The sequence below is a fragment of the Natrix helvetica genome (assembly GCF_964273705.1).
Source record: "Natrix helvetica genome assembly, chromosome: 2".
Lineage (NCBI taxonomy): Eukaryota > Metazoa > Chordata > Lepidosauria > Squamata > Natricidae > Natrix > Natrix helvetica.
The window spans coordinates 204,566,241-204,822,271 of record NC_138552.1 but is presented as its reverse complement, the minus strand read 5'-3'; the positions used below and the strand labels follow the sequence as shown (position 1 = coordinate 204,822,271).

The 256,031-nt window shown below is 39.7% G+C and overlaps 1 protein-coding gene across 1 annotated transcript; it reads right to left on the bottom strand.

Annotated features, from left to right (window-relative positions):
* Window positions 1–19,710: 19,710 nt before the first annotated feature.
* GRM1 (glutamate metabotropic receptor 1) lies at window positions 19,711–242,192 on the bottom strand. The gene is made up of 9 exons (XM_081945642.1): window positions 242,067–242,192; window positions 239,527–240,412; window positions 174,562–174,811; window positions 85,918–86,153; window positions 73,946–74,192; window positions 61,548–61,716; window positions 57,129–57,255; window positions 53,504–54,434; window positions 19,711–24,433 (listed from the first exon to the last, which is right to left on the bottom strand). Exons 2-9 carry the CDS (start codon window positions 240,299–240,301, stop codon window positions 23,536–23,538), a joined length of 3,633 nt encoding a protein of 1,210 aa, XP_081801768.1. The 5' UTR covers window positions 240,302–240,412; window positions 242,067–242,192; the 3' UTR covers window positions 19,711–23,535.
* Window positions 242,193–256,031: the final 13,839 nt, after the last annotated feature.

Here is a 256,031-nt window from a genome sequence, read left to right as displayed (position 1 = left end):
TGGACCTTGTTTTTGTCTCAGGCCGGTGGATGAGTGATCAGGGAATAGGGGACTTAGCCATTACTCCCCTGTCATGGTCGGATCACTATCTTCTCCGGCTGGACTTCCCTGGTGCTACCCCACACCGCGAGGAGGCGGAACCGGAAGGTATTAGATGGTTCCGCCCCAAGCGCCTGTTGGAACCAGATAGGTTCCAGACGGAGCTTGGGCCACCTCCTGTGGATTTGACCCGCCCCCGAGTGGAGGACCTGGTAGACGCATGGAATAGTGCGACTACCGGGGCCCTGGACCGGGTGGCGCCTTTGCGGCCTCTCCTGCGGCGACGAACCACCCTGGCTCCCTGGTTTACCGAGGAGCTAAGGGTGATGAAACGCCAAAGGAGACGCCTAGAGAGTCGTTGGAGATCCTCTCGTTCCGAATTTGACCGAGCACAGGCACGAGCCTATTTGAGGACGTACCTTGTGGCATTAAGAGCGGCCAAACGTCAACATTGCGCCGCCCTTATTGCGTCTGCAGATAACCGCCCTGCCGCCTTGTTTCGGGTGACTCGTTCCCTCTTGTTTGAGAGGCCGCGGGAAGCCCCTTTACAGGGTAGAGCAGAGGAGTTTGGGAAATATCTACATGACAAAGTCGCTCAAATCCGGATGGGATGGACCCCCTTCAGTGGTTCAGTAGAGACGCCCGTGGCGAGTCTTGAGGGTCCGCTTTGGGAGGAGTTTGATTCGGTTGCCATCGAGGATTTGGACAGGTTGCGTGGACGTCTGCGACCCACCACATGTTTATTGGACCCGTGTCCCTCCTGGCTTGTACTGGCATCCTGGGAGGTTACACGTGACTGGCTCCTGGTCCTAGTGAACACTTCGTTGGGTGAGGGGTCTCTACCAGCCGCCTTGAAAGAGGCGATGGTGAGACCCCTGCTCAAGAAGTCTTCCCTGGACCCGACGGACCTAGTCAATTACCGTCCAGTCTCCAACCTTCCTTTTTTAGCGAAGGTTGTAGAGAGTGTGGTGGCACAGCAGTTCCCACGCCACCTGGAGGAAAATGATTATCTAGACCCGCGCCAGTCCGGCTTCCGACCCGGGCACAGCACGGAGACGGCCTTGGTCGCATTGGTGGATGATCTCTGGCGGGCCAGAGATAGGGGTTGTTCCTCTATCCTGGTCCTATTAGACCTCTCGGCGGCTTTCGATACCATCGACCATGGTATCCTGTTGCACCGGCTGGAGGGGTTGGGAATCAGGGGCACCGTGTTACGGTGGTTTGGCTCCTACCTCACTGACCGGACGCAACGTGTGTTGGCAGGGGAGCAGAGATCGACCCGGAGGCCTCTCACATGTGGAGTGCCACAGGGTTCGGTACTCTCGCCTCTCCTGTTCAACACATACATGAAACCGCTGGGCGAGATCATCCGTGGTTTTGGGGTGGGATATCATCTGTATGCTGATGACACTCAGCTATACATCTCCACCCCAAACCACCCCAATGAGGCCATCGAAGTGATGTCCCGGTGTTTGGAGGCCGTACGGATCTGGATGGATGGCAACCGACTGAAACTCAACCCTTCCAAGACGGAGTGGCTGTGGCTTCCGGCGCCCCGGTTCAACCAGGTGTTTCCATCTCTGGCCATTGGGGGCGTGCAACTAGCCCCTATGGAACAGGTGCGCAATTTGGGCGTCCTCCTGGATGCCCGGCTGTCCATGGATGACCATGTAACAGCCGTGGCAAGGGGGGCGTTCCATCAGGTTCGCCTGATGCGCCAATTGCGCCCCTTATTGGACCGGGATGCCCTACGCACAGTCACCCATGCGCTGGTGACGTCTCGCCTGGACTACTGCAATGCTCTCTACATGGGGCTTCCTTTGAGATGCACTCGGAGACTACAGTTGGTCCAGAACGCGGCCGCGCGGGTGATCATGGGGAGGACTAGATTCTCCCCTGTAACACCTCTCCTGCGCGAGCTGCACTGGCTTCCTGTGGTCTTCCGAGTGCGTTTCAAGGTCTTGATTATGATCTTTAAAGCGCTCCATGGCACAGGGCCTAGTTACATGCAGGATCGCATCCTGCCCCACACATCCCTACGACCAATCCGCTCTCACAGAGAGGGACTTCTCCGGGTGCCGACCGCCAAACAGTGTCGGGGGGCGACACCCAGGAGCAGAGCCTTCTCTGTGATGGGCCCAGCCCTGTGGAATGACCTCCCCCGGGACATCAGGATTACTTCCGATCTCCGCTCCTTCCGTGTACAACTGAAAACCCACCTCTTCCAACTATCTGGCCTGGCTCAACCGTAATTTTCTCGTACTCCTCCTGACTGTCTGTTTTTTAACATTTTGAATTTGGATTGTACATGGGGTTTTGTAATTAGGGTATTTTAATGGTTTTTAATTGTCTATGTATTGTATCTGTTAACCTCCTCCGACCATGTGTGTCTTTGTACTTATGTATGTCATGGATTTATGTAAATGTTATATGTTTTTTACTCCATTGTACGCCGCCCCGAGTCCTTTTCGGAAAGGGAGCGGCTAATAAATTTAAATTATTATTATTAATTATTAAGACCTATTGGTTCCCAAATAGTTTACTTCTCATGAAATTAATTGTCATAAGCATGAGATAGTTTACCCAATTAATGTTTATATGTTTCAAAACTATGTGGCATATTAGAAGAATTGTAGTAAAAACAGTTTGACATGGAATTGGTTTTCAGTTATGTTGTGAACTAATTTCAATGTCAAACTGTTATTGCCACATTTCTGTGATTATCTTTAGAGAACACTGTCCATGACATATAATCTGTGGGCTGAAGTAATATTTTTAAAAGCAGACCTTCTTGTTTGACTTGAAAAGCATAGTACAAATAAAGGGAGTCTGCGGCCTTCAGTTGCATTTCAGCCTTTTCAAGGTGTCTGAAGTTGTTGGGAATTAAACTTTGTTGAATCCTAACAGTCAAGGTACTTCACCTTATCATAAGAGTAAATCCCAACCCTGAGCAAATAAGGCTGCAAGTAGAGGACAGATGGGCAGAGACCCCACAATGGTATTACAGTTTATGTGGTGCTAATCTGAAAATAAATGCATTAATTAAACCACAGTGATATTTTCTCCTCAACATGTTTGACATGTCTGTCAAATATTACTTTTTAAAAAATAACTCCGCATAGTGTGTTAATAAATTGGTAAATTAAAGGAGACAGAATAAATTTTGAACATCCATTTATTTCATATAAGACAAAACAAAACTCACATTTACTGAAAGTCTACAAAGATGCCTTTCTGAGGATTTCCTGGAGCTCAGCCCAGGAAATCTATCTTGAATTTCAGTGAACAGATAATATCCTATTAAGTTGTTCAGCTTTCACAATGGATGTGATAGAAGCAATGTGTCAGGGCTGTCTTGTTTGATTAATTCTGATGACAAAAAAGGCACAAATGAACACTGCCAAATCATCCTATGATGAACAATTTCCTTTTCTTAATTCCTATAGGACAATAAATGCTGACAGAATCAAAAGACAAATTGAGACATTCCACATTTTATTTTGATTAAATAAAATAAAGGTTCCTTGGTAATCTGAAATCATAAGTGTCTCTTCATAAAAATTGATGAAGTGCTGATTAATATCTTAACATACAATCTGTTTAAATCTGTTTATAATCAACGGGATTTTTCTGGGGGATAATGCTTTTACAACATTTAAAACTGCGTACTCTTGGTAAAAGTATAAAACTTCGTGATTTTAAGATTTACTTTTCTCTTTGTAATGTGGCTGTATGAACACAGATTAGACAATGAAACCCCAACATTTTTAAATAAGTGGCTTCATTTGGAATTTTAAAACCATGTGTTGCACACATTCAGGTAAGCATGGAGTATTTACTGCATTGATGAAGCTAAAGGAAAGGTAAGTGCCCCCCCCCCCCCAAAGCAAAAAAGATACATTCCAAATGACACTTTTGTGAATGTTTAACACAATCCAAATCATTACTCTGGGACTCCACAATTACAGTTTAAAATGTTGATAAGTCTTTAATAAATAACTCTATTTGTATAAATCTGGAATAACTATAGACCTGGAAAATTTTACTGAACTACAAAGGATAGTGTCTTAAGTCTTGAGTGCATGCTAGGGATCAGATCTCAGCTTTCATTGCAGGGTTCCCGTAAGGATTTTGACTGCTTCATCCCATTTTGAAGAAAGCAGGGATGGTTATATTCTATATAGAATGCCATTCAAAGTACTAAACATGGAATTTGAAGAAAAAAAGGAAAAAATCTAGATTTGTCTTCCTTCAAAGTTTTTTTTTTTAAACGATTATGACATTTATATTCATCATTCTATTCCAGGGGTGAAATGCTATGGGTTTGGACTGGTTCACCCGAACTGGTAGTAAAAATGCTACCGGTTCGCCCGAACTGGTAGTAAAAAATTGCTACCAGTTCTGGTGAACGGGTATTTCTGATGATCAGCTGTGATGCACAATTTATATTAGCTAGAATAGTCTGATTTCCTGCTTTCTAGCTAATTTAAATTGCATGGCACAGCAGATATCCCCCTCTCACTGTTCTACTTACCTTTGCAGGCACCCTCGGTAGCAGGCTCCGCCAACCCGCCCAGACATCATCACGTCCCACTTTTGACGCTCTGCGCATACGTGCACGCATTCACGTTTGTGAACTGGTAGCGAAGGTAAGTTGATTTCACCCCTGTTCTATTCCCTTTGGTGTTATGCAGAATACAATAGAAGGAGTAATAGAAATACGTTAAAGACATGAGATGGAAAAAATGGTTACAATTAAGTTTAAGCCATCACCAATCATTAGACTGTTCTAGTGCATGCAAACCATCTTTTAAACTCGTCACTTTTCTCTTATGAGGAACCCCTCCATACATCCAACTAGGACTTCTTGGATATTTCTCAGTCCCTTTGCTGCAAGGGCAAGCAAAGTCCAATTCTATCCTCATCATGCCTGCTCTATTCTGTGGAAGATAAGATCTCTAATCTAGAGACAGTTTTGCAAGCCACCATACTGTTGCCTGTATTCCAGAACTAGGAGTCATTCTTTTGTATCATCGGTAAGGAAGTGAAGGAGACAACAAACAATGCCATTTTCCTATCCTGTGAAGAATGAATAGTGTGAGGTGATCTCCTTTTTTTCAGGGGACCTGTCTGGGTTCTTATTCTCCCAGAGATCATCAAGGCAATCCACTTAGAGCCATGGTGGTGTGGTGGTTAGAATGCAGTATTGCAGGCTAATTCTGCCGACTGCCAGGGTTTTTTGATCCTCACTGGCTCAAGGTTGACTCAACCTTCCATCCTTCCAAGGTTGGTAAAATGAGGAGCCAGATTGTTGGGGGCAATTTGTTAACTCTGTAAACTGCTTTGAGATGTCTGTAAAGCACTGTTGAAGTAGTATATAAGTCACATTTGTTTTGTGTGAGAGTATGATCCTTTTTATTTTCCTTGCTTGTGGAGATAAAAAAGTTCCTTTTTCTCTAATGCAAGAATAGATTAAAATTTTAATCTATTGGAAGATTATAAACGTTGAAGCTAATAAACACTGAATACCATGTAATACACATGTCAATGAAAGCTATGAAAGATCTAGAGTATTCTGTCTCACATATCAGTACTCTGTCTCACGTACTACACAGTACTCTGTCTCACGTTCTGGTCGCCATGATGTAAAAAAGATGTGGAGACTCTAGAAAGAGTGCAGAGAAGAGCAACAAAGATGATTAGGGGACTGGAGACTAAAACATATGAAGAATGGTTGCAGGAACTGGGTATGTTTAGCTTAAGAGAAAGAAGGACTAGGGGAGACATTAGAGCATTGTTCCAATAACTCAGGTGTTGCCACAAAGAAGAGGGAGTCAAACTATTCTCCAAGGCACCTGAGGGTAGAACAAGAAGCAATGGGTGGAAACTAATCAAGGAGAGAAGCAACTTAGAACCGAGGCGAAATTTCCTGACAGTTAGAACAATTAATCAGTGGAATAGCTTGCCTCCAGAAGTTGTGAATGCCCCAACACTGGAAGTCTTTAAGATGATGTTGGATAGCCATTTGTCTGAAATGGTATAGGGTTTCCTGCCTAGGCAGGGGGTTGGACTAGAAGACCTCCAAGGTCCCTTCCAACTCTACTAGTGTATTATATTATTATTGTATATCACAATTCGTATCTATCTATAAAGCTATTAAAGTCATTAACATTGTTATTAGTATATATTTAGATGCACCAGCCACATAGCTAGGGGAAAAAAAGCAGATTTACCTCTTGACTTTAGGACCTATCCTTCTATTTAGAAATAGATTGTCTTGTATAATACATCTGGGCCAGAGGTGGTATTCAGCAGGTTCTGACCAGTTCTGGAGAACCGGTAGTGCTTTGAGTAGTTTGGAGAACCGGTAAATACTACCTCTGACTGGCCCCACCCCCATCTATTCTCTGCCTCCTGAGTCCCAGCTGATCGGGACAAAATAGGGATTTTGCAGTAACTTCCCCTGGAGTGGGGTGGGAATGGAGATTGTACACTATCCTTCCCCTGACATGCCCACCAAGCCATGCCACACCCACAGAACTGGGAGTAAAAAAAAAATTGAATCCTACCACTGATCTGGGCTTCTGTATGAGAAAAAGACTAGGTAAAAAAATGGCAGGCAAATGAAAAACAGAACATTTTTGTGAGAAAAAGGAATGTGTCTTCTGTTATTGTGAAAATATGTATAGAAATCTGGACAGTATTAAATAACATTTGAAAGAGGGTTGATAAAACTGGCTTAACTGGTTATCTGATCTGAGGCCTCCCATTAGCACACCATATCTTAACTGATAAGTGCGTGCAGAAAAATGCTTGTAGAAAAGTGTTTATTTCAAGCCTTTTTGGTTTTGTCTTTCACAAAGAAATTAGCAGTTAACAAATGTAGATAGGTTTGGGATTTTTTTTGGCATAGCCATTTAAAAACTGCATCAAATTGAAAATAGATGCACTGCCTTAGAGGTAAACACTGTGTTCACACTAGAATTTTATTCATATCAGAACTTATTTTTGCAATGGCAACTATGAAATGTGATTTTAATCAGTTATTGTCCCTTAGAAGAAAGAATTAAAGCAGAACCTCTCAGAATCTTTCCACGGGGCCGATTGCTAGACAAAGAAGCCGCTAAAGCTTGTTGCAGTTTGTTGATTGCAACTCTCCATATGTTGCAGTCTATAATCTTTCTAGGCCTATTTTTATAACCTCTTCCCACTTTCTGTGTCTTAGTTACCCGGCAAGGCGCAGACCCACCAAATGGTAAAAGCAACTTCTCAGCACATGACAGATGAGTCAGAATCCATTTACTATATTGAACATATTTTCGGCTATGCAGCTTTTTAAAAAAACTGGTAGAGGTGGAGTAAATGTACTACTGTTGTGGTCTAACAGAAGAACGAGAGAGGCACAAGCTAGGGTTTTGAGTTAGATAAAACAATTCAATCCTCTCCTTTGACTCATGAATTATTCATCTATTTTCCCTGGTGACTCCTGCCTATGTTTTCCCTGCTGAGCTGTGGATGCAGAGCAGCTGGTAGAAGATCTGGGAACTAATATACATGTAATCCCAAGGATCAGTCTACTCCTAAACTGACTGCCTTCAAACAAGAAAATCTGCTTTTAGATAGCATTGCAAGTAGCCCAGTAACAATAGTCCATCGTGAGGGTTTCCCAAATGTCACTAGAGATATTTTGAATGAATGGGCTGCTAAGGTTTTCCTCCACAAGGCATAGGGAACAAGAAACTGAGACATGAGCCCGAAATTTGTGTAAAGCTGAAGAAAGAAAAATCTTATCTAAGAAAAATTCACTATATACTATCTCCTGTCATCTGCTTTTAGCAAGGATAAGATGTCTTTCCTGTATGGATTCTGGGGGAACATGTGAAGTGTTAAAGCAATCTAGCTTTCAGGGGAAATAATTTAATCAATTCTATATTGTACTCAATCTTTCTTTTGTCAGAACTTGATTTTTTTTTAGCAGAGCAGAAAGAAATCCAATAGTGCATCTTCTTTAACCAAATGGTGATATATAGAGTATGGGAAAGGATCTTTAGGACAGGGCTGAACTTTGATAGGGAAGAACTGAACTCCAAAAGAATTTGGATCCAAAAATTAGGCTCATTAAGTACCTAAGTCTAAAGTATTAAGCTTCATCACATGTTGATGCTATTATGGGACCTTCATATGTTCTCTTGAGAGCGATGTTAATAAAATTTGTTGCTGTGATAAGGGTAATCTATATTGAGATCTAGGAGAGTCAATTTGGTGTTGTAATTAAGGCATAGGCTAGAAATTGGTAGTCTGTGAATTCTAGTCCCGCCTTAGGCACAAAACCAGCTGAGTGACCCTGAGTTAGTCACTTTTTCTCAGCCTTTCTAAGGAGGTAATGGCAAACCACTTCTGAAAAAGCTTGCTATCAAAATTACAGAGACTTTTTCAAGCAATCTCCAAGACCTGTACATGATTGAAAAGAAAGAAAAAAATACTGAAACATTGCATAACTCTTTTACAATATGAGAAATTAAAACGGCAGTTGCAAGCTGGCCATTGTAATACTGAAGCAACAATTGCTGTCTGCTCCTACCAATGCTCCTGGGAAGGGGCATTAATATAAAAGGAAGCCTGCCAGAAAGTACTATATCCTTACATCTCCCAAATCTGGTGCTATCTTTGCACTGGACAATCTTGAATATTCTTTATGAGTTGGTGGGTTGGCTAGAATAAGAATAGAATTCTACCGACCTCGGAAGGATGGAAGGCTAAGTCAACGTTGAGTTGCATCAGGATCAAACTCCAGGCTGTGGGCAGAGTTTGCCTGCAATACTACATTCTAACCACTGTGCCACCAGGGCTCATGAAATAGTGTGGTTTCTTTCCAGATCATAGTGTAGTTTCTTTCAGGATTATATAAATATTTCATCTTTATTTTTATTTATGATGGGCTAAGATAGCATTGGGATGTGAAGCCTAGATATGTTGCTCAGGAAGAAATTAGGATTGCTGATAATGATAGCACAGCAGAGCAAATTTGAAACACAGGGATACATCTTAGGCGATGAAGCTGTAAATGTTAATTATACAGTAGTGCAGTGCAGATGGCTCAACATTTTTACTCGGTATGCAGCCTGTCTGGATCCAACATAACCCCCCAACAGATGCGCTACCATTAGAGGAAAACTTCTAATTTAGCAGAGAAGGGTTTTTCATGGTTTTTTTGGGAGGGGTGGGGGACATGTGTGATTTTTTTCCTGAAGTCTCCAACTTAAAATAAATATTCTAAAGGACTGGAAAAAAGACTGTAAAAGGACAAAGCAACAATGGTTCTTCACTCCCTTGCTAGATTCTGCACTCAATCCACTATGTAGTTTAGGATAGAAATGCCAGGAATTGCAGGTAACAATTTAACACAAATTAGTTAAGTATATATAAGTAGAAGGGCTCAGTGGGAGAACAACATAGACATTCATGGGTCCAGATTCTCTCATGCCTAAAGAAAGCTTTTTCTCTAAAAACTCTAAAGAATCATTGCCAATCACTGTAGACCTGCTTTCCATAATCTGATGCCTTCCAGATATGTACGGTATATTGGCATTGCATCTCCTCGTTGGAAATTGTGGCTGTTGCATAACATAGCTGGGGAGCACAGAGAACAGAGCTTAAGAGACAAATTATTTTCAAAATGATTTCTAATAGATATAAAATAATGACCCCTGGCCACACATACGTGTTTCCCATAACCTTTGATTTTCTATATTTGCTGTTTTTACATTTGTTTGAATTCTGTTTTCTTAATTAAAACTAGGATTATATGTGCTTAGGTATATAACTTCTTTAGGCCCACCCTCTCCCCATTTCAGCGCCTCAGTAAATAGTGGTGAAGCAAATTATTTACTTGTTCTTTCTTCTTCTGAAGTTTAGTCTATTCTTGGTAGCTTTACGATGGTAAATTGCAACTTGCTAAGGGCGAAGTTCTCAAGCTTGAAGGTGACAGGAAAGAGAAGGGAGGAATATTATGCCATGTTGGCAGATCTCTTCTGTTCATCATGCCCTTCTAGTACCATATCTCTTCTATTGGATGACCTGGACGCTTTGGAAGAAGGCCACTGTATCTTCATCCTTTAAGGTGTCAAATTAGAACATTTGAAGACATTTGTAATTCTCATAGGACGGGCTGGCTGTGTGTAGATTGAATAATGTGGTTAATATATTTCATATTCTTGTAGTTTGCAATTTTCAAAATTACTTTTCAAGTGGAATTTTTCTTTCATCTTTATTGAAACTCTGGCTGGGCATGTTTTCTGTGACCGTTCACAAATGCAAATTTGAATTAGAGTTAAAAAGAATGTGCCTAATATGTAAAATTTAGATAAGGATCTATGGATCCATTTTTCACCTACAGTAGAAATGGATACAATTAAAAATTGGCTATGTATGGGTGTAGTGTCTGCATATTAAAGGACTGTTTGTCTCACTGATTGAAAGACCTCTCGGAGGGATTTGTAGTACAGATAGTCCTCGACTTACAACAGTTCATTTAGTGACCATTTGAAAGTACATTGGCACTGAAAAAAGTGACTTATGTTTGTACACTCATGACCATTGCAGCATCCCCATAGTCATATGATCAAAATTCAGGTGGTTGGCAACTGATTCATATTTATGACTGTTCTGACAAGCAAAGTCCAGGAGGAAGCAAGATTCACTTAACAACCATCTTACTACTTGAACAACTGCAGCAATTCACTTAACTATGGCAAAAAAAAAAAGATTGTAAAATGGGGCAACATTTACTTAATAATGGTCTCATTTAGCAACAGAAATTCTGGGCTCATTGTGGTCGTGAGTTGAGAACCACCCGTGATTGCTAGTTTAAAAACTATATTAAATGTATACTCCAGCTTTCAGCTTATATAAACACTCAATATGTTTTGCAAAATAAAGAATTTAAAATGCCAACACAGAGATCAATATGATTAAAATAAAAAAATCGGAATGATTACAGATAAATTAACAGTTAACAGCTTGTTGAAGAGACGTAGTTTTTGCCAAGTTTGTATTTACTGGAAGAATAGGAGCCAAATGCGTATCGCTGTGGAAGGCCTACCATAGCCTGAGAGCCAAACAGAAGGAGACTTTCTCCTAAAACCATATGGTCCAGTTTCAGGCAGTGGAAGAAATATATATTTATTCATATTGCTATGTAAGACAAATATATCCCCATATTTACTCCAAGCGTGCCTCATTAAATTCATTGGGAGGTAAATAATGAAAGAATTGAATTCTGTGACCAACCGCCATATGCCAAAGTTTAATGCAGTGTTCTTTCTTTCAGATGAGCATAGCAAACACTGAGCCATACTTTTCCTCCCTGTCAATTTTGGATTAATACAGTACACAAATGTTCAACTGAATTCTTCTCCCAGAAGAAGGAGTAATTCCAAAAGAGAACCAAAAGTATGCGGATCATGGAATAATATTTATACACCAACTTGTCCCCTTCTTTTGGTTAAAGATAAACACTCACGAAGACAACCATGTTTGTTTTTGAATCAACTCACAAAAGATTTGGGTACATGGATTCATGCGCAGTGTTAGATCCACTCACGAAGACAACCATGTTTGTTTTTGAATCAACTCACAAAAGATTTTGGTACATGGATTCATGCGCAGTGTTAGATCCATGGGATGACAATGGTTTTATTTGTATGAGATCTGCAATGGTATGTGGGAATGACCTTGAGTGAAGAGGGAAAGAGATACTGCCTAATGATCAGAGAAGAGGGGAGGAGCCAGCAGTGGCTTAACAGGCAGAGAAAGAAATTTAGAAAAGACCTGGTCTAATTGATCAAGCTGCAAAAAGAGATGCTGGGAGATTTGAACTTTCAGACTCGCAAGATTCTGGTAATGTAGCCTTATACCATAAATTAGAATTGGTTCATCTGGTCATGTTTCCTGTCTGAGATAACTGGGACAGCTTATATCAATCTTGCAAGTCTGAAAATACAAATCAGTTGCAGTGGGTCCTTCCTAAGTCTTTGACCATTAAGCAGTTGCAGGTTCCTTCCCACTTTTCGCCTGATTGTTCCCTAGTAGCAATTATTTATCTAGGAATATTCTCACTGAATTTAATGAGAAATGCTTGGAGTAAATATGGGATATATTTGTCCTACACAGCAATATGAATAAATATACATTTTCCCCACTGCTTGAAACTGGGCAATGTATATATAGCTACTGGGAATAGGTAGCTTCAGTATAAATCAATTCTACATCTTCCATTAATAGCAATAGAAATAGCATTTAGGCTTATATACAACTCCATAGTACTTTACCTCACTCTCTGGGCAGTTTATAGTGTTGAAGCGTTATTTCCACGTTGCCTTCAACAATCTTGATCCTTGTTTTACTGTCCTTGGAAGGCTGGAAGGTTAAGTAAATCTTGAGCCCCATCAGGATCAAACTCCAGGTTTAGGCAAAGTTTGCCTGTAACATTGCACTACTTTAACCACCAGGGCTCTGCGGTAGTGTGGCAATAAGGGTTATATGAAGTATTAGCCAGTTTTCCTAAACATAGAGCATGATTTACAGGAGACAAAGTAGCCTGAATAGATGCTATTTGTTAGTTTGTAAACTTTGAATAGCAGCATTCTTTTTAGCATTTCATTTGTGAATGCACCTAAGCTCTTAAAGTCTCTGGGCTGTGTTCCAGAAGATGATGATGTAATATAAACATTGATCACTTGCCAGTATGACATTCTTGGAATTCCCCCCCTCCCCCAAGGGTGGATTAAATACCCCATTAGGAGAGCTTTGTTGTAAGTTGGCTGCTGCTTTCCTGGGATGGATTTGTAGGTTCAGTTGTGCCAAGTACCATTTTACCGATCTTCTTCTATAAATATATCCTTTGAGAGACTTTAAAGAAGCTGTTAAGTGACAGCTCCTGGCTGACTTTGTTTCCGCTCAGACACTAAGTGGGTCTGACTTTGATTGGTATTTGGAAACCTGAAGAGAATATCAAATGTATAAATGTGATGAAGAGGACTGAAAACCCCCTCCCCAAAACAGTCTTTTTCAACCTTGACCACTTTTAAGACATGTGCACTTCAACTCCCAGAATTCCCCAATCAGTCATGGGGAATTAAAGCTGTCAGGATTGATAATAGCCAACCACTTTCATATTGTTGCCAAGAAAACTGCATTGACATATCTGTTAAGGTAACAGCCTCTTAGAGGATTGCTACCAAGAAGTGTAGGGGAATTTAGTAGATTCAGTGACCATGAGACTGATCCTGGTGAGAGTTGGGTTCCAGTAAGAATGACCTGGGAAGTGTAAACCTAAGAATACATCCACAACAATGAATTTCGTTTGGCTCTGCAGGTATGAGGACAGCCAATCCATCTAAGAGAAAGAACTCCCAAAATCACTTGTCAACGACAAGAAAACATCTATGAATTATTTAGACAAACAGATGTAGATGATGAGGCCTCCTTCAATTACTGGAGAAGAGTGTCAAACTTTTGTATATTAATTTAGAGATGGTGTTATGGCTAGTCTCACGAAATCTGATGCTGAATGGTTTAAGAAAGACACTCCTTGTTTTATGAGGACAAATACAATTGAAACAAAGAATATGAGAAGCATTTCCAAGGAAATCTGAAATTGCTGTAATAAAAAAGTGCATTGAATTAGAAGTTTTAGATCTAGGAATACTTAAGTAGATGAAAATTGTCCAGTTAAAACAAAGACACTGGATTGCCTTATTTGGACCATAAGATCAAAGGAAGGAATAGAATTGTTGTCATGTTCAATAGGCATGGCTAAGTATGTGTTTACCTGTAACCCAAGTGACACGTTTATGCTGTTTTGTTCCTGGAGAACCAGTAACCATCAATCTCATTTGAATGTATGTCAGGATGTATGTATTTGTAAATGTATATCCTACCTTCCCTCTGTCGCTCAAAGCAGCTAGATACTGCATCCTTCTCCTTTTTTTCTCCCTAAGAAGCCAGTGAAATAGGTTTGACTAAGAGAAGGAGAATGACCCAAAGTTATTCAGTCAGCTTCCAGAGTGAAGATGGATTTAAATGTAGATTTTCACCATGTCAGTCTATAAAGCACTACATCATCCTGGTCAGACCATCACATTATGGTCTGCTGTAAAACACTAAAGAATTTTACAGAATATTCTAAGAGACATTACATGAATGATCACTGAGTGATTAGAATGCAGGTGGAGAAATAAAGGAACCTGACATTAAGGTATGATTTGGGTATATAACAATAATGTGGATGGATAAGTATTTTTTTTATTCCCACACATGCTTCAAGCAGCATTAATCTAGACTTTTTGGGGATGTATTCCAAACTGAAGACAGATCTGCAAAAGCGGAGCTGACTTTGTGACAAAGAACAAGGAAGTGGGCAGTAGACTGATTCCAAGGAGCCTCTCTGAATAAAGAAAGAATGGGAGATCAATCACATGGACTCTGGATAGATGCCTCTCATGAAGAGACCACAGGACAGCAGCTTTCTGAGGGTTTGAGCACTGCAAGATGCCAGGATCATCCATCATGTTTGCAAGCACTTGTTTAGGCAGAGGATTTTAAAGGATACTGAGTTCGCATATCTTACTTTCTAATCATTTTCAGAAATTGCCTATTGACCATCTTAAAGCTATTGGAGACCTTTGGAATGATAAAATTTGAACAGACTTCACTAGGTGGGTTTGTCTTCAACTATCAACAAAAGAAAAAATAATTATAAGCGTAACAACTTAAAGAGCTTTGAAATAAACAACAAAAAGCTAAATAAGTTTTTGAGTTACAATTTTACAAGCGCATTAAGTGTTTAGATAAATTTTGAATATTGACTTTGCTGTAATATTTGGAATTGCTTAAATGATACGGAATAAACAGCTTCTATGGGAAATGGATTGTTTTGGTTATTGCAAGATATAACAAATACAAGTAATTTTATTATTTTAAAATCTGAACACTAGAGGGGACTCAAGTTCCTAGGCAGAAGGAAAACAATACAACCCTGCTCTTATTTATTGGGACTTACAAAATGATGCAAGAATGTTTTAAAATTGAAAATAATGAAATTTTTGAAGAATGGAGCCAGAAATTAAGAGTCACAATATCATGAGTGTCAGTAAAGCTGTCTGCTCTAGAGATGGACTATGTCCAAAAGATATTATTGAAGAAATGAAAGATGTGGAACAAATTTCATCTGACAAGAAAGATATGAAACCAAAAGTAGATTTACAAATGAAAGACCAACATAATGACTTGGAAAAAGATGCTTTATTGCAGCGACCCCTAACCTTTTGGGCACCAGGGACCAGTTCCATGGAGAAAGCTTTTTCCATGGACTGGACGGGATGTGGTTTTGTGTGCTGCCTGCATCCCACAGGTTTCGCTTGTTTGCGCAGCCCAGTTGCTGGCATGCTATACACCAGTAGTGGGCCATGGACCGGGTGTTGGTGGTCCCTGCTTTAATGGATATGCACAAGAAACCGGCTGATGTTTTTTTTTAAATCTAAGTGAAATAGAAATGACCAAAAGAATGACCTGGATGGTTCTTCTTATTCGATTTACAAAAGGCTAAAGCCCCCCTCTGCCAGGGATAAAGAAGAATTCAAGAGAAATCAAATCCTACCACACTATTTGAATGAATTAAAGAATAAATCTCGTGGAAGCAAATGTATGTATGTATGTATATATATATACTATATATAAAGTTGGTGTATTTGATCAGGGTTAAAAAAAGATACGTTGTTACAAAGTTGGCAAGCCTTTACTGACTTTTTGCTAATACCTGAGCTGAAAAATTGATGCAGAGATATCGCTAGATTCTCTGGAATCAAATCAATTACTTAAATGAAGCTGGAAAAGGGCTACTTTTAGGTGCAGACTGTGGAACAGACCATAAATTATATATGTTAAATGTGCAGGGTAAATACAGAAAATTAAAGAGAATAACATTTGATCTGGCAGAATGCAGTCAGAATATAAAAAACAATACAAGGAACACATTTGGTGTTCTTAATTTATGTGGATAAAATCTTTAGCCATTCTCAACTCAGAAGACATAAGAGGAATTGTGACAAAATGCAAAGCATCTCTCCTTTGAATTTCAACTAGGGAAACATGTACATTTCTTAAGAACCAGTGATCATGACTGCAAAAAATAAAATAAAAATGGAAATGAAAGCTTTGTGCAGTAAGAAGGATGTAGAAGGAATGATTGCAGAACGTCGGTGTCAAATAAGGAAGAATAGGGAAAGATATATCAATCAAAAATCTCAACAGAGGGAAATAGAAAGGGAAGTGGATGATGTTTTAAGAAGCTTGCAGGAAAATGTATAGATAATGTAGGAAGAGACTTCACAAAGATTGAGACAAACGAGGTTAAAAAAGGAAAGAGTATACTGAAATCCTTTACAAACAGAATTATAGAATGTCTGAAATATTTGCAGGAACCAATTCCACTTGAAAGCAAGATATGAAAAGCAATAGACCAGCTGCCAAAATTAAAAAAGCTCCAGGCATAGATGAAATGTACATTGAAGGCTGCAAGAAAAGAAGCAATTAACTCCATGCCAACAAGACTAGAGAGTGAGAAAGATTGCTATATAATACTGAAGAAGAATGATGCAAATTATCAATGGGGATATTTTAAAAAATATTTCAATGGAAAAAAAAGAGTATTACATTGAGAGAAAAATCTCAAACAAACAAGCAGATTTCAGAAAAGGCAGAGATGTGAGATCTGATAGTTAATACAAATTGATCGGTCACCAGGACCAGAGGTTTAGTCTTCCGAGCTTTCAGACTCATGCTGGAGTCCATCCTCAGAGAACTTCTCCCTCACTAGAATGTGTCTGAAAGTTCAGAAGAGTAAACTTTTGGTCCCCAGTGACTGACCCAGATTGGATCCTGCAACATTACCCAGGAACAACACATATATTTGCCTTCATTTGTGAATACAAACTGAGTAATGGAGAGCACAAGACAATTCAAGGTTTACTTTTCCTTCATTGACTACAGCAAGATTCTGTTAAAGCTCCTGTGTATGCCAAAATATTGGAGTCTTCTGAGGAATCCTTCTCATGAAGAAGCCTCTGTAAGAACTAAATTTGAACAAAACAAAGTAGTTCAGAAAACAGAGGCTGAATGTTGTCCTATATGTGTTGAACTTATAGCAAAGGTATTTCAGGAATAGGTATTTCAGGGGACGTGCATAAGCGCACAGCGTGCCTACCATCCCTGTCCTACTGTCCTCGTTTATCTGTACTCTTTATGTGTTTATGACTATGTTTTGCTTATTTATATCCATTTACTTGAGCCATTTTTTCATGTGTTTTTCACACGTTTCCTTGTACTTGTTGACAATTAAATAAATAGCAGCAGTGGTGGGTTCGTACCAGTTCGTACCAGTTTGGCTGAACCAGTAGTGGTTTGGCAGCCTGGATCACTGGAACCGGCAGCAACTGAGGCCTGCCACGCCCCCAAACCGGTTCTCCAGGCACCACCGTAGATGCCACCATCTTGTTTTTTGCTTCTGCGCATGCTCAGAACAATTGTTATTGCACTGGGCATACGCACATACAGCGCGCACATGAGTGAACCAGCGGTAGTGCCTGCCGGAACCCACCCCTGAATAACAGGGTTAGGAGAAGGATAGACGGTTCAAATTGGAGGTCAAGACATCAGCTGTTCATATATGCAGATGATATTTGATTAGCTGAAAGCAGAAACCAGAATGCATTAGGAAAATAAAACTGGAAAGGAAAAATGTAAGTAATGTTGATCAGTGTACAGAGTGAAATCACAACTGATAGCGAAGAATGAAAGGTAGCAGACAATGTTGTTTTCTTGAGCCCAGTAAAGTAGATCAGAAAAGTTAAAAGATTGGACTTTCTAGTGGTAAACTACAGATGTAAGAGCTGGACAAGGGGAAACAGCAAAAGAAAGAAGATTGATGTCTGAAATATGGATCTGAAGACATTTACTAAGAGTATCTCATACTGCAAGAAGAGCCATCGGTCAATATTGGACCAAATGAAGAATGATCACTCCCTTAAGACACTGATCAGTAAGCAGAACTCATATATTTTAAGTGTGTGATGTGAACATTGAAGAACTAAAAGAAATCACTATGTTTGAGAGAGCTGAGGTAAATACAAAAGGGAAATGGTAAAGTGAATGGATGGGATTAAGTGGATCACAGATTGTTCTTTGAAGAGCGACAGTTTATTGCTGAGATGGCACACATTTGCTGTTGCAGACATTAGGAGTTGAGCCTCACCCAGTTGTACCTTATTAAAAAAAAATCCAAAAACTTCAGTCTGAGTCATTGCCCTAAATTTGAACATTTATGTTTCCTTGACCCATATTAAAATGTTTCTTTCCCCTTTTGCCAACTATATAAGTATTCAGTGAATTAATTGCAATTTAATTTGAACTACATTTACATTCCAGGAGGCATCTGGGACCCTTTGAGGTGTGTGGAAATGTAGTTTATATCAATATAATTAATGCAGTGCTCAAGTTCTCTATGAAGAATGGTGTTTAAAATAATCCATTATGGGGATGTTGCTACTCATTGCAATTCAAATACAAGCGGAAGATGTGGAATAATAAATTGCAATTAGGTAGTTGTAATCAGGCACCTGTTTAAGTCTTTATGACAAGTTGAGCACAACTTACATGCTCAGTAAATGTAGCTCTAATGCATAGTCAAGTCATATTATTTATTCGAAGATGAAGAATTATATTCATCTGTAGTAAAGTAGCTTTCTAAGTAATCTTCTGAAAGTGGTCTTCATAACAATTTAACTGCAGAGAGGTAATTGTGAAAAATTGTTATGTAGGAGATAAAGTTGCTAGGCACAAACTTACAACAGACAATTTACTAATTTAAACAATTTGTTAATATGTTGGATCATAGCAGCCCATATACACACATTAGGTAAAGGTTCCCCTTGCACAGGGGGCAGTGCTCATCTCTGTTTCAAAGCCGAAGTGTCAGTGCTGTCTGAAGACATTTCCATGGTCATGTGGCTGGCATGACTAAATGCCGAAGGCTCACGGAACACTGTTACCTTCCCACCAAAGGTGGTTCCTATTTTTCTACTTGCATTTTTACATGCTTTCGAACTGCTAGGTTGGTAGAAGCTGGGGCAAGTAACAGGCGCTCAGTCTGTTACATGGCACTAGGGATTCGAACTGCTGAACTGCCGACCTTCTGATTGACAAGCTCAGCGTCTTAGCCACTTATGTCCCTTGACACACATTAGGATTGTGGAAAGCAAGAACTTCGGGTTGAGTAAATCATGAATTAGTTAACCACTGATAAATGTATTGTGCTAACATAACTGTTGTTTATGTGTGCATCTCCACTTCTATATCTCATCTCACTGCTGTAATGAAGGAATGATCCCGATGTTCAGCACCATATATGCAGACACAGGTTTTATCCTGAAAGAGTAGCTGCATGGGACATAAACAGCAAAAAGCAAGTTGGGTCAGCATATGAAATGATAACTTTTTTGAAAACAATTGAGTGATAGAAGTGTATGGTTGAATCAGTCTGTCAACATAATAGAGACTAAATCACTGAAATGATACTTTAGGGATATATATACAAATTATATTTTATATCATAATAAATATAAAATACATTAGACAATATTATAAAGATAATTTTAATTAATCATACAATAGGCAGCAAAGAAAACTTTTACAGATATCTCAGAAATTTGTGCAATGACATATTTTGTGAGATCTTGCCCTTCAGAGAGACAATTACTGTATCCGGTAGCTAGGTATCCAGTTCCCAGTTATGTTACAAATTAAAAGCTAATCTATGAAGCATTAATTAAATGTTTCTTGTAGCTATTTTTGTAAAATTAGTGCTTGTAGAGTCACCAGAACGGAATACAAATTGCGATCTCTAACTAGCACAGAAGTTGTATGACATACTGATTTTTATGTGCTTGTTGATCTTGTTACATTAGAAGTGGGAAAAATATGATATTATCCGTTTTCAAATGATGTTCCAGTTCAGATCAGTTGGTTCATTGTAGAACCAACTTAGCTAAAGAAAACTATATTCTACTACTCTATACTGCAGAGATATTTTTTGTTTTGTTTCTCTAGTTCATTTTAGTTTTCAGGCAGTACTGGATGATTCCCTGTCTACTATTCAAAAATTGCAGAAATCTTTTGACAGACATCTAGGATATGTATGTATGTATGTATGTATGTATGTATGTATGTATGTATGTATGTATGTATTGGTTACTGAAACTAGTCAATATTAATGGAATGTTCCTCTGTATCTCTAATGCCTCCCACTGTACTTCACTTTGTCTAGCACAGGTGTCAAACCGCAGACTGGATGCGTCATGTACTGGCCACGCCCACGTCTGGTTTAGCAAACAGGAAAAACATCATATGTCAAGTGATGCCATTGTGATGGCACGTGTTTGAAACCCCTGGTCTAGCACACTGTGCTTCAGAGGAGTTGGAGATCTTAAGGGGTAGATTTTAGAAAAGATAGGGTGGTCCATAAGAGGAGCAGAATTGAACATTCTGTTGCATAAGACATTTGCTTGCATAACCTTGGCTCTTGCCCATTTATAATTATTTGCTAAATTTCAAAATAAAAATTAACTTAGTTCAATGAAAATGTTAATTAGTACATGGCGAAAGCTGCCTTGCTGTCTTCACCTATTTTTACAGAATTGCAATGGAAAGGACTATATAAATTGCTTCTCTTGTGCATAAAGTACGGTACCATTGCTAGAATCACTAGAATCTTGGAGGTATAACTCAAGATATGTGATTTAAATACAAATAAGGTAAATGTCTTATATTTGAACTAGCTTTGATTAGTATGTTTTTTTCATGTACACCATTATATTTTAGTCAGTTTTAAAGAATTAGCTATAAAGTATCCCACAGTAGTTAGGCAGTAAATCAAATTCTCACATTCATTACAGATATGAAAAACCCACTGGCTTTTGGTGGTGGAATACATTTTTCCAAAAATCTTTTGCCTTTTCTAAAAAAAGGAACCAATGTGCAACTTTGGTGTGGAGGAACACAGAAGCTTTATATATCCCAAAAAGTTAAGTTATGTGCAGAGACATAAACAGCTTAGTTCTTGCCAGCATACCTCTGAATCAATTTTATATCTGCTTCAGATATTTTCTAGATTTTTTGGGGGGTGGCATAAAACCATTGGTGCAAAGCTGTCTTTAGATTTTTCAGGGTGCTTCAGAAAGATACATGAGGAACATCTGATGCTCTACAGGGGAATGGAGTTAGTCCTAAAAGAGCAAGTCAGAGCAATATGTGTAGAGACTAAAAAAGATTACTTTGATGGAGGTCCAACAAATGTTTGGAAATGACTCAGATGCTTCCTAATTCACTGAACTACAAAAATGAGGATCAAATATAAAACTGAGACTTGCAAAATTGGTGTCAGCCCCACTAAGTAGACCACACCAAGAATCAATCCTACAGAAAGGCTAAAACTACTTTTATTGAGATTGGCTAAAATAGCAGAACTTTGCAAGTCTGATTATTGCAACACTGGTGTCCAGAGAAATGACTTTTAGAAGGATATATAATCCTTCTAAAAGGATATAAAGGAATATTCCTCCAGAAAAGAAGAAACATTTATCTTGCAATTGTCCTTCTACTCAGATTCATCTAGGTGCAACTTTCTGGTTTTCCAAATTCTTTCTGCGTCTGGATTCTGATTTTAGTTTAGCTCTCCTTTTCTTAGATGACAAAAATAAGAAAGAAGGTAAAGAAACAGAGTGGGCACAAATCTAATCCAAGCATTGTTATTATTATTGGAAAATAAATCTGGAGTAGGTGGTGGAATATCCTGAAACTGAAGGAAATCTACAGAGCAAGAGTAGTAAAATAACAATAGAGGTTGATATCATGTTTATACAGGTTTTGCTAAAGCAGGAAAGAAATATATATGTATTTACCATGGCAAAATATATATTTTATGTTTCCAAAGGAAGCTAAACATGGTTTAAATATTTTTCTGAAGGTTCTGTTTAAGGTTTAATACTGCCATGTGCAAAATTTCTAAAAGAGATGCATTCTTTATTAATCACATTTCCTTAATTCACATGAAATAACAACTTATTGGAGCACTGATTATTTTCAACAGCATAATTCCACATGGTAAATATATCAGCAAAATCAAACACCCTGTTATAAGGGGCAGCTTAGCTCTTTAAAAATGTTTCAGCACGACATACAAATCTTCAAAGGTTTATAATATATTTTTAAACAATGCAATATAAAACATGATTGAAACATAAAAAATATTCATAATATATTTCTAGGAGAATCCTCCAGTGGCAGTTATTAGATATTACACATCACATGTTGTATAGTTGCATATATATACACACACATACACATACTTGCACACATGCGTGCACACACACACACACACAAAGACAGAAACATTCATTCTCTTGCATCTACTATGAATCTAATGAACCGCTATTAAGAATGACTTTTTGCTTAAAGTAGTAATTGTTGCTGAAAATATATGATTATTTTATATGTAGTTGTTTCCATAGTAACACAAACAAACCATCTAATTACATGGCAATCTCATTGGATTATTAAAGTTGAGTCAGTAACTATTGTTTTGCTACAGAGAATGTAGTGTTAACAGTCACCTGGCTTGCAGTCTTCTACCACAATGGCAAACCAAAGATTTCAAAACTACAGGGATTCTGGATTTGATTGTATCAATAAATTTTTCTGTGACTTTCTTATGCTTTACTCCAGGTTTTCTTTTTTTTAAAAAAATAGTATACAAGGGGAGAGGAGAATGCTAAATCAGTTTTTCTAAACATTCTTTATAACCTACATCCTAACATGCTAGGTGACTCTCCCCAACATAAATTTCAGGAGATGTCTTGCTATTTCCGCTTAAAAATGGTTTAGCAAAATATATTTTCTCCTTTCAGGCAAATGTTGCTGCATTACAGTACAGTCTGCTCATTCAGTGGTGGTGCACATCATGGAGACACAGAACGGTTCTCCTCTAATTTTAACATGGAGAGTCATATTCAAGTGTTGTCAAGAGAGTATATAATGTGACTGTGTGATTGCGAACACTGTGTTACTGTTACACTTCCTTTTTGCTAGAAGTTGTACTTGGGATTTGTGCTTTGTCAGAATTCTGATTATCTTCTCAGAACACACTACTCTTGAACACAATCACTTCCTTTTAAAACAACAAAACAAAACAAAACCACACATATAACAAGTAAAGAACTGGAGCCCTCTAATGGATTTAGTGCAGGATACAAATTTTTGCCCCACCCGCTACACCACGCTCATTGGCCTTCACTTACCCCAGGGGGCTTGTGCTATTTCTCCCTGTCCAATTAAAGCTCAGAAAGAAGACATGATCTATTTGCTTTCACCAGAGCAGCTTCTGTTCTACAAAGTGGATGAACTTTGCTTGTAATCCCTCAAAACAACAGCGGTGTAAGTTGCATTGGGAGGTATGCAAAGCACTGATTCGGACACAGGAGAACTGGGCACAGAGCTGCCCGAAGCCACTGAATCTCGAAAAGGAGATGGAGGTGTCAGTGCTGGTGAATCTTCTAGAGTAAGTTTGCCGGTGGCCTGCTCCTCTTCTTCCTCTTCCTCCTCCTCTAAATTTCCTGGCCTCTCATACACGTAATCTTGGATAAGCTTAAACTTTTCATTTTCTTCTTCTTCTTCTTCCTCCTCCTCCTCTTCTTCTTCCCCCTCCTCCTCTTCTTCTTCAGATGGGAGTGAAACTGGCTCTTTACTGAAAGTGCCCATTTGTAGTGGCAATATCTGTGGCTGCATTGCTGGAGAATGATATATGGGCCTCAGTCCGTTTCCTGCACCAGACACGGGCATTACAGCATTGAAATCAGGAATGCCCGTGGCAAATTTGTTGACCACACCCTGCAGCTGCTCCATAATGGATCGCGGTGGTGGAGGAGGAGGCGGTGGGGGTGGTAAGACTTTGGGACTCTGTATGTCCTCTGTTGCTGCCTGCAGTGGAGGCATCACTATCACTCTTCTGTGTACAACCATGGAAGGGCTACTCATTTGGCTGAAGTGCACTGACTCGCTTGCTTCCTCCTCCACAACATTGTACAAAGTCTTACTGCTGATGTCCGAAAAAGTGAGGCTCTTGCTTGGACCTGGATAACTTTTAGTTAGGGGCTTGATCACTGCTGTCTGATTGCATCCTAGCTCCTTATTCTTCACATGCACTGAGAGCCTGTGCCACATATGTTGCCCCTTGGGAATTTCTCTTCCACCTGGTTCAGACCATGACACAGACTTGCCATTAGAACTGGAAATAAAATAAAGATGGGTTTATTTACATTTCCATAGGCAGACACAGGCAACCACAACACATTCATCCTAGAAAATCCCTGTGGGTTCTGCAGTCTTAGTTCCTCCGAGTTGCAACTACAGTGGGAAACAGCAACTGTTCTTAAATCTAGAAGTCTGTAAATGAAAGCAAATCATTCCCTGTTAGCTTCAGATGTTGGAGACAGAGCAACATGCTGCAGAATATGCATGGCTGCCACCAGACACAGAAAGTAATGGCTCTTCATTCCCTCTCCCTGTGATGTTAGTAAGGAATAACAAATGAACTGATTCCAAGATTCTCTGTCCCTGGTTTATATACTTCCTGGTAGGAGATGCAGAGAAACATTGACAGCAATGACCGTAACAAGCATATTGTTTCTTTATTAAATGTTGTTAGGGTGAATGGGGTAAAATGTTCTTACTATCAATTATAAACAACAGCTTTCTTCAACCTCTCTTTCAAAAGTGAGCAACCCAGTGATGGGATTCAGCCAGTTCACACCTATTAAGGAGAACCGGTTGTTAACTTTTTAAGCAGTTTGGAGAACCGGTTGTTGGAAGAAATCTCACGTTGTTTTTTCCCACTTTACAGAGCTAATCCTGTAAGGAAGGCAGGAAGGAAACATTCTAGTGTCGTTTCTAGCCTATTCTTTATTGCCCTGCTTACAGAAACTGCCTTTCCTGTTAACCCTTACTAATTATTACATTGTAACAATTAAGGCAAAGCGCCCAGCGACGTGAGCAACGTTGAATTGGCCACGCCCACCCAGTCACATGACCGAGCCCCACCTACCTAGCGGGTCATTAGGGTAGAGAACTGGTTGTTAAATTATTTGAATCCCACCATTGGAGCAAACTACATTTAAGGAGGAGACGGGAGGGTGAATGGGAAATGGATAGGCCCATCTCCTGCTCTGTTGTCAGCCTATGATTCTGAACAAACATAAAATAAGTGCATGCACATAAGACATAGTTTCCAAAAATGATGCAGAAACTCAACTTCAATCTTTAAAAAGCACTCAACTTTATGATATATAATCTTTAATCTGTAACATTTGATTTGCATTTCACATGCAACAATTTCCACAACACATAAAAATTTGTCTGGTCTGATAAAAAATGCAATACAAAACTTTCTAGCTCCAATTTGTGGATGAGGAGAATTGCAGTCAGAAATATTCTCGTTCCATCTATTGAATTTTCTTCATTAGAGTTGTAAAGGTTTGAGGATTACCTTTCTCATGGCACACACATCATACAGCTGTGCTTGTGTACATACTGTGAAAAATCAGACTCACAATCTCTATGACAACAAATAAAACACAAATGCAGACATAACTAATACCTGTAAGTCTGTCATACATTTAGTAAGTATAAATGACCTTAAATACTTGGGGAAAAGACATCAAAAGCAAAGACTATCTGCCTCTTTGCTCTAGGAAACCCCCGCTATTTAGAAAGAGGTTACGGTCATGATATGGAAGCACCAAAAAAGTGTTGTAACGAGTAAGAACCAAAACAACAGTGTAGGAACACAAGACTTTAAGCAAGACTGTTACTTGGAGAATATCTTGGGGTGATGACGGCTTACCAGCTGTATTAATTACAATGACAGCTTTAGAGAGTTAGTAGTGGAATTTTTTTGTAGGCATGTTATGTTGTTAGACATTGTGGGAGCGTGGGATTACCAAACAGTCATGCAAAATAGCTTTAAAAGGCAGGTATTTCTGGCGATTTTTTTTCTATATCACATGCAAGTAAAATATTTTATTCTGAACAATGGACTGAAATGTGAACTCTGTCTGTGTGTGTGTGTGTGTAGCACATGGAGAGTCGAAACATTCTGTTGCAGGCTCTGTGATTCTCAGAGTAGATATTGCAATAATCCTATGCTCTATAAATTAGGTTTATGTGGATGTACAGTATCTATTTAGTACCTTCTGATGCAAATCACTTGCTTTGCAATGCACTATAGTTTCAGTACATTTCTCAATAGCTGATGGACATGCTGTTTGGCACTGTAAATGCTGAGTAGATAAATTTATATTTTATCTAGTGCTGTAGTTCTATGGATTGAAGCTATTACTCAAATGAAAGTCTATGTAGATATGCTCAGTTAGGAATAAATCAAGGCACAGAATACATTTTAGATGGAAATTTGACTCTAGCTGCTTTCATGTATAAGGCTGAAGTCTTTTAAATGGGTGTCACTGGGTTATTTAGTTGGGAAAGCTTGAGGGAAAGCTTCATGTACAGGATTTATCTATTAGAGTTATTGGAATTTTTTTCTGTAGGAGAAAGGGAACTAAACTCCAAATTTAGATGGGCAAGGACTTAGTTCAAACAATGTATTTGATGTTCAGAAAACAGGCCAAAGATGCTCTGTAAGATCCATGGGAATGGATTTTATACGTTTATGTAGGTATAGAATAGAATATAAAACACATTGCAATACAGAATATGTTGAACAGTAATACTGATTAATGCATATAAAACAACACTTTTAAAACATAACTTATGTTGGTATACACTCACAAACATACATACGTACGCGCACACACACGCACGCACACGCACACACACACACGTTCCTTTCAGGTCAGTGGGGCTGACTCCCAGGCAAGAATTTATAGAATTACAGACTTATATTACTCCATTTTTGAATTCCCCCCCCCCCTCTTGGCAGCATCTTCAGAATTTTATTTTAAATCAATGTTGACAGGAACTCCAGTTTCTGAAGTTTTTTTTTTCATGAGTATTATATCCCAACAAAAGTTTCAGTGATGACTTCAATCTTGTCCACAATGCTGATGACTAATAATATACCTATTTCGTTGGATTCAGTTTTGTTTGTCATATAATTTCCATTGTCATCTGACATACAAAGTAGAATCCAATTAAATGGGTACATTATATGTCATATAATACTGAGAACGGTTGATAATTGCTTTCAAAATTTCTACTGATGTTCCTTATATTGGATGGTTTGCATATAATAACTTTATTTTTTCAGCAGCATTTCCCCCCTCTGTTATCCTGCCTTACTTTCTTCTCTGTGTTTAATGTATTACTCTTTCTCCCCTTGTCTTTCCAACAATCTAGTGAAAGCTGATTCAATTCCATCAACATGATTTGAAATGTATCCTTTACTGCACAATTTATGTGGGCTCCCCCATGCAACTGTTTTTTTTTAAATGATAGCTTTTCTTGCTATATCATTGTTCTACTTAATAAACAAGTTTAACCCAGATCTAACCTGTGACTTTTAAAAAGTGCTTAGTTGCAAAACTTGTAATGTGATAGGAAAGAAGAACTATATAATAAGTAATTATTACTATTGTCCCATTGATTCATTTTTTTTGTCTTCAGAAATGGCCAACTATATGAAATCGTGTTCATCAATGAGTACTTTTTGTATTTGGTCTACGACTGAGTATTTTTGAAGCCCTCAGTAGGTAGGAAGCACTGGACACAGCCAGGATCCAGCTGAAGCTGCTAGAGAAAATGGACAGCTGTCATTGAAAGAAGACCAGTTCAGCTCCATGCAAAACCATGAACAAGAAAAATTGTGGGCTAAATTATGGGAAAGATAAAATGAACAGGTAAACTATTTTTTTCCCTTTTGCAATTCAGCCAGAAGATGTTGAAGTGACAACCATGAAAAACAGAAAAAAGATCCTCCAAAAATTATTTGACAGTGTCCTTGAAAGAATATATGGACAAGCAGGTCAAGGCAGTGTGAAAAATGGGACACATACACGACTTTTCTGTCATTAATGGCATGCACCATTATTAGAAATGAGAAAGTCATGAGAAAGAGAAAGCAATGGGTTAAAAAAAATACACCACTGTTTGTCATGCAGCTTTTCTTACACATTCACTGCAGTTTGGGGGTTTTCAAAGCTGCACATGTGCCGACGGACACTGGCTGGTGGGCGAGAATTCTGGCTGCCTCTTCCTGAGGATTGAAAAGAAAAAGATACCCAATGAGTGGTTATCCACATCCACATTCAGGGCAGTTGTACCACTCAGTAGGGTGCCGTGTTCCACCTTCCTTGGACATCTTGCCATTTCTCCACCATGTCGGCATTACTCAGGTTACAATTCTATGCTTGCTTACCTGGGAGAAAGCCCTACTAAACTCAAAGGGACTGAGTTCCAAAGAGATTTGTGCAGGAGTTGCACTGTTCATGGTTGAACTGCTTCCTTGCTTCCACACTTATTCCGTGGCTCTTTACACAACATTCCTCTCTTGATCACCTTCCTTATGTGCCTAAAAGCAAATAACCTTTGAATAGATTGAAATCTCTGCTGTCCTACAACAGTGCCCCCAGGGGCACGATCATGTGCACTCTCACTCTGCTAAAATGGGAGAAAAACAGGGGTGGGCTGCTACAGATTCACCTGGGTTTGGGAGAACCCGTAGCTAACATGGCTGATTCAGAGAAACTCCAAATCGCACCACTGGATAGCCCCTCCCACACCATCCCTCCCCTCCCCGGAGTTTTCACACGGCCCGTTTTGGATGCGAAGTAAGTGCAGAGGCTTGGGGAGTGGCCAAAACGGGCCTCGGAAGTTCTGGAAAGCTGGAAACAGGCCCATTTATGGCTTCTGGAGCCCCAGGGAGGCAGTTTTCACCCTCCCAAAGGCTCGAGGAAAGCTACCAGAGCCTCGGGAAGGCAAAAATGCTCCTCCCCGCATTGGTGCAGGAGGTCGACTAGGCCAAGCCCAGCATGGCCATGGCCACCCAGCAACCAGGCAGAGAACCCATTGCTGAAATATCTCTTAACCTACTCAAGCTCCTGTAAAAAATCAGAGGTTAAATGAAATACAATTCTACCAAATGATTATAGTGTGATGAGTAGATCAGAATCATTACAGGTCCCCTTAAACAGTTTGTCTGGCTACCCATGGGGAGGAAGGTTTAATTCCAGGCAAATAAACATTACATTTTTTTCTTCACTGGGACCAGTGGTTCTCAATCTTTTCTTCACCATGGACCCCCTTTAAATACTTTTGGTGGCCATGGACAATGGCCACGAATTCCCAAGACTTAACTCAAGACTTAAATCATAACATTTCTTCAAGCCTTTGCAGAACCCCCTGTAATGACATCGCAACCCCTCCAGAGGTCTGTGGACCACTGGTTGAGAACCACTGACTGAGACTATTGATTCAACAGAAGGAAATAGGTGGATGGCTAAACCAGAGAGATGTAAGTTGGTTAATAACTAATTTGTGGATTTATCTGCGTGTAATGTGCCTAATTTATTTAAGGATTGGTATAAAGTATGGATGCTTCCTTGCCTATGGACTGAATATTTCAAAAGAATGTACATACAGTATAATGGTTATTTGAAGAGTTGATAGTTTTACATAGTGCACTGGGTCCTCCATTTCTTTATCACATTTTCATCATTTGCTCTTGCCAAATGCCCTATTTTGGGCCACATTAATGAATATGCTAATCAATGGTTTGCTAGAAAAAAATAGTTATACCACTGTCAGAAGGGCTATGAAGATGACGAAAACAGGTGAAGTAAACAGAAACTACCACTTACCTGTTGATTTGTAACTTCCCATCCTGATAACATACTAAATTGTTGTGTAATATTATGAAATGCTCATAAATTTTCTATGCTCCATATGCAATGTTTCCAAAGGGAAACCACTGATCTTTATTCAAATGGTAGTTTGATTACCACTTCATCAATGAACATACATAGCCCTTTATTTTTACTACTCTGCCGTAATGACATTTTTTAATAGAAAGAAGCATATGTTGTGATAGGAAAGGCAAAGGTGGCAAGAAATAAGCTGGCTGTATTCACACAATACATAAAACCTGTTCACTGAATTAACATCATTTCCCTGGGTAATATACTGATTTATAAGTTAAGAAATTGAAACAAAAAAAAGCCCACCAAACAGAGATTCAAACTAGTCAATATTGTCACATGAATGCTGATGCTAGGCTCTTTCTTTCTGGCTAATCCTAGCTTCTTCTGTAGCAGATAAATGATTATCTCCAACCTGCATGGAAAGAGACAGCCTTGGGCACGTGATATTACAAGTCTTATTGACTGCACAAAACTGAAATGTGAAAATCTTACAGCTGCATAAGGTGTACTCATTTTTACACTGTTTCAAATAATTCTGCTGTTTAAGCCGCTTTAAGGCTAGGGGTTCACCTGCAGGAAAAATAACCTGGGATAAGGTTGGATCTGAGGAAAACATACCAGAAGTCTAAGCAATTATTCTTGCATTTTGAAGTATTGATAATTCAAGCAAACATAAATCTTCTCTTGATTGTTTACTGCAGCAAGCATCCATATTCCTGCACTGGGAGACATCTGCCCTTCTCTAGAAAATACTACATAAGAATCTTTATATCAGGGATTGGTAAAGTGATTTCTACAGACATCAGTGTATCCTTTTCCATTGCTCCCATCCAGGCCTCTATCTGTTTCTGGTTTTTTTAAAAAAATAAAAAAGTAACATATGAGCCTGACAAATGGAAGACAAAACAGTCTCTAAGTATTGTAGTTACCCGCAGTGGTATCTTTGGACCAGATATTTAGTTTTAAAACTGGAAAGTTACGGTCAAAGAGAAATTAATTTTAATATGCATGTGTCATTCTAAATTGGATTATAAATTATGAATAAAGGTTTGGTCTCCAGAGAAATAAACTGGATACTAGGTACAAGTGAAAAGAATTCTGTGTGTAATTCACTATTAAATAGCTACATTTCTAAATATCTTTCTTCCTTTTGCCTGCTTTATAAATATTTACAGGTCTACCATTACAAGGGAAGGTGATATGATATCCAGTCAAGCAAGAAATTAAATTATGTGCACATACACCCTCATGCAAAAACAAAGTGAACTTTTCATTCTAATTTTCCATTGTAATGCATTTACATCCTCTACCTTGGGAAGCACAGAAATGTCAGATAGTTATAAGCATCATTCATGAGTCCTGGTACATCTTCGGTCTCTCCTAAATGCTGAGCTTCATAATGCAAGTTTGTCTCATGCTACAGATCTATGCAATAAATTAGAGGTTTCAGTAACAAATGATTGCTTCAAGGAGCAAGGGAGAAAAAGAAGAGCCCATAGCTGCCTTCATGCCTACTGGGTTTACTGTCTCATTATAGAGCACTATTTTTCAACTACACAATTTCAAGATGCGTGGACTTCAACTCCTAGAATTCCGCAGCCAACAGAATGTTAGCAAAAGCTCTTCTTAAAAGATCAGTTTGATATTGGACCTAATTTGAAGGTGGGTGCCCTTCATTGGAGGCTTTGAAAGTGAGGCTAGACAGTCATCTATCAAAGGTGCTTTAATTGCATTCCTCTTTCAGGGGATTAGATCTGACGGCCTAAATATAACTGGTCATCATGTAAATAGTAAAACTTTGTCCAAGTCAGGAACTGCCTGGAAGGCCATACTCAATATATCACATATATACATACATACATACATACATACATACATACATACATACATACATGTATGGGATATATTGTTGTATTCTGGTCTTATTGTAGACACACACACACCCCCAAAAAAACCGAGACACAGAACAGGACAACGGCATCGCCCTCCTCCCTTACATCAAAGGCACCACAGATAAAATCAGCAAAATTCTCCACAAACACAATATCAAGACAGCCTTCAGCACTGACCCAAAAATAGCCAACATCTTAAGAAACCCCAAGAAATCCAGCTAGAAAACCAAGGAGTCTACGAAATACCATGCAAAATCTGCCCTGCAACATACATAGGACAAACAAACAGGAGAATAAATGCACGCATTGCAGAACACAAGAACGCAGTACGAAAAAAAGAAAAAAATCCTCCCATTTTCCAGCACCTTAAAGCTACAGGACATGAAATTAATTTTGAAGGAACCAGGTTAATCTCAAAAACTGAACACTTCAACAAGATAATAATTATGGAAGCTATCGAAATAGAGAAACACCCCCACAACATGAATAACCGTGACGATACCTCCCGCCTACCAGACATCTGGAAACCAGCCCTAGTCAACAAACGAGCCCCACCCACCACCCAGGCCATTACAACACGAAACAACAACGGACACACAGCCAGCACCAATCAGCACCAATCTACCAATCATGATACAACCACATGACTAATCATTCCACTTACTGAAACAAAGCCAGCACTCCATACATACCCACCAAGATTTATAGAAAGATGGCAGCTCCGACCACGCTTTAAGCCCAAAACCTAGCCTGAAGATGGCAAGTGAGACCTCGCCAAAACGTTGCCAAGGCAATCTCAATCTTACATGGGAAAAGACCCGAATACAACAAGACCAGCATATATATGTTTGTGTGTGTGTGTATGTATATAATATGCATATGTATATACATACACACACACACACATACACACACACACACACACACACACACTGCTTTAGTTTGTTTTACAGTGACTCCTGAAGGACTAACAACTCTTTGCCTAAGAAGATTATTCCTTATGCAAAGAGCAAAAACATCAGAGATTAGCTTAACTCAATCTTTTCCCGCATTTTACTCTGTGAGATGGTTTGCTCTACCAAGGGAAGCATTGCTGCTCAGACTTAAGACAAAGCAGCCATTACATCAATGGGCCGAGCAGGGAATAATGATCACTTGCATGCTTAAACTAAGGTGTAAGCCACAGCAATGTAAACCTACTTCGCATAAGTAGGTATTTCAAAGCAAACCAGGGCATAAGAGAAGTGGTATCTGTCTCAGGCTGACAGGATTTCTGTAAAATGAATGAGTAAAAACATTGGGAGCTTTGATTGTACTGTTCCAGCCACCATCTTGACTTTTGTGACAATACCCTGTGGATATCCCTGCAGGCTGAGGCGCAAAATGGTTTCTCTCTTTTTCAAATTTTCTTACAAAGGTATAATACCAAAAAAAAAAAAAAAATGCCAAGGCTTGCTGAATGCCCTGATATTGGTATCACACCAAAAGGGGAGTTTTCAGACAACATCTGGCCTGTTGTTCTTCCCATCACCTTGTTACCCATTTTGTCTTTTAAAAATTGGTTTTATTGTAATTCCTTGCTTTAATTGTTCTGAGTTGCTCAGAGTCATTGGGAGTAAGTGGCATACACATTTGATCAATAGATAGTTATGAATCTATAAAACGGCAGTTTTTATTCTCTCAGATCTTTGAAAAAGATGGAAATTCAGACAGCAAAGTCAACAGAGATGCAGTTTGCCAGAGAATTGATACATATTTAATGCAATATTTATGTGTCAGAGTGTGGAATACTATAGTAGTTGGCTAACGACACACAGCATTTATTAAAACCAAGTGGCTGATAAAATGGAATAATAGTAACTACATGATTATCTAAATGTTAGAAAATATTAGGAAAAATTATTTTGTTTTAATACTTTGGAAATTAAAAGCAAAAGAATCATATTTTGACCTAACAAAATAATTTTGCTGCTGACAAATGAAGATATCAGATAAAAATATTAATAATCACATGAAGCTAATGTGTTTATTTATTACAGAATTCTAACTGCTCTGAGTGAACCTGTGGCATTTTAAAAAGATTTATTTATTTATTTGTTTGTTTATTATTTTCAATAACCATCCAATTCAACCAACTGACTCTGGTTAATAAAAAATAGAAGAGCCTATAATATGTGAGGTGACTGTTAGCAAATATTGGATACACTGAGAAGTACAGGGGCAGGCTTTATTTGAGTGAGCTTACCCACTTCAATTAATGTAGAAATGTATTTACAAAAATTAATGGGTCCAAGGAATGCGTGGGTTGAAAGGTCTTTCCTGAGAAAAACTCTCTTTTCACTTAAGATTCATGTATTAGACCAAGAATACTTAACCTCCATATCCCTATCATTTCTCAGATAAATGTATTAAAATTAAAATGCATAAAATCAAATAGACAGCTATAGACTGCATTGCAAAGGAAGATGATTTTATTGAAATATAGTTATCAAATTGTTTAAAATGAGAAATCTAATAATATAGATGAAAATAAATTTCTTTTCCTACCCAAGTTCACGAATCCTGTACTAAGCAGCCACTCTTATTGACAGCCATGCTATAGATCAGAGGTGGGGAATGATGGCCCCTTTATAACTTGGCTGACTCAGGAATTCTGGGAGTTGAAGTCCACAAGTCATAATGGGGCCATTGTTCCCCATTCCTGTTGTAGATCATTCGGAAGTGTTAAGTCTCGAGACTATCATTGACTATCATTGCCAGCCCCTGATTGGTTGAGACGTGAGCACGCTGCTGGCGGGAGAATGCAGCCATTCTATTGGTTCAGCATTTGACAGCTCTACTATAAAAAGGGCTGTCAGCTGTCAAATGCTACTGTTTGCCGGGCTGAGGTTTGCCTTACATTTTGTCATGTTATACTGTTAATAAAGGTTGTGTTAGCTTCAACCTGCTTTGCCTCAGTTCTTGTCGGCCTCATTCTCCCTACAGAACACTGGCGACGAAGGTGTGATTAGGACTGAGGTAAAGGAAGAGCGAAGTCACTAATAAGAGCTGCCTCAAGTCACAGGCGACAAGAAGTCACTCCAAGGCTAATTCTTCAAGTTCCGTCCTGCTAAGGATGGCTAATCTATCGGCATTCACGGTATTCAGCCCGGCCGCTGAAACATGGGACGCATACCTCGAGCGGCTCGAGTGCTTCCTGGAGGCAAAAGACTTCACCAGTTTGTCCAGTGGCCATAAAAGAGGATATTTTCTCAGCACATGTGGCCACGAGATGTTTGGAACAGCCAGGGCTTTAGCAGCTCCTCAATCCATCCATTCGATGCCTTGGGAGACTCTTTTGGAGAAACTTAAAAATCATTACTCTCCAACTCTCTCACGCATAACCAGACGTTATGCGTTTAGGCAGAGGACCCAGAGAGAAGGGGAATCTGTGAGTGATTACATGGCTTCCCTCAGAACAGCGGCCCTGCACTGTGACTTTCCTGTGCTGGATGATACCCAGTTAGAACAGCTGGTCTGTGATATCAAAGACCTCAGACTTCAGCGACACTTGCTGGCACGAAAAGAGCTGAGCCTTCAGGCAGCCGTGGATGAAGTCACTGCATATGAAATGTCGGACAAATTCACTGCAGAAATTCAGAGATTTCTGCCACCGGCCACTCATGCCAGCAGGGGCCATGCTGTCCACCACAAAGAAGACGACGACGAAGACTTCTCAGATGAGGAAGAAGAGATTAGCCGCCTCAAACTGGCCACCAGGAAAAAACGGACCCAGGCTGATTTTTTTTACCTCAGGCGGGTTGCCTGAGTTCTGGCAGAAACCATGCAAGGTCAGTCTGCAGGTTCAAAGCTGCAATATGCCATCAGTGTGACAGGAAAGGACATTTAGCCAAGGTCTGCAGAGCGGCCATGCCAATCGATGACCCACCTCTGGAGCGCGTTTTGTCTAGACAATTCGTAAAAAGACTTCCCAAACACCGCGAAGACTGCTTTGCTATCACAGGTGACCAGCAGCACCCTGATTGGGCTGTCAGCCATGCGTCCCTGACTAAGCCTACCCATAAGATATACCTGACTGTGCGCATAGAGGGAGAGCCCTGCAAGATGGAAGTGGACACTGGCTCTTCCAAATTCCTGGTCTCTTGGGCTACTATCAAATGGATAGTGCCCAGCCTGACCAAAGCTCAACTCAGGCAGTGCCCACTTTGCCTCAGAGACTATCAAGGACAGCCAATACCCATTGTGGGTTGCGGCACATTCACCATAGTCAGCAATAACTTCCAGGGGCCTCTTCACCTCATCATTGTAGATGGCCATCTGCCCAGCCTCCTGGGGCTTGACTGGTTCTCCGCATTGGGGCTCAACATCTCCGGCATCCACTCCATTGTTTCAGATTCCTTCACCGCACTGGCCAGCGAGTTCATGGACGTATTTGACAACAAGCTCAGTAAATATAATGGGACCCCCATTTCTTTTAACTTGGACCCCCAGGTGGCGCCAATACGTCTAAAACCAGGAGAGTGCCTTTTGCTCTTCGGCCCAAAGTAGATTTAGAGCTAGATAAATTAATAGCACAAGGAGTGCTTGAAGCAGTAGACCACTTCCCCTGGGAGACCCGCATATTAATACCTATTAAGCAGGATGGTAGTATTAGAATTTGTGGGGATTTTAAATGCACCATTAATAAAGGGTTGCAAGCCAACCCTTACTCAGTGCCAATGGTTCAATATCTGCTCCATTCCTTGGGCCAGGGAAACATTTTTGCCAAGTTAGACTTGGCACAAGCGTACCGGCAGTTCCTGGTGGACGAAGCCACTGCCATGGCTCAAACCATCGTAACGCACCGGGGAGCTTTCAAATGTAAACACTTGTAATTTGGGGTCAGTGTAGCCCTGGGGATTTTCCAGAGCCTAATGGAGCAGATGCTCCAGAGGCTGCCAGGGCTGGTATCCTATTTTGACGATGTGCTTATATCCACTTTAGATCAAGCTGAGCTCGTTGCTAAATTAAGAGCAGTCCTGACCCATTTCTGCCAAGCGGAGCTGGAACTCAAACAAGAAAAGTGTAGGATAGGGGTCCTCAGTGTAGAATTTTTTGGGTATCTAGTTGATTCCAAAGGCATCCACCCTACTCCATCCAAGGTAGAGGCAATTAAGAAAGCCCCACACCCTTCTCTAAGGCTGAACTGCAAGCCTTTCTGGGGCTGCTTAATTTTTACTCCATTTTTTTACCCCATAAGGTGTCTTTGGAAGAGCCTCTTCATAGGCTCCTGGACTCCAAGATGCCGTGGCATTGGGGGTCTAATGAGCCCAAGCCTTTAGGGCAGTTAAGGATGTCCTTACATCCAAATATTTATTAGTGCAATACAGTGATCGCCTCCCATTAACTTTGGCGTGTGATGCATTGCCTTATGGCATTGGGGCCGTTCTGAGTCACATCCTATCTAATGGTTCAGAAGCCCCAATTGCCTATTATTCACACACGCTCTCAGCAGCTGAAAGAAATTACAGTCAGCTGGATAAGGAGGCCCTAGCTGCTATAAAGCAGTTTCACGATTACGTTTATGGTTGTTTTTTTCACTTAGTGACCGACCATAAACCCGTCTTGGGTCTTCTGGCGGGGGATCGCCAGACTCCTCAGATTTTGTCTCCAAGAATGTCCAGATGGACAGTCTTTCTAGCGGTGTATAATTATCATCTACAATATAGGCCAGGAAAAAACTTGGAGCATGCTGATGCCCTCAGTCGCTGCCCTCTGCCAGTGCCTGTTTTGGACCCTGCTCCTACAGTTTCGGTCCTCTTAATTGAAGAGTTGGCCATACCAGTATCTACCCGGGATATTGCCAGGCTCTCTGCCACACACCCCATACTGGCTGAAGTTGTGGACTGGGTGCGCAGGGGGTGGCCACAGGGGCCAGTAGATCCTGAGTTTCACCCCTATTATATACGGCTCTATTATATACGGCAGCATGAGCTGTCCGTCCCTAACGGGTGCCTGTTATGGGGCAAATAGTGGTAGTTCCCCCAAAGCTTAGGTCGCCAATTTTAACTTGCCTGCACATTGCTCACCTGGGCATTGTGCGCATGAAGGCTTTGGGCCGAAGCTACGTGTGGTGGCCCAAGATTGAGTAGGAAATAGAAAACTGGGTAGCCACCTGCCAGCAGTGCCAGCAATCTAGACCGGCTCCCCTTTCTGTGCCCATCAGGGAATGGGACATGCCCCAGGCTCCATGGGCATGAGTCCATTTGGATTTTGCCGGCCTGTTCTTAGGGCAGAACTTCTTGGTCCTTGTAGATGCCTACTTGAAGTGGGTGGACCTGGCACTCATGCCATCCACCACTTCGGAGATTGTAATTAGGGTGCTGGGGAAGCTATTTGTGACCCATGGGTTGCCTGACGTGGTGGTGACTAACAATTGGCCCCTGTGGGGACAGTTCACGTCGGCACCCTTCCAGATGTTTTTAGGCCAGCATGGCATACGACATGCCCCAACGGCCCCATTTCACCTGGCCGGAAATGGCCTGGCAGAACGAACTGTCCGGTTGGCTAAGGAGGTATTGGGCTGCCTGGGGCCAGGGAATTGGCATGACAAACTGTCCCAATACCTCCTGGCACAGCATACAACCCCGTGCCCAATCACCAAGCAAAATTCCGCAGAACGGCTTATGGGTCATCGGCTCCGGACAACCCTGGATCGGCTACACCCCGGTTATGCAGCAGAGAAAAGACCCCTTGCAGGCAACTCCACACGGGCCTTTAATGTGGGAGACCCAGTCTACGCCAAAAACTATGGGGCCAAACCAAGGTGGCTTCCCGGACAAATCATGCAACTAACTGGACCCTACTCTTATAAGGTCCAGCTCAGTGATGGGTGAATGTGGCGCCGACACATCAACCAGCTCAGACAGTGAGCCACCAGCACAGCAGACCAACACCCAGTGCAGGCCCAATCCTGCCCCGGGGAACTAATATCGACAGAGACTGCTCCAGCGCAGACAGAGCCGCACGCAACACCCCCCACCGATGCATTCTTGTCACCAGGCTTACCTGAGAATCCGGTCAGTCCCGTGGCGGTCAAGTTTCCCGCCGACTCAGCTGCGCAGTCTCCTGATGTTCCACAGGATTCTCCACCAGCGGCTCCTCCTTTGGCCACCGCCCCTGAATTAAGGCGATCTGGGCGGAGCCGACGCCGGCTGGCGTATTTGGCTGACTACGCATGTGCTAACTGGGAGGAGAGGGGTGTTAAGTCCTCGAGGCTACAACGCCATTGGCTATCATTGCCGGCTCCTGATTGGTTCAGATGCGAGCAGCCAGCTGGCGGGAGAATGCAGCCATTCTATTGGTTCAGCATCTGACAGCTCTAGTATAAAAAGGGCTGTCAGCTGTCAAATGCTGCTGTTTGCCGGGTCGAGGTTTGCCTTACATTTTGCTATGTTATGCTGTTAATAAAGGTTGTGTTAGCTTCAACCTGCCTTGCCTCAGTTTCTGTCTGCCTCGTTCTTCCTACAGAACAGGAAGCGAAGTTGCAATCCTGACTGTTGAATTAATGTATCAGTCCTTTTGCAACCAAAAGCTAATGGACTTGCTCTTTCCAAGACAAACTCAGACATGCACACGGCACACAAAATCTCTGTTGATTCCTCCTGTTCCAAACAAATGTTTCCAACATGTTTAAAATAAATCTTTGTCCCAAAGGAAATACTTTTTTCTCCTCCATTAGACCACCAATACAACTTTTCAAATCCTTTCATATACAACTCCCTGGTGCCTAGCCCTTTTCCAACTTGGCACTAGCAGCTCCTACAAACCTCTAGAGGCCTTGCATTTCAGAACAATTGTCTACCCACTCACAAGATGGGCCACAGTTTTCTATACAACTTGAAATGGTGTGTGGCACATTACCGTTGTCAAGCAATTATATCACTGAAATGAGCACTAATTCCTAAGTATAAACCTAGAAGAAAACTGTGCAATAGAGAATTTCTGAAATATATAATAAGTTCTGAAGCATATAAGAAAGTCCATATAAATGTTGTGGCCTGCCAGTGGCCAGCGGAGCTGGCAGCAGATTCGGACAGTGAGGAGGTTGGGGAGGAACATGAACCAGTCCTGGAGTCTGGGGAAGGCTCTGATGAGGGCTCTGTGTCGGAGGCAGAGGGAAGGCCAGAGCCAAATGCCAGTTATCAGTTTCCTTCACAGTCAAGACATCAGTGAGGCAGACGAACAGCTGGAGCCCATTCCCAGTGCGCGCATGCACAGACAAAGGGAACAGCTAAAGAACAGGGGTTGACTTGGGAGTAAGGCCAGATGATGAATGGCCCCTCCCAGAGGAAATATAAGAGTAGCGAAAGGGAGTTTGCAGGAGGTGATTACTTTGCTAATTGGTTAGTGACTCTCCAAAGATGGCCTATCAGCTCTCCAAGCCAGATAAGGTCTGTGACCGTAATTCTTCCTTTGATAGACTTTGCTGGCTGTGAATGAGCAGACTTCACTGTAAATTAATAAAAGAGTTTTTTGCCAGGACAAGGAGTTTGTTTCATGCTCTTGGGAAGCCTCGGTCAGAACAATAAAGCCTATTCATTAAATTGATTGAGTCTCAAAATGTGGGCAAATGTTTGCCCAACTTAGTGTGTTTTAACTACGGAGAACTGATCAGTTGAACCAAAGGAACTGTTAACCCATTGCTGAATAATAGAGTAATGACAATCATCTAAAAAAGAAAGTCTTCTTAAAGTTGGATTTGACAAATACCTATTGCCTCTAGCTTTGTAGACAAGATATTCAAGAAATTGTCAGCAATTAAATTGCAAACATTATTGTAATATATTGATTACCTTTTAAAGCCTATATTCAGCTGGCCCACTTCAGGGACACAATTACTCTTATATTTTCTTAGAGATTATTTCTACAGGAGAGAGAACTAGAGATAAAGAAAGGAAATATAACCTTCTTATGCTTGCTGCTAAAATTCTTCTGGACAATCTCAATAAATTGGAGATTGGAAAAGTATTTTGCAACAATTCTGTTTAATTTGTATAACCATTGCCAGAGACTAGCTCTGAATAATTCTATGTTAGAACTTTCTTAGAGTGTTATTGAATAGAACTTCACCCAAAATGCTATTTAACATGTATGTGATGGCTTTTGAAAGTCTTTAGAAATCTGAGGCATGATGTCACTGACATGTAAACGACATCTGGCTTTTCTCCAATACATTTAAATTGGCTACTTCTCAGTGCTTGCACATACAGGGATTTTAAAAAATTACATTTATTCAGCTTTGTACAGTTCTTTTAATTGCATTTTAACCTCCTCCAAACTGTACATATTTAATATTTAATTTTTTATTGTATTTTTGTGATATTCTCTATGGACTGTACACCGCCCCGAGTCCCTTCTGGGAGAGGGGGCGGTCTAGAAGCACAAATAAATTGAAATTGAAAATACAGTATTGATGGATTGGATCACAACACATTGTTACACACTGAATGCTAATGAGTGTTTATAGAACTTGGGGAGTTTACAGGCCCAGAAGAAAGAAAGAAATAGGAGCATCTCTAGATTTACTACTAATGTATTTCGGTATAACCAGTCCCAGAGACTAGCTCTGAATAATTGTACGTTATCCTCTGCTCACAATAGAATCCCTTATGCCACCAGGCTTGAAATTTTGGGCTTGGACAACCGAGAACTACGCTGCCTACGGTCTGACCTAAGTGTAATACACAAAATTGTCTGCTACAAAGTCCTACCTGTCAATAACTACTTCAGCTTCAACCGCAATAATACACGGGCAAACAATAGATACAAACTAAAGGTAAACCGCTCCAAACTCGATTGCAGAAAATATGACTTGAGCAACAGAGTGATTAATGCCTGGAATGCACTACCTGACTCTGTTGTCATATCCTCAAACCCCCATTACTTTAACTTTAAACTGTCTATCGTGGACCTCACCCCATTCCTAAGAGGAAGGGGGCATGCATAAGCGCACTCATGTGCCTACCATCCCTGTCCTACTGTTCCCACTTATTCGAACCCATTTTCTGTGCTCCTGTCCATGCTTATGCTTATATCTGTTATCTCGTACATGTTTGACAAACTAAATAAATAAAAATAAATTAATTAATAAATAATTTCCATAGCAAGAAAATACACTGTACTATCCCTTGTAATTGGTGCATCAGCTATGTCCTGCCTTGAAGAGACATATTTTTACCACCATAATGCATGGGTGATTAACTTCCTTCTTGGACTGTTTGTGGCTCTTTATTTGGTTCTGTGCTTGAAGTTGGTATAGACCTAATGCAGAATGTAGTGGAAAAGAGATGGACAATGTACCATGCACAGGAAATTGTGTAAGGTGCCTATTTTCTACCAGCTCGCTTTCCATATTTTATTGTAAAGAATCAAAAGCCTTTATAAAAGCCCAGGAACTGAAATATCTCTTCCTGACTAGAGTCTGTTGGATTACTACAGTTTCCAAGGGAGATTTTATTGATGATGTGATAGTCTGCAGATTGTGATATGGCAGTAACACAGAACTGGATGCTTTCAGCTACTGCTTCTGTTCCCCAGTATATTCTCCACTTGCTATGCACAAAGTAATATCTCTGTTCTCCTTGATATTTGATGCTGTACTGATATTAGTAATATTTATTGTAGAGATGCTCTATTGGTTTTTATATATTCAATTTGTTACATTGTATGTTATGTATCACTTAGGGATACTTTTAATGATGAAAATAAATTTCAAGATAATAGTAAAATGACAAATAGCCTTTAGATGGTGCCAAACCAATCAAGGGAGATAATTACATTCAGAGGGAGTGTTAACATAGAGCGAAACAGTGGTGGGTTGCCAATTTTTAAACTACTGGTTCGTGCGCACTTGCGCATGCGCAGAAGTGTCTGGGTGGGTGGGTGGAGCCTCCTGCTGCCGCTACTACCGGATCATCTGATCCAGGCCGAACCGGGAGCACCCACCTCTGGAGCCAAAGAAGTCATGAGAAGCAAAGGAAAAAAATTCCTTTGGAAAGTGGACACCTTGCTCAATTGTGGAGGGGAAAAAAAGACAATACAGATTTACTCACAGTCCAAACAAATGGAAAGTATAATTAAAATCAGAGGGAGAGGAAGAAAAAAAAGGGATGTGCAGCGATATTATTTTTTCAAAATAAGACCAATGATTAAAAAAAAACCACATAACCACTTAGGGGAGAAGTCAGTATCAAAATTATTGGCCTTCTAACAAACACCCCACACCTTTTTATTGTCTAAGATTGGCCTCTGCACCCAATGATTGAAAACAAACAAATGGAACATTAACTTTTAAAAAGGATCTGGGGATTCAGGAAATTATAGGTCAGTTAGCTTAACAGCAGTTCCTGTAGATACAGGGAAGCTTTATTAAGGACAGATTACTAAGCATATTAAGGACATTAAGTCTGCAAAGCTACAGCTGAGTAATTTCAAGTGATTCACTGTGGTACATGTTTTAAACTCCCCCTTGGCACTTTTTTTTTATAAGGCAAGAAATAGCAAGGAAGAGGAATTAAAATACTGCAACCTTCAAGTTGTTATGCAAAAAGCATAGAGAGTAGTTGTCCGGAACCCATGCAACATTGTTCTCATGGCTCATAGGAAAATTAAACTTTTTCTGGAAATAATGCAAATTTAGTTCTCCTGGGAATAATGCATTATATACTGCTTGTACAAACTCTTTTTTTAAGTATGAAAAACTGTATTATCATTTTGTTAATAATAATACATTGTGATATATAGTTATACTATAGGAAAATGTTTTAACAGCCGAGTATATTATCACAGATTCACTCACACAATGAATAAATTCACATCTCTCTGTTGCTCCCCATCTCTTCAAGGAAACCTACCCAGCTCAAACAGGAAAATAGCAAGTCTCCATGTTATAGGACAGGGCTGTCAAGGTCGCAGCCCACGGGCTGGATGTGTCACATGCTTGCCATGCCCACGCCCGTTTTAGCAAAGTGGAAAAATACATCATGTGACGACGGCGAGTTTGACACCCCTGTTATAGGATTTACAGAGATTGTCTTTTCTGCATGTTTTTATCCCTACAATTTACTTTTCAGATGCCGTGGGAAATATAAACATCAAATGCGATCATATCATTGTTAATGGATATGTTAGTCCAGATCTCTTCCCTAATGATTCACAAAATGAAATGTTTTGCCTTTTTAGCAGCCACCGTGTCCTAGGTTAACATTTTAACTGAATGATCTATGACAGCAACAGTAGCTTTTCCTGGTCAGGCACTGCCAACTCATTCAGAACACACCAATGTGTTTGTGTTTCTTGGCCCAATATGCGTTGCATTGAATTTAGACAAAATTGCATTTGCCATTTCGTTCTCCCTTCACCAATTTTGAAGGGATCCTTTTGAGTCATCAAAATCACTCCTCTCTCTGCTGGAAAACAAACCATTTTGTGTCCTCCCCAGCTTGACTTGCTAACTGTTCAACTGTAATTCCAGACCTTTAATGTCACTAAGATAACATCACATTTTATATCTCCCGCTATAAGAACTGTTCATTTATTCTTGTTCCCTTTTTTCCTACCCTTTACGAGCCCAGAACAGAGCATTGCCCCTGATTTTTGACAACCTTTTCAGAAGGCTTTTTGAAATCCTTCATGTACAAGGACTATCCATCTACGTATCTATGGGGTTGATGACATTCTCAAACAAAAGTTTTACATTTGCAGAAGTCGTATTGATTCTTCTTTAGCAAGGTAAGGATAAAATCACCTTCAAGTCAAGGAAGATTCCCAGTGACTTCATGGACAGATTCAGATCTTTTCTAGGCATGGAAAATCTCTTATAATAGAAGAGATTTTCCATTTCCACCTTCCTGATTTTTTTACAAAAATTTCTCAGTCTAGCTTACATATGTAGTCTTCCCTGATGGTCTTCCACTGGACCATGATGATAGTGCTTTGTATGTAGCAAGCCAACTTATTTTCTTTAAAAGAGGACTATCAAATCTGGACTGCAAAAATCCAATGACCGAGAGCAAAGACTCTCGCTGGTACCATGGTCATCTGGATTTTTGAAGCACAGATCTGGAAATTTGACTATGTTTATAAAATTAAAAAAATAAATTAGGGTAGAAGACCTACCAGGTACTAAGGAACATGACCAGTTAGGGAACCCAGTTCTATCTATGGGCATCATGGAGAAATGGAGAAAGAGCAAAGAAAGGCAGAGTAAGCATCTTCTGCTTACTTAGGTTCACTCAGCTCTTGGATTGTCACCAAATTTCACAAATGGATGTCATGTATAATTATTATACTATCCAGTGACTTTTCTGAGAACATATTCCTGACAGAGATTATTGGAAGTAGGAGAGGTGATGGGAAGGGGGGAGAAGGCTCCCTCAGGCTGATAGGAACAGAGTGATGAGTTGCTCTGTGAGTGAGATGAGCAGTCTCCAAATTTGATAAACCAATAAAATAAAATAAATATCTGTCAGTGTGTCTCACATAAGTTACTGATCCAAGGCAAACATTTGGGTGGTGCATTGTAATTAATTCTTGTTGAATCAAATATGCGAAGGAGGGAGGGAGGGAGGGAGGGAGGGAGAGAGAGGGGGAGGGAGAGAGAGAGAGAGAGAGAGAGAGAGAGAGATCATTGAAAGTCAAACATTCAAAATTTAGCATTCTTCTCCATTTAAATTTTACACAGCTCACCTAAATTTAAAATGAAGAAAAGGGGAAATGACGTTAACAGAACAGAAAATATTGATGCAAATACAACATTAATCATTTTGTTGGTATTCAGATTGCATGCATATATTTAAGATATTTCTCTGTTAGCAATGAAGAGATCTTTGCAATGTTGATAAGATAGTCTTGCTGGGATTGTGTGTCCCCCCCACCCCACCCCCATGAACAAAGGAGAGAGTTGCTAATATGTAATATATACGGGTTCCTTTGTTTCATTTTAAAACTTCAAAAATTAGAAAATTATCCCCAGGAATTCTGAGGGCATTTGTGAATTGTTTTTACTACAGTGAAATATTCTTTCCAGAAGCATTTACTTAAGTGTTTACTTATTTGATCACTTGTTATGTAGTCCGCAGGACTTTTTGCTTTTGTTTCAGTGTAGTATGGAAAATTGAATGTTGTTAATGGTAAACAGTTTATAACAAATAGACATATAAGGGGAAGCATGATCCTTAAGTTTAATGGCTGAGGTGGGCATTAAAATGAATAAGCAATGACTTCACTTTTCAGCATATGGTATGTGATTTTCAAATCACTTAATAACAAGTTTGTAGATTTTCCAATCTTTCCAAATACAAATTTAGAAACTTTTTTTGATAATTTTTTAAAAGTGAGAATCTTGGGACTTTTCAATGACGTTATTAGGCATAACATGTTGAATTTACTTTCAACTAAATATAAAGATATTTCTCTGTTAGCAATGAAGAGATCTTTGCAATGTTGATAAGATAGTCTTGCTGGGATTGTGTGTCCCCCCCACCCCACCCCCATGAACAAAGGAGAGAGTTGCTAATATGTAATATATACGGGTTCCTTTGTTTCATTTTAAAACTTCAAAAATTAGAAAATTATCCCCAGGAATTCTGAGGGCATTTGTGAATTGTTTTTACTACAGTGAAATATTCTTTCCAGAAGCATTTACTTAAGTGTTTACTTATTTGATCACTTGTTATGTAGTCCGCAGGACTTTTTGCTTTTGTTTCAGTGTAGTATGGAAAATTGAATGTTGTTAATGGTAAACAGTTTATAACAAATAGACATATAAGGGGAAGCATGATCCTTAAGTTTAATGGCTGAGGTGGGCATTAAAATGAATAAGCAATGACTTCACTTTTCAGCATATGGTATGTGATTTTCAAATCACTTAATAACAAGTTTGTAGATTTTCCAATCTTTCCAAATACAAATTTAGAAACTTTTTTTGATAATTTTTTAAAAGTGAGAATCTTGGGACTTTTCAATGACGTTATTAGGCATAACATGTTGAAATAAAAATCTAAAAAGAAAATATTATAAAACCTTATTGCTAATGTGCATTTTCAAGGAAAATTCATTTCATAAATAGCATGAATTTCTCTCCCCTCCCCCCTCAGCATCCTATATTCAGCCTGCTTGGCATTATTTCCCTATAAAAAGACTATATTTTCCTTTCGTTTTTATTAACTCCTCAATGTTCGTAATATAATCAGAGACAATCATTAGGAAGTAAATCCAATCACTTTTAGTGGAATTTACTTTCAACTAAATGGGTTAAGTTTACTCTCCAAATAGCTTTTTCATTTGGCCTCAAAAGATGTATAAACGAAAATAGGAAAAATGAATAGCTGTTTGAAGTAATTAATAGATATTGCCAGCCTGTAAAGTAAGTTTAATGTTTCAGACTCATCCAATTTCAATCAGACTTTATATTTTACTGTAATAAACATAAACAGTTGTAAACATTTATAACCCCTTAATTTTTTATTTGTTAATCTCATGGCATTTTGAGAGAAGTGATAAAAGATAAATGGGCAAATTAAGTAAGGAACTCTTACATTCCTTACGGATTATAAAAGGGATTTGTGGACAATGTTTATTTTTTTCCAATGTGCATTTCTAGTTTTAAATAATAATTATTAATCCTTTTTTATCAAAGGATGTGGAGGAACAGGCTTACCCATGAGTCCAGAATGATTTGAAAGAAGTGTTTTCACAAACCAACAATGTCAGTGGTGTCCAAACTTGGCAACTTTAAGACTTGTGGACTTCAACTCCCAGAATTCCCTAGCCAGCTCTGGCTGGGGAATTCTGGGAGTTGAAGTCCACAAGTCTTAAAGTTGCCAAGTTTGGACACCCCTGAACAATGTATTTGCTATTTGTTAAAGGAATCTGATCATTTTCAAGTTTTCAACAGGTTAGGAGTTGAAACAATTCTTAATACATCAGGATTCTTTTTTTCAAGCATGAAGTATACATAGACCTATTATTACCTCTTCATTTTTTTTCATACTGGCTATGGTGGTGATGTGAACTTGGTGAAGCATATTAGTATCTGTGGGAACAGTTATTTGTATGTTTGTTTAGCTCTTTGACTTTTTGCAGGAGGGGGTCATTGCGGTTTTTTAAAAATTGTTGTACATCATTTGGAGTTAGAAGACTATATAAAACTTAAAAGCAGATAAGACTCATGAATGGGAAGAAAGGGGGCTTAGAATCATAGAGTCAGCAGTGTTTTAAACCATTGTACAAACACATCCTCCATAGCATTGTATTGGGGATATTTTCTCCAAAACAAATTCCCCTGCCCCAACCCCAGATCTGGATCTATTTCCAATCTGGTTCGTTTTACTGACTTTTTCTGCTACATTAAATCTGGTCCCATTCTGTCTGTTCTTTGGAAAATTATTCTGCTGTTAGATGACTGGACAGAAAATATCTTAAATCCCTATACATTATTCCTTTCCAACATTCCATTGAAATAAAAAGAACAAAAAAGATAGAAAGGAGAAATCGAACAAAAACATTTTCTCTCTAGGAACTAAGCTAGATAAACATCGTTCAGAACTGGTGTACTGTAGCTAAAGTAAATCTTGTCTCTGTTAAGTAATTAAGCTCCCCGTTAGAAGAGCGAGTATGCAGAGAAGCGTAATGAGAGTGATATGGTAGAACATGCACAAACCAGCATACAGAGACACTGAATAGTATAAAATATAGTAGTTTACTATGTAGAAATATAGAAGTATTCAGAGTCCAGTTAACAGTCCAAGTCATACACGGTTCAGTCATTCAGTTATCAAAATAGTCAGTCTAGCACACAAACTATAGCTAACAGTAGCAAACCACAATACCTCACAATACACTGACCAGCGTCTAACAAACAGAGAGCTAACAGCCATTCTGGCTCCCTCTTATGGCTGCTTGAGTAACAAACCAATTACATCTCTTAAGCATTTAAAGTAACAGTAAAGTAATCATAGCTTATATACATTGCCAAGCCAAGCCTAGGGTTACATCCCTAACAGTCTCTTTATTACAGATGATGGTTGAATTACATATTGATCGCTGTGATTATCTTCACAAATACATTTATATCTCCCTATAGAAGAGAATAGGTAGCTCAGGGTTAAACTAGGAAGACCTTGTTGCTGTCTGAATTTTGGTTGTTATGGAGGGGGTGGGATTGTTATGGAGAAAATATCTCTAATACAATGGTACAGAAGAAGTGATTAGACAATGGTTCAGAACACTATTTATGATTCTAAACTCCCTTTCTTCCCTGACTTATACCATTGTTCATGGATGTCAAACCCACGGCGTCATGTTGCTGTCACGTGATGTATTGTGACTTTTTTTCCCTTTTGCGGAGCTGGGGTGGATGTGGCCCGTAGGTGACATCCCTGAGGTAGTTCTTATTTGCTTTAAGTTTTATATTGTCTCTTAACTCAAAAAGACAGAAAATAACTTTTAAAAAACCACAAAAGCCTCCTGATGCAAATATGTAGTGCACTGATAATGTTACCTAGTTGGGTAATGAAATATCTGCAAGCAAACAATCAAGCTCAGACATCCCCAAGGACTTCCCATTTATAGCTACTTGGCTTGCCAAGACAGTACTTTAAAGTTAATGTTATTTTCCTGGTCACCCATCAGCATGTTAATGATTATGCAGCATAATAATATGTGTCTCTCCACTGCAGAATCTTTTGCTTCTATAAAGAAGCTTGGGTGAAGGTTTAGGCTTGCAACTATTCTATATGGTCATGGCAGTGTTTTTATTTTTTTCATACAATATTCATTCATCCATTCATCCATGTAGAAGATATATTTTAATATCAGCTTCTATTTCATAAAGTCTGAGCAGAAGGAAAAAAACCAAAGGCAAAAGTTAAAATATTAAAAATGTTATAAGAAAAAATATTTTCTCAGAAATTTTCTAACCCTAGCTGTGAGATATTGGACTATTGTCAAATATATTAAAAATGAGTTCTTATAATGCATAACTCATACAGAGATTATTTACACATTATGTACATATGGCAGATAAATATTTAGAAAAAAGATAAATATTTTTCCTCATGCAATTCCTTTTGCTATTATTGAAAAAAATGTTTGAAAAAATTAGTACAGACTCTTTTAAAATCCTGTTTTGGTGAAGAATCAAGCAACAAATTATGCAATGAATAATCTGTGAGCAAACCCCCTCTCCTTCCCTGTCCCACCACAACCAGTCTTTGCAAATGTATTAGCTAAAAACCTCTTTTGTCTCAGACAGAACAATGGATCTTACACATCTGGACTCCATTAGGCTGGAGAATGCTGCTCTAGACACTGTTATGAAAATGAGGTTTTGTTTCTTTCTCCTGGAAAATGTTAATGTATTCTGTTCCTATTTCAACATTATTAAATTCAGAGAAAATCAGATGGGGAAGCTCCCATGCCATCTTGTGCTGTTAAATTTGCAGGCCAATGAAAAATAACGAATAGGCCACAGCAGAGAGGTCCCTTCCTTGTCTGTGATAATAATGATTGCTTCTTTGATGGGGAACTTGGAGGCAGCATTGGCTTGGTCTCGGCCTTTCTCTTCTGGAAGGGTGGGATATTGACATGGACAGAACAACCTGGCTAGATTTAATAGGCATGGATTTTGCTACTGATTGGGATACAGAAGAAAAACTTGGACTAATGGATTGAGATGGAAAGTAAGATGAGGGCCAGAAGAGATTACAGAGAGAAAAGTCAGGATAGGTGGATGATTATGGAAGATAAAAGAGTAAGCACCCAGCCTTCTACCTTGTATGATGAAATTTTATCAGAATCTGAAAGCCCAGAATAATAGAAATACCTGGACAATGCCCACAATTTCACATTTACAAAGAGAAATGTCGAAGTTGCCTAAACCTAATGTGCTGGTAATATATATTTTACTACAAGGCAAGGCTACTTCTAAACTATTTTGCCCCTTCTTTTAGAGGGAAATGAGAATATATTTGAGCAAAGAGAAAAATGCAGCTATATCGATGTTGCAACAGAATGACACAGTGGGCAGTTTCGTATTTCATACTGGATGAATTCAGACAACACCCTAAGCCAGGATTTTAAAACCATGTTTTACTTCCCGGAGTCCCTGGTTCCAAATAATGCTAAATTATACTGAGCCCCCAAATCCCAAACCATATTATGGCTTAACATTATATGTAACAGTGGTGGGTTGCAAATATTTTTACTACAGGATTGGGCATGCTTGCGCATGCACTTCTTACTCATTCTACTCATTGCTGGTTATAAAATGTTCAATGTTGTCCATTATCTATTCTTCTCCTGCCTCTAAATTAGCAATATTTATTGGTGTTCTTTGGACATTTTAATGCTGTTCCTTTGTTTTTTAAATGTAATAAATTAAAAAAGATAAGAATTATAAAATTATTTTAACATTTTATATTGGTTCTTGAAAAAGAACAAAAATGGCTTTAAAACCCTGTCAGAAATATATTCCTGTTACGAAAGACAAAAAAAAAAAAAAACCCCAATTAAGCATAACATTTACCTATCCTTGTACTTGTAATCTTCCCAAACTCAGGGTTTTAATGATTCTTCTAAAGCACTATTGTAATAAAAACTAAATAATTTTTAAACGTTTCTGTGGATTGCTATTTCAGGGCATTTTTTTAAAAGCCTGCTAATCATTCAGAATTTGTAATTGCACACTTGTCATCCTGAGAAGTTCTATTGGAATTACAACATTTCCAGAAGTTCCTGAACTGAGTCCTTCAAATTCTTAAGCTTGGTAAATATCCAGCATCGACTAAATTTTATCCAAAATGATAATAAAAAATAGCTTAGCTTGCCATTGCTTTCTATTCTAGGATGAACCACTTTTGTCTAATAATACCAATCTAGAAATAACAGTGTGTAGAATCCTACAAAATTAGTCAAGTATGAATATTAAACTAAATTAGTTGGATGATGATAAAGATGCTAATAATAGTCTCAGATATCATCACTATATTATATAGAAGTGTGTGTGTGTAAACTTTGTTTTATAAAGGTAAGAAATCCATCTAATTGCCCTACAGCTACTTGTGCATATAATTATCATCCCACAACATTCCTTCCTTCTGTTTAAATAAAGGGAAAACCACAGAAAAGCCTCTATTAATTTCTTCTTTCAACGGAGACTGCATGAATAGAAAAAAAAATTCTGAGATTTGTCATCAGGCAGTGAAAAATGATGGAGTGAATGAATCATAAGGTTCTGCCGTATTCACATGAAGTTTGAGGAGATTTTTCTTCGAGAGTCTTGGACTACAATTCATAAACAATGTGATGCCTAATATTTCTAGGGAAACGATTCAGTCAGCTGAAAGCTGCCGAAATACAATATTTGTCAATCTGTTGGTTAAAGTGGTGTTCCGTGCACAGCCTTCCAACAACCATGGCAGAGTTGCAGGATAGTTTGGGTGAGCATAGCTTTCACCATGGGCATTTTTGTTAAGCAGTAAACAGCAACAGAGTTGGAAGTAACCTTGGAGGTCATCTAGTTCAACCCCCCGCTCACGCAGCAGACCTGTACTAGGGATTCGAACAGCCAAACTGCTGACCTTTCTGATCAACAAGCTCAGTGTCTTAGCCCCTGAGCCAACTAGTCGGAACAAGAGTCAGAAAAATACTGAATTTGAAGTGGCTTTAAGAACCTTTCTAGGTGACTTACCTGTCATATATAGGATTATGAAAAAAGCTTATTGAGACAAAAGGACTCTTAGAAGATTAAGACTGTTCAATTCAGTCTTAGTGAACAACTGAGCATAATAGAATCTCAGTTCGTTAGTAAGGCCCATAACGTAAGAAATGAAGTTAATACAGGACAATTGCCTCTCAAGGCTAAAAGAGCAATCTAGTATCTGTTGATTCAGAGAAGCAGGAGAAGGCTTAGAATTTAAACACCCAAGAAAGCAAATCTTCTTTATGTACAGTATAAAATTTCTTTCTTGTCTGCAATAAAAACAACTAATCTTGTTGTGTGATGCATGTGAGTTTTCTACTGAGAACATCACACCAAATAAAAGCTGAGCATCTGGAGAACTGAGATTTTCAGTTGTCTCTGTGAGAAGCCTAATATATAAGTTAGTAAAGGGTTTGTAAATTCTTCATTCTGTGGCTGTATTTGCACAGAATGAAACATTATCGTAGATGTAAAAATAACCTTTCCAAGATTTGTTGATAATTCACTATGCTGTCCGATTATTTTATGTGCACGTTGTTGGGGAGCAGAAAACAAAAAAAGAACGGAAATCAGAAAGTTTGATAAGACTAGAGATGATAAGAACATGTCAGAATATTAGGCTGGTTGCAGTTTCAAAGCAACAAAGAGGAAGACCAGATCCCTATTTCAGATTTTGTCTTGCTTAGCTTCTTTAATTAAAATATTAATTTAAAAAAAAACCCACCATAGGTTTTGGAAGAAGAAGGAAGAGAAAAGAGAGTGTTAGATGGATGTATTGTCAAAGTACTTACTTTGGGTTTCCAGTGCCTGGCTTCTTTCTCCGGAATATGCTGAGGAAAGTGTTGGACCTACAAGGTGTCTTGCCGTCCCCTACATGCATACGCACCACATCTGAAGTGGTGAAGGCACTGCGGACATTCCTTTCGGGCTTTGCAATGATGATATACATCTTGGGAGTGAACATGCACCCCAAGGCAACTGTCACACTCAGGCTCACGGCAAAGCAAGTTGTAATGATCTTGTAGTTGCTCCCAAAGTATATAGGTACAAAGGCAAGCCAGATGATGCACGTTGTGTACATAGTGAAGGCAATATACTTGGCTTCGTTGAAATTGGCCGGCACGTTGCGAGTTTTGAAAGCGTAGTAAGTGCAACTCATGATGAGAAGTCCATTGTAACCCACTGGGGCAACCACACCTAAGTTGCTGGTGTTGCAGATCAGAAAGACTTCCTTAATACTGGGGTAGGAAAGGACAGGGAAAGGGGGCTCCATGATGATCAGCGTAATCACCAACGTCAGCTGTACACTGATCAAAATGGAGGCAATGACTACTTGGGCCCAAGCACTCATGAAGTGTGGTTTGCGGGTGCAAATTTTTTTCTTGCTCCCTGCCAGAATGCGTGCAATGCGGTTGGTTTTTGTTACAAGGGCAGAGTAGCACATGGCAGAGGAAAGCCCCACAAGGAGACGTTGGAGGTAGCATGAAGTGACAGTGGGCTTAGCAATGAGGGTGAAAGGGCATATGTAACCAAGGAAGATCCCCGCAAGTATTATGTAGCACAGCTCCCGGCTAGAGGATTTGACGACGGGGGTATCCCTGTACAGTGCAAAGATAAGGGTAACAAACATGGTGACGAGGATGCCACAGCAAGAGAAGGCCACAGCCACAATGGACTCTATGTCACTCCACTGCAGATACTTTACAGTGATTGGTTGGCAGCCTATAGGATACAAAAAAGAAAAAAGGAGAGAAATGATTGGATAAGCAGACAAATATCGCAAAATAAAGAGCTCCTTTGGGATCCTTAAAGAGCAGTTGCACAATAGAAGTGATCCTGCATTCATATCAAAACAAGTGATTCTTGCACAAAAGCTTCATCTAATTATGTCATTCCACTGGTAGGACAAAATCTGCCAACAAAACAGATCATCCTTCCTCCTTCCAGTTCCCTGTGTATTTGCTAAATCTGCTCCACAAATTTTGGAAGAAATAGGAAACACAAAGGAAATCCTGCTACAAAACGAGCACAAATTCTCTTGTGTATTATTGTTGTAATCTCTTACTCCACATACAAAAGAATAGACTCTTCTTAATTTTTTCATGGCAATTTCACGAAGAGTTTAGTTTTCGAAATCTATTCATTTCTAAACTTTATACTTACAACTTCAAGGCCAATGAACATCCCCAGGACGGCATTCAGACCAAATAGATGTTAGTTACAGTTTCTATTTAGTAACACATAGACAGAAATTAATTCTCCTGCCAACATATTTATTCAGCTTCTGAAACATTTACAATCTATATGACAATTAGAGAGCAGATTTTTAAAGTTGTTGGACATTTTGATTATTACTAGACAACATTCCTGACGACTAAAAGCAATATTGAGAATGGATTTTTTTTCTATTTTAAATAAATATCGGGCATTTCAGTCCTTATTCTACACGATAGCATTATCTATGCAATTATTTGTCTGCGTAGCTTGTAATTTGGACAGCCAGGGATCCAGCAGCTTCAGTTTCATTACCTGTCAAGATAATACTTTTTGTTTGTTTGTTTTTCCTAAATGAAACCCTGCATTCTCTTTCTAGAGAAAATAGGAATAAAAGATCTTCTAGGCTAAGGGTACATGAGTGGGATGCATCATCCTATTTATGCTGATTGCCCAGTTTAGGCGCTAATTTATTTGGTCAACAGTCGTGAGTTTGATAATGTAGGCAAGGGTATGTAAAGTTTAAAATGAGTGCCTCGTATATTATAAATGCCTGCTGAGCAGAAGAAAAACCCAAATGAATTTCCAAGAAATATAGGAGTTGGATGGTTTAAGCAGTTATTGCCACCTACAGCTTTACTCCCTCACAATGTTCCAATAATCTCAATGCTTCTCTGCAACTGCAATGATACATGTGGTGAAAACTAACTGTAAATTTTAAACTCTTAAAAATACACAGAAGCCTCTGTGCTTGGGAGTGCACCAATTGTACAACATCAATCTTATTTATGATCTGGCTATCAAAAACAAATGCTCGATGTTCTTTTTTTAAAAGCAAATTATTAATTCAAACTATTTGTAGTTTCCAGTGTGGTATAACTAACAGAAGTATGCACACATACCAGATTCCTGATAAGGGTATTGCTAAAATATTACTCAGTTCCTATCTTTTTTCCAGGAACATAGTAGCAGGAATAGCAATTTTTGTTCATATTTCCCCCCCTGCAAGAATCTTGTACCTATATCTTGTACCTTGTATTTGGCTGATTGGGTGGAGACCGAGTGGCTGACCCAAACTACCCTGTGAACTGTCATGGCTGAGGGAACCTGTGTCTATCCTGTTGCAGCCTAGCATTTCAACCACTATGACATATTGCTTCCTGAACCATAGAGCAAGCGGGACTGAGCAGCAGGCAGGAAAAACATGCAGCTCTCTTCTGTGTCATTCTTGGGGTGGGATGGGGGAGAAGAAGGGAATAGCAACTGGAAGCAAAGCAGAACAAATGTAAAACTCTCCTGTTAACAGTCCACATTGAATTATTACAATATGTTCCACACGAAACTTCCTTTGTACATTTTGTTACACTTGAATTGAACTTAAACTCAAAAGTTTATATTCCTATTCCTCTACAACAATTGCGTTGATTGCCAATTTACTTTTTAATGTTAGCTATGATTCATAAAACTGCTTGCATTGCAGTTTTCCATTTTTATAAATAGTGAGAAGTTGGTGGTTCAACAGGGACCAGAAGACAAGACAGACCAGCAAAGTCCCAACCGAGGTTTGACCTACTTCCCTCTGAGATTCTTATAAGACTTATGCCACTTGTCTAAACGACCTAACGTAGATATCATGAATTGCCTTTAAATAGCAAAGCAGTCAAAAACATACAACAGGAGGAATATTTGTACACTCTTTCTCCTCTTAGGATCACAGTTGCCCAGAGCTGCCTGATGTGTATATCCCCATATGCATATGGAGATATACAGTGTGCATATACAGTTAGCTCTCATTTAGCGATCACTGCTGGGACTAATAATTTAATTGTTAAATGAAGCAGTTCCTAAGTGAAACTGTTATGATTTTACTTCAGCTTTCTTTTGCTTTACAGACCTATGAATATCATAAACATGAGGACTGATGGCTAAATTAGTTTTCATCACTGTTGTAACTGCAAATGGCTGCTAACTGAGGCAGTTGCTAAGTGAGGACTACCTGTATGGATACTGTTGTTTTTTTTTTGTATGTGTAATCAGATTTTGTGGCTGTTCATGTATTGTACTTTTGCTGCCTATTCATTATACGCCTTGTTTTGGAATTGAATTTAAGAAGGAAAATGGAAGATAAATAAGAAAAATAAACATTATTATTTGGGAGAGGGGGTAGTGACAGACTGTTATTGTAAAAGGTTTTGCTCATACCTGTCAGCTCATCATTTGGCCACCATCCCAGCTCACAGGCTTTGCATGTGAACTCATCTTGCACAAATTCATTCTCCTTGCAAGCTGTACAAATCCAGCAGCAGCTCACTTCTCCCTTCCTTATAACCTACAATAAAATTAGATATTTGTTTTTAGATGAAAAACCTTTTAGTATGGTCTCTGAATACAGTATCCCTTTAGCAATATAGTGCGTGACATTATGAATACAGTCCCATAAAGTAATAACAGTAGGCAAATTTTAAAACCTGTATTGATGACTCAACTTATCTGGACCAAAATAGGTCCTCTGTAAGTAAAAACCAAGTGCTTGAGCCTTTGAAAGATCTGTAGCTCCATACAGACTGAAGGGTTTCAGTCTAATTGTCCCAGGCCTTCTTACCCACCAGGAAGAGGAGTCAAAGCAAAAGCACCAGAAAGGACCCCATACTAAAACTACTGGTGGCCAAGTTAGTCTATAACATTTATATATAATAAAGGTAAAATAAAGATATCCACTGTCCAATTGTGTCCGACTCTAGGGAACTCATCTCCATTTCTTAGCTGAGAGAAATGCATTGTCTGAAAACCCTTCTGTGGTCACATGGCCAAAATTACTGCATGCTAAGCAGACAGAATGCTCTTTGCTTCCCACTGAAATGGTACCTATTTTTCTACTTGCATTTGCATGCTTTCAAACTGCTAGGTTGGCAGGAGCTGGTGCAAGTAATGGGATCTCCCCCATCGTGTGACACTTGGGTCTCGAACCTCAACTATCAGCTTTTCAACTGACAAGCTCAGCATCTTTAACCACTGAGCCATCGGGCCTCCTACTATCTATAATGATTACACACATATATTAAATAGTCAGAAGCAAGCAATATTTTAATTTAACACAATTTGCAAATCCAGCCCATGTAAAGACTGCAGAGACTAATTGTCCATTGCAACATAGTGCCATTTTGTAGATCAAATGCATTTGGAAAGTTGGAAAGTAACCCCAAAAGTCTGTCTTGATTGAAACATTAAGGCACCCTACTTGGGTATTAGGTAGTTTCTAAAAATATAAAAAAGATTTTGCCCTTGAATCCTCATTAGAGTCCATTTTTTGGAGCAAAGAAACTCTAGTTTAGACCTGTCCAACACCTTTATCTAAAGCAAGGTCAGTATCTTCCACTGTAGTCATTTTACTTGTCCCATCCTTTCAAATAAAAGAATAATTCAAGAAGAGATAATAAGATTTTGATTGAGGGACACAGGTCAGGCGGGTTTATTTTGGTCTCTACTGAAAACATTAAAATTACCCATTTTTTGAAATTGAATAATGCAGGTCCTTTGTTTTTCTCATAGGACTAAAAAGGAAAGAGCAAATCAAGTATTACTAATAAATATTTCACTAATAGATATTCCCCTTACGTAACCCTGCAGCCTTTTATCAGCCATCCTCAACCACGTAAAATGGAACCATTGTTCTGATAAGCTAACTTTCTGTACATTGTTTGATTCTCATGTTTTTATGCTTCATGCCAAACGAGCATGGTGGGTAGCAAATTGTTTTTAGCAAGATACAAATGGAATCAGCAGGTAGAGGTTTTGTTTGAACAGAGATTTTGTTTGCAGCTCAAAGCTCCTATGATGTGGGAACAGAGGAAATGCAGTATGTGATGTATGTTTTAATTTCCATGTAGGTGAATGATAGTTATAGAACATAATTAGCTAGCATATTGTTTAGTATATTATAAAATATGATATAGCAATAACACATAGGCCTATATACCACTTTGTAGTGCTTTACAGCCCTCTCTAAACAGTTCACAGTGTCAGCGTATTGCCCCCAACAATCTGGGTCCTCATTTTACTGACCTGGGAAGGATGGAAGGATGAGTCAAACTGGACTTTCTGGTTTTTCTTTGAAGAGGTTTTGCTTCAAAAAAGATGTAAATGACCAGCTGTCTGAAAGGAGTATAAATCCTTCCATTCCCCACCATCCAGTCAGAGCTGAAGAAGCTTCTTGGATGAGAAGCCAAACATTTTCAAAGAAAAAGCTGGTCATTTACGTTCTTTTTTGAAGCGAAACGTTTTCAAAGAAAAGCAGAAAATCCAGTTGTCTCTTGAAAAAAAGCACCTTTGGGACCAGTGGTGGGGTTCAATTTTTTTTACTACCAGTTCTGTTGGCATGGCTTGGTGGGCGTAGTATGGTTTGGTGGGCGTGGCAGGGGGAAGGATACTGTAAAATCTCCATTCCCTCCCCACTCCAGGAGAAGATTACTACAAAATCCCCATATCCTCCTGATCAGCTGGGACTCGGGAGGCAGAGAATAGATGGGGGCAGGGGCAGTCAGAGGGTATTTACAGGTTCTCTGCCTACCGGTTCTCCAGAACTGGTCAGAACCAGCTGAATACTATCTCTGTTTGGGAATCTCACTAAATTCCAAAACAGAAAGACAACCGCTTGTTAGAAAACAAAAGAGATAATGTTCATAAAACAAATAGGATTGCAGTAGTGGGATGTGATAGGAGGCATAGTGAAACTGGATGGCAGTATATTTTAAGGAGAACATCTCATTTTCAACCCAATTTGTAGTTTTGACTATACTAGGTTTTGATAAAAGAGCTATTGTGGCAGCACCTCTGCCCCTAGTAAGGCCATTAAGACAGAACTTCAAGTGAAGGTCCCAACTAACACTTCTCGAAGTAAATAAATTCACATTTACCATTCAATAAAGACACCCCTAATGGGACACAGTGGCTCAGTGGCTAAGACGTTGAGCTTGTCAATCAGAAAGGTCAGCAGTTCGGTGGTTCAAATCCCTAGCGTCACATAACAGAGTGAGTTCCCATTACTTGTCCCAGCTTTTGCCAACCTAGCACTCCGAAATCATGTAAAAATGCATGTAGAAAAATAGGGATGTTCCGTGCACCTTTGGCGTTTAGTCATGCTGGCCACATGACCACGGAGACGTCTTCGGACAGCACTGGCTCTTCGACTTTGAAATGGAGATGAGCACTGCCCCCTAGAGTCAGGAATGACTAGCACACATATGTGCGAGGGGAATCTTTACTTTTAAAGACACTCCTTCCCTCCCTTGCCAATCCCCCCTTTCCAAAATCATCAGATGATCAGGATAAACTTTTCAAGCTATGGAGACAAATATCATCAGCAAGAAATCTAAAAGCCACTAAAAATGCAGGATTAGATGGTAGCGATGAGACAAAAGCATTTCATTTACTAGTGTCTTTAAGGGAGATAACATTGCTGAATAAAAATATGACAAAAATAAGTGTTTGAAAACACCTTGAAGGAAGGACTTGAATACTGCAATTGTGTCCAAGATCTCTGGGACTAAATGTCCCTGTTGGTGATATGATGTGATTTAAACAGAAGAAGAAAAGCTTTAAAAATGCCACATAGGCTGCATTTCTTAAAGTAAAGTTTAGGACATCTAACAGGAAGAAAAATGAGGTCGTATATACTGCAAAATCTGGGATAAAACAGAATGGAGTTCCACATTAATCATTATTATTTTATCCAACAAAAATTGTCCACAAACTCCTGTAGTAAAATGATTATTATTTCTTAGGACTGGCAGTATTCTGGATTTGAAGGAGAAAATGTGAGAGGACCTGGGTTTGCTTAAGAGCTGTAGTGGCACAGTGGTTAGAATACAGTATGGCAGGCTAATTCTGCTCACTGCCAGCTGCTAGAGTTTGGCAGTTCGATTCTCACTGGCTCAAGGTTGATTCAGTCTTCCATCCTTCCAAGGTTGGTAAAATGAGGACCCAGATTGTTGGGGGCAACATGCTGACTCTGTAAACTGCTTAGAGAGGGCTGTAAAAGCACTGCGAAGCGGTATATAAGTCTAAGTGCTATTGCTATTTCTATTATAGCACCTATTGGGAATATCTTTCAACTTTGCATCTCTAATTATTATTTTTTATTGAAAAAAGGATGCTTTTAAACCACACAGATTTGAAGGATGCTTCAAATGAATACACAGCTAGTGCAATGAGGTGGAAGGATTGTCCAAACTATTCTTCATTTTTCCAAACTATAAATTTCTTTCCAAGTATTTGGTTTTAAAGTCCAAAACCTTTTGGGTCGCATTAAACTTTGAACACTGAACATGAGATATGGCCATTGAACATGAGACATTGAATCATAATTCATTACCAATCTTTTCCCCAAATGGTGGACCATGTGATTCCCAGGAGAGGAAATTTGTAAGAGAAATGTGCTCAATTTGTATTTTTTATTCCTAAACGCAGAACTGACTTTCTTAGGGAGGCTTGCTTTGATTAAGACTTTTGCCTTAATCTAACACTGTTATACATAGATTATTTCAGAGTAATTATTTGTGTCACTTAATCTTTTATGATAACATCTACCTTTTCCAATAAAAGTACTTCTATAGGAACAATTACCTTAATTTGACCTTTCAAACATGGATCACTACATACAGACTGAACCATTTCGGTTTTGTTCATTTGAATTCGGTTATCATCGATATTCAAGACTCCTTCATGCCAAGTCCCGATGTGGACATAATCATAACGGTTAGATTCTATCTGTTGCAGGTTCATGATGTCATATCTAGACAACAGAAAGAAAAACATGTCTAATTAAAAAAAATGCCCAAAGCATTAACATCTCATCTTCCCTTCCCTCAGTCAAAAGAGAATAAACCCTTTTCTGCCCATACAAAATTTAACATCACTTTGGAAATTTAACCCTTTGGAAAAGTCTATAGAATTAATTCAGCATATACCAGAATTCATAATGTTCCAAGAGAGGTACACGTTAAATTTCTCAGGAGGACCACGAGAGATGAGGTACTAGGGGCCCAAAGAGAGGGACCTTTAAAATACCAAGATAAAGAAATTACCATTCTAAAGCAAATTCCAAAAAAGATTAGAGAAAAAAGGAGGAAGTAGTCTTCCTTATCAAAGAAACTATACAATAGAGGAATTTGGTTCAGATGGTTATTGCCAGAAGGAATGCTGATTTTCTGGGAGGGAAGCCGAGTTAGAATTAAGACAGTGGATGAGGCAGAGGCCTTTATTAAAAAAACATCTTTCCCTCCCAGAGGACGAAGATAGTGGAAGTGGGGAAAAAAGCAGCAATGTACAAGATATGGGGGGGGGGGCACAGCTCCACCCGGGGGCAGGGAGGAGGGAGCAATATCGAAAAGGCTCAGGTCACAAAAATAAATATATCTGAAATATTATTGTAATTGTTGATATATTAGAAAGTGACAAAGAAAGAGATGATTGAACATGTTGTTGATATAAAGTAAGAATTCTGTTTATGCTATCCTTTACATGTTATCTTTAAAATTGTAAAAGTGTGAGATTTGGGGGGATTTCTACTGCTAACACGGGAGCTACTAAAATTTTCTATGTACCCTATTACCTTTTCCCTATAAATGTTTTAAAACCAATAAAAACTTTTTACAAAAAAAAATGCTCAAAGTATTAACATCTCATCTTCCTTTCCCTCAGTCAAAAGAGAATAAACCCTTTTCTGCCCATACAAAATTTAACATCACTTTGGAAATTTAACTCTTTGGAAAATTTAAGACTTTGGGAAAAGTGCAAAGAACAGCAACTTATATGATTAAGGGCCTGGAGACAAAAACATATGAAGAACGGTTGCAGGAATTGAGTATGGCTAGTCTAGAGAAAAGAAGGACTATGGATGACATGATAGCAGTATTCCAATATTTGACGGTCTGCCACAAAGAAGAGAGGATCAATTTATTTTCCAAAGCACCAGAAGACAAGAAACAATGGATGGAAACTACTCAAGGAGAAAAGAAACCTGAAAATAAGGAGAAGCTTCCTAAAGTGACAATTAACCATTGGAACAGGTTTCCTTCAGACGTTGTAGATGCCTCATCATTGGATGTTTTTAAGAACATACTGAACAGCTACCTGTCCGAAATGGTATATGATCTGCTTGAGCAGGGAGTTGGATTAGATGACCTTCAAGATCCCTTCCAGCTTTATTCTGATTGATTGATTGATCATCTAATATTCCAGGATTAAAATATGGAGTTCTTGGTGTTCTCTGAGTTTGGTTGTCTGCTTGCAGAGATTTCATTCCCTTCCCAACATCCATCCATCCTTCTTTTTATGTAAATGTAGTATCTAGAGAAAAATGTTTTGGCCACCATGCCCCTTGGTTGACTATACTCAATTTAAAGAAATGAAATCACTGGGCTGGGCCAGACAGGGCAACAGGAAAACTTTTCTATGTAAAAACATCCAGCATTTCAGGGTGTGGTGTTATCAATACGGTCGGTCATTCATTCATTCATTCATTCATTCATTCATTCATTCATTCATTCAATCAATCAATCAATCAATCAATCAATCAATCAATTTTTATACCCACTCAAGTCAACTAAGTGACTTGGGATGACTAATAATTCTATAGTACCCAATGGTACATCATGGCCTTGGGCCAAAGATGTTGTCCACATTTTGTCCCAATGTTTGAAAGTTGTGTGGGTCTGGATGGGCAGATCTTATTTTAACTGAATCCAAAGAAGACTAAGCTACTGCACATTGTGGATCTTCCTCATATCCTGAAGAAGCAGGTCTGTGACTCAGCATATAGTCCTCACTGGAACTACAGCTACATGAAAAGAAGGATGCAGTGAGATACCTTAAAGTTCTGTCTTGGGCCCAGTGCTCTTCAACATCTTCATACAAGTAATCCTTGACTTATGGCCACAATTCAGCCCAACATTTCTGTTGCTAAGCAAAATAGTTGTTAGGTGGGTTTTGCCCCCATTTTACAATCTCTCTTGCCACTGTTGTTAAGTGAATCACTGCAACTGTTAAATTAGCACCAGTTGTTAAGTGAATCTGGCTTCCACATTGACTTTGCTTGTCAGAAGGTCACAAAAGAGGATCATATGACCCCAGGACATTGAAACCATCATAATATGAACCAGTTACCAAGCATCCAGAGTTTGATAGGGATGTTGCATTAGTCATAAGCGTCAAAAGGATGATCAGCCACTTTTTTCAGTACCATTATAACTTTCAACAGTCATTAAATGAATGGTTGTAAGTCGAGGATTACCTGTAAATGATCTTGATAAGGAGATAGAAAGAGAACTTATCAAATCTGCAGACAACACCAAGCTGAGAGGAATTGCTAACACTTTGGAAGATAGACTCAAAATTCAGAAGGATCTCGACAGACTTGAGCACTGAGCCCTATCCAACAAGATGCAATTCATTGGGGTGGAAAGTAAGATCCTACACTTAGGCAAGAAAAACAAAATGCATGAGTATATAATAGGTGGAACCTGGCTCAACAGTAGTTAATCTAAGTGTATTAGTGGACCACCACTTAAGTACCAGCCAGTAATGTGCTTAACTGACAAGAAAAAGCCCCAATGCAGTCCTAGGTTGCATCTACAGAGGGATAGCTTCAAAATCATGAGAAGTGATACTCTCACTCTATATCACACTAGTGAGGCTACACTTGGAATACCACACCCAGTTCTGATCCTGAGCAAAGTGCTCCTCTGGATATGTTCCATTTAGTAGCCACTCAAAGAGTCCAGGAATTTGCACGTCTGAGCATTACAACCCTAATTTTAACCAGATACAAAAAAGATGCAAGATTCTTTTATTGTAACCAATTTCAATAAAAATAGTTTTAGTCTTTCTGTGGAATTGACTCCTGGTCAGATTGACCTGGTAGGCCCTTCGCATAATAATTGTTGGCTTGTATGTAATGATATATTCCCTTCATCAGTACTTGAAATGAGAATCCTATTCTATATCAGAGATAGATTTTGAGAGAACATTTAACTTTTGTGGAATTACTGGGTGTGCATACTGAAAAATGTGCTAATTTCCTCCTCTTGGGGCAATCAAAGATTTCTTGTTATAAAGTGCCAAGTGAAAAGCAAAAGTAAAAAAATGCTTTATGAGAAATAATTAACAACCTGGAGATGTGAATAAATAAAATATGGTGATGTATTAAAAAGAGTAAAAAAAATGTAAAGTAAGTATGTGTTGCCTTCTGGGTAAATTATATAAATTGTGCAGGCAAATTATACAGACAGATTTCTATAAGCAAGAAAATAATAGTGAGGCAAAACCAGTTATCTATTAATCTGTGGGATGTCTGCGAACTTCGTTTTTGGCAAGGTCAATTCTTATTGAAAGGTAGTTTAGAATTGTATATCTAATTTATAGGAAAGTAGATGCTTATGAGGTAATGTTGGCAAGAAAGCTGCATTTTAAAGGCCTTCACATTATTATTATTATTATTATATAATAATAATAATAATAATAATAATAATAATAATAATAATAATAATAATAATAATAATAATAATAATAATAATTTTATTTGATTAGCCGCAACCCTCTCCCGAAGGACTCGGGGCGGCGTACAATCAAAACAGATAAAATACAGATAAAGACACATATACATACATAAAGAACAAAGACATATACATGTGCATGGAGGAGGTAGACTCATAAGTGAAAGACAATTAAAAAACACAATTTAAAATCCCATTAAATAAAATTACTGAATTAAAAACCCATCAGGAGCGTTATGAAGTTATGATTGAGCCAGGCCGGCTATTTGGAATAGGTGGGTCTTGAGCTTTACACGGAAGGAGCGGAGGTCAGTAGTGGTCCTAATATCCGGGGGGAGGTCATTCCACAGGGCTGGGCCCGCCACAGAGAAGGCTCTGCTCCTAGGCGCCACCCCATGGCACTGTCTGGTGGACGGCACCTGGAGAAGTCCCTCTCTGTGCGAGCGGATGGGTCGTAGGGATGTATGGGGCAGAATACGATCCCGCAGGTAACTAGGTCCTGAGCCATGGAGCGCTTTAAAGATCGTAATCAAGACCTTGAAACGCACCTGATAGACCACAGGAAGCCAGTGCAGCTCGCGCAGGAGAGGTGTCACATGGGAGTACTTAGTACTCCCCATAATCACCCGCGCGGCCGCATTCTGGACCAACTGCAGTCTCTGAGTGCATTTCAAGGGAAGCCCCATGTAGAGAGCGTTACAGTAGTCCAGGCGAGACGTCACCAGCGCATGGGTGACTGTGCGTAGGGTGTCCCGGTCCAATAGGGGGCGCAATTGACAGATCCAAACAAACCATGGATTGATTATGATTATGATTATGATTATTGTTATTATTTCTTCTTCTTCTTCTTCTTCTTCTTCTTCTTCTTCTTCTTCTTCTTCTTCTTCTTCTTCTTCTTCTTCTTCTTCTTCTTCTTCTTCTTCCTCCTCCTCCTCCTCCTCCTCCTCCTCCTCCTCCTCCTTTTCAAGCTGCTGACTGTAATACCAGAACTGAATAAAAAATTTACAATGCAGTTCAAAATGGATTTAAAGTGAGGAAGCTTATTTACTCCCACAACTAAAACTTCATTACTCTACTGATCCTTCAATCTTTTCATCTGCATCTGTCTGATGAACTTTCATACGACTGGAGGAGATGCTACTCCCTTTTGCTATTGACATGTAGGAGAAGTCCACTTCTGTTTCAATCTTCAAGGGTCCTTCTGTAAACAGAAAGCTAATCTATTCATCTTCAGCTGCTCCCATCCTGTCTTTGTGAAATGGATATAGAAGCCTAAACACTATTGTATTTTCTCTGACTTAAGGAAGTTACGCAGAATGCACATCAAGAATATTGGGACTAAAATATTAAACATAAAAACAAACAAACATCCATAATAATAACTGGAGCATGGCTTTAATAAATAAAGTGTCAGGCCTGCAGCCATCTTTTCTTTTGGATCTTTGGCCTGCCACACTTTCTATTATTCTACTATGCATTTTCTATTGTGAGAAAATGGGAGGCAGGCATTGTATGGAGTTAGATGCTATGTAGCCATAACAAAATTCTTTCTAGAAAGCCAAGGTCATCCTTTGTCTTTGCACCTTTTCACCTGACCGGAACTGGATGGGTGGAAATGCCAGCACAGCAGTGGAAGATTGGACCATGTGATGGGCTTGTGGGTGTGGGGGCAAGATCTTGAACTTTCAACTGGGTGGGGAAAACTGGGAAGGCTTAAAAACCTGCCTTACAAAAGATTTTTGTAGCTAACTCACACTTCTGCTACTTATCAGACAGAACAAGACTTATGCAAAAGGTAGTAGTGACAAGATGCTGAAACTAATGGAGCAGAATAGGAAAAAAAGAGAAGGAATCACTAGCAAGTCTAGACAGACAAGCAGGCAATTGAGATATAGAGATGAGAAAAAAATGTTGTGGGTGGCAGAGAGAGAAGTGTTTTGATTGAAATTCAGAATGAGGAGAAAACTGCAACTAGAAGCTGTGATTTTTATTTTCTGTTTTTTGGGACTAGAAATTGTAAGAGGAGAAGGACAGATCTGGGGCTCCAGCATTCCTGATGGCAACAAAGAGATAAGAGATAACCCTACTTCTTGACTGCCATCTACTGGTCATCAAGATTGTAGCAGTCCAGATCAGTGGAGAAATTCATTTTTTTTTACTACTGGTTCTGTGGGCGTGGCTTGGTGGGCTTGGTGTGGCTTAGTGGGCGTGGCAGGGTAAGGATACTGCAAAATCTCCATTCTCACCCCACTCTGGGACCAGCCAGAGGTGGCATTTGTCGGTTCTACAAATTGCTCAAAGTTTCCACTACCATTCTTCAGAGGAGACTTTACCTTTAGGTCACCCAAATTATTTAATGGAGTGCTTTCCTCATGAGCAAAGTGCCCCTCTGGATCTGTTCCATGTAGTAGTCACTCAAAGTTTACAGGAATTTACACACTTGAGCATTACAAGCTTAATTTTAACCAGACTACAGTGGATTATTAATTACAACTGACATTACGCTTCAAACTGAATTTTTCATTGGATCTCCAAATTAATTTTATGCACTAAATTAAACCACTGCTTCCCTACTCAAGAGCTTTTGAGCTGACTCAAGCAATTGAACTGAATCAGTTCAAGCTGCCGATTCTCTTCAACATAGTAACATCAATTTGTCGAAATGAATCAATACTTGAATCAAATTCACACACAACTCATAAAATCAATTGTTCAAATCAAATCTCAGATGATTCATATACTCCTACTGTGTTTTCCTGAAAATAAGACATGCTCTGCTAATGAGCCCAATTGGGCTTTTCAGAGCATGCGCCATAATAAGCCCTCCCCTGAAAATAAGCCCACCCCCAACTATCTAAGCGCATGCGCAACCGGTCCCGGCCATTACCACTGTACCACCTACTGCTACAGCTTGCAAGGCAAAAAGAGGGCTCACTACAAAAACAGCACCAGGCGAAGCAAAGTGCTTCCACCCCCCGCCCTTCCCTCTCGCGCAAAAAGAGCCCACCGCAAAAACAGCAGCAGGCCCACAATGCAATCACCCCCTCCCGCCTGTTCGTTCTCATGTAAAAAAACACCGCCCACCCCAATGGTAAATGCAGCCTGCCTTGTTCCCTTCCCCGCTGTCCCTTTAGTGAGGGGTGGCGGGGGGGGGGAGAAATGAGGTGCGCCTCTTACCTTTCCAGGTCTGTTGCATTCCTCGCCCTTTCGCCCATTGAATCCCCTTGTAAAAAAAACCTCATGAGTTCAACTCGTGAGTTTTTTTTTACAAGGGGATTCAATGGGCGAAAGGGCGAGGCACGCAATGGATCTTGAAAGGTAAGAGGTGCGCCTCGCGGCTCAATACCTCCCACCTTGCCCCAATGGTAAAGGCAGCCTGCCTGGTTCCCTTCCCCGCCGTCCCTTTAGCGAGGGGTGGCAGGTGGGAGGGGAGAAGCAAGACGTGGGTCCTAGCGCTACCAGAAACTGACAGCTCCGCTGCATTCCTCACCCTTTTGTACATTGAAGTCCCTTGTAAAAAAAACCTCGCTAAAGGGACGGCGAGGAAGGGAACCAGGCAGGCTGCCTTTACCATTGGGGCAAGGTGGATGGTGTTGGGCCGCGAGGCGCGCCTCTTACCTTTCCAGCTCTGTCGTGTTCCTCACCATTGTGTTCAGGGAGGCCCCAGGTAAAAAAAAACCTTCTCGCGACTTCAAGAAGTTTGATTGAACTCGCAAGAAGGGGTTATTTTTACCAGCCACTTCCCTGAGCACAATGGCGAGGAATGCGATGGAGCTGGAAAGGTAAAAGGTGTCCTTCGCTTCTCATCTGCCCCAGAGAATAATACGCCCTCCCCTATAAGCCCAAGATCATATTTCGTGGGGCAAAAGAAAATAAGATCCTGTCTTATTTTGGGGGAAACACAGTAATAGTTTTATATCTTGTTCAGGAATAAGATTTAATAGGTTGCATAGTTCTTAGCGGCGCATATTGTTGTTCACATCCAAAACAACTGATTTTTGCTGATTTCTCATCTTTAGGCCTCTGTGCCATATCTCTATGGGTTCTGGAGGAACAAATTACCCTAACTTTTCATGCCAAACCAATAGCCTTCCCTACCAGTTGCACACAAATGTTTAATTACATCTAGGAAAGGTCCAAAGCCAGAGCAAAGTGCCTAAGGACCTGAGTGTCTACCTCCCTCCCTGAGGATTGATTGGAACCACCCACTTAGGTAGAAGTGGAAACATCATAAAACAGTGCCCTAAACTCCCAGAACCCATAGATAGCATAGAACAGGGGTCTCCAAACTTTTCAGTCTGAATACCATAATGGACATTTTGCAAACATTCTAAAATCAGTTTTATAAATGAGCAAATTGAACAAATGTCTTTTATTTGGCTCAGTGATTGTTGTGGCCGGTCAGCCGCCAGCCCCTCCAGCAGCTGAATCAGAAGATGAAGAGGAGGCATGGGAATCGGGGTCAGCATCAAGGCAACCTGAGAACTCCGAGGGGGAAGGGGGAATAGAGCTGTCAGATAGAGAGACAGAGACAGAGGTGAAACCTGGGCTGTCCGTCAGCCCTCAGATGGAGAGTCAACAGCCTCCAGGTCTGGAGGCGGCAAATGAGGAACAGCTGGGTCCAGTGCCTGATGCGCAGATGTGCAGAAGGAAGAGGAGAAGAGAGCAGTGGAAAGCAGTGACGTGCAGTCAGGGGAGGCAGAGCCTCACCGCTCTCATGAAAAGAAAAGAAAAGGGAAAAGGGAAAAGGCGAGTGCTGAGGTGAGGCTTAAAAAAGCCTCTAAAAAAGGGAGGACTGTGACAACTTTGATCTTTGCAAGCGTGCAAGCAAAATACCCCAGGATCATGGTGGCAGGGACAGCAACTCCTTCTGCTGCGCTGCGGAGAAGAGCCACGCTGTACAGGAGGCTCCTCAGTCCTAGCCTCAGATCAGCACGAGCCACTCAGGAAGGAGGGGAATGGGACCGCGTGTGCAGGAGGCTCCTCAGTGCTAGCCTCAGATCAGCATGAGTCACTCAGGAAGGAGGGGAATGGGACTGCGTGTGCAGGAAGGTCCTCAGTGCTAGCCTCAGATCAGCACGAGCCCCGGTCCCCTTCGTGTTGGCTCAGGTAGAAGGGGAATGGGACCGCGGCTCACGCTGATCTGAGACTAGCGCTGAAGAGCCTCCTGCACACGCGGTCCCATTCCCCTCCTTCCTGAGTGGCTTGTGCTGATCTGAGGCTAGATCTGAGGAGCCTCCTGCACAGCGTGGCTCTTCTCCGCAGCGCAGAGGAAGGAGTTGCTGTCCCCGCCACTGTGATCCTGGGGGATTTTGATTGCATGCTTGCAAAGATCAAAGTTGTCACAGTCCTCCCTTCATGATGATCATTTGATGATGTCAGTGCCTCACCAGCCATAAACTTCACCGCACGTCACTGGTGGAAAGCAGTGGGCCGAGCCTTGGGCCAGAAGAGCCACCGCTGCTAGTGAAGCCTCACCCTAGCTCTGGGGATAAAAGGCAGGGGGCGGGGGCGGAAATGAATAGATGTGGCAGACAACTATTCATCTCCCTCCCAAACAGATTTGTTAGCCTGTGGTGAGAGAGAAACTTTTTGCCAGGGTTGCTGGTGCTCCTAATAAAGGAATCATTGAACTCACTACAGAGGGTTTGTTATGTTTGGGGAGCTGGGTCAGAACAGAATGCTGTGTTTGTACGGACAAATGATATAAGGAAAATGTCAAACATTAGCAAACAGGGCATAAAACATAAAAACAAAGAGAAGCTCAGCTGGATCAGGCCAATGCCCAATCAGCCCAGATCATTTCTCCCACCCACTCCCCAGGTAAAGGAAGCAACTCTCCAGTCAGCTTCCTTTTCCTTGTCTGGCAGGGAAAAGCTGGCAGGCCAGTTGAAGCCTTCTGGAGGGCTGGCTGTAGCCCATGGGCGGAGGTTTGGAAATCCCTGGCCTAGAAGGATGCTATTGTTGAGGGTTATGGATACTGTTGATAGTATCAAACATTGCTCCTTCAGGATTATTGCAAGTAGTTGCATTGCAATGCTGTCAAGCCACTTTATTTATTCAATGCCACATACAGAATTATTCCAAATTCTGTATGTGGCATCTCAGTAGCTTTCTTTAATAAGAAGGTATACATACAGTATTTTATTAAGAAAGATTAATAATACAAGAGAGGGGACGGAGGGAGGGAGAGACAGAGACCAAATTTTAAACTGCAGTGAAAAGTTCAGACCTTTATATGTATTAGTCCTGATGTGCTTGGCAGAGTATTACAGATCCTAGTTCAATAGTCTAATATTGATCCACTTCAGCAAATTAAATGCTGCACTTGTAACCCAGGACATTTAATTCCGCTGATGCTCTTATAAAAACACCAGCAGAATCAGCAGAGCTTCACTCATGCCTTATCTTTCTCCTTCAAGCAAAAAAAAGAAAAGAAAAAGACACCCATGAATTAAGTCTTTGATTCTACTGGCACAAAGGCACTATGTTTGAAATATTTCTTAATTATAAAGTATCAAAGTGGCACTAGAAGTATTCACTTGCACTGAATACTAGATAGTAGAAAGAGTAGATAACCAAAACGTGGAACGTAACTATTAGGCATAACAAAAGACAGAATGAAGGTCTAAAAATGACAAAATGCTGGGGCAAATGAGAAGTTCAGAACTTGCCCCTGATAAAATTGTATTTAGGAAGAATATTCTGCTGCAATGCAAGATATTAATGAAGACTCAGAGAAGAATCTTGACAGACGTTGTTAAGCTATGAGCAGACAAGTAGAAGAGAGTATGTTCCTTAAAGGTGCTTTTTCAAAAAGCAACTGGACTTTGATTTTCCTATTCAGGTGACCCTGAGGGCACAGGCATACCTTCAAGTGGTCTCAATGACTCAGAAAGAATGCTAATGACCAGATGACTGCAAGGAATATAATTCCTTCCATCCTGTCCCATTCAGTCAGAATTGAATAAGTAGCCTGCAGTACTGCATTCTAACCACTGCGCCATCACACCTCTAATAGCTGCTGACTTGGGATTTTTTTCCAAGCCAAGTTACTCCTAATATAAATCTAGCAGGTGATAACATCTCCAGAAGATGTTTCCTCTGAATGTCCCCTGAAGTGAAAGCAGGTTGTTATCAGGGACAAAAATATGTTTATTTGATGACAGCTTTGCCAGGTTCGGTCACTAACTTAAATCAAATTGCTTTGCTCATGCTTTCAGTAAAAAGTTATACTGTATACACTAGCTCCATTTATCATCTTGGGATTTTATTAATTATGTTTAAAAAATAACCGTGGGCTCCTTTTTTCCCTATGTTATAGTCAATTCACATTTGGGTATAAAAGAAGAGAAATAACCCTGTTAGCTCCTTTGTGAATTTTTCCTCCTGAATTTGAAATATACATATGGTTTGCCTTAATAAGATTGAAAAGAATGGATGAATGAAGCAAATGACTTCATAGACACAACCAAGCCAATTCACCTCTGTACTTCACTGATATTAGTGAACTAGTATAGCTCCATTGTCCCATTTCCTTTCTGAAAGGACATGTCAGGCCTTGTAAGACCATCTTGAGTTGAGTCTTGTTGTGATAAACAGAGAATAAATAAATTGTCCACCAAGTATGCTTGTTACAGATCTTCTTTACTAATTTAATGGTCTTCCTGGAATGTTCTTGTATATACTACAAATAGCATCTAGTAGTATCTACTAGATACAGTTCTACACAGGAATTATTGATTCTGTCATCTGCACCTATATAACTGTCTGGTTTGGTTCTGCAACTCAATAAGACAGACACAGACTTCAGAGGATAATTAGAACTGCAGAAAAAACAATTACTGCCAACCTGCCTTCCATTGAGGACTTGTATATTGCATGAGTTAAAAAGAGGGCTGTGAAAATATTTACAGACCCCTCACATCCTGGATATAAATTGTTTCAACTCCTACCCTCAAAATGATGCTATAGAGCACTACACACCAAGACAACTAGACACAAGAACAATTTTTCCCCGAATGCCATCACTTTGCTATACAAATAATTCCCACAACACTGTCAAACTATTTACTAAGTCTGCATTACTATTACTATTAGTCTTCTCATCGTTCCTATCACACATCTCCTCTCACTTATGACTGTATTATTGTAACTGTGTTGCTTGTATCCTTATGATTTATATTGATTGTTTCCTAGTATGATTTGATTACTTATTTGTACCCTATGACTATCATTAAGTGTTATACCTTATGATTTGTGGCAAATATATCTTTTCTTCTATGTACACTGAGAGCATGTGCACCAAAGAAAAATTCCTTATGTGTCCAATCACACTTGGCCAGTAAAGAATTCTATTCTATTCTATTCTATTCTATTCTATTCTATTCTATTCTATTCTATTCTATTCTAAACACAGACATTTATGTTCGGACTTAAGATGTATACACAATGATGATCATATAGTACCTTCCAGGAGCATCTCCATTTTCATCAATCCGCACTTCTTCTCCCGAGACTCCAATGAATGATGAATTTAGGAGAGACTCCAAAAGTTTGCTTCCGTCAATTGGCTTCATAGCATCACAGAGTCCTACATGTCCCGGGCAAAGGGTGTGGTGCATGTTTTGTAAGCCATGAGCCATAGCATAGATTGCATTGATAACAAATCCCATTTTACTGTCTTGGACATAATTTTCTTCTAAGCTTTCATTGCCTGTAATCAAAAGACAAAGTATTATTTCTAAAAATGAAAATGAAAGGAATTCTTTTCAGAATGTTCTTCTACAGTGAAATCAGTATTTTGGACAGCCAGTAGCTTAAGAATTTTTTTTAATTCCACCATTGCTTCAAATACCCCCACAACAACCCCCCAATTTTTAATTATCATCTTACACCCTGTTTCCCCGAAAATAAGACCTCCCTGGATAATAAGCACAATCGTGCTTTTGAGCACATATGCTAACATAAGTCCTCCCCTGAAAATAACCCTCCCTGAAAGTATTGCAACACAGCAGCAGCCATGAGGTGACCACGCTTGCCACTCCTGCACCTCAAAAATAATAAGTCCTCCCTGAAAATAAGGCCAAGCGCTTATTTTGGGTCAAAAGAAAATAAGACCCTGTCTTATTTTGGGGGAAACATGGTAACTGACCTTCAACATCTCTCACCATCTCTCACCATCTCTCATCCTAATTGTTCAGCAGCATTTGAAATATGACAAGTTTTCTTTCTCTGCTCTAAAACGATATGGGACAATGTATTTTCTGAAATAGTTCTGGAAGCTGTTGCATACTATCAAGATTTATAGGAGTGATGCACCAGTAAAAATGATACATTTATTTTACATTTTGAATATTGAGAACATTAGTCAATGTCTTCCTAACACTGGCAGAGATTTTATCATTCTAAAATCATGCACAGTGTAGCTTGTAGTGATGAAGTGGTGGTTTTATTGATTTGTGGTATGACTTTTGATGATTTCCCCCCCAAGTAATTTTGGCTAGAAAATAAAAGCAACAACAGGAGAAGTGGTATTGCAAAACATGGATAATCCTGACAAATAAGGACTCTTTTCTCTGAATTGATTAAAGACACCATACTAATAAATAATAAAATACTAAAGTACAATTAGAACAGAAACACCCAACATCCAGTCTGCCACTGTAAGAAAAAGAGCTCATCTACCCATGTAATTTAATGGAAAATCCACGAAGCAGAGGGAATTTCAAAGGTTCAAGCTAGGACTACTCTATCAGGAATGCAACAAATCAAATCACCATGAGATGGCAATAAAGCATCAGCATTTTCTGTACCTATTAGTGCCATCTAGTGGACATTTGTATTTTTGAAACACAGATCTGGCATCTGGCACAATTGGCAATTTGGGAAGTAATTCCAGAGGTGAAGCGTTATTAACAAACCCAAAGGTGGTTTTCCAAAAGGCAACTGTAGCTTCTTGGTTTTTGCCTTGAGAACATTTTGCTTCTCATCTAAGAAGCTTCTTTTTTGTTCTGTTTCTTGTGTGAGAAGTGAAACATGTTTAAGGAAAAAAACCAAGAAAGTCCAGTTGCCTTTTGGAAAACCACCTTTGGGATAACTATGACTTAGATGAATGAGAATCTCCATAGCTATAAGCAAAATGTGCTATTTTTGAATGAACCAGAAAATATCCATTGGTAGTTGGTAAGTGTGAAGGGCTTCTGATGATAATATCAAAAGGTGGGCAGGCTAGCACACATCAATGTCATCTAAAAGGTATTTCATGGTCAGGGTTATCTCACCTCCATATGGTTATGTGGATTAAGAGATGAGTAGCCAAGGCCATGCTCCTGAAATTTGTCATCAACTGGTTAAATTTTGGTTAGGGCCTGATGGTTCAATAGATTTTGGGATTTCCTTTCACCATGAACCAATTGTCCCAGATGAGTATATATCTTACATCATACTACTGCAGAAGAAGGCCTGTTTGCCATCTGCACTAGATGAGACACAAAGTTCTTGGCAAATTCTCTGCATCTATGGTTCAAAGAAGGAATAGCATTTCAAACCTTAAAACTCACCTTAAGGAAATTGTGGCTATGTTTTGGAGGTTGCTATTTTGACTTGTTAGTCCCTTCAAAAATCAATCATGAAAGCTTAATTAAGCATTTCAACATTCATAACTATGCCCATATTATCTTGATCTGATTTTTCTACGAGAAACCAGCTTGCAACGAAGCACTAAGTTCATTTGTCATTTTTGCAATTCAGAAAGCGGTGGTTCTCCAGTGACCCAAGTTGACTCTAGAACAGTGTTTCTCAATCTTGGCAACTTGAAGATGTCTGGACTTCAACTCCCAGAATTCCCCAGCCAGCAAATGCTGGCTGGGGAATTCTGGGAGTTGAAGTCCAGACATCTTCAAGTTGCCAAGATTGAGAAACACTGCTCTAGAATGATACTGACTTCCTTATACAGTAATGCAAAGGTGAGATCAAACGATTCTATGTCTGAGCCATATTGCTTGGGAATTTCCCATGCAAGTAAGATATTTGTTCTTGTCAGAAGGATGCTTAAGTAGGAAATTATATCTAAATGATGGCATTACTCACGAATGTGGAATTTGCATATCATGCGTAATGGGTCTGCCACCATATGATTGCTTCATAGAAGAACATATCCCATATAAAATGACTGCATATAAAGCACATTTTAAGGGGAAAATGCATCAAGCATACTTACACAAGAAAGTAAATCCACAAGATTAAAAGGCCAACAAGAGTCACAGCAAATATGTTCAACTAGGACAGAACTAATTGATTTTAAAATATTATCAGGCCTATCAAAGACACATTTGTGCTATGCCTAGACTTCTATTATTAAACCCAGTTCTTTATTATTAATACAATTCCTATTGTGGGCTAAGCAACAATAGAGTAAGTGCCTTTCTTGTGCAACAACAATCTGTTTTCAAAAGATTAATGAACATTCCACGCCTTAACATATTGAATCCCAAAGTATGAATTATATTCCTTTGAGTGCATCAAGAAAGAGAATTCATTAAATAAGAGAAGGATTAGATCAGATAGATATTGCAATCAGAATTAGCCGACTTTCTAGTGCAAACTTATAAAATACTGGGTTTCACACCAAACAATTTCTTACCTCTTATCTCTTCTTAAAGAAATGTATCCAGATTTGAAGATATACCTCTTAGCACTCCTAAAAGCTTTGATAGGCAGAATGTTTAAAGATGTGATAAAACTTAGTGGTTGGATGTTCAGGTCAATGTGAAAGGGCCCAAAATGTTTCTCAAAATGTCACTTCATGGTAACAAAGCAAAATTTTAATGAAGGGAAAAATCTGAATTTTCTTGTGGTCTAAACCCATCATTTCTTCCTATAATTGCTTCCCTGATGCTCCATTGTTTCCTATTATCATTCTTATTTCCAGTCCAATTTGTAACACATCCACTGATAGCATAGCTTTCTAGCCATCTGGATCAGTTTCTCTCTTTAAGGAAAACAGAGAGAGAACTAATTTTTAAAAAGAAGCAATAGGAACAGCAGTGACAAGATCACAGTAAGGCCATTGTAGCATTTTAGCAATAATTCATTCCCCGATGCCAGCCAAATGTAACAGATACATGTTTAGACAAGTGAACTAATCCACGTTTGGAATTAACCAGGAAGGGAGAAGGGTGATTGGCATAGATTGATGTCAGATTCTGAAGCCTATATTGGAGCTGCAGTAAACATATTTGCTACATTTTGAGAAATTATTATACAAGAGACGCAAAATTAATTAATTGACATGTTCATAATTAGTCAGAAAAATTAAAAATCTATCCAGAGCTGAGGTGACAATCAATTCCACCTCACATAGTCAGGTATCTCAGAAAGTTTGTCTCCTGTAAAAGCAGTTAGCAAAAAGCTGTCCTACCACCACCATCCTTGGCTTGATATTGTTACCTGTCTAATATGGAATAAAACAAGCTGATTGTCATTTAACACTAAGCAGCTCGGAGGTCACCATACTTTTCAGTTTTTCATTACTAAAAGGGATTCGGGTAATTCATATTCCACTCACCAAGGGGGAGATCTAAATGTCTCTATCCGTTTAATTTATTTACTGAATTTAGCCATCTTGATATTGTCTTTCTTTTTCCTCTCAGGCTCAGAGTTTGAAATTAGGGACAGTACAACATTCAGCTTCCGTATTCCTTCAGCTGACAATGACACTGATGCTTTAAAATTTAGACAAGGTTAATATTACAACAACACCCTAGCGAATTCATTTCATTTCAAAGGGATCATATCAGAAGCATTAAATGATTGGTCCTTGGCTGATGAGGTTACGACAAAGTGATGTAAGGAAAAATAAAGGATACGTTAATTAAGTGACATGCAGGAATTAGCCTAAACAAATTGATCTCATTTCTGAGGTAATACTGAGGAAACAGCTGAGGCTGATTTAGATCAGCAAAAATGCAGGTATTTCTATTTCCCATAGGCATAACTAGGCAACTAATGAATCATACTGTAGAGAAAACTCTTACTTATTACTTAGAATTTCATCACATTTAGTATCAGGCTATATACATTGTATTAAATATGCAGCAGTGACCTTCCCATCATCCCTGGTGCAGATCATGATCATTACGAAAGGTCAACATAAATGGAAATCCCCTAAATCTATTCCTTTCTCTTCTCTCCTCTAATGAAATTCAACACTTGTAATATTTCAAATCTCCACACCGCAGGCAGTTCACAAAAGAAAAGAACTCTCAATTTTAAGTACGGTGTGCACTGGACAAGTTTTTGGAAGGGAGTTACTGGGGCGATCATCCTACTCCAGTTTGGAACATCATACGTTTATTTGGTGTGGTGGACAATCTGAATGGGCATCTAATACTCACAATTTGTATTTGGACCCTTAGGATAAAACTGACTTTCCCTTAATGTCAACCTTCCTAGCTAAACCAGACAAGAAACATAACTAGATGAACTAATTCTACTTTATACATTGACAGAATCTGGAAAGTCTGAAGCAGTGGTGGGTTCCAGATTCCATTCCAACCAGTACGGTTGGAAGGGCTCCGGCGTCACCCACATGCATGCGCGCCTGTGTTGTAGCTTCAAATGATGCTTCCGCAAACCTCTGCGATGCTCCAGCTGCTCAGCAGAGCATCGCACAGGCACTGTATTTGCCATGCGCATGTGCGGAAGCGCCAACAGCTTTAAACCATGGTAAGGAGCATAGGTGGGGGGGCCCTCCAGAGCACCGTACCAGAACGGTACCTGGTGCTCCGGGCAGGCTCTGGTACGCCCGTACCAGGGCGTACTGCCTGAAACCCACCACTGGTCTGAAGGTACAAACTTCCTGTTTCCAGTTTCAACTGATTGATCTGTTAGGGTGGATCCTTTCTTTCTCTGAACCTTAGGTCAGTAGGGACTCCTGCTTCTCTTGTCTAATTGTTTTCTGGTCCGCTTATCTTCCCCTCCTTTCCCAAAGTCTTGCGCACATCCCATTACTCTTAGGAAATAGCATAGTATTGTGGCTGCTATTACAAATATGATATTAATGTGCATTTTTCCTGTGTATATGGCTTCCATTTTTCACGCTAACACCATTATATCAAGAATTCTTGATAAGCTATCAATTTTCCCATTTTTCATATGCAAAATTCAGGCATATTAAAGGCTTTGTTTTGTCTTGATGACTTTACTTTTGATTTGACAGGAATGAAGTGTCCATTTCCATGTGCTGTCACTTATAAATGCAGCATGTAAACTGCGGAATATTTCAGGCACCAAATGCTATTATATATCAGCTGTCAAATAAATGAGAGATGCCTCTCTAAATGTAGCTTTCTCAGATACTTTGGAGTTTAGATTTAAGCACCCTCTCCAGTCATAATAAGAGTTATGGGAATTGAAATCCAGCACATCCAGAGGTAACCAGGGTGGGGAAAACTGCTTTGCGTCATTTTATTCATTATTTCTTTTGTTGTTGTTGTTGCAAAATATTCCTACATAAGAACCCTCTCCTCTTGCTTAATACCACCACCTTGTCCTATTATTACAAAACATTCTTGCCTAACTAGCCACCTTCTTTGGAGATCTCAGACATGGCACAGAGGGAAGTGAAATATTCTATCAACTCCCACTAGTGCCTCCATAAAATTGAAGATCTAAAAATAGAAAAGTTGAAATTATAGTTTCATTTGATGCCACAACACTCTTTAAATCCATAGACTCAGAACTAGTGAAAGAAACAGCAGTGTTACACAATACACCCAATCTAACCAAAATACATTAAGATTGAAATCATGGACCTTATCAACCTTTGTCTCACTACCTATTTCCAGTTTTCTGGACAAATATACCAACAAATCAGAAGAACATCCTTGGGATCACCAGTCTCAGAATTTTTACAGAGACTATGATGCAGTGTCTAGAAATTATGGATCCAGTACGTAGAGAACACCTTTGTCATGCTAAAAAAGGAACCACTAGAGAAGACACATAAAACTATCAACATCTTCAAAGGAACAAAATTCACAAGGGAAGAAGAAAACAAAACATTTCTCTTCTTTTCAACAAAGGAAATGATGGAAAATTATAAACACAGATCTATTGAAAAACACCCCACACTAAGCAAGTGTTCTGCTACCAAAGTAACAGCCCAACCTCCCACAAGACTAAGAACATTATTAAGACAAATACAAATGCACTTAGAACAACCAGAAAAAGGAAACAGATTTTCTATATAACATCTTCCAAGAAAATGGATACCCACACAACTTTGGAAAAAAATGTGGATGACCACTTGATCTACTAGAGCAAAACCAGCACAACCTGTGGAAAGGATAACACTACCATACATCAGAAACATCTCCAAACAAAACATCAGACGATCACAATCCCATGGCATCACTGTAGCACACAAACATCTTAAGTAAACCAAAAGACTCAGTAGCCCAAGAAATTAAAAGCAGGAGTCAGCTACTGATTATGAATATAAGGACTGCAACAGCCATTAAGTAGGACATTCAGGCAGAAGACTAGCAGAGAACATCCAGAGAACAAGTAGCAGTCAAAAGACTCAATAAAAACTTCTTAATCTCACAATACATGGTCTGACTCATAGTTTCAACTGAGAATCTGTGAGCAACCTAGACCAAGCTAAATACAGAAACACTAGGGGATTCCTGGAAGCTTGGGATTCAGAGAAATCAGCCATCAGTAGACAGAGAGAAATAAATCATATTTCCATACTATTCAAAAGAGACAATAAGAAAACTAGGAGGAAACAAAAAGACCAGAGCACATCCTCTTCAGCAGCCAACACCTAGATAAGCAGGGATTAGTGCTAGGCAAACAAGCAAACAGAAAACTATACTCTAATCAGGTACTACCAAGAAGAAAACCATACCCTCGCCATTATTGAGAGGGCAAGTTACTGTATATAAATAGGGAGCAAACCCCATAATTAATTGCACTGATGATGTTACCTAGTTGGATTAATGAAACATCTGCAAGCAAACAACCAAATTCACAGAGTACTTTGGTTTCGATAGTTCAATCTGTGCTACATATATTCTCTTTTATTGAAAGGTAAACTTCAGCTCTATAAGCAGCAAAAACCCCACATCCTAATTAAACAACCAGATCACCTCCTTGTTTTAAGCTACCAAATGGAGTATTATTTTTTTTAATCAAGAGGCGCTGTAACTATTTCAGTTATATGCTTTGCTTTTAGTTTAATTCAGTACTTCAGTTCTCTCTTCTCCTCTGTAGAATAGCCACTTCAGTCCTGTATTTTATATATAATAGCCTATAGTTAGAAAATAAATAGTATTTTCTGTGTGAAGGAGGGAGAATCCAGATAAGCAGGAAAACAAAACCAGAGAACATATTCTAATGAACAACTTTTAATATGAAATAAAATAAAATAAATCTTACTATCTAAATCTCACATTTTGGCAAGAGCTGTGTTGTCCACCTCCTTCGGCAGGCGAATGGAACATCAGAAGGGAAGTAAAGAATGTGTGATGTATTATGAGACATGCGCAGTAAATCATTGTCAGATAAGAAACATTTCTACAGTATAACTCAGAATATAAGGTCAAATTGACAAACAAATTAATGCAATGACATTCTGCTCCTAAAATTTCACCATTCTCCTTTGAGGTGAGTGCTCAAATCACTCACTCTTTTGAATTTGTTCAAATCCCAAGTTTGTGATTCTTAGACCTTGTAAGCACAACTCTTGAGATGCAAACAATTCCACAATACTCCTTTGCCCTTTCCCTTGGTCACCAAATGGTCACTTTGTGATAACACTTATAGGAGGCTCTGCAAAGCAGGTCACTTTCAACTTTGAAATAGTTTTATGAAATTGCACTGTGTACAAGGAGATTTCTCTTGGGCACACTAAAAATACAATTACAAGTTCTTGAAATGTGCCTCTAAAGCCGCTGGTGTTTGAAACATAGATATCCCGCTATGACTCTGTGCCCTTTATCCAAAAATAAAATCTAATTTAATGAGAAGGCCATTGTATTAGTGATGAGTTTTAAATTATGTTCACATATGAAGCAGGTTGGCCTAATACTGCATGTAAACTGTCAGTGCCATTCTCAAAACACAGCCAGAATTCTTGACAAGTTAAACCTGAGAAAGAAATAAAATTTTATTCTTGTTCTTCGTTGCTGCAACTGCCTTTTTAGTGTATTGACCCATAGTGAAGCGGAAATGCACACTATCTTTTCTGATTTTTTAAAATATTAAGATAGTGTTTAGAACATTATTAGTGTGACTTTTCATGGGAGAAAAGTAAAAGCACAGCATGTTCGTGCAATTACTTTGAAAGAACCCCTCCCCCGTATGTTTTCATTTTATGTCCTGCTTCTCACCAAGTTATGAACAATCGCCCTTTCTTCCCAACATACAAAGTAGCAGTGAGATAACTTTGTTAAAGTATTAGAATGACATTAAGGAGAAAATAATTCTTTTCCTCCACTGTAGACTTCAAAGAGAAATGCCACTGCTTATGTAGACAGCATGGTACCAGCTATGCACAAGAGGAAAATAGCAGGGGATCTGAGACAACCTAAGTATGCAAAACTACAAATAGTCTTTGTTGAAAAAAGCCACAAGGTTCATTTATTCTAGTTTCCATGCAAATGTTTTATGAAGGTTCCTGAATAGATATAAAGGCAAGCTGATAATAATCTCCTGTTAAATTTTTCTCGTTTTGAAACATCTTGCAAAACTGGTGGCAACAGCCTTGAGGGTGGAAAAAAGATAATCCCTGCTCCCTATCAGATGAGACTATCCATGCTGAATCTACATATTCATGGAAACATCTCAGGAAAATACCACTGCCTTCTGAATTGGAGGGAAGGATTTCAGAGAGTATAATCTTGAAAACCCTGTGGAATACCCCCCTACCAAGCTTCAGGTCTTCAATAAATTGCCTATTGGGGCACTCAACTGTGTAATTACATTCTATGAAGAAAGGGTAGAAGTTAGTAGCAAGGTAATTTGTCTTTACCATAATTACAGAACTATTATTTCAATTGTATGTGGGATCATATAATACAATAAGGTTATCATATCAATAATCAATTAGGATCAACTGAAAGACTGGGAGAAAATCAACAGATGAAGTTTCTTGAATGAGAAGAGAAATGTCTTCTTCCTCCTCCTCAAAAAACAGTCCAGTTGTCATTACAAGCGGGGGTGGGGGGGGAGCACCTTTGAGGCAACTATTATCTGGATGACTGAGAATCTCCATAGACACTGGGTGAAATATACTACTGGATCTGTCCTTGGTCCTGAACTTGAAATCCTGCATGTTGTAGTTCGCATTCATGGTTCTAATAATGCATATGTCAGATTCTTCCAGCAGCCATTCTACTTCTTTTTCTCATCTACTCTAAGAAAGGGATTTAGTAGACTAGCGTGTCCATCTCTGTTTGTTTATGTAATTTATTAGACATCATCTATTGGATTGTTAGTGGCATTCCATTTAAGAATTTGGTCTACACTTGCCCAAGAGAATTGGAGCTATTTTCAAAGGTTAACCAAACTCACAGTACCCTATATTTAGTCATGTATTGTCTATAGCATCCACTCTTAAAATAAAACATTATTTTTTTCAATATTAAATATCCGTACTATTTCCCTGCCAAAATTTAGAAGTAAAACATTTTCCCCAAATTGTTTTTTTTAATAAGAAATCTTTAAAGATATTTTCATCTAATATTTTGCTGTGCCAGTTATTTATTATAAGTGCCCATCCCCATTTTTCTCCCTGCAACAATCATCTGAGAAGTTGAAACCAGGAACAATATGCAAAAATTATATACAATCAATTATTAGATCCCAAATGACACTGATCCAGTCAACTGTAACTACAAGTTGAACTCAGTGAAGTCAAGCAAGCTTAAAGAAGGGATGAATACTTTTTCAATGAAAACTATAACCTCTTGACCAAAAATCAATGTAAGACCACATTCAGAAATGGGGAAATAATGAAAAATGCCATTTTCTTCAGGCGTACATATTTCTTCAACTACACTTAGAGAAAGGATTGAATCAGTAATGCTATGATACATGATTAGCATGAATACCAAAATTACAAAAAGAAAATCTACATCATTTTTATTGGCTTATTTTAAATATTATTAATCAATTTAATTTGTACTCAAATATGATAAGATGTAGATCATGACAGAATTCTAGGAATAGAAAAATGCAAAATAAATGAATAAAAATCAACAGAAACATTAGCAGTGTAGCTTCCTTTGGAGAAAAGGTTTGAGGCTTGTTAACACAAACAAATGCTGTGGGTGGATAACATGACTCAGGCATATAAATGTATGCATGAGAGATTTTAGATAGAGAAAACTCATTCTATGAAGATGAATTGTGGAGTGTTTGGGACAGATAAAGGAAGTGCTTCCCAGCTAGTGGTTCTTATCAACATGCTCAACTTTAAAGGGCAATTAGATAAATCCATAGAAGGTACATTGATCAGTATATCTTAGTTAATTCATTTACCTAGCAGCTCTTATTATGAATCACAATCCTGAGCTGCTCACAAAATAATGGAACATAAAAACACACAACCACAGTTGAAATTCTCTGTCTCCTGGGGCAATAGTCTCCCATAATCTTTGCAGTCTCATTCTTCCCCATTGCTTGGATACATAATGAATCATATTTTGAAGCAACATACTATCATAACCAGGAAGATGCCATTGTCTTCATGGTCTATTTCAGTGTGTTGGTGAACCTTTTCAGCACTGAGTGCCGAAACGGGAGCGCGAGCACACACATGCGTGCCACAAACCAGAAGAACAGCCACCCGGTTACACTATTCAGATAGTTTTTGAATACCTTTATCACTTTCAATGCTATCTATCAATATGAATACAAACTGCATATAATATGCTCAAAAGCATTTTAACATCATACAAAGAACTCTGAAAGAAAGAAAAAGCTCAAAGCTTTGTTAGCAATCAAACCAAGTCTTTATTCTATTTTTTTTGCCACCTACAAATTCAGTTCAGAATCAATCAAAAACTTCTGCTTCCGCACAGCAGAAAGGAAAAAGCAATTAAGAATTGCTTAAGCAGAGCCAAGGGACATCTAAATACATCAGGTATTATTACATATCATCTTTGAACATTCACCCCTAGAATGCAAGGATCTGAACTCATTCATTCACTCATTTATTCATTGAAGTACCAGTGGCAAACTGGAGGCTGTCCAATGACACAGCACCATGCTGACAGCTACAACAATATTAGATTGTGGGCTTCGCTCCATACCTCCATCAAAGTTTTTATTCAGTCGAGTTGGAAAAGTAAGAAAAGAAATTTAAATTGGTGAAGGTAACAAAAACTTGCTCAGACTTGTTCAGATAAGAAACATATTTAAATATTTACCAGTGCAATTCTTTTGAAAGTTGGGATTCTCTAGAGGATGACCTGGAAGGCGGCATTGGAAACGATGTTGCCAAAACTCAGGGAACCAAGGGTTTCTTTTGTTGGTCTCCAGTCTTATTTTCAAAAAGTAGTCATCAAATGATACGACATCTGGAGACTGCAGCTTAATGGTGATGCCCCCACTGGCTTCAGCTTCATAACCTTCAATGACTTCATCTCTATCTGCCCATCCATCACTAGAAGAAGAAGAAGAAGAAGAAGAAGAAGAAGAAGAAGAAGGAGAAGGAGAAGGAGAAGGAGAAGGAGAAGGAGAAGGAGAAGGAGAAGGAGAAGGAGAAGGAGAAGGAGAAGGAAAAGGAGGAGAAGAAGAAAGCTACTATTAGATCAAAGCATATATCCATCCAAATACTATTTAAGCAGAAGCTTTTTAATGCATCAAAAGGCCATGGCAATATAAAGAAAAACAGGATTATATTATACCATCCCTTTCCCCTTATTGCATTATTTAACATTTATTTTTCCTCCAATAATATCTTATCTCTTGTTTCCCCAAATTATCAACATGGTGGCTATTATTCACAAGCCTTGGTGGCACAGTAGCTGGAATGCAGGTTATTTCTGCTGCCTGCCGGCTGCCTGTAATTTGGCAGTTTGAATCTCACCAGATTCAAGGTTGACTCAGTCTTCCATCCTTCCGAGGTGGGTAAAATGAGGACCCAGATTGTTGGGGGCAATATGCTGACTCTGTAAACCACTTAGAGAGGGCTAAAGCACTGTGAAGCGGTATATGTCTAAGTCCTATTGCTATTGCTGTTGTTATTAATATTGTTGTTGTTGTTATCATTTTTATTCATTAAACATGAAACTCCATCCACTGAACATTTAAAAATATGTCACAAATACCACTGACTGGTGCTAATGGTTGACACAGGTTGCTGCCATCATCCTAGGTCCTAGACTGGACGGGCCGTCAACAGCGAGTCTTGTGAGACCACTCTGGGAGGAGTTTGACTCTGTTGCCCCCGAGGACTTAGACAGGTTGCGTGGACGGCTGCGACCCACCACATGTTCAATGGACCCGTGTCCCTCCTGGCTGGTACTGGCATCCTGGGAGGTGACACGAGGCTGGCTTCTGGGCCTGGTGAATGCCTCATTGGGTGAGGGATCCTTACCAACTGCCTTGAAAGAGGCGGTGGTGAGGCCCTTACTCAAGAGGCCTTCACTTGACCCAATGGAGCTAGCTAATTATCGTCCAGTCTCCAACCTTCCCTTCCTGGCGAAGGTTGTTGAGAATGTGGTGGCGCAGCAATTTCCACGTCACCTCGATGAATCTGACTATCTAGACCCACGCCAGTCCGGCTTCCGACCCGGGCACAGCACAGAGACAGCCTTGGTCGCGTTGGTTGATGATCTCTGGAGGGCCAGAGATAGAGGTTGTTCCTCTATCCTGGTCCTATTAGACCTCTCAGCGGCTTTTGATACCATCGACCATGGTATCCTATTGCGCCGGCTGGAGGGGATGGGAGTCAGAGGCACCGTTTTACGGTGGTTCGGCTCTTACCTCTCCGGCCGGATGCAATATGTGTTGACAGGGGGGCAGAGATCGACCCTGAGGCCACTCTCTTGTGGGGTGCCGCAGGGGTCGGTCATCTCGCCCCTTCTGTTCAACGCATATGTGAAGCCGCTGGGCGAGATCATCCGTGGTTTTGGGGTTGAATATCATCTGTACGCTGATGATACCCAGCTGTACATCTCAACCCCAAGCCACCCCAACGAGGCTGTCGAAGTGATGTCCTGGTGTTTGGAAGCCGTCGGGGTCTGGATGGGGGACAACAGACTCAAACTCAACCCTTCCAAGACTGAGTGGCTGTGGCTACCGGCACCTCGGTTCAGCCAGCTGACTCCATCGCTGGCCATAGGGGACGAGCAATTGCCCCCTGTGGAACGGGTGCGCAATTTGGGCGTCCTCCTAGATGCCCGGCTGTCAATGGATGACCATGTGGCAGCCGTGGCAAGGGGGGCGTTCCACCAGGTTCGCCTGGTGCACCAATTGCGCCCCCTACTGGACCGGGATGCCCTACGCACAGTCACTCATGCGCTGGTGACGTCTCGCCTAGACTACTGTAATGCTCTCTACATAATAATAAATGGGGCTTCCCTTGGGACGCGCCCGGAGACTGCAGCTAGTCCAGAACGTGGCCGCGCGGGTTGTCATGGGGAATACCAGATACTCCCACGTAACACCACTCCTGCGCGAGCTGCACTGGCTGCCTGTGGTTTTTCGGGTGCGTTTCAAGGTTCTGATCACCATCTTTAAAGCGCTCCATGGCACAGGACCTAGTTACTTGCGGGATCGCATCCTCCCACATACATCCCTGCGGCCAATTTGCTCTCACAGGGAGGGGCTTCTCCAGGTGCCGTCCACTAGGCAATGCCAGCGGGCGGCGCCAAGGAGTAGGGCCTTCTCTGTGATGGGCCCAACCCTCTGGAATGACCTCCCCCCCGATATTAGAACCACCACGGACTTCCGCTCCTTCCGACAAAAATTGAAGACTCACCTGTTCCGATTAGCTGGCCTGGCATAATTATAACTGTTATAACTGTTACCTCCTGGAAATATACTTTTAACTGGTATTTTAAGGGTATTGTTTTAAATTTAATTGATTTTAGGGGTTTTAAAGCCATATTTATATTCTTGCTGTACAGTTCTTTTAATTCTTTTAACCTCCTCCATATTTTTATTTATATTTATATTTATATTTATTCACTTATTCATCTGTTTATCTATTTAATGAATTTTACTGTGGATGATGTATTTGCTGTGTGGACTGTACACCGCCCCGAGTCCCTTTTGGGAGAGGGGGCGGTCTAGAAGTGCGAAGAAATAAAAAATAGGTATCAACCAAGTATCTTCTTAAAATATATGATGTTCCGAGTAGCACAATTTTTTGCAGTTTTTTACACTGGTGTTATTGCAGGAAGCTGCAATTTTTTGATGTGTTTTGTAAAATTCTTGGACATGGTATCAAGTGTCCCTATGACAATGGGTATCACTGTTACATGTTTCATCCATCATCATCATCATCATCATCATCATCATCATCATCATCATCATCGTTATTATTGCTGTTGTTTGTAGCAATAAGCCCTCCTGAATCCTCCTTTGCTACCGTACCATGGCGGGAGCAGGGATAAGTGGAGAAAGCTGGAAGTTGTGTATGACATGGGTATACATTCCCAGCGGGGTCACCCAAGGCATGAAAGTTATCTCAGTTGTCCAGCTAAAGCAAGCAGGTATCTATATTGAGCAGTAGTGACATCCAAGAAGATGCCAGAGACAGTGACAAGGCAGAGGCATCAATTCATCCTATATGGGAGAAGGCAATGGCAAATCTACAGGAAAATCACATGGATGGTGAATATAAAATGGTTGATGAAGGGTAAGAGAAGAAGAGGAAGACCAGAATCAAGGCGGAGGAACTCAGAGTAGTGATGAATGCATGGTTGAAAGAGTTGAAGGACCAGGTCAGGAAAAAAAATGTCAGGAAGAAAGTCTGTCTATGCAATTGCTAGCAGTTAACACTGACCTGATGGCACACAATCAATAAAAAACTAGCAATGGTATTTTTACTTGGCTAGCACAGTTCCTGAAACTGATCAGACAATTTGACCCAGAGGATTGTAGAGTGTATCCTAATATGATAGAATGGGGGGGGGGGACGACACGTAATAAAATTGTTCAGGATAGCCAGCAGGATGATTGAAAGAAAACCCACCTGCTATTCATGAACACTGGCACTGGTTTGTCTGAAAAACAAATAAATTCTTGCTCACTTGATACTGCAGATGAGAACCAACTGTGCTAAATATGGGTGGGGGTGGGGGTGGGGAGAATCACTTGGTGTGGGCATGCTGCTTGTATCCTTACGATTTATATTGACTGTTTCCTAGTATGATTTATTTGCTTATTTGTAACCTATGATTATCATTAAGTGTTGCACCTTATGATTTGTGATGAATGTATCCTTTCTTTTATGAGCACATACACCAAAGACAAATTCCTTGTGTGTCCAATCACACTTGGCCAATAAAAAATTCTATTCTATTCTATTCTATTCTATTCACAAACTTTTAAGATCACAGTTTAGTGCTTTCTTTTTTTTCTGCCTCCAAAGACTCATAGCTTGGAGTTTAAGTCCAAATGCAAGTCAGACTGCATTTAATTTTTAATATGCATGATCATGTCACCAGAAAAACAGACTAAGTTGGCATCTAAAAATGTGTCTGCTGCCATCTAGAATGATACCAGCAGCTCTTTCTGTCACAGAAAGAGCTTAATTTGCTGGCTTCTCACAGCAGCCAAGCGGGATACAAAATCAATGAGACTTAGCCTAAAGAATTTACATATCTGACCTGAAGCCACTTCCAAAGGTTGTTCAAGACATTCAAGAAAGATAAAAAGTGGATAGATTCCTTGGAAAAAGTACCTATTCACCTTGAAGCACAAAAATAATTTCATATAGGCAGAACATCAGAAAGATTTTAACTGTTCCTTAAAGCACAGACAAGGCTGTGTGGATTCTGTGAATCCAGCACCTTGCATCTAATGGTAAAGGTTCCCTTGCACATATGTGCTAGTCATTCCTGACTCTAGGGGGTGGTGCTCATCTCAGTTTCAAAGCCAAAGAGCCAGCGTTGTCCGAAGACGTCTCCGTGGTCATGGCTGGCATGACTAAATGTTGAAGGTACACGGAACGCTGTTATCTTCCCACCAAAGTTGGTCCCTATTTTTCTACTTGCATGTTTTACATATTTTTGAACTGCTAGGTTGGTAGAAGCTGGGACAAGTAACAGGAGCTTACTCCGTTACGTGGCGCTAGGGATTTGAACCACCAAACTGCCAACCTTTCTGCTTGACAAGCTCAGAGTCTTAGCTGCCGCATCCCTATGCCTTGCATCTACATCACATATAAAATTATAGTCAAGGAACCTAAGGATACTAATTTAAAGAATCCTGGGAAAATGAAATTTCTATGGTCCTATAGTCTTTCTTGCAGACTTATAGCATGCACTAGAGCAGGGATGTCAAACTCGCAACATCATGGCATTGTCAAATGATGTATTGGGGCTTTTCTTCCCTATGCTAAACCGGGAGGAGCCAGCACATGATCTATGACCCACGGACTGCAAGCTTGACAGCCCTGCACTAGAGTTTCTCAAGTTTTGCAACTTTAAGCTGTGTGGACTTAAGTTTCCAGAACTCCCTGTTGGCTGGAGAATTCTGGAAGTTGAAATACACCACAGGTCCAAATTTCAATCTGTAAGGATTAGCAATAATATATGCAGGAGTGGGCTTCAAAAAAATTAGCAAGGGGTCTCTGCTTGGTTGCTGGGTGGGCATGGCCTAGTCGGCTTCCTGCACCATGGCGAGGGGCATTTTTACCCTCCCTGGGCTCCGGAGGCCCTCCTGAACTTCCGGTAGGCCCATTTTTTGCCCCCTCCGAGCCTCCATGCGTGCCCTGCACCTACCTGCATCAAAAACGGGCCGTTTGGGGACTCCTGGAAGGAGCGGAGTGGGATGGGCACTGCCAGCCAGGAGTGGGATTTGGGGTTTCTCTGAACTGCACAGAATCTTAGCTAGAGGTTCTCCCAAACCCCTGCGAACCCTCAGCAGCCCACCCCTCAATTTGGCTGAATACTATTAAAATATAGTAAAACAGTATAACACGAAGGCCTCAGGATACGATAATCGAAGCAATAATATCAGGAAAGAAATATCTTCCTCATTTCCCATGCCATTCTAAACTAAATCCAAACAAATTACAACGATGGGTGTCTAAGATAATATGATGATGCTAAGGCATGGATCTGAATCAGGGCATCTCAAATTCAAGTTTAATTCATATTGGACCTTTTTGTTGGGTGTCTGCTTTTTCTAATTTGCTTCTGAAAATCTAAACCTATCTTACAATGGGAAAATTAAAAAGAGCTAAATTGTTTATATTTTTTGGGGAAAAACTAGATGAAATCTGCAGACATAGGATTATCTTATTAATAAAATAAATCTGAAAAATTTTACACAAAATATAAGCATTTTTACTTGTTCAAGTAGCCTTCGTTTCTTTTATGAGAAGCAACTTATTATATTTTATAGTGGAACCATAGTTTAAAAGGGGATATCCATCACTGAAGATATCTCCTGTGATCAGATACAACATTCTGAATGATTCCCCAAATTGCAAGTAAAATTATACATTATGTTATATCATTAACATATCAGAAATTCTAAATATTTGCCTTAAACATGCCAAATAGAAATAGCCAGACAGAACTCCTTAATCCCTTCTAGCTGATACATTGTTCATTTTGTAGTTTCAGTCTGACTTGGTAAACCTACACTCAACAATGAAAAAATTGGTGTTTTATAAGGTTGTTGAAAATATAAAGGCAGTGCCCTGGCTTGAAAGGTCTGTGTGCAGTGGTGGGATTCAGCCAGTTTGCACCTATTCGGGAGAACCAGATGTTAACTTTCTAAGCAGTTCAGAGAACAGGTTGTTGGAAGAAATCTCATTTTGTTTTGTTTTTTCACTTTACAGGGCTAATCCTGTAAGGAAGGCAGGAAGGAAACATTCTGGTGTTGTTTTAAGCCTAATCTTTATTGCCCTGCTTACAGAAATTGTGTCTTTGGTTGACGCTTATTACATTGTAACAGCTAAAGCGAAGCGCTCATCGATGTGAGTGACATTGAGTTGGCTACGCCCACATGGTCATATGAGAATCGAGCCACGCCTATCCAGCTGGTCAATAGGGCAGAGAACTGGTTGTTAATTTATTTGAATCCTGTGTGTGTGTGTGTGTGTGTACATGCGTACAAAATCAGCAATAGTAATCCTCAGTGTCAGGGAGGGAGGGAGGGAGGGAGGGAGGGAGGGAGGGAGAGAGAGAGAGAGAGAGAGAGAGAGAGAGAGAGAGAGAGAGAGAGAGAGAGAGAGAGAGAGACTGTTCTGTGATGTGTTTGCAACAATCAGGATGGCTGCCAGTTTTCTACAAGCAGTCCTAATTTGGTTACTTAATGTTGCACAACTCTGGCAACTGTTACATTCTTTTTACTGGAACAAGTCACACAAGGAGAAGCAGTCCAAAAAGAGAAGAGTTTTTTCTTCCTTGGGATTCACCTGGGATGTCACCCACTGACATTATTCTTTTTAATTAAAGGCATCCTAAGGGAGTGTCCTTTTTTAGCTAAAATGCTAATCACAGAACTCCATATCTTGTTCAGGGTCTTGGCTTAGTGCTTTCTGTGTAAACTGATTCATTCTATGTCACAAAGTACAATTGGTGGCTTAGCGTATTGTTCTCATTCTTTACTGCTGCCCATAACTTAGGGAAAGAGTCAATGTGAGAGTTGGATCACAACAGGCAAAATGCTACACAACTAGCTGGTGGTATCCAGCAGCCAGTGGTTGATTTTAGAAAGTTCCCTGGGTTGTATACCGTATTACTATTCATATGAGAGACAACATGGGAATTCTAGAACTGTAGGCTGTTGAAAGTAGAAAAAATTACTCCAGAAGGAGACAATACAGTGTTTTATTGTTGTCAACAAAACTACATGAATGAAGGACCAATAGTTCCTTACCCTTGGCTTGATTAGAAGAGAATTCTTCAAATGTTTCTGCAGCCAATAAACCACTGCAGCAGATACATTTCCTATGCATAGTTTTTGCACGGTCTGCTACTAGTGTACTATCAAATAAGGTTTTGGTGTTGCATTTAATCTTATTCCCTACTTGTTATGTCTGCTCTTTGTTCATAGGGGCGGGGAAATATAGCTACATTTTACCAATTGCTATTGGCTTTTATGAATCCTTGTCTTAATACCAAATCTTAAATCGATGAAATGATCCTGTAACATTTTTGTCTGAAAGACTGTCAGGCACAGAAATGGAAATTGTGGCACAAGAGAGATTAATAATGCCCAATCACCATAGAATTCAAGCATAATAGTGAAGAGGATTATTAAATCGTTACAATAAGAGGAGTCATATGTGTATAGCTCTTAGAAAAGTACTCATCCCTGTAAATAGGAGCATGTTTTCAAGCCCTGTTAAGCATAAGCATATCACATACATTGAGAGCAGTGATGCTTTTATGAAAAGAAGTGGGAAGCAGGCAAGAAGTTGCAAGGATCAGAGAGCAAATGCTGAATACACCTAATGATTAGGAAAACGGATTAATGCATGCACACCTGCCTCTTTAAGCTCTTAATTTTAAAGTCAGGGCTTTAAAATAAATACAGTCTTGATGGTAGACAATATACATAGCAATATACATACATATATACATACACAGGGTTGGTGTGTTATATTATTACATAGATTAACAAGGTTGGAAGGGATCTTGTAGATCATCTAGTCCAACCCCCACCCAAGCATGAGACCCTACACCATCCCTGACAAATGTCAGTCCAATCTCCCTTTGGAAGCCTCCAGTGATGAAGCTCCCACAACTTCCGAAGGCAAGCTTTCCATTGGTTGATTGTTCTCACTGTCAGAAAATGTCTCCTTATTTCTAGGTTGAGTCTCTCCTTGATCAGTTTCCATCCATTATTCCTTGTCTGGCCTTCAGGTGCCTTGGAAAATAGCTTGACCCCTTCCTCTCTGTAGCAGCCCCTCAAATATTGGAACACGTTATCATGTGTCCACTGGTCCTTCTCTTCACTAGACTAGACTAGCCATGCCCAGTTCCTGTAAGCATTCTTCATATGTTTTAGTCTCGTCCCCTAATCATCTTGGTTGGCTTCTCTGCACTTTTTCTAGAGTCTCAACATCTTTTTTTATAGCATCGTGACCAAAACTGGATTCTAGGTGTTGTCTTACTAAGGCTTTATAGAGTGGTATTAGTTTCTCACTTGATCTTGAGTGTATCCCTCTGTTAATGCAATTTAGGATTGCATTGGCTTTTTTGGCTGCCGCCACACACTACTGACTCATATTTGACTGGTTGTCCACTAAGACTCCAAGATCCCTCTCCATTTGAGTTCTTTGGTTGGGTTTTGGGATTACAAATATTTCATTATTGTACTAAGAATTGTATCGTGTAAGTGAGATGATCTTGATTGAAATATGCACAAACCATTACTTAGGCAAAGAACACTGAAATATTCTTTAAGCCCCAGTCAGCCACCCAGAGCCACTTTGGAAAGGGAGACAGGGGGCATATAAATGTAATAAATAAATTCAGAAATGGTTCAGACAAATGCCTCCCTGATTCACTGGAGTATAAGAAAGATAAGGGGCAAACCACAATCAGACGTGCAAAAGTTTACTATTATTGCCTGTCTCAATAAAGTATAGTTCTATTTTTCCTGTGGAATTGATTTTCTGATCTGGTCAGTTAGACTAACATAAATGAAGGAGATGTGGGGAGATACAGTTCATTGGTTGACCAAAATTGCATATATTTTTTATTATATTACCGGTAGTTATGCACATGTTTGGGTGGGAGAGGTCCATGGATAGCCATTAAAGTCCATATCAATAAAGTATTTGGTTTTATCTTTTGATGGCTCCATAGATAAAGGTGACATGCGTAAATCAAATTATCATGGTTTAATCAGAGTGCCATTTTTCCAAAAAAAAAAAAAAAAAAACCTTTCTTTGCATTTTTCAATCTGACCTTGTAAAAATTCTACTGTTTCACTCTTGAAGCTATATCCTAGATCAGGGATGTCAAACCTGTTGCCTGCGGGCCAGATGCGTCACACAATGGCCATGCCCATCCCTGGTTTAACAAAGGGGGGGGGAAGTTGTGATACATCATGTGATGACAATGTGTCATTGTGAGTTCAACACCCCTGTCCTAGATTATTATAGGGACAGATAGTAGTGATATAGCATCATGATTTTTTACTACTAGTTGGTGCTTATGAATGCATTCTTCTAGTCTTTTGCTTTTTTATTCTTTAAACTAATGTTCATAAATGTTGTGTGTTATTTGATATATTACTCCTATTTTATCTATTTTTGATACCTCATGGCTACTCTACCACATGCTGGTCTTTGGAGCATTTCTTGATTACTTTTTCCTTTACTGTTTGGTGGTTGATTCGAAAAGCCAAAACCTGTCCATCACTTCAATATTTTCATTGTGAATGCTGAGGCCGATTGTTATACCTGTTGTCATTACTTTATTGTCGTTGCCAATTATATTTCATTTTGGCACTGTGTTCCTTGACTTTTATGCTGCCGCTTGCAAGTCCTTTGCATTTTCAGCTATCAGAGTGGTGTCATTAGCATAGCACGGGTTATTGATATTTCTTCCTCCAGTTTTAAAACCACATTCATCTTCCTCCATCCCAGCTTCCCTCAATATGAATATATATTAAGGGAAGCCAAATTGAAAGAAGATGAATGTAGTTTTAAAATTGGAGTAAGAAATATATAGGCTGAATAAATATGAGGTTGAATATATAAAAGAAGAGTATACAGTCTTGCATAAGTACTTTGCCCACCTGCAGCCAGTCTCTTTTACCATATAATCCTGCAAAAGAGGCAACCCTGACATTTCTGTCTTATTTATAAGCCTTCAGACCAGGTTTCATTTATCACAGTTAGAGTGACTTATAGCTTCGTTTCAGGTATCATACTGAAACTTATGGGATGCCTGTATCTCTAGAACAGGGGTGTCAAACTCACAGTCCGTGGGCCAGATGCATCACACACTGCCCCCCCCCCAATTTAGCAAAGGTGAAAAAGTTGCAATACATCATATGACGGCGTGTCGTCATGAGTTTGACACCCCTGCTCTAGACGCAAGGCATGCTCTGAAAAAGCCATTGTGAAATTAGTATCCATGTGGCTAAATATGGTTTTGTCTTAAAGAAATTACCAGGGAAGAAAATCAGGTTCAGTGACAAACTTAAGTAGCCTTTTCTAGCTATATAAAAACAAGAAAATATTTTTTTTGAACTGATGGTTTCATTATTACTTCATTTACTGAGTGACATAGGAAGCCCAATTTGATTTTTTAGGAAATAGTAATACTATTGTAATACTAACTTTTTGTATAACCAACTACTGTAATAGGCAAAGAACTACTGAAGAAAATGAAATGCATCCTCTCCCCCTCTTCCTCGCTGTGGTATCATTCACAATGCAAATACAGATGTATAGTCTTATCACAATTATTGTAAGCTGCAGAACGTTAAAATAAATGAAGAATCAAATAAATTTGCTTTTGATTTGAGCAATTTACTCTTGTACAGATATGCATAATCTGCTTCATCGGGCTGCTTGATAAAAGGTTCTGGGTTAATTCCTAACCTTCCATAATCTTGCCTTTAAAACATGTCTTGACATATTTTGCAATTAATAGAATTAATCGGGGGGGGGGGGGATGAGAAATATGACATCAAAGGTTGGCATTTCAGAGCATTAGTCCTTCCTTTTTTTTCTCCCTCAAACCCTTAAAAACACCAGATGCAGTCTTATAGCCTCGGATAGATAGCCTATTTTGTAAATATCTATTCAGGAATTGTTAAGTACCATATGCACCGCATATATTTGCATAATGCTTTTTTATCAGCCTATCACACTAGTGTCATTAGGAGTTGTTACCATGAGAATCTCTAGCTCTGCTGGCATCTTCAGTACTTGGTAAAAGTGGCTGTGGCATATTAGTAGGTCTCCAGGGTATATGCTGAGGCATATTTGGCATGCCGACGCTATGACAGTATTTTCCCCCCGAATCCAAACTGTATGCAGATATGCCCAAGGCAGATAACTCTCCACTTCTATACATGTAATAGAATGTTAATTAATATAATTTGTTCCCTCATTAATGTTTTTTATGGGACACGAAGAGGAGTCTGAATGTTCACTTGTGGACTAATAAATAGAAAGGACAGTTCCTTGCACATTTGTTAATTTGTACATACACAAAGTATCATGGCCATCTGAATTCTTGGAACATTTTTTTGTCATATGTTATTAATATCTTATAGGCACTTCCTTTCCTTTCCCTTCTCTTCCTTCCCTTCCCTTCCCTCTTTTACTTCCCTTTCTCCTTTCCTTTCCCCCTCTTTGAAAACTAGACAAAGCTCATAAAGAGACATAAGTTTAAATATGTTGAATATATGCCAATAAAATAAATGTCAACACTCACATATAAATTATTGATTATCATGTGACATATTTGGTCACAATCTTAGCATTACAGTGAATGAGTTATTTTATTGCACTAAGCCATGACTTGATCATGATGGAATACTGAAAAATAAACAACACTGTGGTTTATAAACTATTATTGACTGAATTCATGCAATATCTAAGCCAAAACCAAACAAAACCAAATAGGAAAGCAATTGAAAACAAGGGTTCATGAACAATGACTAGCAGTTAAATGGTACAACTAAAAATCCCTTATCACGACCAACATTGACATGAACAATACCAGTTTGATTGGGAAGGAACAAAAATCATTGGCCTTGCCAGTTGCATACGTGAATTTACTGAAGCCTGGTACTCTACCAAAGGAGCAATTAGCAAGTATTGATTTGTATTCAGCATGTGAATCTGTAAGGAACCAGACCACTCAGGCGACCAATCAACAAGGGAACCAATCAGCTGTTCGGAATTTAAATATGGCTCCAATGAACCACTAATCGTACTGACCACCTTGGTGCACACAAGACATTTAGAAGTAAAGGAAAATAGGACATGAAAATTCTGCTGCTGATGTTACCTACTGTATTTTTCGGAGTGTAAGACACAACTTTTTCCCTCAAAAAAGAGGCTGAAAATCTGGGTGCATTTTATACACTGAATACAGCATTTTTTGCCTCCCCAAACCCTGCCCCCTTCACCAAAATGGCCGTGCATAGCTTGTAGGAAGCTTTTAGAGAGCTCCTGGAGGCAGGGGAGGGCAGAAATGAGCAAAAAACAGCCCATTTTTGCTCAATTTTACCCTCCCTCCAACCCCCAGGAGCACTCTATAGGCTTCCTAAAGGCTATCCATGCCCTTTTTTAAAACGAAAAATGAGCCTGTTTTTGTGAAAAACGGGCTGTTTTTTTGCTCATTTTTGGCCCTTCCACCCCCCCCCCAGGAGCACTCTGCAAGCTCCCTAAAGGATATTCATACCTTTTTTGGGGGGGGAACGGGCTGTTTTGGGGAGATTTGCAGAGTGCAAAAACTTTTCAAAAATTTTTTCCTCTTCAAAAACCTTGCCGAGTCTTATACTTCGGTGCATCTTATACTCTGAAAAATACAGTAGTTTGGTAATGAAATGTTCAGAAACTAAATTGAAATGAGTTTGGAGAGCGAACCACTGTCAAACAAAGCTTCATCTGAGGTGTGAATCAGATCACTGCATTTTGAATCACATATACCACTTTGGAAAGAACACAGCATCATTGAAGAATAAATGGTTTCCGTTTTCCTACCATACTCTCTTGTCAGTCTACACCAGGGGTGTCCAAACTTGGGAACTTTAAGACTTGTGGACTTCAAGCATAGCTGGCTGGGGAATTCTGGGAGTTGAAGTCCACAAGTCTTAAAGTTCCCAAGTTTGGACACCCCTGGTCTACACACTCCCTTTGAGAATACCGAATTAGCAATCTCTTTCTTTCTAGAAGCACTGCTGTCTTTGTACTTCTGCAACTTTGGGAGTTTCTTCAAAAACGCGCACACTGTTCTCTTACATGAAGTTGGTGCTGTGTGGATTATGTAAGAGTGGATATTTTGACAATTAATGTTTTATTAAGGCAAGCACGTGGGAATTCTACAAGGAAATGTTGCACTATATCTTTGCTGCCTGAAGCAAATGTCATGAGGTCCACAGCAGGCCAAGGTTTCGTTAAAATAATGAAACAAACTGTGAAACAAATACTGCTCCTTAGGTCCTTGTATGCAATAGTGCAACAGAGATGCAGAGTTTGCATTGCCGCAACACAATACATATTTTGTCACTCCCCTTCCCCCCTCTTGTAGATGCTCCTATTTGTATTTATGGATATGGTTGAAGCCTGAGGAAATTTAAAGAAAACACTATGGATAAACATTGCTATTCTCTCCTTGGGCTTCTCCACATAATAAATTCATATGTTTGTTCATTCATTTGACTGAGCAAGGAAAAGCATTTTAAATATGTATGTAAGTATGTAAATCAAAGAAACATGAGGAATTTGGATACTACTGAGATTTGGCTTTTCTTTCTGTAGCCATTTTGGGTTTTAATCCTTGTATACAAGCTCTCATTCCGCTACTGCAGACTTTAAAAAAAATCATTCGGAGAAGAGAAGGAGAAAAAAATTTAAAGGGAGAAACTAAAGAGGAAAATTTTGTAACAAGAGTGGGTTGGGGGGGGGGAACGACTGTTTCCTGATCAACCTGGTACCAGGAGAAACTTCCTGACAGTTAGAACAATTAATCAGTGGAACAGCTTGCCTCCAGAAGTTGTGAATGCCCCAACACTGGAAGTCTTTAAGAAGATGTTGGATAGCCATTTGTCTGAAATGGTGTAGGGTTTCCTGCCTAGGCAGGGAGTTGGACTAGAAGACCTCCAAGGTCCCTTCCAACTCTACTATTGTATTGTATTATCATGGGATTGTGTTTCCGGTGAGTACATTGGCAAATAGGATCTATAACATATCAGACCAAATGGACAATGCCAGAATGAATTTGCTAATGCCTGAGAGAACAAAAACTACATTTTAACAAAAAAAAATTTATAATGCCGTCTAGCCGCTCACAATTTGCTCCTTTTCCAACATTGAGGATTACAGTTTTAGACTACTTCAAAATAACTTCCTCAATAGCAGAGCTACAAGCTATGAGCTGCTCCACAGAAGAGATATTTGATAATGGAATTTTATTTAAGATGATGACACAGCCATGGCTGTTCAAAGGTGATTATCCCAAGTGTGCTTTTTCAAGAGGCAACTGGACTTTCTGGTTCTTCTTTGAAGACATTTCGCTTCTTATTCAAGAAGCTTCTTCAGCTCTGACTGAGAATCTCCATAGACATCAAAGCTGATTAATTACAATTTGAGCATATATTGACATTGTATGACAAATAAACATAGATAAAAATGTATTATGAAATAATTTTCAAATATCCATTTCTATATTTGAGGTATCTGCTGGTTCAATTTAAAATTGAATTGGATCTTTTCTACTAATATCATAGAAAGTCAGAATTATTTTTTGTTATTACAATTATTTATAAATTACTCCAATGCACTGAATCTCTTGCCAGTTTAAAAATAAGCAGAATAAAAGAAGCAACAATGAGAAAAATGAAGCAATGTAGAAAAATGGTAATAGCCATCCAAGGGAATTACAATCTTTCCATTGAACTCAGTAGTTACTGGGGTCACCCGTCTTTTCATAAACTGGATCCAATTTATGTGACTCTCTCAATTTTTAAAACTATTAAGCAAACCTCATAAAATTAATAAAATCTCATGAGATGTTGTTATATAAGAAATCCTACGTCATGTAGAACTTGGTTACCCACTGAGATTTTAGATCATTTTAATGCAACCCATTTCTGTTATTTTGCTATATAAATGAAGATAAATAACTATTAGCTGCTGGTGGTATTATCACCACCAAGAGAATGATAGCCATAGCATTAATGGTCTAGGCATAAAAGACCACGAGTGTAAATGATTGGATAAATCAGTAGTGTGTATGAAATTCTAACTCTGGAGAAAACTGCTTATGTTTCTTGATTCAGGGTTGCTAGCCTACAATGATGTCAATTTGTAAAATTAGCTGTTAAAGTCCTAGGACTTGAGAGTTTAGCAAGCTCACAACTTTTTAGCTCCAGGATATAAAGCTCTCAGCATTACAATTGTTAAACCTACTGATTTCTTGCCTGTCCACCCGTGGTGAGTTTCAATTTTTTTTAGAACCTATTCTGTAGGTGTGGCCTGTTTTGTGGGAATGGTTTGGTGATCATGTGACTGGGTGGGAGTGGCTTGGTGATCATGTGACTGGGTGGGAGTGGCTTGGCAATCATGTTCAACCAGTACATCCCATCTCTGGCCATCGGGGACGAGCAATTAGCCCCGGTGGAACAGGCGCGCAATTTGGGCATCCTCCTAGATGCCCGGCTGGCTATGGATGACCATGTGGCAGCCGTGGTGAGGGGGGCGTTCCACCAGGTTCGCCTGGTGTGCCAATTGCAACCCCTTTTGGACCGGGATGCCCTGCGCACAGTCACTCACGCGCTGGTGACGTCCCGCCTGGACTACTGCAATGCTCTCTACATGGGGCTCCCCTTGAGGTACGCCCGGAGATTGCAGTTGGTCCAGAATGCAGCCGCGCAGGTAATTACGGGGAGAATGAGGTTCTCCCATATAACACCTCTCCTGCACGAGCTGCACTGGCTTCCTGTGGCCTACTGGGTGTTCTTCAAGGTGTTAGTTACCATCTTTAAAGTGCTCCATGGCACAGGGCCTAGTTACCTGCGGGATCGCGTTCTGCCCCACACATCCCTGCGACCTATTCGCTCGCACAGAGAGGGACTTCTCCGGGTGCCGTCCTCCAGAGAGTGTCAGAGGGCGGCGCCCAGGAGCAGGGCCTTCTCTGTGATGGGCCCTACCCTTTGGAATGACCTCCCCCCAGACATTAGGACAACAACTGACCTCCGCTCCTTCCGCACGAAACTTAAGACCCACCTGTTCCGACTAGCCGGCCTGGCTTAATTAGAGCTTCTCCACCTCTTCGGCATTTTTAATTGTTAATTTTAATTTTTAAACTTTAACTATCATTGGGTTTTTTTAATTGTTTTAAATTATTGTAATTTATTTATTTATTGTTCCACCTCCTCCATATTGTATTGTTGTGACCGCTGCTAGTGTACGTCGCCCCGAGTCCGTTGGGGGAGAGGGGGCGACTAAGAAGTCAAATAAATAAATAAATAAATAAATAAAATGTGACTGAGTGGGAGTGGCTTGGCAGTTATGTGACCGGGTGGGAGTAGCTTGGCAGTCATGTGACTGGGTGGGAGTGATCAAGTCAATGTCACTGAATTCTTTACCCCAAAGAATGACCTACAAAAAGAAGATATAAACAAAGAAAATGCATTATTTTGTGTACTTACTACTTAAATAAGAATAAAATAAGTACACAAAATTATAAAACAGCTACTTACAGAGGAAATATGGCTGTCCTTGCTGATCTTCATCATTACTGACCACCTTACATACTCACTTCCAGCCCCTCTGCCTCTTCCCTCTTCCTGGATTCACTCAGACGTTTTAATAACCCACAGCCTGTGTACAGCACACAGACTTCCAGCCCCTCTGCCTCTTCCCTCTTCCTGGATTCACTCAGATGTTTTAAAAACTCACAGCCTTTGCACAGCACATACAGTTCCAGTCTGTCTGCCTCTTCCCTCTTCCTGGATTCACTCAGATGTTTTAAAAACTCACAGCCTGTGCACAGCACACACACTTCCAGTCTCTCTGCCTCTTCCCTCTTCCTGGATTCATTCAGACATTTTTAAACCTCACAGCACACAGCACACAATCTTCCAGCTGTCTGCCATTTTCTTCTTCCTGGATTCACTCAGACGTTTTAAAAACTCACAGCCTTTGCACAGCACACACAGTTCCAGCCCTCTGCCTCTTCCCTCTTCCTGGCTCCTAAAACTATGCACAGCCATTTTGGTGAAGGGGGTGGAGTTTCAGGAGGCAAAAAATGCATATTCAGTGTATAAGACACACTCAGATTTTCAGCCTCTTTTTTGAGAGAAAAGGGTGTGTCTTATACTCCAAAAAATATGGTAATTCTTGAAACAAATGGCATTTCAAAAGGAACTTTTAATGAGAGAAGTGATTGCAGAGTCAGGCGGAGTTTGAAGATTCCTGCGCAAAGCATTAAGCTAAATTCCCCTGTTCAACCCCCACCCAGGGCCCCATGTCCACCAGTAGCCAATACGATGCCACAAAGGTATTATGAGAACTCTGAGGTGGGATGGTGATAACAAGTGATTTTTGGGGCGCCGTGGCCTTGGAACCATCTGGGAGGGAGAGACTCCACCCTGATGGCCCAATTCCCCTCCCTAATTCCCATATGGTAAAAGCAAAAGCATTCAAAGCAATCAGCCCCAAGAAGCATCTCCTCTCCCCTTTGGAATGACAGCATTCTGGCAGGACCCTGACATGTTCACTTATTAATTAGTGATTTTCACCAAGTCTCTGCAAGATGGTACTATTCGTACAAGAGTTGCTTCACTCAGGATCCTTGAGCTCTCTGATTCAAGTGTATCTGAACTCTGACAGCTAAGTCAATCAGCCCTGGTACTTTGAATCAAAGCAGGCACACTTGTTTTAGGCTGTTATTACAGTCCCATAGAAAGGAGCTTCAGACAGGTGCTCTGTTTCAATAAAGAGACTGGCTTTGAAAGAGGCACTCTTGCTGAGCTTCATTAGATTAAAGCAGCCTCTGAAATTCTGCACAAGGATACTTTTTGTTCTGGTCCTACCCTCGTGCCATGACCATTTTGCTCTTCAATTAAAACATAAATCTTGGCTGGCAGAAGATTTGATTCAGTAGTACATGACAAGACTCCTCCACTCCACTGCTCGCAACAGAATACCTTATGCAACCAGACTTGAAATTTTGGACTTAGACAACTTAGAACTATGCCACTTTCAGTTTGACCTAAGTGTAGTACATAAAGTTATCTAGTACAATGTTCTACCTGTCAATGACTACTTCAGTTTCAACCACAACATGAGCACACAATAGATACAAACATCAGTAACAGAATGGTCAATGCCTGGAATGAGTTACCTGACTCAGTGATTTCTTCTCCAACCCCCCAAAACTTTAACCTTAGGCTGTCTACTCTTGATCTCACCCCATTCCTAAGAGGTCCGTAAGGGGCATGCCTACCATCCCTGTCCTAACAACCCCATTTATTCATAACTATTTCATGTATTAATAATCTTATATACATATCTATTATCTTATAGAAGCTTGAACAAAAAAACCCAAATAAATAAATAAAAAACTGCCTTCTTTGCTCTAGCATTGGAATTAAAATAAGGGCATCCTATCCATGTATTTTTCATGTCCATTCATTATAGATTTTGGACATCTTTAGATATTTCAGTATGTTTCAACATTAGTTTCTACTAATGAAAGAATGGTTTCTACTGCCTCATTTGATATGTTTTATGTCTCTAGTATTTCCCTTATGGAGAAGAGTGAGATGTATTCACTTCCTGAAAAATAACAATGAATTGCATTCACAAATGCTAAATTTTCCCTTTTTCCTGATGCTTAATACAATACAATAGCAGAGTTGGAAGGGACCTTGGAGGTCTTCTAGTCCAACCCCCTGCCTAGGCAGGAAACCCTATACCATTTCAGACAAATGGCTATCCAACATCTTCTTAAAGACTTCCAGTGTTGAAGCATTCACAACTTCTGGAGGCAAGCTGTTCCATTGATTAATTGTTCTAACTGTCAGGAAGTTTCTCCTCAGTTCTAAGTTGCTTCTCTCCTTGATTAGTTTCCACCCATTGCTTCTTGTTCTACCCTCAGGTGCCTTGGAAAATAGTTTGACTCCCTCTTCTTTGTGGCAACCCCTGAGATATTGGAACACTGCTATCATGTCTCCCCGAGTCCTTCTTTCTATTAAACTAGACATACCCAGTTCCTGCAACCGTTCTTCATATGTTTGAGTCTCCAGCTCCCTAATTATCTTTGTTGCTCTTCTCTGCACTCTTTCTAGAGTCTCCACATCTTTTCTACATCGTGGTGACCAAAACTGAATGAACTATTCCAAGTGTGGCCTTACCAAAGCATTATAAAGTGGTATTAACACTTCACGTGATCTTGATTCTATCCCTCTGTTGATGCAGCCTAGAACTGTGTTGGCTTTTTTGGCAGCTGCTGCACACTGATGGCTCATATTTAAATGGTTGTCCACTAGGACTCCAAGATCCCTTTCACAATTACTACTGTTGAGCAAGGTACCACCTATACTGTACCTGTTCATTTTGTTTTTGTTGCCTAAATGTAGAACCTTATTCTTTTCACCATTGAATTTCATTTTGTTAGATAGTGCCCAATGTTCAAGTTTGTCAAGATCCTTCTGTATCTTTAGCTTATCTTCTGAGTGTTGGCTATTCCTGCCAGCATGGTGTCATCTGCAAATATGATGAGTTCTCCATTTATTCCCTCATCCAAATCATTGATGAAGACGTTGAAGAGTACTGGGCCCAAAACAGAGCCTTGGGGTACTCCACTGCATACCTCCCTCCATGTAGATGCAGTTCCATTGAGGACTGCATGTTGAGTGCGGTTGGTCAGCCAGTTACGAATCCATCTGGTGGTGATGCTGTCCAACCCACATTCTTCTACTTTATCTAGTAGTAGGTTATGGTCTACCTTATCAAATGCCTTACTGAAGTCCAAGTAAACTATATCAATGGCATTCCTCTGGTCCACTAATTTTGTCACTTTGTCAAAGAATGCAATAAGATTAGTCTGGCATGATCTGTTTTTGACAAACCCATGTTGGCTTTTGGCTATTACTTTGTTTGCTTCTAGGTGTTCGCTAATTCGTTGCTTGATTATCTTTTCCAGAATCTTTCCTGGTATTGAGGTCAGGCTGATAGGTCTATAGTTTTCTGGATCTGTTTTTTTCCCCTTTTTTGAAGATGGGAACTACATCAGCTCTTTTCCAGTCCTCTGGTAGTTCCCCGGTGCTCCAGGATCTCTGAAAGATATAGTTCAGTGGTTCTGAAATCTCGTCTGCCAGTTCCTTCAGAACCCTGGGGTGTAGTCCATCCGGTCCTGGTGATTTGAACTCGTCTAGGGTAGACAGATGCTCACTTACCATTTTCTTCCCTATTTCAATTTGTGTTCCTAATCTGATTTTTGTGGTGCTGTTTTTGATAGGTTGGACTGTTTTATCCCTTTGTGTAAAGACAGATACAAAACATGAGTTAAATAGTTCTGCTTTTTCCCTGTTGCTTGTCACCTTCTTGCCACTTTCTCCCAGCAATGGACCAATTGTTTCCTTAACTCCTTTCTTGTTTTTAACATGTTGGAAGAAGCTTTTTTGTTATTTTTTACTTTTGTGGCAAGCTTTTCTTCATTATGAGCCTTAGCTTTCCTCACTTCATCTTTACATGCTCGGGCTATTTGCTGATATTCTGCCTTAGTTATGTTTCCCCCTTTCCACTTTTTGTACTTAACTTTTTTGTCTTTCAATTTGTCAGAGAGTTCTTTATGCAGCCATGCTGGCTTCTTTTGGGAGCTGTTATTTTTCTTCTTCATCGGTATTGTGCTAGACTGGGCTTTTGTAATCTCATTTTTCAAAATTTCCCAAGCTTCTTGAGTTGTTTTCCCCTTGAGGATTCTCATCCATGGAATTTTTCCCAAGCTCTCTCTAGGTTTATTGAAATTAGCTCTCTTAAAGTCCAAGTCTCTGGTTTCACTTTGTTCTACTACTTGTGTTTGCATAATGTTGAATTCCAATATTGCATGGTCACTTGCCCCCAGGGTTCCTGTGGCTTCAACACCTTCTATCATTTCCTCTCTGTTAGTGAGAATTAAGTCCAATATGGCTGATCCCCTTGTTCCCTTCTCTACTTTTTGGGAAACAAAATTGTCTGTTAGGTTTGTTAGGAACCTGTTGGATCTTCCACTTGGTGCAGAGTTTTTTTCCCAGTTGATGTCAGGGTAGTTAAAATCCCCCACTACGATTGTGGTGTGCTTCCTACATACCTTAGTTAGCTGACTAGCAAAAAGTTCATCTACTTCCTCTGCTTGGTTGGGGGGCCTGTAGTATAGACCTAGGGCAATGTCATTCCCCCCCCCAATCTTTAATATTGACCCAAATAGTTCAAGATAGTTCTCATCATTGTTGTGCTCTATTTCTGTAGAGAGGCAATTATTTGTTATATATAGTGCAACTCCATTTCCTCTTTTATTTGGTTTATTTCTTTTAAATAGTTTAAATCCTTCTAGCTGTATGTTCCATTTGTCGGTTTCATCCCACCAAGTTTCTATAATGGCAACAATATTGTATCTGCCCACTTTTACTTGAATTTCTAATTCGCCCTGTTTATTCCTCATACTCTGTGCATTGGTGTATAGACATTTGAGTCCATTTTGATTGACCCTGTGTTTACTGTCTACATAACCTGTGTTATGCCTGACTGCCCCTATTTTCTTGCCACTTGTTTGATTCATGCACATGGTATGGCACTCACTATTAAATGCTTGGTTTTGCTTGATAGCGGGAATGATAATCTTACCCACACAAACATCTGTGTTACATGCACTGATAACCCTATGGATTTTAGATTTCTGGGGACAGAAATGTTCTGTATCAATTAATTCTCTTTCCCCGCTGTTCAGTTTAAATGTTTATCCAGAAAATCTGTGAATTTAATACCAAGTAACTCAGTCCCTTTCTTGGATGGGTGCAACCCATCTCTTTTGTACAGTTTTTCATTGGACCAGCTGCAGACATCATGACTAATAAAACCAAAGCCTTCCCTTTTACACCACTCCTTTAGCCACACATTAAACTCTGCTACACACTGGCTCTTCCCTTTTTGTTCCTTATATACTGGTAAAACCTCTGAAAAGATAAGCCTACAACCTATACTACTAAGTTCATACCCCAAGCTCTGGAAATCATTCTTCACAGAAAGTACATCTTTTGGGGACAGATCATTTGTGCCAAGATGTATAATAGCATCAATATCACAGTCCTTATTTGCATTCTTGACTATCTTAAGAATACACCTCTTGTCTCTGCTGGCAGTAGCACCTGGCAGACACCTGACCTCTTTTAAAACCTCCATATCCTCTCCTAAATTTACATCCCTTATGATTGAATCACCAACCAGAAGGTGACTTCTCTTTTTGCATACCTTGCTTTTCTTGTGCGACTGATGTGTGATACCTGGTTCCCCATTTCACCTTTCTGAAGTAGGTTCTTCATTTTGGACCATGATCCCCTGCTTATTTGAGTCCTTATTATCACAATTACCTTGACCTGTTTCCTTAGTGTCCACATTAGGGTCAGCAAGGGTGCTATATCTGTTATGCTGGGTCACAGCAAAAGCTTTGTGTTTATGGTTCACAGCTCTCACCCTGCCAGATCCCACAGTTGTCCAGACTGCTCTTCTCCTGCGGGATCTTTGCGGTAGGAAAAGCTGATAGCGTGGCATCTCTGTAGAGTGGAATGGTCCAATTGGACACCTAATTTCTGCTTGGAGAGCACAGATTAGAGATTCTAGATAGGTAATCTGTCTATGTAGACTAGTAATTTGTTTACAAAGGGGACAATATCCAAATTTGAAAAGAGTACTGCGAAAGACAGGTGCAAGACAGCTATTACATTGAACTAATTTGGTCATTTTGATCACCAGTATCAGATTTTGGTCACCAGTATCAGATCTTGAGGGACAGGTTTGGACACTTCAGGAAATGGGCTCTGGGATGTATGCTGCTTTGCTCTCTTTTATCCAAATGAAAAGGGATAGGATGTTTCACAGAGTATCTTGGAAGGGAACCCTATCACTTCAGGACTTCTTTCTCTCTGAAATCAACAACGTTTCTTGGTTGATTTTATAAATTGCATATTGTTTTATAAGTCAGATCTATAATTACACCCTTTGAGCTGCAGAGTGCTATTAATTTATACATTATTGAGTGGAAGAAGCCTAGAGAGGTTTTAAACTGTGAATTGTGATATTTTCACACTGCATTTGAGGTCACATCATACAGGGTGTGAATAATTTCCGAGAAGATTAGAGAGAAGAGACTATGTAAGTGCTGAGGTATAATTGCTTTTACAAAAGAAAAAATTGTGCCTGTGAAAAATTGTAGATAACACTTCAACGTTTGTTCAGAAAGTATCTCTCATCTAAGACTGTGTATTTGTTTGGGATGAGCTCAAAAGAATGCAAAGAATTCAGACTTCAAGCTCAATTAAGACTGAATTATATGAGGGAAGGCTGTGTCCCTTTTTATTTTATTTACAAACCAACTGAACAAAGGAACCATCAAGTGTTGAAGATCAACACATCCTGATGAGCTAGACGTTCACGGAAGATGGGCTCCGTAACTAGTCTGAAAGCTCAGTAGATTAAACCTCTGGTCCCAGTGACTGATCCAGATTGGATTCTGAAACATTATCCTGGGACACATATATTTGCCTTCATTCCAGGGGTGGGCTGCTGAGGGTTCACAGGGGTTTGGGAGAACCTCTAGCTAAGATTCTGTGCAGTTCGGAAAACCCCCAAATCCCATTCCTGGCTGGCCCTGCCCCGCCCCCCCCCATCCCTCCCAGGAGTCCCCACGCAGCCCGTTTTGGATGCAGGTAAGTGCAGGACACGCATGGAAACTCGAAGAGGCGAGTCTGGAAGTTTGGGAAGGCTGGAAATGGGCCCATTTCTGGCCTCCAGAGGGCCCCTAGAGCCTGGGGAGGCTGTTTTCGCCCTCCCAGAGGCTCGAGGAAAGCCTCTGGATCCCAAGGAGGGAAAAAATGCCCCCACCCTGGTGCAGCAACTTGACTAGGCCACACCCACCATTGCCACGCCCACCTAGCAACCGGGCAGAGCACCCCTTGCTAAAATTTTTGAAGCCCACCCCGCTTCATTCGTGTCAAAGATCTCAACTATCTCATTGCAACTTGTCAAAAGACAAGTACACAGAGGGGAACATTAACCGTACTCTGTTTGTAGCACAAAATAAACAGCCATATTACCACAATGATGTCCATGCATCAGTTACCCTCCCGACTTAGAACCCCATAAAGGAAAGTTATAATATAAACTGTATTTTATTTTTGGATAGAAAAAATGTGTATACAAACAGGCCATGTTAGTTCATAAGTACTATACTAAAATTTGAATACACATTATTTCTTTGAAGTGTGGGGAAAACATAATAGAAGTGTGGTATATCATGCTTCACTTTCCTTTGTATATTCACCTTACAGTCTTTGAAATGCTCTTTATTGTGATGAAGCATTGAAGTGGCATTCTGGATTAAATCTGTGCTTCCCTGTGGATTGCAGCACAGCACAATCAATTGCTGCACCTTCAAAGGGGGACTTGGACCCCTTTCCACTGTAGTGGAGAGACTGGCCAAATTAAGCTGTCCTGTTTGATTTGAGGCATCAAGGTGGAGTAATTTGAGATGTCGTGTTGAAACAGATCACTGCAGGGTTTTTATTTTCACTTTAATGAGGACTTGAGAGTTGAGATATTGACTTTCATGAAGCCAGACACTGCATTAAAGCTAGATCTCTTAAATGAGATGAGTGGCCATATAAATCAAAATAATAATAAGCATCTGGAGCACCACTTGAATACTATTGGCACTGACAAATCACCAAAAGTCAATTGCAAAAGGCAACCTTATTTGAAACGGCTTACATCCTGCAGTGATACATTCATTATTATTAAACAAGATATGCCTATACTAGGTCTTTGGGAAGGAGTCAATAAGAGGACAAAAATGCCAAACCTAATCTAAACTCCTGGCTTATTATGTCACAAATAATGTAATAATGATTAAATAAAAGATAGCCAAGAAGAAACACAGATGCAAGTTAAAATGGGACCTTGATAAATGTACAGAAAATAAAATGTGTATATCAAAATAACATAATAAAAAGACAAACAGAATACTGTCAAGAGAAATAATTCATGGTCAATTTCTAGGAAAGATTAAGAGAAAAATGGATAAAGATAAAACATGGCAATGGCTTACAACTGGAATATTTAAAAAAGATAGTGAAGGCTTGATTTTGGCTACTTAAGAGTGAGCTATTCAAATTCACAAAAACAAGGTCAGAATTGAAAAAAAATAATCAAATTCAAAGAACAAACTGTGAAGAGAAGCAGAGAAGCAGATGAAACAGTAGATCATAATCAGTTTGTGTAAGAAGATACTGATTATAAACAACAACATAAAACAGTTGCCAAAATGATGCACCATAACATCTATAAAAATTGGTGGGAATGTAGAGCTGAAAAAGTAGTTGAATATGAGCAGGCTAAAATATTGCTGAATTTCCTAATACAAACTCTTGAGTCATAACATACCAGATTTAACTGTGGTTGAAAAGAAAAAAGTGTGAACAATTGATGTGGCAATACCAGGGGATAGTAGAATTATTGAAAAGAAGACGGTTATTGAAAAGAAGACGGTCTAGTACACTGTTGTTGCTATACTAGATGATGCTAGGAAAAATCTACAAAATACTGGGAATTAAAGATCAAAGCTGAATGCTTATGGAAAAAGCAATACATTGTTATACCAGTTGTGACTGGAGCTCTTGGAGCAATACCTAAAGGAATTCCTCAATATCTGGAAATATTGAATTTATGAGATCTGAATACCCTTAAAAAAAAACAACCATCCAGCCTGGAACTGCCTACGTATATTCTTAGATGCTACCTTAGTAATTCTTAGATCCTTGATTAGAACTTGAGTAATTTAGCTTTCACCAGTCTTAAACTGTGAATCTAACTACAGATTACCCACACATAATAATCATTGAGCTTGTTTTTGGATTAATCTGTTTTGTGAGACCATCCAATTGTTTTATATAATAAATCATAGCATGGTGTAAAATATGAAACCACCAGTGAGTTTCTTTTCTACCTAATATAATTTTCATTGCCACTTAATTGGTAATATGAAAATAGTGCACCATAAAATTGGCAAACTTCCACCAGCATACTTTGTTTACCCTCCCACTTTAGAAATGTGCCAGACAATAATTGAATAATATAAGTATTCTGATGAGAATGCTTCAGCCTATTCATCTGCAACTCCCTTTAAGTATATAGACATGAGGCGTCTACAGGGAATTATTTCAGGTATAGCCTGAAGATACATTTCTTTCCTGACAACTCATACAGCTTCTTAAGTACCATTTTGTGTGCTGGTTATTCCCAATAATAGCTTACCAGTAAACCTCCTCTCCTACCAATCTGTGCTTTAGATAATTTTATGGATGGTTAGAATGAATGTGTGTGTGTTTTGCTGTTGTTGGGTACTAAAACTGCTTACCACAATGTTTATTTAGTAGCTCCAATGTGAAGTTTCATAGTGATGGATTTTGCTCATTGTTGGGAAGACAATGAAGCAATGTTAGAATAAATAATAGCACTAGGAGAGATGCTTCTCTTTCTTTTGAATCAGCCTAATTAATTACTGGAATGAATGAAGATGATTTAGCAGGGCTGAGATGAAGCCGGAAATTTTCTTTCAATACAACAACAGGAACAGAAGATTTGCCCAACTGTCCCACGAGAAAACTGCAGTCCTTAATATGCAATGTGAAAATGAGAATAACGCTGGGCACCAGAGAATGGATCAATTAATTGAAGGTCTTTCTATTTACCTGGAATCACCCAATCTAATTAACTAGCGCAATGTTATTGTAATGAAACAAAGAATACATTTATGGCCCACAAGCACATTAAAAAATAATGAGATATCATTTCTGTGGCTGCTTCCACTGAGAAACATTGATTCCCCTTGGGATTGCCATCCTTAGCCTATTACTGCTTCTTCAAGAGGAGATGGATAGGAATAAGTATCTTTATCAAATTTCTCTGATTGGAAAAGCAGTTAAAGAAAATATTGCTGGCAGGGAAGAAGCCAAGACCTCTCCAGATTCCTTCCCTAATGACAGCTTCCAGAGGATAGTAGAGCACACCACATTTTATAGTAGAATAAACCATGTAGTTCAATCATCGCCTGGCATGGTGGTAAAGCCAATAGACATGGAGGATGTCTGCTAGTTTTATGGCACACCGTGTGAATATATAGGGTAAGTAGAATGCGTATTAGACAAACAGAACAAAAATGCAAAGCTTTGAAGAGGAGCACTTATTTACTAATGTTTCCTGGGAAATCCACTTGGAAGATTCTTTGTGAAGCAGCATGAAACCTGAAGCATGAAGCAGGAAGCAGAGGAACTGAGATCTCCTCCTCAGCTTTGGCCAGCACTTTCAATAATTGGAAATGCTGCAACCAATTAAGCAATTTTCTAGAAAATTAAAAAAGAAACCTCTCAAAAACTACCTCTCAAAAACTTACCCAGACTGGTCTAATAAGAGCAGAATAACAATAACCACATCCATGGTGGTCCTTCAAAACCAATAACAGCAGTAGACCCTGCTCCTCAAAGTTCTGCCATGGCTGAACACAACCATCATTTATAGTGCTGCTTGAAATACATACCCAGCTGCTGTGGCTTCTATTAGTTGAAACCAATATTAAGCAAATGTAAAAATATTGCATTTGAATGCAACCATAGACCAACAAATTTTATACACACACACACACACACACACACACATACATACATGGGGTGGGTTTCTGCCAGTTCTAACCTCTTCTATAGAAGAAGTTCCACAAATCTACAGTGCCGTTTAGAACCTGTTCCAGCTCCCTCCCCCCGCCCGTCCACACATCATAAAGATGAAGAGCAAGAGGAGGAATTCTGGGAGTTAAAGTCCACAAGTCTTAAAGCTGTCAAGTTTGAACACCCCTGGGTTTTTTTTTCTAAAGAGTTAGGAGTGCAAGGGTCTTGTAACTTGACAGCTTTAAGACTTGCATGTTTCAAATGCCAGAGTTTCTGAGCCAACATTTTGGTTGCTAAGCAAGAGCGTTGTTAAATGAGTTTCACCACATTTTACAAGTTGGCCACTCCCACCCAGTCACATGGCCGGCAAGCCACTCCCACATGGTCACATGGCTGGCAAGACACTCCCACAAAGCAGGCCATACCTACAGAAGAGGTTCTAAAATTTTTTGAAACCCACCACTGATACATACATACATACATACATACATACATACATACATACATACATACATACATAATATCTTGCTATAGCAGTCTGTAGCTTTCACTCAAATGGTTGAAGAAAATGCTGCCAAAGCCAATACTAAACAAGAGGAAAACTGGGAAGGAAAAACCTTTAAGCACAGTTAGCCAGAGTAGTCTCCATCCATTAGTCATTCCAATTATGCTATCATGCTTCTCCCTGACTACACCAAAGTGATATAACCAGTGAGGGTATGCCTATTTCCAATGTTCAGCCTTCAAGCAATATGAAACTTACTCATAAGGACATGCTGCATTTTTATATTAAATTAGTCGTGATGGAACTTAAATAGTGATAGTCTCCCTCCCCTGTTAGCCATCCTCTGGAGTAAAATGAAACATGATTGTGACTGACAAATAAAGAAATCTGTTTTACTAGCAAGAAAAGGGGTTGGGAGATATATGTGAGTAAAGGGATTAAATTACATTGTGTTAAAAGGAGTGGAGGAAAAAAACCAGTTAGGCATAAAGGTTGTGGAGGGTATGAAGTTTCAAACAGGTGATTCAATTTGAAGAGCTTCTCTTGAATCACCTTCAAATTGAGCTTTCAGATAAAATATTCAAAAGGTTAATGTTAGGACTCAGATTGAATTGGATGCCTTCACAGAGATTTGAAAATGATGGTGTGGATATGCTGGTTTTGCAGATATGAAGAGTTGGTAGCTGAATACTGTGATGGCATTTCTAAGACTGATGCAAGTAGCTAACCAAGTAGCTTTGTTACTGCAACATCCAAATCTATCATTGTTGGTCATTGCTTGAAGGGTTCGTTCAGACAGGTGTTCAAAGAGAGTCTCCATAAGAGACATACAAGTTTCTTCTATTGGTCTTCTTTTTTAAAAAAAAACTGCTCCCCCCCCCTTCTTCTACATTTTCCCAAATGCATTTCCCTTTATCTTATCTGACTTTAACACTCAAACTGCCAGGCCTCCAGTATCATCTCAGTCAATCTGTTTCCAATCTGCCTGCAATTCTTAGTGTCTTTCCGGTCCCACTTTCATTCCTCTTCATTCAGCTTTCATTCTCTCATTTTGTGCTTTTTATTTTCCACCAATTTTGTGCCTCTTTGTACTGAGGGATTTTCCTGTGTTACACAAAGGGGTTTATTTGGTAATTATACATACATACATACATACATACATACATACATACATACATACATACTGTATTTTTGGAGTATAAGACACACCAAGATTTTGAAGAGGCAAATAAAATAAAAAAGTTTTTGCAGTCTGCAGACCTCCCATAAATGGCCCATTTTCTCAAAAACAGGCCCATTTTTTTGTCAAAACAGGGCATGCATAGCCTTTAGGAGGCTTATAGAATGCTCCTGGAGTTGGGGGACGACGACGACGACGACAAAAAACAGCCTGTTTTTCATTCATTTTTGCCCTCCCCAGCTCCCAGGAGCACTCTGGAAGCCTCCTAAAGGCGATGCACGGGCGGTGTTTCAGGAGGCAAAAAAATGCTGTATTCAGTGTATAAGATGCACCCAGATTTTCAGCCTCTTTGAGGGAAAAAGGTGCGTCTTATACTTCGAAATATACAGTATGTAAGTATGTGTGTGTGTGTGTGTGAGTGTGTGTGTATGTATCTCCCAGATTATTTCTTTACAACATAGTCATGCTATATACGCAATGATGATAATGAGCACAGGCTCACACTTTTCAACCTTGTTTTTTTGTTTATAGAAATTCACAAATAGTATATAAAATACCATTTTTAAAGCAAAGATATGTACCAACAAGTCTGCCGGCGAAGAAAACCGAAGGGTGAGTTTCCCAAAGATGTTTTTTCAAGAAGCAACTGGACATTCTGTTTTTTTCTTTGAAGACCTTTTGCTTCTAATCCAATAAGTTTCTTCAGCTCTGACTGGATGGTGGGGAATGGAAGGATTTATACTCCTTGCAGACATCTGGTCATTTGCATTCTTTTAATGACCAGCAAATCACCAGCTGTCTGCAAGAGTATAAATCCTTCCATTTGCCACCATTCAGTCAGAGCTGAAGAAGCTTCTTGGATGAGAAATGAAACATCTTTTAAGAAAAACCAGAAAGTCCAGTTGCCTCTTGAAAAAGCACCTTTGGGACAACCACCACCTGGATGACTGAAAATCTCCATAGACAAAGGGTGAGACGGTAACAGAGTAACTATTAGTAGTAGCTATTTTAAAACAGTTTGCTGATTGTAAGACATTTCTGCATCAGTTCAGTAAAATTGGTCCATTGATAGATAATCTGAAGGTTGTTCTTTATTACATCTTGCTATTGCTGTTGCTTAAAAAGTTTCAGGAGATGCATTTAATAACTTATTACAAATAAATGATTAAAGATACCAAGCTGAACTTCCACTAAAGGGTCTACCTTTCCTGTAATTTTCATCACATTTTTCCAAAGAAAGAAATAGCTACAACTAATTGGACACTTCCTCGTTATAGTGCATTATTTTCTTATTATTTCTTAACAATTATGAAAATTATAAAAATTATAATTCTTTCAACTGAATCTCAAATTGGTTCAAGCAGACTATTACAGCATCTGAATCGGATCATGGTTGATTCACACATGTCAAATAAATGTACTCTTTCAAATGACACCAATGGCCATAGAAAACAAGAATTCACCAAACAGACCATTTACTGAAAAATTTCTCACGACATTTTACAATAGCCACTTCTTAGCATGAAATATTAGTGTGAATCACAGCATCAGTGGGTGCTTTTCACTGAATTTCGCTCTTTGCTTTGAATAAACCAGGAAACAGAAGAGATAAATGTCAAGTGTAGAAATGTAACAGAAGATGTGATACTGCACATTAAAAATATGCACATGATTGCGAGGAAATCAGCAAATCCACATTAAACTTTGGAATGGAAGATTGGAAAGTATTCAAGGTACTGGATATGCTTAGATAAGGTATATATAATTTGTAATAACGGACATGATGCACTTTTCCAGTAATAAAATGACTACCATAATATTTGAAGAAGGACAAACATTCACCTTTCTCAATGTGAAGTCTTCTAGATATGTGTAATTTCCATCTCCCATAATTATACTAGTTGGGATGTCTGGAACTGTGTTCCAGTATATCTAAGAAGGGAGGCAGATAAGGGGACGTTTCTTTGTGTTTTCATCCCTCTATTCCTGTATAAAATATATTTGCTACTTTATTAAATGTAATAAATATGGAAGAGTTGTTTGTTTATGAGACTTAAAGGCTACTCCACTGATGAAATAGATCATAACTGGCTGAATTTCTCCAGTCAATGATACAAATTACTTCCTTATTCTTTTCTCAAAGTTGTTAGAGGCATTTAACTTGCTCAGATTGATCTTCTATTAATTATATCTAATTGAATTATTTCTGAATAGACATTTAGCATTTCATTGTCAAATCTCCACATTAAAAATACAGAAGCAGTAATGGTTCTGTAAATTCTATATGTAGCAATTGCATTTATAGTGCTTTTCAGCTCTCTCTAGGCAGTTTATAAAGTCAGCATATTGTTCCCAACAATCTGTGTCCTCATTTTACTGACCTCAGAAGGATGGACGGCTGAGTCAAATTTGAGTTGGTCAGGACTTCTTTTGAAGTCGAACAGAAGAGAGAATGTTGCTAGCTGCAGTTTAACCTTTCAATGCAGCCTTTAAAGATAGAGAAAAATATTTGCAGAAATTTGGCAAATCCAGATGGGTTTGTGCCCACTGCCCACAAATCGCTTGCTATTTAAAACAATTAGCAAGGGTCTTCTACATGCAGAAAAGAATGTTGGACACAGGAAATAAAAATGAACTTAGACAACAGTTACAAGAATACTTGCACATACATACACACACTTTCTATTTGAGAGAAGACATGGAATTTTATCTGATATGAAAGTACTGCAACATACCCAAATTAACATTTGAGCATCTTATCTGCTTAGTTCCTTTCTTTAAAATGTAGATATTTTACCTTTAGGGGGTTCCACCCTCTCTTATGGATAGTGTGGTCTACAAATAGCAGCAATAAAGTTTCACAGACTTTAGAAAGGGTAGAAGTGGAAGTCAGCATTTTAAAAAATCTGGGATTTGTTGTCTATTTCCTTTTATTCTTTGTTCCTGGCTTCCTGCAAACTCCACTAAATATCCTTAAATGTCAAACTACTTAAAGAGGGAAACTTGTTGCAGCATATATTCCTGGCCAAAAAACAACAACATTGAAATAGCATGGCACAAAGAACTGCTTCCTTCTAAGCATCTTTTTCCCTACTGTGAGGCCTGTTTAACTCACTCCTTCCTTTCAGGAATAAACCCAAGGTCTGTTATTAATCCTACAAACAAAATGCCACAAAGTGCACCCCACAATCATCTCAAGAAACTTATCCAAAGGTTGATAGTAGGCTGCCACAAAACCCAGTATTCCCAATTATAGAGCCAGGAAAACGCACTTCTGTATTTTCTCCCCCCTCCCCAGAAAAGAAGCAGAAAAAAAATCCAAGCACATCTGGAGGGGGCAGCCTGAATTAAAGATTCTTGAGTCATTAGCGAATCTGTGTAGATGCACAGCAGGAAGGCTGAGGAAGGATGCCAAAAATATACACACTGAGAGAAAAAATTATCAGGTATCAATAACTAATCTGCTGTTTTTCAGTTTTAAGAAACTCAACCTTCATCATGGACATTTTGAATTGTATGTAATGGAACCTGATGGAACGATTATATTCCTGACAGGAACATGAAAATAGATTGAAGAAAAAATGTGGACATGTGCATAAATATATCAGCTAAACATGGTTAAATTAAATCAGAACTACTTCTTTCTTTTCAGGGCACCCACACAAAGGTGACTGAATACCATGCAATTACTGATTCATTGGGATTTGTTTATATGTTTGTACAAAACTCACTTCAGAAAAGTGGGGGAATATAAACAAAAGCGTTTAACAGCCCTATATCTTATTTCACTTAAATCCCTTTTCTGTAAGGAGGCATACAGCATTGCTGCAAGTTCAATCTATATCATTAAGTTAAAACAAATCAGTCTAAAGCAGCAATCAATGGGCACCTAGTTGAGAGTAAACTACCACTGAAAATCTAGTACCTTAATACCTAAAACAAAGTTCTTATCATCTATGTACCCCTCCAGATTTTCATATTATCTGCCATTTTCAGAGTATAAGTAAAGCATTTAGAATCCTCTATTGTCCTGTTTTTTTTTTAACTCTGAATTTTCAATCGGCTGTAGCAGTGGTGGGATACCACCGGTACGCCCCGGTACGGACATACCGGTGCCTGCTGTGAGCACCAGGTACCATTCTGGTACGGTGCTCCGGAGGGACCACCTGCCCATCTGCTCTCCTTACTGCTATTTGAGCCGATCGGGGCATTTGTGCACACGCACGGAGGGTACGGCCCCTGTGCGATACTCCGCAGAGCAGCTGGAGCATCGCGAGCAGTGGGTATGCATGCCCGTGCTGCTTGCGTTCTGCGTGTGTGCACGTGGTGGGCGCCTGGCCCCGTTGCACTGTACTGGTTGCACTGGGATCCGGAACCCACCACTGGGCTGTAGGTTCTTTGAAATCATTTAAAGTAAAGGTCAGCAACCTATAACCTCCAATCTCATTTCTGAAGATCATCCCAGTAGAATTCAAGAAAAAGCTGGTGGTTTTCCACTCTTATTTTATATGCAGTAAGTACAACAAAGGAGTGTTTCCCCCCAAAAAGGCATCACATGCTTATTCTGAGTTACTCACAACTTCACCACTCTATCAAAAGCATGCTAAAAGTTTCAGCTTCCTTCCCATATAAACGATGTTAGTTCCATGCCCTCTGCAAATGGTTGCCTGTCCATTATGCTACTAACTATCTATCTATCTATCTATCTATCTATCTATCTATCTATCTATCATCTATCTATCTATCATCTATCTATCTATCTATCTATCTATCTATCTATCTATCTATCTATCTATCTATCTATCTATCTCTTTCTACCTACCTTCCTACCTACCTACCTACCTACCTACCTACCTACCTACCTACCTACCTACCTACATCTATCTATCTATCTATCTATCTATCTATCTATCTATCTATCTATCTATCTATCTATCTATCTATCTATCTATCTATCTATCTATCTATCATCTATCTCCACCCATCCACCCACCCACCCACCCATCTGGAAAACCATTTTAATTATGTGTGCATTATTTCTTATTATAGTAGCAAGGGTTTACTAAAAAACAAAACAAAAAAGACATGTATGTATGTACAGTATGTATGTATGTATGTATGTATGCATGCATGCATGCATGCATGCATGTATGTATGTATGTATGTATGTCTCTACGTACACAAATGCATTAATAAAACTCTGCAGTGTAGTAGTTTGAATCTTACTTCTATAGTTCTTTCTTCATATGCATATGCCAGTTGTTGTTTTATCATTTTATTAAATCTGGCATCTTATGAATTCTGTTATGCAAATTGCATTCAAAATCTAAGTGTTTTGTTTGGTTTGGTTTGGGGTAGCATATTTTCTGCTCCTCATAGAATTCCTGAAACAAATTGTCTTTCTGAGATACATAAAGAGGACACAACATTTGGATTCATAAATATGTGATCCAGCCTGCTAATCAGCTGAGTCCATGCTAAACTGCAGATATTTGGATCTGGGGGAATAGTGCAACTAAATATTTTCTGTTTGTTTTTAAAAGGTATATAGAGCTAGCTACCAAGAATAGTTTTCTCTGATATTTGGAAATGTGTGATAAATGGATACAGAAAGAATATTTTGCTGTTTCTTGATTATCTCCTCACTTGGAGCAGTTTCTGTAAATGTAATGTAATGTAATGAATGTATGGTCACCGTAGCAATAACACGGAGAATATCCTCTGTGTAGTTTTCTTATCATTGATTAATTCTTTTTTGTAACTTTCTTTGTTGTTACGTGGTCATTAGTCTCTGAGGACGAAGTTATAAGGTTTCTCTTGATGGACAGGTGAAGATACAGATATGGGCAACATTTGTTGTAAAGATCGTCTTTGGGTGAAAAGGAAGGACTTGGAAAAAGAATTATGATGACTTTCAGTGATGGTCACTACATATAAATGCAAAAGTTCATATATGTCACCTTGAATTAAAATACATGAGATACTTGTTGTCTTCCTATCTTCCAGGCATCTCATATATTCTCAGAACATCTTTTTAACTTCGGTGCTATAATCTTTGCATCCTTTACTAGTTCAAGACCATCCTCAGATAAAGTAGGGATTTAGGGAAAAGATAGATCAAATGTGAGAGTAGCTTCAGAGAAAAAATAGAAAAGCATATATCAGGTAATGTCAATTTCTCATTTAAAAACCATCCGTATCCTCTCTATTATACACATTTTAAGCTGCTGTTTTGAGTAGGCTGAATTTCATCAGTCAGGAAACACATAATGGAAAACCATTCTGCTGTGGCAAATGTCTAGTGGGTTCTATGATAATCTTTGGGTCCATGTTCAATTTCTTGCATCAGTGAAATGCCTGCTGAAGTATGTTAACATATTGTGAACATTTGGCATATTTTACAAAGCAGTTAATTCAGAACTTGCTAACTGGCATTTCCTTGTCTCCCTTATGCACTGTCAATTCACAGATACAAAAATTCACTACTAATTTCAAGTCCAATGATGAACAGATTATTGTTCTCAAGTTAATATTGACCTTTTCTTCATCACTGTAGTCTTCCTTGGATTTCTTATTATTTTTCTCGGAAACAAATATGGATCTGGGGTGTTTTTTAAAGTCTTGAGTGCCTTTTCAGATTCCAAGTGTTTGTTCTTGGAACCAAATGTTATGAAAACATAGAGATGCCATCACTTGTAACACTTCATGGCTTCCTGTAGTCTAACATGCAGAGCCCCTTATCCTTCTGCTCCCATGTTGTTAAATGATGTACTTCCATGAAAATATTTGAGGGATGGACACTTCCTGCCCTTCTGCCACATTTCACCCTTTATATTATGTCTGAGATTAGTTCTTTCTTCTATATTCCCTGCCCATATTTTATATTCAGTATGTCTACAAATCGCATAAAGATTTCACAGATTTGGAAATTACTCTTTTTCCTTCTCTCCAGTTCACTTTCTCTAATAATTGAGAAGTTTTGACCACGGCCAAACACATATTAATTAGTTCATTTAAAAGCATTGTTTTTTTGGGGAAGCTAAACTTTCAATTTACTCAAAGTCATTGAAGAATATGATGGGTAGTACCTAAATTTGATGAATGAATGTATGAATGTACGAATGAATGAATGAACCAACCAACCAACAACCAACTAACCAACCAACCAACCAACCAACCAACCAACCAACCAACCAAACAAACAAACAAACATATATCTTTGCAGAAGAGACCACTGGAGTACACAATAATACATTTATGTATGACAGAAAGGAATAGGTAAGACATTTTTTTATTTATCAAGGAAGCACACATAAGCATCCTTTTCATTTTTATCATAACTTTGAATAACTGAGAGAAAATAACTTACTTTAAGGAAACCCCCTGAACTTCACAGAGAAGAGCAACAACGATGATTAGGGGACTGAGGGCTAAAACACAGGGAGACCGGTTGCAGGAATTGGAATTAGTTTAATGAAAAGAAGGATTAGAGGTGATATGATAGCAGTGCTCCAATATCTAAGGGGCTGCTACAAAGAAGAGTGGGTCAAACTATTTTCCAAAGCACTAGAAGGCAGGACAAGAAACAATGGATGGAAACTAATCAAGGAGAGAAGCATTCTAGAACTAAGGAGAAGTTTCCTGACACTTAGAACAATCAGTGGAACAACTTGCCCCCCAGAAGCTGTGGGTGCTCTAGACCCAACCTCCTGGAGATTTTAAAGAAGAGATTGGACAGATATGTCTGAAATGGTATAGGATTTCCTGCTTGAGCAGGGGGTTGGACAAGAAGACCTCCAAAGTTCCTTCCAACTCTGTTATTTTGTTATTCCTAATCAAACAAGAATCTGAACTTAGATTTCTCCAATTGCAAGCAGAAATCTACTAAGGCATAATTGTGCTAAAGGAGCATTAATTAAAATCCAAGCTGTAGTATATGCAATGCTTAAAATATAATTATATTAGAGATTTTTAAACAAGTAAAAGATTAAAAAAATACAAAAAATAAAGTTAAGAAAAAAAACGCAATTACAAACAAACTTACCGGTAGTAACTCCTTCCCATTTAAGATTACATTACACTACATATGAAACATATTATTTTATCCCTGATCAAATCAAACAGTTTTGTATTGTTTTTTTTTCTTATGAAGTCCTAATATTAATCCTTAGTTTAAAATTAAGATGTCCTGGAATCTATCTTTTTCCTGACAAAGGGCACAAGTATATTTCTTAATACATTTCTTGACTTTTCATTTCTTGTGATGATCTTCTATAGCCTGTCCACTATTCTAAAAATAATGTTAGGGTTTCAACAATCCCCTCCTTACTATCTTTGTCAGGTTGTTCTGTAGCTGTTTTCAGTCTCAGGCAAAATTCTTTTTTTAAAATCAAGTGGTGTCACATTGTCTAAATCTTATTTCATCTCTTGGCTTATTTCTGTCTTACTCATTTATAATTACAGATTCTTCAGGGTTTTAAAAAATTCATTTCTACTTTCACATTTGCGTTTATCCCACATTTCTTTAAATTTAATCAAATATCTCTTAACAGATTCAGTTGATCTCTACCACTGCTAGAAAGTTAAAAGTAGGAGAGCTTTTCTTTCTTGTTCTTTCTCTATCCTAATCTCCATGTCTCTATATCCTAAACAGTCCCCATTAATCAGAGGTGGGTTCCTGAACTGGTTAGTCCTGGTTCGTTGCGTGTGCATTTTGCACTCACGGTACTTGCTTAGCTTGTGCGCTTGCTAGCCATGCATTGCTTCTACATGCGCATTTGACTAAAAATTGCTCTGCACGTGCGCAGAACCATGCCGGCAATGGCAGAAGACACCAGAGAACTGGTTCGGGGGCATGTCAGGCCTGGGTCACTGCCAGTTCTGCGACCCAGGCCTGAATTCTACTACTGGTTTGGCTGAACCGGGTCGAACCGGCAGCAACCCACCTCTGCCATGTATCTAAACGTCAATCTGCCTTCCTTCTTCCAAATTGCCTTTTATAAATGTTCTTTGTCTGATATCAGGTTATCAGGTTATCTTAACTCCAAGACCTCACTATAAGCTCTCCTTACTATTTTCCTGTAAGTTTGAGAGAGCTGAAGAATGAGATTGTAACAAGGATAGCTGGAAAGAAGGATTGCAAGCCATTTTGAACTGAGTCTGAGCTCCAAAATATGCAGTTTCCCCAGTGTATAAAGTACTTTCAGTAATATAAATATATTTATATTTACATACAAGGTCTAAATAGTTTTCTTTGTACACTATTAGCAGTTTCCATTTATCTTGTAGCTTTCCTCGTCTGCTATATATTTAGATCTGTTTTGTTCTATTTTATAGTGCACTCTTGCTCTGAAGCTATATCTTTTTCACCCTAGCCTACATTTCTTTAATAGCACTGAAACTTTTATTAACAAATCTCTATTTTCTCCCTAAGGTCACTGCAAAGTGAATCAAATGTAGCATTTGCATCTGCTATAAAATGCAGTAAATGGAACAACAATCACTTGCTGTCTGGATGACATATTGTCATATCAAGCTATGCCCAAGTTATCATTCATCAGATGTTTACAAAAACTTAAAAACAAGAAAATACATTTTTTGACATCTACTTTTATTTTAAGAAACAAGTTTCTTCAGCAATTCCTTGAACATTCATCCTTTATATTCATCAAGCCCAAATCAAAGGATTTCTCAATAAACCTCATGTAGATAATAAATTAGTTTGGTGTACAATTCAATGTATATTTATTCCTTTGGCTAAATTATAATCCCACTGCGGTTACAGTAATCCCTGACCCTGAAATTTCAAGCAGCCCTGGGATTTCAGCCACGATACTATATGGTGGCTAATCCCTATTGAAAATAACACAATTTCCCATCAGTCATTATTTTCCTAGATTGCCTCACAAATAGGAAAGCGGTCTCATTCCCAGTTTGTGGACTTCAGGTATATATTGTATTAGTAGTCTGGCTAATCAAAGCAGAAGTCCCACACATTTGGAGCACATTGGATCGGGACCCTTACTATAAAGTGCAACTGAAAGATATATACATTACTTTAATCAAAAAGAAAATTCCATAAAAGGTAAAGACAGTTGGTTTATTGTAATACGATGGTTAGGTTTTACAACGCTTTCATTACTTTCCCACTTTAAGAGCATAGCTTATTGAATGGAAATCATATTTGTCTAAAATATTTATTCTGACTATGCCACAAAAATACAACCATGCCTGTAGATTTGCTTGTTCATTTATACAAACATTTGTTTATCGCTCACTTCAAAGACACCTGTGCTCTAAAATCAAGCTATCCAGTGATGCTGGAGCTAATGGCAGAGATCAGAATGATTCATTTGCTGTAATTCAGCTTCTGTTCTCTTGTTAATGCTTGACATAAGAATTTTAATATGTGGCCATTGCACTACTTTTAGCCAAAAAGCAATGGGATTTTTTAAAAAAAAATTCTGGCTGTTTTCTTTATGGGACATCATGTGAGAGATTTTCTTTTTAATTTTCACATCTAACGTTCATTGTCCTTGCAGAAAAATAATTGTTCAAAAGGTTAGCACTTTAGTAATTTTCATAAGCAAATGTAGCATTAACTTAAGAAGGTAGCACATATGGAGGTGGGATGGGGAAGGATTTTGAAAACTTTTTCATTAAATGTTGATTACCTCCTTGCTACAGACTATAGAAAATAGAAAGGGTTGAGTTTAGGACTTAGTAGGAGAGAAACAATCATGACCTTCATCATTCATATCTAAATCTAATATATGCCATAGAAAATAATAGGCTTTAATGTACAGATACTCCACAGCCACTGACCTGAATAATCAACATTGAAATTGCTCTTCATAATACCCACATAAGCTTTAGCCAGACATACAGTTGGTGGTCCCTGGTTAGCAATTGTGATTGGCATTCATGGTACAGTGCATTGAAGATTCTCCTTTATAGACATAAAATCTATTTGAGTGAGAAGATCTATTTTTCCCCCTGATTACTAAAGATGCCTCAAGAGCCTATCCTATTTAGGTCAAGTTTCCAGTGAATACTACATCTCTCTTTTTAATAGCTTTATGTTTTCAACACTCTCCTTGGATTAGAAAAAGCAAAGTGCCCTTATCTTTTACATTAAAGGCTAAAAGAGAAATACTAATGAGAATCATTTAATTATTATGGAATACTGTGTCTTTTCAATGTGATATCTTCTAGAAGTCAAATTTTAAGGTTGCCTCTTAGCAATTGCATTTTGACACTGACCTAGAGAAGCACCGGGAAAGAAACTAACAATTTAATAAGATTCCCTGTTGCTATGGGAAAGTAATCTATCTATATACTCCTAAAACTACCCTTTCTCTTTGTTTGTAACCTTCCAATGGGAAAAATTGGGAGAGCAACTGCAAGGTAATTGAAATGGGCTGGAACATACCTAATGCTAGGACCCATAGGAATGATATTTGGTGGCTGCTTCAGCACCACCATGCTTCTGATTATTCCCCAGTAATATGTTGGTTGCATGGTGCAAAGAAATGTCCTTGCCCTCTTTTCTGTCTCTCTGGCCCCTGAACCGAATTAGCTACAAGAAGGCCCTATAGGCAAGTAGCAATTGGCTCCTATTGCACGGAGGTTGACATTTTAAATTTCTTAATGGTGGTGGGATAGCAAGGAAAGGATGAGGAAGCAACTCAGATACCTGCTTGGGAGATAGAGTTGGCTGAAAGATATTGGTGGTCAATGGGTGAACCCCCTTTCTCCCTGGAGAGATGAGACTTTGAGGACATGCTAGGGTGGAGAACAAGGGTGTAGTTTTCCGCACTGTCCACAGCTCCCTTTGTATCTCCTCCCCTTAGCAAAGTAGCAGGCAATTCTGCAGGTCAACAAGAAGTTAGAGAAAGAGTTATTTCCAATGTTCTCTACCTACCTACCTGCTTCCTCTAAACATCAATGGGGAAACGAGGAAGTTTGAAGTCACTGCTACCCACATCCATGATCATTCTATTTCTTTGTTTAGGTAAGAAATTATCTCTGGTCTGGTCGGGTTTGCCTAGTAAAGTATTAAAAATACTTCTTTCAAGGCAGACTCTTGAGTCTTTCTCATGACCCCAGCTGAAAACGTTGACCATTTGTTGAGAATCTCCATGACAGACTGAGAACTACATCATCCTAGTCTAATATGTCACCCTAATATGTCACACTAAATAGCTACCTCTACCCCTAGGTATTCTATGCCTGGGTGCCACAATATTTCCTTTTTGTATCTTGCAGGAGGATTATGAACCTCTTGCAGAGATGAATTCCAGAGTAAAATATAGGCAATTCACAATATTTTACATTCTACATTTTATTATTTATTGGCTCCGGAGACCATAGTTCAATTTTACATGATCATATAGCAATAGCACTTAGACTTATATATCACTTCACAGTGCTTTACAGGCCTCTCTATGCGGGTTAGAGAGTCAGCCTATTGCTCCTAACAATCTGGGTCCTCATTTCACCAACCTCGGAAGGATGGAAGGCTAAGTCAATCTTGAACCAGTCAGAATCGAACTCCTGGCAGTCAACAAAATTAGCCTGCAATACTGCATTCTAACCACTGCGTCATCACGGCTCATAATATCACCCAATTACCAAAATTATTTTTAAAAGACACATTGTAAAATAAATAACATCAAAACAATCTTTAAGATTCTCTTCATCCCCCAGCCCCCTTTCATCCTGAAATCAAAGGCAGTTGATTACATTGCATGCAGACTTTCAAGCATATATCAATCTGGATCCTCATTTTACCATCTTGGAAGGATGGAAGGTGAGTCAACCTTGAACCGGTGAGGATCCAACTCTTGGCAGTCAGCAGAATTAGCCTGCAATAGTGCATTCTAACCACTGTGCCACCTACTACTTACATAGTAAATTCTCAAATAATGTGCATTGACCAGACACTGTTTTTGGTGTCTTTGTATCTATTGCACATTGAAAGAATCAGCTAGCAGCTATATGGTACATATACCATACACTTTTTTTGTTTCCATCTAAGAGTGGGTAATTCTTGTTTCCTTCTTCCATGACCAGTCCATTCCAAAGAAGTATCCTAGTTAAAAGTTCAGGCTGCAATGAATGGAATGAATGTTAAGACAACAATCCCCAAAGGATCTTGAGATCATCCATTAAAAATAAAATAAAATAAAGGCATTCACCCTGATATATGAAATTTTAATCATACATTTATACAGTACATTTACTGTACATTTACTGTCTGTAGGATTTCTGATTGCCATCTGCAGCTTAATAATGTTATGGCACAGGGCTATCAGTAGTTATTGCTGGTGAAACTCCATTGTTATTTATTTTGGATGTTTAATAAATCTACTCCAAATGAACCAATTTGCTTTACCATAGAGAGTTTTCTGAAGTATTTCACCCTATAAATCATTAGCTTCTCTTCCCTTGTATCTTGACCGAAGACGATTCAGTTTGTCCAATTCAATTTGCCTTCATATAACCTTTTAACCATATGCAGGTTCCTCATCAATATGTGCACAATCTTTACCTAATAATGCCTTTAGCTCAAGTATGGATTCAGAGTTTATTTTTGCAAAACTATGAGTTCAAGTGCAGTATCCCACCCAAGCTGAAAGGTTGTCTAGTAACAGCTTTTAAAGAGTTGCATTTTCTCAGCAAGCAACAAGTTATTCTTTCCTTCTTTCTAAAAAACAAACAAAACTTAGTCCCAGCAGGAGTGGGTTTCAGCTGGAGTTATTGCCGGTTCGCTCGTGCGCGTGCACTGGATGTGTGCTGCATGCGCAATGCGCAATTCAATGGAAATTGTTCTGTGCATGGTCAGAACTCCAAAAAAAAGATGGCGACGGCGGTGACCATGAAACCGGTTCATGGGCATGGCCAGCCTGGGTTGGTGCTGGCTCTGTGACCCAGGCTGGCATACCACTATCGGTTCAGCCAAACTGGGTTGAACAGGTAGAAACCCACTTCTGGTCCCAGCAGAGGAAAACCTAGTGCTTAAGCCCTGGTGGTGCAGTGGTTACAATAAGGCAGGAAATTCTGCCCAAAGCCTTGAGTTTGATCCTGACCAGTTGAAGGCTGACTCAGTCTTCCATCCTTCTGAGGTCAGTAAAATGCAGATTGTTGACAGCAAATTATATTACTAGTGCTTACTGCACCAAATAATGAAAATGACCCCATTTACATAAACAGTACAATGACATACTTGTACTGACATGATGTTGGTTCTGTTCCATGTTGCCTTTGCAAGACTTATAAGGAGAAAAAGGCAGTCTAAATCATTGAAGTTTTTTTTAAGGAAAAAAAGGCATAGTTTCACTGAATAAACCAAGCTGGCTTCTGATAACAAGTATTACTGTACGTCTAGAACACAATCTAGATGAATAGTTAGGGCAGCTCTTGTCCCAGAAATCAATCCAGTAGAGTTAATAAAATTGCACGATGACGATTCTTTTGGAAATGTCTTTGATTTTTGTGATATCACTGCACTATCATGGAATGGGGTGGATTGAGCTGATAATTTTCTCACCAGGAAATAGGTGACTTTCCATCTTCCTATTAACAAAAATGGGGCAAAGAAACTGAATGGCACAGTGTGATGGTTATTCAACCTAAATTCCGCAGTAATGATTTTATGTTTTTCAAAGCTTTCTACAATTACTACTTGCATCAAACCCATTCTATACGCAGTGGCAATAGCATCTCCAACGCAGGGAAGCAGCAAAGTGTGAGGGGAAAAAAGAGGGGAAACCAATCAGGAAAATTGGAAGCAGTATTATTTTTTTCCCTTTGACAAAAGTAATAGGCAATGCTTCCTTATAAAATTATAATGTCTTAGATTCACTTTATCTGGAGCAGTTAATTGCTCTCTTGTCCACACAAAGTGGTCAAAGGAGTGGGAAATAAGTAGCTGTTATCCTATTCTTTCAATGTGTCTGTTTATGAGGAATGTTGATTGGAATTTGCATTCACCATTGTGAGAAGAAAATGGGAGTGTGACAGTTCTGCTTAATTCATCAGGAAGATTATGATCATGCAGACTCTCTCTTTTTTGTCTTTTAGGCACAGCATAAATGGCTTAGCAATTTTACTTTTGCATACACACACACACAAAAATGATCTCTTCCTCTTCACGGAAAACAGCCAACAGTTCCTATGGCAGCATCCTCATGATCAAAACAGAGTAAAAAATCGGAAGTGATACTGTGCATACATGAAAACAGGTGTTTCAGATTGCTTGTTTGAGTTACAATAGTCAATGGATAAGAATATGTTACTGCTTTAATGACTGAGCCCTTGTACCTTAAGAAGGACAAACAGCAGTGGTAGCAGCCCAGTTACTTAACAATTATAATTTCTACAGAAAGATGCTAATAACTTTGGAATAATAATAATCTCTCAACTAGATATAACATCTTTCTCAGCTTAGTAGGAAAGACTGTGTTTAGGTGACCCGTGCAGCTGTTTAGGAGCTAATTGTGGCTGGATAATTTTAAGGATTCTGTTCTGCATTCTTATGACTTATCTTTTAGCTAGAAATAGATCAGACAATCCTGCAGAGAAGTTGCCTTTGAACATTACTTGGAAATCTACTAACAGAGAACTGTTCACAGCAAATGCTCATCCTATTCACAAGAGATGCATTTTCAGACAAAGCTGAAGATGCTGTAAAGTTGCTCATCTCTTTTGTTAATATAGTCTTATATAAAAGACTGAAGAAAAGAACAGACTATAGTAATGCTACAGTTATAAAGCTTCTATGTGTGTATGTTCCAATGAATTAAATATTTTATCATAATGGATTTATTGTTGCTACAATGGAACTTGGCTAATAACCAGAGAACTTCCATAATTACCATTTTTCTTCAAGAGCTATTGTTGAAGCAGTACAATCATGCATTTCCCTCTTAGTGACATTGGAAATGGAACCTGTTGAGCCAAGATTACACCACCATAGAAATGCCAGCAATACTTCATAATATTATTAATTGATGTAAACATTTAATCCTTTCCAAAGAAAGGATTAATATTTACATCCTTTCAAAAGAAATGCACCTGACAGCTAGTCAATATATTTCATTCTATACACCTACAATAGAATCAAAAACAGATTGTTCCTATTCTGCAATGGTGGATTTGTATAAATTTTAATCTCAGAATCTGAAACAGAACATGATTAGGAGAGGAAGAATAGATGAAATCCACTCTTCTTGGCAGTTTTATCATGCAATTGCCTGAATGTCATCAGATGAAGCAGATAATTTTCAAGGTTAGTAATACAAATACTAATAATATTACAGGAGCAGGGCCATTAATATTTATAAGACTCTTGAAACACTGGATGCTATAGAATAATTATGTTAAAAATAATAAACCGAGCCTGAAGGCTTGCAGTTTAAAGTGAGACAAGACAATTAAGAAAAGGAAATCAGTTGAAGTAAAAATTAGAGGTTAAAGTCTCAAGAGAAGATAATTTTCAGCATATTTTAAACATTTCCAAAGAGAAAGAGAAGAAAACTTCAGGATGGTGAAGGGCTCAGGGGGAAAAAAGTAGAAATAGAAAAAACAGATTTATTAACTAAATGAAAAGGGGGGGGGGGTATTTTTGATAACACAATTGTACTTTTATAACATTATATGTTAAGTGTCTTTGAATTATATTATATTCAAAGTAAAATAGTGCTATATTGTTATAATATGTAGTCCTAAATTGGAACCACCATTTCTAAATTCTATTCACACAGTATATTTTGAAGATCACACTTAGGCAAAAAAAAAAAAAGAATTATCATTAAATAGAACAGCTAGGAAAAGGACACAAATTGAGTTCGGGTAAGAAGGTAGCATTAACAATGTTAGCCAATCTCATGGATTGGATTTATTTTGTATTCCTCAGGTTTTGACAGTGATTGGAACTTGAATTTCCGTACAATAATACAGTTGTAAAGTGCAATACCAACTGTCACTTAGCAACAGCAATTCCAAAAGTCCTTGTTGTGTCATTAAGCAAAGAGTGTGTGGGTCATCAAGTGAGGACTTCACACATCCATGACTTGGAACTTCCTACTGGTTTGTCTATTGATTTGGCTACTGGGAACATCAAAAATTGCTACTGCATGACTGCAGCTGGCTATGGCATTGTAATCACAAATAGGATGCCAATATCCCAGGTCATGATCAAGTGACAATGGGGATACAAAGATGGTTACAACTCTGAGGACCAGTCATAAGTACCATTTTTTCAGCAGGTTTTGACAGTTGACAAGTGGAACTAATGAAGCTTCTTGGATGAGAAGCGAAACCTCTTCTTCATTAGTCCAGTTGACTTTTGAAAAAGCACCTTTGAGATGACTATGATCTGGATGACTAAGAATCTCCACAGACATTTGTTCAATAGTGATGTAATTTTGAATGGTTACTGAATGAATGGTCATAATGCAAGGACTATGTGCAATGTTCTCTTCCACAAGCGTACAGTTTAGTAAGCTGCAACAGAAGTCCAGCCACATATTTGAAAACTCTAGCTAACATAGGAAACTAACTAGAGTAGAACTTTAGACAGCTGCCAGGACAAATGGATCTGAAGTTGGTTCAATGAAGCCTCAGGACCAAGAGTTGCATATTTAGGGAAATATAGAAATGCAGCACTCCAACTTCTAATCTAGAACTATAAAATAACTTGGTGTCTTTAAACTGCTTACCAAGCTGCAGTTGGCCTTGAACAATTAACTTCTGAATTCTAATTCCTCAATGAGAAGATTACATTTCAGGCTCAGGAAAAAACACTGCCTTGTATAAACGTGGTACTTGAAATACAAATCAAAAATCTAGACCTATAGTATGGATGATAGAGGCTGATGATGAGTCCCAGTCTATTTAAATGACTATGTAAGGTGAAATAGACATAACAAAATGGAAAGCAACTTGGAACATGAAAAAGTCAAGCTTCTCATTCATGCTATGAGTCCCTATGCTTATTTTCCACACTATCAGACATCTTTTTGGGGGGGGGGGAGTCTGAGATGGATTCCCATATCTTAAACTTTTACTTTCCATGGCACTACATGGCAGGAAGCCTCTCCTCCTTCCTTGCACTTCCTTCATAATTTGATCAACCTTGCTCATTTGGAGGGCATTGCTCTGAGGAAGGTTATATTGTGGTGTTTCCTCTGTATTGAGTAAATCTGGTTGTGGTCTTGATACTTCTTGCATTTTCCACGAGAAGCTGTTATTGCTGAAAGATGCCCCAAACTTGCTGTGCTCCATCAAGCTGGCTATACATTTCTCCGGGATGGTACTCAAACCTCAGTACTGATTTGATTACTCATTTTCACAGAGAAGCCTTTGGCATTCCTTCTCTCAGACTGCAACTATCTGTAGTTTTTTTTCCAAATCATTTCTGCTTCACAGAGACAAATATAGCATGCAGAAATGGTTTACAGGGAAGACTTTCTTTCATACTAGATCTCTTTTCTCACTTCATTAGAATATATCCAGTTAATGAATATGATGTATGTTCATGTATTATAAGATGCTTGCTTCTGGGGAGGAAAGCTATGACAAATCTAGACAGCATATTAAAAAGAAGATACATCACCCTGACAGCAAAAGTGCATATAATCAAGGCTAAGGTTTTCCCAGTTGCAATGTATGGCTGTGAAAGTTGGACCACAAGAAAGGCTGAGCGCCAAAGAATTGAGGCCTTTGAACTATGGTGCTGGAGAAGACTCCTGTGAGTCCCTTGGACTGCAAAGGGGATCCAATCGGTCAGTCCTAGAAGAGATCAACCCTGACTGCTCTTTAGAAGGCCAGATCCTGAAGATGAAACTCAAATACTTTGACCTAATGAGAAGGAAGGATTCACTGGAGAAGAGCTAGTGCTGGGAACAATTGAGGGCAAAAGAAGAAGGGGACAATAGAGAATGAAGTGGCTGGATGGAGTCACCGAAGCAGTCGGCGTGAGCTTAAATGGACTCCAGAGGATGGTAGAGCACAGGACTGGAGGAATGTTGTTCATGGGGTCGCGATGGGCCGGACACAACTTCACAACTAACAACAACAAAGTATTGTATATAGTTGAAATTCTCAGTCTGGTCCTCTATTGGAGTGGAAAAATACTCTCTTCTGATTGGTTGTGGGCTGATCAGCTTCCCTATAAAAGGTGCTGTGTCAGCCAGGGAGAAACATTTGCCTCACAGGCAGTATTGAATAAAGAGCTGTTAGAAGTCACTCAGGCCTCACTTCCATTCTTCACCCAGAACATAAGAATGTAGAATATTGTATTATGGGGATTCTCCCTCTCTTGTTCTAAACAGACACAAGCAGAATCTCTGTGCAAGTTGGGATGCTGCCTCAACTCATGTCTCCCGTTTGAGGAGTAGGTAGCACTACTAGAAGAACCTTTGCACAACTTCATGTCATGTGCCAATTGCAACCTTTCTTGGATCAGGCTATTCTGCTCATGCTCTTGTCTTAGTTATCTTTTGGTGAGGCTACTGTGGTGTGCTCTACATGGGGCTGCCTTTGGAGTGTATTAAAAGTTGGTATAAAATGCAGCAGTGTGGGTAGTTGTGAATGCTTACAGATCTGCACCTGTCACACCTCTGCTCTATAAGTTGCATTGGTAGCCAGCATGCTTCTCGGTTCAATTCAAGATGTTGGTAGTTGTCTGTAGAGTTCTCCATAGAATGAAGCAAGGTTATTTGTGGGACCATCTCTCTCTCCAATAAGGTCTACTACCAATTCTTTCAGATCTCACAAGACAGGCATGTTATGGGTCCATTCCACTAAAGAATGTCACCTGGCAGGATCCAGGGGAAAAAAGCTTATTCTATCATAGTGGAACATCCTTCTCTCACTCCTGCCAGGATTTATTGACATCAATTTATTGACAGTCAAGCCATGGTGGCGCAGTGGTTAGAATGCTAGAATTTAGTGTTGCAGGCTAATTCTTCTGACTGCCAGAGGTTCAATCCTCACTGGCTCAAGGTTGACTCAGCCTTCCATCCTTTCGAGGTCAGTAAAATGAGGACCCAGATTGTTGGGACAATATGCTGACTCTGTAAACCTCTTAGAGAAAGGACTGTAAAGTACTGTGAAATGGTATATAAGTGCTATTGCTATTTTGCTTGTGGGTTTTTTTGATGTTTCTTAAAATTGTTGTTGGTCATTCCGAATCACTTGTTTGAGATGGGTGACCATATAAATTGAATGAATGAATGAATGGATAACTGTACTGCATGTTGCATTGGTCTTACTGGCTTTCTGGAATATAATGATCATAGAATCTTCAAGCCTATGAATTATATTCTTGCCCTACATTTTAAAACATAATGTTATATGGACATTTCAGTTATAATTCAGTATACTTAATTGCAAATTTATCTCATCTTTATATTGTCTCCATCCCAACCCATTACAAACTGAGAATTAATTCATTCACATTAACTGCCAACACTTTTAAGTAAATCTATTCCAACTGATATCTATTATATATATAATAGCAGCAATTTTTTCTACTGTACACAGTTTCATTTGAAAAAGCGTGACAGCCATTTTTCCCTTCCCATCGAACTCAGTCTAACCTATATTTTGACAAGTAACACTTAAAGCTTTGTTGCTCTGAACTAAAGTATTAAGTAGGATTAAAAAGTGACATTTTTATAACTAGCAATTAGATGAATACAATGTTTATTTGTATATATCTAGCACTGCAAGAAAAGTGGGGGAATACTCAGCGTTTTGTCTCTTTCTAACTAATAACACTGGTAGTGGTCCAGTGCTGTTGCTATAGAAATGTCTCTGAATTTTACACAACCAGAAGTTTTGAAGACTCAGATAATCTATTACTGTGAATTCCAGAAAGAATGTACCGGAAGCATTTGTTTCTTCTTTTTCTTCTATTAAAGCAAGGCAAAATTGTTCTGAATGGCATTTCTGTAGTGTTACCATATCAGAATGTTATCATATCCAATTTTTAACTATAGTTGGTTTCTCTTACTCAGCAAGCAAGTACAGATTAGGAATGGATGAGATATGCTGGAATAACACCTTGGTCCTAAGGTGCTTCTCCATTTATGGAATGGAGGACGTCTGTCAGTTCCCACAGACTGCAGCTCCTCTTAACCTTATTTCCAACTATTGAAAAGAATATTCTTTCTGAGAAAAGAATATTCCATAAAAATAGGGATCGCTATTGAGATAGCCTATCACCAGGCCCAAACCCTATGGTTTTGGTTTTTCTATAATTAGACTGGACAAGAAGGTTTAACATCAGCAAGTCATTGCCTGCTTTATCCCAGTGCTGTGACTTCAGCATAGGTGTTATTCTGAGCTGATAGAATTGACTCATCAGCAACCTAATGTCAGGGTTCCAACTAATACACCCATTGCAAACAGAACTCCAAGGCAGGTTGATTCCTCAAAGAACAGTTTTATTTGGAGATATCATCTTGGCATAGACCGGTGGAAAACCAACTCTGAGAGTTCCTGCATTTTCCACCTCATTAAAAAGTGAAAGTTTCCTGTTCTCTCAAACATAATTCACATTGCCCAATCAGGGCACTGACTGGTTACCTGGTTTCTTTTCTCCTCCTCCTCCAGCCAGCCAGCAGTTGGAATGTCCTTGGTTCATAGACTATTTTGTATTGGCTACAAAACCCTAGTTATCTCTACACCCCCCCTCAGCTCCAGGCTGTGTCAAGTCTGCAGCCATGTGAAGAAAAATCCCTATAGAAAAAGCTACAGAAAAGAAAACGGCCACAGACAGGTCAGCTTCAGGATCGACACCTAGTTGTTGTATTTTTCTGAGTTATTGTCAACCTCACTAGAGAGAACAGGAAACAGGAAATCAGCTCCATAGGAAGACTAGAATGTACAATTACATAAGCCTTCTACCCAACAAATTGTTTTAGGGTTAGGACTACCCTTCTCTTTCTCTACATCCCCAAATCTGGAAATTCTGGGATTCTATAAAAGACACTTTGCTATGAAAGACACTTACTCTATTTCCAAACAAAGCAGTGAGATTCCAATACCTCAGATCCTTTATTCTCAGATTAGTTTAATATAAAGTTTTAATCTGCTGGGTGTAAAATTTTACTACTAAAGCTGTTTTTTTATGCTGCACTGTTGTTTTTGACCTTGTTGAATCCTACCCAGAGTCTCACTGAATTAGGGTGGGCTATAAATATTATAAACAAAATTATTCAGCCATGATAAGCATTCAATATTCCATTTTCACATGCACAAGCTCAGCTTTTCTTTTAAAAAGTCTTCAGCTGGTGCTCATGATGTTTTGAATTATTGTTATTATTAATGATTAAGCATGCCTATGAAGTCATTGCTTGCTTGGCCTTCTGTTACATATAATTCTTGCAGACTCATTGCAATTAATTCCTCTAGAAGTTTCTAGAAGTAATCCCTGATGCTAGTTGTTTTGTGTGATCAGTACAAAATGCAGCACAATACTATATTACAAATCAATTTTATATTAAATATATCATTTCTGTCTAACTCTTTGGCAGCTGCTTGAACCAAATGTGATTCATTTTGAAGTGCAATTCTCACAGAGTCCTCTTTATCAAGATTTATTGAAATAGAAGAGTTACAAAAATACCATCCTCAAGTGAACAGCTAGGGATCTTTACTATTAAACAGGAAACCAACCAAGCAGTTGGTTGTTTCAATAACAATCACTTCAATCTTTATTAGTTTGGGAATTAAATCTTACAAGTTCTTTCCCTTTTAAGTCATTTTAAAAATGCATCATGTTCTTTCTTAAAATTTATTTACATTTTGGTCATTGTTGAACCTTTTATTTGTGTCTATCCTATTGATACTCATATGCTTTATTACAATATCTTATTTGTTTTATCAAGGTTTGTACCAGTTATAACTTCTCAGATTCAACCAAAATTTTATTGTTATTTCTTCAAGATTGGCTAAAAGATTACTTAAAGACTTCATTATTTTATGAGGTCAAGAAACTGATTTTCCAAGATTTTTCAATTTTTTTAAATAATATATTTCTAAAAATGAGAGCAAGAGAAAATGTCTAGAATCACTATTGTAAAAGTGTATAGAGAATTGTCATAATAGAAAAGAAACACAATTGTTCGTCTTTAATGGACATTAGAGAATTGGGAAATCATAAAGAGAAAGCAATTTATTGTAGCAAACTTTAAATAGGATTGTTAATTGTTAATCCTATTTTAGAGGAAAGCAAGAAAGATACTTACTATGTAACTAACTGGATCACATTTACATTCCTTCCTAAAATTTGTCATTTAGGAATTCTTGATAGCAAAGCTTCTGATGGAAAACAATCTGAATCCAAATTTATATTATTCCAAATTAATACAATATTAATAATATATAAACGGTTAACATTTTACATAGCTACATAACTAAGTCTGAGCCAAATGGACCTCAATCCAAGTCTCCGCTGCAGAACATCTAATAAATCTGATAGTTTATGATCTGGACCCAGTTTTATTGTAACTTGACTATCTTGAATTAATGAATTTCTTGCAACTGTTATAGGCAGTTTAATGCTCTCAACAGAGCTATGATTTAATATAGAAAATTTATTCTGAATATTTTTCTTGTAATTATTTATCCTTTCAAGCAGTAGAAACCAATCTGTTCAGTGATAGGAAACAAACTTCAGATATTTACATTTGAAATTGAAAGAACAAGTTAAGAATGTATGATAAAGTAGGCTAAGAAGTGAAGAAGCTTTTTGTATGAGAAGTGAAATGTTTTCAAAGAAAAAACAGATAAAGTCCAGTTGCCTTTTGAAAAGACTTTTTGGACAACCATGTCTATAGATGATTGAGAATCTCCATAGTCACTAAGAATTTTAATTACAATACACAAACAGATCAGTGGGAAATTATATAATTAAAAGGTTTGGAATTTATATTGTATTATGATCTCAAACATAATTTTATTAAAATGATGTTTCATCGATTTTGATGCCAGAGAAATTGTATAAAGGTACTTCAAATGTATGTTGGACATGTGAGCAATATAAAAGTAAATTTTATTATGCTTGGTGAACATGTAAAAAAAATTAAATTCAAATATATACTTTGGTACAGAGGATTTTAAAGATTAATATTCAATTGAAGCCAGATTTTTTTTATTTTATGACTAATGGACACTGAGAAGAAAACTATAGGAGACTATTTAAATATATAAAAATGTACACATATAAAACTACTATCATATCATATTTTGTTGGTTTCTTAATTTTCCCCTTCAAGCTTCAATATTGGTCTCCCTATAAAGACTGCTGTGGTGGAAACAAAATGAAGGCAGTAAGACATCTTGAGCTTACATCTAAAGTGGGATCCTACCAATAATTAAAAAAATATAAAATCTTTTTTTTAAAATCTAGTTCTGACTTCTGGGTAAACAGGCCAAAAAAGTCATTGGCTCCAATATGTAAAAAAAAAAAGTCCCTTCCTAACAATAATGCCAGAAAATATATTAAGTAAGTATTTAATATTGAACCAATTGGTTCTTTTTCAGCACTTCTGATAACTGTCTCTCTTCTTTAACCTAGTTAAGGAGCACTGTCCCTTTTAGATATTACTGTAAAACCTGAATGGAAACCAAACAACATTCACCAGAGAAAGTCCTTCACGTTCTAGATAATTAATCATAGCACATCTGAACTTTCAAACAAACTGTTGGCATGGCAACCGAAAGCATTTACTGTTAGAAGAAAGTAAAAAAAGGGGAATAAGGAATATAACCCCTCTCCACACTCCTGTATATTTGAAGAAATGCTATTGTTTGGTTTGTTTTAAAAGGACTTGTGTGTATAATTCTTCAACCAATTGCCTCAGTTAAAGCTATTCCAAACGAAGAGTGCCCAGGAGCTATAATGCTTCTTATTCTTTCCTTTCAATAATTTAAAAATAATTTCTAACAGCTTTTTGCCCCAATAACACTGCTGGTATGTGCCTGTAAAGCAAGCGTGAATATTATCTTCTTTCTCTTAACCGACATGCCTCCCACAGACAGGTCATTCAAATAACACCAATACTGAAACCGCAAGAAGACAGAAATGGCTCATTAAGAATATACAGTTTGTTGAATACCGAGGAGCCTGGCCAGCAGAGGGCGTTTGAAGGAAGCCCTCTGATTGGCCAAGGCGCGCGCTCCAGCCAGCGGGAGAATTCAAGGGTTCCTATTGGTTTACCGGCTGACAGCTGTAAGTATAAATAGCTGTCAGCCGGCTCGCGTTTTGTTCGTGCCTGTCAGCCTGTTCGGTTAATAAACCTGTTGATCTGACAGCTGCCTCAGTCTCCTCACTACCGATCTAACACTGGCGACGAGGACGGGCGACACGAACCCCTTCGTAGTGCCGCCAATGGCTACTAACGCCGCATTTTCGCCGTTCAGGCCAGAGGCTGAGGCTTGGGAAGCGTTTCTCGAAAGATTCGATTGCTTCCTCGTAGCCCATGACCTCGTCAGTCTCTCTCAGGAGAGAAAACGCGGCATCTTTCTCAATTATTGTGGCGCAGAGATGTTCGCAACTGCTCGGGCTCTTGCTGCCCCAGAACCTGCAAATTTGCTCCCGTGGGACGACCTGATGACTCGCCTCAAACACCACTACGAGCCCGCGCCATCCCGTTTTGCCCGGCGACAGTACTTCCGTCGGTGCATACAGAAAGAGGGCCAAACCATTGCCCAATATGTTGCTGCGCTCCGTGCTGAGGCAAGCCTTTGCGACTTCAGCGACCTGGAAGAGCCGCTGCTAGAGCAATTCATTTACGGGCTTCGCGATGTCAAATTACATCGACGCATCCTCGCTCGACCAGAACTGACTTTAAAAATCGCGGTCGATGACGCCAGAGCCTACGAAATGGCTGACCAATCCACCCCGGATTTCAGCCACCTCAGCCAGCACCCTCATGCTGCCTATGTGCCGCCTTTTCCCTACGCGGCTTCCACCGCTTCATACACGCATTCTACAGCCTCTTCATTCCGTACTGAAGTCGATCAGGCCATCGACCGCCTCCAGTCTCTCTCCACCAGAGACGGCCGTCAGTGCCTGAGTTGTGGCGGCCGCCACCAATGCTCTCAATGCCGTTTCCGTCAAGCCCTCTGCCACAATTGCGGCAGAAAGGGCCACCTGGCTGCTGTGTGCCGTTCCGTGCCTCCTGACAGACGACCAGCACAGCAACCTCCTCACCATGCCCGTACTCCAGCCCATTTACCTGGCCGTCACCAAAATTCCCTCACCGTTGGCGATCCGGCCACTGCTTTCCCTGAGTGGCTGGTGGACTCGGCCTCTTCCTCTGCGGAGGGCCGAGGTAAGCTGCATCTCCCAATATGTATAGAGGGAGTGCCAACCTCCATGGAGGTGGACACGGGATCGGCAAGATCCATCATGTCATGGGACACCTTCCACTCCTTGCTGCCAAAGGTCCGGCGTACTGCCCTAGCTCCCCCAGACTGTCGCCTCCGGGACTATCAGGGGAACCCCATTGACTTGCTAGGATGTGGCACTTTTACCATCACCTATGGTTCCCGCCATGCTAGGCTACCTCTCCTCATTGTAAAAAACCCCCTATCTTCTTTGCTAGGACTAGATTGGTTCAGGGCACTAGGGCTCTCAATAGCCGGGGTGCACTCCCTACTTCCCTCTCCTCTTCCCTCCTCTACTTCTCTCTCTTCCCTCCTCATTGAGTTTGCTGACGTTTTCAGCCCCTCCCTGGGCTGCTATACTGGTTCCCCCATTTCTCTAAACCTCGACCCATCCGTAGCCCCCATACGTTTAAAGGCTCGCCGCCTGCCGCTGGCTCTTAAGGCCAAGGTAGACGCGGAGCTAGATAAGCTCCTCAGCCAGGGCATACTTGAACCCGTGGATTTCTCCCCATGGGAAACGCCAATAGTTGTGCCCCTTAAGTCCGACGGATCCGTGAGGATCTGCGCGGACTTTAAATCAACTTTAAATAAAGCCCTGCAAGCGCACCCCTACCCTGTGCCCGTAGTGCAGCATGTTCTGCACTCCCTTGGCAATGGGCGCATTTTCGCCAAACTAGACCTCGCGCAGGCGTATCGGCAGCTGCCCGTGGACGAGCCCACCGCGCTTGCGCAGACGATAGTTACACACCACGGGGCATTCAAATGCCGCCGACTTCAATTCGGCGTCAGTGTGGCCCTGGGAATTTTTCAAGGATTGATGGAGCGCAGTGGTGGGTTCCTGCCGGATCGCATCGGATCGTGCGCGCTCCCTTTCAGCGCTCCACCTGGCTCGCGCGCTCCCTTTCAGCGCTCCACCTGGCTCGCGCGCTCCCTTTCAGCGCTCCACCTGGCTCGCGCGCTCCCTTCCGGCGCTAAAACCGGAAGTACAGTCTTGCCCCGCCCCTGGCGAAGCAACGACGCCTGCCTGCGCTCCACCAGCTCGGCTGGGAACGGAGATGTTTCCTCAGCGGAGCGGAGCGCCTGAAAAGTCTTTTCAGGCGCTCCGCTCTGCTGAGGAAACATCTCCGTTCCCAGCCGAGCTGGTAGAGTGCAGGCAGGCGTCGTTGCTTCGCCAGGGGCGGGGCAAGACTGTACTTCCAGTTTTAGCGCCGGAAGGGAGCGCGCGAGCCAGGTGGAGCGCTGAAAGGGAGCGCACGCGATCCGGTGTGATCCAGCAGGAACCCACCACTGATGGAGCGCCTGCTCCATGCCATTCCCGGGGTCACACCATACTTCGACGACGTCCTGATCGCAGCCCCCGACGCGGCAGGGCTCGTTCGGACGTTGCGAGTTGTCCTACAGCGCTTCCGCGCTGCTGGACTCCACTTGAAGGCCGAAAAATGCCAACTGGGTGTTTCTGCAGTAACCTTCCTCGGTTACCGCATTGATGCCGCGGGCATCCACCCAGACCCAGCTAAACTGGACGCCATTCTAGCTGCCCCCCCACCCCAATCTAAAGCGGAGCTGCAAGCCTTCCTGGGGCTTCTTAATTTTTATGCCTCATTCATTCCACATAAAGCCTCCCTGGCCGAACCCCTTCACCGTCTCCTGGACTCTAAGGCTCCATGGAGCTGGACCAGCCGCGAGGCGCAGGCGCTCGCGGCTGTCAAACAATCCCTCACCGCTCCTCCAGTCCTCGCCCAGTACGACGAGTCCTTGCCGCTAACATTAGTTTGTGACGCCTCTCCTTTTGGGGTGGGCGCCGTCCTGAGCCATTCTTTCCCAGATGGCTCTGAACGTCCTATAGCATTTTACTCCCGCACCTTATCAAGCCCTGAGCGCAATTACAGCCAGCTTGATAAGGAGGCACTGGCCGCCGTTGCGGGGGTTAAACGCTTCCACCATTACCTCTACGGCCGTCCCTTCTCTCTCGTTACGGACCATAAGCCGCTCCTCGGCATCATTGCCGGGGATCGCCCCACCCCTCCCATCCTGTCCCCTCGTATGCTACGATGGGTTGAATTTCTTTCTGCCTATTCCTACACCCTCGCTTATCGACCAGGCGGCCACATAGCCCACGCTGACGCTTTAAGCCGGTGTCCCTTACCAGCCCCTATTGCTGACCCGGCCCCTACTCATAAGGTCTTCCTCATAGATGACCTGTCCCTACCTATGTCCGTCTCGGACATAGCGAGGGCATCTGGCGCCGATCCTGTGGTCCTCCGCGCTATGGCCGCCGTAACTCGCGGATGGACCGCTTACTCTAAGGATCCCCTCCTCCTGCCTTTCTTCCGCCGCTGTTGTGAGCTCTCAGTCATGCAGGATTGCCTCCTTTGGGGCTCCCGCGTCGTTATTCCCTCTTCCCTACGCGACGCTGTGCTGTCTCGCCTCCATGACGGCCACCCAGGCATTGTCCGAATGAAGGCCCTTGGCCGCGGCTATGTCTGGTGGCCGTCTATGGATGCGGACATTACCTCCTATGTTCAAGGGTGTTCCGCCTGCCAGCGGGTGCAGGCTGCCCCCCCCCACTGCTCCACCCCGCGATTGGGAGCAACCTATGGCCCCTTGGAGTTGGTTGCATATTGATTTCATGGGCCCCCTCGATGGCCACTCGTTCCTAGTCGTGGTTGATGCGTGGTCGAAATGGGTTGAGCTCTTCCCCATGACCACCACCACCTCCGCGGCCACAATCCGCATTCTCAACTCCCTTTTCACAACACATGGGCTGCCCGATGTTATCGTTTCCGATAACGGGCCCCAATTCACCTCGTCAGAATTCCTTTCTTTCCTGACATCCCTGGGCATCCGCCATGCACCCATTTCGCCCTGCCACCTGGCCAGCAATGGCCTGACGGAACGCGCCGTACGATCTGCAAAGGATGCCTTTGCCCGTATGGCAGCCCTTCCCTGGCCCGAACGCATCCACACCTACCTCCGTACCCAACACACCACCCCTTGTTCCTCCACGGGCAAAGCTCCCTCTGAGCTGTTGATGGGTCGCCGCCTCAGGTCTACTTTGGACCGCCTGTATCCCCTCTTTTCTCCCCCTCCCTTTCATCCCTCCACCCCCCCGAGGACCTTTCTAGTGGGGGAGGAAGTTTTTGCCCGGAATTTCGCAGGGGAGCCAAAATGGGTACCCGGAAAGATCTCAGATGTAACAGGGCCCTGCTCTTACAGGGTCCTCCTCAACGATGGGAGATCTTGGAGGCGCCATCTAGACCTGTTGCGGCGACGACCGGCAGAAGTTCCAGCAATTGCAACCAGCGGACAGAAACAACCAGGCCCTATCAACGCCGCCTGCCGGCCCAACCGTACACAAAATCCTAGCTCCGAGTCTGCGCAGATTGTTCCCGGTGCGCTTGGTTCCTTACCTGTTCTGTTGCATCCACCTCCAAGGGTTGGGCCTGTCGCGGCCGCTCCTCCAGCGCCTCGTCACAAGGGCGGAGCCGACACTCCTTCCACCTCGGACACCATACCAACTATGCCGAGGCGTTCCCAGCACGTGCGCAGACGACCAAGCTATTTGGACGATTACGCATGCGCAATCCGGGGGAAAGGGGTGTTGAATACCGAGGAGCCTGGCCAGCAGAGGGCGTTTGAAGGAAGCCCTCTGATTGGCCAAGGCGCGCGCTCCAGCCGGCGGGAGAATTCAAGGGTTCCTATTGGTTTACCGGCTGACAGCTGTAAGTATAAATAGCTGTCAGCCGGCTCGCGTTTTGTTCGTGCCTGTCAGCCTGTTCGGTTAATAAACCTGTTGAACTGACAGCTGCCTCAGTCTCCTCACTACCGATCTAACACAGTTCTTAGATGTAAGAACTGAAAATGTAGACCACAGTGCACAATGAATAAAGAAAACTGACCACAGTCACTACAGATGGATATATATGGTCAGAGGTTTGGGGACAGAGAATTAGAGGGGCCAAGTTCTCCAAATTTATCGAAGAAAGAAAATTTTAAGAACCCACAAACCCTGATGGAAAACATTCCTTCCTGATGGCTTTCCTTGAGAAGCCTGTAAAGTTATATTAAAAAAGAGAACATTCAGACAATCCCTTAGATCACCTCATAACGAAGTGGATGAAACCTGTTTCACTCAGAGGAACCTTGGGGGACACTGAAATATCATGATGAATCTATCTTTTAATCTAATTTGAGAACAACATTGATTATCGTGGCAATTATCACAACATACACTCTACAAACGGTAGTGTTTGCATCCAAGAGGGTAGGAAGCTTGACTTGGAAAAGGGATTCCTGTATTATTCCTGATGGCCCTTGGTTGCCTTAAGCCCTCTTCCAGCAGAGTGGCCATGTCACAACCCTCCTCCATCTAATGCAGGGGTGTCAAACTCAAGGACTGCAGGGGATCCAGCCCACGGGGTGATTAGATCTGGACCATGAGGCTGCCCTGGAAACAGTGAATGACCGGCCTGTGGTGCCTCTGTCAGTGAAAATGGAGCTCGGGAGGGCCACACGCGGTGCTCTCAAGCTCTATTTTCACTGCAGAGGGTTGAAGGAGACCGTTGGAGCCAGAAACAAAGCTTGAGAGGGATGCACATTGTGCTCCCAAGCTCTGTTTTTGCTGGCAGAGGGTTGCAGGAGGCTGTTGCAGCCAAAAACAGAGCTCGGGATCCCATTTTTGCTGGCAGAGCCCTCAGGTCACCACAGGCGTCCCCGACATAAGTGATGTCAATCTGGCCATGATCCCCTGGCCACGCTTGCATCCCCCCCAGGTCAAACACAACCCTGATGCAGCCCCCAATGAAATTGAGTTTGACACCCCTGGTCTAATGGGAAGAGGTGCAATCTTTACAGTGATGGTTCCTGGTATTTGCTTACAAACCTTTAGTGTGACAGCTTGGGAATGTTGGCAATGACAACATTCAAGAAACAAGCACTTCCATGAATGCGTATGAAAGGAAACGAGTCAGAGCAATTTTGAACAGACAAAAGAACCAGCATTTGTCTTGTTATTATTCACTTGTTAGAATTCACCAACTTCCTTTTTCTGATAGCTTGTTGTGATGTGAAAAGCATCTGTATCAAAAACTCATGCAGAAGTGTGGCAAACAAAAAAAGTGAAAACTACAAATATATTTTATATAATGATATGCCCCAGATTAAAAATGAGAGCTCAAACACACTTGATTATGGTGTTGTTGTTGTTTTTGAAGGCCGAGTAGTCTCAGGCAGGAGAATTTTCTATTCTTATCTCTGATAGTGTGTTCTAAAATTACAACTGTTCAGCTTTGCCTTATTTACTACATGCCAAATCTTTATTTCTTAAATCATGAATTCATCTGCTTCCCTAAGTCAATGCCCACTGATAGGTTTATAATTGCAGATATAATCGTCAGAGGACTGGGAATGTGGAAAGAAAGGTATAAAAGTTGAAAGAAAAACTCCTGCTCCTATGACCTTGGGTATAGCCACAGGTATAAAAGGAGGAATACCTGAAAATAATAGTGCACATTTTCGTGGTGGCAGGGAAATTTCTGGATTAAGTTCATCTAGTCCAGTATTGTACTGATGATCTTTCCCTCTACTACTGCTTTCCAGCAACTGGTTTTTAAACTATGTTTCCTATAGAACAGCCATCAAGACTGGTATTCATTGATAGACTAACGCTCTATCAGTGGTGTAAGATTTGTTTGGATCTTGGAAACAAGCTCCATGTAATAAGCTTCACTTCCTACCTCTTCACACAGATAGCCAATTTGATATAGTGGATAATGCACCAAACTAGAAACCAGGAGACTGTGAGTTCTAGTCCTTAGGCATAAAGCCTGGTGGGTGACCTTGGGCCAGTCACACTATTTCAGCCCTAGGAAGCAGGGAATGGCAAACTACTTCCAAAATCTTGCCAAGAAAACTGCGGCGACTTGCCAGGAGTCAACACTGACTGGAAGGGATTCCCCCATTTCAAAAATTCCTCCATACAATTTAGGAATTCTTGGTTGTTGAAGACAATATTTTGAATGTTGGAAGAATGGCTTCAGGTTTTCGTTCTGTGTTTTGATTGACTTCTGTGCATGTACTCAGTGGTGAAATTCAAAACTTTCCCTACTGGTTCTGTGTGCGTGGCTTGGTGTGCGTGGCTTGGTGATCATGTAACCAAGTGCGTATGGCTTGGTGGTCATGTGACCAAGTGGCATGGCTTGGTGGTCATGTGATTGGGTGGTCACATGACCACCCAGGACCAAACAAGCAGGAACCTCACAGAGTCACAGAGAGCTCAAAAACAAGCTATCACACTTTACACAAAAATAACACAAAAGCTAAACAACTGATTCACACACAATGCAAAAGCAGCTGGACTTCACACAAAATGGCTCCATGCGGCACAGCTGATTGTCTCAGCTGAACATCGGAACTTTTTAAAAACTTTTTAAAAGCATTTTTTACTACCGGTTCAGGTGAACTGGCCGAAACCAGTAATGTGTCACCACTGGATGTATTTGTTTCTCTGCAACAATCAGCTGTCCCTCCTATTAAACTAGTCAAGGCTATGTGTAACAGATTGAAGGATGGACGAGACGTGAGGTGTCTGAGGTAAGTTAAAACAGTGTTTATTCCAAACAGAGAGCGACAACCAGTTACAAGCAGTAAAGAATCACTCCTCGGCCTGCTTTTACAAGATATAGAAATTGCACAAAAAGCTTATGATAAGCTTTTACTAAGACAAAAACTATTAACATAATTAAGTCGTTAAAATTTCTGTGCCCAGCAGAATTATTTTCCACATATCCATGCACACATGAGATCTGAATAAGAAATCAAGATAAGGAAAATATATTCAATAGGATTCTTCTAAAGTGCATATTCCATGATATGGATTTTAAGGAAACCTCATTAAATATTCTGAAAGAAACAGATGTGCAACCAAATCTTTTAAGCAATGACTGTTATTTCAGAACTATTCAGAAATATCCTAGATTTGTTTCTCAACCTCGGAACTTCAAGATGTATGGACTTCATACATATTGAATTGAATGCTGATTGGACAATTCTGGGAATTGAAGTTCACATATCTTAAAGTTCTAATATTGAGAAATACTGTCCCCTAAACAGTGGTCAAGACTACTATAACCTGCATTGGGTAGGAACTGTAATTAACTAAATAAATAAATTTCTAGAATTTATATAGAAATGAAATACCATATTTTTCAGAATATAAAACACACTTTTTGCCTCAGAAAAGAGGGTGAAAATCTGGGTGTGTCTTATACACTGAATACAGCATTTTTGGCCTCCTGAAACTCCGCCCCCTTTTGCAAAAATGGCTCTGCATCAGGGTTTTCCTGTTTAATACAAAATTAGGATAAATAAATACCTGGGCAATGCTGGATTATCAGCTAGTTTAAGATACAGAAGTTGACAGAGACACACATTTCCTAAGCTCCCCATTTGCCATAAAAGCATGTAAAATGTAAACTTTCATTTCTGTGCATGTTTTATTTGTTTAATTTCACTTTCTAAATGCCTTTCTATTTTTGCTATCCCTGGGGTTCCAGTATAGAAATCAAGAAGTATAATCTGTTGGATATCATTCACATGCTTTTCTATTTGCATAGCTTAATAACTAAATAATTGATTGAAAAAGATTTAGTCATCATTTCATAACAATAGCTATGGCACTAGCTTCAAGATGTGTGGACTTCAATTCTCAGCATCTTGGCTGGAAAATTTTGAGAGTTGAAGTCCATATATCTGCACTTAGGCAGGAAAAAAAATCAAACGCATGGCTATAGAATAGGTGGTACCTGGCTCAACAGTAGTAAATGTGAGAGGGAACTAGATGTCAATGTCCTAGTTAACTACCAATTAAGTATGAGCCAGCAGTGTTCTGTGACTGCCAACAACAACAACAACAACAACAATGCAGTCATAGGCTGCATCAAAGAGAGATCTCATCAAGAAATTGAGAAGTGATACTATCACTTTACACTGTGCTGCTGAGACCACACCTGGAACTGCACCCAGTTCTGGTCACCACAGTACAAAAAGATGTTGAGAACCTGGAAAGTGCACAGAGAAGAACAACAAAGATGCTAAAGGGTCTGGAGGCTAAATCATATGATGAACAGTTGAAGGACAGAGGTATGTCCAGCCTATTGAAGAAAAAGATTAGGGGGAAGATGACATCTATCTTCCAGAAGTTGAGGGACTGTCACAAAGAAGAAGAGATCAATTTATTCTCTGGGGCCCCAGAGGGCAGGACAAGAAGTAATGGGTGGAAGCTTATTAAAAAGAGATACAACTTAGAAGGAGAAATTTTCTGACAGTGAGAGCATTAATCAATGTAATAGGTTACTCCCTGGAGTTGTGGGTGCTCCATCACTGGAGGTTTTCAAATCAAGACTGGATAACCATTTAACTGGGATGGCATAAAGAGTCCCGGAATTGGAGTAGAAGACCTCTGCGGGCCCTATGATTCGAAACATTTTAAAGTTGCTAAGATTGAGAAACATCAATATGGCCTATATAGGACTTCCTTTCAACTCTGTAGTGGGATGGCCTGAGAGAGAACATGACTGGTTCAGCATTATCCTATGAGTTATCTAATCTGGCTGTGACCTTGAATCTGGATTTCCTGAATGCCATTCTACCACCTTCCTCACTACGCACACTGGTTCCTTTAGAGTTTGTAATTTTCATTTCTATTGTAAATATTGACTGGATCTTGGATACCCCACTGATACAAAAGAAACCCCCACTGAATCATTTCATCCCCCATGAACACAGTAGGTGAGAGAATGCTTATGACTGAAAACTGACCAGTTCTGTTCTTCCAGTATTAGCCAAACAAGAAATGCTGTCTCTTTTTTCCTGGGATATATTTCCTATATATGCTATGAGACTTCTTTATATTCAACAATCATATTTATATTGTAAAAAAAAAAACCAACAATGGTTATGGTACAATCACCATAAACTGGTTTACATAAGAAAAATGTAAATAAATGAGTATTTATTTATTTATTTATTTCTTAGATTTTTAGACCGCCCCTCTCCCAAAAAGGGACTCGGGGCGGTGTACAGTCAATAATAAAAACATTCATAATAATTAAATACATTTAAACTACGTTTAAGATACATTTGGAGGGGGAAATAGGCTGTACTAAGAAATAAATAATTCTAATCTTAAAACATCACAATTAAAACCCCAAACCCTAAAATAAAATAAATCCCTGGGAGGTGCAATTAAGAAAGTGCCAGGCCAGCTGATTGAAACAGGTGAGTTTTTAACTTTTGCCGGAAGGAACGGAGGTCGGTGGTAGTTCGAATGTCTGGGGGGAGGTCATTCCAGAGGGTTGGGCCCATCACAGAGAAGGATCTACTCCTAGGTGTCGCCCGCTGGCATTGACCAGCAGACGGCACCAGGAGGAGCCCCTCTCTGTGTGAGCGGATAGGTCGCAGGGACGTGTGTGGTAGGATGCGATCCTGCAGGTAACTAGGTCCACTGCCATGGAGCGCTTTAAAGATGGTGATCAATACCTTGAAACGCACCCGAAAGGCCACAGGTAGCCAGTGCAGCTCGCGCAGGAGAGGTGTTACGTGGGAGTAACGTGTACTTCCCATAATAACCCGCGCGGCTGCGTTCTGAACTAGCTGCAGTCTCCGAATGCGTCCCAAGGGAAGCCCCATGTAGAGAGCATTGCAGTAGTCCAGGCGAGACGTCACCAGCGCATGAGTGACCGTGCGCAGGGCACTCCGGTCCAGTAGGGGGCGCAATTGGCGCACCAGGCGAACCTGGTGGAACGCCCCCCTTGCCACGGCTGCCACATGGTCCTCCATTGACAGCCGGGCATCAAGGAGGACGTGAGACAGTCATGCTGCTTTTGTTTTAGATACCATTTTAATTGGTATCTTCATATCTAGGATTTCTTTTTTTAGCTGCATTCTCAAGCAAGAGATGAAAATGAAAAAAACAACACCAATTCACTTTATAAATTAGCACATACACAAAGCTAGACGACTGCCTGCCTTTTTATTGTGTTGACATTGGCTGATAACACTTTAGAAAAATAAATCCTGTAATTATGTGCAATTAACACTCAGTAAATATCTCATATCCACTGTAGCCATGGATCAGAGAGCATTGCTTCAACTCTGTCATTGTACCTGCCAGACTTCTTTGTTCTAGCATATTGCATTGTATTAAAAAAAAGGAGTGTTCATATCAGCTTTGTACCTGTATGCAAGATCAAAAGCATTTATACAAACTCCAAAGAAACTCAGAAGTTACAGCTGGTCTAGAATGCAGCAGCACAAATAGTTACAGCATGGGCACCCCTCAGACACATAGTAGCTCATGCTACTATGCAAGTAGTTTACCAATGAGATTGAAGGTGCTAGTGTCTGCCTATACTCCTACATGGCACAGGGGATAAATATTTGTGGGACTATCTATTTTCAACAGTTTCTGCTCACCTTGCCAGAGCTATGAGGATGTTCTACTAAGCTGTGTCATCTTTTGGGAATCGGGAGGTGTTGTCACAGTACCAACCTTGTGAAACAGATCTTTCACACCCCAAGATCTGGTGATCCAGGCCCTTCTGGCCTCTAAGAAAGCCCCAAGCATCGGGTGAGGATGTTGGTTGCATCCTCTGAGTCGTATGTTATAGGAACTTACTTTCCTTCAACATGGTTCATTTTTATCAATATATTTTTGTATTGCGGTGATTTAATTCGAGTCACACAGAGTCAACTGGCAAATCATAGCTAGCTTTGAAAATAGAACAAAATGAAAACTATTTCCAGTGTATACATTTTGCACTCTTCTGGCTAAGGAACAATGGAAAAAGGGGACATATCTGAACACATTAAATGGAATTCTGAAGATCCTGACCTATTCAGGATTACATTCCTGAATAGTCAGAAACTTATTTTAGAATGGTGTAATATTCAAAATAAACAAGTGTCCTTAAACTCTGAAGAATACTTATATTAACACATTAGCTGGGAGACAGATTGGTCTAGTGATTAAGGCACCAGGCCAGAAAGCAAGAGACTGTGAGTTCAAGTCTTGCCCTAAGTAGCCATGAACATAAGGTGGATGACTTTCTCTCTCAGCCCAACCAACTTCACAGGGTTGAGAGGAAAATAGGAGGAGGAAGGCAAGGTGGATATGCTCACTGCCTTATTTGTAAAGGAAATAGATAAATTTATGTATGTGTGTGTATGTTGCGTTTGTGCTGATAAATAAATAATTCAATACATACACACACACACACACACACACACGTATGTATGTATGTATGTATGTATGTATGTATTTGTGTTACAACCCCTGGCATGCCCAAATATGGAAGGGAGCTCACTACTCCCTCTTTCTGTCATTCGGCTCATCACAGAAAACCATACAGACAGACACTAGTATGGATCCATTTCAAGCTATTTAGCTCTCATCAGCTAGCCATACCCTTACTGGGATTCGAACCAGGGCTGTATTGCATATTAGGCCGATATAATTGCCACTAAGCCACAGGCTCTCCTCCTTTATCAGCTAAGCCATACTAGTCTCCCTTTATTTATTTATCAACACAAATACAACACAAATATAAAAAGGCAACATTAAAAATAAAAATATGGGTTTCTGTCTGGATGGTTTTCTGTGATGAGCCAAATGACAGAAAAAGGGAGTAGTGAGCTCCCTCCCATATTTGGGCATACCAGGGGTTGTAACACAAATACATACCTATTTCCCTGGCTTAGCTGATAAAGGAGAAGAGCCTGTGGCTTAGTGGCAATTACATCGGCCTAATATGCAATACAGCCCTGGTTCGAATCCCAGTAAGGGTATGGCTAGCTGATGAGAGCTAAATAGCTTGAAATGGATCCATACTAGTCTCCCTTTATTTATTTATCAGCACAAATACAACACACACACACACACACACACACACTTACACACATGTAAATAATAATCAAGCGAGACAAAGTGGCTAAATGCATTGGAAATACCATTTCCTTGCAAACAAGAACTGATGGGATCATAAAAAGAGAACCTAATAGAAAATACAGAAACTAATGTGCTCTGGGATTTTAGAATTCAAAGAGACAGGCATCTGCCACATAAAACCACAGAGTTGACAACTGTTGATAAGAAAGACAAAAAAGTCTGGATGGTGAACATGGTAGTTTCTGGAGAAAGCAGAACCAAAGAGAAAGAAGCACAATATACAAACACCTGCAAATAGAAAAAGAACAATGGTGGCAAAACAAAGCAAAGATAGTACCAATAGTATTAAACACCTTGGGTGCAATCCTGAAACATCAGGAATACTACCTGAACACTATCAGCATTGAGAAAATCACCATTAGTCAATTGCAAAAGGCAGCTGTATTGAGAACCAATTACATTCCGAGATGATACCTTTAATACCATCAAGCATCCATATCTACCTATCCCATGTCCTTGGGAAGGACCTAATAGGTAGTTTAAAAAAACAGGTCAAAAGCCAGTCTAAACATTTGGCCAAATACTGCAGGATTCAATCTGGATCAGTCACTGGGACCAGAGGTTTTGTCTTCCAAGCTTTCTCTATGTGCTCTGGCCTGTTCTATGTGGCTGAATGTGTCTGAAGCCCCACACGTCTGGCTGAATGTGTGATGAACCGTAATAATCCCAAAACATTTGAAGCATCACTTGAATACCATTGGCATCGACAAAATCAGTCATTTGCAAAAGGCAGCTTTACTTACCATGCTTCCCCGAAAATAAGACAGGGTCTTATTTTCTTTTGACCCCTGAAATAAGCACTTAGCCTTATTTTGGGGGAGTCTTATTATTTTTGAGGTGCAGAAGGCGGCGAGCGTGGTCACCTCATGGCTGCTGCTGTGTTGCAATATTTTCAGGGAGGGCTTATTTTCAGGGGAGGACTTATTTTAGGGCATGCGATCAAAAGCCCAATTGGGCTTATTATCCAGGGAGGTCTTATTTTTGGGGAAACAGGGTAGAATAGCTTACAACCTGTGACAATACCTTTAATACCATCAAACATCCACATATGCCTATCCCTGGTCCTTGAGAAGGACTTGCTAGGTCAGGGGTGTCCAAACTTGGGAACTTTAAGACTTGTGGACTTCAACTCCCAGAATTCCCCAGCCAGCCGTCCACAAGTCTTAAAGTTCCCAAGTTTGGACACCCCTGTGCTAGGTGGATAAAAATGTCAAACCCAGTCTAAGCATCTGGTTGATTGTGCAACTAACCATAATAATTTTAGTCTTTCAGAGAAAAGGAGAGAGAGCAAGAAAGAGAGAAAGAGAAAACCATCTCTTCTGAGCTAAGATTATGACCTTGTAGAAAGGGATCCCCTGACTCTGTAGCTCATGCCAATTATATTCAACTTTCTATAACTCTCTATCTGGCAAAATACCCAAACAATTCTGATTTATTTACAGCTAGCTTTATCACACTGTATGATTTTGTTTCTGTGAATGTAGCTACATTTTGTTATTCTGGCTGTTAAGCTAGACATGCCCTGAATTCCTTGATGACCTAGTTCTGACTTTATTCTATTTGAAATGGAAACTGTTTAATTATTTTAATTAATTAACTCATAGAATTCTGGTCAGTCACCATGAGAAAATAGATTTGATTTGAAGTTGATATTCTAAGTCTCTCCCTCCATGTTTATCACCAATGTCTACAACCACTTCCGACTGTTTCCTACATTGAACTGACACACTTCCGTGTCTGCAATTATTTGGAAAGTTGTGGTCAATTCATGGCTTCTAGGGAATATCTTTGTATGATATATGCTTGAAAGTCTGCATGCAATGTAATCAACTGCCTTTGATTTCAAAATGAAAAGGGGCTGGGCAGTGGGGGGGAATGAAGAGAGTCTAAAAATTTTTTTTTGATGTTATTTATTTTCTATGGGTCTTTTAAAAATAATTTTGGCGATTGGGTGATGTTATGAGCCGTGGTGGCACAGTGGTTAGAATGCAGTATTGCAGGCTAATTCTGTTGACTGCCAGGAGTTCGATTCTGACTGGTTCAAGGTTGACTCAGACTTCCATCCTTCCGAGGTTGGTGAAACGAGGACCCAGATTGTTAGGAGCAATAGGCTGACTCTCTAACCTGCTTAGAGAGGCCTGTAAAGCACTGTGAAGTAGTATATAAGTCTAAGTGCTATTGCTATTAAGTGAATATCCAAGGCGGACTGCAGGATCATGATTCTTTATTTTGCCTAAAAGGAAACAAGAGGCTGTTCCATACTATTTCAACCAGAAGTGGTCTTCAGCAGGTTCTGACTAGTTCTGGAGAACCAGTAGCTGAAATTTTGAGTAGTTCGGACACTGATAAATACCACCTCTGACTGGCCCCACCCCCATCTATTCTCTGTCTCCCGAGTCCCAGCTGATCAGGAGGAAATGGGGATTTTGCAGTAACCTTCCCCTGGAGTGGGGAGAGAATGGAGATTTTACAGTATCCTTCCACTGCCATGCCAGTGGTGGGTTGCTAGCGGTAGGCCCCAATATGGGCATACCGTATCCTGCCCAGAGCACTGGGTACCGTTCTGGTACGGTGCTTCCGAGGGCCACCCGCCCACGTACGCTACTTGCCGTGCTTTAAAGCTGTCAGTGCTTCCATGCACATGCATGGCGATACAGTGCCTGCGCGATGGTCTGCTGAGCAGCTGGAGCATCGCGGAGGCTTGCAGAAGTGTCATTTGATCTTATAACACATGCGCGCAATGCGCATATGTGCGTGTGCACCGCGCCTGTGCATGTAGGTGACGCCAGGGCCATTCCAACCGTACCGATTGGAACGGAATCCGCAACCCACCACTGTGCGATGCCCACCAAGCAATGCCCACAGAGCCGGCAGTAAAAAGAAATTGAATCCCACCACTGATTTCAATCAAAGTGCAAGTATATTCTGCTCCACATAACACTGCAAGGCTTGGAACGGAAGGAGGGGATAAGAGAAGCTGTCTGGAAATGGAAAGAGATGCGTTTCTGCTCTCCTTTCCCTTGAACACTCCATCTGAAGATGCCATTATGGTGTGTGTGTGTTGGGGGGGGGATTTTTTTCTCCAAACAGCCAAGGGAGTCATCCTGCTATCAGATCACAGAAAAAAAGAAGGATAGTGTACCAGGAACACAGGAGCAGCAAAAATAGCTTGCTGCCCCCTCCCCCCCAAAATCAGATGCTTCTCTTTGAAGAGAAAAGCATTGGGTTTATATAACATCCAACAAATGGCACACCGGTATTGTGAGGCACAAAGGCTGATGTTTATAGCAAGAAAACATATCATCAGTGTCACTATTTCCCTCCATTCAGGAGTGATTCTTTCCGGTTCTTCCTCCAAGAACTACAATTCATTCAAACCAATTGGCTAAGTGTTACACGAGTTTGTGATTTATCAAGAGAAGGGGAAAAAAATGTCAGAGTGATACCTGAAGATTTTTTTAAAAAAAAAACACAGAGAAAAACCAGTCCATCAGTAGGGATAGATAAAATTCTCTCATTTAGGACAGCACAAAAGACTCTAATTTAGGACAGCATATGACACAGAAAAGTGAATTTGGAAGTGAAAAAAAAATCTGCCTACAAAGAGTTCAACTAAATCCATTAATTTCTCCATATCTGGTCATCTCCCCTTAGGGTACCAAGCATTTTCATCACCCAAAATGGGCACTGGCTGCGCAAATAAATCACTTTGTGAGGTCGACAGGTGTTTTAATGTAGCTGTACAATTTGGGATGAACACCCTTTGTGTGGGAGTAGGAATGGAATTCCAGAGAACAATATTGCACACTACAGGAACCAGGAGCACTTACTCAAGTGACCCTGAGAACACAAATAAATCTCCAGGTGCTTCAGTGACCCTCTAAAAGGATGCAGGCCATGAGTGCTTCTCTCCTGCTAAGTCCCAAACCCTAGGCTCTGTATTTTCCATAGTCCATGGGAAGCAGGTAATCAACATTTTAATCAATTAGCCATGGTAGCGAGGTGGTTAGAATGCAGCATTGCAGGCTAATTCTGCTGACTTGCAGGGGTTCGATTCCTACCAGCTCAAGATTGACTCAGCTGTCCCTCCTTCCAAGGTTGGTAAAATGAAGATCTAGATTGTGCAATTATTTGGAAAATGAGGACATTGGTCATGAGTTGAAACTCTGAAGCAGGTTCAGCCTCTGCCATCTTTCACTCAGTGAAAGCTCTCTATTTGTCTGAAGCAAAAAATTCTAATCTAGCTGTGCTGTGTTTGAGACGTGTGTCAAAGCAAGGATGGAAAAGGAGTTAAGTGTCTGAAGAGCTATGATTTACTGCTGAGCCCTTGTATGAAGTCTGACGATGCAGGTTGAGCTGATGGGAATTATAATTCTGATTCATGGTTATAGCAATTTGACAATAAATAAATAAATAAAAGTTTCATCACAGTGTCAGGGTGACTGCTGAAACATCAAAATGCAAAACTTTTGGCACTCTTATTAACCAGTTTAGAGTTAGAAATAATAAAATGAGAAGACAGCGGTGCACAGATTCATTTGCTTTGCGAAGCAAAGGCCACACTGCAAAAAAAATGAATTGGACTCAGTACATTTATTTATTTACTTATTATTTATCAGGACTAGGTCCCATATTTTATAGAGAAGCTCAAGGCAGTATATACAGTATCCCTTTCTCTGCTTTTTACCTGACTTCAACAGCTCTGTCAGAGAGCGACTTGCCCAGAGTTACTCAGTGAACTTTCAGACTCAAGAGTGGATTGGTGCAGGAGTGAAATCAATTTACCTTCACTACCAGTTTGTAAATGTGAGTGTACATGCCATCTTCGTGCATGCGTAGGACCTTCCGCTCGTGCATGCGTAGGACCTGCGCAGAGCATCAAAAATGGGACGTGAGGATATCTGGGTGGGCGAAGCCTCCTGCTGAGTGCACCTGCAAAGATAAGTAGAACAGCAAGGGGTGGGGAGTGGGAATCTGCTGTGCCACGTGATTTAGATTAGCTATAAAGCAGGAAATTCAATGATTGTAGCTAATATAAATCACACTTCACAGCTGATCGTCAGAAATACCAGTTCACCCGAACCAATAGCATTTTTTTACTACTGGTTCAGGCGAACTGGTTCGAACTGGTAGCATTTCACCCCTGGATTGGTGCCAGTCCAATACCTTCATCATTTACCAAATTGGTGCTCGCTCATTCTCTTTCTTAATAACAGATTTGTGGGAAATAAATGCTTTAAGTATCTGCAAATCTTAAGGAGCCCATTTTCCTTCTTAAATTCCCACTATCCTGCAAAGTGCAAAAACAATTACATTTTTGACCCTACTATTCTGAGAAAGGAACTCTAGGGCTTGAAAATGAGTGCTGCCCTACTTCATATGATTTTCATCATGAGATCACTGGTGAGTGATTGATAAGTCTGGTCTATTTCTGAATGTGTCTTTTAAATAACGCCTTTTATTTGGGAAGGATCACTGAAATGTCAGTCATTTTCTTGGGGGAACATATGGGAGAACGTGGACAAGAGACTCCATCATTGTTGTAGGTAATCTCTTCCAAACTTTCATCACACCCAAGGTGTCATTCTTTTGTAAACTCTGCCTATCTAGAATATAACAACTGATTGAATATAATATATAAAACACTCAATGCATTCTCTACTTAAATGCTGATGACAGAAATAGCAGCAGAAGTGACTGATTGAAGTCCAGTGAAATATTCATCCTCTGCTTAGCCTTTGGTAGCATATCTCAATCTAAATAAAATCCAATGGAATATATCCACATTCATGTCATGGTGCTTTTTCCTTCTCCTATTTGTCCTGCTTTGTTTTATTCTTATTTTCTCAGACACATTACTACTCATTTTTCTTCTACATGCAACACTGTAAAAAATTAATTTAGATATTCCTTGGAAAATGGTCTCTCTTTCATTTATATTAGTCTGCAAAGTGGCATGGTTTGGGGAGAAAATAATATTAAGTCTCTCCCAATATCAATACTGTGAGATGTAATTAACAGAAATCCATACTAGATTGGTCAGTATGCCCTTGGTCAACAAGGACCACACTATGTATTGGAGTTCCTGGACATCTGGTATCAAGTGAGTTACAGGACTCAGGACTGTTGGCTAAGCAACCAGTGTCAGTTACTGGAAGAAAAATGGCTTACTCGTCGTAAATATACCATATAAAGAAGTGGGGGGCGGGGAGGATCTGTTTGGTCTATAGAGATTCTCAATCATCCAGTCTATGGTTGTTCCAAAGGTGCTTTTTGTATGAAGATGGCTCAATGAAGCAAGCTCAATTGCCAATCCAATCAACTTGTATACATGTAATTGGAGTGAAGGTATGTGTGTTCTTCTTCAGACAGCCAAACATGATGGATCACCTCTGTGGCACAAGTCCTCTCAAACTGCCTTTGAACCAGCTTCAATTATGCTTTAAGTAGTCAACTTCATTGCAGACCAAAGCTGCATGTAAGGGCATGCACAATCTCTTATTTTGTTTACTATCTTTTCTATTTGTGAGGTTGCTGAGTGGCTCTGAACTTTGGACAGTGATGACAAAGCTGCCAGTTCACCTAGGCTAGGGGGTCTTTTATGGCCGTCTTCCAGAACTGAAACTTCATATTTAATGATATTGTTTTAGCTTTTCTTATTTTATTATTATAGCTGTTGCTGCAGTGATGTTTATATTGGATCTTGCAAGCTACCCAGAGCATTAAGAAGATGGGCAGTAGGTGCATTTGTTAAACAAGTTGCTAAATAAATAAGAGAGGAAAAGGAAGAGCAAAGTTATTTTCTATGAGCATGTTGCTTTAAAGCTCAGATGTTTGGGGCTTGCAATCTTCAGAAGCTACCTAAACCCAGACAGAGACATGATTTATTCCACCAAGGCAAGCTTAATTTCAGTAGTAAATGCTCTGTAGGCACTCCCAGGACACCTCCTTCACCCTCCAAGATATCCCATGCTCTGCCTCCTGCCCTTGGTTTCCCCAAAGTCCTATGGGCCTCCATACACCATATCCAGTGGTGGGTTCTGGATTCCGTTCGAACCAGTATGATTGGAACGGCCCTGGCATCACCCACATGGACATGTGTGGCGCGTGCGCATGCATCATACTTGCCTGTGAAGCTTCTGCAAGCCTCTGTGATGCTCCAGCTGCTTGGTGGAGCATCACACAGGCGACGTACGTGCTATGCGCATGCACAAAGGCTTAAAGGATAGGTAAGGAGCTTGGGTGGGCAGGTGGGCGGAGCACCGGACCGGTACCCAGTGCTCCAGGCAGGCTCCGTTACACCCATATCTGGGTGTACCGCCTGCAACCCACCACTGACCATACCTCACAAAACTGTCCTCAAATGGACAGAGGACCAATTGCCACATTTCTCCTAAAATAGTCGTGTGTGTATATATATATTTCCCCTATTCCAACTTTCTCTTCTCAGATCATTAGGCTTGACTTTGTCTCATCCCATCAAACTTTCCTCTCATGTCTCCTAGCTTCCCACCAGTTGGTTCATGACAATTCACTTTGCCTTTTAGAATAAATTCCAAGGTTGAGTTGTTTCCTAGCAAGAAGTAGAATGAACCTGCAGCATACAGCAATAATGTTTCTGTTTCCACCATTCCCGTTTCCTGAAATTCAATATGGAGGGACTTTGGTATCTTAGTTTTTAGAGATGAAACTTTTCCTGTTAAAAGAAAACTTTGAAATAAAAGTAGTTGCTTGGGTTTAACATCCTAGAATACAAATCTTAATTAATTGGATGATTATAAAAAAGTCTTTAACATCTGAAAATGCTCTTTTGATGAAAGAGGTAAACAGGCTTATTGCAAAGTCAGTAATTATACAGATGGTCAACTTTCCCACAATTAAATGCAAAAACTTACATTTTTTGGTACAGAGGGAGACAGAAGGTGTTTTTAAAGTCTTCATGTAAACAATATTCATTACCACTGAAGTCAAAGCTACACTAGAGAACATCCCACGCACCATCCACAATTCTGGGTAATAGATTCTTATTAATCGTTTTATTGAAATGATATACAAAGTCCAACCAAGTATATCAAAGGAAACAAGATTCAGGATCTACTCTTCTCTGTGGAGTCTTTTGTTTTCCTACTGCTCTTAGAAACTTTTGGTATTCTTTATCATCTGATCAATTTAAGACTCATGTGTCTGATGTGAAATATGGACTACATGAGAAAGAAAAATGGATTAGCAAATATTTTGATGGTTATATAATTGATATCATAATGGAAGATAAAATACTTTTCAATAACACTTGACAGAGGCAGGTTGCTGCTGGCTCAGCCCGGATCGGCCGAACCGGTAGTAGCGGCTGTGGGAGGCTCCGCCCACCCACCTGGATGCCTCTGTGCATGCATGTTGGAGTGCGCCCGAACTGGTAGTCAAGAAATTGGCAAGCCATCTCTGACGCTTGCTATTATTGCATGTATGTTTACATATTGCATGACTATAATGATTATGATGATGCAGCTGTAACTAATGTTACAGTTATTTCAGTATCATCTCAATATTGGTGCATTCTCTTTTATCCCTTTGCTTTCTATGCTTCATTGATCATATTCTGAATTTTATTGTGTGGCAATAGTGATATTGCGGGATCATAAATATTAAGAAGCATGATATTGTATGTTTACGCGCTAGGGCGGTTGTTCCTACTCTTGGGTCATAACAAGCCAAAAAAAAATTGATGTTATAACTGAATCATTGTTATGTGATTCTTTAAAATAATTGCTAACCTTTTAAAAGCATTTTTTTCTTCTGTTGGAAAGGTTGAGGGAGATCCAATGAGGTCTACATACATGGGTTTCAGACAAAATATAAAATCCTGCTGAATCAGTAATCCAGATTCAGACTACTCCCCTTTTCACCTTTTTCTTCTAATGAGAAAATGCGCCATTGATGGGAATGTGACAAAGCAGGTGACAAAAGAGACAAAAATGGCTGTCTCTCTTTTTTTCATGTGATTGTTTTATTATGGACAAACAGAGGTAACAGGAAGAAAGAAGGTGGGAGACAGAGATTGAGAATACAACTTTGTCTGGCTGAGTTTCTGCTTCACATTCTTTGATTGTCTATTTGTTGAAAAAAATAGTACATATTACATGCATAATCCCAAGTGAAAGCAAATCTATCTGGAACAGAATGGAGAGTGTAGACATCATCTAATACCTTGTCATGTTATCTCATAGACATGTAAACTATCCCTGTGGTGAAAAATTAAAAGTGGCAAAAAGCTGAGAGGAAAACAGGCAAGGTTTTCACACACATATAGTTTTGAAATGGGTTAAGAAGCTTGTGAGAAGTTTTGGAGTGTTGGAGAGGGATTCACATCAGGAGAGGGAAAACAGCTAGTAAGCAAAGATGGAATTAAAAAGGAATCAGGTTCCAGGGTGATTTAAGATTACTGAAGAGGAGTTGGCATAGAAATCACCATGCAAAGAGAAGGACAGTGTGGTATCTGGGTAAATTCTTAGAGGGACAAAGGGATTCAAGGCTACCAAAATTGTAGATCAAGGTTGTGCTAGCCACAAGAGATTACCAGCAAAGTTTTAATTGAAACCTTTGATGAATTCATTGGGGAGTTTAGAAATAGCTACTTGGGAAGTTTTAGTTTAGGACAGACATACTAACATGTTGGCGGAAGCCACATTATAGCAGGCGGGGAGATAGTTAATTTTTGAATGGTAAATCAATTAGGCCATAAAAAATTACATTCCTTTGAAAGCAGAAGCAAGAAAAAGATGAGGAAAATTAAGTTTGTTTTTATGCATTAACCGAATGCTACTTGCTTAGTTTCTATCCTTGACGGGCTATGTATAAACAAGCATTTGCAAGGACGGCTGTGTGTGTGTTGTCTGCCTGATGAATTGCAAGAACTTATGACAAAAGGGGGAAAGGGGAAATCATTAATGAAAAGTTTGTCCTTTATTCCTAGATATCTTTTAACTGAATATTTTCTTCTTCCCAAAACTTTCCAGTTTTTTAACCCAGCCATAAGATTGGGAGATGATCTGAGTGTGTACACAAGGCCTGTCGTCTGATAATTCAAGGATTTCTATGAGCAAAATGTCACAACTATTTTTTCTCAACTATTGCTATTCAAGAGTTCACCAAAGAGTTAACCAAAGACTTTGCAATTTAAGGTGGCAAAACTTTTGTGAATTCAATTTGAACCCTTCAAGATATTTGGAACTCATTTTATATTCACTGTAATTGCACTGATGAGTAGAATTCATTCGATATTTGTTCATCTCAACACATTTATTTTTGAACTATAGGTGTTCTGTTTTAAATTAACATTAACACTTGCTGTGAAATAGGAATACTTTGGGTAGATTTAAGGAGTTTGGATGAAGTTGTGTCCTCAACAGATGCATGTATGTGTATATGAGTGTGGGATATGTATAATGTGTGTGTGTGTGTGTGTGTGTAAACATTGGTGAATTGAATGATCATTTGCATCTAAGATTCTTCAGATAGAGGCTTAATCAAAACAAACAAAAGAATATAGGTTAGAGAGAAAAAGGAGGGAAGGAAGAGAGAAGGTGAGGAGAGGAAGATGGAAGGGGAAAGGAGAGAAGGAGAGAGGGTAAGAAGGGGAAGAGGCAGAGAAAAGTAGGGGAGAGGTAAGGGAAGAAGGAAGGGAAAGGAGAGGAGGAAAGAAGAAAGTAGAGAAGGGAGAGAGGGAGAGAAAGGAAGAGAGGAGAGGAGAAGAAGAGGAGGGAAGGAAAATAGTGAGGAGGAGAGGAAGATGGAAGTGAGAAGGAGAGAAGGAGAGAAGAAGAAAGGGTAGGAAGAGGAAGAGAGGAGGAAGGGAGAGGTAAGGGAAGAAGGAAGGGAAAAGAGGAAGGAAGTAGAGAAGGGAGGGAGGGAGACAAGGAAAGGAGAAGAAGGTGGTGTCAAAATAGGTGAGGGATGGTAGACAAAACAACCCGAATGGAATATTACAATTCTATAAATGGAATGACAAATGTATTAGAATTATGAATGTAAAAAAAGAATAATAATTATGTGAATGTATATAAAAAATAAAAAAAACTTTATGTAATAAACAAAAGAATATAGGTGCATCTCTGAGTGTCAGACATGATAGGCATCTTAGACTATATGAAGGGAAGTCATGTAAAAGAGCAGAAATTTTTCAGAACTATTCCAGAAAAATAGGACAAGAAAGAGTGGGTTTAAATTATAAGCAGATTTCAGATGGAGGTTAGGAAAAATATTCTAACAATAAGAATGGCTCAACAGTGGATTAGATTTTATCAGGAAATAGTAGCTTCTCTTTCACTGGAGATGTTTAAATGGAGACCGGGTGCTCATTTGTCAGAGTTGTTATAGGAGTAGGTTCCTGCAATGGGTAGGAGGTTGGGTTAGATTATCTCTGAGGCCCTTTCCATTCTATCTTCTTATTATTTTGAAGCTCTAATACAGAAAAGAAATACCCACGTCCCAACTCTGACTCTATACATACAAACACAATGCAGAACCACTACAATTGAGGAAGTCCTGCCACTGACTGGAAACTAAAAGTTGTAAGTATTATCCAACTAGTAAGAAATGCTATACTGGACTATGCAATTACCAGCCCAAATTAGCCTTCCTTTTTCTTTGATGTACCCAGGATTGCAATGCAGGATGTAAGGGCAAAAGCTCAGCTACCAAACTAAAAGAAAGAAATCATATAGTATTATCCACACAAATATCTCATAGGTTTCAATCAATAATTTGTTTTCCAAGAAATAAATGAGGGTCAGAATAAGGATAGATGGATGGAAGGAAAGAAGGAAGGAAGGAAGAAAGGAAGGAGGTCTCAAAGTAACCATGTAAGGGAACTCAGAGGCATGCTTTGCAACATGCCCTTCTTGTGAACTGCTGGACTAATGCAGCAGTTTGCATATTTAAAATACTCACAAATCAAATATCAATATGATGGACCTGTCTACTATTTCTGACCTAGAGGCACAAAATCCATTCCCAGTTGAAAATTACCTTCATCCCAATATAACAAAATGCTTCCTGCATTGCTACCAATCTTATATATGTAGCACTTCTAAATTAAAAATGCAGGAGCTGCACTCTGATGACTCTTGTCCTGAATGATAAACATTTCAGTGAAATGAATGCCAAGTCCATCCCCACCCCCTACCAGCAATGTGTCTCTTTACACCTTGGTACAGCTGCATTGTGTTGCCGAAGGAGTCAAAATAAATACCGGTACCTCTAAATATGTCTCTGCTCCAGCAAAAGCTTTTTGTTCTTTGTTTTCATCATGAAAATATGAGCCATGACCATAATTCTAATAAACAGCTATACTTTTGACAGCTATATGAATTTATGTATGACCATGGGCATCGCTATATTAATCGCTTTATGAAATTAAAGGCAATAGGGGGGGAGGGTTTCTCTACTGAATTTGAAGTACTACCTGGGAGGTTTGCTTCACACCATTGTTAGATGGGGCTATATTTTCTATGCCAATGACCCCATCTCTCTTCTATTAACTCTATTTAAAAACCTATACAGGTCATCTATACAGCCATTTTGCCACAATTTCCTCCTAGTCTGGAGAAAGAAGGCAATCCTGTTAGCATAAATAGTGTTGCTCCAATAACATGCCTGTTAAATGCATCTGGCCCAGCCATGCTGTTCATACGGTTCCTTTACATGATACTGTAAAGGCAGTGATTGGCATGGTTTTTTGGGCAAAGTTTGAATGTCACCAACCATAGAAAAGGCCATCACCAATTTCCATGTTGATCAGCTGTGAATGATGGTGGCTATAATGGGATATCCTCATTTTTCCAAAACAATTATTGGCTTATCAACTGGATGCCCTCTAGATGTTAGCAAAGAATTAAAGTTGTTGACTCTCTCTTGGCTGCCAGTGTTCGCCCTTCCAGGTAGACATTCAAAGATTTCACGAATGCCACTTTACTGTTGTAGAATATAATAACAGAAACTTAAAAGTCTGTAAGAGTATACCTGTGTCCTCTTACATTAAAGAGAATCATATTTATCCACTGATAAATTGACCCATTTGAAAAACAAAATTAAGGATGTGGCTGTAGAAACTGTGATCCTACTCTCCACTTGTAGTCAAAACAGCATTGCAGAACAGGTACTGAAACCACATTGAACGGGCAACAGACAGGCTAAAGTGAAGTGGTGGCATTCAGCCAGTTTGCACCTATTCGGGAGAACTGGTTGTTAACTTTCTAAGCAGTTCAAAGAACCAGTTGTTGGAAGAAATCTCATTTTGTTTTTTCCCACTTTACAGGACTAATCCTGTAAGGAAAGCAGGAAGGAAACATTCTGGCACTGTTTCTAGCCTAATCTTTATTGCCCTGATTACAGAAACTGCCTCTCCGGTTAACCCTTATTACATTGTAACAGCTAAATTGACGTACAGAGGTTTGGGAAGCTTGCAAAGTGTTCCTGGGGGCTGGGGAGGGCAAAAATGAGCAAAAATGGTCTGGTTTTGCTCATTTTGCAAAAAAATGCCCCCTTTTTGCAAAAAATAGGCTGTTTTTTTCCTTGTTTTTGCTCCCCCTCAGCCCCCAGGAGCACTCTACAAGCCCTCCCAAAGCTCTGCATGCCCCCCCTTTTCTTACAAACAATGAGGCATGCAAAGGGTTTGGGAGGCCTACAGAGTGCAAAAACCTGTTTTTGAAATTTACCTCTTCAAAATCATGGTGTGTCTTATACTCTGGTGTGCCTTACTAATATGGTAATTCGTATCAATTTTGGATCTATATTCTGCCTTTCTTTCTTTGCTTAGAGTCGTTGCATTATACAGCAATTTCAATACAATTAAAATACAAATAACAGTCAAAAGTTAACATGAAATAAATTAAAATAAGATAAATGAACAGTTCAAATGTTGGTGGAAGAAATGTGCCTTTGCCAACTTCCTAAACACTAAGAAAGTGGAGATGTGGGGAAGGATGAAATTTAGAGGAAACAGAAAATATCTGTATCTCCTCCTTCCTGTTTAAAGCTAACCCTTGGGGTAAGCTACATGTAAAGTGTGAAGTCCACAGCTGAGGGAAAAGTGGAAGTGTGCAGAGCACTGTGGCATGGGCATGAGGATGAAGAAAATTAGGTCTATGAAGAAGAGGAGGTGGTTGGAGACCTCTGCCAAATGCTGGGAGAAACCCAGAGACTGGCAACAGCAACTGAAGTCTCGGTGGCAGTGGCCAGATGAGAATGACTTTGGACTGGAGAGTCACTGGACCAGGAGCGGTATTACAGCTCATTGTATGAGAAGACAAATGAACTGAGGATCTCAGAAGTTGCTACAGCAGCATCTAGAAAAATGAGGTCCAGAATGCTGGCAAGCCTTTGGTAGCCAGAAGAGGCAACACTTGGAATATAAAGATAGGGAGCTGACAGGGACTACCAAGTAGACCGAAGATCCAACATGAGGCTTGAAGAAGCAACTCAGCATAGCAGCAGACCAGGAGTGGAGGCTGTGAAACCGCCCCCTCTACCCAGCAACAGAAAAGCCAAAGAAAAGCGTAACACCTGCAAGCAATTAACAAGGGCCTTTGTGAGGGCTGGCGGAGGATGGAGAGGCAGGGAATTCGAGCACCAGCAGAAAGAACACAGATAAACACAGATATGGCTGAAGTTAAGTCAGGCTGCAGCAATAAGTAGAAATGTAAATTAAGAATTCATAAGAGACACAAGAAGATGGAAAAAAATAAGACATGAATTTACATAGAGAAGACAGAAAATCAATATAGCAATAAAAGGGCAAAGGAAATAAATAAATATAAGAGAGGTTGTCACTAAAGATTTCACTGGTTCTTCTATGAAAGACCTCAGTGCCTTCCTAGAGTTCAAGGATATCAGAATTATTATCTGTCTTCATACCAAATTTCTGTTTTAGAAAAATAAGCCAAGATTTTATTTCAGTTATTTAAAAAACAGATTTTGCCAGTGTGGAAAATGACATCATAATTTGTTTTGTTAATATGTTTATTTCTCAGATTTTGTGACTTCTTTCAGTTTGTCAAGCAATTTAAAAAGCAATTTAAGCTTTACATGACAGTTCCTGCCCGAGCTTGCAGCATAGAGGCGACACTAAGAAACTTGTAAAATTTCAGATGAATATTGGGTGGGTGGGTGAGAGAAATTTGCTTTCCTTTCTTCCAAGCTGTACATGTTTTTGTTTGGGGTTATTTTATTTTTTGATCATCTTACTATATTGTGAAAATGATATTGTTACAGATATATCTGTTGGCATGCATCTGTATTTCAAAGGGATAGATGGAGATTGATGTGGAATTTAAAAACAGATGAAGCCTTCTCTTTCAATGCTCTCCTTTGTTTACATGTCACATAAAGTGACATGAGGTGGCACCAGAGGTGGTATTCAGTTCTGGAGAACCGGTAGCGGACATTTTGAGTAGTTCGGACAACCGGTAAATATCACCTCTGACTGGTCCTGCCCCCATCTATTATCTGCCTCCTGAGTCCCAGCTGATCAGGAGGGAATGGGGATTTTACAGTATCCTTCTCCTGGAATGGGGAGGGAATGGAGATTTTACAGTATCCTTCCCCTGCCATGCCCACCAAGCCACACCCACCACGCCAAGCCATACCCACTAAGCCAAGCCAAGCCCACAGAACCAGTAATAAAAAATTTTGAAATTCAAAATTTTGAATTTTGAAAAAAAATTGTCCTGGGTGGCACAGGACAAAATGAATGAAAGAAAGATATGAGGAAAAAATAGAGGAAGAAACTGAAACTTAAATAGGTAGATTTTTGAAGTGAACAATCATATACCCTCCCTGGTAGCATTATACATAATTGCATCAGGGGTGGGATTCTACTGGTTCAGACCAATTCAGGTGAACCTGTAGCTCTGACTATCACTGGGAGAAAACCGGTTCGCTCTGACTTTCAGCTGGGCCCGCCTTCCCGGCCCTGTGCTATACTCATATATCCCTTTTCTGAAGCCCAGCTGATGGGCGCGACAGAGTGGATTGCCGCACCTCAGCTGTTTTCCTTCCCAGCAGTAATGCGGAAGGCGATTTCTCCATAAACTGCACATGCGCGCGCAGCGAAGCAAACCAGTTGTTAAACTGGTTGGCTCCCACCCCTCAACTGCATGTTTTTAACACACAAGAGAAAGAAATCTTTTAAACGTCACTGAAGTGTAGAAGAATTCTTCAGCAATTCTTTAACTTCTCTTCCCCGGAGCAGTCATTGAAGACCCACAACAATCACATTATCTACTTCCTTTTTTGTCCATTATTCCAAATCTTGGTCCTTTCCAAAGATGACATATTTGAGGGGAGAAAGATGAGTTTTTGAAGGTACATTGGGTGACTATATAGGTGTCTCAACAATTCATATAGAAGGAAGGAAGGAAGGAAGGAAGGAAGGAAGGAAGGAAGGAAGGAAGGAAGGAAGGGAGGAAGGAAGGAAGGAAGGAAAAATATATTTAGATAACTCAGCAGTTTTTGCAGTTGTTTAGGGAAGGGGGCGGTGGTGGAATCCTCCCAGTTTAACCACCGGTTTGGTGATTGCATGATTTGCACATGCGCAGTTTGAAGAAATTTTCACTTACGGGTTTCTTCGGAGGAGTAACACAGCTCATTCACCCAGAAATCTGCTCTGCCATGCGAATCAACTGAGAAGATAAAGGTAGGAAAATAGCGCGAGCGGGCAGGTGGGACTATCTGATCGTCTGGGCGAACCGGTTTGCTCCCAGCTGATCATCAGAGCTACCTGTTTGCCTGAACTGGTCCAAACCTGTAGAATCCCACCCCTGGAAGGAGAGAATTACTCTCACGGCATCTGCCACTAGGGTTATGAATTAAATGGACTGGAAGAAGAAAGTATTTACTCCAAAATTCTTCCTCTTACTTTGACAGGCTTCATGGTACTCTAAGCTTCCTATCATTACTACTTTCTTTTTTTGACAGCTCTGTCTACCACTCCTGAGTGCAGGGATACATCATCTGGGTCCATAAGAAATGGTAAATTGAAACAGTGACAAGTTGAAACCCTCAGGCAACTGGAAGAAAAGGAACAGGTATCTGTCAATGATGTTTAAAAGACATCAATTCTACCACTGGCACAAATTGCCAAATCCATGATATTTTTGATAACTAATTTTTGATAGGATTTGTCTCACCTGTGCCCATTACCTGAGGAATCAGCTAAAACAACTACTTCTGCTTTTGCCTGAAAAGAGGAACCATCCATATACAGGTGAAAGTCAAAAAATTAGAATATTGTGCAAAAGTTCATTTCTTTCAGTAATGCAACTTAAAAGGTGAAACTAATATATGAGATAGACTCATTACATGCAAAGCAAGATAGTCCAGGCCGTGATTTGTCATAATTGTGAGGATTATGGCTTACAGCTCATGAAAACCCCAAATCCACAATCTCAGAAAATTAGAATATTGTGAAAAGGTGCAATATTCTGGGCTCAAAGTGTCCCACTCTAATCAGCTAATTAAGCCATAACACCTGCAAAGGGTTCCTGAGCCTTTAAATGGTCTCTCAGTCTGGTTCAGTAGGAATCACAATCATGGGAAAGTCTGCTGACCTGACAGTTGTGCAGAAAACCATCATTGACACCCTCCATAAGGAGGGGAAGCCTCAAAAGGTAATTGCAAAAGAAGTTGGATGTTCCCAAAGTGCTGTTTCAAAGCACTTTAATAGAAAGTTATGTGGAAGGGGAAAGTGTGGAAGAAAAAGGTGCACAAGTAGCAGGGATGACCACAGCCTGGAGAGGAAAAGGCCATTCAAAAGTGTTGGGGACTTTCATGAGGAGTGGACTGAGGCTGGAGTCAGTGCATCAAGAGCCACTATACACACAGAGATCCTGGATATGGGCTTCAAATGTCGTATTCCTCTTGTCAAGCCGCTCCTGGACAACAAACAACATCAGAAGCATCTTACTTGGGCTAAAGAAAAACAGACTTAGTCTGTTGCTCAGTGATCCAAAGTCCTCTTTTCTGATGAGAGCAACTTTTGCATCTCATTTGGAAACCAAGGACCAGAGTATGGAGGAAGAATGGAGAGGAACACACTGCAAGATGCTTGAAGTCCAGTATGAAGTTTCCACAGGCTGATAGCTTCCATGCCACACTGCATTGAGGCAGTAATTGCTGCAAAAGGGGCCCAAACCAAGTACTGAGTACATATGCATGCTTATACTTTTCAGAGGTCCGATATTGTTCTATGTACAATCCTTGTTTTATTGATTGCATGTAATATTCTAATTTTCTGAGATTGTGGATTTGGGGTTTTCATGAGCTGTAAGCCATAATCATCACAATTATGATAAATCATGGCTTGAACTATCTTGCTTTGCATGTAATGAATCTATCTCATATATTAGTTTCATCTTTTAAGTTGCATTACTGAAAGAAATGAACTTTTGCACGATATTCTAATTTTTCGAGTTTCACCTGTACTTGCCTGAAATCCTTTCTCAACTCTAGCTTAGCCAAAAAGGGGGGAAAAAAGGAGAAACATAGCTTTCTTTGTATTAAAATACATGACTTATCTCAGACATATTTGGAGTTTTCCTGCAGAAAAATAATTCAAAGTTGCCAGTTTTATTCAAATAAAACTACTCATGGTGTTCAAGATTAAACGCATGCTGGAAATATTTATCACAATGTTTTCATTTTGCAAATAATTTTCCATTCCCTTGGAAACATTTTTGTACTTGTGATATTTTCAGTACTCAAAAATATAGATGAATCTCTAATTATGATACAGGTTTTCAGTTATCAGATGAAGTAGTGAAAGAGCTTCATTTTTAACTGAAAATATTAGTTGTATTAATTTTGGAGCAAACAGAGAAATGTTGTCCAATTGGGTTATCAAGCAGCACACAGTTGGCAAGTTCAATGAAGTAAGAACTGCGTAGATATCAGTAAGTCATGCTAGCTTGGGGTGGATATAGAATTTTGGATATGGCAACGGAATTCCACAGCTTCATGTGTACAGAGTTTAATTAAGTTGCTATCACTGTATAATTTTACAACTGGACTAAATTGCCACTTGCAAGATAAGGTATCAACTGGTTTGGTCTCTCTCTTGATTATTTATGTCTGCTTTCTCTCCCATTCCATTCTCAGCTTTATCGTCATCTGCTACAAGAGCAACCTTCTTTCTCCTCCCCAGCAAGTTCCTTGAGAATTATTTTACATCAAGCATGACTAATCCTTCCTTCCTTCCTTCTGGTAATAGCAATTTTGGGAGGGACAAGAACCATGGACAATGATGCAAAGTGGATAGGATACTATCAAGGTGCAGAGCTGGAAATTTTAAGTGAGGATGGGGAAAATGTTTGGGTTTTGTGCTTATGTATTTCCCACAAAACAAATGTTTCCATAAAAGTGTAAAAAAAAAGAAATAAAGAAAGACAATAAGTCATTGAAAATGAAACATTTGGAGATCTTTGTGGGAGGGAGACATATAAAGAGGAAGGATCATTATTCAAAACCTGTCAACCCTTCAAATTAGGCCAGGTCAGGAAGCAGATATCACAAAAAACAGTGGAACTCTACTTTATTAATTTAGGGCAAAATAACAGATTCTTGAAAGCCTGCAAGTGTTCTGCCTTCCCTCCCTCTTATACTAAAGAGAATCAAGTTGGGGCAATCTTGAGTTTCTTTCTCCCTCTGTCTTGTTTTTCCAGACAAAGCTCATGTTGTCTTAATGGTTGCCATGTATTTTCTCCAAGGTCAATGCTGTGCTCCTCTATTAATCCACAACATATGTAATAAACTAATAAATAGAAGTTCTTATATAAAGTAAGATCATACTACTAGCTCATGATGCTTACTTTTACCAGAAGGTGTTTATGTAATCTCTCTTTGGTACTCAACTTAGCACATTTTGTTCAATTATGCAACCTGTCCAGAGAACATTGGTTAGTTTTAAAATTTGCTCTGCTATTTTAAGGGCAAAGTTAAATGGAAATTATCTTCAAAAAATAATGTGAGGTGCTTGTGATACAAGAAAAGGAAGATAAGCCTAAGAACTCCATAAGAGTTCTTGGTTCTAAACTCTAGATTTATAGCAATAACAAGCTCAGTGGTTTTACCTTTTTTTCTCCTCTTTGTCCTGATATGACAGCAAGCAAAGGTACACAACTTACCTTCCAATCAGTAGAAGCTCTCTAAATACTCCCATGCGTCTCATAGCCATGAGGATTCCCCTGACAGTCATCCCTTCGCAGAAACAAACCACAACTCTGGCCTTTGGCAACCTGTCCCGGAGCTTCTGTAACAGCTTCTCAAAGCTTTTTTCTCCCGCATTGCTGTAGATCTTGTCTGAATGCGCAATACAAAGGCCTTCCTGTGCAGCCAGTTCCCTGAAAGCTTCCATGCCACTCTCTCCATAGTTTCCTAAACAAAAGGGAAAAATAAAGGAGAATATTTGTAGCTCAGGGTTGACCTGAAGGGTCTTTGGTGCGCTCTGAGCTTGCTTGTTTTCTTGGAGACATTTCCTTAGCCAAACTAGGTAATATTATCAGTGCTAGTAAGGAGTGCAGTTTGCTGTCAGTTTATGTTCTAGTGACTTGCCTGTCAGTGGAGATGGAGATGGTCTTAAAGATTCTTTGGTTGGCTGGTTTGCTATTGGCTACTTTGGCTGCTTCTTGATTGGGATATTGTTTGCTTGATGGTTGGTCTGATGTTAACCTTCGAGTTAATATAAGCTGATTTGGGTGTTGATTATTGATGGAGAAGTGCTGGAGTCTTTTTGTTCTCTTTTGGGCTGGTTGGTTGTCTCTTGCATAGTCTACAGATGTTGTTAGTGTATATGTGTCTATTGATGGCTGATTTGTCAGAGTGCCAGGCATCTAGAAATTCCCTGGTGTTTTTGGACTTGGTTTGGTACAGAATGGTCACATTTTCACAATTGAATCTACATGTTGTGAAATTAAAGAATTTTCATCATGTCTTCAGACTGCTAGTTGGTGTTTGTGGATGTGTTTTTCCAATCGTCTTACCTGTTTGTCCTATATATAGTGGCTGTTTCTAGAAGACTGGCAATTTCTAGAAGCCTGGCACTCTGACAATTCAGCCATCAAAATAGACATAGAGAAATTAACACCTATAGACTATGCAAAAGAGACTATCACCCAGCCCTGAAAGGAACAAAAAGCACTTCTCCACCAGCAATCAGCACCCAGATCTGCAAAGATTACCAGTAACGCCAAGGTTAACATCAGACCAACAATCAAATAAACAATACCTCAATCAAGAAAATGCCAAAGAGCCATTAGTAAACAGCACAGCCACAGAATCTCTAATATCGCTCCCACCAACACTGACAGGCAAGGCACTTGTATATAAACTGAAAACAAACTGCACAGCTAACTAGCACTGATGATGTTACCTAGCTTGGGTAATGAAATGTATGTAAGAAAACAAGTACGTTCAGAGAGCACCAAGGACCCCTCAAAAGAGGGAAAGTTTGTCACTATTATTTCCAATGCACCTGAGAGGTTCCAAAATGACCAACGTTGTGTTTGCTCCACCCACTTAGCTGATTACAACAAAGCTCACACAATAATTCATTCCTCTATACTTTTTTGAGACCTAGGGGAGCAGCACTTTCTAACCTATATCTCCATGATGGTGAACCTATAGCAGGTGTGCCTGAAGTGGCACATGGAGCCATGTCAGCTGGCATGCACGGCATCATCCATTCCTCTTCCTGGTTTCTGATGTGCATGTGCGCATGATGATCAGTTGTTTTTTGCATGTGCGGCAGTGCCAAAGACCGGAAGAGCTGGTTTTTTGGTTTCTGTTGTGCACATCCACACCGGCCAGCTGATCATCGTGTGTGCATGTGTGCCAGTAACCAGAAGACAACCTGGCTTGTGCACATGCGCATGCAGATGTTCATTTCCCGGCATGTGCATGCCCACTTGGCAGCTTCCCTTCTGGGGTGCGTCCTCACCTGTGCTCTGCTATATCTTCTTGGCTGGACTATCAGTTTCCATCTTACATCTTAGATAGTTCACAGCAGCTGCATTGCTGAAATTATTTCACTGCTACCATTACAGCAATGGTTGCAAAGCAAAGAAGGCAAAGAGGAGGAAAAGGTTTCCCCCCCCCCCACAGTTAACATTACTTTATTTTTACTTAGTCTGAGACTGTCATTTCCAGCCTAGTTGAAAGGAGAAGTTGGCATTCCGTTGTTAGCAGAGGCTCCTGAAAGCAAACATTTGGGGAAAGGGGACATGAAGGTTAACCAAAAGCAAGGTTTTCACTTATGCTCACGTCCTGTTAATTCTGTGGAGTCAGAAATCAATGGCGCTGCCAGCTATTAGGGCACTAGGAACGCACAGTGGAGTGTGAATAAAGGCTGCCAATATTCCAAGAGGCCCCATTCGTCTCTTTCTTTGTAACTGCTGTTGCAACAGAGCATTATTCAAGGTATTGTTCCACCTGGTTTAAAACTTGCAAGTTGCTCAGCTGTGCTTTTTAGCTTTGTTTGGCAATCCTTCAGCCACCTTCAGAAGTCTTTGTTTTGGGAAATTGCCTCTCCCTGGTTTCTTTTGGTGTGAAATTAATAAGAGCAAAAGCAATTTTTATGCTTTCCGTGGGGCTTTATAGAATGAGTGGTGTGACTTTGAGTCATACATTAAATGCAAAAACAACAGTATAGTGATTTTCTTCCTCTTTCTTCTCCCAAGCATGGACTCGCTATATATTCGTAGGTAACTTAAGAACACACAAGAGAAGAAAGAGACACCACCTTGGAAAGTATCTTCCCCTGAAATACACAGAACCTTTGCAATTTATCAGAAGAGTTTTTGCATTCCTAGCTGTAGTAACATGGTTCCTCCTGTTTCTGTACATGATCACAGGTTATGGGAAGTACCTATTTCCCTCCTCCCCACTACTTATCTATCCATGTTCATTCAAGCATTGTGCCTACAGCTAACAAATAAAGCAACTAGCTCCAATTTTCACTTTCCAATATTCAAAACTGAGGATCTGAACTAGGTCACAAGAATATAGCTGAGGCTGAAGCTCAGGCTGCCCAATCCATGTCCTCTGTGACATATACCTGGCAATAACAATAGCAATAGCTCTTAGACTTATCTACTGCCCCATAGTGCTTTACTGCTGTCACATTCCGGTGTTCACGTTGAATACAAACAAGAGAGTCAGTTTGTTTGGTGAAAAACTTTATCTCTATCTAACATTACATGATAACCAGCACTTAATGACTATGATACAAAGGTAAGCAAATCCAAGTCAGTTCTAACCAAGTTATGGGATTGGTGATGGGATTGTGCGTTTAAGTAGCGGTTGGTGGTTTCTTTTTCCAGTAGATGGTGTAAAAACACACACCAACCGCTACTTAAACACACAATCCCATCACCACCCTGCACAGATCAACTCTGTAGCCAAGACCCTCATATCCAGAACCAAATGCCTAGCCGACAAAGACCACCTGAAAACTGAATTACAGACCCTCACAAACGTATTAACCTCCAACGGATTCCTAAGAAAAACAATTACCAACTAATCCAAAAGGAGACACCCCCCAAGAACCGAGACACAGAACAAGACAACGGCTTCGCCCTCCTCCCTTACATCAAAGGCACCACAGATAAAATCAGCAAAATTCTCCACAAACACAATATCAAGACAGCCTTCAACACTGACCAAAAAATAGCCAACTTCTTAAGAAACCCCAAAGACAAAATCCAGCTAGAAAATGAAGGAGTCTATGAAATACCATGCAAAATCTGCCCTGCAACATACATAGGACAAACGAACAGGAGAATAAATGCACGCATCGCAGAACACAAGAACGCAGTACGAAAAAAAGAAAAAAACTTCCTCCCTTTTCCAGCAACTTAAAGCTACAGGACATGAAATTAATTTTGAAGGAACCAGGTTAATCTCCAAAACTGAACACTTCAACAAGAGAATAATTATGGAAGCTATCAAAATAGAGAAACATCCCCACAGCATGAATAAACGTGACAATACCTCCCGCCTACCAGACATCTGGAAACCAGCCCTAGTCAACAAATGAGCCCCACCCATCACCTAGGCCATTACAACACGAAACAACAACGGACACACAGCCAGCACCAATCAGCACCAATCTACCAATCATGATACAACCACACAACCAATCATACCACTTACTGAAACAAAGCCAGCACTCCACACACATACACCAAGATTTACAGAAAGACGGCAGCTCCGACCATGCTTTAAGCCCAAAACCCAGCCTGAAGATGGGTTTGGGGCTGAAGAGTGAGACCTTGCTGAAACATTGCCAAGACAATCTCAATCTTACATGGGAAAAGACCCGAATGCAACAAGACCAGCATACCTACACCCATGAAAATCTACGAAAACAAATTATGTATGTATGTATGTATGTATGTATGTATGTATGTATGTATGTATGTATAATTACCCCACCCAGTTCCACCCACAACTCCATCCAGATGACACCCAACCACCAGCACCAATCACCATGACCCACAGCCACCCTCAGCCACACCCCCACTCAGTGTCATCAAAGCCTCCTTCCTGGTCAGCTGCATTTGAGCAGAAGTTACATCACAGTAGGCAGGTGTACCCGAGTAGAAGAGTTACGTCAGAGTAGTCTCTGAAGTGTAGTTATTCTCCAGGAGGCGTGCCTGCAGAGTAGTGAGGGAAGCCATGCAGAGCTGCATACAGCTATAGGCTCCGCCAACATCAGAGAGTCAACATCAACGTGGCAGAGTTGGTGGCATGTAAGCATGGCCGAGCGGGTGTGGCAATAGATGGGCTCCCCCTGAATGGCAGCCTGAGGGCTGACAACTGCGCTCTCTGGGAGGTTTAAAAAGTCATCATATTGCTCCCACATTCTCATTTTTCTGACTTTAGAAGGATGGAAGGCTGAGTCAATCTTGAGCCCCATCAGGATCGAACTCCAGGCTGTGGACAGTTTGCCTGCAATACTGCATTGTAACTACTGCAGCACCTACATCCTGAATTTCATGTTTTTTTTAGAAAGTTTTTTATTTTTCTCTTTCAAATTCACTCACAAATATATACTCTTATAATTACTTTTAACATTTATTTATTCATCATTAATCTTTATCATTATTTTCTTACAAATATATGGAATACAGTTTGGATCATTTTCTTGCCACTCCAAACCTTCATCTTATTTTGCAACAACCTTGCTCCTTCTCTCTTCTCAACCTCCCTTCTCTGCCTTCTTCTTTCCTCCTCTCCTTCCTCCCTTCCTACTCTCTTCCCTCCTTCTTACCCTCTCACCTACTCTTACTGAATTTCATGTTTAAGACTCTATTTCTAGAAATCATTCCACTGAATTCTAGGGAAACTCAGGAAGAAAATGATTTGATTTCCAAATTATTTCAGAATAATCAAAATAATACAGAATAATACAGTTGTATTGTAGTTACAATACAATACAATAGTAGAGTTGGAAGGGACCTTGGAGGTCTTCTAGTCCAACCCCCTGCCTAGGCAGAAAACCCTATACCGTTCCAGACAAATGGCTATCCAACATCTTCTTAAAGACTTCCAGTGTTGGGGCATTCACAACTTCTGGAGGCAAGCTGTTCCACTGATTAATTGTTCTAACTGTCAGGAAGTTTCTCCTCAGTTCTAAGTTGCTTCTCTCCTTGATTAGTTTCCACCCATTGCTTCTTGTTCTGTCCTCAGGTGCCTTGGAGAATAGCTTGACTCCCTCTTCTTTGTGGCAACCCCTGACATATTGGAACACTGCTATCATGTCTCCCCTAGTCCTTCTTTCTCTTAAGCTAGACATACCTAGTTCCTGCAACCGTTCTTCATATGTTTTAGTCTCCAGTCCCCTAATCATCTTCGTTGCTCTTCTTTGCACTCTTTCTAGAGTCTCCACATCTTTTTTACATCGTGGCGACCAGAACTGAATGCAGTATTCCAAGTGTGGCCCTACCAAGGCATTATAAAGTTAACACTTCACGTGATCTTGATTCTATCCCTCTGTTGATGCAGCCTAGAACTGTGTTGGCTTTTTTGGCAGCTGCTGCACACTGCTGGCTCATATTTAAATGGTTGTCCACTAGAACTCCAAGATCCCTCTCACAGTTACTACTATTGAGCACGGTACCACCTATACTGTACCTGTGCATTCCGTTTTTGTTGCCTAAATGTAGAACCTTACTCTTTTCACCATTGAATTTCATTTTATTAGATAGTGCCCAATGTTCAAGTTTGTCAAGATCCTTCTGTATCTTAAGCCTATCTTCTGGAGTGTTGGCTATTCCTGCCAGCTTGGTGTCATCTGCAAATTTGATGACACCAAGCTGGCAGGAATAGCCAACACTCCAGAAGATAGGTTCACCACCCTTATCACACCTTGATAGCAAGATCTTTTTAAAAGTCTTCACTCTCCACATATGTATATTGTAATCTGAGCGCTAATCTCTTACACACTGCCAGAAGGCGGTATACTCCAGTTTTCTTCTTTTAAATCTTGTCCCCTTGTTGGACTTAGGAAGTGCATCTTTGCTGTAGTTGCCCCATTCTTTGGAATTACCTTCCCTCCACCAATGTGTGACAGATTCCCCAACTCTTCTCTCCTTTAGAAAGCTGTTAAGACCTAATGTTTCCCCAAATGTTTAAGGACCAGTTGAGTGCCAGTTCTCTTTTGATTGTCTTGCTATCTGCTTGGCCGCCATTTTCTTTTTGCATTTATATGTTGCGTTTGTCTATTATATAATTTTTCAACAGTGTCATTCAGTCCTGTGATTGTGATTTGTGATCTTCCTAGGTACCTTGTGACAAGCAAAGTCAATTGGAGATTCACTTTACACCTATGTGATTCCCTTAATGACCTTCTGATTCCCTTATCAACCATGGTGATTCACTTAATGACTGCCATAATAAGGTTATAAAATTGGGCCTGGTCACATGATGACTTGCTTGACAACTGCATTGCTTAGCAACCAAAATTCTGGTCCTTGTTGAAGATTGCCTATAAGCACCATGCAACGATGCTATTGAACAAATGTAGATTTCCAGTGCTAACATACCTTTGATGATTTGCTAGGAAAAAGGCATTATCTTATTTTTGCCCAGCAACTGAGGCTTGGTTTGTACAATTAGTTTTGTCAGTATGAATGTTATTTATATAAATCCAGATTAGCACCATCTAGTGGGAAAAATATAACCATTAAGCTGAGTTTATTAATATTACTAGAGAAATACTTACATGAAAAATTTATATGAGCTGAAGAAAAAACAGAGTATAACTTTATTATTATTGTTTGTTGTACAGTGAGCCAAATATTTAGAATAAATGTCGCATGTTTATCCACCTACTGAGTCTTTCTCGGGGACCTGGCATAAGCAGACGTGAATATTAGATGGTGTTATAGATATTGTTTCAGGATGGAAGCTGTTCCAAGTAAAGCTTCCCTTTGCAACTGACTGATCTGTCAATTGATTGACAGTGAATTTGTCAGTATTGATGGTGCTCAAGTGGTGCTCTGGATATTTGGGGATTGCACCCAAGGTACCTATTATTATTGCTATCATCTTTGCTTCCTTTTGCCACAGTTATTCTACTTCTATTTGCAGGTCTAGTAGGGTTGAACCTGTGCCATAGCTCCCATCCTTCTCAGAGCACACAAGCCCCACAACTACATCCAAGTAGTGCCTCACTGGGAGATTAATGCAATTGTAGTTCAATGCATAGTCAACCAGATGTTTAGACTGGATTTGGCATTTTATCCACCTATCAAGTTGCTGCTGCTGCTGCTGTTGTTATTATGTGGTTAATCTTTGGTGAGATTCACAGCCTTTGGGGCTGGTTGGTAGCCTAACAGCTCGAGTCCTAACCAAGGACCTAGGAACTGTTAAGGTAACGTTGGAGGATATAAGTTGTTCCACGTAGGGTGGTTTTTTGTAGAGTCAGAATGTTCAAGTCAGGTAAATTTAGAATTTTCAAATAGCGAGGTAGCCCTTTAGGTATTGCTCCAAGGGCTCCAATTACAATTGGGACAACACATGGTTTCTTTTTTCACAGTCGCCCAACCTCAATTTGCAAGCCCCGGTATTTTGTGATGTTTTTCTTGCTGTTTATCTTCAATTCGTGCATCACCAGGTATTGCAATGTCAATGAACCATACTTTTTTCTTTTCAATTATTGTTATGTCAGGTGTGTTGTAGGCCAAGTGCCTGTCAGTCTAGATTCTGAAGTCCCACAAGATCTTGCCTTTCTCATTCTCTAAAACCTTCTCAACCTGATGGTCCCAGTTGGTTTTGCTGTACTCAAATCCAAACTTTTGGCACAATTTCCAGTGAATAATCTTAGCAACGCAATCATGGCGTTGTAGGTAGTCAGTTTGTGAAATTTTGCTGCACCCGCTGATCAAGTGGCCGACTGTCTCATCTTTCTCATTATAGAGGCGACATTTGCTGTTGGTGGTAGCATGTTGAATTTTTGCCTTCATGCAGTTTGTGGCTAAGGCTTGTTCTTCAGCTGCCAAAATAAAGCCTTCTGTTTCTTTTTTCAGTACTCCTGATCTCAACCAGTTCCAAGTTAGTTTTTGGTCAGCTTTGCCTTCAATACTTTTCAAGTATTGGCCATGCATAGCTTTGCTTTTCCAATTTTCAGCTCGCTTCTCAATTACTTCTTTCTTATATTCAGCTTTTAACTTAGTTGTCTTCAAAAGGCCTCCTTTATTTACTTCCTTAATCATTGAAGTTTCCATGAATTTTTGTATGTTGCTACTAATGCCAAAGATTTTCAGGCATTTCTTGATCCAGCTGTGGGGAACTGAATCAAACGCTTTCTTATAGTCTATCCAAGCTATGAACAGCTTGGTTAGTCTTTTCTTTGAATTCTTTAGGATTAGCTTGTCAATCAGCAGTTGGCCTTTGTTCCTCTTGAATTTTTGCAGCATCCTTTCTGTTCTACAACAAGTATCCATAAATTTGGTTTGCAATGATATCAGTAAGGAGCTTGTATGTTGTTGGCAAACAGGTGATTGGCCTATAGTTTCCAGGGTCCTTTCCTTTTTTTAAAATCTTTTTGGATCAAAAATGTCCTTCCAATTGTCATCCATTCATCATTTTCAGGTGTTTTTAATTCATCATTTTCAGGTGGTTCATTTGGGCTGCCAATCTTTTGTGCATACTTGTAAGTGCCCTTAGGCAGAAACCATGTAGCTCATCTGGTCCAGGTGCATAATAATAATAATAATAATAATAATAATAATAATAATAATAATAATAATAATAATATCATCTTGTAAAATTCTTGGACATGGTGCCAAGTGCCCCGATGACAATGGGTATCACTGTTACATACTTCATCCATAGCCGTGTAATTTCGATGCCCAGGTCGCAATATTTCATTATTTTTTCTAGTTCTTTTTCTTTGACTCTGGCATCTCCAGGAACAGCGATATCAATAAACTGTACACTTCGGCCCTCTACAACTGTGATATCTGGCGTGTTGTGCTCCAAATGATGATCCGTTTGTATTCAAAAGTCCCACAAGATCTTCACCTTCTCATTTTCAATAACTTTTTCCACTTTATGTTCCCATGACTTTCTGGATACAGGTAAATCATATTTTTTACATAATGACCAGTGGATCAATTTAGCAACTCGGTCATGTCTAGCTTTGTAATCAGTTTGTGCAATTTTGCTACGTTCACATATTAAATGTGAAACAATTTCGACTTTGTTATTGCAAAGTCGGCAGTTTGGGTTGTCAGTGGATTTTTGTATCTTTGCTTTCATGGCATTATTTTTTAGTGCTTGTTCTTGAGCAGCCAGTAGTTTCCATCACATTTTCCTTCAATGATTTTCAAATGCTGTCCATGCAAAGCTTTGGTTTTCCATCTATTTAATTTGTCATCCAGCTGTTTTTCCTTATACTCTGTCTTTGTTTCTGTTGTTTTTATGCTGTTCTCCGTTTTCACGGCCTGCAGCGATTTTTCTGTACTTTGGTTCACATAATCATTCAAACTTCGTTTTTCTTCTTCTACAGTTTGATGGATTTGCAATAGCCCTCTGCCCCCTATTTCTCTTGACCGATACAACCTATCGATGTCACTTCGTGGATGTAAAGCATGGTAGATATTCAAAAGTTTGCATGTTTTCCGGTCCAAGTTTTCCAGTTCAGCCAGAGTCCAGTTGATGATTCCAGCTGAGTAGCGTATCACTGGAACTGCCCATGTATTAATGGCTTTAATTATGTTTCCAGCATTCAGCTTTGATTTTAATATTTTGTGGGCCCTCCTGATGTATTCCTTTTGCATTGACTCTTTGACTTTTCCATTCAAGATGTTATCTGCTTCCAATATGCCTAGGTACTTGTAACCATCATCCTTTGCTAATGCTTTCACTATATTTCCATTTCCCAGTTCTATTCCTTCTGTTTTTTCCATTTTTCCTCACCACATGGATAATATAGCACATTTTTCAAGTCCAAAGTTCATTTTGATGTCACTGCTGAACAGTTGAACTATGTTGAGTATTGATTTAAGTTCAGTGGGGCTTTTTGCATACAGTTTTAAGTCATCCATGTTATCTTGCCATGTTGGCTTGAGATTTGGTATCCCAGTTTTATGTTTTGTAGGATTATTGTCAGTGGAATTAATGCAATTTTGAACAGTAGTGGTGAAAGTGAATCCCCTTGGAAGATTCCTCGTGTGATGTTGACTTCTCCAATGTTCTCCCCATTTGTGTTAGAACTGTTTTCCATTTTTCCATTTTTGCTTTCAAAAATGTACAGATATTTTTGCTGATTCCAAAGTTTTCCATTATTATTATTATTATTATTATTATTATTATTATTATTATTATCAACTTTAATATTTTTTATTTTCAAACAAACACAAACACACACATTAATATTTTCAGCTTGTCTTTTGCACAAGGGACTTTTGATTTGGGCCATCAGGATTGTTTAAAATGTTAATTTCATCCTCATCTTTGTAACACTTTCTTTTTCAGGATGATTGTTCTGAGACAGGATCTTTGGGATCATGGCTTTATTTATTCTTGTCTTTAGAATTTCAAGCTCCTTTAATCAGTATTGTTTTATGCCTCTTTAATTCCATAGCTACAAATGTAAAGCCTTTTTTCTATCTCTTTTTGGTATACATTGAAATTTAAGATTTATAAACATATATTCATGAATGTAACTGGTAAAATGAGATGATCCAATATTAGGGTGCATTCTAAGGACCACATTGAACATCATATTAAGACAGCAGTTCATAAATAATAATTGAACATATTCAGCACTTAATGTTCAGCAATCAGGATTTCCCTGTTATATTTTGGTAATAGAAATTAGTGCTGAAAACTTTTGGGAGTGAAACTACACATCCAACAACCTTGCACATATAACATGCAATTAATAAAGGAACATCTGGATAGTTCTCTAATTTTGGCTCTGAAAAATTATTTGGCTTAGTTATTGTCCTTTAAGAGTACCACATTGAAGGTTATTTCAGCCCTGAGCTTCACTTTTCTCCTTTATTGATAGTACCACATTGCTGTTTTATTGGCAGTGCAATACACCAAAGTATTACAATCCTTCATGAATTAAGGTTTGAACGGGTCCTGTTCTTATGTTTTGCTGAGTCAATAAAGTGTTAGGGTCACAGAAATGTCAAAAGAGGATCAATTGATCCAGTCCATTGACTTGAGCTACAACTCTCCAGGCACCCTTTAGATACTGGCAAGGCAAGGATTTTGCATCTGTACCCTGCAGTGTGTTCATTTGGATTTTTGCAACCCAGGCCTAGCTGTACTTAAGGAATTAGGTATAACTCTAAACCTATCCAGTCTTGAAAGGCTAAACTAATTTTGTCAATCAGGCTTATCATGAGAACTGCTGACCTTGAAGTTAATCTATCATGAAATTAAAACCAAGTCCAAGAAAAGGAGACCTTTCTAGATACTCTATGATCATCCTGTTTCCAATGACTATATGGGGGAGTGAGATAGAAGCAGAAATGGGTGGCAGATAAGCAATATTCTTTTTCTTCCTAATCTTGGAGGGAAAAAAGAAAACAAAAATAGGGTAGGAAATGACTGCTTCCAGCCTTCTCAAAGGAGACTAAGAGCCTTATAAAACAACATGGCAACAGAGGGACAATCATCCCCAATTATGTGCTAGTGATATCGCCTGCTATCATTTCTGGACAGATGTCACGAATGTTGTAATTTGCATTAGTCACATCATGACATGATGCAAATGACACATATATTCTATATCATTTGCACAGTAAGTTCATGACACGTAATATCACTTGCCTGTCTTTATTCTCCCCCCTCCCTGAGGTTCACACTTCCAAAAATGAGTTTATAGACTGGAAGAAAAGATGATTGGTAGGGTTGTAAGACGGCTTGGACTTTATCAAGAAATGAACACAGCACTGCATCCTCTATTTTTTTCCCCAGATCACCACTATAAAGAGATACGGCTGTATTAAAGAATCAATCATTAAAGTAAAACTGAATCTTAAAACAGCTTACTATTTTTCCCTACATTGCACAAAAAACCGAAAAGAGGGGCTGCTTCAATAAAATAATAGATAGGTGCTTGTTCAAAGTAAAAATAACTTGTTCCAAATAATATGCAAGGTGTTCACAGCCTTCGGCAGCCAGATATGGGCTGCAAACATCCTCTACTTCTTTGCTGGGGTTTTTCTGTTCAGATCTGGTCACTCTATCTACTAATCACTTTACAAAATTAAGTAGAATTAGAATACTAAAACATCTGATGCATCAAATAAATTGTGCTATTTCCACATGCAGGAAAGTGAAAGTACAGGAAGGACATCAGATTTTTGAAACATACTACTCCAATCAGGAAGGAACATGACTGGCTTGCATAACCCCTCCATTCTAATAAAGTTAAAAACAGTAATTCATAGGAACCCAAATTGTAAAACAAAAAAATGTGATAAACAATTATAGTAAGCCTTTATTCCAGACTTGACCAAATTCAAAGCACAGACTCGGAAGGATGCTCACACAGAATAAAGACTCTCCCAAACCCTCTAGAATAGCCAAGTTTTTAAAGGCTTTCTGAGACAACAGTGTGAGGTCCAGACTCCAGTCTAATCTTGGGGGAAATGTTGTTCCCATAAAGAGTATCGCAACTGGTTATCTGCAATGCCTGAAGATGACATTCTCGAAGAAGAGGGACCCAGAGACAGTTTACTGTCCCAAATCTAAGTGGATCAGCAATGGTTAATGGGCATAGGCAATCCCAAGGAGATTCAAGTTCTTAGGCCAGGCAGATTATAAACTAAGAGAACATTAAGGAAAAGCTATACTGATACTACTCAATACTTACTATTCTCATTCATTCTTGGGTGTGTGAACGGCCCAATTTCTGTAGTCTCTTATTCTATTCATATCCAACTACAGATAGTCTTTGACTTACAACCACAACTGAGCCCAAAATTTCTGGTGCTAAGCAAGACAGTTGTTAAATGAGTTTTGCCTCAGTTTGTGAACTTTTCTTGCCACAGTTGTTATGTGAATCTAGCTTCCCTATTGATTTTTCTTGCCATAAAAACACAAAAGATTATCGCATGACCCTGGGACACTGCAACACTCATGGGACACTCATCATAAATATGAGCTAGTTGCCAAGTGATCAAATTTTGATCTTGTGACCATGGGGATGCTGCAACAGTCACAAGTCATTTTTTTCCAGCGCCATATTCAGATAATCTAATACAGGGGTGTCAAACTTGCAGTGTCACATTGTCATCACATGACGTATCGTGACTTTCTTCCCCTTCACTAAACCAGGGGTGGGAGTGGCCAGCGTGTGATGCATCCAGCTCACGGGCCATGAGTTTGACACCTCTGGTCTAACAGAATAGGTCTCACCCCTCTCTGAACTGGATTTATTTAGAATATTACAACAATATTCCTCCAGACACAATCTTAAGTATTCTATTAGCAACATTTACGAGAGTGTATCATGCAACTATCACTGGATGATAAGCTCAGATGAAACATTGACACACATTTTAGTCTTTTTATTAAACATACCCATCCCTACTTCCCCATAGATTCCAGGGCAAGAGATTAATTCACCTAAATTCAGATGTATTAAATTTCCCTTCTTTCTCTTAATTTCACAGACACCCAATATTCCATTCCATTCCATTCCCTTTACCCCTGTTGCATTCCAGATCACCCTATTTATATGAGATGATCAGGCTAAAGATACAGAAGGATCTTGACAAACTTGAACATTGGGCACTATCTAATAAAATGAAATTCAATGGTGAAAAGAGTAAGGTTCTACATTTAGGCAACAAAAACGGAATGCACAGGTACAGTATAGGTGGTACCTTGCTCAATAGTAGTAACTGTGAGAGGGATCTTGGAGTCCTAGTGGACAACCATTTAAATATGAGCCAGCAGTGTGCAGCAGCTGCCAAAAAGCCAACACAGTTCTAGGCTGCATAAACAGAGGGACAGAATCAAGATCACGTGAAGTGTTAATACCACTTTATAATGCCTTGGTAAGGCCACACTTGGAATACCGCATTCAATTTTGGTCGCCACGATAGAGAAAAGATGTGGAGACTCTAGAAAGAGTGCAGAGAAGAGCAACAAAGATGATTAGGGGACTGGAGACTAAAACATATGAAGAACGGTTGCAGGAACTAGGTATGTCTAGCTTAAGAGAAAGAAGGACTAGGGGAGACATGATAGCAGTGTTCCAATATGTCAGGGGTTGCCACAAAGAAGAGGGAGTCAAGCTATTCTCCAAGGCACCTGAGGACAGAACAAGAAGCAATGGGTGGAAACTAATCAAGGAGAGAAGCAACTTAGAACTGAGGAGAAACTTCCTGACAGTTAGAACAATTAATCAGTGGAACAGCTTGCCTCCAGAAGTTGTGAATGCCCCAACACTGGAAGTCTTTAAGAAGATGTTGGATAGCCATTTGTCTGGAACGGTATAGGGTTTCCTGCCTAGGCAGGGGGTTGCCTCCAAGGTCCCTTCCAACTCTGCTATTGTATTTGTATTTGTATTTATATGTTCTAAATAGGTCCATACTTATTATCATCCATCACAGTGTTGATTTATTGAGGTTTTCACACAATGCTCTTTAATAATGTAGAGAAGGAGTAAACTAGCCATGGCAATGCCACCTGTAGCATCTGATTCTTATTTTGTCCTACTTTGTTTCTGATCAACTTCAGAAAATATCACATCTATTTCTGAAACTACAGCTCATGTTTGCATTAATTGCATAAAGAATTTGTAGCAAGAGCTAGCAGCCATTTGAGAGAAATTAAAATGCTCATAGTAAAAATTATAATAAATTATAATAATGTCTCAATCTGTTCAAAACACGCACTCGTACACTCTTCAGGGTACACTTACACTTCTCCATCACAGCAGAATCTAAACAACTCAACAAAATAAATTATGACAAAAATCCTCCTGTGTATAAAATTTCTAAATAATAATAATAATAAATCTAACCATTTACATCAGCTTGGCCAAAGATCATGATAAGCATTGCTGCATTAGAAATGAAAGGAACTGACATTTCTGAGATATAAGCACTTGCAAATAATTTGTTAAACTTCACCACAGGTGCTGTTGCTACTGTGATTCATCAAAGTGGGGATATTATTTTTCTCTCACAAGGTGATTTCAGTCAAGAAAATACGAACAGAGAGGGCAACAGTGCATGTGTTAAATAAAAACAGAAGCTGTTTTAATTAACTTTTAATTTAATCTAAATTAAGTTAAACTTTAACATTTGAACAATAAAATGTTACATGTTTATCTAATACTTAAATTATGATCAGAAATGGAAAAAAAACCCTATAACCTTCTATTTTATTATAGTAAAATCCCTCTTATTAGACAGAATATTTTGTCTTATAAACAAACCAATAACCTCTTTTTTTGGGATCTATCATTCTTTTATCAGCCCATCAATTAAGGATTAACCATTAAAAGCTTGCCCTGTCATTATTTACCCTTCAGCAAATTTGAAAACCTTGTTGCATAAGGTAGAGAAAAATTGGAACAGAAAGAAGAGTTATTGAAAATGCTTTTGCTGAACTAGTCTAGGGTTCCTTTTGAAATCCAGTTTCTTGAATTCTACACTTGGCCATCACTTGCTAAATAGGCACCTTAATTGGGGCATCATTGAAAACAGTATGTCAAGGGCAAACCTTAATTAATTTGGAAACCAGACTTTTTTTAACTAAAAAAGTTACAGTATTGGAAGGTGTCATGAAGAATCTGTATCCCCGAGTCCCTATGGGGAGAGGGGGCGGTCTATAAATTTAATAAACCTAAAACCATATTTTTCCCCTCTTCGTCAAATTAATGCTTTGTCTTCCACTTTTTTGAAAACTTGGAGAAGTTGGAGAAGTAAATAATAGTGGCCTTTTTAAAAAAAACACATTCTGAAGAATACGACCATCCAAAATAGCAATAATAAGTTTAAGTTTAAGTTTATTTGATTTATAGACCGCCCCCTCTCCCCGAAGGGACAATAAAATGTCAACCAACTGCAACCTGCCACATTAAATGCCTTCCTCACTCACAATATTTTTTTCAGGTATTAATCTGAGAACATGAATATTTCATGACTATGTTATGACCTGAGGCAGGGCACGTAAGTAATACCAGCGATGCGAAGGATGGAATCCCATTTTATTGAACCAACCTTCCCCCAAATTCCCACAGCTCACTGTAAGCCCAAGAGCAAGGCTCTAACATGTACACACACCTCAAGCAGTTCCTCAAAGTGAGGAGAGAGAGAAAAAGGGGGGGGAGAGAGAGGGTGAGAGAGAGAGGGAGGGAGAGAGGGAGGCACAATTCTGAGAGCAAAAACAGTTCAGGATACTTGGTCATGTGTATCTTTGTTGCACAGAGAGTTTGCCAGGGCCTCGGCAGAAACCAGAGCCAAGTGGCTCACTGCAACCCACACACAGCAAGGTTAGACAAGTGAGCAAGGCAGAACCACACTTACAATACAATACAATACAATACAATACAATACAATACAATACAATACAATACAATAGTAGAGTTGGAAGGGACCTTGGAGGTCTTCTAGTCCAACCCCCTGCCTAGGCAGGAAACCCTATACCGTTTCAGACAAATAGCTATCCAACATCTTCTTAAAGACTTCCAGTGTTCCTTGTTCCCAACAAAAGCCCCTTCCCTCAGCATCTCCTTAAATCCTATTCTCCAGGTGAGCCTTGTGAAGAGGGGTGGGGCACCCTCCTCCCAAGTTGCTGGGTCGCCCTGTGCTGACTCCACCTCCTCTCCATCTCCATGTTCAAGGATCGAGCGGGGGAGGCAGTTGCTCATCTCCAGAGCTCTGATGTTCCTCTGCTCTGCTGCCTACTCTTTCAATCTCCTCCTCCCTTCCTCAGTCATCCTGAGTCCTCTCTTTTTCTCTGATGACCCTTTTGAGGCCTGAGGGATCCGGGACTGCCTCATTCTGCCCCTCCAGTTGTTCCCTCTGAGTCAGAGAAGCTGCAACCCCTTCCTCCATTGGTCCTGGCTCCATCTCCTCTTCCTCCTTGGAACCGAGCTCCGATGGGGCCATGACAGGCTATGACCACATAGATGTTTAGAATGGAATCTTCTATTGTTAAAGTCATTTTGATCTCAATGATCTCATACTACAGTAATCTTTTAGTAGTCATTTCATTATTATCGTTAGTGTTATCATTGTTATTTCATATATTTCCAGTTGTGTGGATACTTTTGATGCTGGCCTTAAAAAAGATAAGGCCCTTGTTTGTAAATTAGAATAGAACAAATAAATTAACAAGCAGTTTTATTATAACTTTACATAGAGAGAACAGGTAAAATGTCACAAACTCTATACATATCTGCAGAATCAACTTTATGATATTTTGATATTACTTCAGTTTTTTAAATGGGTTATCAAAGTAAGCCCATTTAAAGTAAAGCAAAGATAATTTTAAAAAATTGACATTTTAATTAAATTTTATATCTTCATTTGCAACATGATCATTAAATTATATTATATGTAAAAATAATTTGAATGTTGAAATGCATTAAAAATTAATAATTTAAATATTTCTGAAATTATTTAATCAAGATTTGTTGACTCTCAGTTGTTTCCAAGCTCAGCTTGGTCATCTCCTACATCAACATTGGATAAGCCATTGGGCAAGATGAGGATATTAACCCAATCATTTGTAAATCCATCCTTCATCCAGAAACCTAGATCACAAGACCTGCAGAATAAACAGCCTAAATAAATGAATTAATTAAGACTTCAGTCTTTCCCAACAAAGTCTTTCCCAACAAGTCTTTCCCAACAAAGCAAACTGTGCTGAGACATTTACAAAGTCTGACAAATATACAGAAATCAGCAAGGCAATAAAAGAGCCTTCCAAAACATCCTTGAACAAATGGAAGTCTATGAGTGTTCAGGAGGGCTTTCTTCCAGATTGTTTGTGATGTCATTGTCCAAATCTTATATTGTATCTATTGGCAGCAAAAGCCAATGCTCATGTTCTAGGTTAGCAAATAACAATGTGGCAGACCTCTAATCCAATCTGCACACTTCCATTGTCATTCAAAAGCTAGTGGCAGGTTGTCCAAGTGGAGCGAGTTACCTTCATAGAGGTTGCTCACCAAAGTTCCAACAAACCAGATTCTAAACTCCAAAATAGCTTGACCCAAATCATATTTCCAGTCTACCCCAGCCCACAACAGAATAAGCTAAATTAATATTAGCCTGTGGGCTCATGAGAATACTCCCAATCTGATCTAGGTCACAATGAGATTACATGCGCATCTACTATGCACATGGGATCAAGAAAGGTAATACACTAAAGAATATGGAGCAGGTAGGACATTTAGATATTAGCTAAAACAAGTTACAGTTTAAGTGCCTCACGTTCCAAAGGGCCTTATAAAATTTCAGAATATCACTTTTCTGATTTTGCAAAAGAGTGCATTGTTACTTATATTAGCTAATGCTTCTGACTATTGTGTGTGTGTGTTTGAGTGTGTATAAATTATATTGAAAATTCATTTCAGCATTGTTTCCAGAGTATACTGTATTATAATCTAGAAGAGAGATCAGGCCTGCCAAATGACAAATCTGTAATCAGTAAATGTATTTGTATGAAAATAATTTGTATTTTTCACTTTAAATACCTGCTTTTAAATATATATATTTTTGTTTTTCTTTTCTTTATTTTTTTTCTGGAAAGTTTTTTTTTTTTTTTGTTCTCTATATACAATTATATGTATACATTCACATAATTATTATTCTTTTTTACATTCATCATTCTTATACATTTATCATTCCATTTACAGGGTTATAAATATACCATTTGGGCTGCTTTGTTTACCATCCCTTGCCTGTTTTGACACCATCTTCTTTTCCCTTTCTTTTCTCAATAATTAAGAGGCCTATATATGTTTTTTTTTTTGACCTTAAGTCTTGTTTTGGTACACACCTTAGAGAGACCTTCTGGTGTAACTCTCTAACAAGGCTTTGCATAGGGCCTCACCAGGTCTAAAACCAGCACTGGAGAAAGGCGAAATTTAGAAGAGAGGAAGGAGGGCAGGATAATTTAGAAGCTAGTTAGATAATCCTCATAATAGTCGATACTGTAACTTTTTTGTTAGCTGTTTCAATAAACAATTAAGGTCCAGTTCTGAAACCCTTTCCAAAGGAAATACTGTATATCTATTTATAAATTTAAGAAAAAGACATCATAAAAAATTATAGACAAGTGAACAGGATTATTTTTACCTTCAAAATAGCAAAGCAAATAATAAAACAGCCACTGTCTAACTTGTAGACAAAAAGTACTTGATTATTACCAATCAGCATGGCTTCAATAAATGTAGGCTCTTTTCTCTTTTTGAAAAGTAAATGATTTTGTAAATATAGTTTATGTCTCAATTTCTGCAGAACCTGTCACAAAAATCATATGGCTTCTTCTCAGCCAGCCTCTCCCTCTCAATTAATTTGAGACCAGAACCCTAAGAATTTTATATGATGCTATACAAATAACTAAAAATAAAACATGCAAGTCTCTCTCTTTATTCATATAATTAGGAAATTTAAAAAATCTAGCATTTGGATGACTGATTGATCTCAAGTAACATCAGGACTGGATTGGATAATACTTATTGTTTGTTTTTGTTTCGTTTGTTTTTATTGGATTTATATGCCGCCCTTCTCCCAAAGGACTCAGGGCGGTGTACAACATTAAAAAACACACATCCCCAAAGTTAAAAAGAAATTAAACACATATCCCCCCAAAAAACCCACCGAATTTATAAGAAAAAGCTGAATTAGATGTAAGAAAAGGCTGAATTAGAAGTTAGAATGGGAAATTGAAAAGACATCCTGGAAGAAGACAATGGCATCCCACCACATGCTAAGAAAATGGCACAGAAATGGACACAAAGTCACCAAGAGACAAAGGACATTGACCTTTCTTCTATTAAATCTATTCCAAATAAATGCACTCATTATTGCCAGTATAGTTTGGAAGGAGCCATCAAACAGTATTCTGTAGGAATGAGTATATGATTAAGTAATGATTTGAGAACTGGATGAAGACAAAAGGTCATAGTCACCCAATGTGTATCTTTCTGTTTAATGAACTATTATTTCAATCAACTAATTTTCTGAAGTAGCAAACCTAATCAATGTTCCCTCTAATTTTTTTTCAGTGTGAGGGGAAAAGTATAGTGTTTGAGCAGCACATTTTCATGCCTGAGCACCTGAATTTTTTTCATACATGTCACCCAAGACAACAACGAAATCAGTGTTATTTGAAACTCAATTCTACCATGTAAATATCCATTAAGTAAAGAAATCTCCCTATACAGGTAGTCCTCAATCTGCGACCATAATTGAGCCCAAAGTTTCTACTGCTAAGTGAGACATTTGTTAAGTGAGTTTTGCCCCATTTTACAACCTTTCTTGCTACATACAGTTAAGTGAATCACTGCGGTTAAATCAGTAACCTGGTTGTTAAGTCAATCTGACTTTCCTACTGACTTTGCTTGGCAGAAGGTTGCAAAAGGTGGCCCCAGGACACTGCAACCATCAAAAATATGAGGCAGTTGCCAAAGATCCAAATTTTGATCATGTAGCCATGGGGATGCTGCAGTGGTGGGTTTCTACCAGATCGCACCGGATCGTGCGAACCGGTTGAAGAATGAACCCGGAAGTAATTTCCGGCCCCGCCCCCTTGGCGTTTTTTTTGCATCGGGGCTGACTCCCCGCCGCCACTGCTGTTCCTTGTCTTCTGGCCCGTTTCCCAACTGGCCTTTCCTCGCTTGGAGGGCTTCGGAGGGAAGCTTCTGCAGAAGCCCGGGTGAGTGACAACAAGTTCCCGCCGTTACGAAGTCTCGGAGGCTGTAATTTTCTGAGCTGTGCGCGCGCGCCTGTTTTCCACGGCGTGGAGCAGCAGCGAGGCTCTGCGAGGCCGGCAATGACTCAGGATGCCATCCGGGAAGACGAGGAACGCGAGGGGGGACCGTTGACGGCCTCCGCAATCATCGCTCGCCTCGCAGAGCCTCGCTGCTGCTCCACGCCGTGGAAAACAGGCGCGGGCGCACAGCTCAGAAAATTACAGCCTCCGAGGCTCAGAACGCTTCGGAGGGAAGCTTCTGCATAAGCCCGGCCGAGTGACAACAAGTTCCCGCCGTTACGAAGTCTCTGAGGCTGTAATTTTCTGAGCTGTGCGCGCGCGCCTGTTTTCCACGGCGTGGAGCAGCAGCGAGGCTCTGCGAGGCGAGCGATGATTGCGGAGGCCGTCAACGGTCCCCCCTCACGTTCCTCGTCTTCCCGGATGGCATTTGGAGTGATTGCCGGCCACACAAACCTCGCTGCTGCTCCACGCCGTGGAAAACAGGCGGGCGCGCACAGCTCAGAAAATTACAGCCTCCGAGGCTTCGTAACGGTGGGAACTTGTTGTCACTCGGCCGGGCTTATGCAGAAGCTTCCCTCCAAAGCCCTCCAAGCGAGGAAAGGCCAGTTGGAAAAGGGGCTTTGCTCCTGCTCCGGGCTGGAGGCTTCCCTCCGAAGTCTTAGGATGTTCTGAGGAGCCCCCCAAGGAAAAACGCCGCTGCCAGGTAGTTAAAAGTACCTCTCTGATTCTGTCAGACTCTGTCAGTCTCTCTCTGATTCCCTCTCTCACTCCCTCTCTGTTCCTCTCTCTCTCTCTCTGTCTGTCTCACTCACACACACACACACACTGTGGTCACCTTGTTGAGTGTTCCAATCACATTTGAAACACTCAACAACTGGCCTGCATTTATGGTATTTTGCAGCATTCTGCAGTCATAGGACCAAAATATATGGTTAAAAGCATATATTTTGGTCCTATGACTGCAGAATGCTGCAAAATACCATAAATGCAAGCCAGTTGTTGAGTGTTTCAAATGTGATTGGAACACTCAACAAGGTGACCACAGTGGGTGTGTGTGAGTGAGACAGACAGACAGAGAGAGGGAGTGAGGGAGGGAATCAGAGAGACTGACAGACACACACACACACACACAGAGAGAGACAGAGAGGGGGAGGGAGGGAGAGAAAGATAGAGAGACACACACAGAGTGAGTGATTAAGTGAATGAGTGAGAGACAGACACACCCACATACACAGAGTGACAGAGAGAGAGGAAGGGAGGGGAGAGAGACAGAGGGAGAGACAGAGACAGACACACACACACACACAGAGTGAGTGAGAGACAGACAGACACACACACACAGAGTGACAGAGATGGGGGAAGGAGGAGAGAGAGACAGAGATACAGAGAGAGAGACAGACAGATAGACACCCAGAGAAAATGACAGAGGGAGACAGAGAGGGAGAGAGAGAGAAAGAGCCAGAGAGAGAGAGAAAAAGAAAAAGAAAAAAAGAAAGTGGGAGAGAGAGATGAAAGAAAGAAAGAAAAAGAACTTATGACCACAATTGAGCCCAAAATTTTGGTTGCTAAGCAAGAGCATCGTTAAGTGAGTTTCACCACATTTTCCAAGTTAGCCATGCCCACCTGGTCACATGACTGCCAAGCCACTCCCACCAGGTCACATGGCCGGCAAGCCACTCCCACAAAGGAGGCCACACCCACAGAGTAGGTTCCAAAAAAAATTTGAAACCCACCACTGGGATGCTGCAATGATCATGAGTGTGAAGAACAGCCGTAAGTCACTTTTTTCAGTGCTGATGTAACTCTAGTCATTAAGTGAACTGTTGTAAGTTGAGGACTACTTGTATTCAAGTTCAATGGATGACTCTCTATGGGAAAAGGATCAAAACTTCCCTCTATCCACATTTTCCATACTATGAATTACTTTATATGCTTTATACTTTCCCCCTTACTATCCAATAGTCTGCAGTGATATTAGCAATTTATGAATAAATTACCAATTGATGTAGATTAGCAATTGGGGCACATAAAGAAACAAACAAAGAGGGGAGAAGAGGGAGGGGGAGGAAGGAAGGAAGGGAGAGAGAGAGACACACACACACAGAGAGAGAGAGAGAGAGAGAGAGAGAAGGAAAGAGGAGAAAGAGAAAAAGAAAGGGGAGAGGAGGGAGGGAGGATAAGAAAAAGAGGCAGAAGAAAGAGAGAGAAAGAGGAAAGGAAGAAAGAAGGAAGGAAGGAAAGAAAAAAAAGAAAGGAAAAAGGAAAAAAGAAAAGAGGAGAGAAGAGAAGGAATAGAGGCCAAAAAAGCAAACAAGGAAAAGTAGGAAAAACTTTCACTGGAAAACACTATTTTTCCATCAGCGCAAAACTTTCCTAAACAAGGTTAATTTTCTGGATTTTGAGTTTCTGGTCTAGGCGGACCAAGAAGCCTCTGCTTTCTTTTTCTTTTCAAGCAATAAAATCAAATAAAATCCGCGGAGCACCAGCTCGACGCCCCCTTCCTGCAAAAAAAACCTCGAGCCCCAATGCTCCGAACGCAGAGGCTGGATTCAGACATGTGCCCACCCGGCGTGGGTTTCCACTTGTTTGCGTGGCGAGCGTTTCCCACACATCCGCATCTCGGAAGCGGAGCCAACAGCAGGGAGCCCAGCCATGGGGACATAGCCGACAAACCGCGATGGAAGCATGCTCCGCACATCCTGCGGAGAGTTTGCTGTTGCCGCTGCTTCTCCCCTCAGTAACTTTGATCCAGGAGTGAACGGCCTCCCTGTCAATCAGCCACGCGCCGGCGGAGGGAGCCCAATCATAACCCGAGGCGGCCACATTTCTGTTGGCCAAAGGCCCGCCCTCCTCTGGGTGTGTCCAGGCTCTATAATATCCCGCCCAGCTGACAGAAGCCTCCTAGCCGCCTGCAACTTAAAGTCCATCATGCTAAAGATCACTGCACGGCAGTTGGAAACTGCTGCGCTGTGTTTTGTTGCCACCTGCGCGGCCGCGCACCCGCACAGTTTAGAGGGAACATTGAACCTAATGGGTTGGATTCACATACAGTGCTAAACTAAACTATAGTTAGTTGGTTCATGGTTCAGTGCTCTGTATAGTCATTGACCCGGAATATTGACATATAAGAAAGAAATAACTTCAAAGCCTGCTTTCAGACTGTGCACCAGATTTGATCCAAAACCTTTTTCTTCATAAGGAGAAAGGAAAGACAGACACCTCCTCACCCTCCCCACTGCAGATATAAAGCTTGGCTAGGTGGCACCCAGTTCCAAGGTTTTGGACCCCTAATGGGTCATTCACAGGGGAAGACACTGTAGTTTTATGTTTTTCATCTGAACCGGTCAAATTGTTTTTCATGAGAGCAGACAAAAGAACACAACAAAATAATACAAAAGGGTGGGCGAATACCAACTGTTTTTATTCTCTTCTTGAGTGAAGTAGGATCAGGTATTTCTTTTAAATGAAGTATGCAGCTGCGATTCCTTAATATTCTTTGCTCTTTAGAGAGGCAGCAAGAAAGGTAAAAATAGCTTGGCTTTTTGAGAATTTGGAGTACAAAAAGAGTGAAGAAGGGATGAAACTGAAAGAAGGACCTTCAGACTATAGCTAGTAGAGTTGGTTCAGTGATCCATTTCAGCTCTAGTTAGGAAACTTTGAATAAACACATAGTCATAAAATGGGAAAAGAAACCCATAGAATATATACTGGGTGAGGGAGTAGATCAAATGAAAAAATGTGTGTTGGGTGCCATGATGCAAACTCTCTCTTATGGGCTTAATAACATAGCAATAATATTTAGACTTATATATCGCTTCACACTGCTTTACAGCCTGTTCTAAGTGGTTTTCAGAGTCAGCATATTGCCCCCAACAATCTGGGTCCTCATTTTACTGACCTCGGAAGGATGAAAGGCTGAGTCAACCTTGAGCTTGGTGAGAGTCAAACTGCCAAATTGTAGATAGCCAGAAGTCAGCAGAAATAGCCTGCAGTACTACATTCCAACCACTGCACCACCACAACTCTATAGCAGATAGAGTTGTCATGATGCACATCAATGTGTACAGGACTGAAGCCAAAATCTTCCCTTGGTTGCTTGGGGAATTTTGTTCAACATAAATACCTAGCATTTGAGTTTGTTTTAAATTAATTAGTTAATTTTGTTTGCAATAAGAGAAATAGTCAACTTCTGTTCTGGGAGGCTATTAGTATAAAAGAATAGTCCTGTTGTTCTCTAAAGACAAATATTGCAACTCAAAGTTTTAAAGACAACTGGCTAATATGTTTATTTATTTTCTTAGATTTTTTTTTCTTAGATTTTTAGCAAAGTTTAGCAAAGTTTAGCAAAGTATTGGTTTTCCTTGCTTTTTCCTTTTCTTATTTTACCCCTACACTGATTGCATCTGCTAAAGTATCACTCTGTTAGGCAAAGTACTATCTTTCCTCAATTCCCCTCCCATCCTTATTTCACCCTTGTGCTGATTGCATCTGCTAAAACATCAATACCACCAAATCTACACATGTTGGAAAGACAGAAGAGGCTCTACCTTAAACCTTGTCTAGAACATCAGCTACGGACCGATGCAGAAGTTCTGAGAACTTAAATGTTGAATTTTTTTCAGCATTTGTGGAACAAGGGAGAATCTCCTGTGGAATGGCTTCACAGTCAAAAGTCTTTTCCTAGTTTTCATCTAAGTCATGAAAGCAAAATAGTTCCCAACAACTGAACAATACTAACCCCCTTAAGAGCAGATTTAGAGAATTTCGAGATTAGATTGAGAGAAATCTGAGACTGAACTTGTTTGTCTGTTATAATAGAAACTTTTTTCTTCTGTTGTGATCCTGAAAATGGAGCAGAGAGGAAAGGCTAAGACATCTTTAAAGAACAGACCTCTTGTTTGGGTGCAAGTGAAGCAGCCGCCTAAGATAAAGGCAGTTGGAAAGTAGCAGGAAAGGAAAGGCTGTTGAGATGATTCCTGAACTGCTGTGATCAAAACTTGAGCTGGTTTTAATGGGCTTCTACATGAGCACATAAAAAAGAATAAAAAAGCTTTAATCCTACCATTGCAGTTGCTATCTTGACATTTCTTAAAAATACCATACTTTGTAGATAGTCCTGAATAAAGTGCCACATGTGGTATACCTATCCCACATTCCATATAGGCAGTGGTGGGATTCAGTGGTGGGAGAACCGGTTGTTAAATTATTTGAATCCCACCACTGCATATTGGGCGAGGGTGCGGCTGGCATCTCACTCCCAATGCTAAAAGACAGACTTTGTGGACATGCTGCATAGTTTCTAAGCAGGTAAAGATGTTATTTTATTTTTCAAACCATTAAAGCACCTGCATCTTTTTATAGGGTGAGGTGGCTACTTTGGAAGTAATTCCAGATTGATTTTTTTTTCTGACTTTATTGCACAGTCACTCTCTAGGAAAAATGCTTTAAAAAGCCACAGCTGTGCTAACAGTTGGAAAAGATGAGCTTGTTACATATGCTCACACATTCTAAAGAACCTCTTTTGAAGAATGACATTTCTACATCAATGGCTTTTGTCAGGTCCTGGTAATTCATTTACATCGAATTTCAATGAAAACTATTACATTTCTCAATTTATTTTTAAAACAAATTTTACCAATCCATATAGGAAAAGTATATATTCAAAAGAATGTCCCAAAAACATTATTTCAGGCAAAATTGTTTGCAAAATCCAATTGCAAATGAAACTGCATACAGTAGGACAAAATACATGCAACGCTTCATGCAGATTTAAAAAAAAAATATTAATATGGGAAATCAGTCAGAAACTTCACTATCAATTTTCCTATAAATCCGCCTGTAAACATTGTTCCCCACCTCCAATCTGCAGACCAACTCCAGATTCTAGTATGGCACTGTTATATAGCCTCTTAGCATGAAATAATGTAATACCTTGTGACAAGAGGCAAGAAACATGCAGTGAAAAGATAATGAATCTTTCAGATGCACAAAATGTTTCTAGGCCAGATAGCATACATTTCCTGTAGTGAGACCAAACGCAACCAAACAAAAACAAAACTATTTCGATTGCAGTCTGTTAGGGCAGCGGTCCCCAACCTTTCTGGCACCAGGAACTGATTTCGTGGAAGACGCAACTGTTGTGGAACTGGCAGCAGAGTCAAACAGTGAGGAGGTTGGGGAAGAGCATGAGCCAGTTCTGGAGTCTGGTGAAGGTTTGGATGAGGGCTCTGTGTCGGAGGCAGAGAGGGGGCCAGGGCCATCTGGGAGTTATGTGCTGCCTCCAGAGCCTCCAGAGTCAGACATCAGCAAGGCAGAGGATCAGGGAGAGCCTGTTCCCAGTGTGCGCATGCGCAGAACTACCAAAAGACAAGAACAGTTAAGACAAAAGGAGTGACTCGGGAATAAGGCTTGGAGATAGTTAGCCCTTCCTATAAGACACAAAGGAGGAGCAAAGGCACGTGAGCCTTTGCAGGAAGCAATTTTGTTCATTCTGGTCGGTTAAAATTCTGAAGCTCTGTTTTGACACTGTGGTCTGTGTGGCCTTGCAAAGCTAATTGGCAATTAGGTCTTTGGCAGCATTTCAAGGGAGGTAAAGGTGGATGCTTATTAGCCTTATCCCGAAAGACTTTGGCAGACTTCTTTTTTTTGAAAAACTTTTTTATTTATTTTTAATTTTCAAAACAAACATAAAAACCCTCCTTCTTTACATACTGTAGAAAGTGTATCAGTTACAAAAGGTTTTTGTGCATCTCTTCTACCGTCATCAAGTATAATTCATATTAACTCTAGTATCTTAACTCAAATGTTTATACATATTACCATCATCATACCTCCACTTTTATTTGACTATAATTGTTTAAACGTCCTTCATCATAAAATATAGCAAAATTTAGTACATAACCACATACTGGCATTTCATTTACTTATTTATAAAATCTTCCATTAACATTAAATCCTTATATCCTATTCTAGCTAAACATCCATAATATTTAATAACAAAGTTTTCTAATCCTCCTTTCCAAATCACTGTTTACAATTTACATCCAGTTCCCTTATATTATACCCATACATATATATAGATTATTAACATTATCCTTTCTTTATTTGGCTATATCCTGTATCATAACATTTCCCCCCTAATGATCAAAACTTAACTGTGTCTAATTTAGTTCTTTTTTATTGTTATTATTATTATTGACCTTTATATATAATCCAAAAGGATTTCTAGTCTTTCCTTCATGGGTATCATTCAATATTCATATCCAATTATTGCTTATCATAACACTACACATTGTATACAGTATTATCATTAATTTAATTTTAATTTAATTTAATTTAATGCTTCTAGACCGCCCCCTCTCCCGAAAGGGACTCGGGGCGGTGTACAGTTCATACAAAATATATCAGATACAATAAAATTAAGTATGTACAGTTGACAGTTGACATGGAGGAGGTAAGAATGACATTAAAAGAACTGTACAAAGCAGATTAAAATAAGTTCAAACCCCTAAAAACAAATACAGTGAATTAAAAAACCCCTAAAATAACCAGATATAGTGCGTTTGCCAGGAGGGACAGTTGAATTATGCCAGGCCTGCTAATCGGAACAGGTGGGTCTTCAGTTTTTGCCGGAAGGAGCGGAGGTCAGAAGTGGTTCTAATGTCGGGGGGGAGGTCATTCCAGAGGGTTGGGCCCATCACAGAGAAGGCCCTACTCCTCGGTGTCGCCCGCCGGCATTGTCCAGTGGATGGCACCAGGAGAAGTCCCTCCCTGTGTGAGCGTATTGGCCGCAGGGATGTATGTGGGAGGATGCGATCCCGCAAGTAACTAGGTCCCGTGCCATGGAGCGCTTTAAAGATGGTAATCAGCACCTTGAACATTAACATTTTTTTATTTAACTATACCTATTATCACTAAATTTCACTAGGTTTAGCTAGTAATTTTAAATTATACTCTTCCATCTATCAACCTGTATCTTTCCAATAACAAAACAATCTTATATCCTCTGCCATTTGTGGTATCAATCTTCTGAGCTTCTTCTTGATCAGCTTTGTATGGACTACTACTAGCAACGCCTTGCTTGTAAAATCTCTCATATAATCCTGGTGCCCTCTTTCTGTTTCTTTATTCCACTTATCTTTAATTGTCAGCAGTATTATCCATATTTTTGCTGATAAAGTTTCATAGTCAATAAATTCTTTACTTTCTTCTTCTTCTTCTTCTTCTTCTTCTTCTTCTTCTTCTTCTTCTTCTTCTTCTTCTTCTTCTTCTTCTTCTTCTTCTTCTTCTATATCTTGCCCTTTGAAATAGATTTCCTCTCCATTTATTTCCTCTTTCAATATTCCATTCTTTGCATTTTCAAAAACAAACCAATTGCCATAAATATCAGCAAGTTTAATCGCTTTATATTCATTTTCCACTTCAATTCTTTGGATTTTAATCTTCTCATTTTGCATTTGGTGAAACATCATCAAATTTTCCATCACAATTTTCTGTTAGCTGTTCCAAATATTCCAGTTTTTGTTCAATTATCTCATTTATATTTGTTAGTTTTAGTAATTCTGAAAATATTGTCTGCAAGCTTACAATCTCTATTTTTTTTTTTTGACATTCTGCCATCTTAAACAAAAGTGGTCTCACTTGGAAGATTTTTTAAAGTTAAAACATGGATTCACAAAAGCCGTATTTTCCCCTCTTCACTGGTTGAAAACACGCTTCAAAGGGACATTTGGCTTACCCCTATCACTCAGTAACGAGCTGTCAAAACAAACCGTGAAGAAAGGGAAAAGTTCCGCTTGAATGCACAAAGCTCCAATCAACAAAACCTCCCAGCACGTAGCGCTTTGAAGATTTTTCTTTCTTTTTATATCTATTTTGTATTTCAAATTAGAAAAAGAGGTCCAGTCTTTAAATGAATTAAAAAAAAAAATACCCACAGCAATGAAAGAGGAAAGCTTTATTCTATAAATCACAGAGAGTCACAGAGAAAAAAAAAGTAGAAAAAGAAGATTTGATCCATCCATTTTAAAAAAGCTTGTAAAGATTCCATCCATGAAGATAGCATATAAATAAATGGGATAGCCACTGTCCAGAACCATTACAGGTTTAATTTTGCCACTTGATTCTTCTATTCTTCAATTTAAATCAATTTTTAAGTTTTTATAGGCAGTCTCTCTTTTAAAACAATACAGATTTCTCACCAGCTGGACACACTTTCACTTTCCATTCCTTCCATTTTGGGGCCGCCCCAACTTCATCAGCCTTAGCTGGATTTTTTGTCACTGGCTTGAAGAAATTTCTCTTGCTTCTTTCAAGGATTTTGCGATATCCCCAAGATCAGCAAGATGTATTCTTCCTGTTCACTGTCTCTTCGGGACAGTTTAGATCCGTTTGGACCCCCCAGTGGCAAAAGTGTCGACTGCAATCTCAGAGCATTGAGATCGCACATCGTGCCGTCGCAACTTCGGCCCCGCCTTTTCAGACTTTGGCAGACTTCTGTTGCACTTTTTACAAACTATTTGTGACTCATTACAGACTATGAATGAACATAATTCACAGGCATTGAAATAAAAAATAGGACTTTGGGGACTAAGCATGTGCTTTTTACTGTCTCAGGAAGCCTAGGTCAGAACAGTAACCTAGATCCCATGCATGCGCAGATGAAGCTTTGCTCTCTTGCCCACCGCTTGCCTGGTCTAGGTCCTAAAAGACCACGGACTGATAACGATCCACAGCTCCAGGGTTGGGGGAACCCTGTGTTATGTTATAAAATGTATGCTACTCAATACTATAGCTAGAAGATCCAACCATAGGAACTAGCACCATCAAAATGACAAAAATAGCATCATGACCTCATGAAGCAAGTCCCACCTCTTTTGTACATGTGATATCCATGTGTTTTTTCACCAGGAAGTCTACAGTGTAATCACAGAGAAATTTGGCAGCATGAAATGGTTGGTTGGTTAGTTCACACTTTTACATTATCTGCTACAGGGAGTGAACTAGCTCTATTCAAAGCAGTGACGTGCAGTCAGGTGAGGCAAGTGAGGCACAGCCTCACCACTCTCATCATGAAAAAAAAAGGAAAAGGAAAAAGCTGAGCTAGTTGCTGCCTCACCGTGGATGACTCTGCTTAACCTCACTGGTGCTCTCCCTCCCCAAGTGTCGTGACTTCCTCCCCAGGCCCCCATTCATTTCTCTCTCACACACACAGCTGGATAAAACTATATAAAAATCTAGCCCAGCTTCACTGATTACAAGTTTGAAAAGGCAACGTGGCTCCACCTGCAATCAAACTACACTTGGGGAGGGAGAGCACAAGCGAGCACTGAGGAGACCACAGGAGGAGGCAGGAAGCCAGGCAAAGAGCCATGCTGTAGTACACACACTTCCCCCCAGCCTCTTTCTTTTGGAAGGCTCGGCTCGGCTCCCCTCCCGCTTCTCTGCCTCTCCTCTCACCCCAGACTGCCAGCAGGAGGTGGTGGGTGGGCTTTATTGTGTTCCAGGCATTTCCCACCCAGACAGCAGGCTGCATTTGCAATGGTGGAGGTGTTTGGGAAAGGCAGCAGGGGAATGGGGGGGTGGGGGTGGCAGAGGAGCTGCTTTCAAGCCACTGGAAAAGATATCCAATCCAACTTTTGTGTGTGGGGGGGGGTTGTTTGAGAGTGAGTGAGAGAGGGAAGGGGTAGGAGAGATAGTCCAATCCAACTTCTGTGTGTGTGTGTGTGTGTGTGTGTGTGTGTTTGAGAGAGGGGGGAAGGGAGAGAGGGAGGAAGGAGGGGAAGGAGAAGAAAAAGAAAAAGAAAGAAGGAGCAAAGGAGAAAAACAAATGCTGTCGCTTTAAATTGGAACTGAGCATGCCTGGCTGTGGAATTCTGGGAGTTGAAGTCCACAAGTCTAAAAATATTTGAAACCCAGCACTGTGTCAGTGCCTCACCAGTCATAAACCTCACCGCACGTCACTGATACAAAGTGATTGATGAAGTTCTGCAGGGGTCATGGCAATGACCCAGTCCCCTGGCATCTCTAGGGTGCTCTTTAAGGCAGAGCATTCTTTCCTGAATGTGACTGGTGCTTCTCTTCCGACAATGCATGATTAGCAGTCTTTGAGAACTTATACTGGAAGAAAAGGAAACTTTCTCCAACTAAACAATGTATTTGCTGAAGGGCCCTTTGCCAGGAAACTCATTTATGGGAAGTCCTTATTTTTCTCCCCTGTAGGATTTTTCAATGTGAGAATTAGATCTCAACAGAATATGGACACTCTTGGTAAGTTATTTTTTTTGATCAGCTGATAACAGCATCTGGCTGATCTGGAAGGCTGCTAATACCCGTAAGACTGTGGCTACAGACAAGCCTGGAAAGTTGAGGGGGACGGGACACCCCTCCCCGAAGTAATCTATAGCAGGGGTGTCCAAACTTAGGAACTTTAAGACTTGTGGACTTCAACTCTCAGAATTCCCCAGCCAGCCATGGACACCCCTGGTCTATAGCAAACTATTCCTATGCTGTTATATAGAAAATGGCATGATTGGCTCTATGTATTCACCATGAGTTCAACTTTACCCCAGCCAGGGTTCGATTTTTTTTAAAAAAAAATAAGGAACACTCTGTGATACCATTGGGTCATCTTAATGCACAAGAGGTTCTACCTGAGGTTTTGTGAAATAATTGGGAGCACAGTGTTCCATTAGATATCATTCCTTTCTTCTTCACTAAAGTTCATTTCCATTTTTTCCCCTGTAGACGCTAATGGCTCAACAACCAGACACATGTAGGTAAACATTTAAAGTGTTAAAATTATTATTTGGGATATATTTTAAACGATTCATTTCACCTGCTTGAAAGGGAAAAAAAAGAATCTGATTATATTTGAAAGATAGAATACAAGAAAAATAATCCTAGTAGTGGATGGATCCATTTCAAGCTGTTTAGTTCTCATCAGCTAGCCATACCCTTACTGGGATTTGAACCTGGGATGTGTTACATGTTAGGCAGACTTGCTAGCCACTACACCACCGGTTTCCCTCCTTTATCAGCTAAGCCAGGGAAATAAGTATGTGTTTGTGTTACAACCCCTGGTATGCCCAAATATGGGAGGGAGCTCACTCCTCCCTATATATATATATATATATATATATATATATATATATATGTATATGTATATGTATATGTATATGTATATGTATATGTATATGTATATGTATATGTATATGTATATGTATATGTATATGTATATGTATACGTATACGTATACGTATACGTATACATATACATATACATATACATATACATACATACATACATACATACATACATACATACATACATATATATATATATATATATATATATATTGCTACTTTGCTTTTTCCAGTGACTAATTGAATGCCTCTAAAAGTCTAAATCAGGGGTATCAAACTCAAGGCCCGGGGGGGCTGGATCCGGCCTGTGGGGTGCTTAGATCTGGCCCATGGGGCCACCTGGAAACAGCAAAGGACCAGCCTGCAGTGCCTCTGCAGTGAAAATGGAGATTGGGATGGCTGTGTGTGGCCTTTCCAAGCTCCGTTTTCACTGGCAGAGGGTTGCAGGAGGCCATCCCAACCCAAAACTGAGCTCAGGAGCCCACTTTCGTTGGAAGAGTGCTCAAGGCACCATAGGCCCCTCAACACGAGTAATGTCGAGCTGGCCACGCCCACACTGGCCATATCCACAGTGCCCCACCCCCAAGGTCAAACACACTCCTGATGCGGCCCTCAATGAAATTGAGTTTGACACCTCTGGTCTAAATGCTCACAAGCAGGAAATGAAGCCATGTTTGTTTTCTCTTGCAGGTAGTCTTTGGAGACCCCAACAAAGAAGCAACAATGAGTCTTCAAGAAAAATAGCCCTCAATAGACCTGGCCTTCACAAATAGTCCACAAATAATCCAGTTTCTTATCAAAGCATTCAAGTTCATGGCGTTATGCAGTACAGGTAGTCCTCAACTTACAACCACAATTTTTGTTGCTAAGTGAAACATTAGTTCAGTGAGTTTTGTCCCGTTTTATGATTATTATTTTTTTGCCCCAGTTGTTAAGTGAATCACTGCAGTTGGTGATTATTAGTAACATGGTTGGAAACTGGTTTTCCCCTTAGACTCTGCTTGTCAGAAGGGGATCATAGGACCCCCGGAGACTGCAACCATCATAAATATGAGTCAGTTGCCAAACATCTGAATTTTGAACATATAACCATGGGGATGCTGCAATGGTCATAAGTGTGAAAAATGGTCATAAGTCATTTTTAGTGACGTCGTGACTTCAAACAGTCACCAAATGAACTGTTGTAAATTGAGGACTACCTGTAAGGCTTTCTGCAAGCTAATTATGGCCTGGTTTAAAAAAAGGGGGTCCTTTGACTTGTTCTAAATCTTTTCCTAATCAGCCACCTTAGAAGCCGCTAAGCAGTGGTGGGTCACAGGCGATACACCCCGGTACAGGTGTACCGGAGCCTGCCTGGAGCACCAGATACAATTCCGGTACGGTGCTCCAGAGGGCCCACCCGCCCGCCTAAGCTCCTTACCAGTCTTTTAAGTCTTCAGGACTTCTGTGCACGCGCATGGCACGTACAGCACCTGTGCAACGCTCCGCTAAGCAGCTGGAGTGTCACGGAGGCTCGCGGAAGCGCTAAGACACATGTGCGAGCTGTGCACGCGAGCTGTGCATATCCATGTGGATGCCGTCGGGCCCCTTCCAACCGTACCAGTTGGAAGGGGATCCGGACCCACCACTGGCCCTAAGAGAGAGAAAAAAAGCCTCCCTCTTCACTTAGTGCAAGTCAGACATAACTTTATACATTTGGATCAAGGTCCTCTTTAAGAAGTTGAGAACGTGCGTGTCCATGGTCTGCTTTCCATTTCAGTACATAAATGTTAATCATGACATCTGTATATAAGTTAAAATGCATTTCCAGAATTACTCTACAGCCTGGCCTCAATGCCCAGTAAAATGAGTAACAACCAACAGATGCAACTCTATTAAGTCATTCTTTGGGTTTAAGCCACACTTATTTATCCTGCAAAGAAAATGCCACATTCACAAAGCATTAAAGCGTCTGCTTTCTGCATTTAGTTACAAACTAACTTGCTCTCATTAACACTCAGGTTATAGTTCAGAAACGGTTCATTTCACAGCATTTGCTGCAGTTCCTAGTTGTGTAAGTAGATGAGGAATCAGTATGCTGGGTGATTTTAAAATACTTATCTGAAATTCAAAATCCATGTGCAATTGGAACTTTCCCACTTGTATGCATGTTTATCTGCAAATACCATGTTTCCCTTCTTATTTTGCTCTTTAACCAGGCAATAGTGTAGGCACATTTACCTATGGTTGCGTCTATGGAATTCAATGAGGCAGCCAAGCAGATATGCATAGGATTGCATTGTAAATATAAAAGTTAAACAATAATGGGGATTTTATATATCCAGCATATGGTTATTATGAAGACAACTGAATTTTTGATAACCCTGGTTTTTTTTACTTCTCTCCCTCTCTCCTTCATCTCTTTATTGAGGCTTTGCAGAGAGGCAGGAAATAAAGAAAAGGTATTCGCATGCGACGAAAGCGAACATCAAGGCCAGATTGAAAGGGCTGAATGTGTGAAATGTTTTCAAATGTCCAACCTACTCTCAATTCCATCTTTAGCAAAATGGCTCAGTTCTCTCCTATGTGTGCAAATTTTGCAGCATCCCGGAGAGCTATGTTTTTTTTTATGAGGGTTTAGTTCCCACGGTGGCCAAAAAGTTTCAGAAAAATATATAAATGAATGTGATCAAATAGAACAGCAGTCTCCAACGTTTGCAATTTTGCTGCCTGGCTGGGGGGAGAGGGGAAGTGAGTTGCATGAGCGGTGGGCCAGCATGCACATGCACGCACTCAACTCTGCTCATGCAAGAGAGAACAGAAGACTTTGGTGTGGTGTTTACCCAAGGGGAGGTGCGCATGCACAGGCCCACCTCTCATGCAGCCCAGGCCAGTTCCAAATACGTCACAGCCAGGGGTGGGTTCCTGCCAGTTCTAACCTCTTCTATAGAAAAGGTTCCACAAATCTACAGTGCCGTTTAGAACCAGTTCCAGCTCCCTCCCCCCGCCTGTCTGCACATCATCAAGATGAAGAGCGAGAGGAGGAATTCTGGGAGTTGAAGTCCACAAGTCTTAAAGCTGTCAAGTTTGAACACCCCTGGGTTTTTTTTTCTAAAGGGTTAGGGTGCAAGGGTCTTGTAACTTGACAGCTTTAAGACTTGTGTGCTTCAAATGCCAGAGTTTCTGAGCCAACATTTTGGTTGCTAAACAAGAGTGTTGTTAAGTGAGTTTCACCACATTTTACAAGTTGGCCATGCCCACCCAGTCACATGGTTGGCAAGCCACTCCCACCCAGTCACATGGCCAGCAAGCCACTCCCACAAGGCAGGCCACACCTATAGAAGAGGTTCTAAAAAATTTTGAAACCCATCACTGGCCACAGCCCAGGGTTGAAGACTCCTAAAATAGAACGTTGGAAAATGAAAAATAAACTTTAGAGGAGCCTTTAGAAAGATTAAATCAGATTAAAGAGCTTCATTTTTTCTTTTCATTTAAAGAAAAGAAAAGAAAATCCGATTTAATGTTTTCTTCTCACTGATTTTTTTTTGTAAGCAGTCTTCTATTATTTTTTTATGTTCTTTTGTCAAATAATTCTACAGGCCTTTTTTGTTTTTTGAAAGCTTTCTCCCCAAACCCCTCTACATTTCAAGGAGAAAACAGATCAAAGTGAATTACTTATCAGGGAGACTTTACTGAAGCTCTACAGTATATTGCTGTCTTATAAATCCCTCTCACAATTTGCAGAGTGACTATATGTCTAATTGTACCTTTTCTAATAAATTACAATAATTAGGAAGTGATTCTCAGCACATTTACCTAAAAGTAAGTTTATTTATAGTATACCAATGGATCCCTAAACTTGCATTAGAACAACTTTTTATAAAAGGATTAATGCCATACCATCTGTTCACCCATCCATCCTATCTCAACCACCCACAGATAGAAGGAGGCAAGCAAGAAGAAAGGGCTCAATTCAGATATTTCATACTGCAATGAACCATGAAATATAGAATATGGGGTATCAGTATAAAAAGAGGGTTCTCTGATCCATAGCAACAATCCACATATGGATTGTCCAGCTGTGTTCTGATAAGAGATAAAAATTCTTCCTAATTTGGATCCATCACTTGCTCCTAGATCAGATCCCCAGGACCAATGCTCTATGTTTAGGCTGCCATGTTACTTACAAGGCAGCAGCAACTATGTTTCTATGCCACTCAAAGTCAGTTTGGTGGGGGCTGCATATTAGCCCAAGGGGGAAAAAAATCCTTCAGAGAACTCCAAGTTTTGCAGAAATACAAGCAAATATATGGTACCAAAAAAAAAAAGCATAATGAGCACCGTCTGTTCTGGGACCAAATGGTCATTTTAGAAAAGCGTAACTGGGGAAGGAGAGAGGGATAGGAGAGAGGGTAGGAGGGGGGAAGAGGAGGAGAGAAATGAGGAGTGGAAAGGGGAGAGAGGAGTAGGAGAGAGGAGGGGGAAGTAGAGAAGGGAAGGAGGATAGAGAGAAGAAAGGAGGTAGGGAGGAGGATGAGAGAGGGAGAAGAAAGTGAACGCACAAATATAGTGTATGGAGAGCAGAAGAACCAATAACTGGGTTTTTTTTTCTTTTTCTTATGGGGAGTTGATGGTAAGATGAATTGATGTAAACATTTAACAATACAATACGATGTTGGCTATGTAATAGTATACATGTGATTAGATATTATGAAAATGAAAAATAAAAAACTTTACAAAAAAAGGAAAGTGTAACTGGGCAACTAGGAAGCACTCCAAACTGCTATATTTTACCACATTTCCTATATGTAGCTGTCTCTTATCTAACTTGACTTCCTTCAGATTACATTACATAACAAAACTGTGTTACATGCAAGATGGGAAGATAATATGAACAGTAAATATCAATCTTTCTACTGGACCACATTTTAATATCTGCAAAATGTCGTTGAAAGCCCCAAGGCTTAGAATATTCCAAATACTCATTATTTTCTAGGATGGGAGAAAAGACTCCAGAAGCAATGGCATATCAAAAGTCTGAAGGATTAAGAAAAGCCACAGAAGTCATTCTTTCTTTTCTAACATTTCCCCAAGCTGTTCTTCCACAATGTTTTAAAACTATACTGTTTGCAACTGCAGTTTTTAATTACACGGCTACTAAGTAGTTTTAGAAACCTTCAGTTGCGTCGTCTTATAAGGATTGTCATATATTTTACTTGGAGAAATACGTAAATAATATATACTATGTTTAAATAAAATTAAACATAAGAGCAAGACAAGGTGTTGGGGTCATAGATTTCAGCTGGCTCTTTGTATCCTTTTCTTGGTATGCATTGATGGGTATGCATTGATGGTATGCATTGATGGGTATGTTCTTTCTTTCTGCCTCAATCCAAGTGATACTCTGGCTGTGTGGCTTTGGACTGGAACCCTAAAGTCCAGCCCAGACCAAATCATTGCCTAGTCCATTTCTAAAACCTTGAAAGGCTAATTGAGCCAGGAGAGAATAACAGGTCAAAGTCCACCAAACTTCTTCATATTAACCTTGGTCTTCCAGGGCTTAACCTGACACCTTAATCACCACACCAAGTTTAACTAGTTGTAGAGACTGCGTTTGAATGTCATTGTGAAGCAGGTTTGGGTTTTTTGGCCTGACTGACATTGTGAATTAGTTAGATTCACTATGAATTCTGAAGCAGAGAACTCCAGCAGCCCTGTATTTTCCTGGCAGCCTCACTACTGTCCATGGGTGGGTTCTGCCTGCTGCTATTGCCGATTTGCTCAGGGATGTACTGTGCATGTGCATGCACAGTACTAAAAAATGCTGCTGCGCATGCGCAGAAGCGAAAAACAAATGGCAGCGCCTTCAGCGCCTCTGAGAGAACCAGTTCGGGGCATGGCAGGCCGAGTTACTACCTACTCGGCCAAACTGGTCCGAACCAGTAGGAACCCACCTCTGCTACTGTCAATATTTCAAGTAGTTTGAGCTATATATTATCAGGAGTAAGGAGAGGTTCAGTAGAAAAGTAAGGATCTATGTTAGGTCCCAGAGGACTTTTGAGGGGATGAGCACTCTCACGAGAGTCAGAACAAAAGACTTAAATTGCTCCATGTCCAGGCACCTTTGAGAAAGAGCTTTTCCAAAACAGATTGATCACAACCAGCCACACATACAGTACATGACTTGAACTACATACAGCATTTGCCACAAGGACCAGTTCATCTAGAGCAAGGGTGTCAAACTTGCGGCCCATTGGCTGTATGCGTCATGTGCTGGCACATCCACCCCAGTTTAGCGAAGGGGGGAAGTCACGATATGTCACATGATGACAACCTGACACCGTGAGTTTGACAACCCTGATCTAGAGCACATGAGAGTCTTCTTTCACTTTTTATGTTACTCCAGCCATCCTAGAATAAGTTTCTTCAGTCACCAATAATGTAGAATGAGTACAAGAAAATTTACTCCATTGAGCGGAAAATTCTCTAGTATTGGTAGTGGTGCAGATGAAGTGCAGGCAGTGCTTAGGGCAAATGAGATTCTTATTGCATAAAGGAGGGATAGAGATTTGTTTTGGTGATCAGAGATCATACTTAGCTTTTTGGAGGGGGGAGTGTAGTAGGTGAGATGATGGTGCAAAGCAGGTGTATAACACATTGTGTTTGTGGTAAGATATGGATTTACATACTGTCCCCCCTGTCCCTGTCCCCCGCCCATACTTTCAGGGGTTTTTTTCTCCTTAAACTTTTTTAGGCATTTTAATTTCTATTTCCTCCAATATAAAATTATGGAAATTCTGCCACCAGTGTTTGCTCATCATGGTTTGAGAGGCCCTTAGAAAGAAACTGAGAAAAAGGGGTCATAACTTGTTGACTATCAGGGTATTAATGCAGGTGCTTAAAAAAGGAGGAGGATGGGGGGAAGGGAAAGGAAAGGAAAAGAAGAGGAGGAGAACAAGGAGAACAAGAAGGAGAATCACTGACAGTTCTGCTATATAGCCAATACAAAGAAATCTGTCATCCACTGTTAAAATTCTGTGAATGTTGTAGGGTTAGTAATATCCTCAAAAGAAACATCTAAAGTTTGTGGCCGCAGGAGAAAACCTTCTTGATCACAAAGAAGTAAACACTGGGGACATCTCTAAGTCTGACACAGTCGAGAAAAGGTTAAAAAAACAGATAAAGGAGCCTTTCATTTTTTTCATCCATCTCTTCCTTTTAGTTATGAACCCGTAGTCAGCATTCCTGGGTAAAAGTAATCCATTACTAGGAAACAATTTCTTCATAATGAATTATTTTCTTTATTGCCTTTGTAATCTGAGCAGAAAAAGAATGTCTTAATTTTCATTTCCCCTGAGTCACATTTTGTTATAGGTGTCGGGCAGATAGTCTATCAAAATGAATGAGTGGGAAATCTAGTGCCTTCCTTCTGCAAACAATAAGGTTGTGGTGACATTTCAGATGCTCTCCTCAATACCTGATTTATGACATCTTCCCGAGTGGCTGCTCCTGGCCTATTTCCTCACAAATCTGCCCAATAACATGAGCAGAAATGAAGAGCTCTTCTTGTTCTGTATCGCTTTGGGCTTTGCATATAGGTAGAGTGCAGAACTGACTCTGCTGTTCTAATCTATTCCTTTACACCCAGGAGTTGGAATACTGGGGACTAAAACTCACACAGCTGATGCACAGAGTCTCCAAAACAAACATGTTGATTTGTTGCTGCAAAAATATGGAGCCCGGCTGCATCTTAACAAAGAATTAATCTGTTACTCTTTTAATGTGCAGCAGAATTTTTGCCTTTTTTTGCTGCAAGTCTTTTCTTCTTTTTCTATGCTTCAATGGATCATAGACTGTATGATATTTATACATGTAGTGACAGTTAATAAATAATAAAGTAGAATTGCTAACTTACTAGTTTTTGATTCTAAAACATTAAGACAGCTTCAAATTGTGACTTACCTATGAAATTCACTAGGTGGCTTATATAAATTGTTGTCTTTAAGTCTAAATTTGCAGGTTTAAAACAAGCTAAAACACCTGAAAGAAGGACGCAATTCTGCCATTTTTGGAATTTGCCACCATGAATTTGATACACAGGTCACATTCAGCCATAATGATTCAGAACATTATGATTCAGATCAGAGGTGGTATTCAGCAAGTTCTGACAGGTTCTGAAGAACAGGTAGCGAAAATTTTGAGTAGTTCAGAGAACCGGCGAATACCACCTCTGGCTGGTCCCAGAGTGGGGTGGGAATGGAGATTTTGCAATATCCTTGCCCAAGAGTGGGAAGGGAATGGGGATTTTGGAGTATCCTTCCCCAACCAAGGCCACCAAGCCACGCCCACCAAGTCACACCATGCCCACCAAGTCACTGCCATAGAACTGGTAGTAAAAAGAATTGAATTCCACCACTGATTAAGATGATTTATCAAAATGGCTACATTCATTCACTAAAGCAGCAATAATCCACATGAATGAGCCTAGAAATTTTAGCAGGAACTAAATTGTTTTTAATGTGTACTTCTTAGGATACTCAGTTAAGTAATTTAATCTTGATAAAATAAATTATTTTAATTTGAGTTTCTATTTTTTTTCCTGGTGACTATTGACCAACATTTCTCAAGTTTCTGAAGTTCCATCACAAAAAATAATCTTACAAATTGGAATTGTTTTGTTGACTATTCATAGATGGTGGTTTCTTCAGTTTGGATAATTATAGAAACTCCTATCTTTTCTCTAGTGATACAAAAGGGGACGCACAAAACAATATGTATGCATACATCTTCTTCAGTAAAAGAAACATCACTGAAATTCAGGCTGTTTAAGATGTTCTTCTAAGCACGTCTCTAAGAAATCATTATATTTTAGTTGCCAAACACTTTTCCAAACCAATATTGCAGTCATTAAACACTGTTCGAAGAAATCATAATTCCTATTTTTTAAAAAGCAAATAATGCCTTGTTTGTTGTCTCATTTTGTGAGGCCATTGACTTGAAGGCTTCTTCCAGAAAGGCTAATATTAATAACCTGGCAAGAAAGAGCATACAATGGGGAAAAACTCACTTAACAATTGTTTCACTTAGCGCTGCAAATTTTAGGATTGTAAGTTGAGGACTACCTGTAGTGAATGTTTTTGTTTGGTGAAATTTCTGTCTATGGTGAGCAGCAATAAATATACCACTCTGTGGTATATTGTGTTGTTTCTGGTTCCTTGTGCCTGGTGTTAGCTAAAAACAGTCTGACAGTTATTTGTATACTGTGAGTGGACCTGGAGGACCAGTAATTAACTCCTCTGAATTAACTGGATCACTTAACTCAGTTGTGGAGTTCTTAGAAGACATTCATCCCCATGGCCCTGTTAAGTAAGTCAACAGGCCACTGAGAAGTTTACAAACAAGAAAATGATTGTTTGCAAAAATCAAAAGCATACCTTTCCATTATCATACTCCTTTTTCATTTCTAAGTTTCCTCAGCCAATTCCCTTAATAGCATTATTCAATTGCTCTTCTATATTAGATATATCAGCTCAAGTGGAATAAAATATTCATAGTCAGGTTGATGTCTAGCATTTTTTCCCATTTGAAAGGATTACAAAGGAAGTGAAGCATGAGCTATTTGGTCTACCCGAAATATTTAATGTGACAGAACTCCTATCCAGATATGACACAATGCCTTCAAATAATGGAACACTAGTTCTTCCTACTGCAGAGGAGGGAGTGGATGGATTATAAGTCACCTTAATGAGCCATCTTAATACCTGGACTTGTGCACGTGATTTGCATTCATGACATTTGGCCCTGAAAAGAGGACACATAAAGGAAAGGGAAACTAGATGAAAAAGACATTGCCAGTATGGTTGTAAATTTCTTTTATCCTAGATCCGAACAGGATAAAGATATCACTGCTATTAGTTAGGAAAGGAAAAGTCAGACAAGGAGAATGAGTGCCACCAATATATAATAAATAAGTAAAATAGAATAGAATTTTAAAAATGGTCCTTATCAGATAGGTGGTGCCCTCATTTCTTCCTACCAAGCTGCCATGCAAGATCTCAATTATGCAATTATTCGTTCTGGGTATCATCCTATTTTTTTTTACCTCTTTTTGTCTTGTACCATTCTCTCCCTGCTCCCTATTAATTCCTTTTATCTTACTTTAATTTGTTTAAGGAGCAATCTGTTACCAAATATTAAGGCCTTATTCACACAAGTGCTTCACACAGTCAACTCCTCAATCAGGCCTATCTCCTTTCTGCTGATTCTGGCATTATGCAATCATCTTAAGAACTTCCATTTATAAAGGCCAATTGCACACTTTCCCAATCTTCGTCTGATATTCCATCAAACTTTCTTGGCAAGGCAATAGTTGCAGGATTTCCACTGATCAGTCAAGAGACAGGTTTTGTGATTTGGACACTGTAGTATTTCTAAAGTCTATTGTTTTCTTCAAGACGTGATAGTGACTTCTGTAAGAGTGGGGTTCATTGTTTCATCTGTTCTGATCCTCACACACTATTTTTTTCTCTTGGAAAACTGACTGGGCAGGGCTGGGAAACTCACTAGGTGTTGGAATCTGCACAACTTTGATGACCAGTGTAGGATATTTTAATCCAAAGCCTTTTTCAGAGTGTTGTGTGAAAACGGACTGTCCTCTGACCTGTTGCTGATTACTTTATACAGACTTGAAGTAACCTATTGAATATAAAGCCAATATACGCATCTACTCTACATTTAATATTTAGAATGCAGTTAGTAAAATTAATTGCTAGGAGCAGAGAAAATATTTGATCTTGTATTGTTGAGGTTCAGAAGAAAACCTTCCTTCAAAATCTAACTTGGGTGGTATAAGGGAGGACAAATGTGGATAGTTAGTAATTTCTCCCCAGTGTGGAGGATCTTTTGTTTGGTCTGCAAAAGAAAGTCCAAAGAAAGAGACTACAAAAGAAATAAAAGTTAAGATCCCTATTTTATTTATTGTTTCTGGAAATTTCTGCCACTCTAAAGTGTGAATTCTTAACCTGTTCCCAAATAATGTGCTAATGCTATCTACATTTTTTAAAAAAACACCTGCCAGCCAAAATACATAGCTGGAAGGAAGTTTGCCTTAGTAGGTCACTTGTTCTTCAGCTTGCTCTACTTTTTCAGCTCTTCTTATTTAGAACTTAGAAGTAACTTTTAAAAGGAATTTATTTTTTATATGGTAATAATTCTGGGTACTGGAATTTTAATATGCGTTGATGATGAATTACTGATTTCGATTAGACTTACTATTATTTTAAATTGTATGTTTTATATTACTCGTTGGCCAAAAGGGTCTTTTAAAGGAAGTGAGATATGATTCAATATGGTCTATTTTTCTATACCAGTGATGACGAACCTATGGCATGCATGCCACAGGTGGCACACGGAGCCATTTGTCAGGGCACGTGAGGCACTGCCCTGTCAGCTGGCCAGCGTGCATGCGCGCGCTGGCCAGCTGAGTTCACCATTTTTAAAAGCCATTTTTCACCTTCCCCAGGCTCCAGAGGCTTTATAGGAGCCTGGGGAGGGCAAAAAGAGCCTCCCCCGCCCCCCCAGAGGCCCTCCGGTTTGACTTCCGGTTTGCTTGGAGGGTTGTTTTAAGCGTTCCGAAGGCTTCAGGGACCGTCCGGAGGCTTCCCTGATGCCTTTGGAGCACTGAAAATGACACTCTGGAGCCTGGGGAGGGCGAAAAAAGCATGTAAAAATGGGGGTTCGCGCCTTTTGTGCATGCATGCGCACTGGATAGGTCTCGCATTGCATTATGGGTGCGGCATGCCAGCACACAACCTCACTGCGCTCCCCCCAGTTATGGCACGCGAGCCAAAAAAGGTTCGCCATCGCTGTTCTATACCATTCATTGAACTAAGATGCAATTTTATACCTCCGAGATCCTGGTGCCCATCAACAGCAGTGGGCCTGCCGACATCTCCTTTGGAGCTTGCAGGAATGCTGTTCACCTGACTTAAAAAAAAATACTTGAAAGTATTTTTTCCATTAAAAGAAACAGCAGAATTCTACTTTGAGTAGCATCTTCAATTCCAAGATTTCCATAATTTCCCCAGCAGAAAGTTGTTTGAAAATATAAATTGGGAGTAGGTTCAAGTCACTACAAAATCCCCCCGTCCCCTCTCAGATAATGTTCACTGTAACATTGTTCCACGGTAGTCATTTGGTTTTGGGACCAGTGTTTTACAAAGCAAAACCAGGCTGTTGCAGACCATTGGGGATATCTTTGCACAGTATTCTCTAATCCAGCTGCATTATTGTTCCCTTGCATATGCTGCTCAGGTGGATAAACATGCACACTAGTTAAATAAAAGGAGTTACGGGGGGGAAAACCCTTGCCAAAAATTGGATCATGGGGATTCCTTACCTCCGTACTGACAGGATTGTCATTTGTTTCCTCTGCCAGGAAGGCCAAGCCACCACATTGAAGATGAGCCATTGTTTCCTTTATGTACTATTTTCTACTGAGATGCTGAGGGAAGCAATCCTCTGCTCATTAATATTTCCTCTCACTCTGAGTCAAGATTTCTGTCAATCTTGTTAAAACAAGCCAATACACTGAAAAGCAGCTTGATGTGGTTAGGGATCTGCCGACACATTGTCTACCCCAGCCTTCTGGGGTTTCTGAGGTCAAGAGGTGGTTAGATTTTCCATGAAGCAGTGGAAGCCCGGAGTACACCTCCAGCTGTGGTATTTTCCTCTTTATCCTGGGGAAAATGCCCCCACCTGCTGGTAGTACAAGATTAGAGAGGCACTGCACAAAAGGGGGACCAATATCTTTGACAGCTTCCCAGCTGTTATTTTCCCTTTTTTTAATATTATGGAGATGGACAGGACTTGGTGGTTGGGGACAGATAAAAAAGTCAATACATGGACTATATTAATAAATAGCATCTATACTGCTGAGACCAATATTTTCTACAAGTCAAGAAGAGAAGCATGAAAAGCTTAATATATCCTTGTGCATGCTAAATTTTCCAAGATTTTTTTAAACATGAAGATAAACTGTTTGAAACCAGAATGTATAAAAACCCATTTTGTCACTGTGACATGTTTTAAAAAGGCAAAAGGTGCAGCTTAAAAGCTAAAATAATAAATATATATATCAGTTTTAATTTTAGACCCTTTCTGCAAATCATCCTGATATATTTTTTAAAATAGTCTTGATATTTTGCCACATAACTCAAAGTTTTCCAAATAAATAAAGATTATTTCTGAGTAGCTTGCCACCAACTTCAGCAGCCAGTCCATTGCATTTTGGTGTTTGTGGGAACAAAATTTTGGAAATAGTACTAGAATGTACAGGGACTGACAGGTGTGTATGGGCTTCTATAGCATCAAGACAACTTCCTTTTTAGATCTATACTCCACATTTGAATCCTTAAACTGAATAATTTTGCTCTTAGGATCCAGCTAACCTTCTTTACAATCTCTACTCTACTCTACTCTACTCTACTCTACTCTACTCCACTCCACTCCACTCCACTCCACTCCACTCCACTCCAGTATCTGTTGTAATACTATCTGCTCTTTGACCATCAGATGTCCAATACAAGTCAGTGTGGCATAAAGGTTAATATATTGGATTAAGACTAGGTAGTTCCAGGTTTATGTCTTTCCTCAGCCACAGAAACTATGGCTGACTTTGGGAAGTCAATCTATCTCAACCTGAAAAAAATTGGAGACAGAACCTGTTATACTACCTTTAATTTCAAAAGGAAACAAGAGATGGATGGATGGATGGATGGATGGATGGATGGATGGATGGACAGACGGATGGATGAAACAAACTCTTGAGAAGATGATATTCAATGGTGCCTAAGCATGTTGAGGTATTGACTTCATTTCCTATTTGTAACACCCAGGAAGATAGGAGGATGCCCATTCTGAGTTTCAAAGTGATAACACATCAGGAAGCCATTGGTTTTCTGCATAGTAAAACAAGTAAATTGCAACTGCTTTAACTTGGTTTACATTTCCTTTTAAGCCTTTCATTTGTATCCCACAATCTCTCCCTTTAAGTATTATAACACTTTAGGTCTCAACTTCCTGAAGTCTTACTTAGCATGCAAATATGCAGATACACTTTGCAAGAGAAATATTAATATTAATATACATACTGTATATTCAAATGTTTCCCTTCAAGCAATTTATTAATCATTGTTTCTCAATGAGAACAAGTTTAATATGCATAAATACAAAGATGAAAATTAGTTCTTAACTAATGAATGGGGAAACAATCAGACAAATTTGCAAATCCTTGTGCTGGCTGCTATGAGAATAATAGGAAATAACTTATTATTTCTGATAAACCATATTTCTAATCTCAAATATAAAGATAGATTTCATCTTTATATTTGTGCATACTTAATTTGACTTAATAATATTACTCAATCTGTGATCAGTAAGACATTTATTAGGACCAATCCAAATGAATCACAAAGTATATAAGGATTTTGAATTTTGTCAGGTAAAATGGAACAAGATAAAGATAGGGGAAATAAAATTTCAAAACATATTAACTAGAGCAAGAGACCCAGTAGTCCAGAAAAGAACAACAACAACAACAGCAAGACCAGGAGTCAACTACTATGTACAATGTAAGGATTGCAACAGCCGTGTTAAAGGTCAGACAAGCAGGGCGTATTTATGAAAACCGACTAGCAGTCGAAGACATGATGAAAACTTCTTAATCTCACAACACATGGACAGACTAACCATAGTTTCAACTGGGAATCTATAAGCACCCTAGACCAAGCTAAATCAAAAATGCTATGGAAATCCTGAAGCTTAGCATGCAGATAAATCAGCCATCAATGGACACGTAGAGACAGCCATATTTGCACACCATTAAAAAAAAGCTAAGAAGGAAACAAAAGATCAGAAGATATGCTCTTCAGCAGCCTACAAGCAAGGATTAACATAAGATCAATGATCAGGCAGAAAACAACACTTTAATCAAAGTACTACCAAAGGGAAAAAACCATACACCCAGTGGTGGGATTCAACGGGCGTAACAACCGGTTCACTGAGTCTGCGCTTCCCGTGGGCACACACAAACAGTGCATTTGAAAACTTACCTTCTACTGCAGCCCTGGTGCAAAACAGCTGAGGCGCGGCAATCCGCTCTGCTGCGCCTATCAGCTGGGCTTCAGAAAATGGAATATAGGTCGGTATAGTGCAGGGATGAGTGGGAGGGCCCAGCTGATCGTCAGAGCAAACTGGTTCACTCCCAGCTGATTGTCAGAGCTACCGGTTCACCTGAACCAGTCTGAACTGGTAGAATCCCACCCCCGCATATACCCACCAACACTGGCATGACAAGCTATTGTATATAAAGAGTATATATGTGTATACTTTTTTGTAAAAAGTAAACCGTATATAAACAGTGAACAAACATCACATTCACTCGCACTGATGAGGTTACCTAGTTGATTAATGAAATATCTGCAAGCAAACAGCCAAGTTCAGAGAACACCAAGTACTCCAAAGTTCAACCCTTCATATTTTTCTTCTCTTGGTGCTGGCTCAATTTGTGGATTTGCATGATGAATATTTCTGGAGAATGTGAAAGCTTGCACAGTCTTTTGAATTATCTTAGTTAGTCCATCTCAAGTTCTCTACAATGTGTGTCTAAGCCTGTTTTTCTCCACTTTGATGACTCAAGCTTCTAAAGAACAAGTTTCCACTAAAAAAACAAGTCATATGCATATTGCTTTCCGAAAACACTGCATGGGGGATTCGCATGTGCTAATTAACACTGTGGAAAAAGTGTTAAAAGTGTTCAAATGCAATAAGATTTTGACAAACATTTCAAAGCATTTGTAAAGTGTGTTTACATTTTTTTAAAAACTAAAAGGATGCACACATCTGTCTATTCCTTTAGTTACAGACAAAATCAGAAAGATTAGATTTTTCTGCTTATATTGCTTAACAAGTGGGAAATGATCCAAATATGTGTGACCTCGTCAGTAAAACTGTTTAAAAATGACATATATGTGGCCTCTGTACAGTTAAAATCCTAATAAGCACCCATAATATTGGAAGGGTAAAATTTATGTCAGGTGCTAAAGGAAAAACCAATTGCTATAGTACAGCAGAATCCCAAAAGGAAAACTTTACTAAGATCAAGGATCCACTGTCCTGTGACTACTTATTTTACAAAAAATTTTGCATGCCAAACTGCAGCAACCCACCCCTGTTTTGCACTATTAACTAAGTTTGGATACTCAGATACATCACTTTTTATAATACTGTTTCTAATTTTATTGTACATGCTCTTATTTAACTTTAGATCTTATTATGTTCATTGTTTTTCTTGTTTTTATCTACAGATGTGTGTAACAATTCTATTATTGGATATTTTATTGTATCCGGCTTTATGGCTGTAGCAAATAATTTGATTTCATTTGATCTGATCTCATTTGATTACAACAATGCTGAAACCTCAGCAGACTCAAAAAGTGCCTCATATCTCTAAATTGCCTTTAACATTTCCCCTCCCCCCACCCAAAGTAAAGGCATCTGTTTATACTCAGCTGTTCAAATCAATTAAGACATTGAATATTGTTTTATGACTTCTGAATTTCACAAATAGAGCCACACATTTAAGCCTATTTTTCTGATTCAACAAATACCCTTTTCAAAGAAAATTCGTGAAAATAAACAAGTTCAAAAAGATGAGAAGTAACTATAAGCTGATGTTTTTCTATACAGAATTTATACTAGAAAACAATTATGTGTACACACACACACACACACACACACACACACACACACATTCCTGCTACCTGTTCGGGACGTGCGATTTTATTACTTTATATACAACCCAAACTCAATATCAAATATTAATAACCCCATTTAGAGCCAATATGTGGAATTAGAATTGGTGCTTTCTGAAAAAAGAAATTATTGAATTACGAATTATTGAATTACTGGTTATTGAATGTCATCCATTTAGAATTGTTTCAATATTAGCTAAAATAATTGAACTCTCTGCAATGAATTTAAAGCAAGTTAATGTGTAGTAAGCTGAGGCATAGTAGGTAAGATATAGGTTTTTTCTGGCAAAGTTTTAGATAGATGATAGATAGATAGATAGATAGATAGATAGATAGATAGATAGATAGATAGATGATAGATAGATGACAGATAGATAGATAGATAGATAGATAGATAGATAGATAGATAGATAGATAGATAGATGATAGATAGATATAGATAGATAGATATAGATATGTAAATGTAGATAGATAGATAGATAGATAGATAGATAGATAGATAGAGATAGATAGATAGATAGATAGATAGATAGATAGATAGATAGATAGATAGATAGATAGATAGATGATAGATATCAATAGATAAAGATATTTTCTTATAGTGCATTTCTATAGGAAGTTGAGGACACTTTATTGTTAGAGTATGCTCCCAGGTGATTAAATCTACTACAGCCTTAAAAGAAAATTCTGTGCACCAGCCTCTAGAATCAGAGCTGAAAGTACTTATTCTGTTGCCTTCACAAGAACTAAAAACCAAGATTCAGGAAGAGTCTTTTATTAAGACATAAGAAATTCTTGAGCTGCAGATAATCCCTTCTATATATTATTCAGTACATTTAAAAAACAACCAGGGTGATACAAAGGAAATGCTTCCTTTCTCATTTTGCCATGTGCTCCTGGATTGGATAATAGGAGGATTGTCTTGCAAGGAAATGAATGGAATGGCATTACTTTCTTTTTTAACTGAGGCAAATCATCCAAACAGGAGCAAGCTACAGATGAAAAGACAGACTGTAAGATCCAGGACATTTCACTTCACTAAAAGTCATCCCACATCACAATATGTTACAAAAGCAGAGAGAATTGGTGTCTATTATGATTGGATATGATGCAGTCTATGTTTAGAATAGCCACCGTGAACAATGAGAAATAAAATAACAAAAACCTTACTTTCTCACCCTTTTCTACTTGTACTTTGAGTTTTCTCATTTTTTTTTACTGTAGCTGGAGGGGGGGGGGGTTCTTTCTTGTATGTGTAATCTTCTTAGTCTAGTTAAAAATGTATTTTCAGGACCAAAATACCATTCTGATGTTGACATGGCAGAGACTGAAGTAGTTAAAATTGTAGAATCTTACAATGTTGAAATACAAAAATTTGCTTTAAATGGGAGCAATGTTTTTCCAAAAGTTGGCACATTTAATATAATGTCTAGTATGATCCTCTAAGGGCAAAATATCATTACTGTTATATATGCATAAGGGACCTCTGATTCTGTTGTTCATCTCTAACTCTACATGAAGCTTTTGTGGTCTTCTTTCTTGAATTTATGAGTTTACAAAAACATTAGTTCTTTGATTAATATATGGTCTGCTCCATACAATGCATGGTATTATGTCATACATTGGGTGCATAAAGACTGAAAGACCATCAAAACAACCCAATGCACATAATTTGTCATGTTCTACATGACAGTACTGCCTGGCATCTTTTATCTGCACAGATGAGGTATCCTCCCATATATCTCAGTCTGGGCCTTTCTGTGGATACTGTTATCAATAGTTTGAATGTATATCATTTATGATCTTTGTTTGTGAGGCATAAATGCCAGAACTCTCATAGTGCTCTAGCTCATATTGTACTGCCAGTCATAAATCTGTTGACTATCACAACATTCATTCGCCTACACTTTTGCATAGTCATCAGGAACTAAACCACTAACAACAAAATAGAAAGTAGTAGTCAATAAACTGATATAGTATAGTTTTGCATTGCAAGGGTGGCACTTAAATTATATTCACAAAAGATAAGTCCTATTGAATAGGGCCTACTTCTGAATCATTTACATTTTTGATCAATTCCCCTTATCAAGCAAGATATGAACCCTGTACAAGAGTTATTTAAATTATTTAATTCAGTACATGTCTAGAGATACATTTGCACTGAATATCTCATATATCCATCTATTCTATCCTATCCTATCTATCTATCTATCTATCTATCTATCTATCTATCTATCTATCATCTATCTATCTATATATATATCACAAATGTCTGTCAGAATACAGCCTTTGCCCATAGAAATGTAGATGCAGAGATTCGTGGCCAGAAACCATGCTCTTCAAAACTCCTATAGAAACTCCCTGTCTTGACCAAGTCCCTAAATGTTAGCAAAAGGGCTTCACAATCTGTGCAAAGTTGAAGCTTGGAGTTACTCAATGGCTTTTCATTGAGCATATAGATGCATAAATTAAATAATACTTGAATCTGACCATCAACAGTTCCCAAATACATCACTTCTTGGGATTAACATACAGTAGTTTTGGAAATGTCATGCTGATCTAGTCAAAGGCTTAACTTCAAATATGCATTTAACAGCTGTGAAATTCCTATTTGTTTTGCAGTTCCTTTCTTTCGGTATCTGCATAGCCTCTCCCTGCTTCAACCAGTTGATTACAAATTCAAATTTTACACACACAGACACTGAACATGTACATGGCTGTGTACTGTATATGCATATAAACACATAAACAGGCTTGCTATATGTGCTCCCTTAGGTATAAAATATAGACCAAAACATAAAAAGTTGGGCTAACAGCTGAGCAAGGTGGCTTTTTTCCTGCAGAGGTATTTCATGCTGCAAAGGTGATGTGATTCATTTTACTGAAGCAAACAGGCAATGCAATTTGCTTCTGCAAGGTCCTTTTATTGGTGTTCAACCTATTTAGCACTTAGGGAATCTTGAAGATGCTTTGGAGTGTAAAATGCATTGGCAGAAGGTTCTGCTTAGGTATAGTGCCTAAGCGGAAGACTCTTCCAGTTGTTATATATGTCAGACAAGAGGAAAGTGAAGTGAAGCAATGAGGCTGCTTCACTTTGCTTGTTCTTAGAAGCTAAAGGATTCTATGGACTACATGTTTACACTATCAAGTTTTAGGGAATGCTTCATTTCACACTATATAAAAAAAAACTCAAAGACATCTTTCAAAGCTTTGCACAGTCCTGCTCACTGCAACATTCTTATTCTTACTTTCTATGTATGATCATCTGCTCTCAACTCCTTCCCTTCCCCCCTAACTCTTTTGCCACAAATATCAGAAAGCCCCAAAGGCAAATGTTTGACTTGGTGAGATCAGAGAATTGATCCAACCATCTCCAGTTTTCCAAAGAACTGATGGGCATTCTAGGAGGGTTCAGAAATTCATCGGTGAGTTGTCATACAACCATTCATTCTGCTACTAATACAAAAGTTACCTTGGATCCATGTGAGAGATAGTGCCAGCCAAAGACCTTTTCATGCACAGAGCAGAAAACTAAATCTAATAAGGATTGACAGTTGAATAAGTCTTCAAAACCAGTAAGGGAAATGTCTCCTACAATATCTGAAGAAAGCAGGAAAGTTTGGACCTTAAACCTTGGGAGATACAGAACATGCTGCAGAGCCTCAAATTCATACTTGCAATCTAATATTCACCTCCTGGGGCTATCTAGAGACTGTCTAGAGGAGCACAATGGCTCACATGGTTAGGACGCTGGGCTGATAATTGGCAGGCCCATGTTTGAACCCCAGTTGAAGCATGATGGGATGAGCCACTGTCACTCGCTCCAGCTCCTTCTAACCCAACAGTTTGAAACTGGGTGACCACAAATAGATAGATGGGTGCCACTTCAGTGGGCAATGTAAAGGGACATGAAAGGAGCCCCCAATTGGGTGTCCTTGGGCAACAGTGATGTCACTCATTCATTATCTCAAACTGAAAGTGCTTTGATGATCCCAACACGAATGTAGCAGTGCTAAAGGTTACCACATTTTACAGCAAGGTGGGGCCAGCCAGCCCTTCAAGGAAGTGAAAAGTGTTTATTATATGCCTGCATCAAAAAGATAAACTCATGGTGCAGTACTTGTTAACTCATATGGACATGGTGCAGTACTTGTTAACTCATATGGACAATTCCATAGTGCAGTATTAGTTATATCATGTGGTTGTGTGCTACAATAACTCCCTTTGAGATGGAATTAATTTCATATATTTATTTTGGAACGGTCTATTTGATTTTACAGGTGTTTCTGTTCTTTTGATTTCTGTATCAATGGTTTAGCTAGGAATTGTTTGCAGTTCTGCAGCTACTACCAAAGCTTAAAATCTCTAGTCTTATGAAATTTGACATAGCTTGACATAACATTGATTTCTTGCTGTTATCCACTACTTATTTACCAATGAACTTTATTAATAGCTATATTAATAACTGCTGTGGAATTTTCTCTCTCCCTACTTCTCAGTTTTGACTGATCCTAATCCTGTTAGCTTTCAAGTTAGCTTTGGATACCTAGATATTCCTGCAGACACTGGGGCAGTGGTGGGCTTATCCTGCAAAGAAGCAAATGTATGGATATGTATCCATTCCATTATTGCTGCTTAGGGTTTTTTTGTTCTATTTTATTTTATTTTACCTGCATTTTTGGGCAGTTACTTAAATATTGCAATAGCAATAGCACTTAGATTTATATACCGCTTTAGAGTGATTTACAGCCCTCTCTAAACGGTTTACAGAGTCAGCATATTGTGCTGAGTCCTCATTTTACCCACCTCGGAAGGATGGAAGGCTGAGTCAATCTTGAGCCTGGTGAGATTGGATCTGCCAAATTGCAGGCAGCCGGAAGGCCGCAGTACAGCCTTCTAACCACTGCATCATTGCAGCTCTTTGAGACTCTTGACCATGCTATTTTTTGGACTGACTCTGGATTGAGCTGTAGAAATGTAATATAGTGATTTTTTACTTACAAAGCTATTTTTTGAGGATAGCAATGAGGTTATCATTCCACAGATGTATGTATGTATGTATGTATGTATGTATGTATGTATGTATGTATCTATGTATCTATGTATCTATGTATCTATGTATCTATGTATGTATCTATGTATGTATTGTATGTATGTATGTATCTATCTATCTATCTATCTATCATCTATCTATCTATCTATCTATCTATGTAAAATGTTTTATTTATTCAATTCGAACTGCCAAATTGCAGGCAGCCAGCAGTCAGCAGAAGTAGCCTGCAGTACTGCACTGTAACCACTGCGCCACCACAGCTCATAAATAATGAATTGAGGTTGAGTTATATTAAACAGGAAGACCATAAAGATCATTTACAAAGCAGAGCTTTCTTCCCATTCTTGTTTTTGGTCTAAGTCAGTGGTTCTTAATGCTATATTTGTAAGGGACAGAGCGAATTTCTGAGGGAGCTGTTCAGACATCTGGCAGGTCATCTGCCATAATTGTCAAATCTCATTCTTTGTGCTAATTTCCGCAGCAATAAGTATTGAAAATTATCACATTTATCATTAATATATTTCAGCTAATAGTGGTAAATGAAACTAAGAGATAAATGAGGTTCAAAAGGGGGGCATGAGCAAAAAAAAAACAGATTGAGAACATCTGATCTAGGTGACAAAACCATTTCTTTGATGCTCAGAGATGAAAGGCAACTGTGATAAATAACCTACTGTCACCAGCTCCCAGAATATATGCCATTGTGAAAACCACTGCTGCTTAATAAAGAAGCTACATAAGCACAGCCAATAGCAAATACTGCTTTTGCACAATGTGCTAAGGTTCACTTAGTGTTAACCACAGGTGAGGTATTTATCTGTTACAAACATTGCCAGATTACAGCTAACTTCAGTTGGCTGCAGTTTTACCAGCAATTCTTCTTTTCAGCTGGTCCCTCAACCACCATTCTGTTGGCTGACCAACTACAACTTTGTTTTCTTAAAGAAACACAAGGCAGTTGATGGAACACCTGAGGTCACAGGCGTTAGGAGCATAATGAGGCAAGGCTGTTGCCCTCTTATCCTTGCACTCGTTCCTGGAAGAATACTGTAAAACAAATGGGAGCAGCAGAGATTTGCTTTGTTATCATCATTCTTGTCACCTGATTTTATGCCATGGGAATTAAAGGGAGAATTTAGCTATTAACGAATTATGCATCCAGGTTTGAATGACATCCACCCTGTGGTTTAGGTAAAGTAATCCAAACCGAACCATGGTTACAGATTGCAGTTAAGGTAGTAACAAAATCACCATCAGGACCCTGGTCTAGCTACAGATGACACATGAAGCCAGATTACAATATAGTTTAGTGAGTTGTCGGAATATGGCCACAGGTTTACTAACATCAGTAGTGGGGTGGATTCTGCAGGCATTTTATAGAAGTTCAGATACCAGGCCTTTTCATCTCTCAGGTCTCTCTGCCTCTGGCTGTGACAAACAGATTGTAGCTGGGTAAGTCTGTAGTATTGTGCTGTGAAAAAGAACAGAAGCTTTGGGAGAGTAGAGTTAACAGCTTCCAGAAGAATGGATATCTTCTATTAGTTGCAATTGCTGCTCTTTCTCATGTAGATTTCCTCGTTCTCTGTCTGGCAGAAAATTGGCAGCTGCCTATTAAGTGACAAGAAAAATCAAAGAAGTGTTAAGCTGTTACAGACAGTGGCTCTAAATGAAAGCTCACCCACTGATGGACTAAGAGCAGATTTTTTTATCTAGATGCCTCTCCATTTCGCATGTCCCAACCAAGTTCCCCATTCTTCCAGCGGCCCTCCACCTGAGGCCTACATTTAAGGATTAGCCTGCCTTAAGAGACAATAGAGTAATAAAGTCAATACTCTTAGTCACTTGACAGTGAGATGAGCAGCATATAGAATTAATAAATATTTTTTTAAAAAAAAACTTACCCAAGGCATATGGACCAGCATTCCACCACTATTCGTTTTGTTCCACATACTTTTGTTCTGGCCCTACAAATTAAAACAAATCATGAATAAGTGTTCTAGTTGTTCTGTTTTATTATCAGAGAGGTTGGCGCTTACTAGCCAGTGTTCCCTCACTACTTTTAGAGGTGCACAGAGAAAGCTTACCTAATATTGGGGACTTATTATTAAGCCATATCCATACTCCCCATGCTGCTATGTGGATGGGGAATTGCTACTTTTGGAATAAGGGGCAGTTGCTAAGCTAACACTTTCTTCCTCAGTGACATAATGATACAGTCCATGACTATACAGATAGCTCAGTTTTTCTGACTTACCCTTTTGGGGCATGCTTCAGTGCTGTCCATTTGCATCAGTGGAGTTAGAATTCCAGTTGGTTGTAAGTGTTTGGAGCCATGAAGAAAGTACCTGAAAAAATTCTGAGGTTCTCTGGTTAAGACTTTGATGTCTCTGATGATGCTCCATGATTGGTTGACAATTTATGGCCAAGCTACATACAGTATTTGTCCTCAACTGTCAAAATATTTGCAAACCTGCCTTTGATTGGGAAACATTTAAGGCAGGAAGTTTGTCAGAACATTTAGGCAAATGTCATTTCCACCCTCTTTCAGATCTTTGTACTACACACAAGATGAGCAGCTGGGCATGTGAGAATGTGTGCATGTGTCTGTTTCAATGTTTTCATCCATACCATATACCTTTATTAGTCATTATTCCAAAGCAGAACTATAGAATTCCCCCTGTATCATGCTGCTTCAGTAATACAGTTCCCATCCTAACCATTTTTGGATTCTTGTGCTGCTGCAAAATAACAGGACATCTACTGCCTCAATAGTAATGCCTCACAAATGTATGGAATTTAGAGTAGTTCTATAGATTCACACCGAGTTTATGGGGATGCGATTGTTCTTTTGCACATATGGATAAATAGAATATGTTCCTGTCTAAGCATCGATTGAAATGTAATACAATTCTAATACAATGTACAGTCATTCTGCTTTTTAGCCTCTTGTGGTTTAGGTTTTTTGTTTTAGGTCATGAGATGTTTCAGAGGAAATCTCCACAGCCTGTGACCCAACAAGTTAAATACAACCTCCAGCCTTTTCTTTTAGCACAACAGTATGTGATAAATATCCTGATTTTACTGCTTGGTTGGAACTGGGAATTGTCAAGCATCTGACAAGCCACAACACATGCCTGGGGAGTTGTGTTCAGTTTGGCTGGTTGTGGTTATGCAAGGCTGATTTAATATATTTCTTCCCTTTTGGAAGAAGCATAGTAATACAATTAAAAAACCCATTTTTTAGTATATGGAAATATTGACCTCACAAGCAATGCTAAAAGATATATTTTCCCTGGAAATGAGATCATGCATACATATAGATACATTTCACAATGTTCCCTAATGCATTAATTTATACATTATTTTTGTTTCCGTACATTGATGTATACACTAATATAGTCCTTCATAGCCTGGGTATTCAGACAGTAATGGAGAGAGATTGTAAGGGCAGACAATGCATTTGATCTATTTCTTCAAACAAAATAATAGCATGAAAAACTGGGGAGAAGATGGAATCTAATGCAAATGACAAGACAATGTAAAAGCCACATGGAAAGATAATAATTCAAATATTTTTGCTACTGCATCTACATAAATATGCTCTATCATGCAAATTGACATTACCAGAATTTAATGAACGGTTGAATGCGAACATTCTGTATGCTCAGCAGTTATCTCCACACCTAAGTATCTGTCTTGTGGACAAAGAGAAAATATGAACTACCAATAGAAGATAATATTTGTAACTCAGAGTTGGACTGTGGGGTACTTGGTGCTCTCTGAGCTTGGTGGTTTTCTTGCAGACAATTCATTCAATACAGTAAAGATGTTACCTAAAATGAAATGTTTGCAAGAACAGCAACGAATTCAGAGACCCCCAAGAATCCCAGAGCATGAACTGTAGGATTGGTTCTCTGTTTAGGGCAGGGGTGTCCAAACTTGGCAACTTTAAGACTTGTGGACTTCAACTCCCACAATTCCCCAGCCAGCTCTGCTGGCTGGGGAATTCTGGGAGTTGAAGTCCACAAGTCTTAAAGTTGCCAAGTTTGGACACCCCTGGTTTAGGGAGAGATGCCTGGGATGGTCAGTGCTATATCTTTATGTAGATTTAGATAAAAATCCCTGGGCCAAAAGGCAGGTTTTAGGTTCTGTCTCCTATTATAATAAACATTAAAGGTAAAGGTTCCCCTTGCACATATGTGCTAGTCATTCCCAACTTTAGGGGGCAGTGCTCAACTCTGTTTCAAAGCTGACGAGCCAGCACTGTCCAAAGACATTCTTTGTTGTCATATGGCCGGCATGACTAAAGGCGCATCGAACGCTGTTACCTTCCCATCAAAGGTGGCCCCTATTTTTCTACTTTCATTTTTACATGCTTTTGAACTGCTAGACTGGCAAAAGCTGGGACAAGTGATGGGAGCTCACTCTGTTCCGCGGCACTAGGGATTTGAACTGCTGACCTTTCTGATCAAGAAGCTCAGTGTCTTAGCCACTGAGCCACCACATCCCTTTAATAAACATTAGGTCTGCCTCAATTCCAATGGCAATACTTCCACAAGTAAAGACTCTTATCTGTAAATAAACAGATTTTCCTATATATGTTAGACATATCCATGACAGAACCTAGATAAAATGGAGTGTGTGGGAAGAAACGGTCCTGTCAGCCTCTGCTTCGCTACTTGATTTCGGCTGCCATAGAAACGGGGAAGGGGGCATGGTATTTGGGATGGGAATAATTGGTACAGGAGTGATAGTTAAAAAGGGAGTTTTGTTCTCACCATCTTCTGCGCATATTGATGGCTGATGTTTAGAGTTGATCAAGGCCAACCGTCCTGCCTACCAACTTGATGATGCTTCTTGGAGATGCACCTACATGACCCCTAAGGGATTTGCAGATTGGGCAATGGGGTGGGGGCTGTTGGGTGGAGGGGGTTGGGCAAATGTTTGATATGTATGATTTTGCGCATTTCTGCCTCAAACCTTGCTTTACTTCGCTGCTATCTTTTCATAACCAGTAAAAGTACTCTTAACTCTACAGTGGAGTTAAGTGGTTTCTTTCTTGGTTGCTGAAGGGGGCATGCCTGACAGGTCCTGAGCTTAAACCAGTTAAAACTCTGCATGTGAAAGTGAGCATCTTGAATTTGACTCAGAAAGCAACTAGTAATCTGTATGGCTGTGCCAACACTGGGATGGCTCTGAGAGGTGTTATTCACCAATTATGCCACCGCTTTCTGAGTCAGCTACAATTTCTGTGTCATTTTCCAGTGCCACTTTATGAAGAGCACATTGCAATAATCCAACCTTGATTGTGTCTCTCCTCCACGAAAGGTCACAACTGATTTACTAGCTCAGTCGGATAACAGGCTAACTTGCCATTGATTTTGCATGGTTGTCTATGTCAAAGGTAGAGCCAAGGATGATTCTTTGTCAATGAATTTGTGCCTGAAAAGCGAATGCAGCCTCATCAAAGATAAATTACCAAATGAAATGTTCGAGTGCAGAGAATCTAAACAATTCTCTCTTGTCTGAATTCAACATCACTGTATTCTCCCCCTATCTTTAGTCAGAGCCTAAATGTAACTGGAGGTTTTTAAAATGTCTAAAATGTCCTCGCAGCATTCCTCTTTACTGAAGGTCAGAACTATGTATTTTAACTTGCTTGCTTATACTATTTAAGCTTATTTGCTTATTGGCTGAGATGGAGAACAGTATTCCGTCATCTACGTTGAAATAAAATTTGGCTTTTACAGACCAGTTTCTATAAGTGGAATTGGGGTGGATAGTGAGGAAATACTGTAATATCCTTCTTCTCAGCAGCTAGTGTAAAGACCCCAAGCTAACCTTGGTTGTTTAATATTTCTATAAGTTCCTTTAAATAATACGAGACATGGTGATATTAAAAGAAGCTCCGATAGTTTGAAAACAAAAACCACCTTGATTTTGGGTTACAAGCAACAGATTTTGCTCTACACAAAATCTGGCTTCAAATATCATGTTAATCTATCATTTGTTTGTCCATAGTTTATTAAATAAATCACAATGGCTGAATTCAACAATAAACAAATTCACTGGCACTGAATTCATTTGATACGCTAAAACCAAAACCAAATAAACCACATTAAGACTTAGCATGATGTATTAATCCAGCGATATTCTGCTTTCTTGAGTCAGAATCATTGATAGAAAACACAGCTTCTGGGATGTCTGCAGGTATCTTTTTAGTCTTTGTTCCTGTGGAGTTCCAGAATTAAAATAATCACAGAACCTCAGACAGAAGGACACCATGACTCTAGATACATTCTGCAAGTTTTTTTAAAAAAGGACCTAATCCTCCATCTGCATTATAGATCAAACATTATTCCTTTTGTTAAAATGGAAAATGATTAAAATGTAGCGGTAATGTAAATATCTTCATTAAAGAGAAAGTACTATGGTTTAGAGCATAATTACTGGACTCTTCAAAAGTGTTGCAAGTAGGAATTATCTATATTCTTAAATTGAGCCATCTTGCAATGAACTGCTCTGTAAGAATGTGACTGTGATATATTAGGTACTTGAAGCATACCAGGTACAGATTCTAAAACTAAAATAATAAATAATCTAATATAGCATTCAAAGAAACTATAGCTGTGCTATAAATACAGCAAGCCTCAGTCTTACCTCTACCTAAAGATTATTTCCTAACAGCAGAGGAATGGCAGAAGTTAATTATTACCATAATGATGGATTGTATTATTATAAGGCCCATAAGCTGGAAAGTGGTCTAAAATATGAAATATGACTTCTTCCTATACTTTCTCTTACTATCAGCTTTGTTACATTACTATATAAATTACTAACATATCCTAACACAGGAATTTCTTATAAATACAATTTCAACAGAAAATTCTAAGGTGCTTACCCATGAATTCCAATATTTTATAGCCTGTATTAAAATGATCATATCAAGATTACGACGCAAGCCAAGTCATCTTTTTCTTTTGCTAAATTGGAGGTAGCACTAATAAACCACTGAAAATAGAATGGCATTTTCCCTTTCCTCTGGAAAGATTCTGATATTAAAGTTTTAATTCAGATGTTATAGAGATGTCATATTGCACCATTTCTTTATGGCAGGGCAATTTCAAAAGGAATTATTTTTTAATACAAAATTAACTACAGTCTCCTCAGCAAATTGGCATGGTTAATTAACTTGCATTTCAGAGATGACTAATTCTTGAATGTTTTCTTATATTATGTAAAAAAAAGGCACTGAGATTTCTTTCACACTTTTGTGTGAAGTCAGCATTTTGGGTACGAGAATATTGGACTTGCAAAACAAGCATTCAGACCTTACATTACAAGCCACTGAAATGAAAATCACTTTATAAGGGCAATTTCTGTATTAATTTATCTGGGGAGCCCTCTTGGCTGCAAAAAAGGTTCCTTCTAAATGAGCACTCATAATGCTTTACATCTTCATTTGTGAAAATGCCTGCATTTGTATAAAATTCACTGAACTATAATTCAAGGGGGGAAAAAACCACTTGTACTATTTCTATCTTGCATTATGCCAACTTTAGATTGTACTCCACCCCCTTGCTTTCTGAAAAGCTACAACATAACATAATTTTGTATTCTGTGTTATGTAAACACTTATACTCTAAGGGTAAAATGGAAATACATATGTGAGATCTGGGATCAGGATTTTCTGCTCTTGAAAAAATTGAAAATGTTTGGGGGAGACCTGTAGGAATCTCGACACATCTAGAGAATGCCAGATTGGAAAAGGTACAGGAAATCAAAACTTGTCACTTATTTCATCCAGACTGAATTTGATTAAAGAGTTATGAAAACAACCTGTACTGAGAACATTGTGAAACTGAACGCAAAAGGTAATCTAAAATTATTTGTCCAAGACTAGTCATAAATTTGGCAAACAGACAAATCATCATCTTGACCAGACATCATAATAAACTGCATTATTGTTTATCTTTTCTATCATGACTATAGACAAATGCCTCTAAATTCTGATCAGTTTCTTCTATGAATCTTCTTGCTACCGGTAGTAATCATTGGAAAGTTCATCCACTACTTAGAATATATCATTAAACCATCATTATTAAACCTTCTGTGAGAATCTGTCCCCACGTTATTTTCTTCTACATAAATACCATAGTAGTTTATTATACTATTTATTTTACATAAATACCAAAGTAGTAAAGTATATATAATAGTATGTTATATAATGGTATGCTATTATACTGTTAGTATAGTATAATAATATAGTAAGTATAATAGTATACTATAGAATAATAGTATTTTTGGCATTAATATTTCCAGTATCGTAATGAAAACAAATTTTCTGGCGTCAAATTGCATTCTTTAGTTTTTAAAGAAACTTTAGCATCATTGGGAAAGAATGGAATTGACATAGACATTGGGAGGTATTTTTATTCAAAAAAAAGAATGAAATATATTTATGGAAAATCTATGCACTTCAGTTCTGTATTGGGGCTTTAAAAATAATGATTTGTTTATTTCACTTTTAACTTTGTAGAATTCTGCAACTTTTACCCATTTAATAAGAAATGAAACATGAGGTTATTCAATCTTGCTGAAGTAAAATACAGTAATAAAAGATACATGGGTATTTTTTTTCCACTGTAAATGTAGGATTACAATTTATTTTCAGATTCAATAGTTTAGGATTAAAAACGTGGAGAATAAGAAACAGTGGCTGTCATTTTACATCATAAACTCTAATTTGTTGTGGTTATTTTTTGATAAATACAAATTCGTTCCATATATTATCTAAGGATAAAATTCATTACTATTTTGTAAAACAAACAAACAAAACCTAAAATCACAACCACTTTTTTGCTTCATATGAAAATATCCCAAGAAAGAATTTTAAAACAAAACCAAAGCTGAAATTTCAAAGTTGTCTTATATTCATGCTAAAATGAAAAGCTTTGAAACAACGAATGAATTTTATGTAAAGATAAGTTTGTGATTTGTTGTACAGAGCCAAACAAAGAAGATTTAGGATTCAATTCTAGAATATACTAAATTCCTTTTGAATTGTTTTTTTAAAAAAAAAGAGAAACAGCTTTACAAAGTGGGGAAGGGGAGGTTTAAACCTCTCTGTTTTTAAGTATTCTTGGTTAGCAGCTCTCAGTTGTTTACAACAGCATAAAGAAAAAAAGAGAATTTGTATACGGTCTATATATGTGTGATTTGTTTTTGGTTCAAACTTGTGAACAAATAACATTATTATAAATGCCATATTTATCTAATGTGGTCAAAGAGTTGGAAGTTCACTCTTGGAAGTTCAAATACAAATCCATCCAGTCACTTGTTACAGTTCACACATATTGTTGAACTGTAGCTTGTTTCGATTATGGTTTCGTAATAAGGTAGTTTGATAATCATTAAGCTATAAATCATGATTTAAAAGCCACAAGGACTGGCTCTTACAACTTGTTAAGCCCAAAAGAAAGCCACCTGCATTATGATTTAACATGATCTATGATTCGAGTGAAGGTATTTAAAATCAAGTATGTATTTTGTAGCCATTGCTTCTTAAAATGTAAATTACTTGTAGTGGTCATCCTGAAAATAAAAGGTAGATAAATATTTGGAAGGGCATTCTACACAAAAGCTCAATGCAATTAAATCAAGTGCTTTACCCACCTTCAGTATGCACAGCAGATACATATGTCCAGTTGTAACGTTTGACAATGTCAAGCATGGCTCTAGCTTGCAGAATATCAGATGGAACTACCCTCAAGAAATATTTGAACAGAGTTTTGTCACTCAGGTCAATACTGGTTGCAGAATAAGCAATCTGAGGGATATCAAAAAGTTGAAGCAGATTTTGCACTTGGATGGCTACAGAACTGGAACCTGGACCAATGACACCAGCAATGGGTTTTTTAGCCCTGATCTGGTGGTGATATAAAGGATCTGGCACGCAACGACCCAGGGCATCTTTTTCATCTCGGATAGAGATCAAAGAATCCCTTATAAATTCAATACTCTGTTCCAAGGCTACTGAAGAATGCCAGCAGGAATCTCGAATTTCACTGCCAAGAGTGATGTTGGGCAGCAGAAATGGGTCTGCGTTTATCTTATCCAAAGTGTGAAACATGGCCTCAACTCTCTGGATGCCATATTGCTCTCGGATCTCACCACACTTCCTTTCTGGTACCTTCTCAGCTGGGGGTTGGTGATGGACTGAAAAGAGGGCTCCTATAATGACATCCCCATCCATTCTGGCTACTGATCTTTGGGAGGTAGCTGCTGAAATCAAAACCTTTCTCCCAGTATTCTTGGGGAGAAAGTCCATTTCCAAGAGGATAGCAGGAAAAAAGACAAGCAGGACTCCTATCATCTTGTTGCAGGAGACCATCCAGATCCAAGTGACCAGTTTCATGGGATCTTTCTGTCTACACATGGTTAAAAGCATAAAGAAGACCACAGACTTTCTTCACTAGTTCGCTTCTTAAGAATCTCCAAGGTGATCTTAAAGCAAAAGCTTAACGGGGCAACAGAAGTCACCGTAGGCGTGAATTGTAGCCTGTTGACATGAGAAGAAAGAACAGAACACATTCATCAGCTAAAAGTATGGCACAGCCAAACACTGTAAAGGTCATTTCCTTTATAAGTATCCTTCTCCACCTGCCTGGACTACTAGTAGACACCATAATCAATGGGCTGCAAAGAGCAAGTTGTCCTTAAATACAAATCCTCCCCCAAAATAAAATATCTATCTATCTATCTATCTATCTATCTATCTATCTATCTATCTATCTATCATCTATCATCTATCATCTATCATCTATCATCTATCATCTATCATCTATCATCTATCATCTATCATCTATCATCTATCATAGATGAAGATAACAGAAAATTCATTTCAAATAATATCCTAAAAGTGATACATTCATTGGCAGATATTTGCATGATCAGTTGAATTCATTCATACTTGACAACCTGCATGTATATCATTGAGAATATATTTTAGGTACTAGGTGAAGTGGCTTTTACCTGTAAGCTGATATTTGAATGGGATTGAGGAAACGTTATAAGTTATAAAACTTCCATAGGTTGTGTAATTTTTTTTAAAGAGCAAATTGTTTACTCAAGGGTCAGAAAGCTATACCCGTTCCAAACATCACCAAAAAGAAAGAGGGAAAATCAAAGCAGAAAGAAAATGTCATTTAAAGGTCAAGCTCGAATTGTTAAATAACCAAACAAGGTACCAGCCTTTTGTGGCAAGATTATTAATCTTTGGAATTTTGAAAGGAGAATCGGTAGTTCTCTATGAGCTACAACTATGCAAGCCGTGGGAAAAACATATTAGTTACTAAGGCAACCGCAGACAAAGTCCTGATGTGCTTTTCTGGCACCTCTTGGTTTTCATGCAGACTTCGGGCAGAAGAGGTGGCAAGTGAGGCGGCTAGAGTTTAAGTAGTTTAATGCGATTTAAAAGGCGATCGGCCGGTGTTCGAGATAATTGCTACTAGGAAAGAGAGGTTTCGCTGAACTCTCCAGTCTGGGCTTCCTGTTGCATGGGCTAGGCTACTTATGAATTTCAGGACCCTGGACAGCAATTTCCGCAACCCAAATCCTAAGGAGTTCCTCCGGTCCTGGAAATGGAGATTCAAGGGCGATGCTAAGCATTTTCTGCCCGAAACTTCTTGCTTTCGCTGCTTTTTACCTTTTATCTATCAAATTCGTTCAGACAAACACACGCACGCATCTCTTTCACTAGCACCATCCCTCCTCCCGCCAATGCCTGACAACAGAATGAAATACATACAGAGAATTCCAGTTGCAGCAGCTTCTGCTTCCCATTCTTCTCGGAATGGCTTTGAATGCCTACAGAATTAAGCAGCGGCGGTAGGTTTTTCTATCGTAAGGCAGATTTCAAATTGCACCGTACTCTCTTCACATCCCCTCCCTCTTTTTCTCCCTGAAGGACAGGAAGCCCAAAGCACCACGAAGGAAAGGGGGGAATGAAAGGGGTGGAAGAAAGATACTCCGAGGAAGGGAACCAAGTCCCATTTTTTCCCTGCGCACACGCACGCTGAATACAGCCGAGGGTCTCAAATTGGTCGGGAAATCCACCCTATCTGTCATCCATCGGCACGTATAATGAAGTCTTGGGCTTGGCTCTTTTGCCTACGATCTTAAGCTCGCTCTGATTAAACTTAAGACAGACCTACCTTCACCCGAATCCAGGACGCAATTCGTTCCTTCCTTGGTCAGAACGTTTATTGCCAATTCTTCTCTTTGCCAGAACCTGGTAGAGGCAGATGGAAGGAGATGGGCTGTACGCAACTGCCCTCTTTCTTCAACGTGGTTTTACCGCATGAAGCAAGAAGAGGGGGTGGCGGGGGGGGGTTGTTGTAGCTCAGGTCATCCAAGGCTCCTCTGGTGTACAAAGATTGCCCATCCTTCCCATCGCCCTTCCCCGGATTCCCCCACTTTCCTCCAGCTCTTTTCTGATAATCAGTTCCCTATATTGTGTGTGTTTATCTCAACGGGGGAAGAGCTCAGCTTTTCAAGTACCAGCAGTTCATTGCTTCCCTGTCAAATAAGCAAGCACCAGTATATGAAAAAGAAATAAGAGGGGAAGGAGGAATTGGATTCAGAAGTGTACATATAGATCTGCCTTTCTTTTTTACTTTTTTACTTTTATTTGCAATTTAAAATTTAGCTTTTCTAATACTGGAAGTAAATATTACTCAGAGGAAGAGAAAGGGAGAGGGAGAGGGAGGGGCAAGGTATGAGAGAGAGAGACCCTGTTGAATTTTTTCAAACATTTGAATGAATGAAAATGGCATCCAAATTAAGTAAAAGGTGGATTCTTTAAAAATTATTCTGATACATATATATTGGGGGTATGTCTGGTTAAAATAATGCCAGGTTGAAAGATGGAAGAGTTTGCTATGCTGATAAAATTTGCAGCTTTAGTGTTTTCAGTTTATTATAAGGAAGTTGAAGTTAAAGTGGCATCTTGCTGGAAAGAGCAGACACCAGTCAAAGCGCCCTATTTCAAAAGAGGCACACACATTTCATGAGGCATAGAACTGTGGTACTATGTACTGTGTACTGTTTTAAAGAGGGTTATCTTCAAGGGTTTTGTTTTAACTTTTGTGATCTTACATTACCTTGTTATAATCGGGATAAATCTATTAGAATCTTCATTTAAAATCAATAGAAAATGCATGCATGTATGTCTCTTTGTGTGTGCATATGTGTGTGGGGGGTATGTAGTGTGTGTGTGTGTGTGCATGCGTGTGTGTGTGTATTTGCTGAGAAAAAAAGGAATTAGTTCTTTTCTTGCCTAAAAGGCACCCATGGAGATGTGCATTTCATAGAAGACCTTTAAAGTTTAAAATAAGCATCGTTGTTGATATTAAATAATAGGAGCCGGATTGGCTAAAATACCCACACAACATTTTATGCCTGGAAGACTTACCAACTGTCTATTTTACATCTTCATTTCAATCACTCTGTTCACCTAACATGTCCCTCTGGGTAACTGGTTCCAAAACCTGTTCACTACCAAGGGAACAGCCTACACATAGCAGCCTCACGAGTTCTATTGCAGGAAAGGAAGAAAAGGAAGGAATCATACATACCAGTGATGGCTAACCTTTTTGTCATCACATGCCAAAAGCATGGCTGCATGCCTGCGTGACAGCGCGCCCGCACCTATAATGCAATGTGCATGTGACACCCCCTGTGTCCTGCTCCCTGTGCATGTACGCACATCTCCCACATGCACCTCCCGCATGCACTCCATGCATGCACAGCAAAGACCCCAAAATCAGCTGACCAGCGGAAGGTGCATGCGCATGTGTGGTGGAGCTGAGTTGGGGTGAAAGCTCTGCATGCCAGCTGTGGCACATGTGCCATAGATTCGCCATCACAGATATATCCCTTCCATTGATGTAAAACCCATCTAAAAGCATATTAGATCATGAAATTAGTTAGGAAAACTGTTTCAAACCCAGCCATTGATTATCCAAGGGCATCTACCCATTGATTTTAATTAATTATGCATTCATTCATTCATAAAATTTGCATCCTCCATTTCACTGTTTAACAACCTCAGAGTGTGGATCCAATTGAACTAAATTGTTTAAAAAATCACCAATTAAAAGAATTACAAGAAAAGAATGAATAATTCAATGAAACATTTGTCTTTACAATTATTTCTCAATTTTTATATTGTTTCTACAATGTGTTTTAATCTTGATTATTAATCCATCTGGTTTTTTTAAGCCAAATTACAAACCTGAGGAGTCATATACCATCCAATTGATTGGAATAGGATATATGCTCCATCAATAAATAAAACATTTCCCTCTATGTGTGTGAATAGAATAGTAATACAGGTAATTTTGATTTAATGACCTTTGCAGTTACAACTGATGAAAAAGTAATGTTATGACCAATCCTCGCATCTACAACCTTCACAAGTCTATAAAGCAAAGGAAAGCCGAAGTAAGATCATAATCACAGTCTCAGTTTCATTTAGCAAACCTTTTTTGCTTACTGACCAAGTTGCTGGTCACAATTGTGGTCTCTAAACAAGGATTTCCTGTATTATCAAAATGGAAACAGGTTGCATTATTACTTAAAGAATTGGATGGATAGGTAGATACATAGTAACACAGCACTGAGATCTGTGCACTGAGGGCTTTTCTATTAGATTTTTAGTTAATAATCAAGTATATAATGGAGCTGATGCTTCACCATATATTTAGATCCTAAGACTTTGTGGGTTTTTCTATAACTAGCATAAGCATTTGGCACAATATAGTTGTGGTAGGTTTCCCCTTTCAGCAAGCTAATGGAAGAAGTTGCACTATGTCCATCTTCCAGTCTATATAGCACATTGCAATAATCTGAATCTGACATTTCCAAATTCATGAATTTTAGGGGATCACTTATTTTATCCAGGAATTACCACAACTGATGAATCAATCAGTTCTAGGAAAAGACTAAAAACTATCTGTGCCAATACATAAGTAATAATGCCAATAAATGCTTTGGAACACCTTTGGAACACTTTGGAATACCTGTTGATAAGCACAACTTCATCCAAACCAGATAATTTCCCTAAATTCTGGATAAGAGAACTGTCTGTCCACAAGGCAGTTGTGGACTGCCTGTTTCATCAAGTTGGTAATAAACTATTATCAGATGATTATTACATTATTTATAATTATTACTGTCCCCTTTTCAGAATACCATCATATCCAGGCACTTATCCGGGATCTGCATAAGTTCTTCTGGCTCCATGACACAGACAGATATAACTGGGGATCCTCATCCCCTTGATCAAACTTTATTCCAAATTTCTTGATCACTGTTCCCAAGGGTTTTATTTGTTCCTTTCAGTTGCAAAAAGGAACCTTGTGGAATGCTATAATTTAACTGCCAAATTACAAAAGTGAGGAGTCATATACCACCTAGTTGATTGCACTAGGATATAAGCTCCATAAATAAATATAAATAAATAAAAAACATTTAGCATAGATACATAGATACAGACATAGATACAGACATACATGGAATTATAACCTTAGTATAACCTTATTATAACCTTATTGCTATCCTCAAAAATAGCCTTGTAAGTAGGAAATCATGATATTATATTCCTACATTTCAATCCAGAGTCAGTCCAAAAATATAGCATGGTCAAGAATATCAAAGAGCTGCAGTGGCGTAGTGGTTAGAATGCAATACTGCTGCCTGCCTGCCGGCTGCCTGCAATTTGGAGATCAAATCTCATCAGGCTCAAGGTCCCCAGCCTTCCATCCTTCTGAGGTGGGTAAAATGAGGACCCAGATTGTTGGGGCAATATGATGACCTTGTAAACCACTTAGAGAGGGCTGTAAAGCACTGTGAAGTAGCATAAAAGTCTATGTGCTATTGCTATCAAACCCAAGGCAAATCCACTTGCATCACAACTTCTTCCCCTGTAAAGACTCCACAATCACATATGTTCTGAACTAGAATGGGCCCAAATCAATTTTTATTTCCCCCCCAGGATCATAATGCAGCTGTGTGGCCACCAGCGTTTTGAGTACCTTCCCTGGAAAGGAGACGTAAGCAAATGGATAATAATTATTTTGAGAATTTATTTCCTAATATTATTTTAAGAATTTAAAGATTTTATATCCCATGTGCTTTCATCTAAACCAGGAGTCAGCAACCTTAAACACTTAAAGATCCACAAAGATCCTAACTGGAAGCCCCCCCCCATTCAATTCTGGAGCTGACCAGACGTCCGGTTCCCCCAACATAGAGTCTCCTCCTAGCAGGGCATCCTTTTTCCTGTCCTAACCAAAAGCCATCAATTGTGGAGCTGACTGAAAAACCCACCCCTTGCCATAGTGCCTCTTACTGGTGCATCCTACTTTACCTCCTGGAAGCTCCTCTCAAACTTGTGGTGCTGACTGGCGACAGGGAGCTGCAGCAGAGGGATGAAAGAGCCACATGCGGCTCCAGAGCCACAGGTTGCTGACCCCGAAGCTAAACTATTGCTATTCATTTGTAGCTATTCTGTGCATCTGTGTTTTAAAAAAGCTATTCCATCATTCCCCCATTAGTCAATAATTGTTCAAGTAATCTGTGGAATTTGGGGAAGAGCTACATATAATTTTCCTGTACTGTGCTGTCAAAGTGAAACAAAATGAACTTAATAAGATTGCTTGAAAGAACCACCACTTCAGAAGTCCTAACACTGTAATGCTGTTAAGAAGCATGAATACACAGCATAGTATTACACTAAATTTTTGTATATGTTGAGCATTTCTGATCTTCTAGCATAAGCTGGAAAGATGTACATGCATACACATACACCAACACTTTTCTGAGATGAAAAGAATAAAATATAAAATGATCTAGTTTTGATAGGCATACATTTTAAATCAACCACAAGATTACAGGACTAATGTTTTTTCAAGCAATTTTACGTATCACTTGCAGACTGATTTCACACACATAAAGAAATCCATATATCTTTCTTAATGTAAGTAAAACCCTGAGACTTTTTCAGAAAATCAGTAAAGAACAAGCTTTCATCTGGCTTCAGGCACGCATGAAATACAATAATCCATGGTTTACAAGCATGAGACTTACTGCAGATTTTTAACACTTTCTAGAGCTGTGATGGCGATCTGTCACCCCAGCTCAGCTGTACCATGCATACATGTGTACCTCCTGCTGGCCAGCTAGTTTTTGGGTCTCTGCTGCGCATTCTTGGGGGAAGGGGCGCTTGCGGGAGATGCACACACAAGCATGGTGGGTGCATGCATGGGGGCACATGCATGCATGGAGCACACATGCATGGGGTGGGTGCATGCATGGGTGCGCTGCATATGCTGGGCAGGGTGCATGAGGGAGATCGCATATGCATGTACAGGTTGGGGCAGCATGGGGGTCACACATGCATGCATAGGAGAAGGGCCACACATGGGGGGTCACATGCACATGTGCAGGGGGTGGGTCATGTGCAGGGTCATGCACGGATTGCATTATGGGTGCGTGCGTGCATGCGCTTTTGGCATGTGGTGACAAAAAGGTTAGTCATCACTGTTCTAGAGAGTCAAACTTCCCCACCTATTCCATACTTCGTGTTATATGCATGTGACCTTGTGCCTGTATGTGTATATATGCATGTACATATTTCAAGCATTCTGGAGGCAAAACAAATCTAGATAAAAAGGCGAGTAGAAATGCTTTTGAGGAGAAAGAAAAAAAATACTATTCTCAAGACCACAAAAGATAATTAAAGGTTAAAAGTAGAGTGAACTTCCACCCCAGTGTTGCCCCTGAGTATGTTATAAATCTCTTTATCATTTGAGCTTTGTTTTACCTATTTTACATCCTGGCAATATTTCTAAGTTAAGAAATCACCCCGAATACTGACCTTTAAACTCGAATAGTCAGAAAACCTGATATAGTAGGAAATTTGGCAAAAAGCTAGACCAGGGGTGTCCAAACTTGGGAACTTTAAGACTTGTGGACTTCAACTCCCAGAATTCCCCAGCCAGCCATGCTGGCTGGGGAATTCTGGGAGTTGAAGTCCACAAATCTTAAAGTTCCCAAGTTTGGACACCCCTGAGCTAGACTATTGAGAGGAATTAGTACAGGTGGTCCTCGACTTACAACAATGACCATTCAAAGTTACAACGGCACTGAAAATCGTGACTTATGACAGTTTTTCACACGACCTTTCCAGCATCCCCATGGTCATGTGATCACAATTCAGATGCTTGGCAACTGGGTCATATTTATTTGCTGTGTCTTAAGGTCATGTGATCCTTTTTTATGATCTTCTAACAAGCAAAATCAACGGGGAAGACAGATTCACTTGACAATTGGATTACTCACTTACTAACTGCAGTGATTTGCTTAACAGCTGAGGCAAGAAAGGTCATAAAACGGGCCAAAATTGACCTAGCAAATGTCTCACTTAGCAACAGAAATTTTGGGCTCCATTGTGGTCATAAATCAAGGATTACCTGTACTTAATTTTGGCTGTACCTGCTGTTGTGCCTCGGGGGGGGGGGTGCTGTTTAGCAACAGTGGGGAGCTTTTACAATGGCTGTGCTGAATGCAAGAATAGATTCTGCTGCTGATCATGATTTTTTTTTTAAATTGATCACAGATGTTTTTTATATGTTTGCATGTTGGGGTTTTTTAAAACTTTTTTTTACCTGTTTTGAGTTGTTTAGATGGGCAAACATATAAATTGAAAAGGTGATAATGATACTCTTCATTGGTTAATAATTTATGGCTGTGGTGTATATTTAGTTTTGGATTGTTTTTACTGTTTTTAAGTATTTTATCATTTTAGAACTGTAATCCACCCAGAGTCATTTGATTGAGATGACAAGCCAAGCCATTAAAATAACATAACATAGCACAGCACAGCACAACACAACACAACACAACACAACACAACGTAACTTATAACATAACATAACTGTAAGATAGGATAGGATAGGATAGATAAGGTAAGGTAAGGTAAGATAAGATAAGATAAGATAAGATAAGATAAGATAAGATAAGATAAGTAATAATTAGGACAAGAAGATTAGAAATCTTGTTCCCAATTCATTCTGTATCCAAACCAATGTGCTATTCATGCAGTAGGTTCTTTGTTTATTATTAAGCTAAAAAGCCCTTCACAACACCTATTGGCACATTTCTTCACTGAAGAATCCTGATCTCATTCTGGGGCAGGGGGGAGAGGTCTGACCCTTGACTCACAAATGCTGAACCACAGGAGGTGGCTACTCTACAGCTTTACAGCTCTAGAAAACTCTCCCAGGGAGATTTGCCTGGGGTCTATTCTATTATTTCTCAGTTGCATGAAAGTTTTGCGTAGCCGTTTGAATTCTTTGATATTTATGTTATTATATTTTTAAAACTATATTAATCGCTACAATTTAACTTCTTAGTTTACATTGTGGTACTTTGCTTTCAGCTCTTTTATCTAACATTTCTGCTACTGTTGTTTCATTATATATCTGTCTCCTTCCCTCCCTCTGTATACTAGGTTATTGTAACATGTTGCCTTAAAAAGAGAAGTGATTGCATGGCTGAATTCCAAGATGAAAGTGGTTAGTGAGTTATATGAACAACCCCTGGATACAAATGCATATTCCTCAGAAACCCATGTTAATATATTGGCTCTAATTCAAGCCCTCATTTCATTATAGCTCTGGGAGTACCTTTTGTAACGGATAAAATGATAATTAGACCTGGATATTAAATTAGCCACCAGTATCTGATAAAAAATAGATTCTGGTTTTTCCTTTAAATTATGCTTCTCGTCTACAGTTTTATTTGATTGATTGATTTTATTTGTATCCATCTTTTCATTAATGGGGAGGTTTAGCATTTGTTTCCAATTGTGAAAAGTTAACTACCAAATATGCTGGATTTAAAAAATCTCATTGTAATAGATGAAACCAGCGGTGGAATTAACTTCCCTTCCCTACCAGTTCGCAAATATGAGTGTGCCCGTGCACTCACTTCGCTCACATGTACCATGTCTGTGCATGCGCACCACCTTTGGTACACGTGTAGTGCTCGCGCATTATGTCGGGGTGGGTGAGCGGAGCCTCCCGCAGCCGCTGCTACCGGTTTGCCCAAACTGGAGAGAACTGGCTGAATACCACCTGTGGATGAAACAAAATAGGTCCTCTATCAGATATGGTAATAGATTTGAAAAATGGGGTTAGTTCTGACTCTGATTTTGAATACTGTAGTCTTACATGTCAGAATTTCACCTTATAATTATTTCTGGGTTTAAAAGCATGAAAATGTAAGTGTTCCCAATATTCCGGGAGTTGTTGAATAAAAAGGTCAGAGGAGTCACTATTCATTTCCATACACACTTATCATCATATGCTTCCTTTCTTGGATAACAAATATTCAAAGTGAAAAATGGAGTAAAAAATCATAATGAAAAGAAAGTAAAGCCAAGACAGACAGTTAAATCAAATTTATGACAACACAGTTCATTATATCTCCTTCTCTCTTTCTAGCCTTACACACTATCCTTTCTTTCCCCCGTGTCTATGTATTTATTTATTTATTAGATTGCTTTTTTTAAAGAATCCCAACTTAATTACTTTATAAGTATTCAAGTAGTACCCAAACATAATACTTTTTCCTTATCCTATTTTGGGTTGGGCTGAGAGAGTGATTGGCCCAATTACACAGCCAGGATCCATGCCTAAGGTGGGACTAGAACATACAGTCTCCTGATTTCTAGCCTAGCACCTTATCTACTACAGAGAACTGTCTTTAAAATTAACATGGCACTTCAATTCCATTCAACCACAATGCTAACCTTAACCCTGTAGCTGACCTTTGAATCTAGTCCTTGTGCTTTAATATGCAAATTCAGGCTTAGAATTATGCACAATGTGTGAATCCAGTATTTGGCTGAAATATTTTTTTTTATTTTAAATGAATTTTAAATATTTTTTTAAAAACCCTCCATCCAATTATAGAGAAAGGCTATCTAGAACCCAGTGCAATGTCATACTTGCATGGGCTGTGTTTGGCTATAACTCAAAAGAAGTATTCATACCTATAAAGCTTTCCATTTTATAGCGTAAAGTTGTCCATTTCCATTCCAAACATGAAGATGGGAATAAGCTTTGCATAGATTTACTCAGTAAACATCTGCTGCAGTGCAAAAATGTTCATCTTTTGCGCACTCATCCATTCTTTGCAGTTATTTTTGTACGAGTTTACATTTTATTTCATATGTTGTGGTTTTCCAATCAAGAGTCCAAAACCTCCCTTTTTAATTACATTTAAATTTTCAACGTATACAAGATATACTGATTTGCACGACATTGTATTATAGATTTTGTTTCTGCTGTGGTCTTTGAGATTCCAAAATATTGTGTAAGATAGAAAAGTGAAATATTCAGTAAGTTAGGCCTGTGAGATACAGAGTAGCATGCAAATATTTGATGGAGACATTCTTTCTGGGCTATGTTGACTCTGTGCAAAACTATCAGAAAAATGCCCTAACCGTTGCAGAAAGTGGCTTCATGTGTGAATACAGTTGTAGTAGTTTGGTTCAGGCCTTGCTGAAGCTGAAACGCAAGTAGGCCATAAGAATGTGACCTTTAACAAAGTGCCTGCATAAGAATGTGACCTTTAACATACATAGTGCTTGCATAGGATGTTTGCTGACCACAATATTTAACTAACCGTTTATCTAGCTTAGCATAGCGTTTGTATAGGTTGTTGGTTAACTGCAAATATCTAACTGTGTATACGATGCATTATTAGGGATGTTTTTGAAAACCCCTTAACTGCTACATACCTATTAATTGTTTTCTTGTGGAAAATTGCTGAATGTACTTCTTTGTATGTGTCCACTCCCCCACCTTAAAGAAACTGCTTAATAAAAGGGTCTGTGCAGAACATGTCAAGAGGAATGTAGCCATACATCCTCCAGGCACTCTGTGCTTGCCTACCTCAAGCTAACTCTTTGTGTGGTGTCTTAATTTGCGGCCTTCGTCCACGTGTGGACCCTCCAAATTCCCGGTGAGGACCGGGGCTCGTTCTCCCACCCAAGGGAGAACCCAGAAGGCCCAGACAGGCGAATCTGGACTCGAGTGTGTCGCAAACCTTGCAGCGACATTCATGTTTCATAAATTTCATTGGAAGATGCCCAAGAAGGTTGAATGAAAGACTACAATTTCTAATGCCAGGTATTTTTGGGCACTTTGCCAAACAGGAGCTGCTGGCAACTGGCCTGTCCTTTGTTGCCATTTGGGTCCCATTTTGCCAATGCACAAAAGGCAATCTGTCTTCAGTAGCTGCTAAATAAATAGAATTGACAAATGGATTCTACTAGCACCAAAACCCTTCAGAATCTGCTCTGGCTTTATGGTTGAAATCCAACAAACTTTCTGCAGCTTTTTCACCAGCACTGCTGCTTTCTCCTCATCAACCTCCCTGCTTAATTAGGTAATACTTTATATTACCACTTGCTATATTTATCTTCTTTACTGCCGTTCCTTCAGGATGACAATGGATTATCACAAGCTTTGGAGGCTTTTTTCCTGCATCATCTGGAAGAGTCTTCCACTGTCAGAATATTTGCTCTGATTTCAAAAGGTGACAACTGCATATTTTTGGTATCTTTTGTTTGGCTCAATAACATTTCCCCCATTATTTATGGTATGTCCTGTATATATTTACTGTTTTTCATTTATTTTGGTGCTACTTGACTGCTGAACCTCCTGGGGAAGATGGACAAATGTCTTCCTATATATGATATATGGTTATATGGGTTTTTAATGGCTCCTTAGATAAATATTTTACTACATTGTTATTTATCTGCTTTGTTTCAGAAAACTACCTAAGCTTTTTTAGTATTAATCTTTACAAATAGAAAATGTGCTGAAGCCATTGCTTATCTCTTCAATAAGTTCACAGAGCCAAGGACAATATTACTTCAATGATCTAACCCTGCTGTTGCTTATTACCAGTGATGTGCGGTGATGTTTATGACTGGTGAGGCTGGTGACGTCATCAAACCGCATGGTTGCTCCGAACGCACGGGCGCAGCCCAAACGGAGAAGTTTCTTTTCTCAGAAATGTCAGAAAGAGGCAGGCAGGCTGCCGCAGCTCCACTGAAAATACATTTCTGAGAAAAGAAACTTCTCCTTTCTCCTCCTTTCCTCCCCCCCCCCCCGCGCCTCTAGCACTGACGTTGTTACCTAGGCATTTTTTGCATCTGGCGAGCCCACGATCCTTGCAAGGGGAATGGGAAAATGTGTGCAGGCGGCTCCTCAGCAGCGCACAGCCTCAGATTAGCGCAGCCGTGATTCCCTTTCCCTGCACACGTGGTTCCATTCCTCTCCTTCCTAAATCAACATGAAGGGGACCGCGGCTGCGCTGATTGAGGCTGGAGCTGAGGAGCCTCCTGCACACGTGGTCCCATTTCCCTTGCAAGGATCCTGGGCTCGCCCTAGGCAAAAAAAAGGCGAGATCGGCATACTTGGGGCTGCTGCTGAGATGTCCAGGGAGGCTAAACCAAGCCGCGCGCCTCTCCCAGCCACTTTCACGGCTTCCCGGAGTAATTTTTTTTTATTTTCATGATGAGAGCGGTGAGGCTCCACCTCCCCTGCCTCCCCTGACTGCACGTCACTGCTTATTACTGAATTCAGTGAGACTTACCTTTGGATTGACAAGAATGAGCTAACAAATTTTAAACAGTTTGTTTCCAAGTTGCTTTACAGATCCTGGGAAAGACTTTGCTATGCTCAACTCTATGCGGGATTAAACTTTTGTAACATGTAGTGACAACTACCAGTTCAGATTATTAGGAAGGGGTAGTATATAAACAAATGGCTGCTAATATTGGTGACTACTCAATCCCTTCTCAATCAGGCAGCATACATAAATAGCAGCCATTAGGGAGCAACAGAAAAAGGCTATGACTTACATTTATGCAAGAAAAACACCCATCCTAAGTACAATTTAATAATTTAAATAATCAACTGGAAAGATGTTTTCATTCAAGATAGCCAAAATAACATGAAAATATAATGGCAAAATATAATTTTGATTTCTCCATAAAAGCTCAGTTCCTGGACTATAAGCTTCAATAGACAAAAAAAGTGGAGAAAATTGTGAAATAGGATTTAAGAGGAGAAAAAGATTGGCAAGCCTTCAGATAAAAATTCTACTCTGATGAATCTTAAAAAGGTGGAATGCTTTATTTGGTAGTCCATAAGTGTTTCCCTTATAAATGTGTAAAATTGAACATTTATGAAAGGAAATCACTTTTATTTGGTTCTGAATGGAGCCCAGACTTCTGAAACAAAAATTACAATGATTACAGAAATCAAAGCTATTGTAATACAACATCATTAAGACTAATTTTTTAAAAAGTCTTTATATTTGGGGTGATAGATTATTGTTATTAATCAGCTGCTTGAATTGTAGTGATATGACTTCTTCCATTGGTATTTCCATAAATCCATCCATGTGTACATATGAAAAGGAATGGATAGTGAAGGCTCTAAGGGTGTGCTTCTGGATGTAGAACAGGCCACTATATGGTAATCTTAAGAGTGGACCTTGGAGAAAAATTGAACATAGAAGAAACTGATTAAATAGGTGAAAAGTAAAATAATTGCAGAAACTAAAAGTGCAGTATAAAAAAAGTATTGGAAGAGTTCCGGTTCCGGCGGCAGCGGCGACGGGCAGCTCTTTGCCCGCTCCGGCTCTCCGGTGGGCTTCCCCACTCCTTGGGGGGCACAGGACACCCCTCAGAGGGGTCCTGCCGGAGGGGCGGCATCGCGGGGAGCTCCTGCATCGGCGGCGGCCGGCGGGAGGTCTCTCGCGCGCCCAAGGCACCGGGGAGCTAGATCGGAGGGCGCCTCGCGTTTCTGCGCTTCGCGCCTCGCTAAAGCCGTCGGGAGAATGAAGCAATTGAAGGAAGCAGCTGCGGTGTGGTGAGGCTGCTTCTCTCTTCATGCCCTATTTTGCACAAAGAACTAGTTAGCTTTCTTTAAATAACTTTCGGAGTATTCTGGAGGCGCGGCTGGAGGGAGGGGGGTTTCCCCCCCCCTTGGATAAGCGGCGAGGAATAATTTTGCTCTCAGCCCCCGGGGAAGGAGGAGGGGGGAGAGCCAACGAATGAAGCCTCACCCAGGTTGGATGATTTTCTTTGCAATCTAATTTCACTATTTACTGTGATTTGAGGACTTTTGGAACTTTTTAAAACTTTGATATGCCTCTGTGCCCAAAACTGGCAGGGCAAGATGGCACACTTCCGTTGTCTTTATGAACTGTGAAACCTGACTCCACCTTTAAAATTCAGGCTTCCGGTCTTTGTCTCCGTGTCTCCCAGAGGAATCTCTTGTGGATTGGTCTTTTTGAACTTTCTAGGGGAAACCTTTCATCTATTGCCAGACTTATTAGAGAGATTCTCTTCTGCCTGGTTCTTCTGCTCCCGGACCTCACCTGGCTACCCTTCTTTTCTAACTGTTTATCTTATATATGGACTGAACTTCTAAAGTTATAAAGGATGGCATCCAAAAGACCACCTCCTGGGAAATCTGGCTTTGCCACATCTGCTCCAACATCTGTAACATCCAGTCCAGCCACACAGTCCAAGATAACAGAACTGATGCAACCTAAGACTATAGAGATGGACTTTCAACAAATGCTTCAACAAATTTTACAGGGCCAGGAGGAAATCAAGAAACAGCTAAGGGAAATGAAAGATGAAATTAAAGAAAATCAAGCCCAAATTTATAAGAACTCACAGAGACTGGATCTTGTGGAAGGGGGGGTGGAGGAGGTGAGGGGGGGGTGGAAGCTGTGCAGAAAGGGAACAAAGATCTTGACATCCAACAGATGAAATTAGAATTTGAGAGAATGTCCTATTATCTTAGATTTCAAAATGTTATAGAAGAAGATGGGGAAAATATAAGGGACATTATGACAAACATTCTGGCTGACTACACACACAAAGAAAAACAACAGATGGGGTGGGATATAGATCTGGTTTATAGAGTGAATTCAGCTTACGCTAGAACACACAATGTACCCAGGGAGGTTCACATTAAATTCCTTAGAAAAAGCACAAGAGATGAAATTCTGGGTGTACA

What these genes read in the sequence shown, in the direction of transcription:
- GRM1 (XM_081945642.1), bottom strand. Translation starts at nt 240,301, where the DNA reads ATGCTTTTAACCATGTGTAGACAGAAAGATCCCATGAAACTGGTCACT. An exon ending in AATGGAGATGCTCCTGGAAG is followed by an intron (nt 61,717 to 73,945) that starts GTACTATATGAT and finishes TCTGTTGTCTAG; the next exon opens with ATATGACATCATGAACCTGC. An exon ending in CCAGGCACTGGAAACCCAAA is followed by an intron (nt 24,434 to 53,503) that starts GTAAGTACTTTG and finishes TTTTATTTCCAG; the next exon opens with TTCTAATGGCAAGTCTGTGT.